The 288,358-nt window shown below is 39.1% G+C and overlaps 8 protein-coding genes, 1 long non-coding RNA gene, 2 other non-coding genes and 1 pseudogene across 13 annotated transcripts; 6 read left to right on the top strand and 6 right to left on the bottom strand.

Annotated features, from left to right (window-relative positions):
• Positions 1–13,189: 13,189 nt before the first annotated feature.
• Positions 13,190–13,927, bottom strand: LOC149847924 (uncharacterized). The gene has a single exon (XM_090009733.1). The coding sequence runs from the start codon at positions 13,839–13,841 to the stop codon at positions 13,371–13,373; it is 471 nt and encodes a 156-aa protein (XP_089865859.1). The 5' UTR covers positions 13,842–13,927; the 3' UTR covers positions 13,190–13,370.
• Positions 13,928–21,930: 8,003 nt separating this feature from the next.
• Positions 21,931–22,663, bottom strand: LOC149847923 (protein VACUOLELESS GAMETOPHYTES-like). The gene has a single exon (XM_090009726.1). The coding sequence runs from the start codon at positions 22,661–22,663 to the stop codon at positions 21,944–21,946; it is 720 nt and encodes a 239-aa protein (XP_089865852.1). The 3' UTR covers positions 21,931–21,943.
• A 16,355-nt stretch (positions 22,664–39,018) lies between these two features.
• On the bottom strand, positions 39,019–40,857 carry LOC149847922 (CASP-like protein 5C1). The gene is made up of 3 exons (XM_090002737.1): positions 40,727–40,857; positions 39,303–39,435; positions 39,019–39,213 (listed from the first exon to the last, which is right to left on the bottom strand). Exons 1-3 carry the CDS (start codon positions 40,855–40,857, stop codon positions 39,019–39,021), a joined length of 459 nt encoding a protein of 152 aa, XP_089858863.1.
• A 961-nt stretch (positions 40,858–41,818) lies between these two features.
• Positions 41,819–41,889, bottom strand: TRNAG-GCC (transfer RNA glycine (anticodon GCC)). The gene has a single exon. It is a non-coding gene; the product is annotated as a tRNA-Gly (tRNA).
• Positions 41,890–63,409: 21,520 nt separating this feature from the next.
• LOC149847919 (uncharacterized) lies at positions 63,410–78,176 on the top strand. The gene is made up of 2 exons (XR_016432428.1): positions 63,410–63,652; positions 77,750–78,176. It is a non-coding gene; the product is annotated as an uncharacterized LOC149847919 (long non-coding RNA).
• On the top strand, positions 64,543–67,132 carry LOC149847920 (putative pentatricopeptide repeat-containing protein At5g52630 pseudogene; annotated as a pseudogene). Its single transcript, XR_016430385.1, has one exon. The product of XR_016430385.1 is annotated as a putative pentatricopeptide repeat-containing protein At5g52630 pseudogene (transcript).
• Positions 78,177–78,957: 781 nt separating the features above from the next.
• Positions 78,958–80,887, top strand: LOC149847918 (oxygen-evolving enhancer protein 1, chloroplastic). The gene is made up of 2 exons (XM_090009047.1): positions 78,958–79,856; positions 79,973–80,887. The coding sequence occupies exons 1-2, from the start codon at positions 79,617–79,619 to the stop codon at positions 80,729–80,731; spliced, it is 999 nt and encodes a 332-aa protein (XP_089865173.1). The 5' UTR covers positions 78,958–79,616; the 3' UTR covers positions 80,732–80,887.
• An 8,983-nt stretch (positions 80,888–89,870) lies between these two features.
• Positions 89,871–92,115, top strand: LOC149847917 (SKP1-like protein 1A). Its single transcript, XM_090009719.1, has 2 exons — positions 89,871–90,202; positions 91,757–92,115. Exons 1-2 carry the CDS (start codon positions 89,945–89,947, stop codon positions 91,841–91,843), a joined length of 345 nt encoding a protein of 114 aa, XP_089865845.1. The 5' UTR covers positions 89,871–89,944; the 3' UTR covers positions 91,844–92,115.
• A 4,300-nt stretch (positions 92,116–96,415) lies between these two features.
• Positions 96,416–214,345, top strand: LOC149847916 (exocyst complex component SEC3A-like). Of its 2 annotated transcripts, XM_090008887.1 has the most exons (25): positions 96,416–96,779; positions 98,812–98,888; positions 100,989–101,069; positions 101,228–101,295; positions 101,574–101,676; positions 107,327–107,472; positions 108,020–108,137; positions 118,604–118,708; positions 135,357–135,458; positions 135,624–135,761; positions 165,733–165,861; positions 165,968–166,048; positions 166,132–166,206; positions 169,715–169,888; positions 169,978–170,134; positions 170,241–170,305; positions 179,019–179,189; positions 179,296–179,375; positions 180,049–180,130; positions 181,952–182,049; positions 182,165–182,273; positions 182,438–182,506; positions 212,745–212,810; positions 212,894–212,983; positions 213,887–214,345. In XM_090008887.1, the coding sequence occupies exons 1-25, from the start codon at positions 96,620–96,622 to the stop codon at positions 213,995–213,997; spliced, it is 2,655 nt and encodes an 884-aa protein (XP_089865013.1). In that variant the 5' UTR covers positions 96,416–96,619; the 3' UTR covers positions 213,998–214,345. The 2 variants fall into 2 exon arrangements, 1 of the variants encoding a protein (XP_089865013.1); XR_016432390.1 differs by lacking the exons at positions 212,894–212,983; positions 213,887–214,345 and having other exon boundaries at positions 179,279–179,375; positions 212,745–212,808.
• A 3,602-nt stretch (positions 214,346–217,947) lies between these two features.
• Positions 217,948–218,031, bottom strand: LOC149847915 (small nucleolar RNA SNOR75). The gene has a single exon (XR_016426599.1). It is a non-coding gene; the product is annotated as a small nucleolar RNA SNOR75 (small nucleolar RNA).
• Positions 218,032–220,949: 2,918 nt separating this feature from the next.
• Positions 220,950–225,535, bottom strand: LOC149847914 (cold-regulated 413 plasma membrane protein 2-like). Its single transcript, XM_090008774.1, has 4 exons — positions 225,200–225,535; positions 224,289–224,396; positions 224,136–224,206; positions 220,950–221,359 (listed from the first exon to the last, which is right to left on the bottom strand). The coding sequence occupies exons 1-4, from the start codon at positions 225,373–225,375 to the stop codon at positions 221,106–221,108; spliced, it is 609 nt and encodes a 202-aa protein (XP_089864900.1). The 5' UTR covers positions 225,376–225,535; the 3' UTR covers positions 220,950–221,105.
• Positions 225,536–246,971: 21,436 nt separating this feature from the next.
• Positions 246,972–250,573, top strand: LOC149847913 (pentatricopeptide repeat-containing protein At2g25580-like). Its single transcript, XM_090009712.1, has one exon. The coding sequence runs from the start codon at positions 247,152–247,154 to the stop codon at positions 248,718–248,720; it is 1,569 nt and encodes a 522-aa protein (XP_089865838.1). The 5' UTR covers positions 246,972–247,151; the 3' UTR covers positions 248,721–250,573.
• The last annotated feature ends 37,785 nt before the right edge of the window (positions 250,574–288,358 follow it).

Below are 288,358 nucleotides of genomic sequence, written 5' to 3'. Positions count from 1 at the left end.
AATTCAAAGAGAAGAAACTCGCAAAACTGTTATGGGGTCTCAATAAAAAAAATGAAGATGAGACCCATGATAGAATTGCTTATACAACCTCAAATTTGTGTGGTCATAAATTTGAAAGCACCAATTATCAAAATCGGAGCAAACCAAAGTTTAAGTGTAGTCACTGTAAGAAGACTGGTCACACCAGAGATCGATGTTGGGAGATTTATGGAAAACCCATAAGAGAAAAAAATGAAAAAGGACGTCTAGCTGCCAATATGGATGACCTTACCAAGCTTCTTCAGCAACTTACTCGATCAAATCTGGCCATATTAGCTTCAAACCATCAGCAAGAAAATAAAGAAGAAACTCCAAGTACTCCTCTAGCCTATAATGTTATGTCATACTCCAACAAATGGATTCTTGATTCTGGAGCCACAAACCACATGACTGCCCTGGGATCCAATAATCTGGTCTGCATTGCTAATGATGCACTTGTGCCAATTCAAGGGATTGGTCATGCCACCTTCTTTGAAGGAAAGGCTAAGAAAGATGTACTTCTATTGCCCAACTTCCCTACCAATCTTATTTCTATGAGCAAAATAACCAAGTCATGTAATTGCTTGGCTATTTTTTTGGCTAATCAAGTTGTGTTTCAGGATATCCAAAGCAAGAGGGTGATTGGTAAAGGACAAGAGCATAATGGACTAAATGTCCTAAAAAATAACCCTATGAGTTTTCATGTGCAGAAACCAAGTAACTCCCACAGACTATGACATCGAAGACTTGGTCATGCCTCTGACAAAATCTTGAATATTATGTTTCCATCATTAGTTAGCGACAATACTTCCTACGATGCATGTCAATATGCAAAGCAAACAAGAAACCCCTTTAACATGTCTGAAAGTCGATGCAATAAAATTTTTGATCTTGTTCACTCAAATGTTTGGGGGGCAGCCTCCACCGCTTCTTACTTAGGATTTAAATGTTTCACTACCTTTATTGATGATCACTCTCGTGCCATGTTGATTATTTTTCTAAAAAATAAAAGTGAAGTCTTAAAAGCATTTAAGAATTTTTGCTCCATGGTTCAGACTCAATTCAGTGTCAAAGTTAGAAGGTTAGGATCTGATAATGGTGAGGAGTATATAAGTGAGGCTTTTAAAGAGTATATGGTTCAAGAAGGTATCCTTCCTCAAAGCACCTATGCTGGCACACCACAACAGAATGGCATTGCTGAAAGGAAAAATTGGCAACTCCTCAATGTTGCTCATGCTCTCATGTTTCAAAGAAATGTTCCCAAAGAATTTTGGAATGAGGTTGTGTCTACTGCTGCATATATTCTCAACCAGATACCAAGCTCTGTTATTGAAAACCAAACTCCCATGAAGTTGATATAAGGTAGGGAAATGTCTTTAGCCCATCTTAGAATTTTCGGGTGCAAGTGTTTTGTTCATATCCAAGAAGGCCAACAAAGCAAATTAGATAAACACGCCATCAAATGTATTCTTTTGGGCTACTCCACCATTAAGAAAGGTTTTAAATGTTATGATCCAAAAGACAAAAAACTCTACACATCTAGAGATGTACAATTCTTAAAAAATGAGACTTACTTTCAAAAAGAGAAAGGGGATGAAATTCAGGGGGAGCATGTAGTGAAGAAAGATGTTGTTCTTCCTGTAGTCGACAATCTAGAATCAAATAACCAAGAAAATGTTGATGAAGGACCAGATCGTGCAGAAAGCTTAAAAAAATATAATGATCAAGTTGATGAGCAACCTTGCAGGTCATATCGAACTACTCGAGCTCCTACACATCTACGGGATTTTTATACCTACCTGATAAGAAGGCCAGACGACCACCCTATTGAAAATTATGTTGATTTTTTAAAGGTCTCGAACAATTACTTTGCTTTCCTTAGCAAAATATATTCTCAAAGTGAGTCACAAAACTTCTCAGAAGCTGAAAAGATCCAAACTGGAAAAATGCTATGAAAGAGGAATTGGCTGCTCTTGAAAAAAATAGTACTTGGGATATCGTGCACTTGCCTCCAGAAAAAAACTTGTAGGGTGCAAATGGATCTACAAAATCAAATATTACAGTGATGGGCCAGTAGAAAGATATAAAGCCAGAGTGGTTGCTAAAGGCTATACCCAGGTGGAAGGCGTGGACTATGATGAAATGTTTGCCCCAGTTGCAAAGTTGAGTTCTATACAGAGTCTTCTCTTCGTGGTCGCAAACAAGAAGTGGAAAACACATCAGCTTGACATAAAAAATGTTTTTCTTTATGGCAACCTTATTGAAGAAGTTTACGTGGAGATTCCTCAAGGCCTTGAATGCTCAGGTAAAAATCTGGTATGTAAACTGAAAAAGTTGTTGTATGGCCTAATACAATTTCCTCGAGCGTGATTTGCCAAACTTAGTGACGCTCTTGTCGCATTTGAGTTTGCTAAAAGTGAAGCAGATCATTCAATGTTTGTCACAAAACAAAACAACAAGACCATTGTTGCCTTAGTCTATGTGGATGACATAATTCTTACCGGTGATGATGACTCCTTAATTTCAAAACTCAAGGAGTATCTTCATAAAAAAATTGAAATTAAAGACTTGGCGATATTAAGATACTTTTTGGAAATTGAAGTAGCACACTCTGAACGAGGGATATTTATATGTCAACGAAAATATACATTGGATCTCTTAAAAAAAAATAGGAATATTGGGTTGCAAACCATCTGAAACTCCCATCGAGGTCAATCACAAGTTAAGACAGGACGTTGGAGAACTCATTAAGGATATCTCAAGCTTCCAGAGATTGATTGGTAAGCTCATTTATTTGATTGTAACTCAACCAGATATAACGTATGCCATTAATGTTATTAGCCAATATATGCATTCTCCCCAAACTCCACACTTAGAAACTGCTCATAGAATTCTGAGGTATCTAAAGTCTACTCCTGGTAAAGGAATTCTCATGGGTAGAAATGAGGATCTCAGTATTGTTGGATACAGTGATGCTGACTAGGTTGGAGACATAAATGACAGATGATCTAGTATAGGCTATTATACTATGGTTGGAAAAAATCTTGTTACATGGAGAAGTAAAAAGCAAAGCATAGTAGTCCATTCAAGTATCAAGGCAGAATACAGAGTGATTGTCTCAACAACATGTGAGTTAGTGTGCATAAAGCAACTGCTCCGGGACATAAGAATCAAAGTTACAGAGCCAATGCAAATGAGATGTGACAACCAAGCGGCAATTCACATTGGAGCAAATCCAGTATTTCACAAGAGTACTAAACACATCGAGGTGGATTGCCACATCGTCAGAGAGAAGGTTCAAAGCAAGGTTATATCAACCCCATTTGTCGGAAGCAATGAGCAGCTAACAGATATTCTTACTAAATCCCTGGGAAATGTCAAATTCGCAGAAATATGCAACAAGTTGGGGCTCACTGATATTAGCTCCTCAACTTGAGGGGTAGTGTTAAGATAGACGCCTAATTAGAAGGATCCCTTTTTTGGAAAGATGATCTCCTCCTAACGGTTGTCGTCTATCTCTATCGTGTTATCCTCTTCTCTTAGAAAGTTTCTTTTTTCTGCCTTGGTCTCATGTATTATAAATATTATGTATTAGTTGGTAAGCAAATATATCAAAACAACTTCCCCTGGATGTAGGTTGTATAGCCGAACCACGTAAAACCATGTGTTGATTGTGTCTTCCTTTTCTGTGGGCGTCTACAAATCGTAACATCTCTGGCAGGTACACCAGGTAAATCGTAACCCGATGCTACATGGAAATCATGACATAGCGAGTCCAGAAATTGCTACATGGCTTTGCCTGTGAATCGTGACATATAACAATTCCTATAAATCGTAACAAGGGCAGCAGTTGCAACGCATAAATCGCTACATGAGACTGTGTACAAATCATGACAAGTGGGTTAGACCAGGGTACGCTTTTTAACACTTGCTTCCTTGCCTTCTGCTTCACGTATCCATGTCGTTTCCTGGTAACTATGATCCAACTTCCAAGTCCTACTAGGCTTAAAGCGAGGTCCCATGTCACAAATATCTTCGACAAGAATATTTTGGCTATGATTACATTTGGACACTAATAAAAAATTATGTTTTTTCTTGAAAAATCTTGGGACAATCACATCAATATTTATCTAGAAATTTATCCACATGTTTTTATGTTATTGATATATATTTGTTTTGACAAACGTAATGTTCAAGTTGAAAAAACACCTTTAGGATCAAATCCTGATCAAGAGACTTCTCCATTATATTGTAAAGAACTTGGCAGAGCAAATGTGTACCAAAATAGTTCTATTGATGACAGTCTGTAAGCAAGTGATCTCAATTAAGGATATAATGTGTTTGAGAAAAGATAAAATGTCGTTCTCAAATCAGGATTTTCATCAACTATTTCCAGTATTGGCGTCCAGAATTTCTTATCTAGCTCAATTTTGGATGTTGCATAATCATAGCACAATTAACGACCAAGTTCACGCACACACTTTTTTTGAGGGAATATCAGGTGCAATGTGATTGCACACTTTAAGTGTGCTGCTGCACCTAATCACCCACCATCTTTGGGATACGGCATGTTAGCTGTGGGGCACAACCAGCAGATGATGGGTGATCAGGTACAACATCACACTTAAAATGTGAAATCACACTACACCTCATCTCAATTCCTTTTTTATGGATTGGGAATACCTGCTTATTGTTCCTCATGCAACTTAATTGGAGCAATAACCTTCTCCTAGACGGAGCTCTACAGGCTGCAACTTTATTTACATCAGGTAGTCAAATACTATTGATAGCATCAGCCTCTGGGTAACGTATTCCATGACTAGATGGGTAAAAGGTTGGAAAAATATTGAATTGGCAGTATTCGGTTTCTTCACTTGTGTTTTAATATGTGTAAACGGATTTAGCATATATATATAAAAAAAAGATATAATTTAAAAAAAGAAAAAAAATGTAAAAAAAAACTGTTTAAAACATAAATATCGAGAAAAAAATCTCATGATACAATTTATATTTCCTGCACAATTTATATTTCCTGTCTATAAAAAAACAAAATATATAAAAAATAGATATAAAAAAAAAACTAAAACTATTTATCGATCCACACATTTACATTTTTTAAACAACAAGAAGGTACAACAAATTCAACACATGAATCTAATCATCACCAAGATTATGTGTGTTATCTTCTTCATTGTCTCGATCTGCCCCTTCAGCTCCTTTACGTTGATTATCTCCAGCAACCTACAAGAGAAAAAAAAATGTTAGTATTGATAAACAAAATATAATGAAATAAATTATATGCAATGCACCTAAGTTAAGGCAATCAAAGTAACATAAAATCTAACAACATGCAACAAATCACATGAAACTTTTATACCTAAGAGCCACCTGCAGATGAAGTTCCCCTATTCTGAAAAAAATTGCACAACTCATTACAGACAACATCAGAAATTGTTTCATGTAAATAGTCATGCATTGTGTCCTTAACGAGCTGGCATAGACCATCCCAAGAATTAGGAGGGTCAATTGGATGCTTGGAGCTGATGTTGACGGAAGAACTCTGTGAGCCATGACTGGAGGAAGCAACGACTGGTGAGGTATTTATATTACTCCTAAACTCGAACACACGACCCTTTTTGGGTTCACCTGTTGTCGTCACCCATGCTGTAGGATCAAATAATGGATGCTGAGTAGAGTTATCGTCATATCGCTCTACCATCTGTTGCTCATATGACTCCTACAAAGTAATGATTACAGTATGAATTAATAATTAAGAATTACAATGTTTATGATAACTTGCATATTACAATGTTTATTAATACAATAAATACATACCGTTGTCGTTCTCCCCTTCTCTTATATAAACTCTCCTGTGGTCTTACATTTATGTGTTTCAACAAACACATCCTTGTATGGCACAATCCCTCTTTTTTCTGCTTCTTGAGAAGTTAAATGATAAAAGAATTATTTAACAGGTTTGCAACAATACTTATAAAATTGACAATATATATTGATGAGTTATTATTTTCTTCAGGTGGCTCTCAAAAGTCCTAGATCCACCTGTGTGTAGATGGGAATCGGGCATTTTTGCTCAATTTTGTGCAGCCTTCGCTGAGCGGTTTCGAAATTCATGCCCCGCCCACTCGTCACACATTGCATCATAAACACTGACCTGATAGTATGAGGTTCATGGCCCTTTCACTGCAGTGGATCATCTATCCCGCCAGATATTTTTCTTGTTGCAGTGTTCATATTGTGCGGCATGCCTGCAAATAGATTGGCAGCCACCTTCTGTCACACCTTTCTTGTATCATGTTCCTCCATCGTAGTCGTGAAGCGATTTGAAGCCTATAAATATTTTCATAAAGTTATTAGACATGACTATAACAAAAAATTAAATATGAAACACATTAACTATGAAAAACGATTGTATACCATAAATAAGGACCACAATCTGTCCAACACCTCCTTTGGGTACTCTTTCCATTGAGCGATCGGTCCTGGTACATGTTGAAGTAGTGAATTCTTAATATATTGTATTACTTCTTATGGCTCGAGCCTCGCGTTGCACATGAATTGGTAAACACTAACTATTAATATACAATATTTATAAGATAAGTAATAAGTGAAAATGAATTACTTACAATCGATTATCAATATACACTATTTGAATGAGTCTTCTTGCGTCAGACTAAGAAGACCCTGCATCATGTGTTGGCTCGTGACTTGTATGAATAGCTGGTGTAGGTGGGTCATGTATAGACGAAACATCATCTGTAGAAAAATGCGTTAGAAATTCTCCAAATACACATTTAAACTAATCAAGTATATAATTAGTTAAACTTATATACTTATCAAAGCAGCCTGTGAAGATGAAGGCTGAGAGTGACTACCATTGGGTGATCGACCACTGTAACATCCACGAATCATATTCTAACAAATAAAAAATGTCATGCAATACATTCAAATAAATCAAAGCATTCACATCAAGTATTGCAATACATTCAAACCATTCAAACACGTTACAATATATTCAAATCATAACTCTATACGTATCGAAATTACATAATCAAAGAATAAAAAATATCATGCAATACATTCAAACATTACAATACCTTCAAATCATTCAAATCATTGCAATATATTTCAATATATTCAAATAATTTAAATCATTCATAAAATGTCATGCAATACATTCAAATAATTCAAATCATTCACATCAAGTATTGCAATACATTCAAATCATTCAAACACGTTATAATACATTCAAATCATAACTCTATACGTATCGAAGATACATAATCAAAGAATAAAAAATGTCATGCAATACCTTCAAACATTGCAATACCTTCAAATCATTGCAATACATTTTAATATATTCAAATAATTCAAATCATTCACATCAAGTATTGTAATACATTCAAATCATTCAAACACGTTACAATACATTCAAATTATAACTTTATATGTATCAAAGATACATAATCAAAGAATAAAAAATGTCATGCAATAGAGGTTTGTATTACAAGATTTTGCTCACTAGCTCAAGAATTCTTCCTTATCACTTGTTTGACTTTTATATTTTTTTTATTCTTCTTCTTCTTCTTCTTCTTCTTCTTCTTCTTCTTCTTTCATTGTCTGCTCATTCATTTGGTATATCATTTGGATCGCATTCTTCCATGAATGTTCTATCGACCAATGGAGATATGACATGCATACTATGCGCGACATCATGACCATAAGAGAAGTCATACATATCATCTGATTGATAGTAATCACTCTCTTTAGTTAACTTGTCTTCCTGTAACTGATCATACTCAGGATATAGTTTGGACTTCACCTTGCAAACTGTGCACCATTCATTTCTATCTGACTTCTTTGTACTCGGATATGAAGTATAGTAAACTTGTTGAGCTTGCGAGGCTAATACGAATGGTTCATATGTTCCAAAACTTGATTTATGATTCACTTCCACAATGCCTGAGGCTTTGTCGACTCTTGTTGTAGTTAGACCAAACCAATGACACTTGAATAAAGTTACCCTATTATTTATGTTTAAGTCAACTTCATTATTTTCTCTATAACATTATAGTAATTATGCTCATTTTTATCGTAGTTACTACCCTTGACACACATGTCACTATTCATCGTTGATTTGTTTAGACCGTAGTCTTTTGTATGGAATCGATAACCATTTATGATGTACCGTTGTAACATTGCACAATTTTGGTCGGACCATTTTGTAAATCACATATTCCTTGATCTTTAACATCACCATGGCGGACCTACAAACACAAACAATGATTGTGATCACGACTAATTAAGTAACTTATTGTTGTTTACACGGAGATAATTTATGTCATCGTCCTTACTAACTCTTTTAACCATTCCACAAACTTAATTTCACGTTCTTTTTGTACTTCTGCATAAGTGAGATATGAAAGTTCTATTCACAACTCCAAATCCAATTGTTTGCACTTAACAAATACTTATATTACCAAATAATGTATGCACGTATAAAACATAAATGGATTTAGATTTGTGTTGCATCTACATATACTTACTCGATATATGGGTTGATCGTTGAGAAATTAAAAAAGATATAGATTTGTGTTGCGTCTTGCTCTCGATCTGCCAAGTGTCTTGATCGGCAACTGCCAAATGCATGCCCAAGTAGTTGAAATATCAACAGTTTGTCAGCTACAATAAATTATTCTTTATCATCGTTACGAGGTGGGCATGTGTAACATGTTGGAATGTGAGGTTCAATGTACATAGATAAGAAATTTAAAATCTCTTCTAAAGTGTATGCCTCACAAATAGAGTCATCTACTCTTGCTTTATTCTGAACCTTTTTTTTTTAGGTCAAATTTGCATCTGTCAAAAATATACATCTCGGATTACATTAAATTTCTCAATAGCATTGAAGAGACAAATATAAAAAAACATATATCTATCAAATGGGTACATCCATCGATATTGCACAGGACCACCAACCCTTAGTTCATATAGAAAATGTATGATCAAATGTTCCATAACATCGAAAAATGCTGGCGAAAATCTTCTCTAGCTGACAAATAGTAGTAACAACAGAATCCTCGAGATTTTTTACCTTATATACTATGACTTCTGATACACACAATGTTGTAAAAAATCTACTCAACTCAGATCGTACCCTCCATATAGGTTTGTCTAACATATCATGGAATGCTAGGGGTATCAATCGTTGCATAAAGATATGACAATCATGGCTTTTCAACCCATATAATTGTCTCTTATTGATCTTTATAGCCCGAGTAATGTTAGAGACATATCCATCTGAAAATCTCAATTACCTCAACCATTGACATACCTGCTTTATTTAATCTGGTCCAAGCACGTACCATTGACATTAGCAATGTTAGTGACGGGTTGGCGTTGGCTTAGCATCGAATTTAGGTTGTCACTAATCCTCAGATTTCTTGTGGTGTATATATATATATATATATATATATATATATATATATATATATATATATATATATATATATATATATATATATATATATATATATATATATATATACCACCTTTTATTTCTTAAAGCTAATGGTTCCACACATGTCGTGAAACCTTATCTCATCTCCAGCCAATGCCCAGCCAAACGTGGAAGGCATCAACCACCTCAAGAAAACGGTTCCACGAATATCGTGGGACCTCATCCTCTACTAATTCAGCCAGCTCAAGAAAACAGTCTCACGATATCGTGGGACCGGATCTCCATCCAACTAACGCAATCCAGGATTGTGTTCAACAATTTCGAGTTTCATATTTTGTAAAAGTAAAAAATATAAAAAATGTAAAGTCTCATCTATAACTATATTGTATTTTAATCCATCAGACAATGAATGAAAAGGGTTATTTTTCTTTTTAGAATTTGCTCTTCAACCATCCTTGTTAATGGATCTGCATATGTTTACATCTGCCATGGCCGCTCGTCCTGTACCTCTGCTCAGACGCTACTCCCTGCGGCTATGCTGCTGTTTGGGAAAAATTTTGTCTCTTCCCAAATATGCTTGGTTTTCTTCATCTCCATGACACTCTTGGCTGATAACAATGGTGGGAGTACGTCAATAAATGTTTAGAACCCAAGCAGAGATGCAGACTCATCTACATATTATATTCATCATTCTAATAATCCCGATCTTTTGGTGTTAGCCCAATTGAATGGAGACAATTATTCAATGTGAAAGAGATCTTAACAATGACATTAAGTGAGAAAGAATAAGTACAGATTCGTAGATGAGAGCCTCTCTCAACCATCTTCGTCTTTCTCTTACTAAATGCAATGTAGTCATTGTAATGACATGATCTTATCATGGCTGTTGAATGCATTAACAAATGGGTAATGTCGCTTATATGTTTCACTTGAAGAAGTTGATTACGGAGCATTGACAAGAGCAATCATCTTTTGACATATTTTAGTAACCTAAAAGCTTTATGAAACAAACTTGCATCCTATTCGGCATCTCTGTGTGCACACTTAGTAAGGAACAAAGCATGCCCAGCAACAAAAGAAAGTAATTAAGTTTTTCATGATACTAAATGAAAGTTTTGCCGGCATTCAAAGTCAAATCCTTGTCATTCAACCCTTACTCAATATTAGTAAGGCCACGGCCCTTTTAAGAGAAAAACAAAGTTTACTCCAGCCCTTAAGTAGTATTGTAAACAGCAGTGTTGTGAGAGGCGTACGCCTCAGTACCTGAAGCGTACGCCTCAGAGGCGAGGCGCACGCTCAAGGTACTGAGGCGTGCTGTGATGCGCAAATTGCCGGTGGATCCACCTACTGAAGCCTTCCTTCATCCCCAAGTCTTCCTCCTCCGCCCGATTTGTCGGCTGTGCTAACCCCAAGTGCCGGTGGATACACCGCCAGGTGCCGGCCAGCTGCTCCACCACCGCTCCCTGCCTCCCCTCCCACCGCTTCACTTTCATACCAGTTGTGAGAGGCGTACGCCTCAGTACCTGAGGCGTACGCCTCAGAGGCGAGGCGCAGGCTCAACGCCTAGCTTCGCCTCATCGCATTTAACAACCTTGGTAAACAGTCAGATGACCCAAGAAAGTATTGTATATTACAGTCTAAGAGGGTAAAATGACCAGTGAAACCTAAGAATAACGTGCATTAGCTTAAGAGGTGAATTTTTTTTTTTTTTGATAGAGTGACTTACCACAAGAGGTGAAGTTTAAGAAGCACCGATTAATTAATTAAATCCAAGTATAGAAGAATTATTGTATGAACTTAATTTACAAGACAACATTTTTATTGAAATTCTGAAAGGTTGCCATGTCTTTTTAAAAGATATTTCTTCAAGCATGAAATTAACTTCAAGCATTCGTTTGACAGTTTAAATGAAAAGTTTAGTCTTGCAATGATTCTTCAAACAGTCGCTTTTTTTTTAAATATGGGTACCTAATTGAAAGTTTTCCAAAAAAAAAAAATCAAGTCTTCTAAGACTTATGTCCCTTGCCTAGCCAAAAAGACCAATGCACGTTTCTCAAAACGAGATGCTATATATGATTTTTTTAGTAGGAGAAACCGCCCAAAGGCGAGACCTTAGAGAGTTGCCAAGCATCGGCTTAAACATGAGGGTGACACTTATGGGATTTGAACCTAGACTGCTTGTCAAATGATGATCTAAGCCCCATCCCACTATGCCAAATCGCTTGGGTCTCGCTATATGAATATTGTTGGATGATAAGACATACCTAAATAAAGATATGGAGTCAGCTACACTGTTTTTTTCTTCTTTTATAGGGCATAACCGCGTAACAGCCGTCCATGATTTCTACTACAGGTGCAGTTTGCCATGTAATGTTAAAACCCAAAAGGGAATGGAAGTTTGTTGATGTATTTATTTGTTTGGCTTTGAGCTTTGTAATCTGTGGGCTCTTTCTCTTTCATTTCTTGTTTGGCATATTGCACCACTTTTTGAGTTCGAGAAAAAAACAACTGTTATGGTTCGAACATTCCTAATTAATGCAGGTTGAGATTTGCCATGTTGATTGTGAAGTTACTTCAGTATCTGTAGTGTAAAACTCTTTCATGACTAAGGATGCAACTGGGTCGCATTCAGGATGAAGGTTTTGCAATTTTTGGTTGTTTCCTATCTGATTTCAATCCAAATATGTATGCATTTAGTTGTTCCAGATCCGAAACCGTTTGCATCAGGGCAGCCTTCTTTGCCCGTGAGGAAAGTCTCTCCGTTGAACTGAAAAAGTAATTTTTAAACTGCCCACAAGGTCGACTTGGGCTCATCTGTCCGAGCCCATTCAAGGCTTACAATCCCATATTTTTTTTTCTTTTTTGGATAATCCAAAGAAACCCCACAATCACCGACAGTACATTGGACTCCTGTTGGTAAAAACCCTTGAGGTCCCCTCTGCCCACCGGGCAGTACACCAGCTGGCCTTCGGTTGGTAAAATTAACCATCGTGGGTCCCTTCTGTCCACCAGGTAGTACACCCAGCTTCAACCTTCATTTTTAAGTTTCAAGAACAGGGGCCCATCATTTGAAATAAGATGGGTTCCATCATACATTCAATCCTAACCATCCAATCAATGTGGTTGGATGGCTAGGATTGCATGTATGATGGAACTCATCAATAGAATCCGCTTCGGAGTTTCAAACTTGTGAGGTTGCATCAACTTGGTGACATTCACAAATCGGCCCTACCGTGCTTGTGGTGGGAATATCAAACCCACCTTCACGTAAAAGTGCAATCACTCTGGCTCCATGCATCAGTCCCCACCGTGATAAACAATTATGAGCACCATGGGCTAAGAAAAGACCATGGGGGTTCAGAGATTCAAACTCCTCTCTCACGTCAATATATCCTTCAAAACAAAATGTCACGTAATACTAACTTTCCTCGGAAACCTAACTTCACGAAAAGACCATTACTTGGAAGTACAGCTCCTCGTGACGAGTGGGCGCCATCTCTGTGTAGCCCATCAGACGCCCCCTGAGCCCTTCTCTTCTCATCTCATCTCACCAGATCCGTATCTCTTCTCTCTCTTCTCTTCTGTCGCTGCCCAATGGGACGATTCTTTCGTTTCTTGCATCCCAACCATCAAACACGGCAAAAAAAGGAAACCCACCAAAACCAAAAAAAAAAAAAAGAGAAAGTCACAACATAATACATGAAAATCAGGAACTTTATTATGTTAAGTATGAGCCATTTAAGTGAGTATACATTCTGCACTCTGCACCCTCTTCGGTTTTCCACATTCCACCTCAAAAATGGAAGTAAGGAAAAAAAAACTTGAGCGCTGAATGCAAATCCCGTCTGTACAAGCGCCTCTGTCTCTCTCTCTCTCAATCCCTGCCTTCTTGGATCGTGTCGAGCCTGGTCCGAGTTCGCCTACCGCACCCACCCGGCCTATTTCCCACCGAGCCGAAGTCGAGCCCGCCATCGCCGTCGTCGTCCGCGAACACGGCGTAGCCCTTCCGGCTGAGCGCAGAGCTCGCCTTGGCAGCGAGAGCGACCATCTCAGCCAACTGGAGCGGGCGGTGGAGGGAGCTCAGCGGGAGCACGAAGTAGAGTTGGCCGGGTTGGAGCTCCTCGTCGGCGCCTACAGCTGAGACGAGGCCGTCGAAGTCCATAGCATCCGAGTGGCAGATAAAGCAAGCAGGCACCCGCCGCAGGGCGTGCGACGCCTTCACCGGCGACGCGAACTCCTGCAGGTCGCCGTCCGGCAGCACCAGCTTCGCAGTCCCGTGAAACCGATGGTCTCCCCTGGCCGACGAGGACGCCACGGAGGCCCCGTTCGAGCAGCACGAGCCCATGTCGACTACCACCACTCACACGTGCAATGCGATGAGACCAAGCCCTCCCACTCGTGCGTCTTCGTCTTCCTTAGACGGACTAGTCTGTTCGTGAGGAATGAATGAATGAATGGAGGGAAAGGGGGTTATATAGAGGAGAAGGCAGCGATACATGAGTTGCCACGTGTGGTGGGGAGGGAAGTCGATGTATGTGGATTCGTCGGTGTAAAAGGAATTAAGGGTTCTTTTTTCTGTATGACGAAAATACCCATTTGGCTTGACGTGCTTTCTTGGGTTTTTTTTTTTGGATTATTAGGGGTTGAAAGGTCATTCTGTAGGGTAAGTCCGGCGACGGCTGCAGTGGCCATCTGTGTGTGTGAGAGAGAGAGAGAGAGACGTTGGGTCAAGGGGTTGGGCGGGATGCCAGCCTGGAATTAACGGAGCACAGCGTGTATTCAAAACAATAATGGACAACAGCAGAGAGAGAGAGAGAGCGACAGAGAAGGGGACTGATGTCGACATAATAGGCTGCCACGTGTCATAAAAAGGTTGAAACGGGATCAGTACCATTCGGATCGTGGTAGATCCGAACATAGATTTAAATTTCTTTATGGTTCCAATGTGGATTTACGTATTTCGTTTTTAAATCGCCTGAACGTACATTTAGAGTTGAAGTAGATTGGATATCGTGTAGTGGAATCCGCATCTGAAAATTTATATGATAATATTTTGTAAGAAACGTCAAGATGTTCCTGACGAATCAGATCATATAAGACTGAATCTGATCCAAAGACAAGATCGGATCGTATCTTTTAAGATCCATATCTGAGAGTGATTTATCAGATCTGGACAGGAGGTCCGACGACTTCGACCTAACCGTATCCGTTGTGACTCTGATCCAAAAACTTGTTTGGGGTCCTGTTTTTAAGATCCATATCAGAGAACAACTTATAGAATTTGGGCAGGAGCTGCGACCTAATCTTGCTCGTTTTGATCCCTTCCATTCACGAGTACACCTGGGATCCATTCTCACTTGGATAGGTACAGTTCAGATCATGATATATCCGAAGCAAAAATTAAATTTAAAAAAGAAAAACAAACATTATCTTTTAGATTCAAGTGAGTGAAGTTTGAATTTAGCTGTGAAATTTATATAATAAGCCTACCAAGAAAGCGTTGGAAACAAAAGTGTAAAATTTGCAAACAAATCCAATTTGATCTGGATCCATACACAAATCCCACAACACATTTTTTTTCTGGATCCAAAGACAAGTCTAAAATGTCGAATTTTTAAGTCCAAATGCACATTTGAATCTTATTTTCTGGATTTATATAAAAAATACTTTATTACATGTGGATAGGAAGTCTGAATCTTTTCCACTTTCACCATTCTAGAAAACTCTCTCTCAGATGTAACGCTTTGTTCATGATTTTGAAATTCAATGTAATCGGATTAATTGAAACTTGGTGATACTTAATGGGATTATTAATGAATAACAATCTCTAATCCATCAAATCGCGTCATTGTCCTGAATTGAATAATTGTTTTATCCATACCCCCATCGAAAATTTCCATTTCTCACCACGACCAAGAATCCATAGGGCATGTTTGAAAGCCAGAAAAAAGTCTTACGAGAGAAGAAAGTTTTGCCTATGAGATATTTTGATACGAGAAGTTTTTCAAAAGAATTTTTTTCACTTGTTTGTATAGCATGAGAAAAACTTTCATAGAAAAATATGAAAAAGTGAGAGAGATCACCTCTTTCGTTTCTTTTCCTTTACCCTTTTTTTATACTGTCTCCTCATCCACAAACTCACCGCCACTGTCACCGTCGGAGTTCTCCGGATGGAGGCTGCATCGTCAATGGAGATGAGAGCCATGAGATAGAGGGAAGTGGGAGATAGAAGAGAGGTCGGACAGCAACAGGAAGGAGAGAGGTCGGGAATGGGTGATGGGTCACCAGATTTGAGTTGTTGCCGGTGGTGAGATGGATGGTGGTGGTGATAGTGAGATGGTGATGGTGAGTGGTGGTGAAATCGGTGATAGAGAGTATAAAAATAAATTTTCACTTGGCATGGGGGACGTGGTGAGATGGGTGATGGATAGTATAAAAATAATTTTTTTTTGGTAGAAAACATTCCTTCATGGGGGAGGTGAAAGAATGTTTCCTATCAAAAAGTATATTGTTTATAAAAAAAATCTTTCAGTTAAAAAGTCTCATTTGGAAGGGTCAGAAAATCTATAAGAATTTCTATTTTGTATCACTTTTCCTACATCTTTCTCGCTTTCAAAGTGCCCTTAGAATTTACCAACCGGCGCTCAGGTTGTCTGGTTCGAGCAGTAAAACTAAAAAGACTTGGTCTGGCTCAGCCTGCCATACTTACGGTCGCCGTGCCGGCAGTAAAACTAAAAAGCTAGGACCCTTGCCTCCGGGACTTATGCTATGCCTAGTGGAGCGACGCCCACAGGAATTGAACCTTGACTGTGCCCGTCTATCAGCCAAGGCCCCCACCCCACTACGCCAAACCCCCTTGGGGCAACCCAAAACTGACTAGCTATAGTTTTTTTTTTTTTTTTAGGCATGACCAGTCATTTTCCGGCCATCCACTGGTTGGGAAATGGCCTAGACAGAAAATGATCGTTTTATTTTTAGTTTTTGGTGACCAAAACATTAAAACCAGGTTTTGGTCACCCAAATAGCCTCAAAAGGCTTGGTTTTTAGGCAATTTGTCATCCAAAATGAACCTTATGACGTTGCTTTGGATCCAGTTCTTATCCTAATCCGGTTTGAGATCTCGTGGACTATAACAACCGTACCTGGACATCAAAGTATGGTCTTGTCAAACCTTCGATCCGTCAACTCGGATGACCCATCAGTACAGCCCCTCTCGCTTTCTTTCAATGTGCTGGCACTGCACATGATGGTACATGCAATCATTTTGCCATTAAATTTTTTCACAAGTTTATAACTTGTTAAAAAAAATTGATTAATGAATTACCATAATAACTTAAAGCGTGATCAAGTTTGTAATTCTAAAAAAATGATTGTGTTCGTACCACAAAAATAATGTGTTTTTTTAAAACAATTGTAATTTTGAGAATCTGCCCATGCTCAAAACTTTTCAGTTGTTAAATGACTTTGTCACCCACATGCAAATTTTATTGAACATGCGATCTTCTTTCTCAAATACCCAAATATGTGATTTTTTTTTGTTGTATTTGTTAATTTTGTTTCGCACATTTGTAAATATCTTGCAAGCTTTTGTGAATGTCCTGACCTTCGAACAAAAATATCTCTACACATTTGTGAATGTCTTCTTGGTTGTACCCCTTATGCAAATTTTAGTAAAACGTGTTTGTTGAAAAAAACATACCTCAAAAACGCAATGAGCATTTAGCAATTCTTCAAATTAAAGCACAATGGACATTTAACAACATTTTAAAAGCACCACTAAAGCCTTCAACGATGCTTCGAAAGCTTAACGAGCCTTTAGCAATACTTTAAAAGTGCTGCTAAAGCCTTTAGTGCCCCTTTGAAAGCATATATTTGAGAGTAAAATCATAAAATACAATAGGACACACACATATTTATGGAGAAAAATCACATCTTTGAGAAGACATTCACATATTCTCATATTTTGAGAGGAAAATTCGCAAATGTATGGTGATGACTAAACATGCTTGGACTTCAACCATCTGGTCCTGCCAAAAACATGGTTTACATACATGTTTGAATCGTAGTGAGAATGAGGGAGTTCATGATCTTGGTCAAACTTCAAGTTATAGAAGTTAATAACAGTGGTGAAATCGTTGGAGTTCATGAACTTGGTCAAGCTTGGCAAAACGGCCTAAGTTTGTATGATAGCACATTTTCTAAACAATGCTAGAAAGATTGGACTAGTCATGTCGAGATGTTAAAGGTATGGGGTTGATGATATCGATTACATTCATATGATCAGTCAATTCACTATTAAAAAAACGTTGGAGTTCATGAACTTGGTCACTTTTTGCAATACAGCCAAATCTGCCACATCGGTCAAGTGAGAAATAGGTCATGTTTAGAAATGGTAAAGTGATAAAAAATCCACATTGAGTGAGAAATTTGAACATTCCTGATCCTATGCAAACTAAAGAAAAATCTTTTATATGAATTTTCTTTTTAGAAGCTACTTCCTATTCATGGCCATGAGAGAAACTTTTCATTTGGTGGAAAGGTTCCTTTCATATCAAACCTAGGGCACATTACGGTCCAACAGGCCTGACCCAGCCCCAGGCCTTGTGAGAACTTGACCAGACTCTTGTCATGTTTGGACCGGACCCATGTCTTAATGTGCTGGATTTCAACTGGGTTGGGTCGGTCCCATTAAACCCGACTAGGACATGGGTTGTACTTCATTGAGTTTTCACTTTGCTCCTACCTGAAGCCCGGCCCATTTATCAGTTGAGCCGGGTCGGGCTAGACTCTTATCAGTCTCAAGCTGCACTAGGCATCCCCAAACCCGCACATCTCGGGTCAGTTACCGGACTACCCTTTGGGTACCCGACTCCATGTCCACGGTCCACCCTACCCAGTTTTTCAACAAACCAGATTCGAGTTGATGTGTACTCCATCTCTAAGCCAAGTCGGTTTTGAGTCCATCCTGATCCAACCCATTTTCAGGCACAAAGGCAGACTTTTCATATGGTAAAGTATCCAGCCCTAATTGGCCCCACCCTATAGTGGTAAAACCGGGAGAGTGTACCCAAGCCCTGACCATATCTGCTGTAGGGTCCTGGTCATTAAAAAAGAAAAACTAGTATATTTTTAGTTAAATACTCATGGTTACTGTAAAAATTTAGGGTTCAAGTGAAAAAACATTGAGGACTGGGACCATGCCCATCACAGTCAATGAGTTGTGGCTTGCAGGTGCAGATGAGGACCCTTTACCATCCAAACATAGGGACAAGTCCGAATGAGAAAGCTGTGGACCCACACGGATCCGAATAGCACACAACTTCTCAACCATTTAGTGATGCTAAGAACACAGCTTGGTAAGGGGTCCATGCAGATAGTTTGCACCATCCTGTCTCCACCAAAACTTATAATAGGTTACGAGAGTCTTCTTAATCATCCTAATATGAGCCACAAATTCTTCTGTTTAAGTACATTTGGGTCCAAACATGCATATGGGTGCCTAAGTGTGTTCTAGAAAGTGTCTTTGTCTTTGAATGAGGTGCCACCTCTTAGATTATCATATCCATTCAGGATGGGGTCCAGGCTGATATCGGGCCGACCCAGTGCAGCCTGACCTGCCAAAAGCCTGACACCGCCCTTGTTAGGTTCAGGCTGGGCCTAGGACTTTTCAGGCCGAGTTGGGTTATGTCGGATCAGGCCCTTTTAAACTTTATTATTATCGTGTGGGTTTGGACTGCATTGAAGTGGCTCTTTAATTACCTCTACCCACAACCCAGCCCATTTTATGATTGGGCTGAGATAAGCCTGACATCTATTGGGCTTGGGACTGCTGTGACAGCCCAAACCCAGCTCATCTCGGGTCAGGTACGTACCTGACGCAATGTACAGGATCAGGTGTAATGTGATGGAACACCTTTCAGTGTGCTGCTGCACCTGATTACCCTCCAAAATCCATGTTTGGAATACAGCCTGTCAGCTGTGGGACCCAACAACTGATGGTGAATGATCAGGTGGAGCTGCACGCCAAAAGTGTGAAATCACATTGCATCTGATCTTCCCTGCTGAGTCACCCACTTGGTCATGGCAAGCATTGGAATGTTCAGATCTATATTCGTCTTGGGATCACACCCTTGACAACTATGGAGCAGGATTGAGGGATCGGTCCACTTTCCCAGGGTTTACCATTATAGGGTGAGGCTCATTAAGGCTCAATCCTGGTCGAGGCCTCCTCACATTTATATTTAGAAAAAAAAAAGGGAGCCATGTCTTTGAAGTATTGAGGCTTGTATGTTGATGGATCAAGTATTGCCAAAATTAAACGTTTATTTTTTGAGCCCCTGTGACAAATTTTGTGGGTCCTTCACTCCAGGGCCTCAAGAAACTTGCAACATGCCCATAGGTGATATGATGCTCTCATATTACTCCACATTGAGAATATATATATATATATATATATATATATATATATATATATATACACACGAAAGGTATCATCGGACCCTCTTTTTTCAGACAAAAGTTGAATGTGCGGCCTTGTGCTGCGCATACTTTTTTTTTAAATTTTAAGATAAATCTGTCGCTAAAGACCTAGTTTCTGCCATGGTTTTGACCACGCTAAGCGTTGCTGATTGCATGGTGCACAAGTTTCCGAAAATCATCAGATGATACACCTTGTTAATATTTTCAAATACCCCTCAAACTTTTTTGGCCTAATTCATCTGCACACCAAACATTTCTAACTTGGAAAATGCCCACCAAAATTTTTACTCAAATGACCCCAATCATAAATTAATGTTGGGCTATTCTTGGGTTAACCTAATTGTAAAGTTATCATTTTACACATGTAACTAGGGAAATAAAATTACTAATAAGGCTATCATCTTAATGTATTTAACTAACAAAAAATTGCATACAATAATACTTAAACCATTGACCACTCTAACCACTACACCATAAAGCAGCTCATTGTTAATTAATTTTTGAAAAATAACTATATAATTAGATAGTGATAAGCCAATCAACCCAACAATTACTCGACCCACTAAAATCTAATCATACAAATGTGATCTACATGCTTAATTTTATAGGAATAGACTCTTGAATCTTTCGATTATGACACATAGTAGGTTTTTATGAGATTTAAAAATCGATGGTCTACAATTTTCAAAAATAGTTAATGCTTAAACAATCATGGTTTTTTTTTATCAAAAAGCATAATTCAAGTGACATTTTCTAACACATTAACCATGTTGAACACATCTAAAAGATTAGATTTGCAAAAAACACCCTGAAAACCCTCAATTCTTCAAAACAATGTCTTTTAAATCTACATTCATTCATTTCATTCAATTTGCAAATTTCAATTCCAATTCATAGAAATCAATTTTCTCAAAAAAATTTAAGATTACTCAGAAATCGATTTTCTCAAAACTCTGAGCTTTCAAGTGGTATTTCAAGTATTTCTCAACTTCAAATCATGATTAACCAAGTCATAATATTTTCAATTTCAAAGTCTAAATTCATACAAATCAAGTTTTTCCCAAAATCATTCGAAAACCTTATTTACTGGTGATAGGCTTAAAATGTGTTAGGCAGCTACCACTTTTCCCAAATCTATATAGGCTCAAAATTTACTGGATTAAGTTGTCAGATCTAAATAGAAACCTTAAAGCTCGCATAGTTACTATCATAACAATAGCTAATTGATCTTGATTCTTAAATTAGTACAACTTTTGTCAACTATATATAACCACATCGACCTTTTGGGTTAAATGAAAATGCATTTAGTTTGTGTTCAAATATTTATCATATCATCGAGGAACCATACAGGCCCAATTGCATTATAGTGGGTAGAGTAATTGTTGGTTTGATTGGCTTATCATAATTTAAATATATAATTTTGTTTCAAAAAACAATAAACATCAAGTTTTATGGTGTAGTGGTTAGAATTGTGGTTTTTGTTAGGGAGGTCAATGGCTCAAGTATCATTGTAAGTAATAATTGTTTTGTTAAATACATTCACTTGATAACCCTACACACGTAAAGATAATCTAGTAATTTTATTTTTCTAGTTATAGGGGTAAAATAGTAACTTCATAGCATGAGTTAGGTTAACCCAAAAACAACCAAATGTTAGTTTATAATTAGGGTCATATGATTAACCCAAGTAAAAATTTTGATAGGTATTTGTAAAGTCTGAAATGTTTGGTGTGCGAATAAAATTTTTTTCTATAATATATAGGGAGGAGAGATAGAGAGGGAGAGAGGTTTCGTTTCCAAGTATCTTATTCCAAATGTTTGTATGATGGCAGCCAAAGAACAAACTCAGAGAAATATGGAACCAAATGCCACGTTTAACTTTGGAATACAACAGCATGTCAACTGTAACCCCCATTCACCATTTTGAACAATCCCCATTACCTAAAAGAAAAAGAAGCTAAGCTACCATTATGCAGACATAAGGGATCCAATCACCCCAGCAATGATAGCCGTTGGATCGCCAAGAACAGCCGATATAATGAATTGGATGGCCAACCCAGCCATCTCACAACACTTCCTCACTTTCCCCCCCTTACTCCTGTGGTGATTTTGAAGTGTGCCCCTAAGGCTAGGAATCCTAGTGTACAGCTCCATGCTCCTCTTACCATTGGAGTAGTATATGTCTTGCCAATTCTCAGCCAGCATCTCCTTCACACATGACACGTGCAAGTGGTACTTCTTACATGTGCTCCGGTACGACCAGCTCGGACCCTTGCGACCACACCGGTGACACGGTGACGAAACCTTCTTGTAGAGGTAGAGCTTGACCTCGCCATCGTCTAGAATGTGTGGGAGGTTGTAGCAACAAGGGTGCAGGTCAAACCCGCACAGCCTGCAGTGGTACACAAAGCCTAGCACATCCTTGCCACATGCATTGCAATAGCGCATGCAGTTGCCCGGTGACTTTGTGAAGAATTGGAAGTTGCATTTGGGGTAGAAGGGGTGAGAAATAGACTGACTAGGGACTGCACAACACTTGTGGAGGTCAAAGTCACAAAGCTCACACTTGTACCTGCACCCAATGCCAGGCTCCTTGCATCCATCACACCTGAAGGGCACCTCTTTGTACTCAAACTTTAGCTTGTGTTGAGGGTGGCTCAAGTGAGTAATCTCTTTGTTGTAGATCATGATGGAGAGAATGAGCTAAACCAGCATGGGGATGAACATGTGTGCATAAATAGAGAGAGAGAGAGAGGATAAGGATAAGAGTAGGAATACCCTTTCAGAGAATAGTGTCGTTTTTAATAGCCATTTGCTTATTTCATGCAACAAGAGAATAAAATGGATGAGAATATCTTTAGAGGAAATAAATTCAACGAAATAGGCCACTAAACAAATGGGGCTTAGGGAATAAGTCAGTCAGCATTTTTGCTTTTTGAAGGGATGGTGGTGGTATTTTGGATGAGTTGTCCTCGTACGTGTACATGTGCATCCTTGTCTAGGCAAAAGCAACGGCCTATCATTGGTATCACATGTTCTAAAAGTAAGTAAATAAGAATATATATAGATATAGATAGAGATAGAGAGAGAGAGAGAGAGGGAAGGGGAACCGTATAATGAATATCCAAAATCTACAACCAAACAGTTTTCCTTCTCCAATGCTTAAGCATCTCATCTCTGGGACCTCATGTATTTATTTTTTATAATTTATTTAGTAACAAATATGCTTTACATGAAGACTTTAAGAAATATAGACGTTTTCTAAATGTGAAAAATCGATGTCTCACAATGTGCTTAAAACTTTATAGTACAAAGTATTGTAGGCCATTGATTGTTAGCACTTTAAAAAATGCATCTAAACATAAAAAAATCATAATCCAAAACATGTTAGCTCATTAAATAATGATAAAAATCTAATATATAAAGATCAATCGACAAAAAACTCGATCGTTAGAAAAAGAACACCGTCGATTATCTGAGCCTTATTTACAATTAAGCCTACAAAAATCCTATTTATGTATTAGAATCACATGATTCAAGAACTAATCCCTTTAAAACCAAGCATGTAGATCACACTTGTATGGTCAGGTTTAAAGAAAAATGAAAAAAATCATGAACATCTAGGTTCACACTCTAGTTTTCATATTTAGACTTCTCATATTCTAGTGGATATATATATAGGGAGAGAGAGAAGGTGTGAGTGTGAACTACGTGTAAAAGGAGATTTTTAGATGTTTCTTGTTTTTCTTTTTAATTTGACAGTACAAATATGATCTACATTTTTTAATGTATACCAACCGACTCTTGTACCCGATTCCAATATGTAAGTAGCTTTTTAGAAGGTTTAAAAATCAATAATTTAAAGTTTCATAAATATTTGGGTTTAAAGAATTATATTTTTTTTCAAAAGGTACAATCCAAGTGTCGATTACTAGCAAATGGACCATGCCCAATACATCTATGCAGTCAAATTTGCAAAAAAAGAAAACACCAGAAGGGCTCTATCCATAAACAGTTCATACGTAAGATCATCTATATATATATATATATATATATATATATATATATATATATATATATATATATATATATAGCATAAATATTTTTACCAGCAAAATATGTACACTGGTATGCACAGAGACTTTCATAATTTTTTTTTAAATTTTTTTTCTAAAATTTCACCGTATGGATGCAATCTAGATGCTTGGTTTTATAGAAACAGACTTTTGGATAATCCGATTAATATATATAAGAAAGGTCTTTTAAGGCTTAAAAAGCAAAGACTCAGAATTTTCATAAATATTCAAACAAAAAAATCACATATATTGATTCCATTATAATGATCCAATAGCCGGCTCCAAGCAAATGGACCGCGCCGAATGCATCTGCAGTGCTAGTTTTGCAAAAAAAAAAACTATGAAAATCAGGGTTTATACCAGTTTACATATTTTAGTGGTTTACATACTTCAGTTACCCTATATATATTGGAGAAGGAGAATGTGCATGTGAAAATGGTATATTCGTCCTCAATCCAATCAAGATATCAAATAACATCTCTCTCTTAAGGATACACGCACACCTTCAAATGGTTCTTCTCACTTTCAGAATGTAAAGGCAAAATATTATAATCCACTCTCCTTGGTTGACTTTTGAGTGCAGGCTTCGTTGTTGAAGTATTCCAGTGATTTAATGTTAATTTCTCTTAGGCCTCATAATCTTTTTTACCTTAAGGTGAATTTAGACATATTTACTACTTAATCAGGACGGGAATGATGCACCATCCATCATCGTTGTTCCTTTTTCTGAAACTGATGCTCTATTTGATTGATGTTCGCTGCCAGGAATCAATCCCAAAGCAAGGTTCCTAATACATAATCCACGGCTAACTTATTCTGTTTTTCTGTAGGGTAATTTGCATATGGGTGCTTTTAACATATAGCAATTTACAATTAGCCTGCCGCTTCTGGTTTCAAATATTCAAGATAAGCACCTAACTACGTAAGTGACTGCCCAAGTTACTTTATTCACCTAACCTTAGTTAACTCTTAAAAGTGATAGTTTTAATTAACCTTTTCTTTGAGCAAATAAGATGGCAGTTTTTTAGAGAATAGAGATAGTTTTATTATTGATTTTCTTTTTCCATGAGGAACGATTAAAACCACCCTCGAGATCAAAGAACTAGTTGTGTTGGCTAAGTCTGCTATACTATCACTTTCTCGATGATATAAACCCATGGCACACCCTTTGCCCCTCGGGAAGTCACCTTACTTCGGCACGAATAAGGGACATAATGCCCTTACCTCTTTTTATATTCAAGAGGTTGACGTCAGTGAGAATGAAATCCTGACTGCCCTTCTAGTAGCCTAGGCCTCCTCCCACTAAGTCAAAACCCTTGGGGCTGATAGCTTTATTGGTTGTCTAAGATGTTGGTACATAGAGACTGTTTAATACTTTTTTGTTGTGAGGTACTACCCATCATAGTGACAAAAGGTAAAAACTGCAAAAATATCATTTTTCAAAAATTCACTAGAATTTGAAATTTTTTCATAAATCTTTCATTTTTATCGCAAAAATCTTGGCAGTAAAAATTTTAATTTAAAAATATAAAATTTGATTTTTTATAAAAATGATTAATAAAAATACATGATTTTTTTTACGATAAATAGATGTTTAAAACATAAATATTACATTTAAATTGTGGTATTTATGTTTTTTCATAAAATCTTGTGAAATTTTGAAAATCTCACGAGAAATTTTCATTTTAAACTTTCAGGCAATTTCTCGCGAGATTTTCATAAATCTCATGATATTTGTCACTATGCTACCCATTATATATATATATATATATATATATATATATGAAAACCTCATCAATGGAAACCCTCCCAAACCTCTGCAATAGAAATTTTTTGGGTGTTTTTTCAAAATTACGACCGTATGTGTTCAACATGATTGATTTACTATAAATCAATACTTGGATCATGAATTTTGGATAGGAAAAAACGGTATTTTGAGCCTTAAAAAAAATGAAAATTGTACATTGTTGATTTTGAAACTTATAAAAACCTATCCATGCATCAGACTGCTCCAAGAACTGATTATAAAAAACAAGCATATATATCACAGTAAAAAAAATTTTAAAAATACCAAAAATCCAATAAAACGTCCATTGAAGAATTTTTCATTGAAAAGGTTTTCATTTGAAACTTATAAAAACCTATCCATGCATCGGAATCAAATACACCAAGAACTTATTATAAAAACAAGCATATAGATCACAACTGTACGGTCAAAATTTTGAAAAAAACACCAAAAATCTAATAAAACATCCATTGAAAAGGTTTGAGAGGGTTTTTTATTGGGAAGGTCTTTATTTTTCTATATATATATATATATATATATATATAGAGAGAGAGAGAGAGAGAGAGATACTATAACTAAAGGAAAATAAGTACTTTTAGAGGAAAAATGCAGCACAAATGACCATCCGAGCAATTTATGAAAAGTGAGGCTTTTCTTTAAATAATTAAAATCTGGTACGCTAAATGTAAATTCATGACCCCTTGGACGCCTATATGTAAATTACCGTTTCCACGTATTTGACTACGGAACGGTTTTCATTGTCCATGAAAAAAGATGATTATCCAACCAAGCAGACACGATAGCGAATTGAAGTGTCGCTTAAGGCACTCTTATGTGATGACAAATATTCTAAATCTTTACTGGATTATATTCCTACGTATCAAATGATACTAAATAAGAGATTCTTAGTAGACAATATTATCCAATTATTACATGTTGATAAAGATTATACAGAAGGGAAACTGCTCTCAATTCACTGGTTCTAACTAGGGGTGGCAATAGGGTCGGGTTGGCAGGTCAGAATACCTCAACACAAACACGACCCGTTTATTAAACCGGTCGGATGTGACAAACATGAACACGACCCATTTATTAAACGGGTAACCCGACACAACACGGTTAATTAATTAACCCGTTTAATAACCGGGTCGGGTCGACACAATTACACGACACAGCGACCCGTTTATTAAACGGGTCGACCCGATAACATAGACATTTTTGTTTAAGATTTGGTGTGGTTCAGACTATTGGTCAAACAGGAGTTATGGTTAGATAAGTTAATATATATAATTATATATAAACGGGTTGCAGGTTGACGGGTTTGTGTAAACGGGTTGGTGGGTTGGCATACCCCTAACACGAACACGACCCGTTTAATAAATGAGTTAGGCGGGTCGACCCGTTTATGACACGAACCCGTTTAAGCCAAACCCTAACCCGACTAAGAAGCCGGTTGGCGGGTAAGGTTAGATTTTGCCACCCCTAGTTCTAACGATGAACATCAATCATTTTCAAAGGCAACACGATTGATTTAGCAAAAAACAAAAATAATGATGACCGCTAATGAAGGTTGTGAAATTGCAAGTAAGCATTTAATTTTTAAATAAAATAACTTAATTGACAAAGCCCACATGAGCTCCTCACAGCTGATTATGTGAGTCGGCTTAAGGCATGATCAAGTTGAAGGAAGTCACAAGATCGATACTCGAGATGTGAATCTCTTACCGCAAGGTCCAAGTCACAGGAAATTATCCCTAGCAGATCTTATATAAAATGCTTGTTTTTTTCTTATCCCCATGTTCATGAAAAGATATATGTTTGGAATCTGTCCGTGCTCAAATGGCTCGGTTGACCCTTGCTTTTTCAAAAGATGATGAGCAAGATAAATGGCAGTGACAGAATTTGTTAGAATAAATGTTTTATTCTTTGGTTCCTAAAGTGTCTGAAAGCGAGTGTAGGGAATAACTTCATGTTTTGGAATGTGGATGGCAGCCAATGAATCTACATGGGCTAAGAATTTGGCTTCCTCAGCCTGTCTATTTTTTCATCTTCCCCATGATGTTATATATATTCTTGTAAGGACAGCAGGCCCCAGCCATGAGCGCCCTAACCAACTATGCTATACCTGAAACAACCACTTGGGATTTGATTAATGCACAAGGTACTGGTAAATAATTCCAACCAAGTTAAGCATTTCTGTGTCAGCCGATCTCTTTTTTATTTATAACACGGGAAAACCACATTTAGGATTGGCGACCAAGTCATGCTGGTCTTGAGCCTGCCATACTTATGGTCATCGTTCCAGCGGCATAAAACTGTGGGCTAGGGAGATCAGCCTCCTTGCTTTTTGCGGCAGGGGGTTCTCCTTGAACTCGAGGGAGGGGAAAACTCCCTATCCACAAGCTCGAGGTCCTATGAGCAACCCCTTAGGGTCTTTGTGTCGGTGGATCTTTTTTTTTTTTGGTAAGCTTAGGTTAGGCAGACCCCTACCAGTTATACAACCATACACCATTGGGATTTGAACTTGCAATGTCCCAACACAAGGTGACGTGCACTAAATGCTCTTGTCAGCCATAGGGAAATCCCCCCCCCCTCCACACACACACACCTTTGGTGGAAGGCTTATCTTTTTGTACCCTGTCACTGTCATGGATTTGGATCTAGTATGGTCATAGGATCTCACACTAGAATCTGAAGAGCTACCCAATGGTGGATTGACAACTCACTTAACATGTGAGCTAATTAAATATGGTATTGAATGAAATTAAAAACCTCATTCATGGTTGGGATAACGGCTACCCAGGAGAGGATTATATATTTCCAGGCCATGTGCACTGCAAGTATGCACCGAGGAAGAACCCCCATGAAGCAGGCAGTAGAAGAAACACAGAAGAAGAAAAAAATAAAGGAAGAAACCCCCTCGGTCAGGTGGTTGTCGGACTCTGACGCCCTCTGCTGCCTGCAACCAGGTTGCGTGTGTCGAGACCAGTGTCGAAAGAAAAGAAAAAAAAGGATGGGAGTGCTCCCGTAAAATGCAACAGATTCTATGAACTACCGACAACTGTGGAACCTATGGAAGACCACTGTATCACGTGGTGCTTGTCGCCGGTAGAAGAGACCCAGTAAGGCAGAGTTGTCGGCTCTAGGTGGAGGTGACAAAGATGGTGGAGATCACTTGTCGACTGGTGGTTGCCAGAGTTTGACAACGACAGAGGAAACAATTGAAAAAAAAATAGAGAAAAGGAAGAGGGTGGCAATTGTTGCCTCTCCCTCTTCCCTCTTATAAAAGAGGGAACCTTAATTGGGTTCCCCCTTTACTGTCAGGAAAAAGAAAAAGAGAAAAAAAAGGAAAAAAATTAAAATAGAAAAAAAAATAGAAAAGAGGGTTACATTTTTTAGATAAAATTATGTTTCAACCCCCAATATTTTCAATGATTTTTGTTTATGCTCCTCTATTTTATAGAATAGAGGCTCTGTTTTTTGAGATATTCTAAAAATAGACTTGTTCTCTGAAAAATATTTGAGATAGGGTTATATTATCTATTTTTTAGAATGATATTTAAACTTTTTTAAAATTACAGGAAACCACCTAAATTTTTTATTTAACTTAGAAATTTTTGAATATTCTATTTCATGGTTCATGTTTGTTGTTTTTACCCGAAACTACCTTCTAACTTTTCTAATTTTCTAGAAAAGTAATTCTAGTTTATGTAATACCTCCTAGAGATTTAACCAGACAAGTTTTGATCTGAATTAGATTAAATTGATATAAGTAGTTTCTTATAAACATGGTTGGATTCAATAAATTTTTTTAACCCACTTATAATTTGGTTTTTAACTCTATCTTGATATGGGAGAAGAGTTTTTAGAATACATATATTTATTGGCTCCTAAAATGATTTGCATGATTGCATATTATTTTGATATGCTATATATTTTGTTCATGTTCGGATCCTATTATATATGGATTTGGATCCGATATGATTTAGTATTGAATCAATTTTTATAGATCAAGTTTAATTGAACTAGAATCCATTAGATCTGATGTTTGGGTCAAAATTGAATCTAATCAGTATTGGATTCAGATGTTTGGATTTAGTATGGTAATATAGATTTTAGTTTGATCTGATAAAATATTTTTGATCAAGTTGAATCTGTATAGATGAGGATAGATCAAATTGAATGAGAATAGATCAAGTTGAATGAGTTTAGATTTAGTTGTATTAGTTTGGATCCAGACAATGCTATTGGATCTTGTTAAACTTGAATAGATCTAAATATATCCAATTAATATGATATGGATCCAAATTGGATCTGAAGTTTATTTTTTATTCAAATAGTATAATGCCCTTATATAAAATATGGATCCAGATTTGATCTAGAGACGGATCAAGAAATATAGCGACAAATATGGGATATAAAATTAGTTTTCATCTATGTTTTATCTAAATAGTATTAAGACTGAATATTTTGGCATATCTAAATGATAATAGAATAACTCGCATGCATGGGATATAAATCTTGATATATATTGATCCAAAAAAAATGGTAAAAATTAACCTGATAAGTATTTAAGCATATTGCATGTGCTAATGATGTACATAGAGTGACAATATGCACTATGGTGAAGTTTTGAAAAGTAAAAGTATTTGTTGTATTTGGAAAAATCATGGATCTATGTGTTGATAAAATTCATAGTACTTCAATATTGTCCACGTAAACTTTGTGCAAGTTTTATTAGCACGTTATGATGTCCTATGGTATGGTTATGGAAAAGCCATAAGAACCCAATGATTACGTAAGACTCACATTATGATGTATTCACTTTGCTTTAGAATTATGGACTGCATTGTTGAGTATGGAGTAAATGATTAATAGTGAAAATAAATTGTTGCACATTATATTGCAAATTAAGGGTTATGATGAAAATTATGACATGATGAAAAACTCATATAGTTATGTGAAATGAGTGTATAAAAGAATCGTGATGGAAAATCAATCTAGTTTGTGCATAACCTCATGATAAAGATATATTATGAAGTAGAAATCCAGCTGATATATGTAAAACCTTATGATGTCATGGTTAAACCCATACTATATACGAAAAAGTATCATGATTGATATGATGATAAAAAAACTATATGACTATATGATAAATAACCCATAACATATGTGAAAAATCTCATACTTAAATTTAATGATGAAGAAAATCTACATGACTGCAAAAAATAACCCATAATATATGTAAAAACCTCATACTTGAAAATTAAATGATGAAAAAAAATCACATAATTATGTAAAAAATAACCCATATCATATGAGAAAAACACTATTAATATATCTCAAGGAATTGTGCATAGTTATTTAGTACATGTTTTTATCATGGAAGCGTTATATGTAATAGATAAATGATGTACCCGTTATGATACAATGTATAACTCTAGAGTCTCACACAAGAATTCAAAGAGCTACACAATAGTGAGCCGGTAAGTCACGTAACATGTGAGTTAAATATGACATTAAATGGAATAACGGAGGATTATATATTTTCAACAGACTCAGGTATGGACAGAGAAGGAAACCCCCTAAGCAGGTCATCAATCACCTCTCTCATTTCATTTTCCTCTCTCTCTCTCTCTCTCTCTCTCTCTCTCTCTCTCTCTCTCTCTCTCTCTCTCTCTCATTGCACACACCACCGAGCAATTAGTAGATCTTGCTAATCAAGCAGAAATAAGGGTTGATTCTTCTTAGACCAGCAGCACCAAAGTGTGAACCTTTTCGTGCCTTTTTTTATTTATTAAGAAAGAAAAAGGAAAAGGAAGATGGCAGCAACATCGAAATAAAAACATCAAGAGGATTTACAGGGGGGGAACCCCAACCTTTTCTGCGTGATATTTCAAAAAGTCTCAATATCTTTTGAAAGCACATTTCAGAACCAGCCTATCTTTTGGCTGAAATTATCAAACAGAGACGTAAAGTTAATTTCATGGTTAAGACTTAAGATTCACACAGAATATCATTTTCAGCGTTCAGTTTGAAAAAATAATGTTTTGCCTATTTTATAAAGAAATGGGGCAGTTTTAGGAATTTTATTACACACAACTCACAGTTAACGGAAGTTACTGCAACTGGTCTTTATTTTTCATTGAAAATTTGTGTTCTGAAATTGTCTTTTTCAGAAACCTTAGGCTGTTTTCAGAATATCAAGCAAAAGGTGTTATTATAAACGAAATTTTCCCTTTACTGTAACCTTATGATCTTTCTTTTCTGAATAATATTTTTCTTCTACTCTCAAAAAATAAAAAGAGATACAGTGAGACGAGATCCAAAAATAATCCAGATTATTATGTGTGGATGATTGACCTAGCTAGATATGACAGTGGATATGAATTGATCGGTGCACCTGAAATATAATGTTGTGTATATTCATCTCATATATGAGAATGCGGATATGAGCTAATCCTAAACCAAACAATATTTGAATTACTATTCAAATCCCAATCTTTACAAAATGAACGATGTAGATCACATCTATGGGGTTCGATTTTATCAAAACCACTTGCATTAATGAGATCTCATGGAGGGGTATGATGATAAGGATGACTTTGGAGATGAGTGGAACAGAACTCCTCACCTCAGCGCCACACACCTCCCACATTCCTACTCTCCCAATCTGTTCGTATCTCAACTAAAAATATGAATCTCGGATCCCCATTTGGAGAGGTATTTAAGATTCAGCGTTTGATTACCCATATCTTTCCATGAGACCCGGCCTATGCAAAATCATATCCTCATATCTCAATCAAACTCACCCTAGCGGTCACAAATTGAAAACAGTTTATGGAAAGATTGGGTTCACTGGACCATGGCCTGAACCATTACGACAAAGATCCAAACACACCCATATGCATCCACCCCACGACCGGGTTGGGATCCAAACATGAGCAAGCTCATAACATCAATAACAAGACGTTGATTTGAGTGGGGCTCATGTTATGGCATTCCTGATGATTTGGGCCCCATCAACCCCATGACCACATCACTTTCCCAGGAGCCGTCCATCTTTGAAACGGATGGAGCTAAAAGCCTTCCACATGGTAACAAGTACACACATGGGAGGCGAGAGGGTGGTGTATGCCCCCCCCCCCCCCCCCCGATGATTCACTGAATCCCACGTCTGTGTTTGGGGCTTTGAATGAGCACCACGTATACAAGCACATGGGGCTCGTATTCCCGTGTATATTGACATAACTTTGCATCGGACTCTGGTGTTGTTGCAAAGACTTAAGTACCCTTTCTTGCTATTCTTCTCATAGTGATGGTTTGAGAAAATGACAAAAATGCCCTTCATTCAAAAAAGAAAAAACAAACAGTTCAAAAAAAGGACAAACATGTCCTCCATCTAGAAAGTCGAGGAGAATGTTGACTCTTCAAAGTCTTCTTCTTCTTTCTCCGTAAAACACTGTAAAACTCTCTCTCTCTCTCTAGAGAAGAAATCAAGAGAGGATTCTTGAAAAGACTTAAGTGCCCCAAAGATGATTATTTAAGACTCAGTCTTTGCACTGCAGGATTATCCGAGAAAGAAATCTTCCCTGGAGGAGGCCATGAACATCAACCCTCTCACTCTCTCTCTCCCTTCTCTTTCTGCTTCTGTGCACATCCAACAGAAGATCCTACATTGCTCCATCAAGCACCGACTAACCTGCACATTGACTGTTGTGAAGCCTGATTCAGAGTTTTTACCCTTACAGGAGGAGGGTTTTGGGGCTCCTCCCAGCGTGGGTAGCATCATTCAACTAAATGAGTTGTAGATCCTGATTCAGAGTTTTTACCCTTACAGGAGAGGGGTAAAACCTCATCTCACTCTCTCTCCCTTCTCTCTCTACTTCTGTGCACATCCAACAAACGATCCAACATTTCTCCATCAAACACCAACTGACCTGCACACTGACTGTAGCATCGTTCAACTAGATGAGTTGTGGAGCCTGATTTAGAGTTTTTGCCCTTACAAGAGGGGGCTTTTGGGGCTCCTCCCAGTGTGGGTAGCATCATTCAACTTGAAGAGTTGTGAAGTCTGATTCAAAGTTTTTACCAATTCATATTTTAAGGCATTAGATCTCATGTTTGAATATCCACACATGTGTAGTTTGCTTTCATCATGTTCAGTTGCTTTCTAGATTATACTATGAATTCTGGTGCATTTTAGATCTATCGATTTGTATGTAACCAGAGCTTATTTTAATCTGAATTTTTTACTGCAACTTTATGCATATGTCTTCATGCTTTCCACCAAAAATCAGATCATTCTGAGTTTGTTTAATTTACTTTAAAAATCGAGATTCAGAACCTGTTATTTTGCACCATCAGGATTTTAGCAGAATCATGACCAACTTGCGAGAGTGATTTCTCCCTAACCAGAGATGATCTTTCCAATCCGTAAAAAGAGTTGTTTTTTAAATTGAATCTAGTTTGTTCATACCAAATTTTAGTGATTTCTATGGTGTTTTCATACCAATTTTGGGTCGAAAACCATAACCCTGTCACCCTGTGTCATTTTAACGGCTCAGATTTTGATCCATTTTGTTTGAATTTTATTTCCCTAATGAGAGATCATTTTTCAATTCTGTAAAACGGTTTCTTTTCGTTTATGTGTCTAGTTCATCCCTGTAAATTTTCAGAATTTTTCATGGTCAATTACTATTTTATTTTCATTAAATACCAGAACCTTGTATCCAGATTTTATAAATGTTCTGATTTTGGCCCCCATATCATGACTGTTGTAGCACTTCTTCAACAAATCGCTATTTGATTGATAATATTCTTCAGCAAATTGTTGTTTTGATTTTTTTGGGTCTTTAATGAGTCTCTACTATGATTTGTAGTATTTTTGGATCTCCAACGAGCCTCACAATGATTTATAGTGTTGTCCGGTCTTTTAACTATGATTTATAGTATTTTGGGGTCTCCAACGAGCCCCACAGCGATTTGTAGTATTTTTCGGTCTTTTAACTATGATTTATAGTATTTTTGGGTCTCTAACGAGACCCACAGCGATTTATAGTGTTGCTGGACCTCGCTATAGCGATTTGTAGTGTTTCTCGCTAAACACTACAGCGATTTGTGATACAAATCGCTATCCGAATCAAGACCAACTTGTCAGGGCCATATCTCCCTAACCAGAGATTGAATTTCAAATCCGTAAAAAGTGGTGTCTTTGTTATGAAGTCTAGTTTATTCCTGTAAATTTCTAGTGATTTATATGGTCATTTGATACCCCATTTGAATCTAAAACTAGACCCCTATCAGTCTGCCTTATTTGAGTGACATAGGTTTTTATTTCATTTTGTAAGAGTCATATCTCCCCAACGAAAGATTATTTTCCAAATCCGTAAAAGAGGTTTTCTTCCTCTATATGTCTAGTTTATATCTTAAAAGTTTTATAACTTTTTATGCTCATTTGATTTTTCAAACATGTTAAAAACCGAGAGATATTATTATTCCCTTTTAATTGAGTCGATGGAAGTTAATTATAACTTGTTGGAGACATGTCTCGGTTTTTAACAGGTTTGAAATATCAAATGAGCATAGAAAGTTATAAAACTTTTCAGATATAAACTAGACACATAGAGGAAGAAAACCCTATTTACAGATTTGGAAAATAATCTTTCATTGGGGAGATATGACTCTTACAAAATGAATAAAAAACCTATGTCACTCAAATAAGGCAGACTGATAGGGGTCTAGTTTTAGATTCAAATGGGGTATCAAATGATCATAAAAAACACTGAAAATTTACAGGAATAAACTAGACTTCATAACAAAGACACCATTTTTTACGGATTTGAAATCCAATCTCTGATTAGGGAGATATGGCCCTGACAAGTTGGTCCTGATTCGGATTGCGATTTGTATCACAAATCGTTGTAGTGTTTAGCGAGAAATACTACAAATCGCTATAGCGAGGTCCAGCAACACTATAAATCGCTGTGGGTCTCGTTAGAGACCCAAAAATACTATAAATCATAGTTAAAAGACCGAAAATACTATAAATCGTTGTGGGGCTCGTTGGAGACCCCAAAACACTATAAATCATAGTTAAAAGACCGAACAACACTATAAATCATTGTGAGGCTCGTTGGAGACCCAAAAATACTACAAATCATAATAGAGACTCATTAGAGACTCAAAAAAATGATAACAATGATTTGCTGAAGAATATTATCAATCAAATAGCGATTTGTTGAAGAAGTGCTACAACGGTCATGATATGGGGGCCAAAATCAGAACATTTATAAAATCTGGATACAAGGTTCTGGTATTTAATTAAAATAAAATAGTAATTGACCATGAAAAATTCTGAAAATTTACAGGGATGAACTAAACACATAAACAAAGAGAACCCGTTTTACAGAATTGAAAAATGATCTCCCATTGGGGAAATAAAATTCAAACAAAATGGATCAAAATCTGAGTCGTTAAAATGACACAGGGTGACAGGGTTATGGTTTTCGACCCAAAACTGGTATGAAAACACCATAGAAATCGCTGAAATTTAGTATAAACAAACTAGATTCAATTTAAAAAACAACCCTTTTTACGGATCGGAAAGATCATCTCTGGTTAGGGAGAAATCACTCCCGCAAGTTGGTCCTGATTCTGCTAAAATCCTGACGGTGCAAAATAACAGGTTCTGAATCTCGATTTTTAAAGTGGGTCAAACAAACTCAGAATGATCTGATTTTTTATGAAAAGCATGAAGACATATGCATAAAGTTGCAGTAAAAATTCAGATTAAAATAAGCTCTGGTTACATACAAATCGATAGATCTAAAATGCACCAGAATTCAAAGTATAATCTAGAAAGCAATTAAACATGATAAAAGCAAACTGCACATGCGTGGATATTCAAACATGAGATCTAATGCCTTAAAACATGAATGAGTAAAAACTTTGAATCAGACTCCACAACTCTTCAAGTTGAATGATGCTACGCACGTTGGGAGGAGCCCCCAGACCCCTCTCTTATAAGGGTAAAAACTCTGAATCAGGATCTACAACTCATTTAGTTGAATGATGCTACCCACGCTGGGATGAACTCCCAAACCCTCCTCCTGTAAGGGTAAAAACTCTGAATCAGGATCCACAACAGTCAATGTGCAGGTCAGTCGGTGCTTGATGGAGCAATGTAAGATCTTCTGTTGGATGTGCATAGAAGCAGAAATAGAAGGGAGAGAGAGAGTGAGAGGGTTGATGTTCATGGCCTCCTCCAGGGGAGATTTCTTTCTCAGATAATCCTGCAGTGCAGAGACTGGGTCTTAAATAATCATCTTCGGGGCACTTAAGTCTTTACAACCACTTCTTTTCAAGAATCGTCATTTTTTTTTGCACCAATGGAGGAGATGGTACTTAAGTCTTTGCAATCACATCAAACTCCAACGCTAATTAATGCTGATAAACATGGGGATACGAGACACACATGCTTACATACGTGGTGCTCTTTGGGACCCCCGAACATGAGATGTAGCTAACTGCCCTGTTCGGGGGGGGGCATATAACCTGCTTTGATTAATGTGGGCTTTGCGAAAATAAAAAAATAAAAAAGCTATTCAGGCTTCGTAGCCGTTGATTTAAATATTGAAATTGGGTTGGGACCTAACAGCTAGTAATTTCAGTAATGAGGTAAACCCCTGGTGGGGCCCACAACTACTCTGCCCCCCAACCGTGTAAAAGTTGTGGACACACCCCGTGCACCAATGAGATTTGATCCAGCGTCTTGCTCTTACGCAACCTCCCACTGACCACGCGGGAGACCCCCGCGGTGGTTACCCTTGTGCCACTCTCCATTACTCGAAAATACACAACCAAGTTTGTTTTTTCTTATACATAATTAATCTATCACAAATTGCAAGCTCTGACCAACAAAATATAGAGGAAGCCAGATTCCAGTAGGCCAAATTAGGGTAGAGCAGGCAAGGACCCAGCTTGGAACTGATCCAATTGTAGGCAGAACAAATCCAGAGGAACATAAGCATGCATACCACTATCTTCGGGTACCGTCTTTTCCCATTGAAAGTGAAGGTAATTTGTATCAGGCCAGTTTTGGTTCCTACCATAAAAAAAAAGTATAGTTGTTGGTATGGTTTTCAACAATTTCAATTTTCTGTGTTGCTCAACATTTGCATCGATTTTTCCTTTTGTATCTGGAATGTCATCCTTTCATCAGGAAGCAATGCAATGCCGTTTGGTATCAACAATTGGAAAAATCTAGTATTTTTCAATGCTTACCCATTGGTTTACCTTTTTCCTGTTGGCAGTATTGGGTATGGGCCTAGATCACTTGGTTAAGATTCTGTGACTTGTAAACATTTCATTCATACAGAGAGAGAAGTGCGAAAAGTCACAATCTTCCACATGTTTCTTCAATGTTGGTATGTCAGGATTGCTTCTGGTTTCTGCTTTTTCCCATATTTTCAATGCTTGTAGTTCTGTAATTGCATTAGCATTACCAAGCTTGTAAATATAGAATTTCGCTATTTTATTATACCACTTAGCTTGAATATTGTATTTCAGGAAGCACTTGACCCAGGGATGGTAGATGTTGTATTTGTATTTTGTAATAGGTAGCAGTTATGAGAACTGATGTAATTTGTCTCATTTGGATAATTCAACCAGCAATCTAAATTGAGAAGTTTTTCTGCTCACCCCATGTTCGGGATGCCTAGTATTCTACCACAAATTCATTTTTTTGACCACTCATTCTCAAGTGTTAGTAATTCATGTCATGGTGATCTGCTCATTTATTCACTGACACCCTATCGATGATACAGAATTGTTAGTTTCACTCCTTTTGCTGAAAATGGTAGTCAATATTGACCACTTATACTCCCCATTTGATGTTGTATTCCTCATTTGCATCTCTCGATTTATTGCAAATCTTACAGGATGGACTCATTCATTCACTCAGCAAGCAGCAGCTCTTTATTTATTTGCAACAACCAAATACAACGAAATAAAAATTATTTTTCTTCATTACGCTCTTCATTCACCGTGGAATTAGGCAGATCTAACAAGTGATGAATTCAAAGAACCCCAAGTACATACAACAGATGTGGCAACTCTTGGGGAATATGAGTTAAATTGATTAATGTGGCCTAGAAAATTCTAATGTTAGCATGGTTGTGCTACGATGAAGCCAACAACCAGAGATTTAGAAGAGAAGAAATTGCAGTCAAGAACCAGGACAAGACTGCCATTGCAGCAGAAAGCTGGTATCTACCACAGCACTTTCGAGGACATAAAGGCCCACCGGTTGTGAACAGCAGATCTGCAACTCCTGCTGATGAGCATGCTGCCGCTAGCGAAAGCGTCGACAAGACCTGTCTTTGCCAAGAATGTAGTTGGTCACTTTGTGTATGGTGGAGATAGAAGAGGCACTCTCAGAAAAGTCTTCTGCTTCTGGACTTACCCAGTCTCCAACAACTACAGTCACCACAAAACTTGTCCGATGAAGTGTGGACCCTGTAATGAGAGCGCACATGTCCATGATTGCTAGTGCAAAGCTCCAAAGGATCCCCAAGCCCATGATTGTCACTAGGTAGCTGTTGAACAAAATTAGGTCATAAAAGCCTGAACAAGTGCAGGTAACAACTCAATTTCTTATAAACATTTTTGTATATATGAGTTCTTGATCTGAGTATTAGTAAATTATAATTTCAAGAATTAGTAGACTGGCCATGTTTCTTCATGTTCTCCCGTTTGCTTGCTTGAAGGTAATAACTTTATTACCTCAAGCTGCTTAGCCTCATAAGTGCCAAATGCCAATGATTTTCTTTCATTATATAGCTTCTGCATAAGGAAACCATATTGAACCTGCATATTAAAGATTCAAATATATTTTGTGACAGAAAAGTTTTGCACCCCGATTGGGCTTGCTTACAAGATCAGTTGAAACTAACAAAATGAATGCCTATAATAGGGATATCAGGGATCTTCTGCTTCTGCAAACAGGTTTTTAGTTCTCATGGTTGTGCTGCATCCACAAGTATGATGTAAAAAACAGTTCTCCTTATTTGAATCAAAACATTGGATGTACATCAGCGCCTTTTGAGTTCGAGGAATTTCACTGTTCTTAACCATGAATCTATCCAAAATCCACATGTTTTGATTGATGATTTTCTATTTTCATAAGATTGTGAAAGAAATAGTTGGTTCTGCTGGATATAGAGAATTATTTAGTTGCATTGCTTTTTAAGGATCATGGTCGTGGTTGCCTCTGTTTCAGATTAAGGGTGATGCACCCTCTGCTTCTTAGAATTCCATTTTTTTTAAGCCAAAGAAAAGTAGAATAACTAAAATTGTAACCCTTTTCTTTAGGTAGAAAAGAATCTTCATAGGATACATGAGAAGATAGACCTGCTTCAAGTTTGCTTCGTATATGAAGAACAAATGGAGCATCTCCCATCTTGTCTCTGAAATGTCCCTGGTTCAATAGCTTCATTGGTCGAATTAGATTTGCTTAGGCCAACAAAATCAAGAACAGAGTTGGTATTTCAATAGCCAAACATTAGGTACCTGATCTTAAAAATGAAATTCACATCCCCAAAATTTACTTCGAGTTATGAATGAAATGTTAACAAATTTTGACCTAATAATGAAAAGGTAGGTTTTTCTATCATAAACCATGAACTGACTTAGCATTCTGCAAACCACCATGTTGCAAATTCTCTTTGATTTTTCTTTTCCTTCTTGTTGTAATAGTCTCTTTTTTCCAAGGCCTCATTTTTTCTTAACTCCTCTGTTTCACATATCTAAAATCTAAGTGTAGTAGATCTGTTTATTATGGCAGGGAAACAAAGAGTTAGAAATTGTGGGAGAAGTGCGTTCACGTACCAGAAAGCAGTGTAGTGATAGAAGGGGACGCCCACCGACATGATGAGGAGGACAGCGGTCGAGAAGAAGGTCTGGCCGAGCCGGAGAGAGAGGCTTCCGGGGGTACCCAACGAACCGGGCAGCTCAGCCATCGTACTCAACTCTGCAAACAGAATCACAATGCAGAAACGGCCCCGATCGATCCCGGGGTGTCAGGGATTCATCTTCTCCCTCCATCTTCGACCTCACTACTGCTCGCACGTTTGGAAACCATCAAAATCTCAATTGGTGCAGGAGAGAAGAAACGGATTAGAGAGAGAGAGAAAAGAAGAATCGTTCAAATTATTTGAGGGGTGTACAAGCGGAGGATTTGCGGCCTGTGTCAATCCCCACCGCCATAATTTGCGGTTGAATGCTGCCTCACCGCCACCATGCACTTTTGTCTATGGCGTGATGCAACCAGGAGGGTGCGTGTACTCTTTAGGTGTCTCTCCGTCTCTTTGTCAACTCTTTAGGACCTCCTCTTTAACGCATTGTGACCTCAGAGAGAGAGAGAGTTTTGTGGGCGGGGGAGGGGGGGGGGGTGAGATTGTATAAACACAAGCGTCCATATCTATTCTGCATATAAACTGAGCTCTCAAATGCAAGACTTCACAACTGAAATATGTTTACTTGAATGAACCAAGGTTTTTATAGGTTCTTTAATTTTTTTTATAAAACTTCACTGTACATGTGTAATCTAAACGTTTGGTTTTATAGAAAGAGACTCTTGGATCATCTAATTACTATGTATAAGAAGGATCTTTTAAAGATTGAAAATCACATTTTTATAAATATTCAAGCCGATTACCATGATTCAACCATCAATTCCTAGCAAATGGACCACGTCAAATGCATCTGCAGGGTTAAATTTACAAAAACTATGAAAATCTCGAATTTATACCAACAAACATATTTGGTTGATAAAGATATTTCAGTTTTCAGTCCTAAATGTACCACCTCTAAGAAAAAAATAACCTTTCTCTTTCTCGGGCCTACTCCACGCTCTGACAAAAATAGTAGACTGAAATGCCTTTTTTTAAATAAACTTAAAAACAAAAATAAAAATGGATGTGCACCAGCCGGGAATCGAACCCGGGTCTGTACCGTGGCAGGGTACTATTCTACCACTAGACCACTGGTGCTGGTGGAATCTTTTACGCACTAATTATGTTATTAATGATAACGGATAGTAAAGTTAGAAAAAACAAGGTTAAAAATAAACAACAAACCGATTTAATAAAAATCGAGAGCACATAGATATGTCGACTCTCGATGGTAAACTAGAGAAATGATATCAACTCCAAGTAATGCAGCACAGGGAGACGCAGAAGCCCTAACAGGCAAGGCAATAGGGTGTAGAGGGTGCAAACCGGTCGTAATTGGGCTGGATCTTTTCAGATCCCAATCTCAATCAGAAATGTAAGCACTATATCTGAATCAGATCCAAGAAAGTAAGATTGAATCCAAATCCAAAATAAATGTGGTAATACTTGATCCAGAAAAAATATACACGTAAAAATTGCAATCGATCGGATTTTGACTAGGATAAACTCCATATCCAACTTAAAATGCTGATCTGAATGCAACCAGAATCTAAAAGCAATCCGATTGAACAGATTTGAATCTGATTTGGATGCACATTTGTATTTTACTTAAAGAATCCATATCCTGAAATAGCATGTCAAACTTTTTATATTTCTGAAAGAAAATAGCATGTCAAACTTGGATCGGATATTCTGTTGGTTTCAAGTGTACATTTTATGACATACTTCGTAGAGGTGTCTCCGTAGATCCCTATTGCACAAGTCACATGTCTCAACTTTATCATATCTGATGCAAATCCGATGAATCTATTTGGATCTATCTCTCTTTCTCTTTTATTTTCCTTCATCCAGTGAAGTCTTATTTGCTAATTAAGAATGATATATGTGGTACTAACCATAGTGACAAACGTTTTTATAGGCAATTTCTCGTTTTTAAAAAACTTGTGAGAAATTGAAAAAAAATCATAAATCTTGCATTTTTTTGGCAAAATCTCGGCAATAAAAAAATTAATTGAAAATATAAAAAATATTTTTATAAGAAAATATTAATAAAATTATTTAAAACTAAAAATACATGATTTTTTGTGATAAATGGCCGTTTAAAACATAAATATCGCGTTTAAATCATGGTATTTATGTTTTTTCATAAATCTCACGATATTTTGTAAATCTCGCAAGAAATTACCGTTTTAAACTTTCAAGCAATTTCTCGCAATATTGTCATGGGATTTTCATAAATCTCGCCATATTTGTCACACTGGTACTGACTATAGGCCATGGTGCATTCACGTTGAACATTTAAATCCCGCAGAGTAGTGGTTTAGGTCAGCCATAGTCACAGATATCATTGTTATTATATTATGAAAATTATTATAAATTGATCGTGATATGAACATTTTTTTAAAAATCTATTTCTATTCTTGTATTCTTTCTTTTTCAAAAATTTCATATACCGATAATTCCTAGGGATTTTATGGAAAACAAAATTCTCAAGGTTATGTTTGAAGTGGGGAAAATATGGGAAAATCCTGAAAAATGGAATCTTCCCATGGCATTACAAATGAGTAAAATTCTTTTACATTTTTCTACGATTTTCTATATATGAACACTTTCGCCAACTACATAAGTGGAGACCGATGTGTGGGCTTTCACATGATATGAATACTCAAATTATCTAAAAAAAACGTCAGCACTTCCATACACATCTCTCTTATTTTTTTATAGGCAAGCTGGGGTTAGGCAGACCCCCACCACTCTATAAATATTTTTATATTCTGGGAAATGAAAACCTCTCCAATGAAAAACCCTCTCAAACCTTTCCAATGAAAGTTTTATTGGATTTTAGTATTTTTTTCAAAATTTTGGCCGTACAAATGTGATCTATAAGTTTGTTTTTATAGGAATTAATTCTTGGAGCATTTGATTCCGATACATAGATAGGTTTTTATAAGTTTCAAAATCAACAAGTACAATTTTTTATAAATTTTTGATACTTCAAATATCATTTTTTCTATCCAAAATTCATGATCCAAGTGTCAATTTATAATAAATCAATCATGTTGAAGACATCTGCACGGTCAGAATTTTGAAAAAAAAAATACTAAAAAAAACATTGGAGAGGGAGAGGGTTTTCATTCCCCTATACTTTCCTATCCATACGAGTTCTTGACTTTAATATTATTGAATATTCAGCTTTCCCATGAAAACCTTTACCACAATTCCCATCGTGCTTAATTTGTCGCGATATTTTCCTTTTCTGGGAAAGTCCGGACAATATTGTGATACTGGGGATGACTCCACGCGACAGTCCCAAACCCGATCCATTCACGGAGCAACTTGGTCTGGTGTATTAGTTGGGTTTAGTTGGACCGAACCCACAAACCCCAAAAAAAAGACCCAAGTCCCTTACAAAGCCCACCACCATCCTGAGACACCACCGTACCGTCCCATTAACGACAATGGCGGTGGCCAGGATCATCTTCGTCTCGGCGGTCGCTGCAGCCATCCTCTCCGTCGTCCTCCTCGCCCTCTTCGCCCCTGGTGCCAGATCCCCACCACCAACTCCACCACCATCCCTCCTCAACTCTCCCTCTCCCTCTTCCTCCAGCCACCGGACCGCCCGTCCAGACCCCGCTCGGCCCGGCCCACACTGCCCACGGGGCCGGGTGCGCTCGTCTTCCGCCGCGCCATCACCGAGCTTCCGGAGAGCGGCTCGGTCGTCGTCGGGAGTGCCCAGGGCTTCGTCTTCGCCCGCTCCGGCTTCGACGTCGTCTACCTGACCATCGACACCCCCGAGCTCAGCGGCGGCCTCGCCGTCCGGGCCTCCGGGGTCCGCCTCTCCGACTCGCAGGAGCTCGCCGTCGTGGGCGGCACCGGCTCGTTCGCGTTCGCGAGCGGCACCGCCGCCTTCGTCCTCGCCGAGGAGCGGGACGGCGCCGAGGCTTCGCTGTACCGTCTGAAGCTGCGGCTGCGGTTCCCCGATCGGCCCCCGAAGACGTAACGTGGACCCTCTGATGGTTCTCTTTTCTCTCACTTTGACATTGATCAGAGTCTTAATTTTACTTCTTTTTTGAAGATTATATACGCGTCTGGTGACAAAAAATACTCCCTTCTCAGTGAAAAAAAAAACGGCATGATGAGATGGTATTTCTATTTTTAAGCGTTGTAAATACCGATCGACTTCTTGGTTTAATGTTAGCAAGTTGTAAAAAAAACAAGGAAGAAAAAACACTCTACTCTGCAATATTCAAAGCATATCGTTATGACAGTCACTACAATATGAGAATGAGAAGTAAAATTATGGGCATTTTCAACACTTTTTTGCAAATTCAAAATGTGTTTGGGATGGTGAATTTGCTAGAAATATAGTGTATTTTAGTGAAAATTGCGATTTTTGTAAAATTGAATATTTGTGAAGATTATGAATCACTGATTTTAAAGCCTTAAAAAAATTTAATTTATATATCAAAATCAGATGATTCTTATAATACCAAGCATCTAGATCACATCGGTATGGTTAATTCAAGAGAAAAAAAAAACACCAAATAAAGGCTTCGCTTGTGTGGCAGGAGCAGTTAGTGCATATCACAAGACATTGCAAGTACGAATTCTTATGGTACAGTTGTATAACTGTTAGGAGTCTGATTAAAGCCAACTTTTTCTGTAAAAAAAAAATCTCTGAAAATCGATATTCATACATTAGTTCTCGTATTTTCGGTTTTCGTATTTTCAGTTCTCACATTCTAATGACTCATAGTTATGACATAAGTTCACTTCCCGAAGTTGTTGACCTTTAAAATTAAGTATCATTCTCATGTTTTTTTTTATGATGAAAAACTCTCACCGAGAATCGAGTCACTTAAAGGGCTCACCCTCCTGCAAAAGTAAACCGAGGTGAGGTTACAGACACCCAAACCCTTACGAGCCCACCAGTTAAAAGCACTCGGTGGGAGTCGAATCTGGGATGGAGTCAGCACCTTCACCCCAGGTCCGGCGACCTGGTTGGGTGCATCATTCCAATGATATTGACGCATGTATCCCTTGGTTATGCACAAGGTGAAATGGATCGAATTCAGCCAGACCCCCTCATCCGAATTTGAAACATTATATTTGGATATGGATCTTGAAAATAGAATGTGTGTGCACTTTTGGATTGGATTTGAACTTGTCGAAAATAAATTTTGATGTATTTTTACGCCATTACATAGCAACATATGAAAACTTGAACTTGGATTCAAATATCTATTTTTTTTTAATCCAATTTGGGCAGGTTAACATTCAAACTCAGAATCGGATCCACCCTTAGGACCATATCAAACACGTTTGCTACCCCTTGGCCTATAGGCATGGCTAAGTTGTGGCTTCTGCCAATACAACCTTGACAAGGGCTTGACCCATGTTGTCAATATCGGTTTCAGACTTAAATCGATTTTCAAATCGATACAGAGACACACACTACAAGAATTTTGTGGATTAGCGACGGATGTTAGCCGTCGCTAAAATTGTTAGCGACGACTTAGCGATAGATAGCAACCATTGCAATTTCCTGGTCGCTAATTAGCGACAGAAAAGATCCATCGCTAAATTGCGAAAGATTAGCGAATGCCACAATTCGTTGCTAAATAATGACTGATTTTGTGTTTGCGACAGATATAAATCCGTCGTTAATCCATCGCTAAAATTTATCGATGGATAATATCCGTCGCTAAATTGCGTCATTATTTTGTGCGCCTGGATTTTTGTTGAATTTTAGCGACGGATACATATCCGACGCTAATTCATCACAAAATTAAAATAAATAATAAAAAAATTTGTTTGAAATATAAATATCAAAAATATGGAAAGTGTAAATCGAAAAGGGCATATCAAAAATATTCTGAAAAGGGCATATCGGAAAGTGTATACTCTAATTCATTCCAAAGAACAAAGATAGGAACAAATGATAGATCTACAAAAATATGACAGCATACATATAGTATCAATGTAGCAGTCAAAGGAATTCATAATGCATTCTCACAAGAATTTATGCGAGTAAGAAATTTACATATAGTACCCATGAACTAAGTAAAAAATTATGCAAAAGAAGAAATTTACACCCAAGAAACATGCAGTTCAATCATCCTCAGCATTTCAAAAGACAATAAAACGTGATAGAAGCATTGTAAGCACTATATGAAAATACATATACATGTGTGTAAAGAGACAAACAGAGAGATCATAACTCACAGTAGAAAAAAAGCTTATGATGATTTAATTTTAGGAAACCAAAATACAAACAAGTGAACCGAACAAATAGCAGATGTAAAAAAGAGAAGGAATATACCTAATCTATTCAAATGCTTTAAATCATCCCTCGATTTCATGTCCAACCAATTTGAAACAACCTGTGAATATCTCCCATCCTTGTAATCTTTCTTCCTGTTGAGAAACCAATCTAGAATCTTAAACTGCTAGGGGTTCGCAACAATTACCATAAGTTGCTCTAGCTCAGCAGACGGCAACTCACCAGCCCTATAAGACCAAGGAAACAAATAAAAAGCAAAATTCCTTCTGTGACAATGGTTCACAAATGACACAAGAAACAAACATGAATCCAGAACATTATACAAAACCTTAAGTTATGAGTACAAGAAGGACTCAGTTTTTAAACTCAAAGCACATAAATAACAATGTCAGTAAGCAAAAATAAATAAATAAACTACAAGACTGTCCAAAAAATGGTTTAGAAATGCTACCTTTAAATTTTGGGCACTTATTTTTCCAAAAAGTAGATGTAGAAAACCTAGACTTACAAATTCCTGTTACAACGCTAACAGACTAAAACCATAACCCTCCAATAATAACAACAATACTTACTCTCGACAGCAAAATAACAGTGTAGACAAAGAAAAACAAAATGTGATGAACAATAAATAAATCCAAAACACTGAACAAAGCATAGCCTACCAAACACTTGTTCACTCAATAATGTAACCAATGAAGCAATAAGCAGCAAATGCGAAGATTGGAAGGGACATTCACAGCATTAGATTGTGCCTCTGTTCCACAATTTTGATAATCAAAATGAGAAGATAGGAAAGGGGAAATCCTCACCACTTGTTCAGGATTTCTCTTCATCAGATTGAGAGCATGCTCCAGTGATCATTCGATATGATAAAAAATCATGATTAATCAGCAAAAAATTTGTCATTTGCATTGTATGAATAAAATAATCAGAATTAAATTTATAATTAAAAAAAAAGGAAAAGGAAAGGGTTCAATAACAAAAAACAACAATTTGAGATTAAACCCCATCATGTAAACATAAGCCATTAGAGGTAAGCTGGCCCAAGTTTTGTTTAATGTTCTACCATTAGACAGTATTGAATGCCAAATAGTACAAGGTTAATGACAAAATTAAAGTTAAAAACCTACTGTAAAAGAGGAGAAATAGAAGAACAGTGATCCAGCAGACAGAACCCAAAGAGTTTACACAAAATGTTATCCACCATACGTGCATCTTTCATGAGTGTGAAATCAGCACCATACTCGATAAATCCCGCATAAGCCAGATAAAAGAAGAAAAACCAAAATCCTAAATAATGACTCGCACCCTAGATCTTCAAGAAAAACAGAAAATCGCGGTAATTTATGAGCACAAGATACCAATTTCATATGAAGGTCTGCTTGCAGCATAACCAAAGCTTAACAAAGATTCGCCATTGTGACCTGCAAATGAAAGGGCCTGCGAGGGAGTGCCTGTTTTGAGAGAGCAGGGATCGAGCAAAATATATTCCCAGGTTTCTAATGAAACATCCTCAGGACGAATTATATTAAGCATTAACAACAAAATTTCTGCTTCTAGCTAAAAATCTGTCTTAGAAAATCTACTTCACACATTGGCTTCCTCAACCTCAAATTTGCAACAGCAATAGCGGAAGACCATAACCAAAAAACCCTCATTTCCTCCACCATTAAAATGCATCTTCAGACGTTGAAAAAAGAAAGAAAATTTTGTTGAAAAACAAAATTATCATTGAAATGGAAGGGGGTTGAGGCTTTTAATCAAAATTAGGAAACGCACCTTTGTCACAGCAAAAACTTACCATTTATGCGATGAAAATACTCTTTCTGTTTGGGGTTTTGCACGATTTATCGGCGAGGAGCAGCCATGATTTTCCGGCGAGGAGCAGGTTGCGCGATTTTGGGGATTAATCGCAAGTGGTTCCTCAGTTGGACCGGCTAGAAATACATTCTGACGTCACCATTCACATGGTTATCGGGTGAGGCCGCAGACGGTTGGGGGGTGTCAGCGACGACGCTGCTCCGGCGAGGCAGGAGACGGGGAAAGGCAAAAAGAGAAGAGCGCCACAGACAGGGCTCTCTTTAGGGTTTTACGGAGAAATTAGCGACAGAAATATTCTGTCTCAAAATCTGTCGCTAAATTTTTCCGCTAATTCTACAACTTATTTTAATTTTAGAAACAACTAGTTTTCTTTAGCTAATCCATTGCTAAATTATGACAGATTATTTTTGTCGCAACTTTTCATCGCTAATTAACGTTTTTCTCGAACCACTAATTGAGTCATCAAATTTAATTTTTTAATTTTAAAAAAAAATAATAAAACTTATAAAGCTGAAAAAAAATAAAGAAGTCAAAATCAGCAGATTCAAGCTGATTCGGAGATGAATCGTACAATTCCATGCCGATTCGCCTCCATGCTGATAACATTGACCCAGTTGAAAAGCTATGTATGTCCTTATATTGGCAATTTATTAAAAATATAAAAAAAAATGATGTTTTAGCTGTTGCTTAAAATGGTCAACATACGTGATATTTACAATAAAAGAGTTTATGAGATAAAGGTAAATGTACACGTGTATCATGTATGTTGAATCAAGAAAATCGAAAATCCAATATCGTCAAATGTGAAAATAAACATTGTAAAGATTATGAAGATAATATTATATATTGTAAAGATAATACTATCAAATGTGAAGACTATATACGGTAAAGATAATACTGTCAAATGTGAAGACTGTATCAATATCCATATTATCAATTATCGGTCTTCACATTTTTGGTCAAATGTGAAGATAGACATCGATAATCAAGGAAGACGGTTTCCTTGATTATCGACATTCAAGGAACAAATGTGAGGATAATTAGAGAATATCGATAATTAAGAGATAATGTTAGTTTTCATTTTTTTTCTTAAGATGTGTGTAATATATGTATATCAATTGTATCTTTGCAAAAGTTGTAAGCTTATTGATTCAATAATATTTTCTTCACTTCATTTTCCTTCATGGTATCTGAGCACTCAGGTGACGCATCAACATGATGGACAGCAGAATTGAAAGTGCATCAAGTCAGAATCCTTAAGAGATGAAGAGTTCATTATCCCTCCATCATTCAGACAACCCTGATATGGCGCTAGTATCACAACCATTAACCGGCGGCAACCATATCAGATGGTGTTGTGTCATGACCATGGCACTATCTACAAAAAATAAATTTGGATTTGTAGGTGGATCCATCAAAAAATCGATTTATCCTACAAAATTCATTGCCACCTAGGAACGATGCAACAACATGGTATTATCATGGCTACTCAACTCTCTGCATCTAGATTTATCCTCAAGCATTATCTACGCTGAAATTATGACTGAAGTATGGACCAAACTTCGCAAGTGATTCTCTCAGTCGAATGCTCCGATCATATACCAAATTCAGCAAGAAATCATAAACCTTAAACATATGCAAACCTCTGCGGTAGCCTACTACACAAAGATGAAAGGTCTATGGGACGAGCTATCCACATACATGACCATTTTGTCGTGTACATGTAGAACAATGAGGGTCATTCATGAATAACAAAACCAAGAAATACTTATGCAATTTCTAATAGGATTGAATGAGAGCTATTTTGCCATAAGGAGCCAACTGCTCTTGATGACACCATTGTCGAATATATCTAAAGCCTTTGCACTCCTTGTGCAAGAAGAGAGAGCGTGGTCTCAGGGTCACGGCTAATCAACAACCGGTGGCAGCGATCGCAAACAGATCCAATACTCAGACTAATACGAATCAAAATAAAATTAGGCAAAATTGTGTCCACCCAAAGTGTGTTCATTACGAAAAACTCAACCATGTAAAGGCCAAATGCTTTCATCTCCACAGCTTTCTCAATCGACCTAGTATACCTGCCAATACCTGACAATGGAGTTAGGCTAGCGCAAATTCTGTGACTTCCGAAGGCAACAAGCCAATGCCCTCAACGATTTACCCAGAAACAACTTGACCAAATAATAGCTACGATAAATTTAGGTAATCTCAAACCAGCACCTGCGGTCAACCTAACAGGTAATCTTGATGCTTCCTTTGTTTATTCTATATCGCCCAAAAATTGAATCATAGATACGGGTGCAACAGGCCATATTACTAATTCCTTGTCAAACTTAATGCTACCAAAGCCCACTATTTTTTCTCCTATTGGATTACCAAACAGATCTTCTACATATGCGACTCACATAGGTAGTGTTCGATTGACCCAAAAATTTAGCCTCTTGAATGTCTTTTTTCTCTCAGAATTCAAATTTAATCTTATTTTCGTGAGCAAATTGATTCAAGATCTGAAATGTGACATTTTCTTTTATCATGATTGTTGTGTTTTTCAAAACCATCTCTTGAAGAGGAAAATTGAAGTAAACAACATGAAGGACTTTATGCTTTGGAGATCGGTGATAATTTTTCCTTGAGTAGTTATTCTTTTAATTCCAATATATGGCACCTAAGACTTGGGCATTTGTCAAATACTAGATTGCAAACCCTTATAAATGATGATAAATTACGTGGTTGTGTTCCCCACAATCCTTGTAATATTTGTCATATGGCCAAGCAAACTCACCTTTTCTTTCCTAGTGTGTCAGTATCCTCGTCAAAACCTTTCCAATTAATCCATTACGACATGTGGGGAGGATATCAAACCACCTTCTTATCTGGAGCGCAATATTTTTTCACCACAGTGGATGATTATTCCAGGACCACATGGGTTCATCTTATACGGCACAAATTAGAAACCAATCTACAAATCAAAATTTTCTTTTTAATTGTTGAAAATCAATTTAAAAGCAAGATTTTGAGTTATAGATTTGACAATAGAACTGAATTTTTCTCAAATGACATGCAAACTTTTTTAAAAGAAAATGAGGTTGAACACCAACATGGTTGTGTTGTGACCCCCCAACAAAATGACATGATCGAACGCAAGCACAAAGATCTTCTCAATGTTGCGAAAGCCTTGAGATTTCATGCCACTTTACCAATTAAGTTTTGGGGAGAATGTGTTTTAACAACTGCATATATTATTAATCGTATTCTCTCCAACCTATTAATAGACAGGACACCTTACGAGTTGCTTCATGGGAAGAACCCAATTTATGACCACTTTCGTATTTTTTGGATGTTTATGCTATGCCCACAACATACATCACTCTCATAAGTTTCATAATCGTGCGTGCAAAGGAGTTTTCATAGGATATCCATATAGTCAAGTAGGATATCATATATATGATCTTGAAACAAAAAAATTTATAAGTCGAGATATAAAATTCTGTGAAAACATTTTTTCTTTTCAAGATCACAACATTCTAGATGAAGGGGAGGGGTGTATCTTACCCATTTCCATATTTAAGCCTCAGTCTTATGAGATTAAAGAAGTCAATGACAACCCAGTTAATGAGATCGCCAAACCTATCCACCTTGATCCAAATTTTGAACACTCCAATCATTAAACAATTCAACCCACCCAAGTTCATCTCTGAAGATCTTAAAGAACCTGTCAACCGCCACCACATCTTAAAGAGTACAGTTGTTATACGGTTGCCCCTATACTCCAATCGACCAACACGAGAGATAAAGTCAATTATGATCACTTTTTCAAGGGACACCATGTTTTCTTAAGTGTCATTTCTCAACATCCAGAACCCAAAACCTTTTCACAAACCATGAAGTTCTAGTACTGACGTGATGCTATGACTTCAAAGATTAGGGCCTTGGAAAAGAATCATACATGATCAATTGTGGATTTACCCTGTGAACAAACACACAATTGGTTGCAAGTGGGTGTACAAAAATTAAGTATCACTTTGATGGCTCCATTTAAAGGTATAAAGCTCGACTTGTGGGAAAGGGTTATACGTAAGTTGAAGGACTGGATTATAATGGGACTTTTGCCTCTATCGCCTAGTTGGTAACAGTGTGATGCTTGATAGCTATTGCAGCAATAAAGGATTGGCATCTTTATCAAATAGATGTTAACAATGACTTTCTTCACGGGGACCTTGATAAAGAGGTGTACATGGACTTGCCACCAAGTTTTCCTTTTCAGGGGGAGCGTAAAGTTTGCAAGTTGCACAAATCACTGTATGAACTCAAACAATCATCTAGAAACTAGTTTGCCAAGCTCACATACTATCTACTTTAAGAAAGTTTCACCCAATCTAAAGTTGATTATTCCTTTTTTCAAAGACTACTAATAAGGTACACATCTTTGTTTTAGTTTACGTGAATGACATCGTCATTACAGAAGATGATATTACATATATCGAGCAACTTAAATTTCACATCAATTAGCAATTCAAATTGAAGGACCTTGGATGGCTAAAATATTTTCTCAGCATTGAGGTTGCAAAATCTAAAAATGGTATTTTTTTATCTTAGCAAAAATATGCTCTTGATATCTTGCAGGACATGAGTTTCCTTGGAGTCAAGCCAAGTCAATTTCCCATGGAACCGCACATCAAACTCAGTAACGATGATGGAGCTTTGTTGGAGGATCTAGGACCGTATAGGCGCCCAGTGGGTCAGTTATTATACCTTACTATAACCCGACCCGATATCGTTTTCGCGGTTAACATTTTAAGTCAGTTTAGTAGTCAGCCACAACAACTTCACATGGACGCTACTATACGGGTCCTTCAATATATCAAAAGTTTCCCAGGACAAGGAATTCTAATGTCATCCACCAGTAAGATTCAAGTGCTCGGATATTGTGATTCAGACTGGGCCTTCTGCATGATGAGTCGCAGATCTACATCTGGTTATTGCATTATGATTAGAGACAACCTAATTTCTTAGAAGACTAAAAAGTAATCCACCATGTCATGATCATCGATCGAAGATGAATACCGATCCATGGCCTTAGCATGTTGCGAACTCACATGGATCAAGTACCTGTTGATGGACTTCGGCATTAATCATTCTCAACCCATGATGTTGTATTGTGATAACCAAAAAGCACTTCACATTGCCGCAAATTTAGTTTATCCCAAGCGCACTAAACATATCGAGAATGATTGTTACCTCGTGCAAGAAAAAATTCTATGTGGCCTCATTCAAACACATTTTATTCCCATGCATTTTTAATATGAGAATCTTTTCACCAAGGCAATGAGAACCGATCACTTCTCTCATCTCTTTGGGCATCCTTAATCCGCACGCTCCAACTTGAGGTAGAGTAAAAAAGTTTATGAGATACACGTAAAAGAACACGTGTATCGTGTATATTGAATCAAGAAAATTAAAAATCCATTATCGCCAAATGTGAAGATAGACATCATAAAGATTATGAAGATAATACCGTCAAATGTGAAGATTGTATATTCTGAAGATAATATCATCAAATGTGAAGACTGTATCAATATTCAAATTATCAATTATCGGTCTTCACATTTTTTGTCAAATGTGAAGATAGACATTGATAATCAAGGAAAAGGGTTTCCTTGATTATCAACATTCAAGGAACAAATGTGAGGATAATTAGAGAATATTGACAATGTCGATAATTAAGAGGTAACGTTAGTTTTCGTTTCTTTTTTTTCTTTCTTAAGTTGTGTGTAATATATATATACCAATTGTATCTTTGCAAAAGTTGTAAGCTTAATGATTCAATAATATTTTCTTCACTTCATTTTCCTTTATACAATATATTGCAATATCATCATTTAGATGAAAATATTGTGATGTCATTGCAATATTTATATTTATAACAGCATAATAAATGCAAATGCTTTATTTTATTTGTTTTGCACATTATTTCATATTTAGTTTCTTTTCTTTATAGCTTTTTTTGGGAGGGTGTTGTGTGTTCTCCCCCGCAGACGCATTATTTGCTACAGTGCGTGTTCGGGGTCCAAATGAGTGCCATGTATATAAGCACGTAGGGCCCGTATCCCCGTGTGTGTCAGCATCACTTAGCATCAGAGTTCGATGCGGTTGCAAAGACTTAAGTACCCTTTCCTGCTATTCTCTCCATGAAACGATGGTTTGAGAAAATGATAAAAATGAAAACGACGGATAGAGAAAAGGATAAAAATATCCTTCATCCAGAAAGTCGATGATGATGTTAACTCTTCAAAGTCCAAACGTTCTGTTTTTGCTTTAAGCAGTAAACTTTTGCACCATCTGCTGTAACAGAAGCTCCCTTTGACGATGCGAACTTTGCCACCGAAGTAGCAACCTTTGCTGTCGTCTCGAGTCGAGGTTCCTGCTTTGGTTTTTAACTTGTGTTACAACACATTGCCGCATTCTCGTTCCTGCCTTGTGTTACAAAACATTCACGGGTTCGCAATCGACTGGTTTGATCATTGGTGGGTGTCATAGGGCGTTTGTCGGCCATCTTTTTTTACAATCTTCTCTTATTTTTCGTTGTCGTTAGGCATTATGGAAGAAAGCAATGACGCACAAACATTCCAACAAGTGCCATTAAGGCGTTATGAGTACCTTTTCATGTCATCATGCTATCGTTGAAGAATGTATGTCATCGTGAGTGCCATTAAAGCATTTTTTATTATTGCAGGTGGATCTTGTCCTTTCGATGGTTGAAAACTTAACAATATTTCTAAAATGTTGGGACCTGTTGACAAGAATGCTTGTTTACAGATAAGAGGAAGGGCCTCTACCCCATCCGGTATTGTCCATTCACTCAGTATATGCAATGTATCACAAATTGCGGTTGTAGTAACATACTATCGATTTGTGAGATATTGTTTGGTTTGTTAATATCGATTTGTAAGCTATTATGTTGAATTTTTGTATCGATTTGTAATATATTTTGAGATATGTATATAAATTTTTAAGATATTATGTGTTTTAGAGTGTCGATTTGTAAGCTATTATGCTGAATTGTCGTATCGATTTATAATATATTATGTGATATGTATATCAATTTGTAAGATATTATGTGTTTTCTAGTATCAATTTGTAAGATATTTGTAGAAAGACTTAAAATGTGTGCATGCAGAAATACATTGTTACGCGCTTGCGATGGCAATTTTCATATTCAAATCGCTGCTCATTTAACGATTTCTATTGAAATTGCTTCACAACATCGTAGATATAATTAAATTGCTATCGTCAACACACATATATGACAAATCATTTCTTTTATTGGCATGGTAAGTAACAACTCGATGCATAGTATAAACAAATAACAAATCGTCGTTGCTTTTATACTGATTTATTCAATTGTTCCTTTGACTTGTTTAACCTTATCGATATTCATTGTTATATGCATCTTGAATAAATAGTAGTAAACGTATGTGCTTGCTAACGCAAATTAATATCTTGGTTATAAAAGTGGTGAGATTATCATCTAGTTGTAATGAAGATAATTTATCTCAATCATTTGAAAGATATGGAGAAGTGAACATTTGTACTAATGACGCACCTGAAGAAGTGAACGTGTGTACTAATGATGCAAATGATAACAAGGGTGCAGACATTGGATTCACTCTTGACTTGAATGTTCCAGCAAAAGAAATGCAATTTGATAATGAGTTAGACGATCGTGGCAGTACACTTGATAAAGGTGCAGGCACAGGGAATGTACATGATAGTACACCTAACTTTGTTCTCGTAGAAGGAATGCAGTTTAATAATGAGGATGTTGCATATAAATTTTATAACGATTATGCCTTAAAATTTGGCTTCAGTGTTAGAAGATATTCTTGGTCAAAAAATGCACAGGGTGTCGTGGTGAGAAAGACATATGTTTGTTCTAAGAAAGGTTGGAAAAAGTCAAGTGGAAATCCGACAAGGAGCAAGCCAGATTCAAGATATGGATGTCTACCGAGAATGGTGTTAAGAAGACTTTCGAATGGAAAACATATAGTTCATACTTTAATCAGTGATCATAACCATGATTTACCAGCTTCATTTATGACTCTTATGTTAAGGTTACATCGTAAAGTAATTGAAGCACATGTTGCAATTGCTGAAATAGCTGATAGTTCTGGCATTGCACCAAGAAAGACATATAATTTATGTGCGCACATAGATGATGGTCGCAAGAATGTACCATTCACACCCACCACTTGAGAAGGAAGATGACATATAACATGAAGAATGAAGAAATATGTTCTTTGGTTGATTACTTACAGAAGAAATCAAACATTGACCCTGGTTTCTTTAGTGCAATGCAACTGGATGAATATGGATATGATGTGAATATGTTTTGTGCAGATTCAAAGTCAAGAGTATATTATGAATGCTTCAATGATGTGCTTATTTTTTATACGATAGTGAAGATTAATATTGAACAATGATCATTTGCGCAATTTGTTAGAGTGAACCATCACTCACAGAGTTGTATATTAGGCGACACTTTTTTTTACCATACCAAGGAAAGCTTTAAGTGGTTGTTCAGAGTATTTACACAGGCAATAAATGGGAAGGAACCTAAAGTTGTACTTACAGATGGTGATCACGCAATTGTGGTTGCAGTGTCTCATGTGTGGCCAGATGCACATCATCGCCTATGTTTGTTGCACATCTTTCAAAATGTAGCAAAGAATATAGGACACATTTAATCAGAATACAAGACTTGACAAAAAGTTTACTAGGTGTGTACTTGAGAGCGTAGACGAGGTCACCTTTATGTCTGATTGAGAGGAAATGATTCAGATATACGACCTTGAAGATTGCTTGTGGTTACAAAATTTATATGCAGAAAAAGAGAAGTGGGCATTGGCATATGAAAGACAATACTTTTGTGCAGGTATGATAAGCACACAAAGATCAAAATCTATGCATGCTACACTAAAGAAAACCTTATATTCATGTTTAATAATGTTTCGCTTTATTGAACAATATGAATTATTTGTAGACGATTTTAGACAGAATGAGCTTGAACAAGATGTGAAATGCTTTAATACACACCCTGTAACTTTGGGCATGAAAAATGCTTCAATATGAATTATTTATGCTTCAATACTTAAGAATGCTAAACATTTCTACGATTTATACTACTGAATGATAAATGATGAACCGATTGTAAACGATTTTAAATCATTTACCTTATTTAGTTGCAGACCATCTAAAATAAACTTTGCATTATCCTCCTTGACATTTATTCTAGCCCACCGGCCGATCTTTGGAAAATCACAAATCGCAGGGCCACACTGAGGATGCAACGCGACAATATGCTCCCACGCCCATACCTACAAAAATAATATATTAGTAACACTTCAACCTTCAACGAGCTTAATCTACAAGTACTAAATATGTAATAAACAAATACCTAAACAAATGGCCAAAACCCCCCGACGGTTTTTGTACCCTTACTCGCACAATAAAGTTGATTGTACAAGTGTGCGAGCATAGCAACACCTCATACATAGTTGTCGACTTTATCTAAGTATTCCAGGAACTGTAGCCACAAGTAACTTATTCTCGAACCAGAACAATCAGAAAATAAAGTAAGACAAAAAATAAAGAAGGAAGTCACGCAACTCTTGGTCAGCTCTTTCATATACACATGTAGCGGACCGTCCTTTCCATTTATTATTAAAAGAAGAAACTTTCATCAATGTGGAATTGCTTCTACCAGAAATACATTGACTCCAGTCGTCCATCGACATTCCTAGAAGGGTCGTGCACCTTTTCCTTGCATTATAGTTTGAATCCCGTAATAGAGCAGCACTACCATGGCACTTACAACCAGTAATTCATGCCACATCTTTTAGGGTCATGGTGATCTCAAAAGAATCAAACTGGAATGTGTTTGTCTGATGATTCCACTTATTTACCAGGTGGGTCATGGGTGTTCCAGCACCTTTCAAAATAATGCTGGTCTAGAAGGCCACCGAAGTGCATATTTCGTAATCAATTCTTCTGATATTCACTCAGTTGTTCATACCATGACAGAACTACAGGCCACTGACACCGCCCTCTGAGCTTTTCACCTGATGCACTACTTCTCTTCTGACCTCCCTGTAATACAAAATAGCATATTATTTGTATCAATTGTAAATTAGTCTCATTTGTACTTCTACACCTCGCTGTAGACAGTAATCGCTATAAATAATAATCGTTGCATACACACTATCACAGTAATCGCTAACACAGTAATCACTATACATAATAATCAATATCATAATAATCCCTATACATAGTAATACCAATCACAGTAAATCATTCACAGTAATTGCTATCACAGTAATCGCTATCACAATAATCGTTATACATAGTAATCACTATCATAGTAAATCGTGATAGACAAGATCGATTTACGTACCTTGGTCATAATTTTCTCATCTTCATCATTTTCCTCCATCCTTTGCCTTCTTGTTGCTCTGCCACATCCCACTACTTTTCTACTTCTTCTGTCCTTCGCTCCATCGCCTCCCTCCTCTGCTTTTCAATTTCTTCCTTCCTTTCCCTTTCCTTCTCTTTCTTTTCCTTTTTTTTCTTTCTCTTATCTTGTCTTTCTCCTCTTATTTCTTCCTTTCTCTTTCTTTATCTTCCTCGTCCTCCTTCTCCTTCCTTTACCTTTCCTTCTCTTCTTTATCCTCCTTCTCCTTTTTTTGCTTTTCCTTCTCTTCCTCGTCCTCCTCCTTCCTTTGTCTTTCCTTCTCTTTTTCATCTTGATGTTTTTTTTTTGCCTTTCATCTTCCATCTTCATCATTTGCCTTTCATTCTCTTCTTCTTCCTTATTCTTCTTCAATTTCCTTTCCCTCTCCTCCTTATTCTTTTTTTGCCTTTCCCTCTCCTCCGCCTTCTTCTTCATTTGCCTTATCCTCCTTTGCTTTTTAAAATATTTTTACTTCATCAGTTGCCTTTTCTTCTTTTCCTCCTTCTTCTTCAATTGCATTTACCTCTCCTCCTCCTTATTCTTTTTTTGCCTTTCTCTCTCCTCCTCCTCATTCTTTTTTTGCCTTTCTCTCTCCTCCTCCTCATTCTTTTTTTGTCTTTCATTCTCCTTCTCCTTCTCTTTCTTCTTTCTTTGCCTTTCCCTCTCTTCTGACTTCTTCCTTTGCCTTTGCTTTTTGTTTTCCTCCTCCTTCCTTTGTTTTTCCTTCTCTTTGCCATCCTTCTTTTTCTTATTTATCTTTAGTTCTTCCCCATTCTACCTTTAGTCTTCAGCCTTAATATCTGATGGATAATCCTCCGCATAATACAATTTCAACGCCTTGTCTTTGTCTTTATCATTCTCAATCTTCATTATATTTTGGTACCTTTCATAACGCTCATATAGATAGGACTGACGGATAACTTCTCTAATATTTATCCCATAGAATGTCGGGGAATTTCTTGTTTGACGAGCTTTAGACATTGCTAACCTGCACAACATATAAATTTAACCGCATCATTATATGTTACATTTGCCTCCCCAAGTATATAATAATACAAATTATCTCATTCATTATATAATCACCAACATTACAAATCATCGTAATATTTGGCTTTATAAGTAAACATCGTTGTAAGATTTAGCAAATTTAGGTACAAATCGAGGTAACTTCATAAATACACATATTTAGTGCTTTAAATGTAGAAATCGTTGTTGCTTCAAACTTACAAATCATTGTGTAAATCGAAACCTTCATAAGTATATATCGTTGTAACGTTTGGCTTCATACATGTACATTGTTATACGATTTATCAAACTTAAATACAAATCGTGGTAGTTTAATTAAATCGTTAATGTTTCAAACGTATAAATCGTTCCTGCATCGAACGTACAAATCGTTGTAGAAATATAACCTTCATAAGTACACATCGTTGAAATGTTTGGCCTTCAAAAGAACAATTCGTGCTAACTAACTATTTTTTGACGCCCAGAAGGTGGATAGGTACAAATCAATTTATTTCATTATGAAAATATGTGTTATTTAGCATGAATAGTAAAACTAGTTGTAAGATTTAGCATTCATATTTACAAATCGATTTGTTTGGATAACGAAACCTTGGTAATCCGACAGTAAAGGAGAAACACCCATAAGGTAGACGCAGTCGATGGTGGCAACGATGCTGCCACTGCGCAGACGACGACAAAGGATGCTCCGGCGACAGCAGCTGATGGAAAAGGGTACTCCGGCAGCAACAAACGACAAAAATAGGCACTCTGGCAGCAGCAGACGAAAAAGGGTGCTCCGACGGCAGCAGACGACTGCAAAGGGTGCTCCGGCGACAGCAGAAGACGGTACAACTTCTACTCCGATGGCAGGAGATGACGACAAAGTTCGTGTCATCAAAGGGAGCTTTTGTTACAGCAGATGGTGCAAAAGTTTACTTCTTAGGGCGAAAACAGAACGTTTGGACTATAAAGAGTTAACATCATTCTCGAACCGACGTTTCACTTTTCTAGATGGAGGATCTTGAACCGTTGTTTCCCCTTTTTTTGAATGGGGGACATTTTTTTCATCTTCCCTAACCGTCGTTTCATGGCAAGAATGGTAGGAAATGGTACTTATGTCTTTGCAATCACATCAGATTATGATGCTAAGTGATGTAGACACACACGAGGATACGAGCCCCACGAGCTTATATATGTGACGCTCATTGGGGGAAGAACATATAACCTGCTTCGGTTTTTCTTACCTTTAATTTCTGGGGCAGTAGAAATAAGAGAAAAACATTTTTTTTAAATATCACAATATTTTGTGGCCAGTAAGTTCCCGTTTAAAAATTTTCTCACTGGTCCCGATTGGACTTTGGTGCTTCTTGGGAGTCTTGGTTAGATGGCTACAATGGGTCCAATAAGGGCGTGTTTGATTGCACGGAATGCTGCGGCGAACAAACGTCGAAGCACACATCCATGGAACGGTGAAACAATGCTCCATCCTCTCCCCCTATTTTGCTCGGAACATGATAGGAGGAACACTACTTTAAAAAAAATGGACACTGGGGGGCTAACCTTGACCCTCTCTCTCTCTTGTGCAACAGCCAAGTAAGAGGCTGGTGGCAATGCAAAAGTCCTTCACTCTCTCTCCTATGCAACAACGAGGTAAAAGACCTCTTTCTATTCTTCTTTTTCTTTGTTCCTCTCTCTCTTCTTTTTTTCTTTCTTCTTCTTATTCTTTTTAAGTTTTCTTTATTTTCTTATATTAGGTTTTTCTCATTGATTAGGGTTTTTCTTTGATTTTCAATTATTAAGGTTTTTTCATTGTTTAAGTTTTTTTCTTTTATTTTCATTGATTAAAGTTTTTTTTCATTTATTTGGATTTTTTCTTTGATTTTCATTTATTAAGTTTTTTCATTTTCGTTGATTAGGGCTTTGAATCAAATATCTTCACTTAAAGCTTTTGTTATTTAATTTTGTTAGGGATTTTTTCAATTTTATTAGGGTTTTTTATTTTGTTTTATTAGGGATTTGAATCAAATATCTTTAATCAAGGTTTTAGATATTTTATTTGATTAGGACTTTTTTCTTTTATTTTCTTTGATTAGGGTTTTGAATCAATTTTTTAATTATGACTTCTTAGACTTAATTTGATTAGGTTTTTCTTGTATTTGATTATAGATGTTTTTCTTTGTTTTTCTTTCGATAGGGTTTGAATTAAGACTTTTTATATTTAATTTTATATTTTATTTGATTTTATGGTTTATTTTTCTCGTAGTTTATGATTTATTTCCTTGCATTTTTAGGTTTTATGATTTACTTATGTTTTTTATTTGTATATAGAATAAAGTATGTATTCTTATTTTTTGTTCAAATTACCTAAAATTTAAATATATTTTTTACCTAGATTCAGTTTGAGATCCATATTTGGGGTTAAAATTCACATTTTTTGTTAAATTATAATTATATTCAATATGACATCAAAATATTAATTCTTATTTTTTCTCCAATTATCCAAAATTTAAATATTTTTTAGTTTTTAGATTCAATTCAAGATTCATATTGGGAACTAAAATCCATAATTAACATGTAACAGACATATGGTTGGATTGAGTTGTATGATCTAAAATGAAGTTTTCTTACTTATTTTCTATATATATTTAAGTTATCGGCATAAAGTAAAAATCAAATGCCGAACACGAGGAACATATCCTTTTGTCCAGTCAAAAGAAATGTGGTATGTAGTATAGTTGCTATAGCGCAGACAAAATTTGAGAAAAAATGAGAATTGACATTTTTTGATATAGAAATGCTGTAATTGGTATCATATTATTTTATCAAAAGTTTATAGATTATATAACCTGGTATATAAATCTCAAAGTGGATCAAGTACCAAAAAATATTTAAATTTTGAGTAAATCAAAAAAATATTATATACAAATAAAAAATAATAAATAAATCATAAAACCTTAAAATGCATGCAAATAAATCTTAAATAAACCCTTGAAGAGAGAGAGAGAGAGAAGGCCAGAGCCAGGAGAGGAAAGGAGTCATCGTGATGTTTCTGGGAGCCATCCCTCGTCGGCCGGATAAGGCAACGGCGTACAAGCAGCTGAAGAAAGACCTCACCATTCTGGGCGTGTGGGTCGCCGTCATCCGCGTCACCCCCTACGTCATCCATTACCTCTCCGATAGCAAGGAGGAACTCAAGCTCGAACTCTGATCCTTCCCTTCCCTCGTCTGCCGTCCTACCGTTGGTAAAAATCGATCTCTTTCTGTGTTTTCATTCATCCAGCGATCGACTCACAATTTCTTTGGGGGTTTTATGCCGTTATGCTCCCTCCCCACTTGATTTTAGCCAGTGTGGGAGACGTTCTTTGCTCAAATTTCCACTTCTGAATCTGCATATCATTCTCTTAGTAATCGACCCACATATTTTGTTTGGATTTTATCCTTTTTACCCCCTCCCCACTTTGTCTTAGAAGATATGAATGCCCTTGATTTCCATCCCTGAATCTGTATGTTTGGCGTAAGCTTTTCTTTTTTTGTAAATAATAAGTATGAATCATTGTGCTTTTTTTTTCTTTTAGATTTGGTGTGTGTGATGCGGTGAGGGTTGTATTTGATGCAAACGTGGTAACTGTATTAGCTGTAATATTCTGATTGAATCGGTCATGAACTGTATGAATAATCTTAAATTAGATCAACACTGTGTGTTTTGATGGCAGATGTAAATGCCCACTAGGTATCTGTGTCAAACGCTTCTAACACTTTGATCAGTATCCGCCTGTTAAACCATTTATGGATAGTTAGTTACTGTATCTTTTTCTCACCTTCCAGTGATCTATTTGTCTGTTTAAGAAGCTTGTAGAACGTTTAATTGCTTTTCGTTTTGCGATTTGTTGCTGTTCAAATCAACACTTACAATGGTCTTCACTACCCACTAATAGGAAAATATTGAGGATGGTATCCGTGTATACATAACTATGACTAAAGATATGATGTTCTGGTTGCCAAGTTGCCAAGACTAGGCAAGCTTTACTTGTATGCGGCTAGTTCACGTGGTGAACTATTACGGCTAAACAAGATGTGGATCAATGAACTTGCTCGGAGTTCTTCTTCTCCCAGGTCCATGATGACTTAAACCATGCACACCCTTCATTTTTTGCGTCATTTCCACGATGTTCCATCAAAAAAGACCACTCAGCTTCATCGTTTTCTCACTGCTAGTTTCAATACATTTTCGAAGGCAGAAAGAGAAACCCGACTAAAGGAAGCTGTTAAGACTATATATTTCATGGACAGCAAAGGTGTTGCACCGAGTTATGCTACTTATGATCAGCTTCTTCAGGCTTGCATAGACACTAAATCTCTCCACCATGGTTTGAAGTTGCACGAGCACCTGACTTCCAGAACACCCACAGAACTACCTCTCCACATCAGAGTGAAACTCATAAAGTTGTATGCTGTTTGTGGCGAGATGGGCAAAGCACACCAACTGTTTGATGAAATTCCAAAGCCGAATATTCGGTGTTGGGCTGTCTTGATCAATGCTTACACTAAACATGGGTACCCAAATGAAGCTCTTTGCTTGTATTCAGAAACAAAGAACAGAAATGAAACCCCACCTGATAAATTCATCTTGTTAGATGCTGCAAAGGCATGCTCCATGTTATCAGATTTGGCAAAGGCTAGGGAGATCCATGAAGATGCTGTAAGATTTGGGCTTGAAGCAGATCGACTGGTTGGGAATGCACTTATCGACTTGTATGGTAAATGCGGATGCATGTATGATGCGCTTCTTGTGTTTAATCAAATGCTTGAGAAGGATGTTATTTCATGGACTTCTGTTATTGCTGGTTTTGTTCGTTGTGGTTGTTTGGAAGATGCTTTACAAGTCCACTATGAAATGGTATTCTCAGGGGTACGACCAAATTCAGTTACAATCTCTTCATTTCTCCCTGCTTGTTCAAGTTTGTTGGATTTGAAATTGGGTAGGATGGTTCATGGTTATGCCATCAGGATTGGTGTGGAAGATAATGTTTTTGTAAGTGGGGGTCTCATAGATATGTATGCAAAATGCTTGGATATTTTGCATGCTAGGCGCATATTTGATTTAGTTCTACAAAGAGATGTGGTTTCCTGGAATGTGATTTGTACAGCTTATTTTCAAAATGGAGAGGTAGAGAAAGCAATGGAACTATTTGAAGAGATGAAGTCTCTGGAGGTTATCCCAAATGCAGCTTCTTGGAATGCCATGATCAGTGGGTGTGCTCAAAATGGTGAAGCAATGACTGCCATTGAATTGTTTCAGCGAATGATTCATGAGGGATTCAAACCAGATCGAATCACCATTGCCAGCATTTTACCAGCTTTCAGCAGCTTGGAATCTCTTAGAAGAGGAAAAGAATTACACAGCTATTGTTTCCGGCATAGTTTTATTGAAGATACCATTGTGGCCACTGCTGTGATTAACATGTATGCAAACTGTGGGAGCTTGAACATTTCTTTGAAAGTTTTCAATGAAATGCCTAGAAGGGATACCATATCTTGGAATGTTGTCATCTCTGCATATGCTATTCATGGGTATGGAGAGGAAGCATTAGCACTTTTCCAGAAAATGCAAAAATTAGGTGTAAGACCAAATGCAGTTACTTTTGCAGGTGTTTTATCTGCGTGTAGTCATGCCGGGTTAGTGGATGAAGGTCACAGTTTCTTTCAGGCTATGAGCTTGGATCACGGCCTTGTGCCTGATGCTGATCACTATGCTTGCATGGTTGACATACTCAGCCGTGCGGGTTCCATTGGTGAGGCATATCAGTTTATACAGAATATGCCTATGAAAGCAACTGCTAGTTCCTGGGGTGCTTTGCTTGGTGCTTGTAGGGTGTATAAGAATGTTGAATTGGGAAGAATTGCAGCAAAACATTTGTTTGAGATTGAACCAGATAATCCTGGGAATTACATACTTCTAGCAAACATGTATGTTTCCTTAGGAATGTGGAAAGATGCATCGGACATGAGGAACATGGTGAGGGATAGAGGCATCGAGAAAACACCTGGTTGTAGCTGGGTGCTGGTGAGAAACCGCATGTACACATTTTTTGCTGGTGACAAGTCACATGCTCAAAGTGATAAAATTTATGAATACCTAGGTGAATTATCTATTAAGATGAAATTAGCAGGCTATTTGCCAGACACTGGATTTGCACTGGCTGATGTTGATTTCGAAGAGAAAGAAGAAGTCCTTGGTTGCCATAGCGAGAAACTAGCTGTTGCCTTTGCCATCATCAATATGGAATCGGCTTCTCCTATTTGCGTCTTCAAAAACCTTCGCATTTGTGGAGATTGTCACAATTTCATGAAGTTTATGTCCAACATTATTGGAGTCAAAATAACTATTAGAGACTCAATGCGGTTTCATCACTTTAGGAGTGGGTTCTGTTCTTGTCGAGATTTCTGGTGATTCATCATGGATGGAGTGTTTGTACCCCAGAACCTCTGCAAAATGTACGCTATGGAAAAGATGAGGAAGCATAAATTTGAAATGTAAATGAGTCCTAGGTTTGATTTGTGCATGAAAAGGAATAAGTCATGGTTGAATTTAAGCATTTTTTATTTATATTTCCTAATTAGTTGAATTTGTTTGAGTTCTAGGTTTGATTTCATGTTTGAAACTTTGAGAGTTGATGGAACGAATGAATGTGATTCATCTGGTTATGGTTGCATGTTGCAAAGCTGGTAGCAATATTGTGATCTGCAGGGAGAGGACACACGTTTGGTTTGTTAGTCATTTCAGAATAGGTCTGAATAGGCATTCACTTATTCATTTGTGTTATCTTAAGAAGTTTATTGAAGTAATTACTTGCTAGTGACCATTTGGGTAATAGATGCATGCATAGGCTATGAAGCTGATGATGATATGCAATCCTTTTATCTTATGGTAGGCTTCTATTCCTTTGAAATTTGTACTTTCTAATGAACCATAGGCCTGCGTAAGATGGAAATATCCAACTTGATGTTTTCAGCCATTTCTTCTTGCATTTTTCTAAATCTTTTGACTTTTTTCCATGATATTTTCTAGATGAGATGGTCTAAGTGATATTTAAAATGTAAATGAGTCCTCTAAAACCATGCAAAGTGAAAAGAAGGTACAATGGAATTTATGTCTTTTTCAATGAGTCCAGGTTGGATCCTTTCATCATCCCATGCAGTTTTCCAGTTTTCATTTGTAAAATTCCATTCTAGTTCTGCCACATCATCATTATGTTTTTTAAAAGGCACTCCAATAGCTTATTTTAAATGTCTTTATTGCTAAAAAGAAAAAACTCTATTTCCATCCTAATTAAGCTGGGTTTGGATAGAAAGTTGGTTCCCTCTATTTGGCAGATATATCATACTCTCTGGTCAGATCAAACATCAAACTGACAGACAATATTTGCAGGTTCTCTTGTTTTTGCTGCTACTTCTTCAGTCATTCAAGTATGTGCTCAGTCAATTGAATATCAAAATCTTTTTTTTTGTATTCCATCTCTCTTGCTGTTGCCATCTTTAAATCCAGTTGCCATGGGAATTTCTTTGTCATCCTGTCTATCCCATCCTGAGACATGCTCAAATGTTATAACCTGTCTTTCATGGTTACTGTTTTGGGTTCTGAGAATGGTCTCATTTTGTCTGCTTGATGATCTTCCATTGATTGCCACTAAGAGCTTTTACCTACTCTTACCAAATGTAAGAAAAAATTTCACTATTGAAAGGACTGGACAGAATCTTTCATTTTTCCTTTTTACCCCCTCTTCCTCTTTGAATTGGTGACTGTTTGGTTTGAAACCACGATCTCTTGGTAAAGATATTGCTACTTTACCATTGCCATTTATTTTCCTTGTTCCTTCAGCTTAAACTCTTGGAAATCGGTTTCTGTTTCTGCCCTTGCTGCTCAAATCCTTGGTGTCTCTATCCTAATCAAGAAAGAAAGGGAAAATCTTATTCAACACAGTTGATCACCGGCCACTGAATTGAGTGCCTGAAATTCAAACTGCGAATGATCTTTTTTTTTTGTTCAAGGTGGTTAGTGTTAGTTCTGTCTGTTTCTGATAGGAAGCTTTGATCAGGAATGTATAAAGCTTCAAAATCCTTTTTCAGACAATATCAGATGAACTCTTAGGTGCTTTAAATGCCTTTGCATGGGTTTGGTGGATATGTTATCTAATCTGGTCCCTGGCATTTACGAGACTGCTTAGGGCATGAAGTTGATGCAGAGCAGGCGGTACCAGTACCAGGTGACCCTGGCACGGCCAGGGAACCCGATCCACCAGTGGGAATGGACGATCGGACCCAGCAGCAGGGTCCGACCCCAGGTGAGTTGACTCGATGCCGGAAGATAACGCGCACCTACTCCAGAAAAGGGAAGACCCGGCTCAGCACCGATCCAGTCCAGAATTGAGGCCTTCTCGGGTTCGGATCCGGGTCCGGGTCCGGGTCCGGACCCGGATCCATTGACCATCTTTAAAAAGCACAACCTAGGGCTGCGTGAGGCAGTTTTTGGAGAATATCGACAGAGTCTTTCTTTCCTCAGCAGCTTTGTTTTTTATTTCCTTTTGTTCCTTTCATTCGTTACTTTTTTTTTCATTACAGTTCGTAGTTTTATTCATTCTTTATTCACTTGTTTACCAGTAATCTGTCAGAGACTTTTGAGTATTTAATAAGATCAGTTTCACTCATTTTTTTGGGTGAGAGTTATTGTTTTTATAAGCCTGTTCAGCATCCGATTACGCACAGTCGTGCCTGTTCAGCCTTCATCAAGGTAGCGTGGAGACTGGAGTGAGACTCGACAAGCCGAATCTTTACTGATCTCAACACAGCCCTTTGAAGGCTGCATCAACGTGGTATCAGAGCCCAGGCATCCTCCGTCAGCAGCCGCATGGCTCAAGAGACGAGGGACGACCCGACACGGGGCAAGGAACGGGAGGAAGCCATTACCGAGGACCCAATGATGCGCATGATGGAGATGATGACAAAGATGCAGGAGAATATGCTGCGCCTGAACCGGGAGATGGCTGGAATCACAAAAAGAATGGACGGAATTGACTGTCGACTCGTCGCCATTGAATCGACCCCAGGATCGAACCCGGCGACGACCCAACCAGTGGAGGCCCCAGTGGGCGACGCTGGTATCCTCACGGCTGCCATGAACGAAACAACCCAAGTGGGTCCCCAGCCTGCGGTGACTCAGGAGGGTTTTGGAGAAGGCCTGCGCCGAACCGTCTGTCGAGAAGTGCGTCAGCAAGGTACGCCCCCCTTGAACTCTGGTGGGACTGCGATACAGTCGACCGCGGGGCCTTTTGGAGATCCTCCCCTCACTGGCGCAAACCAGCAGGCCTGACATCGAACCACGCACTTGGGAATGCAGGCTGGACCTGGCCTGCATGACCCCGGTTTGACACCGACTCAGGCCGTGGGTGTGCCTGCGTCAGTTCGTGCAGGGAGGGGTCTGTCAACCCTCCCGGCACCCGCGCGCGGGGTTGTGGTTGCCGGCAGCTCGAAAACTAAGGAGACCGATCCCCTGTGGTCCGGACATGAACCCTCAGGGACCGGTCAGGAGGTTATTTTATTCGGGTCCGGATCCGAGTACCGAGGACCACCCTTTGGGTTCTCAGGAGCGGGTCCAGGTCGGGCAGCCCCATACCCAGTTGGGTTTGGTTCGCAGTTCGCTCCGAATCCGACCCAACCCGTGATGTTTGAAACCCAACATGGATCCCATACCGACCCGAACTTGTATCGGACCCGGACGGAACTCCAGCTTGATCTTGAGCCAGGTCAAAACAAGACCCATACTCATATGGATCGTGGATCGAGTTTGAACAAAACCTCTTATCCCCACAACTCGATCCCCGATCCAACCTACCCGAATCTGGGTCCAACGAATAGTTTAGGGTTAGGCCCGATCCATATCCAGTCGGGCGAACCATCCCAGTCCTACCCCAACCCAACTAAATACCCGAACCCTAACCAACCCAATAACCCATTCCCGAACCAAAACCCAGTACCTCGCCTGACCCTACCCCATTATCATAACCCAAACCCTTAGTACCCCTTTCCTACCCACTTAGAGCCAGAGGCCCAACCAACCCCCCCCCCCTTTAGTAGGACCCCCTTACATACCAGTACCACAGGGACAACCACAGGTGGCGCCCGCCCGCGGGCAAACCCGACCGCGACAATTTCGGCAGGGAGCAACGCGACCTGAGCATCGACCACCCCTCGGTGGAGTCTGTCAGCCCCAGCATCCAGGCGAACAGTACCGCATAGAGGACGATGAAGCAGCTTGGGACGACGACACGTTCTGGAGTGAGTATCCGACAACAGAGGACAGCAGAGCATCCCTCCACGTATGGAGTGAAACTGGACCTTCCGGAGTTTGCAGGACGATTCGACGCCGAGCAGTTCTTTGACTGGTCCTATGCCGTGCAGTTTTTCTTTGACTACCACACCGTAGCAGAGCACCGTCGTGTCTCTTTAGCGTCCACTCGGTTGAGAGGGTTAGCACAGACATGGTGGGTGGAGTTGCAGCGATCGAGGGAGCGGCAGGGGCTAGGGCGCGTACAGTCGTGGGAGGAGATGCAAAGACTGATGCAATCAAAATTCGTGCCTTCGGATCACGCTGAGAGAGCTTATAAGGAGTATCTAACCCTGCGTCAGGGCACTCGTACTGTGGCGGAGTACACTGCCGAGTTCCATCGTCTGTCTCTACGGGTGCAGATCGAGGAAACTGCCCGCCAACAGGTCACGAGGTACGTCTCTGGTCTTCGTCCTGTTATTTCTGACGACTTCAGCTGTATCACGGTTGAGACATTAGATCAGGCCAGCAGTTATGCCATGAACGTCGAGGAAAAGTTGAAACAGAGGCAGGAATATAGGACCTCCCGTAGTGACCAGTCGAGTCGACCCAAGTTGAGTTTTCCAACCAGGGGAGTGAGCTCCCCTAGGAAGGAGGACTCAAAGTCTACTCCTAGAGCAGAATTTAGCAAACCTGATCCGTCCGGACCCGCATTCAATACCCGGTCTAAAACCAAACCTAGTGAGTCTACCATCCGTTGTTTTAGGTGTCAGGAGCTAGGGCATGTCGCGTCTAGGTGTCCCACTGTGGCCAAAAACACCCATCTCGTCGAAGGTATTGTGGAGTCAGCATCCGAGAGTGAGAGTGAGTCCTTGGGCGAGGATGAGGATGAGAGAGAAGTCGTAGAGTTCGACGGCAATGTCGATAATCTATTATCCATCCGTCATGTCCTGACCGCACCTCGTGAGTCGACCCCTGCCGAATGGTTACAGAACAACATTTTTAGAACCCGATGCAACTGTGAGGGTCACGCATGTGATGTTATTATCGACACTGGTGCTTGTGAGAACATGGTGTCCGAGAGCGTTGTGTCTACCTTGAACCTGAGAACCGAGAAACTGTCTCACCCCTACAAGATGGCGTTGTTCAAAAAAGGAAATGAGGTTCCCATCACCAAACGTTGTTTAGTCCGATTCTCCATGGGGGAACACTACCACGACGAGGTGTGGTGTGATGTGGCCCCTATGAGTGCATGTCACATCCTGTTGGGACGTCCTTGGCAGTTTGATCGCAAAACCATTCATGATGGCCGTAGGAACACATACTCGTTCATCTTTAAAGGTCATAAGATAATCCTTCTCCCCATCAAGGAGACGGGGTTTCCCACGGTAGATAAGCCTGAGCGAGTTCCCCGACTGGCCGGACTATCCTACCGGTCTTTCTTGAACCAATGTCAGGAGGATGGTTATTGTTATGCTGTAGTGGCTAAACCCTTAGCGAGTACGTCGTTACCAGTTCCTACGGACCTCAAACCCCTTATTGAAGAGTTTAGCGACATTATGCCGGATGACCTTCCAGATGGTCTTCCTTCCATGCGTGTCGTGCAGCATGCTATTGATTTTGTGCCAGGGTCGAGTCTTCCCAATCTCCCCGCGTATCGTATGAACCCCTCCGAGCATGCCGAGTTATTAAGGCAGGTCCAGGAGTTACTGCAAAAGGGCTTTATTCGTGAAAGTGTGAGCCCTTGCGCAGTACCCGCCTTGCTCACCCCTAAGAAGGATGGGTCCATGCGCATGTGTGTGGATAGTCGAGCCATAAACCGCATAACTGTCAAATACTGTTTTCCCATCCCTCGATTGGATGATATGTTTGATATGTTGGCTGGTGCTTCCATTTTCTCCAAAATCGATTTAAAAAGTGGGTATCACCAGATTCGTATCCGAGAAGGGGATGAGTGAAAGACGGCATTCAAGACACGTGATGGGTTGTACGAGTGGTTAGTCATGCCGTTTGGGTTATCCAATGCCCCAAGTACTTTCATAAATATGATGACCCAAGTGCTACGTCCTTGTATAGGGAAATTCGTCGTGGTATATTTCGATGATATTTTGATCTATAGTTCGTCTTTGTCGGACCATTTGAGTCACCTGCGTCAGGTCTTGGAAATTTTAAGGAGAGAAAAATTGTATGTCAATGCGAAGAAGTGTGAGTTCATGACGTCCAGTGTTGTTTTCCTAGGATTTATTGTGTCATCTGATGGAGTTAAGGCAGACCCCGCGAAGGTTCGTGCGATTGTTGATTGGCCTGTCCCAAAGACTATTGGAGAGATCCGTAGTTTTCACGGCTTGGCCACTTTTTACCGATGTTTCGTGAGAAATTTCAGCACCCTCATGGCCCCCATCACGGAGTGCCTCAAGGGTACTAGTTTTCAGTGGACGCCTGCTGCGGCAAAAGCCTTTTCTATCATCAAAGAGAAAATGACCAGTGCCCCTGTCTTAGCCCTTCCTGATTTTAGTGCTGTCTTTGAGGTTGAGTGCGACGCCTCCAAGGTGGGAATTGGCGCAGTCTTGAGTCAGAATCGCAAACCTGTTGCCTTCTTTAGTGAGAAGTTGACGCATGCCAGGTGTCAGTATTCCACGTATGATGTTGAGTTTTATGCCGTTGTACAAGCTCTTCGTTATTGGAGACATTATCTCATTTATAAGGAATTTGTCTTGTACACGGACCATGAGGCATTGAAGTATCTGAATAGTCAAAAGAAGTTGAGTGCTCGTCATGCTAAGTGGGTCAACTTCTTGCAAGAGTACAACTTTTGAATTTGCCATCAATCTGGTACCCTCAACAAGGTGGCTGACGCTCTTAGCAGGAAGAACAACCTCCTGATGACTATGTCAGTATAGGTCGTTGGGTTCGAACAGTGCAAAGAATTATATCCCACGGACCCGGATTTTCAACAAGTCTGGGAGGGGTGCATCTCTTCAGATCGCACCCTCGACCCCCGTTTTAGTATTCATAATAGTTACCTCTTCCGTGGGAACAAATTATGTGTGCCTGATTTCTCCCTTAGGCTTCAATTGATTTCTGAATTTCATGAAGGAGGGTTAGCAGGGCATTTCGGGCATGATAAGATGTTCGCTCTGTTAGATGAACGATACTTTTGGCCTAAAATGCGCAAAGATGTTGTCAAGTTCATCCAAGGGTGTCATGTGTGTCAAGTGTCCAAGGGTCATCGTCAGAACAGTGGTCTGTATACTCCGTTACCCATTCCTGAACGGCCGTGAGAGCACGTATCCATGGATTTTATCGTGGGCCTCCCAAGGACGCCACGTCGTTTTGATTCAATTTTAGTCGTTGTTGATCGGTTCTCCAAAATGGCTATTTTCGTCCCGTGTAAGCGAACAACCGATGCCTCTTTAGTAGCGTCCTATTATTTCAAGGACGTCGCTCGCTTCCATGGTTTACCCCACACAATCACTTCTGATCGTGACACGCGTTTTATGAGCCATTTTTGGAAATCGTTATGGGCTTTGTTGAAGACCAAGCTTCAGTTCAGTAGTGCGTACCACCCTCAAACCGATGGCCAAACCGAAGTTGTGAATCGCACCTTAGGAAACTTGTTAAGGAGCCTAGTAGGGGAAAATGTTAAAACCTGGGATCTAGTCTTGCCTCAAGCCGAGTTTGCGTATAATAGTTCCATCAATTGGTCCACAGGTAAGTCTCCTTTTCAAGTGGTTTATGGTCGGTCGCCCACTCATGTCGTCGATCTAGCTCCAGTGTCCAGTCTCCCTGACCCCGCCCCAGACGCCTTTGATGTTGTTGAATACATGCGTGATATACATAGGCAAGTCCAGGCCAAACTCATCGAGAGTTACGAAGCGTACAAAGCCTTCGTTGACCAAGGTCGTCGCGACATTCAGTTTCAAGTCGGTCAGCTTGTTTGGGTCTACCTGCGTCCTGAGCGTTTTCCCGTGGGTACCTATAATAAACTGAGTCCTAAGAAATATGGTCCCTTCCAAGTCCTACGACGTTTAGGGTCGAATGCCTACCTTATAGAACTGCCTCCCGATTGGAACATTTTCCCAATTTTCAATGTGTCTGATCTATATGCTTACTGTGGAGACAACAAGTCGTCGGAGCCGACTTCTTCCCAACCAGGGGAGAATGATGCAGAGCAGGCGGTACCAGTACCAGTACCAGGTGACCCTGGCACGGCCAGGGAACCCGATCCACCAGTGGGAATGGACGATCGAACCCAGCAGCAGGGTCCGACCCCAGGTGAGTTGACTCGATGCCGGAAGATAACGCGCACCTACTCTAGAAAAGGGAAGACCCGGCTCAGCACCGATCCAGTCCAGAATTGAGGCCTTCTCGGGTTCGGATCTGGGTCCGGGTCCGGACCCGGATCCATTGACCATCTTTAAAAAGCACAACCTAGGGCTGCGTGAGGCAGTTTTTGGAGAATATCGACAGAGTCTTTCTTTCTTCAGCAGCTTTGTTTTTTATTTCCTTTTGTTCCTTTCATTCGTTACTTTTTTTCATTACAGTTCGTAGTTTTCTTCATTCTTTATTCACTTGTTTACCAGTAATCTGTCAGAGACTTTTGAGTATTTAATAAGATCAGTTTCACTCATTTTTTTGGGTGAGAGTTATTGTTTTTATAAGCCTGTTCAACATCCGATTACGCACAGTCGTGCCTGTTCAGCCTTCATCAAGGTAGCGTGGAGACTGGAGTGAGACTCGACAAGCCGAATCTTTACTGATCTCAACACAGCCCTTTGAAGGCTGCATCAGAAGTTCAAGAATCATTCTTTGACCCTGCCCTTAGAAAAAGCAGTAGGATGGGTTAGGAGGAAACTCTTCACACCCTTTGTTGACAGCTGGAGCATATAGGTTCTTTTATGTTAATCTTGCTACAATATCACTGTTGGCCTATGTCACATGGGTGAGGGGGTGTGGCAATATATATATATATATATATATATATATATATATATATATATATATATATATATATATATATATATATATATATATATATATATAAAATTTGTGAAGGGGAGGGGTCGAGCCCCCTCCCTGCACTCTCTTTGTGTAAGGGAGGGGTCGAGCTGATGAGTTGTGGAGCCTGATTCAGAGTTTTTGCCCTTGCAGAAAGGGGGGTTCCGGGGCTCCCCTCCAGCGCGGGTTCCGCTGCACGGTCAGCGGGCGGGGGTCTAGGGGGGGCCGCCCTTGGCGGGGTGGCCTCTGGGGGGGCAGCGCCCCCAAAAGATTTTTTTTTTAATAAAAAATTTGGACATAAATGACCCTGAGTGCGGTCAACGCACCCAGGGTCGGGTTGACCGCACTGGGTGCCGCACCCGCGTCGTGTTGCATCGACGCAGGTGCGGCACCCGGTTTGCCGAGTCCCTGTGAGTCTGTGACATAGCTGTTGGCACTTGGCATAGAGATGCCTCCACCATGGACCTTACATTATCGGAGAACACGGGTTGTCGTCCTGTGGATAGTTTAGTCACCAGTATATGGTAGACCACTAACTGCAGATCTACATGCAAGACAGTTTTTTGGGTTTATAATGGGACAATGTTGTGAAAAACGTTGAGGCATAGCGAGGCGCTCCACCAAAAACTGAGGCGAGGCGTAAAGCGTAAGCCTCAAATTTTTTTTGAAAACTAAAAAAAAACTATAAAAAAAATATCTAAAAATACCAATAAATTAAAAAATGCTTTATTGATGAAGCAACAACTAATAAGAAACAGAAAATTTTAAATAAATACTAAAAAATATGAGATTAACATGTAAAAGTAACTAAGAAACTGATTATAACAGGATTAACAGTAAAATATAATGCCCTAACGTGTATGTATATCTTTTTTCCACACAAATACACGCAAATTTAAAAAATATGAGATCAACATGTAAAAGTAACGAAAAAACTGATTATAACAGGATTAAATGTGTATGTATATCTGTTTTCCACACAAATACATACAGATTTATATCTTCTTCTTCTTACATAATTCGGCTTTTGATGAGAGAGGGCACTGGCTATCTTTGTCTTGGCCTGATTGCCATAGATGCATTTTCACCATGCCCTTTGTATGTCTTACGGTTAGACTTGAACAGATAGTAGTAGTTATCCATGAAGATGAAATTTTAGGAAAAATGCCATTTACCCTTTCTCCTATATCACATAGGTGCAGGTGCGGCAATTCGGCACTTTAAAAAAACTTGGGTGTGGGGGTGCGGGGAGGATATATATATATATATTTTAACAGTTTTAAGTTAACACTATATGTATTTGTGTGCATTTATGTATTTATATATATAATATAGATAAAAATAGACTTGATTAGGGTTAACTGAATCTACTTTTGGACAGAAATGGACCTCAGTGTGGTTGACTTCACCTAACATAAAGAAATCTGTGTCCAAGTGTCGCACCCGCCTCGGTGCGTGTGCGGGTGTGGTGCCCTAGTAGAAGAGTCTGTGTGACATAGCTTTTGTCTAGAAGATTGGGGCTTTGGGCCTTCCGCCTTCAATTGACTCTTCCTTTCTTATGTTGTTAGTATACAAAATTGCCTAACATCACTTATCTCTATTTTAATAATGGATAGCAATAATGCTTCCTTGTATGTGCAGTTATGAAAGTATTTCTCGTTCCTGGTGTTGTATGAGGTGCTCTATTGTCCATATCAGCTCTGTTGCTTTGGTTTACCTAGAGGAAGTTATTGTTTGACACAATCTCTACTGTGGAATTTGTATTGGGGTCATCAAGTTGAAAGATTGTTTACTTCATTTTGCTTTTGCTCAGACAAGTGATGAATTTGATATAGTTAGATTCCAGCTTTCAAGAACTTTGAATGTCATTAATTGATTACTATTCACTTGCATAGTTACATTTTTTGTTGCATCTGTAAAGGTTGTGGAAAATGTCATTTTATATTATTGTTGGTTGCTCTCCTTTCTAATTGAGGACACGAGTTTACTAAGATTTTTTTTTTTAAATGAAAAATTACAGGCAATAGTGGGAGATCGGTGAGAATGAAGGCACCATGTCGGCTTTTAGAAGTTTAGTAGTTGCAGGTTATAGTTTGTCGAGCAAAGAGTTAAAGTTTTTCCTTGTTCACCTGGCAAATACAATGTGAAATCATGGCTATCGTTACTGCTTTCTGGTTTCAAAGCTTTCTCGACAATTTTCTTTTCATTTTGATGATGTGGATCCTCGATGTCTCTTGTTGACACAATAATGAACTGCTAAGATAGTAAACATGAAAATGAAGTGAAAACGGTAATGCAGAACTGTGCTTCTCATGTATGGCTGTTCCGGTTGCCAAGTTGCCAAGACTAGGCAAGGTTTGCTTGTATGCGGCTAGTTCATGTGGTGAACTACAATGGCTAAACAAGGTGCGGCTCAGTGACGAATGTTAGATAATTAGTGCATGAAATAACTGTATCTAGTTGCATTTGTGATGAATGTGTTGATGTCCACCAAATGTTATCAAAGTACATAGCTCCTTTCGTTTACAGATTCTTACATTTGGAATTCTTCCTTTTAAGATCACTTGATAATTACATATTTTTTTACTATTTCCAACACATTCGGTTATCTGATGCCTTTGATCAAATGGAGCAAGCATTTTGCTATGAAGTGATTTATTTGATGAGAACAACAAGGTCAATGATCTAGCGTATCCTGCCTGGTTAATTCCGATCATGCTTGCGTGAGCAGCTTGGTAGAACTGACCTGCCTATTTTCAAGCTGGATGGTTTAAGAGCAGATTGGGTTATGTTGTATATAACCGATCCATCGATCATGTCCAATCCTCACCGCACATCTCATTTGATGGAGGTGTATGTAGGCCTACTCTCACTGTACCCAAGTGAGATGTGTGCTGGGGGTTATATACTATATGACCTGATCTGCTCTCAGATGGTTCATGAATACCTTGGCTCCTGTGATAACAGTGTGGCCGAAATAGAATGGCAATGATCTGGTGAGTTTGGAAGAAAATCCCGACTACTTCCGCTGTTGCCATGTAGCTTTCCTTGGAAATTTCCTGCATCTTTTTGTTAATTATTGCTAAAATACTTTTTTTTTCGTTTAATGTCAGCAGTCTAATTCAGGCTTGATTTCTAAGTTTTCTTTTTGGTCACCATCAGCACATGCCTCTTCTTCTTGGAAGCTGAGTATTCACTACGATTCTACTTCAGACGCCAGGCCTGGGCAGGTTGGGTTCCCTTTGTAGGTACAAAGACGAAGCCGTCTTCCCTAAGATGGCAGATCAGGTGCAATCACACCGCTGCACCTGATCTGCCCTCCAACTTTCATTGGGCTCCACAGCTGACAGGCTGTATTCATGAGATGGAGGGTGGTCAGGTTCTGCAGCACACTTTAAGTGTGCAATGTGGTTGCATCTGATCCGCCCGCATTTCATAATTGGTCCAAAAGATCTTTCTTTCATCGTGCTGACATGGACCGAGATTGAAGCCTATGGTTGTATGCAAGATCTTTTGGACCAATTAGGAAATGAGTGCGGATAATCTAATCCACTAACAGGCCCCACCTGAATCTACGAGGCCTATGCACCACCAGCCATCTCACTGGCAGGCCCCACCGAACTGGGAGGACATCATATTCATTTTGTGAAAAAAGAAAGTGATATATTCCCACTACATTTAGGCACTCTAATAAAGCACCACGTGGCACCAAACGGGCTTCATATATTGTACTCAACCAATAGGATGCCATCTTATCCATCCCCTTATCTATCTATACACACCCTCCCCCATGAAATAATCTCGCATCCACTAGGAGAAACAGTGGAATAAGCTTTAGGGTGAAGAGGAAAAGGAGAAGACAGAGGAAAAGAAGAAGAAGAAAAAAGATGGCGGCATCTCTTCAAGCTGCAGCCACCCTCATGCAGCCCACCAAGCTGGGTGCCTCGGCTCGGACCAGCCTACCCCTCAGATCTTCCTTGCACATCTCCAAGGCCTTCGGGTACGAGCCGGCCTCGGCTAGGCTCACTTGCTCGGTCCAGGACGACCTCAGAGACTTGGCTCAGAAGTGTGCTGATGCCACCAAGATGGCCGGCTTTGCCCTCGCCACTTCGGCTTTGGTCGTTTCGGTATGACTTCTTATATAATTACTATATTTTTTTTTTGTTTACTCCAAAGAATCCTTGGTCACGCTGGCTCAGCCTGTCATACTTAAGGTCGCTATATATATATACATATATGTTAGGGAGTGAGCGCGGAGGGCGTGCCAAAGCGGCTGACGTACGACGAGATACAGAGCAAGACGTACATGGAGGTGAAGGGGTCGGGGACGGCGAACCAGTGCCCGACCATAGACGGCGGGGTGGACTCGTTCGCCTTCAAGGTGGGCAAGTACAACATTAAGAAGTTCTGCCTCGAGCCCACTTCCTTCACGGTCAAGGCCGAGGGGGTCAGCAAGAACGCACCCCCCGAGTTCCAGAACACCAAGCTCATGACCCGACTCACCTACACCCTTGACGAGATCGAGGGGCCCTTCGAGGTCTCGACCGACGGCTCCGTCAAGTTCGAGGAGAAGGATGGCATTGACTATGCGGCCGTCACCGTCCAGCTGCCCGGCGGCGAGCGTGTCCCCTTCCTCTTCACCATCAAGCAGCTCGTCGCCTCCGGCAGGCCGGAGAGCTTCAGCGGCGATTTCCTCGTCCCCTCCTACCGCGGCTCCTCTTTCCTGGACCCCAAGGGACGGGGCGGCTCAGCTGGCTACGACAACGCGGTGGCGCTTCCCGCCGGAGGGAGGGGGGACGAGGAAGAGTTGGTGAAGGAGAACATCAAAGACACGTCGTCGTCGACTGGGAAGATCACGCTGAGCGTGACGAAGAGCAAGCCGGAGTCCGGCGAGATCATCGGCGTGTTCGAGAGCGTCCAGCCGTCGGATACCGATCTGGGTGCCAAGGTGCCCAAGGATGTCAAGATCCAGGGCATCTGGTACGCGCAGCTGGAATCGTAGGCTAGACTTATGGTGTTCCCTTTTCCTTTATAGGGTCGTCTCTCTCTCTCTCTCTCGTGGTTCTCTTTTTTACTTGTGGATTTAATGACGGACTTTTGCTTGTTTTTTGTACTGTTTGGAGTGCATATACGTATATGATGTGTATAATTGGAACAATCTTCTACTTCTACTTGTCCATGGAAAAGAATAACCATTTAAGAAAATAGTGAAGAATGGAGAGAAAAACAAGGCTACCACCATGGCTTTTTCTCACCCACCGACTTTTTCTCTCTGATTAATTTCACCCTGGAGGAGAAAATTTCGAGCTTGCAAACACGCCCTTAAGGAATCAAACAGCAGTCAGTGGGGCCGCTATGACCGCGACATGTGGGCCCTTGAATCGTCGCACGATGGACGATGGATAGTGTTGGGTGCTAATGCAATGGACGGTGATAAAGACAATTGAAGAATCTGTGATTTGTCATATCACCTAATCCGTTTTCAAATGGGAGGAGGAGCCATTATTTTTGTGCTTCAAAGGTACTATCCAATGGCAACGCCATAGGCAGGGAAGAATGTCTCAAAAGTCTGTATTTTTTTGGATTTATAACCCTAAGAAATCGCACTGGCAGGAAGACCCGGTCGTGCTGGCTCAGCCTATCATACTTACCGTCGTCGTGCCATCAGCGTAAAACGGTGCTCATGGAAATCGAACCTTGACTGCCCGACTAGAGCCGATCAAGTAAAACCCATTCTTACATGTTAATTGTAAAACCGCTAATTGAGGTTGCGTAAGATAGCTGGATGGTAAGGCCACAGTATCATAATCAAGGGGTCTTGAGTTCGAATGCCATGGGGTTTATCTGCAGCTTACCTATTAATAAAAAGAAAAAAAGGATTACACAACCTATTTAATCCAAGTGTCCAAAGAAAAAAAAGTGCATAAAAAAAAGGAGGCATAGTCCATCCAATGAGTATGAAAAAACAAAATGACAAACAATATATTTGATCAACCTTGTTGTGTTAGAATTTCCATTAAGAATCAAATCCAGTATTTTCACCCATAAATATTTTGTTGCATATTTTGTTGTGGGAAGACAATAATGCCAGTTTACATCGTGAGAATATTTAAAACTTGTCATCATCCTTTTTTTAGAATTCTTTAACATTATTACAGTCCTATTATTATTCCATTATTTGAATTTTGAACCATCTAATGATCTTTCCTCTTGAGCATAGATGATGATCTTGAATGTTTCAAAATTCAAGTATTTCAAGTTGCAATTTTAGATACAGTAGACCCTTTATTGCACATGGTGAACTGTAATTACGTTTTACTCAAAAAAACGACATCAATCTTATGTTAGAATTTTGATCGGAAATCCTTGGAATAAATTTCTTACAAACAAGAAGCAAACTTGTTTTTGCGGTATTTTACATATATGCACCAAATTTATGGTGAATTTACTATTAGCTGCTTCAAGTGTAAAGTATTTAAAGAAAATACTTCACTTCTTTAGAAATTGGCCGGTTGGTCACCAAATGATATGACAATTCAAGAAGGTCGTTCATGAATCCTACAGATTTGATATCCTAAATTCCTAATGCAGTTAGAAGCTAATTTATCTCAGAATTTCTAGAAAAATATAGGAAATTGAAGTGAAAACAGGAAATGAAATGAAATTCAATAAAATTAAAAATTAAATGATAATTTCAAACTCAACTATGGTCCCCCAACTCTTAGGCATTTCATCTTTTTATAATGAAACCTTTTATTCCTAACAAATCATGTCCTCTAAATTCGATAAACACTGTATAATCTTGATAAACATTTTAAAAAGTATCCTATCATAATATGGATTTAACTAGATGATCCAAAATCCAAATATAAATAGGAAAATAGAAAATGAGACCCAACTAAAGTATGTGGGTTTGGATTTATCCTGCTCCACTCCTCCATCACCTAGCTATTTGAACTTTACTTAGTTTGAAAATTTATCATATTGTATGACAAAAATGACACATTTCTCAAAATGCCCCACCATTTGCAAAATTTACCCCATGTTGAAATCGTGGATGCCTGACTTTTTAGGGCCTTTTTGCCCTTTACATTAGTGAATCCAAGATTCGCGTGATATATCGGTATATTATTCGAATATCGCAAACTCTCACTAAAAAGTATATTCATACGATAATTGTGCAGACCTCATGAATTTAGCGTAAACAAATTTGTGAACATAGCTAGTTTTCATCTAAAAGATATTCACAAATACTGTACGACATTCATGAGCTACCGTGCAAAGCACCTTTAAGTAACTGGTCCTTAAGGAGATTGGCAATTGTGTGACAACATTCACACATATATAGTACGACATTTGTGACCTCTCATATGAAGCTCCTTTAAGTGATTGATCCTTAAGGAGGTTCGCAAATGTGTGGTGACATTCATATATACGTGTTGTGAACATCAACAATGTTCGCATTGATATGAATTTCACAAATACAGTACTACATTCACAAATAATGTAAGACATTCACATACAATTCTTGCAAATTTTGCTTGCTTGGTGATTCATATATAAAGTCATTGTAGTTCTATTTTTTTGTTTGTTTTTTGGTTAGAACCATAACCCTTTTCAAATTTTCATTGTGGTGATTCCTGCGAAATCTTTTTGCAGCATTATGACAGTTTCTCCGGTTAGGTCGAAATGTGAGTTTCATACAAGCTATATATATTTCATTCTAGAGTTTTTTTTGTAGATATGAACATTTAATAGCCTTGTAATATTTATTTTTTATTGTTGTTGTGAATGTTTTATTTAAAATTTGACACCAAATTTACCTTTTAGGGTTTACAATGCTTATTATTATTTTTATAGATATATATTTGTTGGTGTTATAGATGATTTATGTTTGTTTAATTATCCTTTATGTAATATTTGATGGTTTTGTATTGGTGTAATGGGCTAGGGTTAGCGTAATGGGCTAGGGTTGACTACAAACAAATATTTATTTAGTGTGACGAGGTTGAAGTTGACTGTGCATAAGCATTGAATATGTGTTAGGGTTATTGTAGGTAGTTGGTGTTTAGAGTAGTTGTTTTAGGTAATTTTATTAATTGAATGAATGAAAGATATACGTATGACCTTTTTGTAACATGTTATTTTCATTAGATGAATGATATGTTGTGTGGTTGATATAAGCATTTAATAATGGATTTTGAAAGGGTTAAACTATACTAGCATAACACTAATTACACTACTTGAAGATCTATAGTGGTCTTAAAAAATAGTAGCTTTAATGAATTTAATGTTTTGATATCTTATAAAACTGGATATGCGAAAAAGTTATTGAACCTCCAGTATAGTTATTTTTTAAATGAAAATAGCCAACAAATATGAATAAATATTTTAGATGATGATAATATATAATCAATATTATTTAGTGGAGGCATTTACTTAGTTGCTTCCAAAGTTAAACAAGGAGCATGTAAACGAGAAGTAGTTGATGATGAAAATTTTATGGAGAATGTGCATCTATCTCAGACACCATCTATTGAGCTTAATCATTTGGTGAGCATCTAATTGTCCCCAATAGTGTGCGATATTAATATTCTTAACATGTACACAAAGAGTATGTGATTGCCCAAACCAATTTGGGATATAGATGTTCGACATGCAGACAATAAATAACTTTTATGAACAATTAATGTTGTACATGATCAACGAATCATTGCAGAGAATGTGAAACTATGTCAGCAAACCAGTGATATTGATCTTCACCGCAGTAATTTGCATGACATCTAGTATAATGCTACATTATTTTAGCCATTTTTTAAAGTTTTTTTAATAAGAACATAAAAAATAATTAAACTATATTAGTGAAAATCTTGGGCAAGTTACAGGTATAAGCATCCAACATAAACCTTGAATTGAATGCCATTCAAAATGAATTTAAAATAGTTATTACACAGAGTTGTATCAAATTGAAAATAGAAAGGATTTAAACAATAGATAATGTCCCTAGATCGCCAAAAAATATAGATCATGTGGCACCAATCGAAGCATCCCCCAACCACTCCTGCTTGATCATTTTTGACCTGAAATTTTTAATAAATGTGGGTCAAACTTCACAAGCCTTAGTAGGGGTCATTTCTCAAGGCACACAAGTAATGTACTAACATACAAGAAGAACATGCTATATTTGAAAACTGCATTACAAGCATTCAAATAAGTGTAAATAACTCAGAGTATATAAGAGGTAATAGTAAATACTACTAAATACAGAAAATAAAACTGTATAGGAATGTTTCACTTGATTAACCTCCTATGGGTATGTGTAGTTAAAATACATCGAGACAGATGAGGTTACCCAAGAGTTTATTATGCTTGAGTGTTTTAATACCTTAAATGACTATTTGAATTAGATTCTTAAAAAGGCAGTATAATGACTAAGAGATAACCCCTAAATGCTGAGCTAAACATGATGCATCTGACTTTTGCAAAAGGTACATGACCTACCGACTTAAGATAAAATTTGGTAGTATGGGTCTCTAAACTCTGTGGGTGAGAGACCATCGAGCCATTACCGCTCGTAGCATAATAACGACAATAATTTAATAAAATTTGTAACACTTACCCTCTCTAAGATAGCCCGAGACCGGATAAGTATCCATCTTTTTAATTTAATTTATAATATTTCACATAAAATCTCACATGTACCTGCCTCATTGGGCATCTAGGGCTTCGAGAGTCCAAGTACCACTCCAGGGTACACAAGATACATGCTTCCATGGCAAGAGCAACAAACTACACAAGTGTGGTAGTCAAATTATTTATTTTATTAGTATATTAGGATCACCCATCTAATGAAACTTGTGGTGCATTTGAACCAACGAGTACCGAAAGAAAGTTGCGGTACCTTTAAACCAACTGGGCATTAATTTAGGTTTGTGTTCATGCAATTATTAAATTTAATATCGTGGGCATAGTACCCCTTTGATCTTTTTCAACCATATGCTCATAATCGAGTAACACACACATGTGCACATAATACACCACTAAATCACAATACAATATTGACATGGCACACATACAATATCAGAAGTGCTTGTGTGGCACCAAAAGGTTCTGTGGAACCGCATGCTCATTTTTGAACTCTTGTATAATCATGACTCTACAAATTCCATAAATGTGCAAAAGAGAAAAAACATGCATTAATAACATGCGGTCTATACACTGGACATGGTCATGACAATCATATGTGAATCATGTACCATATTTACATGCAAAATAACAAGCATGGTTAACATTTTATGTTTTTCGCAAAGCTTAGTAGAATGCATCATTCTTTTCGTGTACAAGGGATAAAATTTGCAACTTTTGCAAAAACATGCTCGTGTACACTTATTTCCATAAAATAATAACCAGAACAATGAAATGATCATTATTACTACATTTCATTGGGTTTCTGAACTGAATACACATCCCAGATATGTGTACAACTGAAATTTGTGAATTAAAAGCATTCAACATGCGGGTACACATAATGAGCAATTGTTTTATATATATATATATTCCTTGGGATACAACTGGGCTATGGCAGGCCCGTGGCTAGCCTACAACCCGCTGCAGTCAAGACCGTAGTGCACCAACATGATGGCCTACTTGCTAGTCACCCGGGTCCAATATGAGACGAGCTGGGGTCGGCAGACTCCAGCCTGCTGCACCCAGGTAGGTGCAGCAATTGCTGCCCCTTGATTAACACAGCAGACTGAATCTGCTGTGATTAGTAGGGTACAACAGCCAGCTGCTCAACCAAAAGGCAGTCGGCTGGGGTCAGTAGACTCCAACCGGTCTGTTGTTCTCTTTTCTTTTCTTTTTTTGAGTTTTGAAAGGCAGGTTGGGGTCAGGCAGACCCCAACCAGTTATACTATTGTAACATTGGGTTTGAACCTGCAACGTCACAACACAAGGTGATGGGCACTAGCTACTTCCACCAGCCAAGTGGGGACAAGCCACGACCGGTGTCAAACCGGCTCCAACCGACCATGCTCAGTAGGGTGCTGGGTGCCCTGCTGCGCATGGTGGCGCGCAACCTGTAATGCACTAAACAGTGCAGTAGGCTGGCAGGCAGCAATAGCGCTGGCAGGGTGCGGTGCGCCCTGCCGCACCAACTATGCCCGGACCAAGGTTAGCAAACCCAGGTCATGCTGGGTCAAACCAACCAAACGGATCATGTCTGACCGATAATGCAACCACATGACTGCAACCACATGACAGAACATGGGCTAGGGTCGGACACACCCCTCCCCATTCCAAAACACATCTACATACCTTGCAACACATTTATTTTTGAAACAGATACCATAAATTAATTTGTGCAAGGTGTGTGCAACAAATGAGATAAATTTACACAAACATGAATAATGAATGCATGCTTGATCCGTTCGATTCTACATAAAAGAAAATGGCAATTACGTGCACAAGATCTACTACATAAATATGATTATCATGCATCTAATGTATATATATATATTCTTTTGAATATCATTTAAATCAACGTAATACAAGCATGTGATGTTAACTCGTACATATATAGTTATGAACCCTTTTTCCTTTCTTTTGTTCAATTCAAATCACACTCATATTCAATGTAGTTAAATCACACATAATATGCTATCGTTCACACTAATGAAGGTGGATCAATATGCATATTGAAGTATGGTCTAACATGATCCTACATGCTGGCCCATCAACCAAGCATGTTGGTAAAAGAACCCTACCTCGTTAACAGATCAAACTTGCGATGAGAGAATAGAGTTGGGTCGTGTGTGTACTTCTCCTTTCGAACTTCATCAATGGAGTCCCTACACCTTAGACGTGTGAAAGGAGATGAGAGAGAGAGAGAACGTCGATAGAGACATGGTGAGATTGAGATAGAGAGGGAGGGTTATAGAATGAGAGAGGAAGCATAGGGCGCGTGAGGCTCCCTACCATGTAGGGCCTTACACTAGATTTGGAAAAAGAGGGGGGCACCACCTCCTTTCCTTTTCGGTGTTCTTCTTAGGAGGTAGGTGTTTACTTCTTATTTTCAAACCATGTTTTTCTTTTTTTTTCCTTACTATAGAGGGAAGAGGGGGTTGATCCTCCCTTCTTAGGTAGGTGGGTTCCAAAGGGGAGAGGGGGGGATCAACCCACACTTACCTTTTATTTGATTTTTATTTCTTAATTGTTAGGTTTAATATTTAAGTATTTAAACCAAATCTTGGTTTTAGAAAATTTAATTTAATGTTTATTAAGTTTAAGTTTTAGATAACCTTATCATGGTAGGTGGGTCCCACATGGGGGGCAAGCCACCCTACCTTCCATAATTTTATCTTCTTATTATTAAATCCTAAAAATCTAATTAAAACCTAACCTAGATTTTCTTTTTGGTTAAGGATCCAAATTGGATCCAATTTCATCGAATTAGGGACCGATCTATATCCAATCACAGAATAGATTTTGGATCCTCTCAAGATCTAGATCCATATATTAGATCCAACAAATTCTAAAATGGATTTTGGATCCACCCATGATCTAGATCTAGACACCAAATCCAAATTAGTTTAATCACATCCAAAACCCAATTGAATTAAATTCTAAATTATCCTCAAATTCTATTTTCTTGGGGAATTCAAATTCAAGTTTAATTTCTCCAACCTTTAAATTCACTCGAATTAATACTTTGAATTCTCATTTGTTTTTGATAAAATTAAATAAAAATAAAATTTGAAATAAAGTTCTCATTTATTTATTTAAATAATTCACAAAGTTTTATAAGTCTTACATCTATCCTTTCAGTGCACATGACATAACTAGGTATAATTTGTTGAATTTATAATTTATGCTTGAGATGTAGGCCCGATGAATGTATTATTTTTTATAGCCAATTTTGAGAGTTATAAATGCAAAAATATTGTATACATGAAAGCAAATAAAGCAATAGATACGATGAATTTTGATTTGTTTGTGCATCCAAACAATCAATTAGTGATAGCAGAGATCATGTTGAGGATCACACTACAAGTATTTGGGTCAATAGCAGCGACACATTAACGGTGACACAAAAAAGTCATCGCTATTGATGGAGTTCAATTGCTGCAATAGCAGTGACTTTATATATCACTGTTATAGATATATCTATAACGATGACTTTATATATAGTCGTTAAAGATATGTCTCTAACAACGATTAATAAATGTCACCGTTAATAGTTTACTATATAACGATGACTTTGTATGTCGTCATTATATAGTTACTCTTTAACGGTAACAAAAAAAGTCACCATTAAAAATCAGAAAATAACAATGACTTTTTTTTATGCCTTTATAGACACAGTTAAAAATAAGAAAATAACAATGACTTTTTTTGTTGTCGTTATAGGTGTCACCCATATAAGGGCGACATTGTATGTCGCCGTTGTACAGTAAACCTATAATGGCTACGTGCAAAGTCGTCGTTAAAGAGCCCTTTTTCATATTTCTCATAAATCAGCGATATAAAGATATAGCCGGAATTATCGTAGAAGACTAGGTCTAAGTCTGTAATTTTTCATTCAAAAGAGTAAAATCGAAACAAAATCAGTTTTTGTAAACCCTAGGCTTACGATTTTTTTTTTTTGTCTTTTCTCCTGTTTGCCTTCGGCTTTACCGCTCCTCCGTGTCCTCAGTGCGCCTCCAGTGACCGCAAGACCGCAGATCGGTGGAAGACCTTATGAGGATGGAAACAAACATCAAAGCCCCCTGAAGGAGAGAGAGGGCTCTTCTGTTTTCGTTTTTTTTTCTTTGTTTTTGTGTGCGTTGTCCCCTCTAGTTAGATTTTCGTCCATCTTAGGGTTTTTCCGGTGAGGAAGATGGCGAAGGAAAAGGGTAGGGATGGCAGTGGACTGGGAAAATAGGCCCCGCCTCGCCCTGTTTGGACCAGGGATGGAGGACATGAAACGGGCCGCCCCGCCCCATCCCCGTCTCCAATTCCCGCCCCATTCTGTCCCGATCCTTCTTTAAGGATCGGCAGTGGACTGAGGGGAAACGGGGCCCCGCCCCGCCTCCAACCGAGGATGGAGGGGAGGATTTTGAGACCCCGCCTCCGCTCCGGTCCACTGCCATCCCTAGAGGAGGGGAAGACAGTGGCGCTGAACAGCTCCGACGGGGAGGTGTTCGAGGTGGAGGAGGCGGTGGCAAAGGAGTCTCAGATGATCAGCCACATTATCGTTATCGAGGACGGTTTTGGCAACTCGGGCATCCCGCTCCTCAACGTCACCAACACGATCTTCGCCAATGTCATCGAGTACTGCAAGAAGCATGTCGACGCCCAAAAGAACAGCGATGACAAGACCCAGGAGGACGAGCTCAAGGCTTGGGACGCTGAGTTCGTCAAGGTCGACCAGGCCACCCTGTCCTCCCCGTTCATTGTATTGGATCTGTTTGGATCCTTGCCCAATTCGTGCCAAGTATGTAAAGAAACCCTATCTTATCTATGTCATGGTCAAGTACTTGGCCGATTGTATATGTGTTGGCTCTGGTATGATTTTTTATTTTTTTAATTTTTTGTTCCAATTGTGAGTTTTTCTCTGGTGTTTTTTTGCATGTCCTTGGGGTTGCATTGCTTCTTCTTCTTTTATTACGATTTTAGTAATGTTGGTCATTTGATTTCAGCTATTTGTCTATTGGCCATTTACACCAACAAAACAAGGTCTAACAGTGTTTTGCAAGAAACGTGTTACTGGGGTTTATTTATTGGCCTTTTTATTAGACATTTTAGGGAATTGTATGCAAATCTTTCGCAGTTCACATGACAGCTTACGGGAAGCAGCACATTTTATTGAATAATTTGTATTGTGATATGATAGGGCTTTTGGTTTCCTTAAGCTTTTATATTTGTTTGGCTGGGCTTGAGATTGTTTAACTGTTATGATTGACCAAGTGAGGATTACGATGATTTCGTCTATATACATCAAGTTGCTTGCTTTGCTTCTATTGGAATTTGACACTTGTTTTTGTGATCTTACTAGTTTGGTCTTGTCTGCGGTTATCAAAATAATTCTCCTGCAACCGTCAAACACATTCTGCCTCTTGATGCTTCTACTTTTCTTTTGTGAGATTGAAGCTGGTCAAGACATCGCATTTCATGCAACTGTCAAGTTGTCAACTATGAGAGATTGGGATGCAAGCTGCATATGATTTTATGAAATTTTTCAAATCATATTTTCTTTATTTCATTTGATGCTTTCTCTGACACTCTTTTGAAGCTTCATCCATGGGACACTGAAAAGAGAAAATAATGAAGAACACCTATGCGTATTTGATTCTGTGATGTGCATTTCTTCTACATTTTTTTGTGATATCTTCTGGTGGATGGTTACTTTTCAGTTTTTTTTCCTGAGGATTAGTGTTACCATTAGGTCACAATATCTGCTTTGGTTGCTACTCTATACAATGCTGAATTGCTAAAATGATAGACTTAGACTGTGCAGTCTAAGTAACTTTATTGCTTGTAGCCTGAAAATTGCGGTCTTGCTTTGCATGTCTAGATAAATCTCTTTGAATCGATGTTTCCTGTGTTGTATTTATTGGGCTGTCACATGTTAAAGATTTTTGGTGGTTTGAAACTCATAGGTGTGCATACAAAATTTATCCAGTGGTTTAAAAGTTTTGACTATAGTCGGATGTACCATACTCTCTAGAAGAAACTCATAGGAGTGAGCTTCAATTGATTAATCTCACCATGCATATGTGTTCAACATGGTCCATCTATTAAGGATCATAGCAACTTCTTCACTAGGTTGCCTTACAAAAAGATAATGACCAAGTCATTTAGATGGATGACTATGAAATGACTCCCTGATATTTATGGTTGTCTTTTACAAATTTCTATATGTTTATTGCTGATTGAGTGTCTATCTGGACTATTTAAGTGTTTTGTTACTATTGCTTATTCAAAGAATAAGATGATTTGTGGTTTTAAGGTGATTTATTCAGTTGTCATAATTGTTGTCTGAAAGCAGAGTGGTAAAGAAGATGAGGAGCCTGAGGTGGAGTACACCCCCTGCTGGTCGAGCTTTGAAAGAAAAATTGTAAGTTCAAATTTCTGAAGTTATAGTGGCCGAGTATAGTTCTCATTTCTTATTATTTTTTGAACCGTGCCAAGCATAGATCTCATTACTTAATTTCTTCTTTGTTCATGAGTTTTGATTGTATCATTTTTTTTGTAGAATTGTGAACTTGTTGTGTTTAGTCTGATAACTTATGTTCTAGTTTCTGTTACTTTATGTTGGATACCGGGTCTCTGCCTTGTCATATGAAATACGGTTTATGGCCATAATTTGGACTGGTGGTTAACATAGTGAAATTGAACTTAATTGATTCAGTGCCCATCTTTCATTAAGTTAATCTTTTTAATCTTTTTTTTAATAAATACCTCCAATGGTCTGTTTGTTGGGTATAGGCTTAATAGCAATAAATATATATATTTTTTGTCGCTACAGCCTATAGGGGCAACATTTTGTTGCTGCTATAAGCCATTAAATACATTTTTTTGTCACTACAGCCTATAGCAGTGACAAAAATGTCACAGCCACAGCCTACAGCGGCGACAAAAATGTCGCCGCTATATGCCAATAACGGCGACTTAAAGTCGTTGCTATATAGGCCAATAATGGCGACTTAAAGTTGCATTTATAGGCCAATAACGGCGAGTTAATTCTCACTATTATAAGATATAACAAAATTTAATTCTCGATGTTATCTTATATAATGGCGACTTAATTGTCACCGTTATAGGCTAGTCACCATTATAGGGACATCGCTGTTATAGGCTAAGTTGCTGTGTATCCCTTAACGACAAAAAAATGTCGCCGCGATTTATCAACATCGGCTAAAATTAGACGGCCATTTTTTGTCGCTGTTATAGACTTATAACGACGACAAAGAGAACAATAACGACGACTTTCGTTGCCACTATTAACCCATATTCTTGTAGTGTAAGATGATTACAATGATGATGACTATAGCATGCCTGTCGAGGATGACTCCGAAATGAAAAGAGAGAACCATGATTTTGATGGCATGAGACACATAATGACAGATGAAAATGATGTATAAATGATGATTGGAAAGCCGAACCCTTGGTATGTTGTATAAGTTGTATGAACATTTATTGAACATTATAACTGTTTTATGTTTTTTCATTAATGAAACGTGGTTGAATATGTTTTTGTTCAATAGATTCTCCTACAATGAAAAATACTAAAAAATGACTGAAGCAAAGACATCTTAGTTGTATGACGAGTTGCATAACAAAAAAACTTAATGATTGTGAAGCTTTTTAATGGCTGACAACAAACTCAAAAGATGAAGACATTGTTATCGGCCAAAGGTTTAATGGTTTTCTGTCATGAGTTTTTAAAAGATCATGTGATATAAAAAATAAATATAAAGTAAAATTCATGAATTGCTGCAGTAACAAATTCATTGTCGTATGTGAAAAAAAAATCTATATACTATGGGTGATTGCCTTTAGAAGATCCATATAAAGATATACAAAACAACATTATTTCAAATGAAGAAGTATGAAACAAAGCATAAGTGTGGTGAATCATTGGCCAACCTCAAGAGGTTCACTTGTGCAAAGGGTAAAAATATCTTAAAAAAGGTGGGCATCCACAATTTTGAACATGGGGCGGGTTTTGCAAATTGTGGGGCATTTGGAAAAACATGTCAGTTTTGCAAGGACAGTACAATCATTTTTTGCACTTGTTTTCCATTCTCTATAGATTCTCTCTCTCTGAGAGAGAGAGAGAGAGAGAGAGAGAGAGAGAGAGAGAGAGAGAGAGAGAGAGAGAGAGATCAGCAGTATTATATGGTTATCACATCCTTAACCAAATGCCTTCTTCAATCTCTAGATACCAAATTCTCTAAAAAATAAAATAAAATCATCACCTTCATTCTATCAGAAACCACCAATTTATTTGCCAAAAAGAAAGATTAGCACTATCATTTTAAGAATTAACTAGGGTTAGGAGAATAAAATATAACTTAGGCAGTTACCTAAGTACTTTCTTTAAAGGTGAGGCGAATATTTGAAACCCGAGGCAACTCAATATAAATTTGCCATATGTTGTGCTTATATGTAGATCACTTTCTTTTGTTATATAATTATGTTGATTTAGGTTGTGGCTTTAGCTTTTTCAATATTGCATGCATTTGTTATTTTTGCGTTTTAGTCTTCTAATGTTTTGGTGTGTTTTTTTTTTTAATTTTTTTAATTGCAGGGTTGGTTTGGAGGAGTAAAGACACTAGGCGAGTGTTGACGGAGGGAAAATTTTGTTGTCATGGTTCTTTGTTTATGTGTGTGCGCACGCGGATGAACGCACACCTTAACCAACCGTTTTTTCTTTAAGTTCTCACTTAGTTTTTTTGCTTAACAATTATCCACCATCGGGGAGATGAAGATAGCTATAATTTGGATTAGATGAATAGTAGTTAGAGGGATAAAGAGAGGTTAAGAGGGCTTAGCGTGTTAATTTGGATGAAAAGAGTCTTCATCTTTCTTTTTAATATAAAACAGTTAACGTTTTTGATATTGTAAGAATATAATATTTTGATATTGTAAGAATAAAATAAGTCATAATAATCATGAAATTCAGCAGCTAACATGCATCTTCCTACCAGGATAGTTCTGTGTTCATAATGTCTTGTCTTTCGGTAAATTCCATCCGATGGCCCACCAAGGACCAGAGAGAGAGAGAGAGAGTCTTTTTTTTATTATTATCTTTTTGCTGAAAAAGCTAGGGATCAAGGCCCTCCCTTTTCCTACTGGTGGCCATGGCCCATACATAGGGCTGTCAATGGCTTTAGTTTGTACCGGTATCCAACCAGACCCGAACCCGAATTTTTGGGTATGGGCATGAAAAATGCCAACCCAAATAATATTCGGGTTGGCCCGAGCTAGATGTTTGCCAGGTTTGGGTTGTGATTTTTGCTGAGTACCCCATTTTTTTCCGGGTACCTGATCTGAGTATTTAATATGTATTTTCAATAAAACTAAATTTCTCAAATTATTCAGGTTTAAGCTTGGGATTTCATTCTCCTGACCAGTCAAAACCCGAACCCTGGGTCATTAACACTCACCCGACTTGTTGACAGCCTCAACTCTACAAGCTGGCAATTATTCAACCTTCCCATATCAGAGGTGTTCTAAGTTGCAACGTTCCATCACATTGTGACTTGCACAAACTGCTGCAGTGTTCAGTTCCTTAAGAAACTGTTTTTATCAATTATTGTGAAATGTAACTTTCCTCTTTTTCTAGTAGGACATAAGATAGCATGGTCTCTAAACTTAATTTTAAAGCATCTTGCTATTTTTTTTTTCGACAGAGAAAGATGAGGTTAGCCCGACCCTACCAGTTATACAACCATGCCATTTAGGGTTGGAACTTGCAACGTCCCAACACAAGGTGACGGGCACTAAGTGCTCCGGACAGACAAGTGGAAACCCCGTTGGTGTAAGCATCTTGCTACTAGCAGGTCACGTCCAAATTTAAGTGTACTAAAAGAATACTCAATAATTTACTGCACCCATGTTTTGCCGTTATCAACTGTCCCGTCTCGCCGTACCATTATATCGCGTAACGCCATACTCGGTTACAGTGATCATCAACGTCATCACCAAAATACTTGGCTGTGAAGGGATTAAAGGCCAGACCCAATAATATTAGGATCTGGATCTACTAAGGCTTGGTCTGATTAGTTACTCGGATCGAATTGATTTATATGATGCAAGTAGCGTGCGTGTGTAAGCGTAGATTCACTTTTTTTTTTATATTTACAGTCCCAGAATCAAAGCGACGCTGGCTTTGCCTGCCATACTTACAATCACTGTCCTGGAAATGTAAAACTTGGTGGGCTTACTTCTTGCCTTCAGGGAGTCGCTAAGCTTTGGCTTGGTCAAGGAATGACGTCCATGAGATTTGAACATAGACCGCTTGACAGGCAGCGTAGGCCTCATCCCACTTTACCAAACCCCTTTGGGTCAGCCTAAATTCACTTTAAATGCATATAAACTTTGACCTGCCATGCCGGAAAGTCAGGCTAAGTAATAATCAGCACGTCTGTGTGCGGCAAAGACACATGGTTTGTGTATTCAACCCACGGCCTTAAACCAAGCCACCAAATCAAGTGTAAGGAGCCCTTTTGGGCTATTCAACCCTGAACTGGATCCTGCCTAAGCGATGTCAGGTAAGGATGCAAATGGTTCATATCCGTAACTAAATACATGGAGATTCCGATCCCAAACAGCCAAAAGTTGCAAGACATTCATCTTTTGGATCCGACCCATTTACGTCCCTAACGTCAGGTCAATACGAGTAGTCAAGCACCTCAAAATTGGATCAGGATCTGGATCCACCAGATCTGACTCACGATGCATAGGAACTAGACAACTACTTTCGCTCCCTTTACCACTCCCCACTGCACCTCGTTCCACTGGCTTTCACAAAAAGCCGCTGTATCGCCAGACTTTCGAAGCCCGATATGATACAAAAAACATACGATAACTTCAAAATATCGCTTATTTCACCCTCGGTTGCGTCACAAATCACAATATCAACGCACTAAAACCAACCTTTTCCGAATGTTGATATTATCCACTTCGGCATTATTTTTACTATGCCGATATTTTTCGATAGAAACCAGATTATTATTACTATTTGGTTGGGAGTTAAATATCGCGACAATTTCCCCGGAGACGTTGGCCGGTAAAAGATCCGCCGGACCCGAACGCGTGCTTTGTAATTGTAGATAAACAAGACGCCGAGCGAGGGATCCGCGCGATCGGGATCGAAGGAGGGGCCGCAGCGATCGGGAGAGCGATGGCGAAGCCGGATGAGGAGGAGCTGGTGAGGGCGGCCTCCGCCGCCCTCGAGGGCACCGGGGAGGAGGTCCTCAATGCCGTGCGGGTCGCCAAGAGCCGCGGCATCTGGGGGAAGTCCGGCCGTCACATGTCCAAGCCTAGGGTTTTGGCCCTCACCAGTTGCGTTCTCTCTTATTCCCCTAATCTCCTTAGATCCAGATCTGTTGCCTTCTTCCGTTTGGCTCATGATCTCTCCGAAGTTGTGCTGTTTTTTTTTTACTGTTATTTTGCGCTTGAATTGTCTTTTTTGATTGCAAGGTACAGTTCTATTGTTCCACTGGGTGCGATTTTTGTACTGGTTCTGTTCGATTTCGTCGCATAGAAAACTTTCGTCTCTGAGGATCTGTAGCGATTCACGAATCTAGACGCGATTATAGTCGTTGTTTGATTGTGAGATATAGTTGTATTGTTCCACTGGGTGCAGTTGTGGTACTGGTGCGTTGGCTACGTACCGTTTCCGTTCGTAGCAAACTTTCATCTCTGAGGGTCCCTAGGAATGACTATAGACCCGATTGTAGTCGTTGGTTGAGGAAAATTATGATCGAATAGGACACTGGGTCGCGTACAGTGGTTTGATTGATGATGAAGAAAGGGAACATTCTTTTTGATATACACAAGGGATCCTCCAGATAATTCAAATCGAAGTAATTTGATGCCCTACTCAGCCCTATATGACATGACCGATCATTTGAAACACTCGGATACAGCATGGCAAGTTTTGTTTGGAACTGAGGAATGAAAATCCTTCTTCTTTCTTCTCTCTTTCCTTTTTTTCAGAGAGTTTCTGAACAGTTTCTGCATAAATTTTTGTGGGGTAGAATTGTTTCTGCTGCCTGGCAGTATTGCTTGTTTTAGATCATATTTGTGATTATTGCTGGCTAATGATGGTTTTTAGAAAATTGGGTTTTCTTGAGATTGATGTCAAGAATTACTTGCTTGACAATTAATTACCTTCGTCGACAAGGTTAGTTGTTCTAGATGGGAGGGACATGCTGGTTTTCTTTATTCATGCTCTGTGGTTTAGAAAAATTTGAAAGAAATTAAATAAAATACTGGTATCATGCGCATTAGGGAGTTTATTTTTCTTAATTTAGCTACTTACCAGCTCCAAATCTCTGTCTAAGTTATGGGCTACATTGTGGCTATGCCTCCAGGAGATGTTCAAGCCACCTCCAGTGTATACTTGTTAGGTTGTGTATAGTGTTTCTGTGGTATCTGTACACAGTTTGCGTCATCTCCTTGGCTATCTGTTGCTACATCTGTTGTGCCATTCTATGCAATCCTTGTTTGCTAAAGGGATATTTCTGCTTTCTGCTCCTGGCTTGTATACGTTTGCAATTTGTGTCTCTTTAATGTTCATTAAAGGTGATACAATCATGCTCCTTTCTTTCATTTTGCTGACAAATAGAGGCTTGAACTTGGCTTGATTATTCTTGGGTAGACACTTTTCTTTTCAAATTGAAGTTGGTGAAGAGAGTGAGGAGGGAATTTGAATTCATGGCCTCTTGTATGAGGAAGAGTTTGTGCTATTCTAACAGACTAACACAAATTTTTTATGGTAAGATTTTGAATAGAATTTGTGTATAAACAAACAGTTGCTGCTTTAGCAAGCTGACTTGGCATCAAGCATGGGCTTGTTTAGTGTGAAATCCTTTCATTAATACTTAAGATTGGCCTATTTATTACTTGAACAAGCTTGCATGCTTTTAGCTAGCTAAGCCTATGCCTTTCCAAAGAGCCTTGGCCCATCTTTACTGATTTGAGGTAGTAGTTGCTAGGCCGAACTATAAATGTCCCTACACTAGTGTGTTGGGGACACCTTGCTATCTGTTACAGAGCACCCGTGTTTCTGGTGAGCATAACCATGACCAGAGTTTAGCATAACTTTTACATTTTTAAAGGATATTATGAAAATTGCTATCTCTATTTCATGTTAATTTGGATAGGTGCCATACTGAATGTTAGCCTACTGTTGCACACTTGGAAATTTTTGTTTTTGATTATGTGATCAGTTCCTAGTTATATCATAGGTTTGATTCTGATTATGTCATCAATTCCTTGTTATGTCATAGGTTTGATTCAGATTATGTGATCAATTCCTTGTTATATCATAGGTTTAAATTGGAATGTTAAATTTCTGTTGCTTTGCAGCTGCATTTTCATTGAAGGGGCAACAAACAAAGGCTCTTCTTCGTGTTTTGAAGTATTCATCTGGAGGTGTTTTGGAGGTAATCTTCTGTGCTGAGTGTCATTTAATGCTTGCATAAGCTTCTGTACTGCTCTTGGTATTAATATAAATAAAAAGTAAACCTCAGACAACATGAATGGTATTGAGTCTACTGTATGTTTCACTACCTTTACCACAGTTCTTACATACGCCTTTACTAATCTTGATATAATATAGAGTCATAGACAGCGGTAAACTTTGTACAACGTGAATGGTATTCAATCTATTGTGTATTTCATGTGGTCTTAAATCTACTGTATATTTCGTATTACCTTTTCTGACAACTTTGTAAATATGCATTCGTGTTCCTCTTTGAAAGTTGCATGCTTAACAGATCCCTATGCCTTAAAAATTAAAACCCTTTTGTTTTTCATTTAAAATTTTATTGAGAACTATGTTATCTGGACACAAATAGTCATATAAATGTCTTGATGTCAAACCTGGGATCAAGCATGTTGATGCTTAAATGTTGGATTGGATACATGTACACACCGGCACCCTCAACACAAGGGCAAAGAGAAAGTTGCTATGAATTCAGTGAGAGCTTGCCACAAACTACATAGTGTAGGTGGTGCGGATTTGGATCTGATATCCTAACAAACTGAATCTGCTTGTCAATTTCTGTAAAGTTTTCCATATCTGAATAGTTGACTGGGTCAGATTTAGTTTTTCACATTTGACTTTGAGCCTAATGTGATAATTTGCAGCTACCATCACTTCTAGATTTAGATCCAATTAGGATAAACAGTTAACGGGTCTGTATTCTGTAAATGATTTATTCAGTCGGTTCTGTATCCAAGTATGAACTCAAATCTGATTAGACATCTGATTATGACTGATCCAAATTTGACCCAAGCTCAATCCATTTGCATCCTTGATAAGGAGAGAAGCTTGATCTTGTTTAACCAACAAGCCCTAGAATTTCAACCCATCACAAGTCCAGCCCGCCTCTCTCTCTCTCTCTCTCTCAAAAGAGTAAGATATATTTGAATATCGAACTACAAAGAAAAAGGGTGTCAAATTAGTGATCCAAATGCATAAGACTAAAATTCAATGAAATACTAGTACTTTTTACTATTCTTCTTTCTTAGACGATTCAAATAAAAGCATGAATAGGTGGCCAACTTTAAAATAATTAAGATTCCTATATTTTTAGACAAAATTAACAAAATTGTTTATAATAAGTGCATCTGAATAAAAAAAAAGCCTAAAGTTTATAAAATACTAAAGGCCCATTTGTTTCATTCCCATGGAAGGGAAGGGTCTTTCATGGTATAGGGCACAAGTTTCTACAAACTCCAGCAGCTCAGCTTTCCCATGAAGGACTTTTCATATGGGGGGAGTTATGAGGGAATTTTCACGTGGAAAAAAGGAAGGTGATGGAAAAAACTGGGGCCCACTTGTGCCAGCATGGCATTTTCCCACCATGACGCCTGGATGTTTGTTTAACCCATAGCGGGAAAGGGATGCCAGCTCAGTACTTTCTCATGAAAACTACTTGAAACCAGTCGGCCCTAATCGATCTAAATTAAAGTATAGAGAAGTGTCAGTGTTGCCACGTGTTGGACATGGACACCACTGGGTGGTAGGAGCGTTCCAGTGAAGATGGGCAATGGGTCAATAGGCTGTGAGCCGTAGAAGCCACTCCATTTGTATGGGCCAGGCTGCGGCTCAAACCAGTGTAGGCAGGTTGGACTATGGAACACCTGGTAGCCCACCTACCCTTTTTATGGGCCAAGCTGCTGTCCAAAATACCTGGGACGTCTCAGGTTGTCCAGCCCTATTGTCCACATAACATAGGTTGAGAATATTTCCGTGTTCCATGGTATTTTTGATGTTTTCATATATAATGACAATTCTTGCTATAACATGGAGAATGATGGTGTTTTTTGGTACTTCCATTTTCTTTGATAATTCTTCTCTGATGCAATTTCTCCTCTCAAAATGTTTTAGATGTTGCGCTCTTGTAATAAATCTATGCTAAATAAAATTTTCAATCAAACTAGGGATGCGTGGCATGATAGGCTGCATTTTCTGCTTTACAATTATTTTGCTTCCAAAGTTGGAAAGCACTGATAACTTTTTGTCTGTTTGTATTTAGCCTGCAAAGCTCTACAAGGTTAGGCATCTCTCTAAAGTGGAGGTTGTCCCAAATGACAACAGTGGGTGCACATTTATGCTGGTATTTTTTTTTTCTTTTTAATGTTATAACAACTTTAATTCCTGTCGAGGCCTTCTGTAACCTATTTGGATGTGTTGATTAATGACATGCAAAGAAATTGCATTTATTGTGTGTATTTATATTTCTCTACTAATGCTTTTGCTTTTCTGTTCATTAAGGGATTTGATAACCTTAGAAGCCAGAGTGTTTCACCTCCACAGTGGACCATGCGCAACATTGATGATAGGTGATTGCTAAGGAAATACAATGATGTTTTTTCCCCGTCATGTTAATAGGATTTTTCCTTGTTTCTTTTGATCTTCATTAGTCACCAACATGATGTGGTTATTTTTCCTCTTTAATAATTAGCTGTATGGTTCTGAACAGTTATTTTGTTCCTTCAGTCTTTTTCTTTTTCCACTTAGTGCTGCCTGTTGGAAATATCTAAGTGGATGCTGTTAGCATAAGTAAAGTAAATTGATTTTATCAAATTGGTTTGATTTTCTCTTTTTTTCTTTATTGCAGGAATCGCTTTCTCATTTGCATCTTAAATATGTGCAAAGATATGTTGGGTCACCTTCCAAAAGTCACTGGAATAGATGTTGTGGAGATGGCTATTTGGGCTAAGGTATCTCTCCATCTCTCTATTTTATTTTTCATAACCAAGCTGGGGTTGGGCCCCAGTGGATTCTAGTCTAAGTCTACTTAGTTAGTGTGGCTTTTTATCAGTCCAGCTATTGTAGTCAATGCTGTGACTTTGTGAATTTCATGTTTGTGTTTTTAGATGTATCATGTGACTTTTAGGAGATACATTCATACCTTTTATTATTCTTGATTATACAAAACAACAACAACTACGCCTTCATCCCAAAATAATTGGGGTCGGCGATATGAACCAAATAAGAAAATCATTTTGGGTCTTCCACATGAATCCTTCTCCTCCAATCATTTCTATCCAAAGTCATGTCGTCGGTGAGGTTCAAAGCATTCATATCCTTTCCTATCATTTCCATCCAAGTCTTCTTAGGCCTACCCCGACCTCTTTTAACTAATATATTTTCCCATTTCTCCATCTTTCTAACTTGAGCATCATTAGGCCTTCGCCGAATATGTCCAAACCACCGTAAACGATTCTCTCTCATCTTATTTTCAATGGATGCAACGCCTACCTTCTTACGTATCTCCTCGTTTCGAATCTTATCTTTTATTGTATTTCCACACATCCATCGAAGCATACACATCTCAACTATACTCTTTTTTTGAATATGATGTCTCTTGGCAGCCCAACATTCCGTACCATATAGTAAAGCGGGCCTTATTGTCGTCCTATAAAACTTTTCCTTCAACCGCAATGGCATTCTACGATCGCACAACACTCCAGTTGTACTTTTTCATTTCATCCACCCAACCTTTATCCTATGATTTACATCTCCATCAATTTCTCCATCCTTTTGAATGATAGATCCCAAATATTTGAAACAGTCATCCACCGGTATTTCTTGCTCACCAAGCTTCACTACACTCCCATCACTACTTCGTTGCTTACTAAACCGACATTCCATATATTCTGTCTTACTCTTACTCAACTTAAAACCTCTTGCTTCCAATGTCTGTCTCCATAATTCTAACTTAGCATTAACCCCAGCTCTAGACTCATCAATCAAAACAATATCATCAGCAAACAACATACACCACGACACATTTTCTTGAATTGATCTCGTAAGCTCATCCATCACTATAGCAAATAGGAAAGGGCTTAATGCAGATCCTTGATGTAATCCAACCGTTATAGAAAAATTGGTTGTCACCCCTCCACAAGTGCGGACATTGGTTACTACTCCTTCGTACATATATTTAATTATACTAATGTACTTGAGAGAAACACCTTTCTTCATCATTGTCCACCAGAGAACATCCCTAGGTACTTTATCGTATGCCTTCTCCAAATCAATAAAAACCATATGCAAAGCTTTGTTCCTCTCTCTAAATCTCTCAATAAGTTGTCTAAGAAGATGTATAGCTTCCATAATTTATTATTCTTGCTTATGTTTTTTCATATTATGCGTCTGCATGTGTGTGCGCAGATGACAACTTGGGCATGTGCTAGGATGTGGTTATATTTCAACTTTCTCACAAAGATGCATTCATTTGCTTTTATCATGTGTATATGATATATGTAAAAAGTACAAATATTTAGCGTTGGACATAGTTGGTCTGTTTCACTTCCCATTCAACTTTTTTATATCCATCAAACTGATTGTACAAATATTCTTTCCAGATAATGTGAGTAAATGAGCTGTCACCATCTTTGCCTTTTTTGTTTATCTATATTTACTTGATAAACTCAAATCTGATTCTTACTTCATAGTTTTTTGTGCTGCTATTATTGATATTTGGCTCATTAGTTCAATATTTTAAGTAATTTAGAAGCTTTATAGTGTAATCCTATGTCACATGGGTGCGGGTGCGGGGATTTGGCACTTCCAAAAAACCCGGGTGCGGGGGTGCGGCAGGGGAAAAATGTAATATATATATAAGGGGGTCCGGGGGTTCCCCCGACGCGGGTCGGGGGTCCAATTTTTTTGTTGGTGTGTTTGTTTGAAGACTCGTTACCCACGTTCTGCTTGTTGTGTACTTTGAGGCAACGAGACAAAATTGATGAAACGAAAGGATTGGCAATCCGATCGACCCATCCTGCTGCGTTCTGTTGACTGTCATGATTCAATCATGTCTGAAACTCCCTGGTCTTCACGAAAAAAAATATAAGCGCAAGGTTTGATGTGGTTTGTTGAAGAGAGAGTCTTTATGAGGCCTACAACTCCACTGCCACGCCATAGGATTCTTCAAATTTCATTTTATATACAGCTGCACGACATCTAAAAGAAATTTATTGGATTGGACATGTGGAAAAGAGAGGTCTACACAAGGCTACAACTAGAGCACCCATCTCGTCAGGAGAACAGTGAATACTAATAGCCAGCAAGGCTACCACCATCATTATCATTTATTATGGAGAGAGAAAATCCTTTACGAAAAAGAAGGATCTGGATTGAAAAGGCTCTTCAATTTTAGATGGTTTTAAAAGTGCCCCTTTATAAAACAAGAGCAGCAACTGTCAGCAGATTTTTTTTTTTTAAATTTCGCAGCCCATTTCATAGGGCAATTTTAAAAAAAAAAAAAATCCAAAAAAAAAAATGGACCTAAATGATCCCAGGGCGGTCAACGCACCCAGGATTGGGTTGACTGCACCCGGTGCCGCACCCGCACCAGCGTCGAGTCGCGTCGACGCGGGTGCGGCACCCTGCTAGCCGAATCCCTGTGACATAGGTGTAATCAAGTCTGAGGTTGCCTACTAAAACTCTTGGACTCCACCTACAGGTGGGATTATGTGAGAGGAGGCTTCTAAGATATTCCAGTAGAAGATGTAGCATTGGAAGGGTGGTATTTTTGTCTTGCAGTCTATGTCACATGGGTGCGGGTGCAGGGGTGCGGCACTTTCAAAAAACTTGGGTGCGAGGGTGAGGCAAAAATATATATTATATATATATATATATATATAAAGTCCAAAAGTTGGGCATAAATGACCCTAGGTGCGTTGACTGCACCCAGGGTCAGGTTGACTGCATCGGGTGCGACACCTAGTTGGAGAATCCCTGTGACATATAGGGCAAAAAAAAATTTCTTGGCAATTTTTTTTAAGTCTGAAAATTGGACCAAAATGACCCTGGGTGCGTTGACTGCACCCAGGGTCAGGTTGACTGCATCGGGTGTGGGTGCGGCACCTAGTTGGAGAATCCTTGTGACATATAGGGCAAAAAAAAATTTCTTGGCAATTTTTTTAAGTCCGAAAATTGGACCAAAATGATCCTGGGTGCATTGACCGCACCCAGGGTCGGGTTGACCGCACCCGATGCCGCACCCGCACCCGCGTCGACGCGGGTGCGACACCCTGCTAGCCGAATCCCTGTGACATAGCTTGCAGTCAGGGATGTCCTGATTGAATATGTATTTTGCAGCCATTTGGTTCATCTGGAGACCTGTAAGTTATTGATTGGATAAAGGACGTGTCCTTTCTTACTCCTTAAGTGGTGTTTCAGTACGAATTTAGTTTTTGTTCTTGTTTTTGTGCAAGTTGTTTGTGCCAAGGTTGTAAAAAGCATATTGTAACCTGTATTGGCCATGCCCAAAATAAGCTATGTATCGTTTCATAAAAAATTGTATTTTTACTAAAAAACCTCCAAAAATTCTAACAACAAGAAGAAAAAATCAGGAAAACATCTAAAAAATGTCATAACGCACGAAACAATGATAAATAAAACCATACTATCACATATTCAATAATCAAGATAATGTGCTATGAATGACATGCATATCTCACAAGAAAAATGCAAATTGTGAAATAATATGCATATTAAACAACAAAACTAAGCTAATAAGTCACAAGATTCATAATAGTGCATGTTTACATAAACAAAAAAAATCATAAAGTGTTTCTTAATACTTAAAAATTTTACATAACCATTTTTTTTCAAAGTTCAAACAAGAATGAAGACTTCTTCTTCTTCTTGCAAGAAATCAGCCTCAAATCACTCCCAAGTTCTTTTGGAATGAATATGAACTCACCATAAGTAGGGGTGTCAACGGGCATGGTTTGACCGGACTGGACCCGAACTAGACCCTATAGGGTCCGGGTATGGTGATAAATAAGAAGACCCGATTAAGACCCGGGTTTGGACCTGAAGGTCCGATTAATGCATGGACTCGAGTATAGTTTGTGAAATTTTATACCAGACCCAGACCCAACCCAACCCGAGTTCCTATTAAGACTAGCATTTTTTCAATGTAAAAATGATAAAAAAATATGGTTTTACCGGGTATGGTTCATGTAGTTCTTATCGGGTCCGGGTATGATTTTTCTTATAGTGGACCTGATTAGACCGGGTCTGAACCCGATACCATACCCAAAAATTTGGTCCAAGTCTGGTTCCACCTGGGTCCGAACCAAACCCGACCCGTTGACACCCCTAACCATAAGGATCTTATATGCTCGAAAAAAACAAAAGTTGAACTAAGTGAAACATAAATTGCACTAATTGTGTATCGTAAGATACACCCTTTATCAGGGTGTATCGTAGGGGTGGCAATTTTTGACACGACCCGCCAACCCGCCTCTTAGGCGGGTTCGGGTTGGGCTTAAGCCAACCCGTTTAATAAACGGGTCGACTCGCGTAACTCGTTTATTAAACAGGTCGGGTTCGGGTTGGGGGTATGCCAACCCGCCAACCCGGCTGACCCGTTTAATAAACAGGTTAGGCGGGTGGGTCAACCCGCCAACCCGTTTGCCCGACCCGTCAACCCACCAACCCGACCCGCCAACCTGCTTACCTGCCAACCCGATCCGTCAACCCGCCAACCTGAAAACCCGTTTACCCGACCCAACCCATTTATTAAATGGGTTGGCGGGTCGTGTCGGGTTACCCGTTTATTAAACGGGTCGGGTTCGTGTTTGCCACAGCCGACCCGTTTAATAAACGGGTCGGGTTCGGGTTGAGGTATGCTGACCCGCCAACCCGACCCGATTGCCACCCCTAGTGTATCGTATGATACACCTGATACAGGTACAATACACACCGGTATCGAGATACAAGTGTGTATTGTATTGTTTTTTTCCCAAAGTAACTATACGTATCGTTATGTGTATCACACGATACAGGGACACCCGTATTGAGATACAAGTGTGTATTGTATCATTTCCCCCCAAAGTAAACTATACATATCGTATGGTACAATACTTACAACACTGCACTTTGTGCTATTCTCCCACAGTTTCGGGAAATGAATGCAACTATGAATGCATAAAACACAAAAAAATGATTGCACCCGTCATACCAGGGAGACTGTGGGATCCATAGTTAATCTAATCCTGTCAGGTTATTGTAAAAATTTCATATCTCTTGATACGATGACTTAGAATTTTGTTTAGTTACTGAATTATAGGTATGCATTCTGCTAGACTAACTTCAGTTTGTTCCTCATGGGCTCATTGGAACTAATAGACTGGTATTTAGTCTCCTGTGAAATGGTGTACAAGCTTCAATGACGGATTCTTGTAAGGGATGTGCATCCTAGTTACTGCTTTGATCTTTTGCTAATAGAACCCTTTTTTCCATTTCATTTTTCTCCTCTGTGCAAATGAATCTACACTGCAAACTTTTTTTTTTAAACAGAACTTCAGCTTTGGATGCGTTATTTATGTGTCTTGCATTAATCTGGTCTAGGAAAATACTCCCACAGTGGTTAGCCGAGCAAATGTTCAAGTTGGGCCTACTGCTTCTGTTATGACTCAAAATGACTTGAAAGTGACTGTAGAAAGAGACCTTGTCTCACAAGCTGAAGAAGAGGATATGGAGGCACTTCTTGGCACGTATGTATCAGCCTGTCCTCAGAGTTGTATATATGTTTACTTTTCTGCATTCTCATGAGTCACATATTCTACACGTGCTGCAATATGAAACTATGTATTCACTCAAAATGATTTAGAAAATAACGAGCTCTTATTGTACATAGGAACATAACCAAGTCTGTCCGCAGTGCATAGTCACAAATATCATCAGTAAATTGAATTTATCACTGACTTACAGTTTTTATCATTGATAAAATATTAAAATTACACATATGAAATCCCAGTAAACAGATACCCCAATAAAATCATTGTAATTGCATTGGTTATTTATTGAGTTTGTCATATTTGTTATATTTAATATCTTTGCTCTCCATGCTACTCCATGCACATGTTAGCATTCTTATGTGAAGGAAGCCCTTAGTGAAGTATTTACTGATTACCATCATGCAATATATGGTTTTTCTTCAAATTTATTAAATTTTGTGGCACTTTGTACAGGTGCTGATTTTATGTAAATCCATTTCATGTCTTCCCAGTGTCATAACTAGTTCTTTCTAATGGATATCAGGTATGTCATGGGCATTGGTGAAGCAGAGGCATTTTCAGAGAGGTTAAAGCGAGAATTACTTGCTTTGGAAGCAGCAAATGTGCATGCCATTTTGGAAAGTCAACCCTTGATAGAGGAGGTATATTTTCTTTAATTTATGGGATTCCATAATGTCCAGATTAAACATCTCCACTTGTTCCCTTTCCACAATCCATTTTCTCAAATATTTGGTTAGTTTTGACCTTCGGCAATATATTTTTAATGTGCCATACACTAAACACATTTTCAATTATAACATTTCCCAATTCTTGTTCCTGAAATCTACATCATTCTTACCTGTGCCTATGAATTGCTCAACCGTGTATAAAGGACCCATCCTTAGGATGAAAATAAATGGGTAGGGCCACCTTCTCAGCTATCTCATCAATCACATAAATTTATAATGAAATTGAATTTATATGTTACAACTTACAATTTTTTTTCAAAGAATGCTGAAATTTTTCTGAGAAAGAAATTTTCTAAACCTAGCTCCAACACTCCAAGTTGATTGCTTATACATGAACCAATAGTCCAGCCTCAGGATGAGCCCAGACATTCTCATTGTTCACCACCGATTGCTGTCTGTCGGAATGAAACATAGCCTTACTCATTGGGAGAAAGTGAATCCCTGAGTCATACAAAACTCTGTGGAAAGAATGAGTTATCCTCTAGGGTTTAATAGAAGTTGAAAACATGGAGGTAGGTGTTCAACCTCTACTGGATTTCGAACAAAATGGGAATAAGATCATTGGCCTTGAACCTGTAAGGAGTCCAGTTAGATGAAACAAAACTGGTATAATTTAGGAACAGTTTAGGAGTATGAATGAAAATTTTAAAAAGATGCTGCGTAAGGAGAGGAAGTGGGGAAGAGGAAAACCTAAAGAAAATTGTGGGAACCTGAGATTTCAACTAGTGTTCAACCGAACATGTTGAGAGTGAGGTTGTTTGTTTCTTCTTCTTCCTTTCTGCCAACTCCTCTTCTTTTTCATCTTTCTTTCTTCTTGTTCCTTTCCGCCCCTTCTTTTCTTTCCTTCTTTCTTCTTCTTTTCTATCTTTTCTTTTGTTTTTTCTTCATCCTCTTTTTCTCTTCTGCTCTTCATGGTAGCATGTTTCCTCTTCTCTTTTTCACTCTTTTTGTCATTTTTTTTCTCTTGTCAATAAAGGTAGTCCAGATGTTTATTTTCCTTTTTTTATAGCATGTCCTCTACACAGAATTATTTAACTCTGTTTTTGTATGTGAATTGCTGAAATGCTTTGATTTTTAGTTAGCTACAGCTAGTATAACTGTTTAATGATGTGAATAAAAGCCTTGTAAATTTTGATTATGTTGTCTGAAATCTTTGTTGTTTTCCTATAATAAATTTGCAATTTAAGTCCTTCTAATTCCCTTGTCAAACTAAGATTCGAAATTCATTCAGTGTTTTTATGGGATTTTTTAGTGTCCTTTTCCGTTGCTAATTTGCTACGATATATGTATTTGAATTTGCTGCTCTTGTACAATGATTTTCTAACAAAAGCACATTAAGGATAGAAAATTTATAAAGAGAATTGTACCTTTCTGTTAGCCCACATGTAAAATGTTGACAGTTAATTGAAATTCATTTTGTGATTTATTTTAAATCCTCTAATCGATATTCAATTATTCATTATTACTTCATAAATAATGCATTTTTTATTTTTATTTTTTATTTTGTAAACTTTTTAAATATTTTTTTGTGAAGCTTATGCTTTATGCCTTGCTTCATGAGCAGGTCCTATGCCTCGCTATGCCTCAACACTATTCACAACATTGGTGTTGTAACACCCCGAAATTTCTAACCCAAATTCTTGAGGATTATTTTTTTTAACAGCAAAAACAAATAATAATTTCAAGGTTAATCATTCCGAAACGATACAGGAAAGTAAGAGCAAACCACACCATTTATTTTCATTTCAATAATAGTGAAATTAAACATCAGAGTTTCCACGTTATGAGTCTCAAACAAAATCCAATCTGAAAGAAAGTAGGACAACCAGGAACAAATAGATCAAGTCTCGATTAACGGCTCATCCAACAGTCGCTCATAAACCCTATTATTCACCTGAAAATAGTAAATTTATAGGAATTAGACTACAACTGTCTAAGTAGGAATTTCTGTAAAATTTCTCGCAGGTATAACAAGTGTCAAACATGTGATGTGGGTGCCTTGTGTGATTTTCAGTATTGTTAAATAAAACAAGTAAGAACTACCCAGATATACTAACATGCAAAATTTTCATATAACAATTACAACAGAAAATCAATCGTCTCACAATTACCATTTTTAAAGCATGCTGGGAGTAACGAAATACATTCTACAAGAATATGTAAGATTGACAATATACTAAATCTACTCAATGTGATACCTAAACTGTTCTAATTAGTGTTTATCTTTTCTTATCCCGTGCGTACACACGGGCCAAGGCAATCATAACAGAAGAAAACATTTGGGGGCATATTATTCAAAGGTATTTTATTAACCCGAACGTTATAACTGAAACTGAAATCTCAAGGGAGTAGCCAGTGATTGAGAGAACCTCCAAAAGTTCAAAACCAAAACATGATGCATCCCTAACTTCTGCAGAAGAACATGGAGCTACCACCTAGGATACATTTGGTAGTCCGGGTCCCTCAATTCCGAGGACTGGGGACCAACTAGTCACTTTAGCTCGAAACAGTTAAACACATGTCCCTAAAGTTTTGTATCACCTACCCTCTCCAAGGTAAGCCCGAATCTGAGTGAGTTGATCTTTTATTTCTTTAATTTACCCAAAGTACAGGGGCATTGCCCCAAACTACCTCCTACTATCATAGTAGTAGGTCCCAACCTTAGTTATTTTACCAAGGCATACACATCCCAATTTTTCTTTTCATATTAATTGCACAAACCCACTTAGAGTGCTCTGGTACTTTTAAACAAGTCAAGCCAACAAAATTTAAATTTTAGTTTCTCATCAGTGTAATTGATATTTCGCACAGGTTTAACAACCCAAGTACCCGCATCGGGTATCTATTTAGTTATGCAAACCCAACTGATTCATATAGGGACCACGCCATGTAATCTCAAGAGTGTTATAACCCATTTACATATATCAATTTCATATGCAGCTACATATTAAATCAACTTAATATGCATCTAAAAAGGTACTAAGTATCAACTTGATATGCAACTTCCTATGAAACAAAATATTATCATCAATTAGGCAACTAACTAGGCAATGAGCATCAGGTTGTTGTGCAATTTCATATGAAACAGAATAGCATCATAATATGCAATTGAATTAATCATGGGGAAATATTCAGAACATGCCACGATTTGAATATTACAATCTCATAATTTATGGTACTTAAACTGAGAAATAATCATACAAACTCTAAGTATTAACACTTTCAGAACACGTGACAAGTCTGAAAATTTAAGAAGTCGGAATAATAACCTGTATCATACCATATTAGAACCTGCACAATAGTTTTCATTCAGCCAACGAGGTCTACTATTTGGACCAATACCCAAACTATGTATATTATAACCGGGTGTTTGACATCCCCTAACAGGGTTAGTCAAGACTGATTTTCAGAACTAAATGAAAAGGAAATCTTGATTAAGTCATAACGCTGATACATATATATACATATATATATTGTCTATATTACCAAGAATCGCATAGGATATAAATGCAACTTTTTCTTTGCTATCACAGCATCATGATATTGAGGGGATTGTGCAACCCCTTTTCCAGAACACAAGCCGCAACCCATGTTGATTATAAATCTTACATGAACAACAAAGAAAGAAAGAACTGCAGACCTCTACATCTAAAACATCACTTCTTTACTAATAAGAAATTCAGAAATTCCAGAGGGTAGAAAGACAATTAATCAATGAGAACCAGGGATCATCACTTAATCGAATGAGGAAGGAAACAATGTGAGGAGGCCATCCCATAAAATAACAGGTTTGCTAAAAACAATTAAAGAGTTTGTATGACCATTTAGCAACTAAGCCCAAGTTCTTACTCCTTATCCAAACATATTTGGTGCTTCATTAAATGCAGAAAAACTAAACATACCTAGTGCAATTGAATACTTCAGATAATATATTGTACATGTTTTAAATATGCAGGTTTATTGAGACTATGCATGTTAAAAATAAAGATAGACTTCTCGTATTGCCAACATATACATAAACGCCCATAGATTCCACTATCAGAGATTGACATTATATTCAGTTTATAACCCCTTGCAGTTGGAGTTTTCACAGTAGCCGAAAATCCCCAATTTTCTTTTCAATTAGGGTTTCCTTTCACGGCAGCCGAAATCCCTAAATCGATTGATTTGGGGTTTTTGGACAACCCGTATAGCATAATCGAACCCTCCTTTTTTTCATTGGATTCCGGCACCCCACTCCCCGATGCTCAACCCACCGAATACCCAAAAGAAAAACATAGGAAAACCTACCTTTTTCCGGTGAAGAGGCTACGGGAACCACGAGGGAAGGTCGGCCGGCCGGCCTTGACAGCACCACCACTAGAGAAGAGGTTGGCGTCTCCGACAAGGGCTTCGAGCAACAGGCCGGAGCTCGGAGATCGATCCGAAGGGTAGAGAGGAGTCGAGGGGGAGGTGAAGACTGAGAGGGAGAGATACAGAGGGCGGATGAGGGGCGAGACCCCCCTCCCCCCCCCCCCCTTTTGAAGAGGAGTGACCCCCTTCCCCCTCCTTCCGAAAAGGAAGGAGGGCGAGATTTTCCCTGGCGGCTCCGCCCCTTTGCCAAAATCGTGTTTAACCCCGATTTCCCTCTTTATCACTACCCATAACGCAACCCAAGTCCGGGTCCGAAACCTGAAACCCGCGACCCGCAACTCGGGATCCAATCGTGTGTTGGATCCGGGTCTTGCTTAAAAATGTGGATCCATAGTTGGATCCAAATCCCTACCTAATGATATATTCTTTTTTTTTCTATTTATGTATATATATATATTTAATAGGTTTATATGTATAAGAGGTAACACTTAAGTATGGGTTCTGGATCCGAAACTTGGATCCATGCCCAAATTATGCCTAAAATATTAAAATTTTTAATGGAAAAAAAGATGTGGCTATTACAGGTGTAGACACACACAGTCACTAATATTGGTCTAGGCAATATCTTAATGAGACATAATGAAATATATATTTTTTTAAAGGAAGCGTCATAGGGAAATTTGTGGCTGTAAAAAAGAAAGGTCTAGAAAAAATGAAAGTAAATTATATTTTCTTAGTGTTTGTGCAATTATAATATTAAAAAGAAACAAGCAGGCATCAGTAACTCCCCCTCATAGACGTAGCATCTAGTGATCAGATATAACCCATCTTCACATTGAGTTGAGTTGGCAACAAGAGTCTAATAAAAGCTCCTTGATCCAGAACTGCTGCTGAATGTGGACACCATAATCAAGCCGCCAATTTGAGAAGAGTTTGTAAAAATGGTTAGGTCAAGGACAATTTAATTGTCTGTTAAGATAAGCCTCTAATATATATATATATATATATATGTATATATTAAAATATATATGTATGTTAACCGGAATACTCATCAAGGGTATTCCGGTCATTTTACATTGTAATAGGCGTCGTCAGCCCATTAGGGGCTGACTGTTTATTTTTATGTTTCTTTTATTTTTCTTTTTAATGTAAAAGGTGTACTGTGATTGGGCAGCTCCAACAGCTAGTTGGGCTGCTCCCCGTGACTCTTGTGTATTATAAATAGGGCTTCAAGCCCTTGTATTTTCCAATGCCTTTAGAGCATTTCATGCAATACAAGAAACATTATTTTGACCCTTGTGTGGATAGTGTGGGTTGATCAATCAAGTGTTCTTCTTGGTTGGTTGTGTTCTTGTAAGTCCATAAGTGACATTTATTTGCTTTTGTTCCATTTCATTACATGGTATTAGAGCTTTGGTGCTCTTGAGTTGTTATTCATTCAGAAAGGCCAAGAGGAGGATCGTGAGATTGGTAGAGCATCCGTTCGTGAGATCGTTGCATCGGGAAGCGCACTATCAAAGAGCACCTGAACAAATCCTTTGTTATCTTCCTTTCTCTCTTTCTCTCTCTCATTATTGTAAAATATGGAGAATGAAAAAAAAGTGATTGTCTCCATTCCTGTGTGACTCAATGATACTAATTATGTCATGTGGGCTTCCATAGTGAAACACAAAATTTGGGAAAACGGTCTATGGGGTTTGGTTGATGGTACCGAAAGAGAGCCCAAACTTATACATACCAAGATTGAAAATGGAAAGGAAGTGGCTATTCAAGGAGAAGAGATGTCTAAGACCGTCACCGAATATGAGAAAAAATGGAACGAGTGGAGGATGGGTCATTCCAAGATAATTGGATGGCTCATCTGTAACGCCTCCAAAATTTTAACCTTAATTATTGTTTAAATATTGGAATTTTGAGACCGATTTTTTTTGATAAATATAAGTAAATCAGATGTTATAATGCGAAGCGATTTTAAAAAACTATTAAGACTTTGGGCAGGGTTACAGTAAACATAACAATCAAATCAAAATGTACGGGATATACACATTTCAAACCATGTACAATATAAGACTAAAATATGAAGAGTTTTAATTTCATTTTAAATCAGAGTATAAATACAATAGTTCAGTCTCTACATGATCAAGTACTTAAAATGAAAAGATCACGTCTACCAAGATCGTAAGGTAAGAGTGAACCCTTGAGGATGCAACTCGACTAGTCCTTCACTCAAACTACTCATCATACTTTACCTGCATTACCTGTCCCCCATAAAACGGGGCCAGACTCTCTAAAGTTTGGTAGAGCAACCCAAACTCAAACTTAAAGAAAACATATCAAGCATTCAAAGGTAAAAACATGATAGATTATTTATTAATCATCAAGTGATAGACAAAGGAACAACATCCCATAAGTCATTCATTCAAGTATTTAAACCTAAGGTGTAAAACCCACGTCTTTACAAAAACAAAATGGACTCGGATCTGAACCTGGGTAAACCACCCCCCGGTGCCTATTTAAAGGTACGCAGGGGAGGGTTCTTTTATGCAAAAGAAGCCCCCCTGATCTCTTCTCTCTTCCTGTCGGCCTCCCTCACCCTTTTCACCGCTCACTCCTCTCTCCCTTTTTTTGGCCACCTGACGATGACAACCACCCTCACTGCTGCTCTCTTCCCTCTCCCCGAACCCTCTCTCTCGATCGGTTGCCTTCCGCTTCCCCCCTGAGGTCCTTGCCTCACCAGAGGCCACCTGACGCCGACGACAACCAGCCCCCTCCAGCCTCCTCTCAGGTGAGCCCCCTCGTTCCTCCCTTCTTCTCCCTTTGTTTGCGGCAGAGGGGAGGGCGCCGCTGCCCTCCCCCTCGCTCGCTCTGGGTCAGGTTCGCAGGGAAGGGGTTCAGCCCCTACCTGCTCCCTTTTTTTTGTAGGGGAGGGGCACGACCCCTCCCTGTTTTTTCTTTTCGCAGAGGAGCGGCCACGCCCCTCCCTGTTCCCTCTGTTAGCAGGGGAGGGACGCCGCCCCTCCTGCTCCTTTTTCAGGCAGGCAAACAGACAGGGGAGGGGGGCGACACCCCCCTGCCTCCTCCTTTTCCAGCCTAAGGTTAGGGGCGCGACCCCTGCCCCCTCCCTCATTCGGTCAGGCTGGCGGGCAGGGGTTGCACCCCTGCCCCCTCGTTTTCTTTTTCTTGGTAGGCAGGACAGGGGCTGCGCCCTGCCCCCCCTTTTTTTTTGCCTTCTGTCAGGCCGGGCAAGGGCTGCACCTTGCCCCCTTTTTCGGCTTCTGTCAGGCGGGACAAGGGCTGCGCCCTGCCCCCCCCCTTTTTTCGCCTTCTGTCAGGCAGGACAGGGCTGCGCCCCTACCCCATCTCACCCTCGCTGTTGATCGGGCGGCCAGGGGCTGCACTCCTTGCCATTCTCTCTCGGTCTCTCCCTCTGTTAGTCGACGGGCAAGGGCTGCACCCCTGCCCCTTCCTCTTTTCCTTTGTTGGTCGGCAGGCAGGGGCGCAACCCTGCCCTGTTTGGGGACTCAACCCTTTTAAATTTCGAGCATTTTAGTATTTTTGGTATAAGTTCTTACTTTTTACTTTTCGCAGCTTGCACAATGGATCTCGCTTGCGCCCCGAGGCCCGAGCCTTTTGTCACTTACACTCGGAGGCATCCGTAACCTCGAAACTCTCAAGGTAGGGGAAAGTTGCACAAAAGGACAATGGACAAACTAAATTAAGCAATAAACACTAAAACGGAAAAAGGATAAATATATATATATATATATATATATATATATATATATAATGTATACATTTGTATATATATGTACACTTTTAACTCAAGGATGCAGTTTTGCGATTCTTGTCCTTTTCTTTCTGTCATTTATTGCTTTCTGTCTTTACTTTACCACTGCGCTTAGTGCACAGGCTTTTGTTTTCGCATTTACTGCTTTCTGTCTTTACTTTGCCACCGTGCTTTAGTGCACAGGCTTTTGCTTTCACATTTACTGCTTTATGTATTTACTTTGCCGTTGCGCTTTATTGCACAGGCTTTTGCTTTCACATTTACTGCTTTCTGTATTTACTTTGCCGCCGTGCTTTACTGCACAAAATACTGTTTTCACATTTATTATTTTCTATCATTTACTTTGCCACCACGCTATTATGTGCACAGGCTATTGCTTACACAGTGTATTTGGCCAATGTACGGTTTCATACATCGTGCATTGCTTACGTAGTTTATTTAGTTCGTTGTGTGGTTTCATATATCGAGTCTTGCTTTATGTCAATTACTTTGCCGATGCGCTAAAATATGCACAGGCTTACACTTACTCTTAAAGACGCAGATTTGCGCATCCTTGCCTAGTCTTTTAAAAAAGGGATTTCATGCAAGATTTAAATATTTGAAATATCCGTTGTTTCGAAAGACAAAAATCAAACTTTTGGCAGTTGCACATTCGCAACAAAGTCTTTCCCTCAACCCCGCGTAACCCTAAGAGTTAAGTACGATCACTCGTTTTGATATTCGATAATGACTCAGATATCCCCGACCAAAGGCACAAGACATTGAGATTTTCTAAATAGAGTTGGGGTTTGTAATATTATATGCAAATGCAACCCCGTAGGACACACAAGAGCATATCCTATCCTACTTGTTTCTTCTTTGCTCATTTTCGAAAGACACGGGTTTGCATATGAGCGTTAGAGTTTTAAAGAAAAGGGATTCCTTACGAGAATCTAGTTTTTTAAATAGGTAGTTTTACAAAGCAAAGTCTGCACGCTTATGGGTTGCGAAATTACAACTAAGCTTTCCCTAGTCGGCGCATTTGGGAGAAATGTTTTACAACTTTGGTTTAAGCTTTCAAAATGACTCAGATAACCCTAGTTGTGGGCATGAGTAGGTGTTTGGGCAGGGTTCTGCTAAGAAACCCATACCCCGTTTATCGTACAGTATCGTAAGACATGCGCAACATGTTGATACTGCGATAAATGGATGAGAGATTCGTGGCGATTTCATATTGTGCGAATTGCACAAGAATATACAAGTGTTTTTAAAAAGACTAGATCATGTCAACTAAATATTTGTTGCATCATTTATTTTATGAAACATTGAGTTGGGGTTTCTTTTGAAAAACCAATACCCGCCTCATTGTAGCCGTACTTTTAGACAGGCACGACATGTTTATACTACGATGATTGGATGAGAGGATCGTGTAACCTCGAAGTGTGCGAATGACACTTTGTGAAAATCAGTTACATAGTGATGTTTCGCTTTCACCGACAAGATGCTCGTGTTGGTTTAAAGGACCAGAGCATGTCAAAGGTAAACTAAAATGATTACATCGTTTCTTTCACAACACATTAAAGTTGTTTTTTTTTTTGAGAAACCTGTACTCCTCACATCGTAGCCGTACTTTTAGACAGACACGGCATGTTAGCACTACGATGATTGGATGAGAGGTTTATGGTAACCTCACAACATGCAAAGGCACAATGATGAAATGAAAATCACATAAATGGTGATGATTCGCCTTCACGAGCAAGATGCTCGAATGGGTTTGAGCCATTGTGGCTAGGTCTCTGTTCCTGAGGGCGATTTCTCCGTGTAAATATCAAAAAAGCATGTGAAATACATAAGACGCTTGTAATTGTCTACAAGTGTCTTGTTTCGTGTTTGGCATGGACATGGTACATATCTGATATGTCTGAAGAAATGAAATATCCATGTATGTGACATAAATTTGAATAGTTCTACTCCATGATATTCAGTGGTATCCAACTTTTCTTTGCTTTAAACTTTATGTACATGCATGTGCATATGTGCAGATGTCCATGCATCACTTTTTGCTCATATGCTGCTCGATGCTATGCCAATGACTTTGTCTTAGCTTCTGAAATCTAGCTGTTTTTTCTTTTTTGTGACTATCATTCCCTTTTCCCTCTTTTCTTTCTAATCACTAATTCTTTATATGTTCTGTTGATGTGGTACCCATAGTAAGTAGGTCTGATAATTTTTCTCATTGAAATTATGGTGAATCGTGTAGGTTCTACAAGGACTGGACTCAGCAATGGTATGCGTGGATGATATGGATGAGTGGCTTGGCATTTTCAATGTAAAGCTCAGGCATATGAGAGAGGACATTGAATCAGTAAGTTGATATACGTGCTTGGGAATATGTTGCTACTATAACTTGTAGCATGCATTAACTTAGGTATCCTGTTATGTAGTTATTTAAAGAGGATATGCCATACTGTTCTTTGCTAATATATGATACTGCTGAGTAAAGTTTCTTTTATCATGTCATCTTCACTTTCCAAATTAATGTATTGTTTTATGTTATTTTCATTGGATCATGGCTTTCTTCTTTGTTACCTAGCATAACTGTTGGTCTCGTTGTTGGCCCTAGCTGTAGAGTTTCAGATTCTTTGAGGCTTTCATACATACTTATATATATGGCTATATGTAATAGATACATATAGTTCATGAAGTGGCTCATTTACCTATCATCATAAACAGAAACAATCCCATCTAAGTATATAACTAGATGTGGACATTGGGCTGACCTGACCTGACATGATGCAATTAGAGTCCAATGGGCTAGGCTCCAACTCTGACCCACTGACATCCTGCCAGACTTTTATCAGGGTCAGATTGGGTTGGGCCTGCTGAACCCAGCTGGAGTTGGATAGGGTTGGGCCAGCCCTGTTCACTTTTTGTTCCCAGATGCGAGGAAATTCCAGCTTACTGTTGACATGTGATTTATTGGCTAACAATTTGTCCTTTATCGGTTTTAGTTTTTCTTTCAAAAGGTTAGCAACATTTGCTGTTATTACATTTTATTGACAGTGGCTGCTATTACTGTTAAATTATGTAAATCAAATGTAAGCTAATATATATATATATATATATATATATATATATATATATATATATATATATATATATATATAAGGTAATACATATACATATGTTACATATATGTATATGTATCTACTTATTATATATATAAAATATATATGTTATATTGTTAGCCGTAGGGGTAGTTTAGTCTTTTTATACATATTTTTTTTGGTGAATATGTTTGTAACCCTTTTTTGTATTTTCTTATTTTTCTATTTCTTAATTTCTTTTTCTTTTTAAATTATTGTACTTACCTTGGGAGGGGCCAATTCATTGGACCCCTCCAACGACTATGTGTGGAGCCCCTTCCAAGGCCCACTAAGCCCTATAAATAAGGCCACTCCTTGTATTCTTTAAGGCTTTGGGACTATTGCCCAAGCTTATTTCTTAATGCTTATGATTCTTGCGTATGCATTTGTGCAATTGTGAGTTTTGTATTGTGCTTTTGTGCACAAGTGTCTCAAGTGTTCTTGTTGTGCGTGTGTGCACATATTTATTTTCAAGAATATTGTAATCTTGATCCTAGTATCTTGTTGAAGATATTTTCACATGGTATCAGAGCTTCATTGAAGGAGGATCGTGCGCATCCTCATTTTTGAGTGCCTCGAAAAACATGCCTTCAAGTTTTTAAAGTTTGAAGTAGATCATCTTCCTCGGGCAATATTTTAGAAGCCTCTTTTGTCAAGGAAGACGTGAAAAACTTTTGAGGTACGTGTTTTTTTCTATCTTCTATCCTCTTTAATAGGCGAAAAAGACTCACTTCTCCCTTGGTTTTAAACTTAGTGGTTCAAACTATCATGTTTGGGCCGGTAATATGGAAACCCATATTAAAGGAAAGGGGCTTTGGGGGTACGTTCAAGGTTCAATACCGGAACCCGAACCTGAACTCAAACTTACAATCATTGAAAAAGGGGATATTAAGATTCTTGAAGGGGAAGATAGACAAAAGGCCCTTAAAGATTATTCAAGAAAACATGATGAATGGGAGATGAAGAACTTCAAGATCTTGTCTTGGATTTTTTCATCCGTAGAAACCAAGATCAACGCCAACATCATTAAGTTCAAAAAGGCCTCCGAAGCTTGGTTATACCTTTAAAAAAGGGTTTTGTCACACAAATATTATCTCCAAAAGAGGGCTTTGACCCTTCAACAAAACGATATGACTATTCGGGAATATTTTGTCGAACTATCTTCTATTTGGGATGAGCTAGCTATGCGTGAACCAAAGTGGAGTGGAGAAGCAATAGAATTAAGACAGAAAAAACTAGAGGAAGATCGGTTTTTCAATTTTTTAAATGGACTTAGACCCGAATTTGAATAAATTCGGTCCTCCTTTCTCTTCGCCTTCACATCTCCGTCAATTGAAGATGTTATCACTAATTTAAGTGGAGAGGAAACCTGTATGGGGATTAGTAAGAATAACCCTAGCATTCTTGCTACCTCTTCTACTCTAGAAGATTGTGAAGGTGTTCTTGCCGTGTCAAGACCCGGGAATAATGTAAAGGCCTACACACCTCCTCATTTCAAGAATCAAGGAGTAAATGATCGATATGACAAAAGAGACTATAGTAAACTAAATTGTCATTTTTGTAAAGAACTGGGGTATTTGCCCAAAATGGAAAAAGTTACTTGCAATGGCTATGACATCCCAAATGGAGGAACGACCATCATCATCAAATGAGTCTCTCTCTCTTTAACAAATCGTGGAAGCTTTACAACCTCTTCTCAAGGAAGGAACTTCCGGAGCCGCTATGTCATCTTCTTCACCTCCTGGTAAGACATATTGGCTTCTAGATTCCGATGCATCTTTTCACATGACTCCAAGTGCTTGTTCTCTCTCCGATTTTTCTAAAAATTATCTTCCATCTTTTATCTCAACGACGGATGGAACACCTCTTGAAATTAAAGGAATAGGCAATTTTGAAAAACAAGATTTCTTTGTTCCAAAATTCATCTTATACCAAAACTAAATTTAAATTTACTTTCGGTCTCTCAACTCTCGGACCATGGTTGCGATATAAAATTCTCTTCTAACAAATGCTGGATACAGGATCGCCGGTCCGGGAGGTTGATTGGGGAAGGCTCTAGGAGAGGAGACCTCTACTATGTTGATTTTCTTCAAATCAAGGTTTTAAAACTTGCCGAGTCAACTCGTTGACTCGGTTGACTCAGCTCGGCTCGACCCTCCAACGAGTCAACCCAGCAAGGCAGACTCGGGTTGCCAAGACTCGGGCTTGACTCGGCCGAGTCATGAGTCATGCTGAACTCGGGCGAGTGCTATCGTTTTCGGCTTTACAAAACTCGCTGGAGGGATCGCTTGGACTCGCGTGACTCGGGCCGAGTCACGAGTCAAATAGAATCGAACGGTTCATGTTAATGGCAATTTTGTAATATTTGTTTCTTTTACCTTTTAAGTTGTTAACGAAAACCCTTAAGGTTTTCACTGTTCAACCCTCGACGGAAGAGAGGAGAAGCCGAGAAGGTGCGATGCGGCTGCAGCTCCAGCCATTCGACGAGAACTCCGGCGTGAACAGCGACGCCGGAAAGGAGTTTCCGGCGTGAACAATAACTAAGGTGTGGTTTACCATTGTGTTTATTTTTTTGCGTTTTGTATTTGCATCGCGAACAATAACTCCGGCGTGAACAGTAACGCCGACGATGAATACTGAATAGTAAGGCGTCGTCGCAGCTCCGAGGCGTCTTCTCCAGCAAAAATAGTGCATCGGCGAGATTTTCCGATGCCACCAGGTATGTTTTTTCAATTTTTCTCCTTTTGTGTTTCTTTTTGTCGCTGCGAGAATTTCCAGCAAGATTTTCCGGCGAGTTTTGTGAAGGTATGTATGCTGTATGCACTCGTTATACTGGAGCGTGGGACAAATGAATGTTTTCCAAGGCCCCCAACTTGGAGTTGCAAATGGACCACAGAGAGCCTTCTAAGGTTATGACTTTGGCCTTTTTATCTGGTTCGAACTTTGAACAACCAGAGAGTGAGTTCAACCTTAAATTTTATTTTGATTCGGTTGACTATTGCTTGAGCCTTCGTCATCTACTTGATCAGTCCATATCAAGGTGGTCCAATTCCATGGTAGGAAGGCAGTAAGAGTTCCAAAATGTAGGTTGTGAACAAATGACTGCCTGCCATGTAACAAAATTTTCTCTTCAGACTCTCAGAGACCAAGGAACACAAAAACAATTAATGAAGAATATTAGAGACCAAGGGGCATGATTTCTGAAAAGTCCAAATCTGTCGGTTTTGGGTAACGGGTATAGGTTTTTAGGATTCTGATTTGGTTTCTATTTTGGGTTCTCCCTGTATAATTTATTTTTTTTGGCAACAAAGCATGCACTAATGGTTTTTTTTTGTTGTTGATAACTTGATCATGCTAGTGTTAATAGTAAAAAAAAAATGATAACTTGCTTATGCTGATGAGCATATACAATGTTCAGTTTGTGTGCATTATGTAGTGTACCATGTATAGTTTTATGTGTGCATCGATTTTTGGGATCATGTGCAGTTTTGAGTCTTGACCCACTTATAAATCTGTTTTGTAATCGATTTGAGGATTCATGTGGACCGAACCTCAATCGATTTCAGGTTATAGTTCACTGATTTTCTTTGATAGGTTTGGAGTCTTTGGACTGATCCATAATAAAAATTGGGTTGACCAACTTTCCTTGGTCGGTTTGGACTGCTCTACAATGAAAATCGAGAGTGGCTGGACTAATCGTATCTATGTTTTTAATTTTCCTTGGTGGGTTTGTGCATAATCTACTAACCGTATCTATGTTTTTAACTTTTCAAATTTAACAGTTCTAGATTTATCAAATCATCAAAGAAATGTCAGAAGAAGGATCTTCAAGGACTCCAAGTACAACATTCACTAAGGGAAAGGACCCTGTGTGGGATTTTGGGTTACCTCTTGATTAAAAAAAGAAGAGGGTATAATGTACTTGGTGTACAAAACCGATGAGTGGTGGCATTAATATACTTAAGTATCATCTTCTTGATATTAAAGGAGAGGTGGAACCATGCGACAAAGTCGAAGAATCTGTAAGGAAAAAAATTCGTAAGAATTTGGAGTCATTTAAGGAACACAAATTATATAAGAAAAATATTGTAAATGAGATTGATTCTTTTGTTGAAGTAAATGATATAGACTTGTTAGATGAAAGTGATGAGTCTTCTGAGAAAAGATATATAAAGGGAAAAAAATTGATGAATGATACCCAAAAGCATAATCTTGATGCTTTTGTTCAAGTGAAGGCAGGGTCTCCATCAATGAAACAACTTGGAATAAAAGCAGCTTTGGATAGAAAAGCTAGAGATAGGTTATGTTCAGCTATTGCGAGATTTTTTTATCATTCAACCATTCCTTTCAACGCAGCCAATTCTCCTTACTTTACGAAGATTATTGAAGTTTGTTCCTCAGTAGGAATGGGATTGAAGCCGCCTTCTTCAACTGAGATTTCTGGAAGATTATTACAAGAAGAAATTAAAAAAATTGATGATTATTTCAAAGAATACAAGGAGTCTTGGGCTGAAATGGGTTATTCTATTATGGCTGGTTGGAAAGATGCAACACAAAGGACATTGATAAATTTTTTGGTTCATTGTCCAAGGGGCATTTACTTCTTGAAATCAGTTGATGCAACATGTATCGTGAAGAATCGAGAAAATTTATTAAAATTATTTGATGAAGTGGAGGAAACAGTAGGTGTAGAAAATGTTGTTCAGGTATATCATTTTGTTCTTTTGAAATTTTCTATTGAACATTGATATTTATAATTTGTCTAGTATGTTAATAATGTTTTGAAATTGAAAAATCGCAGATAATCACAGATAATGCAGCCAACTATCAAGCAACTGGAAAGATGTTGGAGGATAAGAGGAAGACCATATTTTGGACTCCTTGTGCAGCTCATTGCATAGATCTCATGCTTGAAGATTTGTCTAAGATAAAAAGCATAGCTGGATGTGTGGAAAAAGGAAAAAAGATCACGAAGTTCATTTACAATCATACTTTTGTTTTAAACCTAATGAGGACTCAATTTTCTAATAAGAAAGAAATTCTAACACCGGTTACTACAAGATTTGCCACTAATTTTATCATGCTTCAATCTTTGCTAGAACATCGAAGTGGTCTTAGAAAAATGATGGCATCAGATGAATGGAACAATTCAAAATATTCATCATTTGCCGAGGGGAAAGAGATAAAGGATATTATATTGAATAGTAATTTTTGGAGAGTCGTAGAATCAACTATTAAAACTATAGAACCTCTAGTGAAAGTTTTGAGAATGGTCGATGGAGAAGAAAATCCTACAATGGGTTATCTTTATGAAGCTATGGATAGAGCCAAAGAGGCTATAAAAGAAATTCATGACAATGAGGAGAAAAAGTATAAATCTTATTGGAAAGTAATTGACAATCGTTGGGAAAATCAACTTCATCACCCTCTTCATGCAGCGACATACTATCTCAATCCCAAATATCACTATAGTCCACAATTTTCTAAGGTATGTATTTGTTTATATCTTTTTATTAATTATTTTAAATTTTGAATATGAACTTTCTTTTATCAATTATCATTTTAATGTATTTGACTATTTGCACTATTTCATGCAATTCACAAAGCATCTTGAAGTAAGACGTGGTTTAATTAAATATATTGAGAAGTTGGAGCCAAATATTTCAGCTAGAGTAAGAGCATGCAAGCAACTTGAGTTATTTGAAGACGCAAGTGCAAATTTTGGTACTTCTATAGCTGTTATGACTGGAGATGAGCACAAGCCAGGTGATCTATCTTTAACATTATTGTTGTGTTGTGTAAAAAAATATTTCTTTAATCAACTTTACATTTTTGTGTGTTTTGGCTTTATGCAGCAATGTGGTGGAAAATGCATGAAATATGTGCCCTCGATCTCCATAAAATTGTTATTCGTATACTTAGTCAAACATGTTCTTCATCTGGATGTCAACGAAATTGGAGTACCTTTGATCAAATTCACATTAAGAGAAGAAATAGATTAGCTCAAAAGAAACTTAATGACTTAGTGTTTATCCACTATAATTTACGTCTGAGAGAAAAGCAATTAAAGAAAACACGTCTTGACCCAATTTCTTTGGACAATATATATTTGCAAACACCAATGGATGAATGGGTCATGCAAGGAGTTTTAGATGTAGATGAGGTAAAACCATAAAAGTTTGTTTGATATTTTAACTTGATTAAAATTATTTTAATTTAGTTTTTTGTCTTTCTCTATTGCATGCTAACTCAAATGTGTCATATTTTACTTAATGAAGGATTTCTTAAGGGACTTGGAGATAGAATTTGAAAATATTGAAGGAGCTAATCTTATTGGTGATGAAGGTGGTGATGGAGTTGAAGATGAAGATGCAAGGGAAAATGCAACCACTAGTACTGCAATTCAGCCATTAATTTCTACTTCCAACTCAAGAATTGATTCAAATGAAGTTCCAAATAATAGCACTTCGCCTCTATTTGAGATTTGACTCTTGACTTGAGAATTGAGAAATATTTTGTAAAAGTGGATGAATTTTGGATGTTTGAAATTTGATTTTGTCATTGTGTTATGATTATGAACTTTGTAATTTTGTTATATGGCCATGGGTCTAGTATGGTTATTGCTAAGATGCGAAAGTTGATTGCTGAGATGCATTGCATATTGCTCAAGTAAGGTTATCTTTACTTTAGTTTTTACTCTTACTGTAACGACCATGAAAAAAAAATCGCGTCCGACTCATGTCAGACACGTGCCCTGCACGTGTCGGGGTCTGGGACGCTTTGTCGGGCCCGGATCCGGGTCCGAACCGGACCCGAGCTTAACCCGGACCCAGGTTCTTGAATCCTCGAGAACCTTCGTCTTTTAAAAGACGCAGGCGTCTCGGGCGAGGGTTCAAAACCCTCGCCCCTTCTCTCTCATCTGCTTCGTCTCTCTCGCGCGGCCGCCTGCGACTGGAGATGCCGGCGAGCAGCTCCGTCTGGCCACCTTCTCTCTGCCGGCATCCTCAGCCGGCGACAACCAGCGATCCTCTCCCGTCTCCGTTCCTCCCTACGGCCACCGACGCCGGCGACTCACCGTCAGCCACCACCTTTGCCCCGGCTGCTGCAGGCTTCGACGAAAGCCATTGTCGATCTTCAGCTGTCGACGATCGACGCAGACGGCAGCACATCGCTCCAACACTCCTCATGTCTGGTTGTCGGCTGCGCCATGGACCCCGAGCACCGGTGACTCACCGTCAGCCTCTACCTTTGTCCTGGGTGCTGCAGCCGCTGCCGATCATGCCTTCGACCCTCTGAGCTCCGACAACGCATCTTCCCCTTCTTCTGTAGCCACCAACGACCAGAGCAACCGACAACAACTTCCGAGTTTCGACGACCTCGTTCCCCGACGACTCCCCCCTTTGCGGTCTTCGAAGGTAAGACCCTCCCCTCTCCTCCTTTGTGTAGGGTGGGTCGACAGGGGGGGGGGCAGAGCCCCCTGTCGCCTCTTGTCGGCAGGGGGTTACCCCCCCAGCCTTTTTGCTGTTGGTCGACAGGGGGGCTGCGCCCCCTGTCGCCTTTTGTCGACAGGGGGTTACGCCCCCCTTGCCTTTTTGTGGTCGGTCGACAGGGGGGCTGAGCCCATGTTGACGCCTCTTGTTGGCAGGGGGTTCCGTTCCCCCTGTCCTTGCTTGGTCGGCAGGGGGGCTCCGCATTCCCTCTGCCCTTCTTGCTGTTCCGGCAGGGGGCTCCGCGTCCCCTTGCCATTAGCTTTGTCGGCAGGGGGCTTCGCTTCCCCCTGCCCTTCTTGTTGTTTTGGTAGGGGCCTTCATCCCCCTGCCTTTGCGTTTGTCTTCGGCAGGGGGCTTAGCACCCCTGCCTTCGTTTGTTTCCCCGGCAGGGGGCGAGCTCCCCCTGCCCTCTGTTGCTCCTCAGCAGGGGGCTCTGTCCCCCTGTCCTTGTGCCTGCCTGCAGGGGGTGGAGTTCCCCCTGCATTTGTGTCCCGGTAGGGGGAGAGGCTCCCCCTGCCCTCTTTTGTTCCGCAGCAGGGGGGGGTATCCTGTTGCTTCTCGGCAGGGGGTTCTGCCCCCTGCCTCTTGCGTTTTGCCGGTAGGGGGTGGGGCTCCCCCTGCCTCCTTCGGTTTTTCGACAAGGGGCGAAGCCCCCTTGCTTTCCTGTTTTCGAGCAGGGGCTTTCCCCCTGCGTTTCATTGTTCTCCGGCAAGGGGCTTTGCCCCCTTGCCTTGTTCTTGTTGATGCCTGTTTCGTTCCCAGCAGGGGGGCTGCTAAGCTCTCCATGTTGAACGGTGGATCCAGCTCGCCCTCTGTGGCTCGAGCTCTTGCTTGCCTACGCTGCATGCGTACGAGAACCCGCAACCCCTTAAGGTAGGGGATTCTTGCGTGAAAGGACAATGAACGGATAAATGCTAAAATAAGAAAGATAACTAAAAGAGGATGATATATATATATATATATATACGTATAATATATATATATATATATATATGTATGTCTTTACCTTCAAGGACGCGGTTTCGCGATTCTTGTCCTCTTTACTTTCTCGCACTTTCCTTTCTGTCGCCGCCGCGCTATATGTGCCCAGGCTTTTCATTCCTGTCTTTACATTCTATGTCTTTTAACTCAAGGACGCGGTTTCACGATCCTTGTCCTCTTTACTTTCTTGCACTTTACTTTCCTGCTGCCCCGCGCTTTGCGCCCTGGCATTTACTTGCTTATGTTTGCCTTGTTTTCTAGGATGCAATCCTGGTCCTCCTTTACGTTCTTGCACTTTACTTTCTTGCATTTACTTGTTGCCCCGTGCTTTATGCGCCGTGGCCTTGCTTCTTCTTTACTCCCCGTACTTTACTTTTCTGTGCTGTCGTGCTTGCTCTTGCGCTTACCTTCTGTATGTGTTCGTCTTTACCTTGTTGCCGCACTTCGTGCATATGCTTTGCTCGTGTATGTATTCTATCTCTGTCGCATGCTTCTTTACTTGCTTACGCTTATCGTTTAATCGAGGTGCAACCCCATGCCTCGTGAGTCGTCCTTTACACTTGCGTAGTCAGTATAGGATCTCATACCTCACGAGTTGCTTACGTAGTTGCCTACTTCTGTGTTACGATGATCGATGTATGATCTCATACCTAGTGCGCAGCTCTAGCGTTCTACCCTCGCGGTGCAGCTTCGCCCATCGAGTCTTGCCCCTCGATTTGCCATTGTATTAGTATGTGCACGGGTTTTATCCTTTGTCAGCTTGTACTCCCTAAGTGCAACTTCGAGTGTATGGTGTATATCGTTTCACTTGTCTTACAAGCCACGACACACACTTGTGCACTTCGGTTCTCCAAAAACATCGTCTTAGGTGCAAACCTATTTTCAAGATGTATAGCTCGTAAAGCAGAGATAGCGGCCGGATCTCCTAAATCGATGTATTTGGGAGAGGTGTGTTACAACCTCAGTTTGTCTATCCGATACGACTCAGATAACCTTGTTTAGAAGCCTGTGCACGAGTAGGGCGGGGACCCTAGCGAGGTATTTGCGCCATCGCTAGATCGGCGTTACCTCACCTCTGATGCGAGACCTAGTTTCTAGGCTTTCTGGTTCAACCAAGATTGTAGCGCCTTCCTTCGTGAAGGTATTGTTGGATCTCTTACGAGGGATCCATGTTCCTCCTCTTGTAGTTGTATCCTTAGTCACGTACGATATGTTTGAGCTACGAAGAGCAGGACGAAATGTCTGTAGTAACCTCTAAGCGTGTATTGACACATTAAGATAATCCTGTTATGTTGTTTTCGCCTAATAGGCAGAATGCTTGCGATTGTCTAAAGGACTCGAGCACAATAAGTTGGAACTTGAATGAGTTCACTGTAGATTTCTGTAAAGCAGAAGTGTTGGGATTTCTTGCGAGAGATCCATGCCCCTCTCATCGTGGTTGTACTTTTGAACATGTACGTTGCGTACTACGATGAGTAGGATGAGAGGTCTATGTTTGCCTCGAACATGCAATGACATGTATTTGAGATCACAAGAGTGATGTTTCTACCCTCACTTCGGATTAACCCTTTTCATCGTGGTTGTACATTTGAATAGGTATGATGTGTACTGCGGTGAGTAGGATGAGAAGTGTATTGTTGCCTCGAACGCGCAATGGCGCGTATAATTCACATAAATAATAATCATGCGTCCTCACAGGCAAGATGCTCGATTGAGTTGAAAGACCAGAGCATGTAGAATGAGACGACGGTTAAAAAACCCTCCGTCGTGCTCATTCAGGACGGTTCATCAAGAGAGATGATGGATGGTACAAAACTCTGATGGACAGTCATTAATGGCAATCTCGGGCAAAGATCCGACCTTCCCCAGTTATCGGAGGTTAGGGAAAATCCTTCAGGCCACTTCTGCAGAAGTTTGGATGCGCATCCATTTGGGCCTTTGTTTGCCTTTGGGGATTTACTCTTTTGGTCACTGGTCGTCCCCTTATGAAGCGGACTCAATCAGTCATTCGGGGTATAATAAAATACATAGCATAATAGACCCCCTAATCGATCTCGGTTGTTTCTACGTTTTGCCTTGTGCGTACCCACAACGGCCTGCTCATAATGAGACAAGATATAACTTATACACATGATCATGAGATATGCGTGTTGTAACGTGCATTGCTTGCTTGCTTGTTAGCTCGGTAGTTCGGTACGCTACTCGTTGAGCTATGTACGCCTGTCAAGGCGTTACCCTTGTTGGTTAAACTGCTTACGCAGTTCCTTGCTTAGTAATAACTAACTTTTCATACTAGTTGATTGCTTATCCTGTGTAGCTTATGAATTGCTTGTGATGCAATAGCTTGCACCCTACAATTAATGTAGCTACTTGTCGATAAACTGAGCCATCCAATGGTACTTGTATGTTTTGCGAGCATCATTTTGAATGTTCATCTTATTCAATTCCTTTGCTTGCTTGGTGGATAGAGTTAGTTACTCTTCACCTATAGTATCTGTTGGAGTGCTATAGTTGCTTGTTTAGCACTACGATCCTCCCTGCCCTTGTATGTAGCTGTTGGCCTTATTAAAGCTTTGCTTACTCCATAGTACTTTTGTTAGTTCTGCTAGTCTTGCTTTTCCCTGCTTGAGCTAACGTTTATCTTGCTTATTACAGCCTTTGTTCTTTCTTTTCTTTTGCACCCCTACTAGTCTGTTGTGAGACTGACCCATTTCATGGGCAGGTGCTGGACTGGTTGAGACAACTTGCGATGGCACGATGACGCGATGCATTCAAGGCCATTCCTTTCCTGACGTTGCGCTCCTAGGGACCCTTTTGATAGATGTGGTATAAAGTTTCTTTGAAAGTATCGTTTTTTTATTAGAACTCTGGATTTCTAAAACTGTATTACCAAAACGTGATTCTTCTTTTCATTTCAATAAAATATATACTTGAGTTGCAAATCGGTTTGTAAGGTGAAGTCTGCTTTTGTGTTGTAATGCGCCCAAGGTCTAGGGACTTGCTGTTTTGAACCTGATCTTCTGCTGAACTTTTGTTTTAAACTCTGATAAATGATTGATTTCAAAGCTTTCAACCTTTTTCATAAAAGGTTTCAAGTCCACGATTTTGGGGCGTTACACTTACTCTTGTAAAATTTTAACTTAAGTTTACTTTAGGGCTTATTTCTATTGAAATGTTGAATTAATGTTTTGCTTGGTTGTTCGATTTCTTGTTATTAGATGAGTAATTATAAGTTAGATATAATTTTACTTAATGTTATTTTACTTATTAATCAATTAAACTAGTAATTAAGTCATTCTACAAACTTTTATATGTTTAAATGATAATTTATATATTGTTTTTCTTTTAAAATCAAAAGTTAACAAAACCCGGTCCGAGTCACCGAGTTGACCCGCCGAGTCACGAGTCAATAAAAAATGAGTCGAGTCCCGAGTTTTAAAACCTTGCTTCAAATTCCCAAGAACCAATTTTGTAATGTTGCTCAAAACAAAGATATTCATGTATGACATAAGAAACCGGGACATCCCAACATTGTTAAAATATCTTATTTGCCTTTTATTAAACATCTTTGTAAAGATGATTTTTTATGTAATGAATGTATTCTTGGGAAGATGAAAACTCTACCTTTTACTCAAAGATCCATGTTTACGATAAAACCCTTTGAAATTGTTCATTCTGATGTATGGGGTCCGACTCCTGTAATATCCAAAGGGGGATTCTCATACTATGTAATTTTTGTGGACGATTACACTAGATTTTGTTGGATATATATTTTTAAACATAAACATGAAGTTTTTTCAACATTTAAAACTTTTCATATGATGGTTTTAAATCAATTCAATGGAAGTTTAAAAATTCTTAGATCTGACTCTGGTAGTGAATACCTTTCAAACAAATTCAAGAGTTATCTTGAAAGTTATGGTATTCTTCATCAAAAATCCTGTCCAAAAACCCCACAACAAAATGGGTTAGCTGAACGAAAGCATAGGCATATCATTGAAACAACTAGAACCTTGCTCAATTCGCAAACTATTCCAAAGAAACTCTGGGCTGAGGCAACTCTTACATCAGTCTATCTTATAAATAGACTTCCATCAAAAAATTTGAACAAGATTTCCCCATTTGAAAATTTGTATGAGAAAGAACCTAATTATAGCAGGTTAAGGGTTTTTGGATGTAAATGTTTTGTCTTTACTGATAAAAACGATAAACTTTCTCCAAAGGCCATTCCTTGCGCCTTTCTTGGTTATTCCGAAACCCAAAAGGGTTTTCGATATTATGATGTTAAAAATGACAAATTGTATGTTTCCAGAAATGTAAGTTTTTTGAAAAATCTTAGTGGTTTCGAAAGCCTTGAATCTATTGACGAGAACGTAGATTATTCTTTTCTATTTGATCTATTAACTGAAAGTGATGATACTAGTGATGATGAGTCAAATCAGAATGACTCAAGTGATAATAAAACTAGGGAAACCAGTCCTGTGTCCTCTCCATTTCATCAACATGTCGATGAGGAACCTCATAGAGATCCCATCACCTATACTCATAGAGATAAAAATACCTTCATAAGTGCCCTTGAAAGATATGATGATGCTAATAGGACTGCTCCTCAAAGTGAGGAGAACCTTCGTAGGACCGAAAGACATAAAAAAACTCTTTCTAGGTTCATCTCATATGAATCCTTTTCACCTAAACATAGAGCCTGTCTAAGCGCCATTCATTCTTACATAGAACCTAGAAACTTCGAGGAAGCACAAAAATGTCCTGAATGGATAACGACAATGGATAATGAACTCGGAGCTCTGAGAAGAGCCAAGACATGGGAATTTCAAGACCTTAAAGGTAAGAAAACAATAGGGTGTAGATGGGTATTTAAGGTTAAGACTAAGAGTAATGGATCCCTCACGAGATATAAGGCCCGACTGGTTGCAAAGGGGTATAGTCAAGAATATAGGGTTGATTATGAGGAGACCTTTGCCCCGGTGGCTCGAATGGTCACTGTTCGATGTCTTATAACCGTTGCCTTAATCAACAAGTGAAACATCTATCAAATGGATGTTAAGAATGCCTTTCTAAACAAAGATCTAAATGAAGAAGTATATATGGATGCTTCTCCTGGAATGAAAACTCCTAAAGGAAAGGTGCTTCGCCTTCGAAAAACACTTTATGGTTTAAAACAAGCCCCCAAGGCTTGGTATGATAAGTTTAATTCCGTAATGATAGAAAATGGTTTTTCATCCTGTTTTATTGGCACAGCTTTATTTGTTAGAAAATTCAATACAGGGATTGTGATCTTACTGTTATATGTGGATGATATGCTCATCACTGGTAGTGATTCTACCGGGGTTAAGAGTATAAAATCAATTTTGAAAGATAAATTTGAAATGTCTTATTTGAGTTTTCTAACTTATTTTTTGGGCATTAAAGTAGCATACTCTCATAGAGGGTATTTTTTATCTCAAACTAAGCTTGCTTTCGAGATCATTGACAGGTCAGGTATTACAGATGAAAAGGTTTATGAAACTTCTGTTATAGTAGGAACAAAAATGAAGATTGATGATGATGTTCCTCTTTTGGATCCTACCCCCTACAGACAACTTATAGGATCATTGATGTATCTGAGTATTATCAAACTAGATATCTCTCATGCAGTCCATACTGCAAGCCAGTTTCAGCAGGCACCAACATCAATCCATATGCAGTCCATACTGCAAGCCAGTTTCAGCAGGCACCAACATCAATCCATATGAGTTCTATCTTGCGAGTCGTAAGATATATAAAGGATACTCTAAATAAGAGAGTTTTTCTGTCCTTTTTTTGCGATTTAAAATTAATTGCTTATACTAACTTTGATTGGGGAGGTGACCCAAATAACCGTCACTCCACCACTGGTTTTTGTGTGTTCCTAGGAGACTCACTGATTTCGTGGAGATGTAAGAAGCAACAAAAAGTTTCTCTATCCTCGACTGAAGTTGAATATCGTGTCATGGCGACTACTACCATGGAAATTGTATGGATCCATCAATTGTTAGAAGACATGGGGATCATAATAGAAGTGCCCACCAAGCTGTGCTGTGACAACAAAAGTGCAATTTATATTGCGAAAAATCACACTTTTCATGAGCGGACTAAGCACATAGAGATGAACTATCACTATGTTCGTGAGGCGTATCTCAAAGGAGTCATTGACGTTCCATATGTCACGTCAGAATATCAATTGACATACTTCTTCACTAAAGCTTTGTGTGCTCCGTGCTTCAACTTCCTCCTTGGCAAACTCTCGGTCATCTTGCCCTAAGTTTGAGGGGGGGTGTTAAATTATGTAAATCAAATGTAAGCTAATATATATATATATATATATATATTATATAAGGTAATACATATACATATATTACATATATGTATATGTATCTACTTATTATATATATAAAAAATATATATGTTATATTGTTAGTCGTAAGGGTAGTTTAGTCTTTTTACACATTCTTTTTCGTGAATATGTTTGTAACCCTTTTTTGTATTTTCTTATTTTTCTATTTCTTAAATTCTTTTTCTTTTTTTAAATTATTGTACTTACCTTGGGAGGGGCCAACACACTAGTCGTTGGACCCCCTCAAACGACTATGTGTGGAGCCCCTTCCAAGGCCCACTAAGCCCTATAAATAAGGGCACTCCTTCTTTAAGGCTTTGGGACTATTGCCCAAGCTTATTTCTTAATGCTTATGATTCTTGGGTATGCATTTGTGCATTTGTGAGTTTTGTATTGTGCTTTTGTGCACAAGTGTTCTTGTTGTGCGTGTGTGCACTTATTTATTTCCAAGAATATTGTAATCTTGATCCTAGTATCTTGTTGAAGATACTTTCACAATTACATGTTAAACCAGCTAGAAGCATTGAACTTAATGTGTCATACTGATTATGATTAGGGACTTGAATATCTTATTACATTGGCAGGAATAAGGAATAACTCATCGCTGACAGGAAGTTTGGCAAATTTTGTTTGGTCAAAAGTAGGATACACAGAATATAAATTTTCTAAATTTAGGCTGAAAACCCATTCTTTTAGGTTCTTGGACTTATATCATGGATGTTAAAAGTTATCCTCATTGTTATATTGAGGAACTGTATTAATCAAAATCCTTAAAACATGAAGAAGGCTGGGATTCTTACTGGTTTAGTTGTTCCTTTTTGGTTCCAGTTGATTTCACTTTTAGTTACAATGACTCTATGAGTTAAGTTTGCACTCTGTATTACTAACTTGTGGGCATAATGATGTGATGATTAAGCATGTGTTAATGATTAAAGGTTGCCTAAGGTGCCAAAATCATGCCTTGAAGTTTTATATTTATTTGAGATATGCATTTTGAATCATGCTAATGGGTATTATTATTCTCAGATAGAATCCAGGAATAATAAATTAGAGATGCAATCTGTAAACAATAAGGCACTCATTGAAGAGCTTGATAAACTTCTTGAACGTTTGCGTGTTCCTTCTGAGGTATGTACTATGTACTCAATTAAGCACATTTTACACCAAGAATATTGTGCATTTATCTGTTTTTCTTTTATCTATTTGTAGCATTTGTCATTTTTATGATGTTTCTTATAACTAGGAAACATTTTTCCACTATCTCAAGTGCCTAATACATTTATTATGTTTCAGTTTGCTGCATCACTAACTGGATGTTCATTTGATGAGGCACACATGATTCAAAATGTGGAGGCTTGTGAATGGTTAACTATTGCCTTGCGCGCTTTAGAAGTACCAAGTCTGGATCCTTGCAATGCCAATATGCGAGCTGTAGGTTCATTCCTCTGCTTATTGCCTTACTAAGTTAGAACTTGTTCCAATTATAATTCTATATTTATTTATTCCCTTGTGATTTGGAAAATTGGATAATGATGCTTCTTAAGATTGTGTATCTAATATATGTGTATTCAAATGTATGTAAACCGAAATACCCATCAGGGGTATTCGGTCATTTCACGTAATAGTGGTCAGCCCATTAGGGGTTGATTTTGTCTTTTTTATTTTTTATTTTTATGTTCAATATTGTAACATGTGACTGATAGGACAACTCCAACGAGCTGTTGGTGCTGCTGCCAACGATGTGACCGTTGGGGGCAAGCCCAACAACTAGTTGGGCTGCCCCCTCTCCCTCTCTTGTTATACACAGGGTTTCTCCCTTTGTACACTTCAATGCTTTCTCAAGCATTTTGTAATACACAAGCATTTATATTTATTCTCTTGGCCCTATTGTGGGTGATGTGCATTGATTCATAAGTGGTAATTTGTGGTTTGGTTGTGTTCTTGTAAGCCCATAAGAGGCATTCATTTGCTTTTGTTCTTATTTCATTACATGGAATCAGAGCCTTGGTGCTTTTGAGTTGTGATTCATTTGGAAAGACCAAGTAGAGGATTATGAGATTGTTGGAGCATCGGTTCGTGGGATCATTGCATTGGGAAGCGCTCCATCAAAGTTCTCTTCAACAAAATTCTTGCTACATTCTCTTCTCTCTCTTATTATTATAAAAATGAAGGATGAAAGAGAAGTGATAGTCTCCATTCTCGACTCAATGATACTATGTGATGCGGACATCTATAGTAAAACATAAAATATGAGAAAAGGGTCTATAGGGTTTGGTTGATGACATAAAAAAAGAGTCTAAACTTATATTTACTAAGATGAAAAATGGAAATGAAGTGTCTCTTCAAGGAGAAGAGATGTCTAAGGCTATCACCGAATATGAGAAAAAATAAAAAGAATGGAGGATGGGTCATTCCAAGATAATTGGATGGCTCATCAATAGTGCTGACCTCCAAAAATGCTCTAACTTAGCAAAATTTGATTTTGCTAGTGATGCATAGAAGTATCTTAAAGATATGTATAGTCTCAAGGATATAACTCACATATGCAACATGCAAAATAATGTGAGAACTATGACCCAAGGAGAGATGAGCATTAGGGAATGTTACAATGTCTTATCTCTTCTTTGGGATGAATTGACTCTCCTAGAGCCAAAATGACATTTCCCTCAAGGTGTAGAACTCCGTGAAAAATAAATTAGAAAAAAACATTTCTACCAATTTGTTAATGGGCTTAGACCCGAATTTGATGGGACCAAATCAGACCTTCTTCATAGAGGTGGAAGGAAAATAGGTTGAAAAAACTATCATTTTCTAAATAAGTATCCTTGCTTTCTATGTCAAGGCCCAAAAATCACACAAGGGCTTATAAGCCCCCTCACTTTGGAAGAAGTAATGAGAATGAAAGAAATTTCAATGATTATGGAAGGAGCCAAAACGATAAAAGAAGCGATCATGAATACAAGAAGAGTGACAAATTAATATGTTATCATTGCTATGAGCCATGTCATATCAAGCCCTTTTGTCCTAAAAGGAGAGAAGATCAAAGAGATGATAAGAAGGTGGCTTTGGTGGGACTATCTCTTGAAAAAAATGATATAAATGACTCTAAATACATCAGTTCATTGTCTTTGGCACAACTCATGAAGGGACTACAACCAATGTTCATGAATCAAGCTTTTTTCCTCTCAGGCGCGGCCGTATCTACATGCGTTGACTTCGGTAAGACTTCTTGGATTCTTGATTCCGATGCTTCTTTTCATATGACCCCAAATGAGTCCACACTATCCGAATGTCATATTAACCTAAATGATTCTTATGTTTTAACCTCCAATGAAACTTCTTTAAAAATCAAAGGTTTTGGGACTTTACAAAAATATCAAACCTTTTTTGTACCAAATATTAGAATAATACCCAAACTAAATTTAAACTTTCTATCCGTTTCTCAAATTGCGGATCATGGATGCAAGGTTTTGTTTTCATCTAATGATTGTTTGATACAGAATCTTCAGTCCGAGAAGCCGATTGGGCGAGGCCATAGAAGAGAAAATCTCTATGTTATGGACAATCTTGAATTATCAAAACATACTTTTTGTAATTTTGTGGAAAAGAAAGATATAAAAAATTGGCACAAGAGAATAGGACACCCTAGTGCATCAGAATTACATTTATTTCCATTTCTCACAAATTATAAAGAAATATTTTGTTTGTGAAGATTGCATTCTTGGTAAAATGAAATCTTTACCTTTTGGGCCTAGTTATTTTATTTCAAAGAAACCATTTGAGTTTATACATTCAGATGTATGGGGATCGACTCCGGTTATATCTAAAGGAGTATCTTATCATGTTATTTTTGTGGATGATTATAGTAGATACCCTTGGATATATTTTCTTAAACACAAATCCGAAGTATTTGATTATTTTCAAAAATTTCATTGTTATACAAAAACTCAATTTAAAACCAATATTAAAATCTTTAGAACTGATTCCAAAGGAGAATTTGTATCAAAGGACTTCAAAAACTATCTTGACTTACATGAAATTATTCACCAAAAATCATGTCCTTATAATCAACAAAATAAACTAGCCGAAAGGAAGCATAGACATTGTTGAGACTACTAGAACACTTCTTATATAAAGAAATGTTTCAAATTTTTTTGGGCCGAAGCCGCTCTTACTGCGGTTTATTTGAAAAATAAAATATCGTAAAAAAATATTCAAAATATTTCTCTCATTGAAAAATTATTTAAAACATCTCCCGATTACAAAAGGTTCAGAGTCTTTGGTTTAAATGCTTTATTTTTACCAACAAAAATGGCAAACTTTTCACAAAAATTATTCCTTGTGTTTTCCTAAGCAATGCCGAAAATAAAAAAGGATATAGATGTTATGAAATTAAAGGAACAAGCTATATGTCTCAAGAAATGTCACTTTTCTTGGAAACGAAAATGGATTTGGTAAAGATTAAAACCCAAGAGCATTGTGACTATTCTTTCTTTTTTACTTTGCCAATGAACATGTGAGTTGTGATGACATTCATTATATGCATGAGTGACAATGAGGACACTCATGATGCACATGGGAATGAGAATGAGGGTCTTATCCTTATAATGAAATTCAAATCTATACTCAACGTACCGAAGACCATCCTTCATGTGCTTTAGAAAGATATTTTCAAAATCAAGATATAGATTCCTCTAGTATTAGAAGATCCATGAGAATTTTAAATGCTTCTAGTAGATTTGTATCCTATGATTCCTTTGAACTCAAATATAAAGCATGTCTAATAGCTATACACTCACATGTAGAACCAATATCTTATCATGATGCTAAAAATCATCAAGAATGGATTAAGACAATGAATAATGAAGTATAAGCTTTAGAAAAGGCAAAAACTTGAGAAATTTAAATATTACCTAAAGGAAAACTATAGAATGTAGATGGGTCTATAAGATAAAAACTAAAAGTGATGAAACATTAGAAAGATATAAAGCTAGGTTAGTAGCCAAAGGATACAGTCAAGAATATGGGATCGACTATGATGAGGCATTTGCTCTAGTCGCTCGAATGACCATTGTTAGAACTCTTATTTCTATAGCATTAATTAAAAAATGACTAATTTTTTAAATGAATGTAAAAAATGCCTTTTTGAATGGTAATCTCAATAAAGAAGTTTACATGAATTCTCCACTAGGATTAAGTTTAACACATGAAAAAAAATTTCGCTTGCGAAAAATGTTGTATGGCCTAAAACAAGCCCCCAAGGCTTGGTATGATCGATTCAGTAGTGTGATGACAAAACTTGATTTTGAATCCTGTTATACCGACACTGCGTTTGTTTGTTAAGTCTTCTAATGCATGAATGATGATATTACTTCTCTACGTCGATGATATGATTATCACAGGATGTGACAAGTAGGGAGTTAATCATATCAAAGATGTGCTCAAAGATAACTTTGATATGACAGATCTTGGGTGTTTTACGATATTTTCTTGGAATAGAAGTGGCTTACTCACCCCGTGGTTATTTTTTATCGTAGACTAAGTATACAACAAAGATCATCGAACGGTCAAGACTCTTAGATGAAAAAAGAGTTGATACTTCAAAGGCCATCAATGCAAAGATGAAGAAAGATGATGCAAAACCTCTGAAGTATCCAACTCTAAGTGATTGGAGTTTTATTTTATCTCTTTATTTCTCGTCCTGGTATTTCTCATGCTATTCATTCTGTTAGTCAATTTCGGCATGCTCTCACTACAATATGAGTGTTGTAATGATAATGATTAGATATATTAGAAAAATTATTAATCATGGGTTTTTTTTTCCATCCACTTTCCTGTTATAAGTTATTGCATATTCTAATTCTGATTTGGGAGGGGATGTGAATGATAAACGCTCAATCACTGGTTCTTGTGTTTTTGTAGGTGATTCTCTAATTTCGTGGAGATGCAAGAAGCATAAAAAGGTGTTCCTCTCTTCCACTGAAGCAGAATACCATGTCATAGCGACAACTACTTTTGAATTAGTATAATTGAGACAATTATTAAAAGACTTGGAAGTTCACATTGCAGAACCCTCAAGATTATGTTGCGACAACAAGAGCGCAATATACATTGCAAACAATCATATATTCTATGAGAGAACCAAACACATTGAAATGGATTGTCACTACGTTCATAAGGAATTTCTGAAGACCATCACGTTGCCCTATGTTTCATCTGAGTATCAACTGGAGGACTTCTTCACTAAAGCACTCTTGTCACCTAGATTTCACTTCCTACTTGGCAAAGTCTTGGTTGTTACATTGTAAGTTTGAGAGGGGTATTAAGATTGTGTATCTAATATATATGTATTTATATGTATATATATGTATTCAAATGTAAGTAAACCAAAATACCCCTTAGGAGCTGACTTTGTCTTTTTTATTTTTTGTTTTTTATGTTCAATATTGTAACATGTGACTAATGGGACAACTCCAACTAGCTGCTGGAGTTGCGGCAAGCCCAACAGCTAGTTGGGCTGCCCCCACTCTCCCTCTCTTGTTATATATTGGGGTTCTTCTCTTGTATCCTTCAATGCTTTCTCAAGCATTTTGTAATACAAAAGCATTTATTTGTATTCTCTTGGCCCTTGCATGGGTGATTTGCATTGACCCATAAGTGGTTCTTTGTGGTTTGGTTGTATTCTTGTAAGCCTATAAGAGCCATTCATTTGCTTTTGTTCTTATTTCATTACAGATACATAGATACATACTTAAGCACTGAAGCTAATTTGTCATGGGGACATGTAATTGCTACTCACACTTTAAAAAAAAAATTCAATTTTTTTGTTCATATTATACTAGATCATTGTATACAAATTGAATGTCTATATCATTTGCATACTTAAAAAGTGAAAGCAATTGGCCTTCAAGAGAACTTGGTGGAGGTATGGTATGATTACTTTTTTGGCAAAGAATTGTTTTCCTTTTAGTTCTTATTCGATTCTCATTTGTTCATGTTGATTGAAAAGTATATTTGGAATAAATGCATATGGACATACATAAATAGACACACACACACACACACTTTAATGCCCCAAAATCTCGAACTTGTAACTTTTTAGGAAAAATTTAAAAGCTTTGTAATCAAATCCTTTTTCAGAGTTTAAAATGGCAGTTCAGCGAAAATTGGTGTTTGAAATAACAAGTTAATGGACCTTGGGCGCATTACAGGCGAACCTTCCTTTATACAATAGATTTGTATCTCCATATAAGCATTAAAACCACAGATTTAAAGCAAGGTTTTTGATAATTTAATATTTATACAAAAGAGGAATTTCTAAAGGAAACCCTTATGCAAATTTACAAAACGTGCTTAGGAACGAAACATCAGAGAAAGAATGGGATCTTGATATCATCACGTCATCGCGCCATCGCTTGCCATACCGACCTAATCATCACTTGTACCCCATGAAATAGGTCAGACTTATAAAAATCTGGTAGGTGCATAGATATCAAAATTCAGAACAAAACTAACATATACGTTGTTTCTTTCGTGATGTGTAGTTCAGAATAAACAAAATGAGCATGATAATCTTGTTTCGATAATTACTTATCCTGAGGGTACGCACAGAAAAAACGTAGAAACAATTGAGACTGCCCGAGGGTTTGTTATTCCATGTATTTTAATACTCTGGACAACTATCTGAGTCCGCTCCTAAGGGGACAACCAATATCTGAGAGAGAATTCTTAAGAGACCACTTATTCAAGGAGATGCATTCATACTTCTACAGAAGTCATTTGGGACCAATCACCTAAGATAATTTTTGGTAGCCCAGTCCCCTAACTCCGATGACCAAGGATACCGAGTCATTACTACTCGAGGAGCATAGTTGTTAACAACCTATCCATTGGAGTTTTTGTACCATCTCATCTTCTCTCTTGACAGAACCAAAGAGACGAATGAGTATATCAGGTTCTATTTTAACTGACGATCCATTCTACATGCTCTGGTCTTTCAAACTAAATCAAACATCTTGCCTGTGAATGCGATCATCACTATTTATGTGATTTTTCTTTAATCATTGTGCATTTTCATGCTACGAGGTTACCATAAACCTCTCATCCAATCATTGTAGTACTAGCATGCCGTGCATGCCTGATAGTACCACTACGATGAGAGGGATATCGGTTTCTCGGAAAGAAACCCCAACATTATTTAGAAATTTCAAAGTCCCGTGCTTTAGGCTGGGAATATCCGAGTCATTTCGGATACCAAAATGAAGGACCGAACGTACGTACCACTTAAGGCTACGTAGTCGAAGCATTTCCGTTACGCAGGTTTGAGGGAAAGACTCGATTGCAAATACGCAAACGCCAAATATTTGTTTTGCTTTTCGAGACAACGAATAATACAAGCTTTGAAATCTTGCATGTGAAAGCCTTTTAAAAATAGAGACTTGGCGAGGATGCACAAATCTGCGTCTTTAAGTGTACGCATAATCTGAAGTAGGCAGGAGTACACATACCTTATAAAGTCATATATATATATATATAGAATACATATATAGTAAAGTGTAAGCCTGTGCACATTACAGCGTGGCGGCAAAGTAAATGACATAAAGCAAGGCTCGATGTGCGAAACCACACATCGAGCTAAATAGATTGCGTAAGCGATGCACGATGTACGAAATCATATATCAGCTAAATAAATTGCGTAAGCAATGCATGATGTACGAAACCATATATCGACTAAATAAATTGCGTAAGCAATGCACGATGTATACAAAACTGTACATCGGCTAAATAAATTGCACAAGCAGTAGCCTGTGCACATAACAACGTGGCGGTAAAGTAAATGACAATTTTAAATGGTAAAAAATACGCAAAACTACGTCCTTGAGTTAAAAGCATATATATATACGTATAAGTTAGAAGTATTCCGTCATTTGTCTTTATATGCAACTTTCCCCTACCTTGGAGATGATCGAACTTGTTGACGATTTTGAGCGTAGGTTATTAAGGGCTCGTGCTTTGGTAAGCGTGTCACATTCGTTGCACCGATGTAGTGCACTAAAGCATATTTTATCGTGCTGCAAAAGAACGATGCAACAATTTTAATTTAACAGAATAAACGATGTTTGTGTTGCAGGAGCCGAACCCGAATCCAGTTCGAGCCGACCGGATCGAGCCAGGCTTGGTGCAAGAAGTTGAGCTTGACCATCAGGCAAGAAAAGAGTCAGTTTGGTTCGGTAATGAACCGAGTTGATTGGGCTTGATCAAGCTAGATTCGGTAACACAAAATAAAATGGATCAAGCTGAGTTCAACCTTTGTTAAACTCAGCTTTGTTGAGCCAGTAAGAGGCAGCCCAAAGCTGCCTCTTGACCAAGCCGGGCTCGGTTTAAGAAGACTGAGTCGGGCTCATGCCAAGGTTGAACCGAACCCGGCTTGGTGCTAGCCAGGCTCAGCTCGGCTGCGCCTGACCAGGCTAGAGGCGGGGACCGAGTTGGGCTCGGTATTGACTGAGCTCAACTCGGTCGGGCCTACCCACCGTGGTTGGGCCACTGTCGTAGGCAGTGGCCAGCCCATAGCCGAGCCAGGCTCGGTTCTGCTGCACAAGAAAGGAAAAAGCTGAGCCAGGCTCGGTTCCTGGGCAAGAGGGGAAACAAAGGGGAGGAAGGTGGGTGCTCCGGCTTAGAGGAGGGCACAAGGCGAGGTGTGGCAGGGGCTGCCCTTGTCGGGGTTGAAGCAGAGGGCGACAGAAGCACCCAACAATTGGGTGGCTCTCGGCCGACACCTCTTGCCTGCCTTGACTGAGTCGGGCTTGGTTGGACCCAACCGAGCCAGGCTCAGTCGAGAATGAACTGAGAGGCAGCAACAGATCAGTTGCTGCTACTGTCGCCCAGGGGTGAGAGAGAGAGGCGGAGGGTGCACCCTCCTGCTGAAAAAAATAAAAAGACGAGAGCAACAGTCATTTGGCTATTGCTGCTTTCAGGGAAGCTGAGGAGGGAAAAGAAGAAACAAAGGAGGAGGGAGAAGGCGCATACATGAGGGGTGGAGCAAGCCTCCCGGCGAGCAGGGATCCCGATGGGGGGGGGGGTCGGGGAAACTTTTGCGAGAGAAGGGGCTCCAGGGTTGGATCCAAACCATTTTTTTTTTAAAACCCATGAGTATTACATTCTACTCCTCTTAAAAGAATTTCGTCCTTGAAATTTTCTTCAGAGTTTATCTGCAAAGATTGTAGTTTAAGTTAATCGGGGTTAACGCGGATACACAACGTGCATGTGTGAATCCAACATATAAGCCTTAAAGAGATCAAGACAACTCACAATGAGTTCATGAGAAAGGTTTTGGGCTAATAATTTAGTTAAACAAAATTTATACGTGATTTCATTGATGAACTTTTGTCTGGCAAAATTCACAATTTTACCGTATCACAAAAAGTCATAACCTATGACTATTAGAGTGTCTATTCGCTATTCTCTACTTGTTCTGTCATGGTGGCATAGACACGGCCAATCACCACTTTTTTTGGTTCTGCCAATCTGCCACCTTCTTGCGACATTCTTGGACGTAATGCCTCATCTTCCTATAGTATAGACAACCTCCAGTGTCTCGAGGGCATGGTTGTTCAGGATGAACATAGTTGCACTTTGGGCATGATTGATTTGGCTGTTGTTGTGGCTTGATTCCTTTATCTTGATTTTGCTTCTTGAATGGGGGTCTCTGCATTTTGCCATCAGCAAGTTGTCGTTTGTTGCCTCCACCATTCCCAACAGACTTTGTGTCTTGTCATCCCTTAAATCACTCCCATTCATCATTTAAAAGGGTAGCTGCCGCAACTGCTGCAGAGAAAGTTGAGGGCATACTGGTCAGGACCCGATGACAAAGTTCTTCATTTAGTCTTCGAATGAATTTTCCAGCCCGCTCGCGATCATCTTTGAACTGGCTGGGGCAGTATCGTTCCAAGTTCTGAAACCTTGTGGTGTAATCCACCAGACTTGAGTTACCTTGGCATAACTCTAGGAATTCAACCTTCTTCTTATCTCGCACATGTGGAGGAAAATAATTTGCCAGAAAGGCACTTCGGAAAGCTTCCTAAGGTATAACTCCAGGAATTCAACCTTCTTTTTATCTCGCACATGTGGAGGAAAATAATTTGCCAGAAAGGCACTTCGAAAAGCTTCCTAAGGGATAACTGTCATTCTCGGGAAATGGATACCTCGGGTCGCGTTCCACCATTTTCAGGCGTTATCCTTAAGCTGATAAGTACAAAAAATCATCTTTTCCTCAGGTATCGACAGTACCTGAAAAGCTCGCTCAGCCTCCTCAACCCAATTTTCAGCGAGGTTCGGATCGGCCTTGCCAACGAAGGTCAGGGGATCTAGTTTCAAAAAATTTTCGTTAAGTAATTATGCCTTGATGATGGTTCGCCTCAGTAGTTACAACCTGATCCCTCTAAGAATGAACTTGACTTTGGATTGCATTGGCTAGGGTGCTTAGGGAGTCCATGACGAATCCCCGTTGTTCAGACCATTCGTCATGCGATTCGCCATTCGTAGTTCGCATCATCCTTTATTTGCACCAAAGGACGTGTAAGTCGAGATTTTAAAATAATCATGGTAAATAAGTGAGACAATATTTCTATATACTACGAAGCATTTTATAAAAAATCCAGTATTGCTGGTTGATTTTATAAAAGATTAAAACTGTCAGAAATATCAACCTGCAAGAGATAAAAGTGAGGTAAAGAGAGAAGAGAGAGAAGAGAGAGAAGAGAGGAGTCGGCGACAATAGGGTTTTCCCTTTTCACTTATTATTTATAAATGTTGTACAGGGTATAACATTACACAAGTAATAAAAATAAATTACAAACATGCCACCACCCACGCATCCCAAGATGGATCTTTGGAGTGTGGTGCGGGTCGGATCCATGATCCAAAACTAACAGCCTCCCTCAAGTTGAGTATGGTCTTTGATCATGCTCAACTTGCCTTTGAGTGCCCAAAACTGATGAGTGGATAATCCCTTGGTAAAGATGTCAGCAACTTGCATATCTGACCGAACATATGCAGGTTCAATTTCTTTTTCTTCCACCTTTTGTCTAACAAAGTGTTGATCGATCTCAATATGCTTCGTGCGACAATGAAGGATGGGATTGAAGGCAATATTAATAGCACTCTGATTATCGCAAAGAAGCATAGAGGACGAGATCGGTTCTTGTAATTCTTGTAGTAGATGTCTCACCCATGTAACATCGGCTGTTCCTGCTGCCATTGCACAATACTCTGCTTCAGTACTAGATCGCGCCACTGCCTTTTGCTTCTTGCTACTCCATGTTACAATATTATTGTCGATAAGAATGCAATACCCCGAAACTGATCTGCGCTCATCAGGATCACCAACCCAGTCTGCGTCTGTGTAGGTGAATAGTCGATGCCCTGACGTATAAGCTGTGTCCTTGGTATACATCAAGCCATCTCCAATTGTACCCTTTAAATACCGAAGGCTCCTTTTTACTCCTTCCATATGTACATCTGTAGGAGCATGCATAAACTGTGAAGCCTGATTGACAGAGTATGCTATGTCAGGCCTAGTGAATGTTAAGTATTGTAACATCCCTACAACTCGACGATACAAAGTAGGATCATGATAAGTAGTGCCTTCTTTAGCACTTAGCTTATGAATTAGAAGGCAAGGTGTGCTAATAGGTTTACAATTCTCCATCCCTGTATTAAGTAAAATATCAATAGTGTACTTATGTTGGCTCAATGTAATAGTCTCATGTCTACTATCAACTTCCACACCCAAAAAATATCGCAAGGGACCCAAGTCTTTCATCTTGAATTTAGCCATCAGCATAGACTTAACCCAAGATATGTGAACCTCATCACTCCCGGTAATAATGATGTCATCAACATATATAAGCACCAAAATAATAGCTGAATCACTTTTGAATATGAACAATGAATGATCGAGAACACTTTTAGTGAACCCATGATGCTGGATCTCCGTGGAAAAGCTTTCAAACCAAGATCGAGAAGCTTGTTTCAAGCCATAAAGAGAGCGTCGAAGTTTACATACCTAATTGGATGAATCATGCATGCTACAACCAGGTGGCTGCTCCATGTAAACTTCTTCCTTTAGTTCACCATGCAGAAAAGCATTTTTAACATCAAGTTGGCTGAGTGACCATCCATGTTGTAACGCCAATGCAATGATAATCCTGACGGTGCCCAATTTTACTACTGGGCTGAACGTTTCATCGTAGTCCAGCCCATACTGCTGTGTAAAGCCTCGTGCAACTAGACGAGCCTTATAGCGCTCAACACTGCCATCCGGTTTGTGCTTGATCTTGTACACCCATTTGGATCCTACAACATTCTTGTTATGTGACCTTGGTACAATTTTCCATGTATTGCATTCATGCAATGCTTCCATTTCCTCATTCATCGCCTCTACTCAGGCACGAGAATGTACAACCTCATGAAAAGAGGAAGGTTCTGTTTCTTTGGACACTCTAGTTAGAAATGTTTGAAAATCCAAAGAGAAATTGTTATAACTTACCCAACGATCTATAGGATGTCTAATTCGAGTGGAACGTCGTAGATGAGTCTCATCATTGACTGGATGAGCTCTATGAGAATAAACAAGACCAGAAAAACGTGAGGATGTTGTTGTAGGAGGAATGTCTTCCATATGCGGTTCCACATCGAAAGTATAAGGTTCATTGTCTGTCAATAAAGATGAATCCTCATAAGGCAACGAGTCATATAAAAGTGAGTCACTGAGCCAAGGATCATAACTGTCCTGTGTATCTGTGGAAGATGAACCCAGAGTATCAAAATTTTCATCATAAAAAACATTTCTAGATACCCGAATTTTGCCTGTATGAGGATCATAACACCTGTATCCCTTATAGTCATCTGCATACCCAAGAAACTTGCACTGTACAGCTCTGTCTTGAAACTTATTTCTCAATGAATGATGAATATGAACATAACATACACAACCAAAAGGATGTAGTTCTTCATATGATGGATGACAATTATAAATAACAAAATACGGAGAATTATCTTCAAGGATGGTCATGGGCAACCTGTTGATAACATAAACAGCTGTATGGAAAGCCTCTGTCCAAAGAGAGAAAGGAATACCCACAATATGCATCATGCTCAAGGCTGTCTCAACAATATGCCTGTGTTTTCTCTTAGCTATTCCGTTTTGTTGAGGGGTATGAGGGCAAAAAATGTTACGTGTAATGCCATGCTCCTTCAAATATTCACTAAAATCATGGGATATGTATTCTCCCCCCCCATCACACTGGAAATATACAACATTGGTATTGAATTGGTTTTGAACTAGTGCATGAAACTGTTTGAACAACTTGAAAACTTCATGTTTGTTTTTCATGAAGTAAATCCAACTAAAACGAGTGTAAGAGTCAAGAAAGAGTACATAGTATCGAGATCCAGAAAGAGAGGCAGTGGGCGCAGGACCCCAAACATCTGAGCATATAATCTCAAAAGCCTTTGTTGCTCTTTTATTGATACTATGAAAAGGAAGTACATGACTTTTGCATAAATGACAACTTGGACATTTTGACTCTAAACTGACTGCGGGTATCAAACCTTTAGCAGACAACTTGTCAAGAAAAACTTGACTACAATGACCCAAACGAAGATGCCATAAGTCTGGCTTATTAAGATTCAAGACTCTAGATGAAGAACTATGATCTGTAGATCGACTCAAAAATGTTGGAAAGGAAGAAGCTGAGGAAGCCTCGGCTACGGAAGACGACGTCTTCAAAGGCACATGAGATTCTTCAAAGACGTACATGTTCCCGCGCCGTTCACCTTTAGCGAGCGTGTTCTTGGTGTGAAGATCCTTAAGATAAACAGAAGGAGTAAATTCAACGGAAGAATTTGTTTCATCAACTAATTTTGACACAGATAAAATATTCTTTTGAATAGCAGGTGTGAGTAAGACATTTGACAAGGGTAATTGAGATTCAGGCAAAGAAAGGGAGACATTTCCAGTGTGAGAGATGGGGTGGTGAGATCCATCTCCTATGACTATAGTGCCATTTCCAGTGTAATGAGTCAAGTGAGAAAATTTACCTGCATCAGAAGTAACATGTGCTGCTACCCCTGAATCAATATACCATATACCTTCATCATTTTGGCGCAAGTTCATCTGATTGAAAGTAGTCATAAGGATATTTTGTATGTCCTGTGAAAGAACCTGTCCCTGAGGAGTGCGTACAAACGTCTGAGTTGCCTTCTGCCCTGACCTACTATCTGGCCTCCCTGTTTTGTTCCGGTTCTGAGGATTGTACCAGCAATTTGCTTTAACATGTCCCCGCTTATCATGGTTTTAAAACTCGCCGAGTCAACTCGGTGACTCGGTTGACTTGGCTCGGCTCGGCCCTCCAGCGAGTCAACCCAGCAGGGTAAACTCGGCTTGCCTTGACTCGGCCTGACTCGACCGAGTTCTGGGATATTTGAAATTTGATTTTATGGGTATTTCAAAATAATAGTTTAATAATAAATAATAAATTACAAGACAAACCAGTTCAAAGATACAATAATCTATCATTCTTTATGTGTTGATTAAACATATTGGCAAAAAAAATGATTCAAAGATCTAACAAAAAAGTGAAGCATACACGTATCGGTGCTTGTACTTCATGTTCTGGTGTTGGGTGCCTTTGAGTGTTGTTTTATGAACACATATCATATCCTTCATTGTATATAAAAATACTTTTTTGTACAAAGTCTGTATCACACCTGTGCATAACAATCTGTACCCTGTCATCCTTATTTTTTGACAGAAACACCCATATCATACCAGTTGTGCTGATCTTGTACAGTATGCTTGTACATGTATCCATGTGACAACATTTCCCTTGGTCATAATTGGAATTTCTTCTGGTGATTCATTCTCTTATTGTTGTTTTACCTTGTTGCAACTAATTCAATCTGGCTTTTTATGCAAGATGATGTGTTGCTGTCTTCTGGAGAAGTTTAGCTGAAATTCCTAAACCATTCTATTTAGAAACTTGATTTTAAGTATGTTTCTAGACTCAGTTACATGGGGCCTTCATTGAATACCAAAGACATGCTTGTTATGAAGAAGTTTCTTCATGTAACTTGATCTTTCCATGTGACCTTGTTATGAAGAAGTTTGTACTTTTTCTACTCTGAACTTGCAATTTTTTATTGTCAACTCTTTAGACTATATGTTTACTGAAAAACATGGTTTGAGACAAATTATAAATTGTTTTTCTTTTAAAATCAAAAGTTAACAAAACCCGGTCCGAGTCACCGAGTTGACCCGCCGAGTCACGAGTCAATAAAGAACGAGTCGAGTTTCGAGTCACGTGTTTTAAAACCTTGCCGCTTATTGCATAGAAAACAAGTAGGAACACATCCCCCTCGTGGTACACTGCCTGAGCCAATGCCCCCTCCACTTGGTGTAGGTAGTAATCCTCCTTTGTTCATAGGTATTCCATTGGGACGAGGAGGAGTAAATAAGACTCCTGTTTGAATAGGCGTATGTGCCATCATCACAGGATGAGCATCATCTGACGCGTGTTCCTGATTTAAGCTGACCTCATATTGCAAAAGCTTAGATTAAAGATCATCAAAACATGGAATAACTGAGACAACCTGGAGTGCCGTGCAAAACATGCGATATTCAGGTCCAAGGCTACCTAATACTTGTTGTACCATATCCTTATATGATACAGGGCTTCCAATGGCAGCTAACTGATCTGTAATCACCCTGACATCCCCCATGAACTCTGTAATAGATTTGTTTCCTTTTCGCATGGATTGGAATTGCCACTTGAGTTGCAAAGCCCGAGATTCGGAAACCTGAGAAAAGGAATGAGCTAGTCCATTCCACAACTCGACAGCAGATTGATCATCAGAAATAGTTTGTAGACAACTAATGTCTGATCCCGTTGTACCCATATGTCATAAGCAGGATTGGTGGTTCGAAGTTGACTCACCTTCCCATCTTCACCTGTTATTTCTTGCACGATATGTGTAGGTGGGGCGGGTGATCGCCCATCTAGATGCCCATAAAGACCATGACTGCGAATAAAGGGCACAATCTGACGCTTCCAAAGTAAGTAGTTATCATGGGATAACTTGTGGGTCATGAGGTGAGTAAGAAAACTAGGGTTCAACTCGGAGTCCATGGATTATATGAAGAATGAGATGCAATAACAGATAGGAAATAGGAATGGGATGATATCAAAATAGAATGCTGACTGTTCTGACAGTGTATTGAAGGAAAAACAACAATGCTGTGTGCTGAAAATAATCTCAGTACCTTCGTCACACGGGGAAGTAGTGACGTGTGAACCAGAAGAATATTGAACAGAAAATATATTGAGAGAAAAAAACAGCAATGCTGAAAAAGAAACAACAATGCTGTGTGCTGAAAATGATATCAATGCCTTCGTCACACAGAAGAATAGTGACGTGCAAACTAGAAAAATATTTGACAGAAATATTTTGGGGAGAAAAACAAAGATTCGGCAAACTGGAATGTAATATTAGAACATGTGTACCAGAAAAAATATTGAAGATGAAAAGAACCAAAAGAGAAAGTAGAATGACGTGAAGGAGGATTAAGAAAAAGAGAAAGAAATAAATCTGATTAAGGAAAAGAGATAGAAAATAAATCCTACGTCCTTTAGAAGCACGTGTTGGTCCTTATAGGTCTTCTAGATGATTGATTTCCGCGCCTGTGCTCTGATACCATGTCAGAAATATCAACCTGCAAGAGATAAAAGTGAGGTAAAGAGAGAAGAGAGAGAAGAGAGGAGTCGGCGGCAATAGGGTTTTCCCTTTTCACTTATTATTTATAAGTGTTGTACAGGGTATAACATTACATAAGTAATAAAAATAAATTACAAACATGCCACCGCCCACGCATCCCAAGATGGATCCTTGGAATGTGGTGCGGGTCGGATCCATGATCCAAAACTAACAAAAACCTAATGGATAAGAGTTCACCGACTATACAAAAAGCATAAAAATCCTAGCATTTTCTACTTCTTCCCCTTAGAATGGTTTGGGTGCTGCTTAACACTGTTCCTCGCAATACTCGTGCGCCTAACCTTGTATGGAGTAGAAGGGGGTAAGGTCGAAGTGCCAGGTACATCAAGAGAACCTCTTACAGAGGAAGCTTCATCCTCAAGGCCTTGCACAGTCAGTTGCCTCTTGTCGTGACCCTGTTTAAGATGGCATTCTTCCACAAAATGGCCCACCTCACTGCAAAAAATATACTTAACAGGATCCCGGGGGCACATTTGACCCGTGTGAGTTTGATGACATTTCATCCGGTTACGAGGTCGTCTTAGGTTGGTGCTTTTGTAAACCAACCTATCCACCTTATGATCCAGGTTTTAGACCATTGATTGGAGTTGTTCAGCTGCTCCAGTTAAGGCATCTATTGCCTCGATCATCTCATTGTATGATATCTAAACCAAAACATATTTCTTTAATCAGAATAGATAAAAATAATTTAATAAATAAATACTTACAGTGCGATGCAGATGCCGGATGATCAAGAATCACTGTATTTTTTGTCGTTCTGATACCAAGTTGTAATGCCCTAAAATCCTAAACTTGTAACTTTTTAGGAAAAATTTGAAAGCTTTGTAATCAATCCTTTTTCAGAGTTTAAAATGGCAGTTCCATGAAAAATAGTGTTTGAAATAACAAGTCACTGGACCTTGGGCGCATTACAGGTGAACCTTCTTTTACACAATAGAGTTGTATCTCCATATAAGCATTAAAACCACATAGATTTAAAACAAGGTTTTTGATAATTTAAAGTTTATATAAAAAAGGAATTTCTAAAGGAAACCCTTATGTAAATTTACAAAACGTGCTCAGGAACGAAACGTCAGAGAAAGAGTGGGATCTTGATATCATCACGTCATCGCCCCATCGCCTGCCATACCGACCTAATCATCACCTGTACTGTCATACCGACCTAATCATCACCTGTACCCCATGAAATGGGTCAGACTTATAAAAATCTGCTAGTTACATAGATATCAAAATTCAGAACAAAACTAACATATATGTTGTTTCTTTTGTGATGTGCAGTTCAAAATAAACAAAATGAGCATGATAATCTTGTTTCAATAATTACCTGTCCTGAGGGTACGTACAAAAAAAATGTAAAAACAATTGAGACTGTCCGCGGGTTTGTTATTCTATGTATTTTAATACCCCGGACAACTAGCTGAGTCCGCTCCTAAGGAAACAACCAACGATCGAGAGAAAATTCTCAAGAGGCCACTTGTTCAAGGGGATGCATCCATACTTCTGCAGAAGTCATTGGGACCTACCACCTAGGATAATTTTTGGTATCCCAGTCTCTTAACTCCGATGACCAGTTACACCAAGTCATTGCTACTCGAGGAGCATAATTGTTAACAACCTGTCCATCGGAGTTTTTGTACCATTCCATCCTTTCTCTTGATGGAACCAAAAAGACGAATGAGTATGTCAGATTCTATTTTAACTGATGACCCATTTTACATGCTCTGGTCTTTTAAACTAAATCGAGCATCTTGCCTGTGAAGGCAATCATCACTATTTGTGTTTTTTCTTTAATCATTGTGCATTTTAACGCTACAAGGTTACCATAAACCTCTCATCTAATCATTGTAGTACTAACATGCTATACATGTTTGATAGTACTACTACGATGAGAGGGATATCAGTTTCTCGAAAAGAAACCCCAACATCATTTAGAAATTTCAAAGTCCCATGCTTTAGGCCGAGAATATCCGAGTCATTTCGGATACTAAAATGAAAGACTGAACGTATGTACCACTTAGGGCTACGTAGTCAAAGCCTTTTCGTTATGCAGGTTTGAGGGAAAGACTCGGTTGCGAATAGGCGAATGCCAAATACTTGTTTTGCCTTTTGAGACAACGAATAATACGAGCTTTGAAATCTCACATGTGAAAACCTTTGAAAAATAGAGACTTGGCGAGGATGCGCAAATCTGCGTATTTAACTGTACGCATAATCTGAAGTAGGCAGGAGTACGTGTATCTTATAAAGTCATATATATATATAATACATATATAGTAAAGCGTAAGCCTGTGCATATTGCAGCGCAGTGACAAAGTAAATGACATAAAGCAAGGCCTGATATGCGAAACCACACATTGAGCTAAATAAATTGCGTAAGCAATGCAAAATATACAAAACTATACATCGGCTAAATAAATTGCGTAAGTAATGCACGATGTTCGAAACCGTACATCGGCTAAGTAAATTGCGTAAGCAGTGCACGATGTACGAAACCATACATTGACTAAATAATTTGCATAAGTAGTAGCCTGTGCACATAACACGATGATAAAGTAAATGACAATTTTAAATGGATAAGAATACACAAAATTGCGTCTTTGAATGAAAAGCATATATATATATATATAAGTTAGAAGTATTCCGTCATTTGTCCTCGTATGTAACTTTCCCCTACCTCGGAGATGGTCAGACTCGTTGACGATTCTGAGTGTAGGTTATTAAGGGCTCGTGCCTTGGTAAGCGTGTTTTGTCTGTTGCGCCAATGTGGTGCACTAAAAGATATTTTATCGTGCTGCGAAAGAATAATGCAACAATTTTAATTTAAAAGAATAAGCTGTTAAAATATGGTGTATATTTATATATATATATATATATCTATATATATAGATTACGACACATATACATATATATGATATATATATGCCTACGTGTCTATCTATATATATAAATATATATATATATATATATTTATTTTGTAAAACCCGACAGGGGTATTTCTGTCATTTCACTTGTACACGCATATCATTGATATGCTTTTTCTTTTCTTTCTTTTTCCTTTATTCTTTTTCCTTTTTTATTTTTTAGCTTTTCTTTTAATCATTTGAGAGGGGTCCACATAGAGTCGTTGGACCCCTCCAACGGTCATAAATATGACCGTTGGAGGGGCTCCAACGACTCTATGGGAGCCCCTCCTTGGGTCCCTTGCTGTGTATAAATAAGGGGCACAGCCCCATGTATTTTCTAAGCTTCTTGTGAAGCATTCTATGAAGTGAAGAATATTTTTTACCTCTTTTTGTGCTTGACCACTTTTTGTGGTTTATTTTTTCCCTTTTGTGGCCTCTTGTGTATGTGCGTGCTTCTGTGCTTTCGCTTGAAGACTTTGCCCTTTTCATTGGGCATTTCATTACATAAGAAATGTTTGTGTCGCAGGGGTCGAACCTCAACCCAGTTCGAGCCGATCGGACTGAGCTGTGCTTGGTGTAAGAAGTCGAGCTTGACCACCAGGCATAAAAAGAGTCAAGCTGGTTTGGTAAGAAACCGAGTTGATTAGGCTTGACTGAGCTGGAATCGGTTTGATCGAGGCGGGCTCGGTAACAAAAAAAATGGATCAAGCTGAGTTCAACCTTTGTTGAACTCAGCTTGGCTGAGCCAGTAAGAGGCAGCCCAAAGTTGCCTCTTGACCAAGCCAGGCTCGGTTTAATAAGACTGACCCGGGCTCATGCCAAGGTTGAATCGAGCTGGGTTCGATGCTAGTCGGGCTCAGCTCGGCTGCGCCTGACCAGGCCTGTCAAGGGTGAACCAAACCCAACTCTGTGCTAGCCGGGCTCGGCTGCGCCTGACCAGGCTGAAGGCGAGGACTGAGCTGGGCTCGATATTGACCGAGCTCAACTTGGTCAGGCCTACTTAGTGCCCAACCCACAACTGAGCAGGCCACAGTCGAGCCAGGCTCGGTTCCGCTGTGCAAGCAAGGAAAAAGTCGAGCCAGGCTCACTTCCTGGGCAAGGGGGGAAACAAAGGGGAGGAAGGTGGGTGCTCCGGCTGAGAGGAGGGCACAAGGGGGGTGCGGCAGGGGCTGGCCCTATCGGGGTTGAAGCAAAGAGCGACGGAGGCGGCAAAAGCACCCAACGATTGGGTGGCTCCCGACCGACACCTCTGGCCAGCCTTGACCGAGTCAGGCTTGGTTAGACCCAACCAAGCCAGGCTCGGTCGAGAATGATCCGAGAGGCAGCAACAGAGCGGTTGCTGCTGCCGCTGCCCGGGGCTGAGAGAGAGAGGCGAAGGGTGCACCCTCCCTTCGAAAAAAATAGAGAGACGAGAGCAGAGAGCAGCAACCGTTTGACTTTTGTTGCTTTCGAGGAAACTGAGGGAGAAGGCACATACCTGAGGGGGGGAGCAGGGATCCCGGTGGGGGGGGGGTCGGGAAAACTCTGGCGAGAGAAGGGGCTCCAGCATGAACAAGAGAGAGACGAGAGATAGGAGGGTTCAGGGTCGAGCACGGGTTTCGGGGGGAAGGTGAGGGGGGTTCTCGTTTTCGTTAGAAGAAACCCCAGTGGGGGGTTTAAGTAGACCACGAGGGGGGCTCTTTTACCAGATCCGGGTTGGATCTAAAACAATTTTTTTTAAAACCCACGAGTATTACACACACACACACACACACACATATATATATATATATATATATATATATATATATATATATATATATATATCAAGCAGTGAAATGTCACACAAACACTTCAACTAGCATGCCTATCATGTATTGACATGATAAAACTTTGGAACACTTCAGGGGCATAGTCAAACCAGTTTCACATAATCAACATTGTGTCATTAACTGTATCTATTTTCTTTTGTGATGATATTTACTTATTTCATATTCACTTGAATTCTTTTTCTTTAAAAATTTGTCATCAATTACATTGCATTTCAATTTCAATTTTCTTTCATTATTTGATGTTCCTAATTATAGCCATTTAGAATTGTTGTTTTATACATACACACATACATGCATCTATGTTTGTGTACAACCATGTCCCTTGTCCTAATTATTGAAAATTGTCGAATCGTCCCAAGTGAATCCGCATCGTGTCCTGCCCCCACATCCGTATCCATGTGACAGGTGAAAAACCTTCCAGCAAGAAAAAAACTGTGTTTGGCTTATGTCAAGTAATACATGGAGTTACTCCCAGTATTTCAGTAAAAGCATGCAAGACGTGTAGGTGGGTCTCTCTCTCTCTCTCTCTCTCTCTCTATATATATATATATATATATATATATATATATATATATATAGAGAGAGAGAGAGAGAGAGAGAGAGAGAGAGAGAGAGAGAGAGCTACTAGAATATGGGAACTAGTGTGTTAACTGAGATTTTCATGTTTTTTTCTTAAATCTGTCCATATGGATGCAATCAACATGCATGGTTTTAAAGGGACTGGCTCTTGATCATCTGGTTGCCATGCATATGCAAGACTTTTTAAGGCTTGAAAATCGACGACTCAGGATTTTTGTAAATATTCAAGCATTTAAAAATCATGTTTTTTTCAAAATGACCCAACAATCGATTCCTGGCAAATGGACCATGCTGAAAGCATTTGCAGGGTTGGATTTGCAAAAAACAAAAGCATCAGAAATGCCTAGTTCATACTCTAGTTCTCATATTCTAATGGCCCTATATATATTCATTCTTGTCTGCGTTTTTATTATTTTTGTACTATTTATTCTTCTCCATTTAAGCTTATCATTGATTGACATCTTTTAATCTTGACCTTTATTTATCGTAATATAATGGGCATCAACAACTGACATTTGCCTTTCAAGCCAGAATGTTTGTAGAGCAGGTAGTTAAGGAAGCTGATTGGTGTCTCGAGGAGGATTCAAAATCAATGTGGAATAAGATAGCGGGTGACATGAGAAAGGTGGCTAATGAGGTATTGGGTGAGTCTAAAGGCGGTGCACTGCTAGTTAAGGATACATCATGGTGGAATGAGGATGTCAAATTAGCTATTAAGGTTAAAAGAGAGTGTTATAGAAATCTAAGAGTCATGATAATGAGAATTTGAAGAAGTATATGATAGCAAAGAAGGAAGCTAAAAAAGTAGTTCGAAACGCGAGGGATAAGGTATATAAGGAGGTTTATGACAAGTTGGATACCAAAGAGGGCGAGAAAGATATTTATAGGCTTGCAAAGATGAGAGAGAGGAAATCGAGGAATCTGGGTATGGTTAGTGTAATGAAGTGCCGGATGAAGTCTCCAAGAGCAAAACAAGAGAGCACGCACATACACAAATAGCCACTAATGGGCAAAAGAACAACACAACCACTTAAAGTGGTAAGGCACCCAAAAGAAGAGGAAAAATATATATTCCACTCAAAAGGCTTCAAAGAAGCATGCATTACAATGGGGAGAAACCCCTTTATTTATAGACAAAAGAGGAGGCCTTGGAAGGGCTCCTAGAGGGACGTTGGAGCCCTTCCAACGGTCATAAATATGACCGTTGGATGCTCCAACGTCCTCCTAGGTGGGGCCCATTCCAAGGTGGAAAAGGAAAAGAATAAAGAAAAATAAAAAAGAAAGAAAAAAAGGAAATAAAAGAAAAGGAGAAAAATTACAATATGCGATAAGAAGTAAAAAGACTGTTTTACCCCTATATGGGTCTATTTACAAAAGATATAAATATATATATATATATATATATATATTTATATATGTAGATAGACACATAGACATATATATAATTAATATATATATATATGTGTATGTGTCGTGATCTATATATATAAATATATATATGTACAACATATTTTAACACCCCCCCTCAAACACACGGTGAGATCACCGAGAGTTTGCTAAGGAGAAAGAAGAAACGAGGCGATGGCAAAGCTTTGGTGAAGAAGTCCGCCAACTGGTACTCGGTTGGAACATAAGGCAATTGAATGGTGCCTCGTAGAAACTCATCACGAACATAATGGCAATCCATCTCAATGTGCTTTGTTCTTTCATGAAAGGTGTGATTGCTGGCAATGTAGATAGAGCTCTTGTTGTCGCAGCACAGCTTTGAGGGAGTTGAGAATGAGACTCCCATATCTTTAAGCAAACTTCTTAACCATACGATCTCCGTGGTGGTAGTGGCCATCGCACGATACTCTGCTTCAGTAGAAGAGAGTGAAACTTTCTGTTGCTTCTTACACCTCCAAGAGATAAGTGACTCTCCAAGAAACACACAATACCCTGTGGTAGAAATACGATCATCGGGGTTACCACCCCAATCAAAGTCAGTATAAGCAAGTAAAGTAAGAGGTGAAGAAGAGGGTAAGAATAATCCTTTTGTTATGGTGCCTTTCAAATATCTGATAATTCTCATGACAGCAACCATGTGAATGGTGGAGGGAGCAGTCTGAAATTGACTTGCACTATGAACTGCATGAGAAATATCGGGCCTAGTGATGGATAAGTATGTGAGCGACCCAATCAATTGACGATAAGGTGTGGGATCAGCTAAAGGAGTGCCATCACTGGCTCTCATCTTGGCATTGATTATTTCTGGCGTCTCCACCTTCTTGTCATCAGTCAGTCCAGACCTGTCAATAATGTCGGAGGCAAGCTTCATCTGAGAGAGGACATACCCTTTGGGAGAGTATGCAACTTCAATACCTAAAAAATATCTTAGATAACCAAGATCAGACATATCAAAATTTTCTTTGAGAATATTCTTAATAAGGTTAATACCTCTCTTATCATTACCTGTGATAATCATGTCATCAACATATAATAACAGAATTGTAATGTGATCATTAGAATTTTTAACAAACAAAGCAGTATCAGTATAACATGAGGAGAAACCATTATCAAGAACTACTTTGCTAAAAAGATCATACCAAGCTTTAGGTGCTTGTTTAAGACCATAGAGAGCTTTATTTAACTTTAGAATATTTCCTTTACCAATTTCAAGACCTGGCGGAGGATCCATAAGCACTTCTTCATATAAATTTCCATTTAAAAAGGCGTTTTTAACGTCAAGTTGATATATAGGCCATTGTTTAATGGAGGCTAAGGCAATTAAAGTTCGCACACTAGTCATCCTAGCTACGGGAGCAAAGGTTTCCTCATAATCAATTCCATATTCTTGGGCATAGCCTTTTGCAACCAAACGAGCTTTGTATCTCTCAAGAGATCCATCACACTTGGTTTTAACTTTATATACCCATCTACACCCAATTGCCTTTTTTCCTAATGGTTGGGGAATAGTACTCCAAGTTTGAGCTTTGTTAAGAGCCTCTAATTCAACTTTCATTGCTTCAATCCAATGTGGATGATCTTTAGCTTCTTTAAAGGAAGTAGGCTCATGATATGAATGAATTAACATGAGACAAGCCCTATAATTAGGTGAGAAAGATTCATAAGATACAAATTTTTGTGGAGGTCTACTATTACGAGAAGATCTCCTAGGTGCATTAATAGGTTCTTCTAACGAGAGATCTTGAGAATATCTTTCAAGAGCAGGTTGATGTTCAATTCCTGACCGCCGGGTATATACATTCATTTCATTAAGATTCTCAACTTGAGAATCATTACCATGTTGGAGTATATCATTATGATGGGAGATGCCATCACAAGTATTATCGCAAGTACTTGCATCTGGTGTTTCAATTCTAGGAGCAAGATCAAATAGGAAGGAATAGTCAAGGTTTTCTCTAGATGTGTGAACATCAAATCCATTTTGTTCTTCAAGAAAGTTTACATTTCTTGATATATAGAGTTTATTATTTCGAGTGTCATAGCATCTATAACCTTTTTTATTTTCACCATATCCAATGAATGCACATTCAATAGCTTTAGGTGATAGTTTATCTTGTCCTTGAACAAGCACAAAACATTTACATCCGAATATCCTTAATCTATTAAAATCTGGAGTAATTTTGAATAATTTTTCAAAAGGTGATACATTTTTTAATGAAGCAGAGGGCATACGATTGATTAAATATGTTGCGGTAAGAAGAGCTTCGGCCCAAAAGTTTTAGGAACATTTTTAGAAACAAGAAGTGTTCTTGTAGTTTCAATTAAATGTCTATGTTTTCTTTCCGCAAGACCATTTTGTTGTGGGGTTTTAGGACAAGATCGTCGATGTAAAATTCCATTTGTTTTGAAATAATTTTGAAAATCTTTAGACATGTATTCTCCTCCAGAGTCGGATCTAAATATAGCTATATTGTTTTGAAATTGGTTTTGAATAAGAATATGAAATTCTTTAAAATTATTAAAGACATCAGATTTGTTTTTAATAATATATACCCATGTATATCTAGTAAAGTCATCAACAAAACTAACATAGTAGGAGTAGCCTCCCTTGGACAGAACGGGTGCCGGTCCCCATACATCGGAATGCACAAGTTCAAAAGGTCTTTTTGACACAAAATTACTATGAGAATACGGAAGCGAATGAATTTTTCCAAGGATACAATCATTGCATGTGAATGTATTTGTATTACAAAATTTTTCCAAAAAAGGAAAGAGATACAATTTAGAAACACTAGGATGTCCAAGTCTTTTATGCCAAGTCTCAATATCTTTGGATTGAACATGATTACAAAATGATTTGGTTGGCAATGACAAAAAATCCATATAATAAAGATCCCCTCTTCTATGGCCTTGCCCAATCCGCTTCCCGGACCGGAGATCCTGCACATAGCAATGGGTAGGTGAAAAAGTGACATTACATTCAAAATCGGTAATTTGGGAAACGGAAAATAGATTTAAATTAAGTTTTGGAATAATTCGAATTTTGGGAACAAAAAATTCTTTGTTTTCATTATAAGTTTTCTCAAGATTCCCAATGCCTTCAACATCCGAGGATGTTCCATCGGCAGTGGAGACAAAAGATTTAAATTTGTTGAGACTTGTTTTTGATAAGAGTGATGCATTCGGAGTCATATGAAAGGAGGCACCCGAATCAAGAATCCAAGAGGTCATACCTGGGAAGGAGGAGATAGCGGCGCCGGAAGTGGATGGTGTAGAGGAAAACTGAGAGGAGCTCATCTTCATGAATTGTTAAAGAGTTTCGGTAAGATGAGCAAGAGACTCTTTTATGTCACCATCTTTCTTTGAGTCTTCATTTGGAGGAGCTTCACCAACGGAGGCCACCTTCTTTTTAAATCTTGGGCAATCCGGACGAATATGGCCCGGTTCATTACAATTATGGCAAATGATTTTCCTTCCTCCACCACCAGTATTTTTGAAAAAATGAGGTGGTTTGTATGGCCTTACATTGTTGTCGGGTCTAGATACGGCATGAACTTCATCAACATCTCGTTTTAATGCCAAACGAGTCTCTTCTTGACATAAGTCGGCCAAAATATCACTTAGAGGAGTAGAGGCCCTATGGAGAAGGGATCCTCTAAGTTGCTCAAATTTGGGGCGAAGCCCATGAATAAATTGGAAAAATCTTTCTTTTTCCATTTGCTCTTGCCTCATAGCAATAGCACTACCTTCCCATTGGGGTTCGAGAAGGACAAGTTCATCCCATAAAGAAGATAGGGCACTATAGTAGTCCCTAATACTCATATCACCTTGTTTGGTAGCTCTTACCTTTTCTTGTAGGAAGAAATGCCTAGCAAGGTCTCTTTGAGTGTACATGCCTTTCATAAAGAACCAAGCTTCATTAGCCTTCTTGAATTTGGCGAGATTTGCACAAATCTTTAATTCAACATTGTTCATGAACCATGCTAAAATTTTAGCATGCTCACTTTCCCAATCTTCTAATTTAGAAGAGTAATCAAGAATAGCCTTCTCTTTTTCCTCTTCGTTCAAAGCTTTTTCCTCATTACCTTCAAACTTAGTCAACTTCAATTGTGGTTCCGGAATGGTTCCACATACATAACCCCAAAGTTTTTTACCTTTGAGATTGTTTTCCATAGCGGCCGCCCACATGCGATAATTGGTCCCATCCAATTTGAATGAGAGGTCGATTTTTGCATCCTTGTTGGCCATTTGTAGAAGAGGAATATAAATGCACGAAAGAGAAGGATATTACTTGTCAAAAGAAGATCCGATGAAGCTTTATCAACCAAGGCTCTGATACCATGTAATGAAGTGCCGGATGAAGTCTCCAAGAGCAAAACAAGAGAGCACGCACATACACAAATAGCCACTAATGGGCAAAAGAACAACACAACCACTTAAAGTGGTAAGGCACCCAAAAGAAGAGGAAAAATATATATTCCACTCAAAAGGCTTCAAAGAAGCATGCATTACAATGGGGAGAAACCCCTTTATTTATAGACAAAAGAGGAGGCCTTGGAAGCGCTCCTAGAGGGACGTTGGAGCCCTTCCAACGTCCTCCTAGGTGGGGCCCATTCCAAGGTGGAAAAGGAAAAGAATAAAGAAAAATAAAAAAGAAAGAAAAAAAGGAAATAAAAGAAAAGGAGAAAAATTACAATATGCGATAAGAAGTAAAAAGACTGTTTTACCCCTATATGGGTCTATTTACAAAAGATATAAATATATATATATTTATATATGTAGATAGACACATAGACATATATAGAATTAATATATATATATATGTGTATGTGTCGTGATCTATATATATAAATATATATATGTACAACATATTTTAACAGTTAGATGTATCAAAGATGAAACACAAAGGGTTTTAGTCAAAGATGAGGAGATTAAGGAGAGATGAAAAGTTTATTTTGATAAGCTATTTAATGGAAGTCATGCTCAGGATCTTGGAGACTTATCCATTCCTTTTCATGAGATGAATCGTGACTTCATGCACAAGATTCAAAAGAAAGAAATTGTAGAGGCTTTGAAGAAAATGAAATCAAGAAGGGCAGTTGGCCCAGATGGTATATCTATCGAGGCTTGAAAATGCTTGGGAGAGAAAGGTTTAGAATGGTTGACAAATCTTTTTAACAAGATTTGGCGAAAAAATAAGATGCCTAATGAGTGGAGGAAGAGTACTTTGATGCCTCTATATAAGAATAAGGGTGATATACAAGATTGCATAAACTATCGTGGTATAAAACTCATGAGTCATACTATGAAATTTTGGGAGAGGGTGATTGAGTATAGGTTGAGGAAGGTTGTCATGATATCGGAGAATCAATTTGGTTTTATGACTGAAAGATCAACTATGGAAGCTATAAATCTTCTTAGACAACTTATTGAGAGAAATAGAGAGAGGAACAAAGATTTACATATGGTTTTTATTAATTTGGAGAAGGCATACGATAGAGTACCTAGGGACGTTCTCTGGTGGACAATGATGAAGAAATGTGTTTCTCTCAAGTACATTAGTATAATTAAAGATATGTATGAAGGAGTAGTAACAAATGCCCACACTTGTGGAGGTCTGACAACCAATTTTCCTATAACGGTTGGGTTACATCAAGGATCTGCTTTAAGCCCTTTCCTATTTGCTATAGTGATGGATGAGCTTACGAGATCAATTCAAGAAAATGTGTTGTGGTGTATGTTGTTTGCTGATGATATTGTTTTGATTGATGAGTCTAGAGCTGGGGTTAATGCTAAGTTAGAATTATGGAGACAGACATTGGAAGCAAGAGGTTTTAAGTTGAGTAAGAGTAAGACAAAATATATGGAATGTCGGTTTAGTAAGCAACGAAATTGTTTCAAATATTTGGGATCTATCATTCAAAAGTATGGAGAAATTGATGGAGATGTAAATCATAGGATAAAGGTTGGGTGGATGAAATGAAAAAGTGCAACTGGAGTGTTGTGCGATCGTAGAATGCCATTGCGGTTGAAGGAAAAGTTTTATAGGACGACAATTAGGCCCACTTTATTATATGGTACGGAATGTTGGGCTGCCAAGAGACATCATATTCAAAAAATGAGTGTAGCTGAGATGCGTATGCTTAGATGGATGTGTGGAAATACAATAAAAGATAAGATTCGAAACGAGGAGATACGTAAGAAGGTAGGCGTTGCATCCATTGAAAATAAGATGAGAGAGAATCATTTACAGTGGTTTGGACATATTCGGCGAAGGCCTAATGATGCTCCAGTTAGAAGGATGGAGAAATGGGAAAATATATTAGTTAAAAGAAGTCGGGGTATGCCTAGGAAGACATGGATGGAGATGATAGGAAAGGATATGAATGCTTTGAACCTCACCGAGGACATGGCATTGGATAGAAATGATTGGAGTAGAAGGATTCATGTGGAAGACCCAGAATGATTTTCTTTTTTGGTTCATATCGCCGACCCCAATTGTTTTGGGATGAAGGCGTAGTTGTTGTTGTTGTTGTATTCAAATAAAAAGAGTTTCAAATTCTTATCATAATATTAATTCAATTTTCTCTTGAAATACTTTGTAGTACAGTTCACAAATGGCATTAGCTGGTCTCTTGGCCCACCACTCTTCAAACAATTTAGATAAAGGGTATACAAAGAAATTGCTAAAGGTTTCTCAATGAATTATCAATGGTTTTCAGTTTTTCTGAGTGGCCTAGAACTTTTCTTAAACTATTTTTTTTTATTATCTTACATTTCTTTCTAAATTAATTATCAATTGTGTTCCTTGGAACTTCGTGTGTTTTACAGGTTAAGGAGAAGCGATTAGAACTTGAAAAGTTGAAGGCAACATTTGTTAAACGAGCATCTGAATTCTTGAGAAATTACTTTGCTAGTTTAGTGGATTTTATGATAAGTGACAGGAGTTATTTCTCTCAGGTAGTTCTCTTTGAGTTATTTTTGTTTTAGAAAACTTAGTCTATTTTATAGAAACTATTACAGGTTATCGAGTTTAACTGTAGGTTGTCCATTTGGATGGTTGCAGCGAGGGCAGTTGAAGAGGCCTGACCATGCTGATTTGCGATACAAATGCAGGACATATGCACGACTTCTGCAGCACCTGAAGGTTACACTTTTCCGTAAAATGGCATGCATATGGTACAATCTTTTGTATTTGCAAGGTGTTAACTATATAATTTTTTTTTTCAGAGTCTTGATAAGAGTTGCTTGGGTCCTCTGAGGAAAGAATATTGTCGTTCGCTTAACTTGCTGCTTCGTAGAGAGGTTAGGAGTTCTTTCTTAATGTTGTAATTCTCTTTTCTTCATATTTCATAACATGGGCATGCCACTGTAATAATGCTCTTGTTTAGTTGATTTAATTACTATTTTGTGTGCCCAACTATATTATTCTTGCAGGTTTCATTTAATGATGGGTAAGTGTTGGTTTCAAGAAAATCCTCTTTCAGTCCTTTTAAACCACTACTAGGGTTATTGGAACCATTATCCATAAAGTAATGTACAAACAAACTGGACATCAATTTAATGATAATATCCTCTAATCTAGAGGCACTCGTTTATTACTATCATTTGATTGCCCATTCTTGTAACATGGACACTCCTAAAAGGGCATCAAACCTATGTCGGTACGGGTGCGACACTTGGACACAGTTTCCACAATATAAGGTGTGGTCTGTTGAATCAGATTTAAGAGAGAAGAAGAGTTAGAGAAGCAAACCAAGGAGGATGAAGAGTAACTTCATTGAATAGCTATTAGGGTTACAACAAGATAAAAAGGGGGTGTCAACCCCCATAGAGCCTACTACAAGACAAAACAGTATAGTGTAGTAGTGGGATATAAGCTGGTTTACAGTAATACCCCTATACTAAAATGTATGTACAAAAAGATACAAAATGGGTATTACACACAATAGAACTATGACATTTCCTCAACACTCCCCCTCAAGCTTGAGGTGATGAGAATATAATCAACCCAAGCTTGAACAAGAATAATTAGAAAGCCTTTAAGGGTAATTTTTTTGTAAAACAATCAGCTATCTGGCTCTGGCTCTGGCTCTGAGTTACAATGTATGCCAAGGATATAACTCCATCCAGATATGCCTGACAAGTAAAGTGACAATCTATCTCAATGTGCTTAGTCCTTGCGAAATGGATAGCACTCTGATTGTCACAATGCAAAGTAGTTGCCGTGTCTATGTTTACTCCCATGTTCTGCAATAACCACCTCAACCAAATGATTTATGTAGTCACTTGAGCCATTTCACAGTATTCTGCCTTAGTAGTGGACAAAGCAATTCTTTGTTGCTTCTTGCTCTTCCATGATATTAATAATTCTCCTAGAAATGCACAGAACACTGAGTTAGAATGCTTATTCTGAGAAGCTCCCCTGAAATATGCATCACAGTATGCTTTCAATTCCAATGACGATGTAGCAGAAAAGAACAATCCATAATGCATGATACCCCTAACATATCAGATAATCCTCAAGTAAATCAAACTCCCAACTAACTACCTATAAACTGTAGGGTCACTGAGAAGTTCACCATCCGTATGCTTTAATTTGCAGATAGCTTCCATAGGAGTATTTGAAATGAAACAAGATGTGCACAATCACAATGTCAACAAAGGGCTACACAAGTGCACGAATCACAATATTGTCTCTAATGGACCGATTACAATCTCACAAAGGAGATATACAAAACACAAACTTCACAACAACATTTCCTCAACATGGTCAACCACACCTGGGTCCATTTTTGTTCGAAACTGGACTCTGCCAACCTTGACTGAGAGTAGTTTTGTCTCTATAGATATATCCTACTTTCACCCTCGCACATATTTTTTTTTTGAAATTGCCATGTTGCATCCATCGCACCCGCACTGGCACTGACACCCATGTGACAGTGCTCCATGCTATAGCTTCTTATTCAAGCAATCTAACATGGGTGGATCTTCAAGAAAATTAAAAGTATGAGTAACTTCAACATGCTTGGAATTTTTATACTGATCCTTTTCCTTTTTGTTGAACAAATTACCTTCTAAATATAATGCACCATCCAATGCTTTCTTAAAGCCAGTGTTATAAATATAATATCATATCATATCGTACAGTCTGATATGGTGTATCGTAGTATCGACAACTCATGCAATATGATATACCCCCTTGAATAAGAAAATGCAGTGTATTGGACCATACTAGACCCCCTTGAATAAGAAAATGCAGTGTATTGGACTGTACCAGTTCATATCGCACAGTATCATACGATACATACTGTATCGTAAGATATAGCTATTTTTTCACATTTTTTTGAAAAAATTCAGGTAATTTATTTTGGATCTTTTTTCGCTTTTAGTGATAATTGTTTTCATAAATAAGGTTTTAGTAGAGTCCCATTAACTTATTTCATAAGCTATGAGAATAAAGAAGTAGAAATTTCTTTTTAATTTATTTTGATTAGTGAAGACAAGCAAGAAGAAAAATATTATTATGGAAGAGCACACATTATTCAACTTTTGTGTTTATTGTAATTAGTGAAACTAATTAATGAAAGACATTGTTTGATTGTTATAGTTTGTTTACTCAAAACTTTTTCCTTTTGTTTTGTTATCTAATGTGACTCGTTAATAGTAAACCTTGTTTTTTCAGTTGTTAGTTTGTTACTATATCATTTGGCATGTTATAGTAGTACATGTGTATGTTTAATTGTTCATAATAAATAAATTCATTTTTTTGTTAAATTCATTCTATGTTTTTTTATTTTTTTGGAAAATTCTGATTTTTTGTATTTTTTATATTTTCCATTTTTTAAAATGTAGTTTATTTTGTATCTCACCCATATTGCCAGCCCTTCCATACGGGTTCTGATATGATAATTAACATTGCTTAAAGCTGATTAGCCAAACATGTTCATGTTAATTTTCAATTTGCATTTAGCATTTAAACTTCTCTTCACCTTGGTTTAGACTTCCTTGATCCTTTAATAGAAAGCTAACTGATGGTAGTCATTGTTATCATCTCATTTTGAATTCGAATGTACCACATGGTCCACATCAAACTCATCTCAGCTAAGTTGATGTTCCCTTGATTCCTTGATAGCAACCTTAACTTCTAGTAGTGAATATTTTACATGAGGCCATATCGTTGGAAGAATATTGTGCTCCCATTATACAAACTTTTAGATGCTGCTATTTCCTTCACCATTTTGTTCAGAACTTCCAGTTGGACAAGGGGGTTGATAACGTGAATACTCATTAAAAGTATTGCAATCGACCTTTCTTGCAAACCTCTTTACATGGGCCATATTTCTTGAATTTTTTTATACGTTTTAAGATTTTCTATTCATCTTAGATGAATAACATGATACTTTCATTGTAGTAGCTGTCAGTAGGTACCTGGATCTGGGATGGCCCTTCTGGATGGCTCTTCTTTCTTCATGTTTCTTAGTTTGTTTTTGTGCTCTATCCTTTACATATTGTGGAGATTGTTCACTGAAGAAATTTGTAACCTTGGGGTGTGGTTGAGATTTCCAGGATTTATGAAGAAAAGGAACATAGCAACCTTCGTAGACGTCTTTTAACCAAATGTTTGTGTACAAGCTATTCTTTTTATATTAGCATTCATATTTATACTATCTCTAATTCAATCTTTAAAGGTACTGAATGATTGTGATTTGCCCTTATTGTTATGAGGTCTTTCCTTTGCATTATTTTCTGAAATATAGAATTTCTTTATGTAGTAAGATAAACTTTACTAAGGTGATTTGTAGTCTTTCAGGCTCGTGAGTTTGCAAGCGAACTTCGTGCAAGTACCAAAGCATCAAGAAATCCTACTCTTTGGCTTGAAGCTTCTGTAGGTTCCAGCCAAGTGGCAGCTAGTGCAGATACTTCTTCAGTCTCTGAAGCATACTCAAAAATGCTTACTATTTTTGTTCCTCTACTTGTTGATGAGGTTAACTTATCATTTGCAAATATTCATCTAGAAATATACCATTAAGAATTTTCTTAGATGCAAGACTAATCTTCTTTGTTGTGTTACAGAGTTCCTTCTTTGCACATTTTATGTGCTTTGAGGTCTTGGCCCTTGTTCCACAGGGAGCTCCATCTACTACTGTTGACAAGGTTGGTTCTTACAATGATGACCTTAATGATGAAGATCTAAGTCCCATGGACCCTGATGGGAATGATGTCAAGCCTGGTAATTTTCCATGTTTTTTCTTTTCCATTTTTCTTATGCTTTACATATCTATCTTTGAAAAAGTAGTTAATAATTGTATGGTTTTTGTTAATTGCCTATTTTGCAGGCAAAGATGCTGCTGAGTTGGAAGCATTGAATGAAGCTCTTAAAGATTTGCTTGATGGTATACAGGTACTTATTCTAGTAATTATCTACTTTTCAATTTTGAGTCGTGATTGTCTTCAGCAATTGTTTTCTGGTTCTCAAGACCATCATAAATAAATGTATTAGAAAGATTGGTAGTGTAATAAATGGCAAAAAAAAATGTTTGGATCGGGTCGGCTCCAGATCTGGACCCGACCCGGATCCAAAGGGGGGACGGGCGGTCGGGCACCCCGACCGCCTCTCCCGTGCCTTTTAAGGTCGAGGTGAGGGAGGTTCACGAACCCCCCCCCCCCCCTCACTGTCTCTCTCTCTCACCGCCTCTCGATCTCTCTCACCCTCTCGTCTCTTCCTGACTCTCTCCTCTCCCGTCTTCGTTCCTCCTTGTGGCTACCGACGCCGGCGACTCGCCGCCGGCCACCACCCTTGTCTCGGCTACTGCAGGCATCGACGACAGTCGTCAACAACCTCCCTCTGCCGCTGCCACCGCCGGCGACCACCAGGTACACCCCTCTTTTCCCCTCTTTTTCCTCTCAGTCTCTTCTTTCTCTCCCTCACCTCTCTCTGTGGCCACGGGAGGGGTCAAATCCCCTCCCTGTGCCCCCTTTTAGCAGGGGAGGGGCACGACACCCCTCCCTGCTCTCCGATACGGTTGGGGGGGGGGGTGAGCCCCCTCCTCCCTGCCTCTTGTTACGGCAGAGGAGGGGCTCGCCCCCCTCCTCTTTATCCCCTCTGTCACGGCAGGGGAGGGGCCGAGCCCCCTCCTCCCTGCCTCCTGTTACGACAGAGGAGGGGCTCGGCCCCCTCCTCTCTGTCCCCTCTGTCACGGCAGGGGAGGGGTCGAGCCCCTCCTCCCTGCCTCCTGTTACGGCAGAGGAGGGGCTCAGCCTCCTCCTCTCTACTCCCTATTAGGCAGGGGAGGGGTTGAGCCCCCTCCTTGCTCTCTGTTATGGCAGGGGAGGGACTGAGCCCCCTCCCTGCCCTTTCGTTCGGCAGGGGAGGGGCTGAGACCCCTCCCTGCTTCGTGATACGGTAGGGGAGGGGCTGAGCCCCCTCCCTGCTCTTTGTTTTGACAGGGGAGGGGGTTGAGCCCCTCCCTGCTCTTTGTTACGGCAGGGGAGGGGGCCGAGCCCTCCCTGTGCCTCTTTTCTCGTTAGGCAGGGGCATCGCCCCTTCCTTCGTTGTTTTTCGGCTGGCCGGGGCAAGCACCCTTGCCTCGCTTTTCCCTCGCATCAGGCGGGCCTCCGTTCGTTGTTGACAGGCAGGGGCTTTGACTCTGCCTCTCTTCTACTTTGACAGGCAGGGGTGCAACCCTGCCTGCCCTCGCTTTATGAGGGCAGGGGTGCAACCCCCTGCCTCCTCGGAGTCCGCTGACAGCAAGTCAGCAGGGGCTCGCAACCCCTGCTTCGGTTTCTTGCGCTTATTGCAGGTGCACATTTGCACGATGCCCCTGCCTTTGCTTCCTTTACGTCAGGACGACGACATTGCCCCTGACCTTCTATTTTTGGTATTAGCTTGCTAAGATCGTTGCTTTTGCAGCTCGTACGACGGACCCTGCTCGTGCTCCGCGACCCGAGCCGCCAATCGCGTACATCCGCGGACGACAGCAAGCTTGCAACTCTAAAAGGTAGGGGAAGATTGCACAGAAGACTTGGACAATTGAATTGAGTTCAATTAACTAAAAAAACAATTAAATAAATATATATGCATATATATATCATATATATTTATACGAGTACACATTTAACTCAAGGACGCGGTTTTGCGATCCTTGTCCTTTACTTTGTCGTTGCGCATCGCGCACAGGTTTTGTGTTGCACTCCTGTTTACAGTTCCTTTACTTTGCCGTTGCGCATTGTGCAAAGGTTTTGCGTTGCACTCCTGCTTACAGTTTTTACTTGCCGTCGCGCGTTGTGCGAGGGTTTGCGTTGCACTTCTGCTTACTGCCTTTACTTTGCCGTTGCGCCTAGGCTCTTGCTTTTGCATATGTGTTGGTATTGCCTTGCTTTTGCAGATGACGTGCAGGTTCTTGCTCTTTGCGTATGCCTTAAAGGCATCCTCGTGGAGGATGCAAGAGACATCTATCACTCACTCTTGCGACAAGAGTTCAGTTGGGAGCTGACGATACACCTCCGTTTAAGGAGAGGGATATCTCGCAAGGATCCTGGCTCTTCGTGTGCGCAGTCCTGCAGAGTCGACTTGAGATTTTAGGGAGCTGCGCAAAGGCATCAAAGACTGCTCCAAATCGAAGCATTTGGAAGGATGTGACTGGCCGGTTCTGCTCACCCTTTTTGGCATATCTCAGGTGATCCCGAATTGGGGGTTCGAGCGAACTTCTTAGCGGGTGTCCTGTTGAGAAACCCGTATCCCGTCTATCGAGGCTGGTATCGAGTCATGCGAGGCATGTAGATACCCTGATAGCGGATGTGATTCGAGATAGTCACATGTATAATGTTGGCACAAGGTACTGCTGTTTCAAAAGATAGAGTAAAGTTGATAAACTTTACATCTTTGTGAAACAATCCTGTTAAGGCTTCTATTGAGGAGCTATACCCCCTTCATCCTAGGGTACTTGTAGTCGTGCACGACATGTCTAGTACTGCGATGATCGGATGAGACGGTCGTGCGACCTCGAACAACGCTAAATGGAAATGCTGTAATCACATAAATGGCCTCACATTCGGCTTCACAGGCAAGATGCTCGAGTGGTTTAAAGACCACAACATAGAATGGGTCGTTAGTTAAGCAACCCTTAACGCACCCGTTCGCTTCTGGTTGTCTGTCAAGGGAGATGACAGATCGGTACAAAAACTCTAATGAAAGGTTGTTAACAATCACCCCACGGGCAAAGATCCGACCTCTCCAGTCATTGGAGTTAGGGGATAGGGGCTACACAAGTTAGCTCAACACTTCTGCAGAAGTTGGATGCATCTGTGGCACTGCTTTTCAGCCTCTGGGTAATCCTCTCTCGGCTAATGCCGTCCCCTTTGGAGCGGACTCAATTAGCTATTCGGGTTATTGAAAATACATAGAATAACAGACGCCCGAACTAGTCTCAGTTGTTTCTACATTTTGCCTGCGCGTACCCGCAGGCCAGTAATTATCGAAACATAAGGTCTGTTCACACTGGTCGTGGGATTCGCTTGCACTACGGATTCGCTTGCACTACGGATTCGCTTGCACTACTGATTCGTTTGCACTACTGATTCGCTTGCACTACTAATTCGCTTGCACTACTGCTTTGCTTGCACTACTGCTTTGCTTACACTACTAATTCGCTTGCTTGCTCGATAGTTCAGTATGCTACTTGTTGAACTGTGCACGCCTGTCAAGGCGTTACTCTAGTTGGTCAAACTGCTTACGCAGTTCTTTGCGGAGTAATAAGGAGTTTCTCATACTAGTTAAATGCTTATAATAATAGCATTATACCAGTTGCTACATATTAGCATGTGACTTGCTTTATCCCTTGGTCGAACTGTTTGGTGCTTATTGTAGCGTAGCACTTGTTGGCTTGCATCTCTTATGATTGATGTGATTGCATACAGCTCGTAATCTACGAACTGGTGGCAACTAGGATTGATGTGACCGCTTGCAAGGTTTTAAAACCCGTGACTCGGAACTCGACTCCTTCTTTATTGACTCGTGACTCGGCGGGTCAACTCGGTGACTCGGACTGGGTTTTGTTAACTTTTGATTTTAAAAGAAAAACAATATATAATTTGTATCAAACCATGTTTTTCAGTAAACATATAATCTAAAGAGTTGACAATAAAAGGTTGCAAGTTCAGAGTAGAAAAAGTACAAACTTCTTCATAACAAGGTCACATGGAAAGATCAAGTTACATGAAGAAACTTCTTCATAACAAGCATGTCTTTGGTATTCAATGAAGGCCCCATGTAACTGAGTCTAGAAACATACTTAAACTCAAATTTCTAAATAGAATGGTTTAGGAATTTTAGCTAAACTTTTTCAGAAGACACCCTAGCTTTTGTTAGCTTTCCTTTGATCCTTTCTAGTGATCTCACCTCATTGAGAACAACAACACATCATCTTTCATAAAAAGCCAGATTGAATTAGTTGCAACAAGGTAAAACAACAATAAGAGAATGAATCACCAGAAGAAATTCCAATTATGACCAAGGGAAATGCTGTCACATGGATACATGTACAAGCATACTGTACAAGATCAACACAACTGGTATGATATGGGTGTTTCTGTCAAAAAATAAGGATGACAGGGTACATATTGTTATGCACAGGTGTGATACAGACTTTGTACAAAAATGATACAGACTTTGTTTCATAATATGTGTTCATAAAACAACACTCAAAGGCACCCAACACCAGAACATGAAGTACAAGCACCGATACGTGTATGCTTCACTTTTTTGTTAGATCTTTGAATCATTTTTTTTTGCCAATATGTTTAATCAACACATAAAGATTAATAGATTATTGTATCTTTGAACTAGTTTGTCTTGTAATTTATTATTTATTATTAAACTGTTATTTTGAAATACCCAAAAAATCAAATTTCAAATATCCCAGAACTCGGCCGAGTCAAGGCCGAGTCAAGTTTACCCTGCTGGGTTGACTCGCTGGAGGGCCGAGCCGAGCCGAGTCAACCGAGTCACCGAGTTGACTCGGCGAGTTTTAAAACCATGACCGCTTGTCTTATAAGCTGCTTACATATTGTGATAAAACTGTTGCCATATGATTGCTTATGAATGGCTTGTGATGTAATGGTTTATGCCTTACAATTAATTTAATTACTTGTCGATGGACTGAGCCATTTTATGGTAATTATATGTTTTACGAGCATTGTTATGAGTGCTTGTCTTATTCAGCTGTTTTGTTTGGCTGACGGGTAGAGTTAGTTACCCTTCGCCCATAGAATCAACTGAATTGTCATATCTGCGCGTTCTCATGTGTCGTTTACACATGCTTTGATGGCTTATTTGAGGATTGCAATATTCCTTATGGCAATCATACGATGCGTAGGATTATATGCTTATGCGTGGAGTGATACGATGCATATTGTTGATATACATGCTTGTGCCCATATATTGGTTACTGACATCGAGAGCAGTCAACTATTCGGAGCAGTCGATTGTATAGATGCGTGTATCACCGAGTAGGGTGTTTGTCGAGCACCTGATCTCCAAAGGATTATCTGCGAGGGCGTGTATGATCAAGACCAGGTACTCGGCTAGAGTGGTAGATTCTCGGTGAGGATGTACACTGTCCACGAATGGGTAGCCGCGAAGACGGTGAACTCCTGTGAGGAAGTGTATGGTCCAAGACCAGGTATACCATCTAGGGCGGAATTCCTTGTCAGGTTATACATTTTCAGACCAGGTGATCCGACGTTGATCTTGTTGTTTGTATTAGTGGCTATCGACCCTGAGAGCGGTCATTTGTGTTGATGCGTGTATCACAATGAATTTCATTGGATATGGCATTTGTTGGGGACCGACTTCCCAAAGGTTTCGCTGTGGGGGTATGTATGATCAAAATCAGGTGACCCGGCTAGAGCGGTAAAATCTTTGTTAGGATGTACACTATCCACGAACGGGTAGCCGCAAAGTCGGTGAACTCCGGTGATGAAGTGTATGGTCCAAGACCGAGTATACCCTTTAGGGCGGTAATTCCTTGTCAGGTCGTATATCTCCCGGACCGAGCGATCCGATGTGGATCTTGTGTTTTTGCTTACCATAAAAAGTTATGGTGAGCTGTGACGATCTTCTGAGATTGTTTGTGATAGCCAACTATGAATTCATAGTTTCGGCTTTCTGTTTTAGCATGATTACATGCTTGACTCAGGTGTGACAATCAGATCGTTAGTGATTTGAGTTAGTGTTTATGTTTTGGACCTTCTACGGAAGGGTGGGCTTTTCTGTGGAAGTATGACTCCTTAGTGCGTCATAACCGGTGACAGTTAGCCGCGTAAGACTTTGAGAGATGAGAATAGATTAATGTTGTTCAGGACAAAGCGTTTGTTAGAAGTAGTGAGCGACAAACGATGTCCTTATGGTGATTAGATGCAGAGACCTCATTCTAGGAACGAGAACAAGCTAGTTGCGTGGTAGTTTACAGCCTACGATCAATTGAGTCGTATGTTGCGTTTGTCAGTTGAACTGCTTACTGTTTGCATTACTTACTCGCTCGCACCACTTATTCGCTTGTACTATTTATGCGTTTGCACTATTCACCTGCTTGCATTGCTTACCTGTTTAACTGCATATCTGTTTTAAACTGCGTAGCCTACTGAATTAAATGTACTTAATTCAGTTTCCTGTTAGTCTCTCTTGTGCACCTACTAGTTTTTCGCGAAACTAACCCATTCTATGGGTACAAGTGATGATTAGGTACACTACGGGCGATGGCGCGATTGCAAGATGGCTTCAAGACTTCTTCTTCCTGCTCTTAGCTCACATCCTGGACGCTTGGGTTTGTATCGGATTTTCCTTGGGATATCCGAATCTTGCGAGTTTTGGTTCTTTTAGCTAACGTGCCCAAAGTTGTCAGCTTGCCTTATGATTTATTAAAAGAAAAAACTTCCGCTGATTTCATAAACAAACTCTGAAGGAAAGAGATATTTCTAGTCTCTTGCCTGTTTTTCTGAAAAGGTTCGCAAGTTTGAAATTTGGGGCGTTACAGGTAGTAGTTTAGGAAGCTGCTTACTGAGGAAGAGTTAGTCTCTAAGTTTTCTCACTGATATATAGCTTGTATTGGCAGAGACAAACTTACTGTACAGGTCAAGAGCCCTTGGATGTGGAATCTTGTTCGGAATATAAGGATGATGAGTTAAGTGCTTGCTTATGCTTGTCATAGTGCCAGACACATGCCAATTAGAACCTAAAATTATACTTGGAAAATATGGGCATTAGATACTTGAAGAGTGAGAGCAGTAGTGTTGAAAAGCCTAGAGTTTGGGAGCCCTGTGGTAGTGTACAAGGGTCAAATCTATCTTTGTCACTTCCATGTATATGTTCATAGATTGTATTACTATTATCTTATTTTTGCCTTACAGGGATCAGTACCTCAAAAAATAAGGATAACCATTCTTACAGAAATATCATGCTGTTGCAATATTTTTGTGATATTGCCAATCTTGCTCCAAAACAATGATGTCTTTGAAGTTCTTGCAATATGAAATATGACCTATATCTGTGACTGATATGTGTGTGTAATGTGTCTGTTGCATGTGTTCATGCCCATGCATGTGTGTTTATAAAAGGGTTAGAAGGAAGATTTTTAGATAGAAAAATTAAAAAATGAGGCTATCACCCTGTCAGGTTGTGGCTTAAGCCTCACACTGTGGAGCAAGCTATATGCCTTATGATGCACAAGTCTCAAGTAGAGAGGTATTAGCCTGGTAGCGTGCATGGGGCTAATGGCCCACCCATTAAAAGGACAGCCAGGCTGTGCCAGCCCATGGCCTGTCAGTGAGTTGGTCAAGCCCCAACCAGATATGTAGATCTGAACTGACCTGGCCTGAACTGGGCTTAATCTGGTCCCTCCTGTGAACTGGCTGGGATTGACCAGGCTGCACTCGTGAGGGGTTGGTGGGGCTCATCCATGATACAGGTCATGCCAGCCCATTGCTCACCCTTATCTAAGGCTTAGGAGAGCCACTCTTCTCTACTGTAGCACTAACCTAACCATTCCTCTTGCCTTGCTTGTAGCTTGTGGCGTAAGGCTTTCACCCTGCTATGAGTTTGTACTTAATCCTTGAATGAAGTTCTCATGGTCATGTTTCTGTTTATGTAAAACTGTGTTTAGTGTTACTGCAGAGTGCAGATGAATATGTATTCTGACCATGGTTGCCAGTTGAGGAAGCGGGAGTGGGAAGCGATACGGGAAGCGGGAGCGGGAAGCGAGGCACTTTCAAAATTTTAGGAAGCGGGGAAGCGTGGGACCACTTAGGAGCGATTCGGGAAGTGTCTCGGAAGCGACCTAGGAAGCGTCTCGGAAGCGACATAGGAAGCGTCTCGGAAGCGAGGGGGAAGCGAAAAAATAAAAATAAAAAATACAAAAAAATTGAAAAAAACAGGGGAAGCGTGGGGGAAGCGAGGGGGAAGCGTGGGGGAAGCGAGGGGGAAGCGTGCTTCCCATTAAAGGGAAGCGCGTCCCCCATTAAAGGGAAGGGCGTCCCCCATTAAAGGGAAGCGTGCTTCCCAAAAAAGGGGGACGCGCTTCCCAAAAAAGGGGGACGCTTCCCCCCACGCTTCGGAAGCGCGACGTTCCGCGCTTCCGAAGCGCGCTTCGGGGAAGCGCGCTTCCCCTTTTAGCTAGGCGCTTCCGGTAACCCTGATTCTGACCCTTCAGAAAATGAAATATTCTTGTGATCTTAGGCCTCAATATGTTTGCTTATATCTGGCATACCTTGTTATATTACTTGACTAAGTGCTCCTTTCTGGTTTTCTTCAGATAGAGCATGTTTATATCATCATGTTTTTTGTTTAATTATTTATTGGTTCATATAAATACATGAAAACGTAAATTGAAAACGATATTTTTCTGTTAGTCTCAATGTGTTTTCTTGTATCTGGAATACGTTGTTGTATTAAGTGTTCCTTTCTGTTTTTTTTTAGATTCATATCATCATGTTCATTGTTTGAAAAGTCTCTTGTTCTTTGTTGGATTATATATATGCACAGAAATGTATTTGGAAGTGTTATTATGTGTTGTACTGTCGTGGAGAAACTATCCTCAGACTGCCTACTTAAATGATTCCAGGAAGACTTTTATGCAGTAGTGGATTGGGCATACAAGATTGATCCTCTCCGGTGCATATCCATGCATGGGATTACTGAGAAATACCTCTCTGGTCAGAAGGCAGATGCAGCAGGTTTTGTACGCCGTTTGCTGGATGACCTAGAGTCCAAGATTTCCTTGCAGTTCAACAAGGTTCCATTCAACTTTGCCTGTAGTCATACGTATCAAAGTTGAAGAATTTATTTATGTCCACTGTTTCTGTCATTGTGATCAGTTGCTAGTCACCCGTTTATTGCAGTTTGTGGATGAAGCTTGTCATCAAATTGAGCGAAATGAAAAAAATGTTCGTCCCTCTGGTGTTCTCCCTTATATCCCAAGGTATTTTATTTTAAGGAAGTTTGAGGTCTTGTTTCCTTTTGCTCATATTTAAATTGGTGTTTCTGGAACTGTTTAGGGTGCCAGGGAAAAAAATGTAAGTATACAATCTTCTTGGTGAATTTGCTATTATGCTTAAGAAATTTTCCAGAAGTGGTTATGGCAATTGGACCTTAGTAGCAGGAATGTTATTCCGAGACTTAATGATGCTGCTGTTGAACACTTTTCAGATTTTGATGAAATTTTTTCCTTTGTTTACACTCATTTTCAATAGCCTACACAGTCTGAGCAAAGGGCCTCAACTATAGTCACAAATATTGCTGTTTTTATTAGATCTCATGATTTATTGTGAGATTTTTGAAAATCAATACAAGCCCCATAAGCCACTGTTTTCAAAAATGGATCTGGTTATTGAACAGGTGCCATTTAAAACTTTTGAATTTCTCGTTGCTTGAAGTAGCATCCACGTACATGATAAATTACATGTCTCATGCTTATCTTCTGTGTTATCCTGGAAATCTGAGTTGTTACATATTGTTTGGATGGTTGTGGTTTTTTAAAATTATAGTCACAATGTTGACCTGTTTCTTTGGGCTATTTTCAGTATTATTTCTTAAAAAATAACCTGCTAAACCTTCTTCTGTGGAACCTAAGGAGCAAGCAATCTGTTTTTTAGGTTTGCAACCCTTGCAACACGCATGGAGCTGTACATACAAGGGCAGTCCAGGGACTTGGTTGACCAAGCATATGCAAAATTTGTGAGTGAAGCATCAATTACATGTCTCTTTTAGTCGTTTGTCACCTCATGTATACTTTTCAGTGAAGGTGATGAAAACATGTCAGAAAGGCTTCTGTTCCTGTATACTTTGACTAAAACTATGGAAACAACTTGACTATAATAGATCATGTCTTATTTATTTTTTCCTCGGAGGCTTGTTGGAGAAGCTTACTTATAAACTATGGATAATATTCCTCTTTGAAGAAAACAGAAATGGTGCTAAAAAATGTATGCAAATAGTTTGTCTTGACCTTAGCTATTAAAAATTTCTTTACAATTTATTTATGTTTTATGGTGTTTACTAAAGATGAGTTTCAGTTATTCTCACAGGTTGCAGATTAACTTGAGTGTCTATACAGGTTTAACTTATAAGCAGACGTTTATTTTTTCTTGTGATGGCCTAAGGAACAGAAGAAAAGAGGGGTCAATAAGAGGCTGAAAAGGACTGAGAATTATCTTGTATCTAAATTGAAATAATTTTCTTCTGATGAGAATACCGTAGTTCTAAATGGAAGAGAACTATCTCAATGAAAGTAAATTCTTGGCCTTCCCAACAAGTGAGGGAGAAAATAAGTGGACCAACTCCTCCACCTTACCCATTAGACAGAGTCTGGGTATAAAATTAAAGTTCTTTGTGGATCCTAGAATATGTTATGTTAGTGGATGACAGCAGTGCCACTGTATGTCAGTAGACCTTACATGGCCGCTGCTGTGGACCAAGTTGCTGAATTCATGCATGAAGTTGGCATTTCTCATTATTGATGTTGTGAAGTGCAGATTCAGATACTAAACAGTATTGATGAATGTGAGGTTAATTTTATCAAAGGGTTGTAAATGTTGGGTCGGGTGCTCTGATGGTATCCCCCTCAAATCCGCACTTGGGAAACCCTCGAACTAGGCGTTTTACTGGTGCCTAGTCGCCACTTTTAACTACAAAGGTTGACCCTGATATATGATGGAAAAACAAAGAAAACCAATTGACTAGAATTTCATAAGGCATGATAATGAAAGATCTGGAGAGTAACTATAATTTGTAGGTTAAAAATCACTTGCTTTTTAGTTTTGCAAATTAACTGTCAAGAATTCAGCATTGGTTTCTCAAACTTCTGAGTTCATGTGAATTGTAAAACATGGAAGACGAAAAAGAGAGTGAGAAGAGAGAGGAGAGGAAGATGTGCAGCAACCTGAAATCCCTCAACCAACAGAAGGCTGGATATTTCATTATAAGATGTATTTATACATTAGGGAACATGAGACAATATATATATATATATATATGCCCCTGATTAGTTACATAACTGTTGGGTCTGAAATAACATAACACAATGCAATATATCACAAATGTGCCATATGGGAGCATGTTTCCACTATGATCCATGGTCTTATATCACCTTCCAACCACCCCTGTCTAGCTATATGAATTAAGAGCATGAATAGCCGTCTTTTAACCCACCATCTGCTGCTTTCTTTTGAAAAATAAATGGTAGTTGGTATTTCTGGAACATAATGTGGGTTTGGCATTTAATTAAGCATGATATTTTAAGGGTCAGTTGAGATAGCTGGATTGTTAGGTTGCACCAGCATAACTAGTATTCGAATCCCATGGGGTTTATTCCCTAGCTTGGTTATCCACGAAAAAAGAGCATGTCTTTTTATGTGCCACCTCAGCAGTAGTTATTCAGTGACTTCAGTAAAGAGGGCACTGTGGTCAATGCAATGTTGATTGTTTTCTCCTTTCAATTCTGCACCAACTATGAGTTTCAAATTGAATTATGAATCAAAATGAAAATTGTATTTACAGATTACCATAATGTTCGTGACATTGGAGCGTGTTGTACAAACTGAGCCTAAGTATGCTGATGTTGTACTTCTGGAAAATTATGCTGCTTTCCAAAACAGGTAAAGATTTATGTTCTTGAGTCCTGATTTTTCTTGGTCAGTAAGAGATTTCAACTGTATATGACTTTCTCAGGGACATGCTGAAGAAAAAACTTATCGTATTTATTTTATGCAGTCTTTATGACCTAGCCAATGTTGTTCCAACTCTTGCTAAATTTTACCATCAAGCTAGTGAGTCATATGAGCAGGCTTGCACACGCCATATTACTTCAATTATATACGTTGTAAGCTTCGTCTGCAGAGCATCCTTTAACCTTACATCAATTTGTGCGAGAACTGTTGGGAATGAAATTATTTTCTTGCTTCAGGCATGGTGACTGCCATGTGCAAATCCATTGATAATAATTTCAAGTGTATAAGCTCTTTCTGATTCTTTTCACCTTTGCAGGTATTTGACAAGTTATTTCAATTTGGTCGTAAAATTGAGGATTTGATGTATACAATTTCGCCAGAGGAGGTAAATAAATCAGATAGCATGTCTCTTCATTTGTTACCTGTGAATGAAAATGTTGACAGTGCTATTTGCAACTGAACTAGCTCAAGGGTATGGTGAAACAGAAATTGCCTGCAATCCATGCAGCATAGCACTTTTATGTTGCAACTAATTAAATTAATTTTTTGGAAAGATTGCTATTCATGTGTAAATTAGCATCTATTATTCTTTTATTTATGGGCGTTTACGTCTTGTAATGTTGCTCTGGTTCACAAAGAGTATTTAGCATATATGATTACCTAATTTTCAATATGTTGACATCATCTATTTTCCATTTTCATGTTGATTAAATACCTGAATTTATACTGTGAACTTGTTGGACTTATATATATATATCTTATGAGCAATATTTTCTTTGCAATTTTCAGTCACTTAGAGGATTGCAACTATAACACTTCAAGTAACCATGCGTGTTGGATCTATTTCCACTGCCTGCATTAAAGGGTTGTGCAACTTGTGTGCTGCATCTTAGCTTACAGATTTGGTTGCTTTTATGTCTGATTTTTTATTTTTTGGGAGGAGTCTCTTCTTGCACTTAGGAGTGAGTGAGAAGTCGCTCATTGTTATGCATGCTAATCATGCGCTCCACTTTCATGTGTACATCTTTTCTGATTGGTATACGGGTTCAAACAGGTGCTTAAGCCTTTTAATGAGACCATCTCTATGATTTGCATCATAACAAATGCCTATAAACGTTCACCAATTGATGTTATCATGTATATTCATGTATGTATTTGATATTCCCATCCAGGCACACACAGAAGTTGGATCATTTTGTCTACTTTACTGTTTCATGAAATTTGTGGCTGCAATGACATTGCATTCTGGTTTATAGTGTCATCCTTCCACATGCAAAATCTACATCTTTCATTGGTTTCCTTCAAACTGTAATGTGCTAAATCCTTGGTCTTAAGTCTAGTCAGTCTTTTCCATCTTGATGTGCAGCACGTCATTTCGAGATTAAAGTTATGTGATACCAATGGCATGCTAATAATCCAACTACTTATAGGTGACATACATGTCAACCTATGTCACAGGGATTCGGCCAGCCAGGTGCCGCACCCGCATTGACGCGACGCGATGCGGGTGCGGCACCGGGTGCGGTCAAACCAACCCTAGGTGCGGTCAACGCACCCAGGGTCATAAATGTTCAATTTTTGGACTTAAAAGAAAAGCCCAATGAAATGGGCTGGGGGGATTGGGGCAGAAAGCTTTTGCCCTCTCCTCCCGACCTCGATGCTGCGACCCATCTTCTCCAACACCTCGACGCGACAACGAGGTATCACCGTCTCCAACCCACATTCCGACGACGCCTCCTCTCTGTCTCCAACCCAGGTATGCATTCTCTCTCTCTCAATCTCTCCTTCAATCTCTCTCCCCTCGTCTCTCTCAATCTCTTTCCCCTTTCCCCTCTGTGTTACTGTGTACCTCTCTCTCTCTCTCTCTCTCTCTCTCTCAATCTCAACAAAATGAAATGCCTGATTAAAATGCAATTTGTTATATATGCTTATCAACCTTACCTTGATTTTTTATTACCTTCAAGACTTTTCAGTATTAGAATATGGATCAGATATGGATATTAGAATATGGATCCAGTCGAATCCATATCCGATACAGCCTCTTATGTCTATGTGTAATATGTAATACTTGTACAAGACCGTTTTGTCCATGTATTTTATTTGTAACCCTATTTAATATTAATGAAGGATTAGTGCAGTCGATCAATGCATCAGAGTGGCTGCTGATTCCCAAATATCGAGTTTTCTCTTTTTTCTCTCTCCCCTCTCTCTCTCTCACCGATTCCTTGATTCTTTGAGGAGTTCTTTCATGGTATCAAAGCAGCGACATATCTGGGAGAAAGAAAGCTCTTCATCAGGTCTTGTGAACAGTTTTCTGCTGCAAAAGCTGTACCCAGCCTCCTCCTGTCAGGTCTCATGAACAGTTTCCTACTGCAAAAGTTGTCCCCAACCTCCTCCTGTCAGGTCGAGTTTCCTGCTGCAAAAGCTGTACCCAGCCACTTCTTGTCAGGTCGAGTTTCCTGCTGCAAAAGCTACACCAGCCACTCTGACAGGTCGAGTTTCCTGTAAAAGCTGATCCTCATTTCTTTTCTTCTCTTTTCCCGAGCCCCGAGTTTCTTTTATTTCTTCTTGTCGCACAAAACAGAAGTCTCTTTTCTTCTCATTTACCGAACCCCTTTCTTTTATTTCTTCTTGTCGCATGAAACAAAAGTCTCTTTTCTTCTCATTTACCGAACCCCCTATCATCTGTTCAGTCTGTCCATTTGGCTGCCCACACCAAAATCACGTCTGGTCACATGATCCTCATTCTGTCCCAAACAAACGCTGAATCAGTCCCAAACAGACCTATTACAGTCTGTCCATTCATCTGTTCAGATTCCTACCGAGTTTAAAGCCATGTCGTGACATACTTCTTCTTGCCGAAATCTGTCATACAGCTGCAGTTTTAGGATATAAATTCATTTTCTGTCGTAAGGCTGTTTTCTGTCATAAATCTGTAAATGGATAATTCAGCCAACTCGGGCCTTTCGTCCAACTTTCTTGGGCAGCTAGTTTATGAAAAACTGAGTACAAATAATTATTTGACTTGGAAACGATAGATTATTCCCTTCATCCGAAGTCAAGATCTTTCAGGTCACCTGGATGGCTCTATTCCAATACATCCAAAATTTATCACACAAGAAGCGAAAGAAGATGGAGATGGACCAAACATTATTTGTAACCCTACTTTTGTTACTTAGATGAAGCATGATCAGGCTCTGGTTGCGTACATCACCTCTACATTATCACAAGAAGTATTGGTCTATATTCCTGATGATTACACAACTAAAGTCTTGTGGGAGACTCTAGTTCAGACCTACTCTCAGATATCAGAGGCTAAAGTGTTGTTTCTCAAGCGTGAATTTCAGTCTTTAAAAAAAGGAACAATGACCATCATTGAATTTTTAAATCAAGTCAAAAGCATTACAGACCAATTAGCCATAGTTGGACATCCAATGTCGGATAAAGAAAAGGTGCAACAGACACTCAGTGCCCTGGGATCAAAGTATCATGTTCTTGTGACTTCTTTATTGTGTTTGCTGACGTTACCTAGTTTTGAAGATTTACGTGCCAAACTGTTCTAGTATGAGATGTCCTTGAAAAGATTTTTTGATGCCCCAGCAGGACAATCATCTATACATGATGTTCTTGCCACAGGGATGACTGCTGATCGTGCACGAGGAGGGCGTGGCAGAGGAGCACAAATCCAGGGTGGATGTGGTTTGCTGCCTACACCCAGCCCTGTCAAGGAATGTTCCCACATGTTACCAGTGCAAAAAACGTGGCCATATCAAAGCCAACTGTTGCTTCAATCCTCAAAACCGCAACAGAATGCACAACAATAGAAACATTGTCACATCAGGATCTGCGGGTACCTTTCGGGTCAGTGATGACACTAAGGATCTTCTCTTGGCTGCTATGGTTTACTTGAACCTGAAACAGAATGATGATGAAATATGGTATGTAGACTCTGGGGCAACAACTCATGTCACTGGCAATGCAGGTAAGTTCTCTACTTTGATCCCCTATTTTGGTAAATCTAATATTGTAACTGGAGATGAGACTCATCACCCTATTTTAAACGTAGGCAATGTTCTCATCCCTTTGTTTGAATCTTCATCCATTCCTTTATCTAATGTTGTCCATGCACCAAATATAAAGAAAAATATTGTCTCTGTTTCTAAGCTTGTTGATTCTACTAATTCTTTTGTTGAATTCACTCATATTTTTGTCTTTGTCAAGGACCTTCAAACGAAGAAGATGTTCGCTAAAGGAGAGCGACATGGAAACATGTATATCTTCAATGAAGATCCAGCCTCCAGTGTTCTAAAGCCTCCCAAGTCCGATCATACTTCTAAAAGTATTCTAAGTATATCCCAATGTAATAAGCCAGAACTTTGACATTTCCGTCTTGGTCATTGTAGTTAAAGTCTTTATTGAAAAACTAGTGTCCAATGAATTTCTTTCAGAGTCTGTTTCTCCTTCGTTGAAGAATAAAATGTGTTCCAGTTGTCAGGTTTGCAAAAGTCATGTACTTCCTTTTCATCAAATAAATAAAAGAGCCTCCATGCCTTTTGAGATAATATGTTATGATGTGTGGGGCCCAACTCCCAATTCTTCATCTTCTGGAAGCAAATATTATGTATCCTTTATTGACGTTTTTTCTCACTTTACCTGGATATTTTTTATGAAATACAAATCAGAGGTTTTTCTCATTTTTCGTCGTTTTCATGCTTACGTTAAAACCCAATTCTCTCAAAACATTCAAATTCTCCAATGTGATGGAGGTGGTGAGTATTCCTCCAAAGAATTGCTAGATTTTCTCTAAGATAATAGGATTCATCATAGAGTTTCTTGCCCGTACACTCCACAACAAAATGGTATTGCCGAACACAAGCACAAACATATTATGGAAAGTGCAATGAGCATGATGCATGGTTCTAATATGCCTATTAGTCTTTGGACAGAAACCTTTCATACTGCCACTCATGTGATAAACCGTCTTCCTATGCCTATTCTTGAAAATCAGTGTCTCTTTTATGTTCTCTTTGGTGTACATCCTGATTATGATGAGTTACGAGTTTTTGGATACACATGTTATGTGCATATTGATAGATCCATGAGAACTAAGTTTCAGGACAAAGCCTCTATATGTTAGTTCGTAGGTTATGCAGATGAACCAGAGTTACCAGTTGAGGAAGCGGGAGCGGAAAGTGATACGGGAAGCGGGAGCGGGAAGCGAGGCACTTTAAAAAATTTAGGAAGCGGGGAAGCGTGGGACTACTTAGAAGAAAATTTCGAACCGTCTCGGAAGCGACCTAGGAAGCGAACCAGAAGCAAGGGTGAAGCGAAAAATGAAAAAAATGGGGAAGCGTGGAGGAAACGTGGGGGAAGCACGCTTCCCATAAAAGAGAAGCGTGTTTCCCATAAAAAGGGGACACTTCCCCCTCACGCTCCGGAAGCGCGACGTTTCGCGCTTCCGAAGCGCGCTTCCCCTTTTGCCTAGGCGCTTCCGGTAACTCTGAGATGAACACAAGGGTTACAGGTGCTATGATCCTGTAAATAGAAGGATCAAAATTTCTAGAGATGTTTTTGATGAAAATAGTTTTCTTGCGAATAAAGCAGATCATAATCGTGACCATATTGACACCAATGATAATTGGTATGATCCATGGCTCAGTGTTGAACTCCTTTCGCATGCTGGAGATTACACTACTTTGGTTCCTAAAAGCACAAATGATAAGACGGTTTCAGAAGAGGCATTGAAAACAGAATGTTTGAGATACAAAGGGAATGTCTATACCAAGCGACTCAAAGAGCGAACACATGTGCTTGCTAGAGGATGCGTGGCATTGCCAAATAACAGAGAGACACTAAGAAGATTGGGCAGGATAAGGCATCCCATTGAAAAGTGGGTGAGTTATGATAGTTTTTCAATGGTTTTTCAGGTCTTTCTATCCAAGATTGAAAAAAAACGAAGAACCACTTGGTTTTTGTCAAGCTATTCATTCTAACAAATGGATTGAAGCGATGAATGAGGAAATCGAGGCACTTCATGAGTGTCAAACATGGGAGATAGTTGAACGTCCTCCAGATAAGAATGTTGTTGGCTCAAAATGGGTTTATAAGATTAAATATAAACCGGATGGTAGCATTGAACGATACAAAGCGCATCTTGTTGCCAGAGGTTTTACTCAAGAATATGATCAAGATTATGAGAAAACTTTTATTTCAGTGGTGAAAATGGGAACTATTCGTATTATTCTTGGCCTGACAATTGAACATGGGTGGACTCTTAGTCAGCTTGATGTTAAAAATGCATTCCTGCATGAGAATTTAAAGAAAGAAGTTTACATGGAGCAGCCTCAAGGTTATGCAGAAGGAGACCCAAAGAAATATGTATGCAAATTAAGGTTTGAAAGTTTTTCCTTAGAAATTAAAAACCACGGTTTCATCCGTTCCCAACTTGATCATTCTCTATTCATATACAAGGATGGGACCAATGTGGTTTTTTTACTTATATATGTTGATGATATCGTGATCACTGGCAATGCCCGGATCACATTCAGCGAATCAAGGTGCTACTAAGTATACGGTTCAAGATGAAAGACCTTGGGGAACTTAGATATTTTCTTGGTGTAGAGGTTGACAGACAGGATGAAAAAATGTCATTAACTCAACGTAAATACACTCTTGATCTTCTGGGCAAAGCAGAAATGACAAATTGCAAACCTCTACCTACACCCAGTGTTGCCAATCAAAAGCTCAACATTTGTGATGGTGAGTTGTATTCAGATGCGAGCAAGTATCGCAGTATAGTGGGCATGTTACAGTACCTCACTTTTACCAGACCAACCATCATATATTCTGTAAATCAAGTATCTTAGTTCATGCATGAACCGAAAACTGGTCACATGAATGCCGTCAAACGTATTCTTCGTTATTTAAAAGGCACGGTAGGTGATGGACTTATATATGTTCAGTCTTCATGGGGGGACATCCAAACATGATATATTGGCATACATAGATACAAATGTTAAAATGTATCTAATATATATATATATATATATATATATATATATACTGTATATTTATATCAATACCCGATAGGGGTATTTTTGTAATTTCACATAGTTGTTTTAGAAAACAACTATTTTCATTTTTTGATAAAATGTAATTTTATTTTCTTATTTTTTTATTTCTTTTGAGGGTTAAAAGGGGCTCCAACCTTGGAGTCGTTGGAGCCCCCAACGGTCACAAAATGTGACCGTTGGGGGCTCCCAACGACTCTATGGGAGCCCCCTTTTGGCTCTCCTTTTGAGGCCTTTTGGCCATTCCTTTGCTCCTCTCCCTCTTGTATAAATAGGGGTGAACCCCTTGTATATTTCTCATTCTTGAGAGCTTTCTCTCTTCTCAATAAGAGGCTTTTTATATTGTTGTCTTCTTAAAGGCTTGTGCTTGTATTGTCCCTTTGTGGACTTGTGATATTGTCTCTTTTATTCATTGTTGTAAGTGCTTGTATTCACTCTTTATATTTCCGCAATATCTCATTACATGGTATCAGAGCCACTCGATTCTTGAAGGAAAGGTGTGGTTCGTGTATCTCATATTTAGTGGATATCTTCTCACTTCTTGGCAACATTATGGAGGCAAAGATTGACCTATCTTTCAAGCTCAATGGAAAGAATTATATGATGTGGGCATTGGCAATGGAAAATAATCTCAAAGGAAAGAAGCTTTGGGGTTTTGTCATGGGTACCGTTCCGGAACCTAAGCTTATGCTTACAAAGGACGAAGAAGGTCAAGAAAAGGCTCTTGAAGGAGATGCTCGCCTCAAGGACATTGAAAATCATAAAAAAGAAGTGGAAGATTGGGAAAGCAATCACGCAAAAATCCTTGCGTGGTTTATGAACAATGTTGAGCTTAAGGTATGTGCTAATATAGCTAAATTTCGTAGAGCCAATGAGGCTTGGTCCTTTATGAAGGGTATGTATACCCAAAAGGATCTTGCGAGAGCATACTTCTTGCAAGAAAAGATTAGAACCACCAAGCAAGGTGATTCTAGCATTCAAGACTATTATAGTGCTCTAAACCCACTATGGGATGAATTGGCTCTTTTGGAGCCAAAATGGGTTTCTATGGAAGATATTGATTTAAGGCAAAAACAAATAGAACAAGAGCGATTGTTTCAATTCCTTTTTGTGCTACGTCCCGAATTTGAGCAAGTGAGATCCTCACGTCTCCATAGATCTATTTTTCCTCTTATTGAGGATGCTATTACCGAAATCACTCAAGAGAAAACAAGGCTTGGCATGAGTAAGCATGTTGATGAAGTCCTTGCCGTATCAAAACCGGGTAACAATGTTAGAACCTATAAGCCTCCTCATTTTGGGAAACAAGGAAACTACAATGGAGGAAGAAAAATGATTGTTTGTCATTATTGCAATGAGCCGGGTCACATTAAACCCGCTTGTCCAAAGCTTATTGGAACCTTCAAGCCTAAGGTGACCTCTCTTGAAGAAACCACCACCAAAGAAGATGAAGGCAAGAACAATGACATGAAAGAAACTCTTGGACAAATATCTATGGCTCTCCAACAAATACTAAAAGTTTCTTCCTCCACATCGGGTGCGGCTATTGCCTCAACATCATCACTCGGTACGTTTTCTTGGATCCTTGACTCCGGAGCTTCTTTTCATATGACCCCTCATGAAAATGCACTTATTGATGTTTGCACCAATTCAAAAGACTCTTGTGTCTCTACGACCGATGGAACCTTTTTAAAAATTTCAAGTATTGGCTCTTTTAAAGATTCTCAAAATTTTTGTGTTCCAAAAGTAAGAGTTGTTCCCAAACTAAATTTAAACCTATTTTCGGTTTCTCAAATTGCCGACCATGGATGTGAAATATCTTTCTCATCTAATAGTTGCTTTGTGCAGGATCTCCGGTCCGGGAAGCGGATTGGGCAAGGCCATAGAAAGGGAGACCTCTATTATATGGACCCTCTCGATCTCCCTACAAATTATTTTTGTTCTTATGTCCAAGAAAAAAACATGGAAACTTGGCATAAAAGACTTGGTCATCCAAGTTATTCCAAAATGTATCTCTTTCTTTTTGGAAACAAATTTTGTAAGGAAAAAGAAATTAATTGCAAAGATTGCATTTTTGGAAAAATGAAGTCTATTCCATTTCCAACTAGAACTTTTCTTTCATCAAGACCTTTTGAATTGGTGCATTCGGATGTTTGGGGGCCTTCTCCGGTTATGTCTAAAGGGGGCTATTCATATTATGTTACGTTTATTGATGACTTTACTCGGTATGTTTGGATTTATTTTTTTAGTCATAAATCGGAAGTATTTACTTTCTTTAAAGATTTTCATAAAAAAGGTTCAAAATCAATTTCAAAATAACATATCTATTTTAAGATCCGATTCCGGTGGCGAATACTTATCTCACGAATTCCAAAACTATTTGACCCAAAATGACATTTGCCATCAAAAGTCATGTTCTAGGACTCCCCAACAAAATGGCCTAGCGGAAAGGAAACATAGGCACATTATAGAAACCGCTAGAACATTACTTGTTTCTAGGAATATTCCAAAGAAGTTTTGGGCCGAAGCCGTTCTAACCTCAACCTATCTAATCAATAGAATGCCCTCTTCTAAGTTAAAAAATGCTTCTCCCTATGAAAAACTCTTTAAATTTTCATCCGATTTCAATCGTCTTCGTATTTTTTGTTGCAAATGTTTTGTCTTATTACATAAAAGAGATAAGTTATCTCCAAAAGCAATTGAATGTGTTTTTCTAGAATATGGTGAAAATAAAAAAGGGTATAGATGTTATGATTTTAAGAATGATAAACTATATGTTTCAAAAGATGTAACATTTCTAGAAGAAGAAAACGGTTTTGATAAAATAGAAGAAACAAATGAAATTGATTATATATTCTTTTATGATCTTATTGATGACATACAAGAAGATTTTCTTGAAAACATAGACGATACACGTGGGGTATCCTCTCTTGACATAACACCCTCAAATGATAGTGATCCAAATATAAATGTTCATGATAGTGATACCAATATAAATGTTTACTCAAGAAGAAATCAAGAAAATCCTATTAGTGCCCTCGAAAAATACTCTCAAATTTCTGAATCCACTGAGGAACCACAAGTTAGGCATTCTTCTAGAATATCAATACCCCCAAATAGGTTTGTATCCTATGATTCCTTAACCCCCAACTATCGGGCATGTTTAATAACCCTACATTTTTATTTTGAACCGGCTCACTATAATCAAGCTAAATCTATACCACATTGGGTTGAAGCAATGCACGTTGAACTAAATGCTTTAAAAAAGGCCAATACTTGGGAAATAGTTAATCTACCCTCACACAAAAAACCTATTGGTTGTCGCTGGGTCTTCAAAGTTAAAACTAAAAGTGATGGCTCCTTAGAACGATATAAAGCTAGATTAGTTGCTAAGGGATATTCCCAAGAATATGGCATTGATTATGAAGAAACATTCGCTCCCGTAGCTCGAATGACCAGTGTCAGGACCTTAATAGCTGTCACATCAACAAAAAAATGACCTATTTATCAACTTGACGTAAAAAATGTCTTTTTAAATGGAAGTTTAAGTGAAGAAGTTTACATGGATCCGCCACCCGGAATTAATATTAAGCAAGGTCAAACCATGGTTGCCAGTTGAGGAAGCGGGAGCGGGAAGCGATACGGGAAGCGGGAGCGGGAAGCGAGGCACTTTCAAAATTTTAGGAAGCGGGGAAGCGTGGGACCACTTAGGAGCGATTCGGGAAGTGTCTCGGAAGCGACCTAGGAAGTGTCTCGGAAGCGACATAGGAAGCGTCTCGGAAGCTAGGGGGAAGCGAAAAAAACAAAAACAAAAAATAAAAAATAAAAAAAATTGAAAAAAACAGGGGAAGCGAGGGGGAAGCGTGGGGGAAGCGCGCTTCCCATTAAAGGGAAGTGTGTCCCCTATTAAAGGAAAACGCGTCCCCCATTAAAGGGAAGCGCGCTTCCCAAAAAAGGGGGACGCTTCCCCCCACGCTTCGGAAGCGCGACGTTCCGTGCTTCCGAAGCGCGCTTCCCCTTTTAGCTAGGCGCTTCCGGTAACCCTGGGTCAAACACTTCGGCTTTTGAAGGCATTGTATGGTCTTAAACAAGCTCCTAAGGCTTGGTATGATCGTTTCAGTGATATCATGATAAAGTTAGGATTTCACTCTTGTTATACTGACACTGCTCTTTTTGTTAAACATTCTGGTTCTAGTATCGTAATTTTGTTGCTTTATGTTGATGATATGATTATCACTGGGAATGATCAAAATAGTATTATTGATGTTAAAAATATGTTAAAAAATAATTTTGATATGTTTGATTTAGGTTTTCTTAGATATTTTCTTGGAATTGAAGTTGCATATTCTCCTAGAGGATATATTTTGTCACAGATGAAGCTTGCTGCAGATATATGTTCTAAGTCTGGGATTTCTGATGACAAGAAAGTAGAGACTCCCGAGGTTATTAATGCCAAATTACGGTTGGAGGATGGGTTCTTCTGGAAGATCCTGTAAGAAAGTGAAAAATACGCTACAACAAATGTCTCTCAACAAGTTCTCACAAATACATCATAAGAACCACAAAGGTTCACAAAGAGAACTTAAGAATACACACAACCCGAAACAGGTATAAAAATGAAAAATAAACAATTTTATTGATTTGAGATAAAAACCCAAAACAAGAGTAAGTATTTACAAGGGGAATAGCCCCATATTTATAGAGAGGTAGAGAGAAGCCTTAAGAGAGTTGTTGGACTCTCCAACGGCTCTAATAGAGCTGTTGGGGAGTCCAACAACTCTTTTTGGATTTACCTGTAAAAAAGGTACCTTTTTGACTAGTAAAAAAGGTAAAGGCCAAATCAGTCCAATGATGGACTGGTTTGGCTAATTCTAGTTGTATTTTAACTAGAATTAATTAAACAAAAAATCCTAACTAGAAAGGAGATAAAACATTACATGTCTATGAGATTACATATGAGATATTATATGAGATTACATATTTTAACACTCCCCCTCAAACTTACGGTTGGATAACCGAAAGTTTGCCTAAGAGAAAGTGAAACCTAGGAGCAGCGAGAGGCTTGGTGAAGAAATCGGCCAACTGATATTCTGAAGCAACATAGGGAAGATTGATGGTGCCACGCAAAAATTCCTCTCCAACATAATGGCAATCCATTTCTATATGCTTGGTGCATTCATGAAATGTCTGATTGCTTGCAATATAGATAGAGCTCTTGTTGTCACAACACAGATTTGATGCTTTTGGACTTTCAACTCCCATATCGGAAAGTAGACGTCGAAGCCAGACTAATTCCATAGTAGTTGTAGCCATTGCTCTATATTCAGCTTCAGTTGATGAGAGAGAGTCCTTTTGTTGCTTCTTACATCGCCAAGACACCAAGGATTCTCCTAAAAAGACACAAAAACTTGTAGTTGAGTGGCGATCATTTGGATCACCACCCCAATTTGCATCAGTATAAGCAATCAATTCTAAGTTAGAGGAAGCGGATAAAAATAATCCTCGAGAAATAGAATTTTTGATATATCTAATAATACGCAAAATTGCTCCCATATGAACAGAAGTTGGAGCATGTTGAAATTGACTGGCTGTATGGACCACATGTGTAATGTCAGGTCTTGTGATAGATAGATACGATAGAGCCCCAACAAGTTGCCTATACGGAGTCGGATTCTCGAGTGGCTCTCCATCATCAATCTTCATTTTGACATTCACAATCTCAGGAGTATCAACATGTCTTTCATCTGAAATACCTGACCTGACAACAATATCTAATGCAAACTTAGATTGAGTTAGCAAGTAACCTCTAGGTGAGTAGGCAACTTCTATACCAAGAAAATATTTCAAAAAACCCAAATCACTCATTTCAAAATGTGTTTTGAGAAATTTTTTAATATCATAAACTTCCTGTTTATCACTTCCAGTGATGATCATGTCGTCAACATAGATTAGAAGGATGATAATACCTGCATCAGAATTCTTAACAAACAAAGCTGTGTCAGTAAGACAATCAAAAACCAAAATCAAGCATAACCTTACTAAACTTATCATACCAAGCTTTTGAAGCTTGCTTGAGACCATATAAAGTCTTGTTTAGGCGAAGTGTTTTCCCTTTAGGTATATTCATTCCTGGTGGTGGGTCCATGTATACTTCTTCAGCTAAAGTTCCATTTAGAAAAGCATTTTTAACATCCATTTGAAAGATATGTCATCCCTTTATTGATGCAAGAGCTATTAGGATTCTAATAGTGGTCATTCTAGCTACTGAGGCAAAGGTCTCTTCATAGTCTATTCCATATTCTTGAGAATAGCCTTTTGCCACCAACCGGACCTTGAATCTTTCAAGAGTGCCATCACTCTTGGTTTTCACCTTGTACACCCAGCGACAACCAATAGGTTTCTTGTTGTTTGGAGGATGGTCTTGAATGGTCCAAGTATTTGCTTTTTCTAAGGCTTCTAATTCGACTTTCATAGCCTTGACCCATTCTGGTTGATCCTTGGCTATATCATAACTGGGAGGTTCTTCATAGGAATGAATTAGAGCAATAAAGGCTTGATGTTTTGGTGAAAAAGACTGATATGACACAAACTTTGCAGGAACCCTCGAGATCCTAGTGGATTTTCTAGATGAAGAGGCAGATTCATGTTCCCTTGTGTATTTATCTAGGGCACACTGTCTTTCTAAATTTCCTCGTCTAGAGTATTGAATACAATCTTGACTATTTCTATGAGAATCAGAATCAATCACATCCATCTGATCATCTAGATCAATTTCTCTTTCACTATCCTTTGGAACTAGATCCAACAAGAAGGAATACTCATCTATTTCAGTAGAATTTTTGTTTTCAAAAAAACTTTCATTTTCTAGAAAGGATACATTCCTTGAAACGTATAACTTGTTGTTTTTAGGGTCAAAACATCTGTATCCTTTTTTATTATTTGCATATCCTAAAAAAGTACAGGGTATAGCACGGGGAGAGAATTTATCATTCTTATCTGTAAAAACAAAGCACTTGCACCCAAACACCCTCAGTCTAGAATAATCAGGTTTTTGTTTATAAAGCTTTTCAGTAGGAGAAATATTCTTTATTGAGGATGAGGGCATCCTATTAATAAGATACACAACAGTTAAAATAGCTTCGGCCCAAAAAACTTTAGGAACTTGATGTGTGATAAGTAGTGTTCTAGTTGTTTCTATAATGTGTCTGTGTTTTCTCTCAGCTAACCCATTTTGTTGAGGGGTATAGGGACAAGATTTTTGGTGTGAAATTCCATGTGAGTTCAAATATTCTTTAAATTCAGTTGATAAAAATTCTCCCCCTGAATCGGTGCAAAATATTGAAATATCATTCTTAAATTGATTTTTGACCATATTATGAAATATTTGAAAAAAAGAGAACACTTCAAATTTGTGTTTGAGAAAGTAAATCCAAGTATATCGTGTAAAGTCATCCACGAAAATTACATAGTATAAAAACCCACCTTTTGACGTAACTGGTGCAGGACCCCAAACATCAGAGTGAATTAATTCAAGTGGTCGAGTGGAGACAAAAGTTCTTTCTTGAAATGCTAGTCGTTTCATTTTTCCAAGAATACATTTTTCACAAGTGAAAGTTTCAAAATTACAAATTTTTTCCATGTTTGGAAAGTACTGAAGCTTGGATATACAAGGGTGACCAAATCTTTGGTGTAAAAGATCCAAGCCTACTTTTTGAACATTGTAGCATAATGTTTTCTTGGGTAATTCCAAAAAATCCATGTAATATAAGCCTCCTTCTCTATGGCCTTCCCCAATCAGCTTCCCTGACTGGTGATCCTGTACTTGACAATCATGAGAAGAGAAGAAAACATTACACCCATGATCAGTTAATTGAGAAACAGATAAGAGATTTAGATTAAGTTTGGGGATATATCTAATCTTTGGAACACAAAATCCTTTTGAGTTTTGAGAGTTATTTTCGAAATTTCCTATTCCTTTTATCTCAAGGGATGTTCCATCCGCAGTAAAAACACTCGATCCACTTGAGTCATAACAATGCGACAGTAATTTTAAATTTGGTGTCATGTGAAAAGAAGCACCAGAGTCAAGAAGCCATAGGGGTTTACCTGGATCGGAGGTGCCAACAGAAGAGATCGCAACTCCAGCTGAGGGAGAAGTTCACCAGCTCAGACAGGGACATGTTTCCAATGGATGTCTCATTTGATTCTTTTGATTCAACAACAACTACCTTCTTCTCATAAGATTTTTTCAACTTTGGACAGTAAGTTTTAACATGTCCGGGTTCATGACAGTAATAACAAATAACTTTTCTCCTTTCAAAATCGCCTCATTGCCTTTCATTGTTTATTCTCCCAATATGTGGAGGTTTGTATGTGCGAATGTGATTACCTGGTCTAGATACAGCTAAAACTGTATCATCATCGCTTTTGTCGACTCGTTTCTTGAGTTTATTTTCTTCCATACTTAGCGCTTCAATGGTATCTTCAATAGAGGGAACATTTTCCCGATGTAGAAGAGCGGACTTGGTTAATTCAAATTCGGGTCTCAACCTATTTATAAATTGAAAAAAATGCTCCGCATTTACTTGATTTTGGCGAAGCTCAATGTCTTGTGGACAATGCCACTTTGGTTCAAGAAGAGCCAACTCTTCCCATAGTTCGGATAAGCTATTGTAGTATTCTCTAATACTTCTCTCTCCTTGAACCATATTCCGAACCTTTTCTTGTAAGTTACATATATGAGCAATATGTTTAAGAGAATACATTCTCTTAAGATATTCCCATGCATCATTAGCATGTTCAAATTTTGCGAGACTTGAACACTTCTTTATGTCTACACTAGAAATTAGCCAAGACATGATCTTGGCGTGACCTATTCTCCATTCTTTCCATTCCTTTTCATATGTGGAGATGGCCTTAGTTTTTTCCACCTCCAAAAGAGGTACTTCTCTTCCACCTTCTTCTTTAGTGAGCGTTAGTTTAGGTTCCTTATCAGTTCCATCAACTAAGCCCCATAGACCCTTTCCCCAAATAAGATGCTTCATGATTGAAGCCCATGTTACATAGTTTGAATCGTTGAGTTTTATGGACTTAATGGTGACATTATCATTGTCATCCATTTTACAAGCTTGGGAATGAGAGGGGAAGAAGAAAAGCAAGTGGGAAGAGGAATATTTTAACCACAAAGATCGAAAATAAGTAGCCTTCCACGCCCTTCAAGGCTACACACGAGCACTCCTTCAAAGAGACTTCACTTTCTTAAAAAGTAGTTGCATGGCACGCTTCCCAATACACGTCCACCGACCTTGCTTTGATACCATGTAAGAAAGTGAAAAATACGCTACAACAAATGTCTCTCAACAAGTTCTCACAAATACATCATAAGAACCACAAAGGTTCACAAAGAGAACTTAAGAATACACAAAACCCAAAACGGGTATAAAAATGAAAAATAAACAATTTTATTGATTTGAGATAAAAACCCAAAATAAGAGTAAGTATTTACAAGGGGAATAGCCCCATATTTATAGAGGTAGAGAGAAGCCTTAAGAGAGCTGTTGGACTCTCCAACGGCTCTAATAGAGTTGTTGGGGAGTCCAAGACTCTTTTTGGATTTACCTTTTTGACTAGTAAAAAAGGTAAAGGCCAAATCAGTCCAATGATGGACTGGTTTGGCTAATTCTAGTTGTATTTTAACTAGAATTAATTAAACGAAAAATCCTAACTAGAAAGGAGATAAAACATTACATGTCTATGAGATTACATATGAGATTACATATTTTAACAGATCCCACACCTTACAGACAACTCATTGGGTCTCTTACCTATTTAACCATCACCAGACCAGATATCACTCATGCGGTTCACTCAGTTAGCCAATTTCAGCATGCTCCTACAACTGTGCATATGAGTGTTGTTCTCCGAAGCATCCGCTACATTCAGAATACCATCAATAAAGGGCTATTTCTATCCTCCTCTTCTTCCTTGAATCTTCTTGCTTATACTGATGCCGATTGGGGAGGTAATCCCAATGATCGAGTCTCAACTACTGGTTTTTGTGTCTTTTTAGGGGACTCTTTGATTGCCTGGCGATGCAAGAAGCAGCAGAAAGTTTCACTATCATCCACTGAAGCTGAGTACCGGGCTATGGCAACCACGACAATGGAGCTTGTATGGCTTCGCAGTTTGCTTAAAGACATGGGAGTTGATATTACCGAAGCCTCAAAACTATGTTGCGATAACAAGAGTGCCATCTATATTGCGAGCAATCATACTTTTCATGAGCGTACAAAACATATCGAAATGGATTGCCACTATGCTCGTGACGAATTCTTACGATGAACCACTGTTCTTCCATATGTCACTTCAGAATATCAGTTGGCGGACTTCTTCACTAAAGCTCTTCCGGCTCCTCGCTTCATGTTTCTTCTTGGCAAACTTTCCGTCATTTCCCCGTAAAGTTTGAGGGGGGGTGTTAAAATGTATCTAATATATATATATATATATATATATATATATATATATATATATATATATATATATATATATATATACTGTATATTACATCAATACCCGATAGGGGTATTTTTGTAATTTCACATAGTTGTTTTAGAAAACAACTATTTTTGTTTTTTGATAAAATGTAATTTTATTTTCTTATTTTTTTTATTTCTTTTGAGGGTTAAAAGGGGCTCCAACCTTAGAGTCGTTGGAGCCCCCAACGGTCACAAATGTGACCGTTGGGGGCTCCCAACGACTCTATGGGAGCCCCCTTTTGGCTCTCCTTTTGAGGCCTTTTGGCCATCCCTTTGCTCATCTCCCTCTTGTATAAATAGGGGTGAATCCCTTGTATATTTTTCATTCTTGAGAGCTTTCTCTCTTCTCAATAAGAGGCTTTTTATATTGTTGCCTTCTTAAAGGCTTGTGCTTGTATTGTCCCTTTGTGGACTTGTGATATTGTCTCTTTTATTCATTGTTGTAAGTGCTTGTATTCACTCTTTATATTTTCGCAATATCTCATTACAACAGACTGGGCAGGGGACCCAGATGAAAGGAGATCTGTTTCAGGATACTGTGTTTTTATTGGAAAAAATCTTGTCTCATGGAGCAGCAGAAAACAGAAGGCTGTGGCAAGATCTAGCATAGAGGCAGAGTATAGATCTATGACAACTGCCACAGTTGAGGTGACATGGATTAGTCATCTACTTACAAAAATAGGAGAGAATGTCTCAAATTCGACTCTCATGTGTGATAATAGAAGTGCTATACAAATTGCAATCAACCCTGTTCATCACAGTTGGACTAAGCATATTGAGATTGACCAACATTTCATCGGACAAAAGATAGCAGACAAGGAGATTGAACCAATTTATGTGTCTTCAGAAGACCAGGTCACTGATGTGTTCACAAAAGGTCTCACAAGTAACCGCTTCTGGTATCTGAAGAACAAGTTGCACATGGTTTACTCCCATGCATAACTTGAGGGAGGGTATTAGAATATGGATCGGATATGGATCCAATCGAATCCATATCCGATAGAGCCTCTTATGTCTATGTGTAATATGTAATACTTGTACAAGGCAGTTTTGTCCATGTATTTTATTTGTAACCCTATTTAATATTAATGAAGGATTAGTGCAGCCGATCAATGCATCAGAGTGGCTGCCGATTTCCAAATATCGAGTTCTCTTTTCTCTCTCTCTCCCCCCCCCCCTCTCACCGATTCCTTGATTCTTTGAGGAGTTCTTTCATTTAGTAGCTATTTTGGCATAATTTTCAATTAGAGTTGTTTACGTGGTTGGCTTGTAACAATCTGTATTTTTTCAGTTTTCTTCCTCGAGATTGTCTTTGTATTGATGTTAATCATCAATTTGGATTGCTTTGAACAGTTTAGTCTTAGATTGCTTTCAGTCAATATGTCTGATAGTGGACATTCTTGTTTTTCAATCTCAGTTTTTGCTCTATATAATGAAGATGAAGACATGATTATTGGCGGCCTAAGGATCTGTAATTTTAGTTTTATTCCCTGTTTACTGTTTTTTCTGTACTTGTTGGTTGCAGGTTTTGTAATAACCAGTAAAAAAAAAGTTTGGATTCGGGTCGGATCCGAACCCGGACCCGAATGGAGGCACCGCCTGCCGCGTTTTTAACACAGGGAGGCAGGGGTTTCAAAGAGAACCCCCACCCCCTTCTTCCTCTCTTGTTCTCTCTCCCCGATTCTCCCTCGTCTTCGGTGATTTGCCGAAGAGGACTGTCAGGCCGTCGCCGGCGACAGCCCCCCTCTGCGACCACGCCGACGCTGCCGCCACCTGCGACCTGCCACCGACGCCGCTGCCGCTGCCGCTGCCGCTGCCGCCGTCGGCGACCACCAGGTACGCCCTCTTTCGTTCGCCACTCTCTCTCTCCCTCACCTCTCTCTGTGGCCACGGGAGGGGTCAAATCCCCTCCTTGTGCCCCCTTCTTAGCAGGGAAGGGGTACGACACTCCTCCCTGCCTCTTGTTACGGCAGAGGAGGGGTTCGGCCCCCTCCTCTCTGCTCCCTCTGTTACGGCAGGGGAGGGGCCGAGCCCCTCCTCCCTGCCTCCTGTTACAGCAGAGGAGGGGTTCAGCCCCCTCCTCTCTGCTCCCTCTGTCACGGCAGGGGAGGGGCCGAGCCCCTCCTCCCTGCCTCCTGTTACGGCAGAGGAGGGGTTCAGCCCCCTCCTCTCTGCTCCCTCTGTCACGGCAGGGGAGGGGCCGAGCCCCTCCTCCCTGCCTCCTGTTACGGCAGAGGAGGGGTTCAGCCCCCTCCTCTCTGCTCCCTCTGTCACGGCAGGGGAGGGGCCGAGCCCCTCCTCCCTGCCTCCTGTTACGGCAGAGGAGGGGTTCGGCCCCCTCCTCTCTGCTCCCTCTGTCACGGCAGGGGAGGGGCCGAGCCCCTCCTCCCTGCCTCCTGTCACGACAGAGGAGGGGCTCGGCCCCCTCCTCTCTGTGCCCTCTGTCAAGGCAGGGGAGGGGCCGAGCCCTTCCTCTCTGCCTCCTGTTACGGCAAAGGAGGGGGCCGAGCCCTCCCTGTGCCTCTTTTCTCGTTAGGCAGGGGCATCGCCCCTGCCTTCGCTGTTTTTCGGCAGGCTGGGGCAAGCCCCCTCGCCTCGCTTTTCATTGGCATCGGGCGGGCCTCCGTTCGTTGTTGAAAGGCAAGGTGCGGCCTCTTGCTTCCCCCTTAGTGGCTCGCAGGGAAGGGCCTCGCTTCCTTGCTCTCTTGGCTGGCAGGGCGAAGCCTCCCTCGTTGTCTTTTTCGGGCAAGGGTGCGACCCCCTGCCTCCCCGTTGTTCGCTGACAGCATGTCAGCAGGGGCTCGTGGCCCTGCCCTTGCTTCTTGCGCTTATAGCAGGTGCGCATGTGCACAATGCCCCTACCTTTGCTTTCCTTACGTCAGGGCGGCGATAGTGCCTCTGACTTTCTATTTTGGTTTTAGCTTGCTAAGGTCGTTACTTTTGCAGCTCGTACGACGGATCCCGCTCGCGCTTCGCGACCCGAGCCACCAGTCGCGTACATCCGCGGACGACAGCAAGCTTGCAACTCTCAAAGGTAGGGGAAGATTGCACAGAAGACTTGGACAATTGAATTGAGTTCAATTAACTAAAAAAGACAATTAAATAAATATATATGCATATATATATAACATATATATTTATACGAGTACACATTTAACTCAAGGACGCGGTTTCGCGATCCTTGTCCTTTACTTTGCCGTTGCGCTTCGCGCACATGTTTTGTGTTGCACTCCTGTTTATAGTTCCTTTACTTTGCCGTTGCGCATCGTGCAAAGGTTCTGCGTTGCACTCCTGCTTACAGTTTTTAGTTGCTGTCGCGCGTTGTGCGAGGGTTTGCGTTGCACTTCTGCTTACCGCCTTTACTTTGCCGTTGCGCCTAGGCTCTTGCTTTTGCATATGTGTTGGTATTGCCTTGCTTTTGCAGATGACGTGCAGGTTCTTGCTCTTTGCGTATGCCTTAAAGGCATCCTCGTGGAGGATGCAAGAGACATCTATCACTCACTCTTGCGACAAGAGTTCAGTTGGGAGCTGGCGATACACCTCCGTTTAAGGAGAGGGATACCTCACAAGGATCTTGGCTTTTCGTGTGTGCAGTCCTGCAGAGTCGACTTGAGATTTCAGGGAGCTGCGCAAAAGCATCAAAGACTGCTCCAAATTGAAGCATTGGAAGGATGCGACTGGCTGGTTCTGCTCGCCTTTTTGGCATATCTCGGGTGATCCTGAATTGGGGGTTCGAGCGAACTTCTTAGCGAGTGTTCTGTTGAGAAACCCGTATCCCGTCTATCGAGGCCGGTATCGAGTCATGCGAGACATGTAGATACCCCGATAGCGGATGTGATTCGAGATAATCACATGCATAATGTTGGCACAAGGTCTGTTTCAAAAGATAGAGTAAAGTTGATAAACTTTACATCTTTGTGAAATACTCCTGTTGGGGTTTCTATTGAGGAGCTATACCCGCTTCATCCTAGAGTACTTGTAGTCGTGCACGACACGTCTAGTACTGCGATGATCGGATGAGACGGTCGTGCGACCTCGAACAACGCTAAATGCAAAATGCTGTAATCACATAAATGGCCTCACATTCGCCTTCACAGGCAAGATGCTCGAGTGGTTTAAATACAACAACATAGAATGGGTCGTTAGTTAAGCATCCCCTAACGCACCCGTTCGCTTCTGGTTGTCTGTCAAGGGAGAGGACAGATCGGTACAAAAACTCCAATGGACAGGTTGTTAACAACCACCCCACGGGCATAGATCTGGCCTCCCCAGTTATTGGAGTTAGGGGATAGGGGTTACACAAGTTAGCTCAACACTTCTGCAGAAGTTGGATGCATCCGTGGCACTGCTTTTCAGCCTCTGGGGAATCCTCTCTCGGCTAATGCCGTCTCCTTTGGAGCAGACTCAACTAGCTATTCGGGTTATCGAAAATACATAGAATAACAGACACCCGAACTAGTCTAAGTTGTTTCTATGTTTTGCCTGCGCGTACCCGCAGGCCAGTAATTATCAAAACATAAGGTTTGTTCACACTGGTCATGGGTCTTGAGATTCACTTGCACTACGGATTCGCTTGCACTACTGATTCACTTGCACTACTGATTCGCTTGCACTACTAATTCGCTTGCTTACTCGATAGTTCAGTATGCTACTCGTCGAACTGTGCACGCCTGTCAAGGCGTTACTCTAGTTGGTTAAACTGCTTACGCAGTTCTTTATGGAGTAATAAGGAGTTTCTCATGCTAGTTAAATGATTATAATAATAGCATTATACCAGTTGCTACATATTAGCATGTGACTTGCTTTATCCCTTGGTCGAACTGTTTGGTGCTTATTGTAGTGTAGCACTTGTTGGCTTGCATCTCTTATGATTGATGTGATTGCATACAGCTCGTAATCTACGAACTGGTGGCAACTATGATTGATGTGGCCGCTTGTCTTATAAGCTTCTTACATATTGTGATATAATTGTTGCCGTATGATTGCTATTGAATGACTTGTGATGTAATGGTTTATGCCTTACGATTAATTTAATTACTTGTTCATGGACTGAGCCATTTTATGGCAATTATATGTTTTACGAGCATTGTTATGAGTGCTTGTCTTATTCAGTTGTTTTGTTTGGCTGACGGGTAGAGTTAGTTACCCTTCGCCCATAGAATCAACTGAATTGCCATATTTGCGCGTTATCATGTATCGTTTACACATGCTTTGAGGGCCTATTTGAGGATTGCAATATTCCTCGTGGCAATCATACGATGCGTAGGATTATATGCTTCTGCGCGGAGTGATACAATGCATATTGCTGATATACATGCTTGTGCCCATATTGTGGCTACTGACCTCGAGAGCAGTCAACTGTTCGGAGCAGTCGATTGTATAGATGCGTGTATCACCGAGTAGGGTATCTGACGAGCACCTGATTTCCAAAGGATTATCTGCGAGGGCGTGTATGATTAAGACCAGGTACCCGGCTAGAGTGGTAGATTCTCTGTGAGGATGTACACTGTCCACGAACGGGTAGCCGCAAGGACTGTGAACTCCTGTGAGGAAGTGTATGGTCCAAGATCAGGTATACCATCTAGGGCGGAATTCTTTGTGAGGTTATACATTTCCCAGACCGGGTGATCCGACGTTGATCTTGTTGTTTGTATTAGTAGCTATCGACCCCAAGAGCGGTCTTTTGTGTTGATGCGTGTATCGCAATGATTTTCATTGGATATGACATATGTTGGGGATCTGTTTCCCAAAGGTTTCGCTGTGAGGTTATACTTTTTCCAGATCGGGTGACTCGGCTAGAGTGGGAGATCTCTGTGAGAATGTACACTGTCCACGAACGGGTAGCTGCAAAGACGGTGAACTCCTGTGAGGAAGTGTAGGGTCCAAGATCAGGTATACCCTCTAGGGCGGTAATTCCTTGTCCGGTCGTATCTCTCGGACCGAACGATCTGACGTGGATCTTGTCTTTTCGCTTACCATAAAAAGTTATGGTGAGCTGTGACGATCTTCTGAGATTGTTTGTGATAGCCAACTATGAATTCATAGTTTCGGCTTTCTGTTTTAGCATGATTACGTGCATGACTCAGATGTGAGAATTAGATCTTTAGTGATTTGAGTTAGTGATCATGTTTTGGACCTTCTACGGAAGGGTGAGATTCTCTGAGAAAGTATGACGCCTTAGTGCGTCATAACCGGTGACGGTTAGCCGCGTAAGACTTTGAGAGATGAGGATAAATTAAGGTTGTTCAGGACAATGCGTTTGTTAGAAGTAGTGAACGACAAACGATGTCTTGATGATGATTAGATGCAGAGACCTCGTTCTAGGAACGAGGACAAGCTTGTTGCGTAGTAGTTCTCAACTTACGATCAAATGGATCGTATGCTGCGTTGGTCAGTTGCACTGCTTACTTGCTTTGAACTGCTTACTTGCGTTGAACTGCTTACTGTTTGCACTACTTACGCATTTGCACTGCTTACTCGCTTGCACTACTTGCTCGCACGCCTTATTCGCTTGTACTGCTTACGTGTTTGCACTATTCACCTGCTTGCATTGCTTACCTGTTTAACTGCATATCTGCTTTAAACTGCGTAGCCTACTGAATTAAATGTACTTAATTCAGTTCCTTGTAGTCTCTCTTGTGCACTTACTAGTTTTTCGCGAAACTAACCCATTCTATGGGTACAGGTGATGATTAGGTACACTACGGGCGATGGCGCGATTGCGAGATGGCTTCAAGGCTTCTTCTTTCTGCTCTTACCTCGCGTCCTGGACGCTTGGGTTTGTATCGGATTTCCCTTAGGATATCCGAATCTTGTGAGTTTTGGTTCTTTTAGCTAACGTGCCCAAAGTTGTCAGCTTGCCTTATGATTTATCAAAGAAAAATCTTCCGCTGATTTTATAAACAAACTCTGAAGGAAAGAGATATTTCTAGTCTCTTGCCTGTTTTTCTGAAAAGGTTCGCAAGTTTGAAATTTGGGGTGTTACAGGTTTTGTGGGATAGGGTGCGTGATACCTGATCACTCCCCGGACCCCCAATGTGAAATCCTGTTTTTTCTTTGCGGTACTGTTATACTAATATCAATATACTTCTCTTTCTCTCTCAAAAAAAAATGATTCTAGGGATAAAGGACATGGCCTCAATTGAAATTGTTTGGGACCGTTTGTGTCTCTTGCCTGTCTTGTTTAGGACGGGGATATTATGATAATTGTTTTTTATTTCATTAGTGTAACTGGTGTTAACTGTTAAAAACTTAATATATATATATATACCCTCCCGCACCCCCGCACCCAAGTTTTTTTAAAGTGCCGCATCGCCGCACCCGCACCCATGTGACATAGATGTCAACTGTCTCAGGCATTTCTTTTTCATTTGTTATAATGTAAACTGTATGGTTTGTGTCCAACCCAATTTAAATCCGAGATCAAGATCTGAATTTTACATTTTTTTAGAGAGAGAGACCCCTTCTTTTCTTTAAGGATAAAAATGCCAAGATTTACAAAATTCCCTGTTTTTTAGCTATTTTACAAAATGCTACTGAAGACTATTTATGACCCACAAACACTAGTTCTAATCTTGTGTGCTTGTGATTTTATATATATATATATATATATGAGAGCGGGGATCATCTGTGCAGGTTTGGGTTGGATATCTAACCAACCTGAACCCGTTTAGCCAGGTTTGGTAAAAAAATGCTGAATCAGATAAGCAATTGAGTCGGATTCGGTCCTTGATGGCTGAGTCCAATTGCATTCAGAGTCAGATTCGGATAGGACTGTAATCTGTTTGGATGCTTGCCATTATTAAAAAAAAAAAAGATTCCGGTGAGATTTGAACTCACGACACGTGGGGGAGACAGCGTCTTCTAACCTGCTAAGCTAACCATCCGCCCATCCTCATGTCATATGTTACAATTTTTTTTGACAAATGACAAAAACAAATCCGACTCTGTTTAGGCTAGATCTGGTTACTAGATTTGGCAATGGCCAGTTCAGACCTGAAGCTGACACATTTACATCCCTAATCCTACCACCAAAGAATTAGGTCACTTGTTAGGACCCTTCAAACATAATTGCAAGTTTTTTTTGCTTGATCTAAACTGTTAGATGTGTTTATCACAGATTACTTGGTAGAAACGATGTAGTAGATTAGATATTTAATGTCATGTGGTTTCTAGAGGGATAAGAATTTAATGGTTGATATTGAACCAAGGGTGCATTTATGTCACAGAAAATCCCCCCTTTCCATAGCAAGAATGTGTGGTGCACACAAACACTAGAAACAATCTCTGCGAGGAAAGCTCTCCACCTCTCCACAAGTTTCTGTTCTCCATCCCAGTTTACAGCAGAAACAAAGTCCGACGGGAGTGGTCTGGCTTTGTTTCTGCTGTGTAACACTCTCGCTATTTTGTGCATGGACAGTGTTACCGTGCCATACAAACGCCCCTAAGACTAGATTATAAAATATTCAAGTTTTTTCATTAGTCAATTCAACTCAAAGCATGTTTTTTAGTAAGTAAGCAATGATGAACTAATCTTTGGTTCAGATCAATAAAAAAACCCTGCAACTGCTGTATTGAAGTGTTCATAATGGGTGATGTAACTTTTTGGTGGCAGGAAGCCATACCCCATGCCCAAACTTTTAAGAATTCCCATGTCATACCCTGTGTACCCTTTACCCATATCTACTGTACATAAGGTGTATACAAAGAAAAAAAGTCCCATCATACTGTTGTTCAATCATGCTTTCCACTTTTTCATTGGATGCTGCACATGACAGTCTATCTTGGTAATAAGGACGGTGAAATGTAAGTGGAGCATGTAAGACATCAGATACCAGTTGTCTTTTTCTTTCACATCAGTTTTCTCCAGTTATAAGCAACACTTCTTTCATTAGTTTTTTTTTTGTTAAATCTAACCATGTCTATTTATGTTGTATTAGTCACACCCTATGAATATGAACCAATATGAGAATTTCGTTGGGTGTTCCCTACTGAGCAACACACTGTACTCTATAGGCCCGGAGGCAGTGATAAATGGGCAAGGGTTGCTAGGTCGTCGCCCAGAAGCGACGCGTCACACCGGCGCCCGGGTGTGGTGTCAAATAGGCAAGGGTTCCCTCACTTTGTTGGACAAGTGGGGGTAAAGAAGATATTTCAAGACCATAAAATTAGGTTAGCCACTTGGAACATAGGGTCTTTAACTGGTAAGTTGGTAGAGTTAGTAGATGTTATGTGTAGGAGAAAGATGGATATTTTATGTCTACAAGAGACCAAATGGGTAGGTGAGAAAGCAAAAGTGATAGAACCTTAGGGATATAAGATTTGGTATACAGGAATAAATAGGAATAGGAATGGAGTAGGGATTGTTATTAGTCGTGAGTTTATAAATAATGTAGTTGAGGTCCGTAGGAAGGGTGATAGGATTTTACTTATTAAATTAGTATTAGGTACGGATATTATTAGTGTTTATGCACCTCAAGTAGGTTTAGATGATTCCATTAAGCGTCAATTTTGGAAAGATTTAGATGGAGTAGTACAAGGGATATCTTATGGAGAAAAGCTTTTCATCGGCGGTGACCTTAATGGACATGTAGGCATTAGTAGGGATTGATTTGAGAGTATCCATGAAGGCTATGGTATAGGAGAAAGAAACGAAAGTTGAGAAAGGATTTTAGATTTTGGTTTGTCCTATGATATGATCTTAGCAAACACTTGGTTTAGGAAGAGGGAGTCTCACCTAGTAACATTTAAAAGTGGGGTTAATACGAGTCAGATAGATTTTTTTTTACTTAGAAAGAGAGATAGGGGTTGTTGCATCAATTGTAAGGTTATACCGGGAGAAAATGTAGCTACACAACATAGAGTCTTAATTTTAGATCTTAGAATTAGAAATGTCGCAAAAGGGATAGACATAGGATAGATCCTAGAATTAAGTGGCGGGCACTAAAAGGAGCTAAACAAGGAATGTTTGTAGAGCAGGTAGTTAAGGAAGCTGATTGGTGTCTCGAGGAGGATTCAGAATCAATGTGGAATAAGATAGCGGGTGGCATGAGAAAGGTGGCTAAGGAGGTATTGGGTGAGTCTAAAGGCGGTGCACCGCTAGATGAGGATACATCATGGTGGAACGAGGATGTCAAATTAGCTATTAAGGTTAAAAGAGAGTGTTATAGAAATCTAAGAGTCGTGATAATGAGAATTTGGAGAAGTATATGATAACAAAGAAGGAAGCTAAAAAAGTAGTTCGAAATGCGAGGGATAAGGTATATAAGGGAGTTTATGACAAGTTGGATACCAAAGAGGGCGAGAAGTATATTTATAGGCTTGCAAAGATGAGAGAGAGGAAATCGAGGGATCTAGGTATGGTTAGATGTATCAAAGATGAAACACAAAGGGTTTTAGTCAAAGATGAGGAGATTAAAGAGAGATGGAAAGATTATTTTGATAAGCTATTTAATGGAAGTCATGCTCAGGATCTTGGAGACTTCTCAATTCCTTTTCATAAGATGAATCATGACTTCATGTGCAAGATTCAAAAGAAAGAAATTGTAGAGGCTTTGAAGAAAATAAAATCAAGAAGGGCAGTTGGCCCAGATGGTATACCTATCGAGGCTTGAAAATGCTTGGGTGAGAAAGGTTTAGAATTGTTGACAAATTTTTTTAACAAGATTTGGCGGACAAATAAGATGCCTAATGAGTGAAGGAAGAGTACTTTGGTGCCTCTATATAAGAATAAGGGTGATATACAAGATTGCACAAACTATCGTGGTATAAAACTCATGAGTCATATTATGAAACTTTGGGAGAGGGTGATTGAGTATAGGTTGAGAAAGGTTGTCATGATATCGGAGAATCAATTTGGTTTTATGCCTGGAAGATCAGCTATGCAAGCTATACATCTTCTTAGACAACTTATTGAGAGATATAGAGAGCGGAACAAAGATTTGCATATGGTTTTTATCGATTTGGAGAAGACATACGATAGAGTACCTAAGGATGTTCTCTGGTGGACAATGATGAAGAATTGTGTTTCTCTCAAGTACATTAGTATAATTAAAGATATGTACGAAAGAGTAGTAACCAATGTCCGCACTTGTGGAGGGGTGACAACCAATTTTTCTATAACGGTTGGGTTACATCAAGGATCTGCATTAAGCCCTTTCCTATTTGCTATAGTGATGGATGAGCTTATGAGATCAATTCAAGAAAATGTGCCATGGTGTATGTTGTTTGGTTCATATCGCGGACCCCAATTGTTTTGGGATGAAGGCGTAGTTGTTGTTGTTGTTGCAAAACAAATAAATGTTCATAGGCCCAGACATTTGTCTTTCAAGTGGACACTAGTGGTTTTAGCTTTATGGTGTCATACAGATATAATATAAATTTAGGCCCTGTTTTGGTGGTACTTTTATTTATTGTGCACAAACAGTTCTTCTTCACCTTCTCCCTGGCAGCGGCTGCCAATGGCCTTGCCTCAATCACTGCCTGAGGGATGCATGTAGACCACTCTGTCTCCCCCGGCTTGATCATCATGAAACTTTAACTAGTTTTAGGAATTCACTGATCTTCTTCAACTTCATCTTCACCTACACTCCCTGGTTCAACAGTTGGAAGCTTTCTTCACCTCCAATCCTCCCCAACCCCTATGTCTGTGAGGATGTTCTTTGCCAGCAGATCCTTCTCTTCCCTGCTGCCACCATTAGCAACCATCTTTGTGGCTTCCTCCTCCATGTCCATCAACAAGCAGAGGTCCTTCACCAAGAGGGGATCCAACCACTGGAGATGGTGGCAGCCATGAAATCCATGATGCTCATGAAATCCACCGTCATGGAGCTGCCAGTGTGCAGGGCAGTACAAGAGGAGATGGTGGCAGTGCCAAAGTGTAGGATAGAGGAGATGGCCAACACCAGAGATCTCCAAGAATTGGGAACAGTCTCTTTAAATGGAATAGATATAGAAAAGAAATAAATAGGCCTCCACTGTGTTTAAAATGAGAGTGATTTATGTTTCTATTTATGATGATTCAGCATACAGATAGAAAACAAAATATTCATACATGATTTTAAACATTTAAAATGAACAAGCAGAAATGACCTTTTTATAAGTACAGCTGCTACCTTAGAATCTTGGAGTTGCATTGTCATGATGGAGTCCAAGGATATCAATACAGCATAGAAAACCTGCAGAAACCTGCAAACTTGTGATTTGTGAATGTTGAGATTTGCTGATTGTGGTCATAAGAGAAGAGGTTGCTTCCCTTTATGCTCTAGATGCCTCAAAATTCAGATTTAAGAGTTTGCCTCTATGTCACAGAGATACTTCAATTTACGCACGTGTTGTGTCCTCTTATATATCATTCTTAATGGAGAACTGCAGAAGAATTAACGTATCCGGTGTCCTTTTAAGTGTGTCCATGTGACAGGTTTGCCTAGAAGCGTTCAATCTGGCTACAGTCTAGGACTTCATAAAAGTATCAGTTAATCATTACTGGCACTGGACAAAAACTAACCATGCCCGTTTAACCACCTGTCTTATGTAGTTGAATGCTTCAATATCAGCTATTTGTTTTGGAATGATGACTAGTCGGCTTTAACACAAGAGTGGAAGAAATAAATTAATATCGATAGCTGATTGTCAGACAAGATATATCCACTGTGATATTTAGCTTACGCCATTGTTGGCAATCTCTTGTGTTTCTTTTTATTGAACCACACAGTATTTTCATTGGCTGAGTCTATGCTTGATCCATGACCATTCCTAAATAGACATATCGTTTGCTTAAGTTGATGGCCGAATCTGATTCAATTCACAATTATTTGTGACCACGGGCTTGTGTATTCCTTAGTCTGAATCTGTTACTTTTTCTGTTGCTAGCACTCCGTTCATAGCTACTTTTGTTTGATCTGTCACAAATGTAAAGCTTACAAAATTTCCTCATTTTGCAAAAATGTGACTATTCAGATATCTTTCATGGCTCAATCACTTAAGACATTAAGTACTCACTGATAACATTTGCTTGCAGATACCTTTCCAAATTGGACTATCGAAAATGGATCTGCGGAAGGTGTTGAAAGCCACTCTACCTATGGTAAGTTGAACATGTTCAACTGATCCATCATTTGATTTATGTTTGACATGGATTTGCTTGCATAACACATTTTCCTATTTCAGATGGACAAATCCATCATCACCATGTTCAAAAGACTGCAGAAAAACTTAACATCAGAGGAGCTGATGCCTTCATTATGGGATAAATGCAAGGTTTGTATGGAACAGTGCTTACATACTCGGGAAACAACCTACGGATAATAACCAAGTGAACTTCTATTCTCTAAGTTGCCTATGATCTGCTTCATTTGGCTGAGCAGACATCTTGTCTAATTTTGAGCTGTTTGACTTCACATTTCTGTTGAGTCCAGCAGTTGATGCAAATTGTGACGGTGAAGGAATGGCCTTTCAAATTGCACTTGAACCATAGCTGTGGGATTGTTTGAATTGTGAAAATATACTGTCTTTTTTCAGCTACTGCCTATGGAAAATTGACAAATAAGTTCCTATCTTTGCTTGCAACTGTAATGCCTGTATCTTCAAGTCAGCCATTTAAACTTAGGATTTTGCAGACCTGTCTATTGACTTTGTTAAGACCTCCAGTCCCACTCATACAGATTTTTATCAAAGACAATGAGGTCAAGTATGGGGCGCAGTTCACAGGTTTTGCTTCCACTTGGTCTGATTAGCCTTCTCTCTGGAGTCCTAGGTATAGTTTCATAAGTTAACTGCATATTCTGTGATACAAATATGCGGTCTTATGTATTTGTTGCTTTAATTTTGTACTTTGGATAATGGTTTTTTCAGTTGTACTTAAAAATGGTCCAGCATACTCACATTGATGTAGGTACTTTCGGGTGCTGATTCTTCGACATAATTATTATATGCATAATACGTATATTAAAAGTTGGGTTCTTTTTCATTTTAAATGAAAGTATGTCTCAACTCTCTACAGTTGTGCATGTCATCATGTTTTTTTGTTCATTTCTGGAGGAATGTTCTCCGTTAAAGGTGCAGAATGGATGACTCCGTTGAGAATGGTCATCATTTTCTATGACCTATGTGCTGAGTAGACCAGACTGCATGTGGATGACTTGGAATTTTCTCTTCTTGCAGAAGGAATTCCTTGAAAAATATGAAGGCTTTGCTGCATTAATTGCCAAGATTTATACCACTGAAACCATGCCATCAGTTGCAGAGATGAAAGAGATGCTTGCCTCAATGTAGAAGCCATTCGGTTTTTCACACTTACACGGCATGGAGGTTGCATCTTTTGCTCCAAAAAGAGTTTAATCTCCATGCACACTTTTCACTCGGCTTCATTGTTTTCCTTTTTCTAATTATCAGGCTATTGTAGATGTTTGGGTGATTTTGCTATTTTGTATTTTTCATTTTCTGCAAATAGAAGACTCTATGTTAGGTTTTGTCTTTGTAAATAGACATTGATTCTTTCAGTAAGCGAACCCCCAGGTTGCCAGAAGTCCAGTTGTGTGAGCATTTGCAATGGGTGTGCCTCCTTGTAAGACTATATCATCTTCGTTTCCAATTGTTTCAAGAGAAATAATTTTTTTACAATTGTTGATGCCTTTCTGTTTTTCTCATTTTTTGTTGCTCTTCTCTTTGCCTTCGCAGATGCTGCTTAGAGATCTAGAAAAATAGCAAAGCTTTACGAACTCACGATTAGCCACTTAACTCGGACCAGATATAACAATGTAACAGTAAAGAAAAGTAACCAATCTGCAAGAACATGAGGTTGTTTGGTTATGATATTACGTTATGCGAGCTTGTTTAGGAGAGAATTTTTTTCTCCACTTGATGGAAAGAATTATAAAGGTTTGTGTGAGGTGCCAAAATGGAACATGAGCAAGTTCATGGGCCTCTGCTTTTGCAACTACTGCAAATTTGATTTTTTTTTTTTTTTTTGAGGAAAAAAAAGGGTGCAACACGTTTTTTATTATTGAACTTGAGATTTTATGTGGTACTCGTGCAAATCTCAGTTTTATGTATACTTCTCCGAATGGCTCGCAAACACTGTTTGCTCTATTGGTCCTTGAAATGATTAGTTGACCAATATTTATTCCTTGTTATATAAAGTAAAAAAAATTGTCTTTTTTTTTAAGTGAGTATCACCAGGGATTTTTATTTTAAATCAAGGAGTGACTCCATCTTGAAGACAAACAATGGTCATGAAATATGATTGCGTGCAAGTCTCAAGTTAAAAATAACAAGCTTTATTCGTTCAGCATTATCCGAGAACAGTCATTGTGCTGTTGTACGTCTGGTCTTTTATTGTTTCAAGGTGGATTTAATGGATCCTTTTCTGTCTTCAGATACATTTCACAGGTTTTTTGTTGGCACTATAGGTATTTGAACTTGAAAATGATAGTGATAATAGTTGTATCAGTCGGTTGTTTTTTATAATGTTGTAATATTAGTGTCTGACCCTGAATCTATCTGAATTGACCAACTTTCAACCACAAAAGGACACGTGTCACAAGAATATTAAATAATATTAAAACTGTTTTTGACCTTTTTTATTTAATTTAAAATAAGTCAGTTCAGATCAGTTTTTTTACCGAATTTCTGACAATACAATACGAATTGGCCGATTCAAGCCAATTCGCAACAATACGACATTGGGTTTTTTTATCTCACTACACTGACAATCAATTTATTGGTGAAAAGTAGGATGCATGTGCTATATAAGAAAGATTGAGTCATCTGTTGCTGGTTCCAAGTTTGGATCTTTTAACGGGTTCCAATATTTTTGATTTTTTGAGATATTGATTTGAATCGCTATTTGAAATCAAAATAGTCACTAATAAGATCTAGTGGGGGTTTGTTGAGCTGATTGCATGGATATAACTCCTTAACTGAGGGGTCTGGGGTTTGAATCACATATCCATCTTGACCGACGAGAGAGAGAGAGAGAGAGAGAGAGAGAGAGGTGGTTTGTGTGTGTCTGTGTGCTAAACCTTCTTGAGTAAGCCCCATCATCCTGAACATAAACAAGACAGGTTGGTATCCATGTCAAACAAGAATCTGGAAAATATAAAGCCAGGCCTTGCGATCAGACAGAGCACATTGAGAGCCTAACTGACATGGGGCAATTTTGCTATCCTTTTTCTTTCATGGGCAAGCTGCATGGTATTTGTAATATGGCTCTTCAAATTTGCCAAATATATTTGAAAGTGGTGATACGCAATGTCACAAATCTTGGGAACGAGATATTCTCAGCAAGAAATAATGGAATATCCCACCCAATAAAGGCATTTTTGGATTGTTTGGGAAAATCTCAGGAAAATAATATAAATGTGCTTGAAAATTAAAAAGTGCATGTATAATGTAAAAATATTAAAATACGAAAAAAATCACAATACAATCATGATGCTTCATGAATATAATAGTCAAAGCTAATTTATACTTTGAAATTTTCGTTATTTTTATTAGGATTATACAGTTTTGTGATAAATTCATGATAATTTTTAAATTATCTTCAATATTTGTAATATGGCTCTGTACATCGGGTGTCCTTAGCAAGGGACCTTCTTCTCAGAGCACAGGTCTGCCACCCAGGGGCAGCGGGTGGTTTTTCATTTGGCGATGCTGGTTGTTCTCCGCTTGGTGGGCAGTTTGGAGGGAGCGCAACGCTAGAACTTTCAAGGGCCGTTCTAGCTCAATTTCTTCGCTACTTGTTGACATTTTATCTGATGTTTTTCACATGGTTGAACTAAAGTGGCCGGTGATCGACCTCTAATGGATTTGTCCTATCTTCGTCGGTTGCCCTTCTCTCTTCTTGTAAAGCTGGGGGCCAATAACTCATCGCCCTAAGCTATGCACTCTTTCTGAATTCATAAAATATAGTTTACTCTTTCCTTCAAAAAAAAATCACAAGGTGTAATTTCTATTCTAGATTTAATGTTGTTATTGAAATTGCTGAGACTAGTGTGTAGGCATATACAATTTACCCCCCAAAAAAAATCTACCCCACATCTGCGTGGCCCACCTCTTAAAGCCATGATCAGGCGTCTTCATCTCAACGCCTGATTACTTTTTCTTGTGGCTCTGTTCATCAACCTTATACTCAATCACTGATTAATGGAAGGATTTTTTTTATATTTTGTTGGGGAAAAGATGCTTTACGGGACACTTCCGAAAATAAAACAGAAGAAAATTTTCCCTTATTTAAGCCTGTTCGCAATCAATCATTCATCAGAATCATAATAATCATCAATATAAAAAGACAAGGATAACGAGACAAAATATATCATAAAGTCATTAATGATAACAAGAAAAAAACACATTAAAATCTAGGCAAAAGAAAACAAAACCATCGAAATAAACAAAACTAATGAATTACAACTCAGTAGTCTGTTTATTTATAAATAGTAAACAAAAACCATCCAGATAAACAAATTAAAGAATCATAATTCATTAAAATTATAATATAAGAGTATAAGTCAAGGATAAAACCAGACGAAAGATACCGTATTACGTCATCAATGATAACAACAGCAAAAAAAACATTAAAATCTAGGCAGAAGCAGAAATATCATTTAAATAAATAAAGTAATGATTTTTTATCCAAAAAAACAAATATTAAATGAAAACCATAAGCATGGTGCAGGTGGATATGGCACAGAATACAGCTCAAAAGTGCTTGAAGAAAATCATGTGTCTTCCGTCATGGTATAAAGACTGAAAATCTTCTCATCATCGCTGCTTCCTTCAGTAATCCGACCCACATCCATTAGTTGGAAGGATATGAGAGAGTGAGAGAGAGATTTACTAGTAAGAAATAACTTGTTTCACTTCATCAGAAAAAAAAATCTTCATAAAAAAAAACTTGTTTCTTACCGACCAAAACAGGAACTACAAAAATTGAAAAAACAATAATTCTTTCAGCCAAGGTAATAACTGAGGCTCCTGGGCTTTTTCAAACTACAAAATTTACAATCCAAAACCATTCCATCTCGCTACCCATTAAACCAAATAGTCAGAACATGATGAAAACAATGGAAACCAACAAAAGCAATGTATGTGCATCCCAACCCATGATAGGATGAACCACAATTTAAAGAAAAAACAGAAGGAAAAAAATAGCATAAGGAAAGATGCAATTTTTGTTAAACGGAGAAAAGGAAGGATGGGGTGGAGGAGTTGATGGGATTTCCACTCTCTCTCAGACAAATGCCTCAGTAAACATCACAAAAAGAGAGAATGGAGTTCAGACTCGTCATCATTTTTGCTCATCATGGAGAAAGGAAAGCCCTGATTACAAAACTCACAACTCAAAGATGATAAAATGATTACATAGAAACCACAACAGCCAAAATGAGAGTGTCATGCGAGCCCCGCACAGAGGCTCTCTCAGCCTACCACTCAAAGAAACGCATTTTATAGGGTAGGTTCTACCGTTCTAGGGTTTACCTTGGGGAAAGGACTAAAACACCCTTTTTACCCTACTGGTGAAAACTGTCCTTCAAAAGTTCAAACCCAACTTTTTAACTGCTAGACCTTAGAGGACTCGGACCCAGCCTAAGGCTCCAATACTTTAACCAACTTCGAAATTTATGTGATTGTGTGCAAGGACGTTGGGTATGGATTTCTATGTAAACAAGTTGAACCCGGGTCAGATTTGGGTCCAATATAACTTGGTGTAGAATACTTGGATTCGTGGTCATATGAAAAATGCCTTCATCCAACCTGCATTTGATTAGCTAAATGGGTTTGGCTTGATCCAGAGTTGGATTCGGATGTGAAAACATAAAACTGAATCCAACCTGATTAACTCATCATACCTGAAACTCTTTACGAAAACCAACTTGAGAGAATCAGGTTGGTTGGACATTTGACGCAAACCATCACGTTTACATCCCCTACTAATGGATGGGACCAATGGACTCCTTGAACTCTGTCCTCAAAAGTAATGAACCCCCCCTTGACCACTTAAGCTAGAACAAGGTCTAACTTATATACAACCTAGCCAACTAAGAAAATTTGTTTTGAAATGAGAGATGGCAATCACAAGATCAAGAGGGTCATGGTTAAACAAGGACAAATTCATAGTTTTAAATTTTTTAAAAATGGAGTCGTGAAAAAAGAGGAGGTTGATCCTAACTCAATTTTTGGAATTGAAGCAAACTATGCAAAGTTTTATGAAATTGCCTCATTGATTAAAAAAAAAACATCATTATTTAAAAATGCAAAGAGTGTAATTTGTCCATTGATTGATATGTATCAAGAAATGGTTCAGTCTCCCGTTGCAATGATCCTTCCAAGAAGAAAGAAAGATGAGGCAATTTGCTTCCTAAAAAAAAATATTATAATAAGAAATATACAACACCTTAAAAAGAAAAAGAGCCTCAACAAGTCAAAATCCCTACTAAAAATATAGCCAAAATTAACATGAATTATTCTTTATTGGCACAATCACTCTGCTTAACAGATAAATTCAACGATGATGCTTTGAACCAAAAGTTTGTGGATAAAAACTTGAAAAGTTCAAACCAAGCAGCTTGAGGATTTGAACAATGACCAATGTTCACAAATTTAAGCGATACTCTAGGAATTTTATTTTTTTATATATTATGGAAGATGCTTGGTGAAAAAAGACAAAAGATAATGGTAACCAAAGATATAAAGCTAAGGATAAGCAGCTTTAGCTAGCTCAGGTCTGTGTGATATTTACATGTTTTCGAGTTATTATGGGACATACCATGCATTATGGACGATGGAGAAGTGGACTTACCTCAGAGACTAACCAGCTTGAACAAAGAAGAAGTGGGAAGGATTAATAGCATGTTCCGCCCAAAATTGCCCCATGGGGCTTAGGCTGCTAGGCAGGCAGTCTAGGTTCAAATCTCATGGGCATCACCTCTTAAGCAAGCCGAAGAGTGGCGACTCCCTGAGGGCAAGGGGTAAGCCCACGGAGTTTTACACTGCCAGGACAGTGACCTAGGTCTCAGTTCCTGGAGGCGGTTTTTACATGTAAATATAAAAAAAAATGTTCAGCTCAAAATTGAAAGCCCGTTTCATGTTATTGCTGCATACACGTATTCATTAAAAAAGCTGGATCCTGTACCCAACCATAACATTTTTTTTTGTGCATGTCAAACCCAAACCTGAACTCAATTGGATCTGGACCATTACTCCCAAACCAATCAGATATAATTCTCATTTTGCATATATCCCACAACCTGGATCTGGGTTAGTCAGGCACCGGACTTCAGATCTGACCAATTGACAGCCCTAATAGTGAGACACATGAAGTTCAAAAGCCATATTCCCCAAAATATGGGAAATTGCATCTTAACCTCAGGTATGGGTCAAGACTCAAGAACATTTCGTCCAAACTTTTGCTGGAGTTGGGCTGTATCCCATGGTATGTGCTTTAAATCCCACCAACCTAAGGACCCATTTGCATGTCACAGAAAACCCCAGCTTTCCGCGGAAACACATCGACCAGCATGGGTTTCCGCAGGGCCCACAGTGGCAAAACAAACACACGAAACTGTTTTCGTGTGGAAAAGGAGCCCAAAATACACTCTGGACCCTCCTTTTCTGTGGAAACAGTTCCGGTTGGGGGGGGGGGGGGTGTGATTCCAAATCCGCAGAAGAGGAAACCGTGGAAGAGGTGCCACGGCTTCCTCTTCCGTGACATGCAAACAGACCCTAAAGGTACCAGGAGGCCTACAGCTTTAAAGACATCTTGGATCAACGACATTCGACTCCGACTACACACATGTTCTCAGTTGGGGGTGGTTCAGAAATTAAATTAGACGGGGTCAAGTGCTGCAGGATGTACCTAGTTGGCCAAGTCCGCCATCACTTGGCTGAGACCATCAAGAGTAAGTTGAATCAAACAAGTATTGAAATACTAGTGATTTGCAATCCGCCCTATACTCTATCGAGCCTGTGGGTCAGACTTGGTTGGCTGGCCTGAAACTCAATTGGCTGAAGCAGAGACTTGGTTAAAGTTACACTGTGTAGTAAACTAGTCTCTCAAAGAATTTGACTCACCAAATATTTAAATCTATATCAACATAGAGTTAAAAAACTCTGTTCCCCAGTTAACCTTTTCGACCTGGTGACTTGGTTCTCTACATGAGGAACTCATGCATGCAAGATGACACTCTTGAAATCACCTAAAACCAGAAGGAGAAGAAGAATTATATACAGGAGACAATAATCTTAAATAACTAAGATTAACATGGTCATTTTAAGAAATCCTAATCTCAACACAGTGAGTATGGAACAATAATGTAAACGGGCCGTATGCAAGATAATATCAATTAACAAACCATAAATTAAAAATAGCAGGATCAAATAGGAATTAAACAAAAAGCACCACCAAGCGCCAGAGGGGATAGACCAGTAAAACTATGATGCCTAGCGTGTTAGAGATTCCATGGTTCTGAGTAAATGAGTTTCTGAATCCACCAGTTGCCCTGATGTGCTCTTGAAGAAGGTATGCACCTATTATGAGACATATGACCACTCCAACAACACCGTCTCTTAATGTGTGAGCAAAGAAGCTGGGTGCGACCACGAGGATCAGAATTAGTGATCCTGGCATCTCCAACCAATCTGCGGCATTAAAAAGATGCTTGAGGTTAATGGTACTGGACTGATCATAAAAGAAAGCAAAGTGGTTTTTTGTATTTTTTCCTCATTTCTTGCTCTTCTTCTTTAACTACTAGCCTATGAAATACGGAACTTGTTATTGCAGATCATAAATCTGAGGTTTTCCCTCAAGATTCTGTTTAAGCAGCATATTTCTGGCAGACAAACTAGCAGGATGAATCTTGGTTATCTATGACACTGATAATTCAAGCCTATGCATCATAGCATAAACCATGTCTTGCCCAGCCAAACTTGGATGTTCTCCTAATCAAGAAAGGCATTGATGTTGGATCCAAGGGTGCAATGTTTCAAACCATACGGATGAAGGGAAATGTCAAAAATAAAAGATGAACTTTCCCTTGTAAACATATCTTTTATTCAAGTTTCTGTTCCATCCAACTCACAGGAAAAAAAATTCAAGTTACTGTTTCTTCCTGAAGGAAAGAAATACTCCATGAATAAAGGCAAGCCAACCCAAGCCTTTGTCAATAATCTCACCAAAATCAAGAAACACAGAAGGCTAAATTTTCCACACAAGACAGAGGCCTTTCTTATTTGAAACAACAGATCCATAGATCAATTAAATCTTGATTTGGAAAGTCAATCGAGTCCTGTTTTTGACAAAACAGAGGATTCAAGAAAATTTTGTCGTAACTACAAGCACTATGCCTTAAACAGATGGGCATCATAAGCTAGCAGATGCTAACACATGATTTTATTGATGCATAAGATGAAGCCTCACAAATCTAAGGCTTAACCTTCAACCAGCGTATAACCCTAACAGTGCTTCAACTCACTATATCATCTAGCTACTCGAAAATAGTTATGCTTATTGCATAACATTGCCAATGTTTTAAATGTGCTCTTGTATGCATGAATTGTCTGAAGACAGAATTGGAGAAATTTCATATCCTTAGAACCCTATGATGAACTGAAATATACTTTGAGGAAGAATGACATGCTTAGTTCAGAACTGACTGAAAATACATAAAAAACTATCAAACTAGGAACACAATCTGCACATAAAACAAGAATAAATAAGGAAATGAGAAAGGCACCAGTAATAATGGAATTTTCCATAAGAGACTTTTAAGGACCATAAGAAAGTTCACAGGTTTGTCTATGTGAGTGAATACAATCACTATGGATCCTTTCAATAGGATTCCTCCATTTGCAAATGATGATTTCTCTTCCTTCTTGCCAGTTAAACAAAGAGAAACAAGTCAAAACATTTAACACAGTCAAATGGAATCCATGATGTAATAGTCATACAAATTCAATCCCCCCAATTTCTCAATTGTTTATTGGAATTAACACAAGAATTTCATTTGTAGACATTCATGGTGAAATACCAAAATAGGTGGACATAAACAATGAAAAAGTATGCATGGAAACCAATGTTGTAAGTATTGTATCATATCGTATCGTACAATACATAGCATTACTATTTAGTCTAATTATACGATACACACTCATATTGTGATACGAGTGTGTATCGTATCCATATCGAGTGTATTGTATGATACAACCCTATATCATACCGCATTGTACAATACAAGGTGTATCGTACGATACACTTTCGATGTACTTTAAAAAGAGCTGAATCATATTTTTTATTTTTGGGGTTTTAAAGACCTCTTGAGGGCCGTCTTCCTCGTTTGTGTAGAGGTCATTAGAGGGGTATTCATACACTCTAGGAGTCGTGAGAGCAATTTGAGAGCCGATCCATGCGCAAGGGAGATGGCTTTTGTAATTTGCTCAAGTAAGAGTGCATTTCTGACATTTTTCACTTAAGAAAGTGGGTTAAAGTAAAAATTTCCTAAGTGTATTATTGAACATTGTTTTACATCTTTGTAGTGATTATATTTTGTAATTAGTGTTCTAGGAGGTCGATGAAGGATGGTCTTAGAGAATGCCTCTCAAATTACCTTATATTGAAATATTGTACACCAGTTGACTTAGAGATATATTTGAAAGGAATAGTGAAGTATAACTTTTGTGGTTTTGTAATGCATGGAGGATTGTATAACAACTACATTGTGAAATTATGTACACATCGCATTCCTTCTGATATTCGTGTTGAGCTTCTTACTAGTCTTATAGAAGATGATAAAAGAAATGCACGAGTACATGCAAGTGAGAGAAAAATCACCAAATGTGGTCCTTGATTCAAAAGATGAAGATGACACATGAATGATGCAATAAACAAAGGAAATCATTAAGCTGAAGTTTGATAGTAAAGATGACTTTTATATATAGACATATTTCTGAAATCTATGTTTAGTTAAATGTATTGTGTTGTTAAATGTTAAATGTTTTGTGCAATGAGTGCTGTTAAATGTTTAATGACATTTATGTTTAATTAATCTTATTATATAAATATATTGTGTTCTTGTATTCTATGTTTTTTTTTTCAGATTTATTTTAGATTTTTAAAGATCATTTTAGTGAAATTTATGATTTTTTATGATACAATATGTTTCTTACTTTGGGCCCGATCAATGTGGGTTATGATACACTACTTACAACCTTGATGGAGACTGTAAGTCCTATCTAGAGAAACATGATACAGATCTCAGAGAATAGGAAAAAAAAAGATCGTTTATCTCTGCAAATGGCATGCATATCTGCATTTATAGATAAAATGTAGCTGTCTACTTCAAGGTGCAGAAACTTAAGCAATCAAACATTAACCACATAAATAGGTAAAGAAATATTTCAACATTATCAAAAGATATACCTGGGAAACGTCGTGGAAAGAATAGTCGCAAAACAACAGCAATGAATGCTATCCATCTTCCGACCTGCCCGCTGCAACAATGAATACGTATTATGATTGCCGAATTGACAAGATGAGTGCAAAAAAGAAAACACCGAGAAGAGCGCTCATCACCTTAGAATGGAGAACAAGACTGATGGAAGCGAGAAGAAGATGTATGGAACCAACAGTGACGTCAACATGTTAGTCCTCCAATTGGTCCGATCCAATATCAGCAAATATCTGAAATGGAAGCAGAACATGAATTCAGATTCATCACTCGTCAAAGGCAAATTTTATGATGTATCATTCCTGTGCTTCATCCAATAGGTACGATGAAATTTGGCTCAGGACAACAGCCCCAGTTCTATGAATACGATTTCACCAAATGTGCTTAGATAGGCTTGAAATTTTGTCACATAAACACATAATCAATTATAAATATCCAAGTAAGGGTTATAAATTCCCTTGTAACAAATCAATAATAGGGAACTATCCACTTGGTTTCTCAAGTTTTCATATTTCACTCAAATAGCTGATTACCTGCCAAAATCCAGAAGGAAACTGCAATTTCGGACAAAAAATTTGTAAAATCAGAATACCCAAATTTTCTCCCCCAGAAAGAAAACTTTCAGAGCTCTAGCTCTTTCACTCCTAGATCTGGTCAAATTAAACCAAATCGTCTTACATAACACATCAACCACCTCCAAATCCTAAAAAAAAATCACAACCGTTCTAACAGAACCCATCCAACAATTCTGCTTTCAAATAACAAGAAAAAGAACACAAAAAAAAAAATTGATAACCAAAGCTTCGATACCAAAATACAAGAAAACCAAAACCTAAGAAAGAAACCAACAATTGAGAAAACATATTTCAAATAACACTTCCATGTACAAAACAGACCCGATTCCCATCCAATTCACCAATACCAGCTACGAAAAAAACCAAAACCGACAAAATCGACGACCCCAAACACCCAAAACAGGGGAAAAAAAGTAAAAAAAACAAAACCATCAAAAGATTTTAGAATGGGATAAACTCACATTGCAGCGACGGTAGCGATCCATTTGAGAATGGAGGTCCCGAGTCCGAGGCTGCCGAGGGAAACGGCGTGCCTCGCCAGCCTCCGGGCCGCCACCGCCAGCTCCCTCAGATCCGAATCGATCAACTCCTCGTTCGCTCTGTCCGTCTTCATCTTCAGGAACTCCATCCTCGCCATCTTATTTCCCTTGCAACCAAAGAAGCAGCAGCCTCCCCACCAAAAGAGAGAGAGAGAGAGAGAGAGAGAGAGAGAGAGAGAATGGATTCCTAGGCAGCAAGTGAAAAAGAAGAGGTTGGTCGCAGACGCGCAAAAGACGGGAAGAAGAAAAAACCGTTAAAGACCGACTCTGTAAAACGGGAGTGGCGGGTGATCTCCCGGCATTTTTTTCTGGCCGTTGAAGTCAACTGACACGTGTCCACAAGCATGACGTGGGCCAGCTTTTCCGGCATGATGACGATGGTGAAGGCGAGCAAGCCTGGCATGAGGGCCTTGCTGATGTATGATGGGTGCAGCCGAATTATCCCAGGCTAGATGGTCCCACCATTCCAAATGGGTGGTGGGTCCTTTTAGCCTTTGTCCCGAGCTAAGCCTGGAAACGGGTCCAATCGGCCAGCCCGTTTCAGGCTGTGGAATTAGTAGATGAGCCCAACTCTTGGTATTCATGTTTGGCTTGTACTTGTGGTAAGACTAGCCTGGGCTAAAGAATACCAGCTGGTAGAGGCGACTTGTGAATGTCACCAAGTTGACAGGACGTCACAAGTTTGAAATTCACTGGTGGCATTTCTTGCTGCAAGGTCGAAGCTGGGTGTATTCCCCATTTAGCCGAAGAGACCTCAAGGGTTTTACCAATGTGAAGCCAGCCAATATGCTTTTGGTGATGAGAAGAGGGGGTGGTGGGTTCGTTTCTACTTGGTGAGACTCTCGAGTCGTGGGTGACAAGGATGTACTCAATGAGCTCAAGCCGAGTAAGGTCAGTTAGGTAAAATACATTCAGTAATGCTAACCTTGTTGGTAGTAAAAAGATCAGGTGCAATAGGATTGCACAAAAATTTGTGCATTAAGCACCCCAAGATAGAGGGTGTTGGGGGTGCTTAATGCACAAATTTTTGTGCAATCATATTGCACTCGATCCGAACTCTTGTTGGCAGGACTCAATAGGATTTTGAGCTGAGCTCTTTTGTTAGACCTACCATAAGTAAGTAGTTGGATGTGGTTCTTAGGTCTATATTTGTCCACCTTTACATGAAGATTGGGTCCGACCTGATCGAACCCAATTACATAATTGCTGAGCCCTGATCTTAAAGAATATGTATTCTTTGATAAGGTTGGGATTCATTGGATGTCCAACTTGACAGCTCTAACCGGACCCATTTATCATTTATATCGCCATTATTTGGTTCGGTCACACATGCCAATCCCAAAATCATGTCATCCCACGTGGGCTATCCTCATGCTTAGCTTTCCACCCCAAATATATATATATATATATATATATATATATATATATATATATATATATATATATATATATATATATATATAAATAAAAAAGGGTATCGTCTATCATGCTAACATTATTGAGAGCTACCAACAGAGCTCCTGGTTGGTAGGATCTGTCTGTGCAGTCTCCTTGTTGTGGGACGTTACAGGTTCAAAACCCAGTCATACACTGAATAATAACTGATGACCGTTCAAAAAAAAGAAAAAAACATTATTCAGAGGCAATTTGCCTTTCATGTTAACATTTAAAGTGAAGCCAAAAGCTCTCTCGTTCCTTTACTGTGATGGGGTTAAAGTGAAAAACCAAACTACTTTTTATTGAGTGCAGATTAGTTCAGAGCAAGGTCACCCTGAAGCTGTTCATTCATGCAATGAATGATGACAAACACCATGATTAAACTCAGCATCTTTTATAGGGTCCTACCAACGGAGGCTCCACTTGTCTGGTGTTGAGAGTTGAGACATTGAAGTTCAAAACCTAATGTTAGGGTTGTATAAGTGGCCTATAAAAAAAATCACTTTGATAACGACATGTGAAGATTTCAAAATGAACGGATGAATACATAGCTTAGCCATGGTATGTTGGATGCTGCTCTACCTTGGTACACATTCTTTTCTATTGAATTTATTATAAATAGAGCGTATCATATTCTAAAAGCCAGATCTACTGTTTATTGGACTTACCTCAAGCCACAGGGCATGTGGAAGACATGAATATGCATATAAATATCATAATGGACTAATTACAAAAGTGTGGTACCCATCACCCACTTGAGGGATAAGCCCCTCATCCTTTAGGGAAAATCCATTTGGGCCCACTCCCTTGGCTTTTCTGCAGCTCAAGAAAACAAATCCATCAAAGTTACAAGCTTCCCCAAGGAAGCGCATTCCCTTTGACAGCATGTCTATTCCATCTTGAAACTGAGCTTCAACTATATTCAGAGGAGATTCCTCTCAAAAAAATATTCAGAATGTAAACTGTCCCTTTTAGAGGACAATGTTTTTTTAGTGAAAACCAAGTTACAAGAAGAGGTAAACCCGATTCTATTATCATCTTTTTGGAACTTTGGATGCCATAACATAGAACCTGACTTTTGTAGACCAGTTTTTTTTTCAAAACCTGGTTTACTACGGAGGGCAAGTGTTAAAATACGGCTCTATAACGGTTGAGCCTGATATCTCGTGATTCACATTGGTTGTTATGATAAACCCGGTAAATCCAGCAAGATATATTTATCTTGCTGGATACCTTACCATTTTGTGCATGCCTATCCTCTTCTTACCATTATGTGTGTGCCTATCCTCTCCTCTATGCACCTCTATAAAAACCGTGTATTTCTAAATGTAAAGATCATCAATAAACATTTTTTAGAGTGGCTTAGCCGTCTTCGTGGATGTAGGTATATAACCACGTTAAATCTGCGCCTTCTTCATATTTTCTGTTTTATTTCATAACATGGTATCAGAGCCAGGTTGCTAAGGGTGAAGATCGGGCGACATTATGGCAAACGCAAGCAACAATGGAAGCCAGACCGATCCTCAAAAAATTATGATTCAAGAACAGGTCAGTCCAAATCTCAAAATCACGAATGTGCCTCTAAATAGTTTCAATTACTTATAATGGTCCAAAGCTGCTACTTTATTTCTAAGCAGCAAAATGAGGAAAGAAAATGAGGCCCGATGTAAGTGACCCGACATATGAAGAATGATAATCAAATAACCATCTTGTAATGTCATGGTTACTTAATTTCATGGAGCCTAAGATCACAAATGGTTTTTTGTTCTTAAATACGGCTGATGAAATATGAGAGGCTGCTAAAGGAATGTTCGGAGAACAATACAATATTGCTAGAATGTTTCAAATAACCCAAGAATTATGCAACCTTAAAAAAAACAGTCATACCACATTTAGTGAATTCTATGTGAAATCAAAAGTTTATGGGATGAGTTGGACTCATACACCATAAATTTTAGTAATCCGTTAGATGATCAAAATTAGAGAGAACAAAAATTTTCAAATGTTGGCTTTCTTGGGACCGAGTACGAAAATTTGAGAAGTCAAATTTTGATGACTCAAGTGTTACCATCGTTAAACACAGTTTGCTCATTAATTATGAGAGAAGAAGCCCGAAGGCGTGTAATGAACTCAGAAGACAATATGGATAGCTCTGAGGCACCAGAAAAAAATGCCTTCATGATAAGTAAGAATGAATCAAGGCAACAATTTCCCAACAACAAAAACCGGAGGAAATGAGTTAAATGCACTCATTGTAAAAAAATGGGGCATACCCGCAGAAGCTGTTGGTTTCTTGTCGGAAAGCCAGAAAATATAAAAAACAAAAATTGTGAGGCTTATCGGGTGTCAATTGAGCAACAGAGAACCAAAAATCAAGATGATCTCACAGCCATGTGGAGAGAAAAAGAATCCAGAGGAACGCCACTTACTATTGAAAGCCTAACGCATCTACTCCAATCTCTTGGAAAAACCGACAACAATATGGCAGCATCAGCGACCGTTGAGAATGTCTCTCAATCTGATCCTTCAAGTATAAATTCTAACTCTCAATGGATTATAGATTCTGATGCTTCTCAACATATGATGAATAATAAGTTTGGTTTACATAATGAAAGTTTGATCATCAACAATTTTGTTTTCTTAGCCGATATATCCAAAATCAAAATTAGTGGTTTTGGTCTTAAAAACTTTTTTGGTTATGGACTCAGCAAAGCTCTTATTATACCCACATTAGCCTATAATCTTCTGTCGGTATCTCCAATCACCAAGGCTATAGATTGCAATATGTTTTTTTCTCTAACTAATGTTGTCTTTCAAGATCGACATACTGGGAGGACGATTGGTGAAGGAAAGTGCGTTAATGGTCTTTATTTTTTGAATGAAAATCAGAATCATAAAGCCTTCATGATTGCGGAAAAGTGTAGTGGAGAATTGTGGCACCATCGTCTTGGGCATCCATCAAAAAAGGCTTTAAAGGCTCTTATTCCCGAAGTCGAGTTTGATGCTACCTTATGTGATGTTTGTCAGTATGCAAAACTCAGTAGATTACCTTTTTCATTAGCTGAAAAACTCTCTAATAAACCTTTCCAGCTATTTCATTCTGATGTTTGGGGACCAGATCATATACTTTCTAATGGTGGTGTCAAATACTATATTACTTTTATTGATGATTTTTCAAAATGCACACGGATCTACCTCATGAAATCTAAAGATAAAGCTTTGATTATTTTTAAAGAGTTCTACAAGTTTGTGGAAACTCAATTTGACGTCAAAGTCAAAGCTCTTCGAACAGATAATGAGAAAGAATACAAAAATCAGGCTTTTGATGAATTTGAGAAGGCTCATGGCATTGATCATCAAACCACATGTGTTGAAACACCTCAACAAAATGAAGTTGCGGAAAGAAAAAATCGTCACCTCCTTGAAGTCACTCGTGCTATTATGATTCAAAGTAATGTCCCTAATTTTTTTTTTTGGAATGAAGCTATCTTGACAACCTACTACTTGATAAATAGGCTGCCCTAAAAAAACCTTCAAGAAAAGTCTCCCCTAGAGATTTCGAAAGGAAGAAAAATTAAAATGGAACACTTACGCACTTTTGGATGCGAAGTGTTTGTGTGGATTTCACCCCGTCACCATGATAAGCTCAGTCTTCGTGCAAAAAAATGCATATTTCTTGGTTACTCTATGACTCAAAAAGGATATAAATGCTTTGATGTCGAAGAGTCAAAAATGATTATTTCACATTACGTCAATTTCAATGAAAAAGTGTTATACTTCCCACAACAAAATTACGAAAATGGAATACAAGATAGAAATCCAATCTTGCCCAACTTGGGAAGCATGGATGACTTCGTTGTTACACATAGATCTCCTGAAGACTTGCATGAGTCTGCTGAATCCAATCTAGAGGACCCTGCCCCTATTCATGAACCACATCTTTGAAGGTCTAAGCGGACTTCAAGACCTCCTACTCATTTTCAAGACTTTGTTACATATTCAGTTGCCCATCCTATAGAAAAACACATATCCTATAATAAGGTGTCACCAAGGTATGTTGCATATCTGAGTCAAATTGATCAGCGTGAACCCACCACATTTCAGGAGGCAAAATCTCAAGAAACGTGGACAAGAGCTATGGAAGAAGAGTTAGACACCCTTCACAAAAATCAAACCGGGGAGATTGTTTCTTGATCTATTGGACAAAAAATTGTTGGATGTCGGTGGGTCTTCAAAATCAAATATAAGAGTGATGAGACAATTGAAAGGTACAAGGCCCATCTGGTCGCTAAAGGATATACCCAAACTCAAGGAATTGACTACATCGAGACTTTTGCTCTTATGGCAAAAATGAATACCCTTAGAACTCTTCTCTCGGTGGCTTGTAACCTTGAATAGGATATGTTCCAACATGACGTTAAAAATGCTTTTCTCTAAGGAGAACTTAAAGAAGCAGTATATATGAAATTACCTCTAGGGCATCCTCATGAAGGATAACTCAATGTCGTGTGTAAGTTGATAAAGGCCATTTATGGTCTAAAACAATCACCACGGGCATGGTACTCTAAGCTAAGCTCGGCTCTTGAAGAAAGGAGCTTCCTTTGAAGTGCTAATGACAACACTTTATTTATTAAAAAAGTCGGTCCTAATATCACTGTAGTCTTGGTGTATGTGGATGATATTGTTCTAACTGGAAATCACAAGGAAGAAATTGCCAGCACTAAGAAATATCTATATAGAGTGTTGACATCAAAGACCTGAGAAAGTTAAAATACTTTCTCGGGATTGAGTTGGCATACTAAAAAAGGGGCACGTTCTTATCTCAAAGAAAATATACATTGGATATTCTTAAGGAGACAAGCAAGCTTAGAGCTAAAGCTATTGAAACTCCATGAAGCGGGGAAAAAGGCGGACAGGCTTTAAGGGAGAGCTTATTGAAGACAAGGACATATATCAACGACTGATAGGAAGACTTATCTACCTTACGGTCACTGACCCTGATATAGCCTACGCAATCAACCAAGCAAGTCAAGCTATGCACGCTCCTACACACAATGATCTTCAAGTTGTAAAGAGAATTTTGAAGTATCTTAAACGAGCACCTGGTCAAGGCTTATGGTACAAAAAATTTGGGCATTATGATATAGTTGGATACACCGATGCAGACTGGGCAGGGGATGTTCAAGATAGAAGATCTACTACAGGCTACTGTATTTTTGTAAGGGGAAATATGATTTCCTGGAAAAGCAAAAAATAGAATGTGGTTTCTCGATCCAGCGCAGAGGCAAAATACCGAGTTATGGCTTCAACAACAAGTGAAATCACGTGGACAAAAATGGTGCTAAAGGATTTGGGAATCCAGAATAAGCTACCAATCTCTATGTACTGCGACAATCAAGCTGCAATTCATATAATCGCAAATCCTGTTTTTCACGAACGAACGAAACATATTGAAATTGAATGCCATTATGTTCGTGAGAAGGTTCAGAACCGTGAAATTCAAACTCCATTTACAGAAAGTTCGAACTAGTTGGTTGATGCATCGACTAAAGGATTGTCTCGCGATCAGTTTTTAAACATCATAAACAAGTGGGGCTGCTATGAAATCTTTGCCCCACTTGAGGAGGAGTATTAAAATATGGCTCTATAATGGTTGAGCCTGATATCTCATGATTCACATTGGTTGTTATGATAAACCTTGTAAATCTATCAAGATATCTTTATCTTGTTGGATACCTTACCATTTTGTGCATGCCTATCCTCTCCTTACCATTATGTGTGTATCCTATCCTCTATGCATCTCTATAAAAAAACGTGTATCTCTAGCGGTAAAGATCATCAATAAACATTTTTTAGAGTAGCGTAGCCGTCCTTGTGGATGTAAACCTATACAGACTGAACCACATTAAATCTGCGCCTTCTTCTTTTCTGTTTCGTATCATAACAGCAAGTCTTTCATGTGAAAATCTGGCAAACAGTGGGAGGGCCCTCTTACCAAAATCACTTCTCACCTCCCCCACCGTAGGCATCACATCTGACCACCGGACACTTTCCAACTGGGCGATGGTCAGAATTTGTTCAGTCAGTACTGTCCAACTTGAATAGCACCATCATGACTGTTTTCAGCTCTGCAAGTGGCTGAAAAACAGCCATTTTTTTGTATCTTATGTTCTTCAGCCATTTTTCGGCCAGCTAATGGCTAAAATTTGGTTAGGCTGGAACCAGCCATGACGGATAGCGCCAGCCCAGTCCTTTTTTGGGGGCATTTTACGGCCACCCACATTTTTGCCAGAAAAATGACTGGGCTGGTCACATCCTTGGTGACAAAAGTTTAAAACGGCAATTTTTAGGTTGAGAATTTCTCTGGAGATTTTCAACTTTTTAAATATTTCTAGAGTTTTTTTCGGCAAATTCTAGTGAAAATATTAAAAATCAAATAAATTCTCAAAAAATCTAAAAAAAAATAAAATAAAAACAAACTAATTACACAATTAATTTTACATGTAATAAACAGAAACTGGGGCAATTTGATAAGAGAAAAGGAAGAAAAGGGGCAAACAAAAAACAGAAACTGGGGCAAACAAAAAAACAACAAAAATTTAAAAAAACTGAGGCAAAATATGCAGTATTTTTTTTTGCCAGATTTACAAAATCTCGTGATATTTTAGCGAGATTTAGTCACAAACGATATTCTCACGAGATTTTGTAAATCTCGCAAAAAAAAAAACGTTTTTAACTTTTTAAGTATTTTAGCAAAAAAATGCGAGATTTTAGTAAATCTCTCACGATATTTTATCACTATGGTCTCATCCAGTATAAGCAGTTTCAAAGACTTCAAAGGATTCCTAGAGTAAAGATGCATGCGTAGCATCTATTAGCCCATGTGGATTATTACAGTGAGCAGATCCCAATGGGCTGCCAACTTTACAACCACTCATATCACATGGAACGATGTGACTGAATGGAGTGAGATCAAGAGTAGCATTCAGCGCCATACCATGATATTTATTCACTTAGACACGAATTTCAATAGCATCCACATTATGATTGCCTGTCACAAAACAGATGCATATTAATGAACATATATACATGTATTAACGGACAAAGAACGTTGGATATTTGAGTTTTGGTCCAACCTACAGTATAACCCGCTTTTAACACTAATGAGGTTTAGTGCGGCTGTTAGTGGGCACTAATAAGAGTTATTAAGGTAAAGGTTACCTAAATGAGAAGAGTTCACATTCAATAACCACCCCATATCTTTCAAGGCTTCACTGTATAACTAGTATAGCAAAAACCATTAGCCTCTAGCCTATTGCCCGTAATTGTCATTGGGTTTAAGGTCCTGCTCACCATTGACTTGAAGGTCTGTGCTCATCGTTGACGTTGATATGCTGAGGAGAATGCCAAGCACACTCACATCGCATTGATCATGGAGTCTACTGGTATGTATGTATTTTGTATTTTAATTTTAATCTTGTGAATACGCCAACATTGGGTTATGAGCCCACGATGCTGCACATTCCACTGTGCATGTGGGTGCATCAGGAGTGTCCAGTTTATGCTCGTTGATGCCGACGTATTTCATGCCGATCACCTGTTTGCTTTGGGTCGTTGTCACCAACAACATACAAGAACCGTTGTTTCTCGGCTTTTGCCACTGGCGATCGTGTGGGGGTCATCGTAGTCGATGACATTTCAGCTGGCCACCGATGTCGGTAACCGCAGGTCGTCTAGGGGCGACATTGTGGCCAGGCTGCCGGTGATTGCTGTGTCAGGAGAAGGGGGCGTCGTCGGCCGAACGCCGCCTTCAGCTGGAACAGTTGAGGGTTTCCCCTCCTTCGCCGTTGAACAGTGGCAGGTTATGGGGTTTCACCAGCAGCATCACCCTCCTTCGTCGGCGGGACCACCGACGCAGGTGGTTGCCCGACGTCCTGTCTGTATTTCTGTTTATAATTAAAAAAAAAAATAGAGTTTACCCCCTTTTGGTTTCCCTTTTAATGGGCGTCGGTGGGAAGTTGTTGTAGATGTCGCTGGGGCGGGGGTGATCTTCGTCGGAGTGTCGTCGTCAGTCCAGCAACGTGTGGCGTCTGGGGCGTCGTGCCCCTTTTCATTTTTCCCCTCTATCGTTGGGCGGTCGCTGGAGACTGTCAAGCACGGTTGGGTCATTGTCGCTGGTGACCACTGGTCGACGTGGGTCATTTGATACATGTTTCTCAGAAACTGAATGCTTTTTGTTTCTCAAAAACTGAATTCGGTAATTTTGTCTCTGTTTCAGGCGGGTCGGGTTGGGTCCGGATGTGAACCCAACCTGGTGCACGGCTAGATCCAAACCCGATCGGCATGATTGGGTATTGGATTTGACCCAGGGTGATCCAATCCAAACTAGATAAGTTACAGACCAGGTGGATCGGGTCTCCAACCGACCCTGTCTCGGACCTAGACCCATCTAGTTTTCAGGTTTGGGTCTGATTCAAAGGGTTTGGATAAAAAATGGGACCCGATCCATCAAATCAAAACTGAACCATTTGGATTTTGGGTTTCGATCTTATTCGAATAAACCAGGTCGCGATCCGAATCTAACCAGATCCGGGTATGGATCAAATATGTTCTGATCCATAAAGCTGGTTGATAACGAGATCTGAGCAGTTGAATCAGAACCAGACCCATTTGGGTTTCGGGTCTTGTCCGATACGGATGTACCGAACCGGGTAAGGTTCGGGTCTGATCTGATCCGTATGGATCAGGCCTCGATCCAGATTCAACCCGATTCGATTAAGACTCAGTCATTATAGGTCTGGATCCAGATTAGATCTGAACCATAGGTATTCGACCGGGATCCAAAACAGGGTCTATTTACTATTTATACCTAAATCGGTTCTTTGACCGATATGACACTTTCTGGGACCGGTTCAGAGCCATTTTTGAGTGGTTCCTATCAGTTTTTCAATGGTTTCAAGATGTAGAGACCATGTTTTCATGAATCCATGAACAAACAAGGATTTTCTCATTCGGTTATAGGGTTTTATGAGCTTTTGTTAACGTTTTAGACCGATTCATTAGGTTTTGAACCAGTTCAGACCCTTAGATGACCGGTTCGGGGTTGTTTCAAACTAGTTTGTGGTGTTTTTAGACTGATTTCAGTTTAAGGACCCTGGGTTTTACCCATATGAGTATGTTTTTGTTATTTTTTTATGCTTTATAAATGTTTATTGTTAAGGAAGTATGACTTATTCATGTGTAAAACATGTGTTTTATATTATTTAAGTTATGCACAATGTTTTTAAGCATGATTATGACTAAATTCATGACATTTTTTTAATATGTTATCATAAAAAATTAGTTTATGCATATATGTTGAAGCATAAACTTGTATTTTGATGATATAATGTATATTTCGTCATGAATATACATGCATTAACATGTGTGCATGTGCATGCTCCATAATACGAATATGATTTCAGTAAAAGATCTTGATTGACTGACTCATGCAATCACCAAAGTGATCTGTGTTGCATTAATTAAGGAATCTTTGGACCATATTAAGATTCGATATTATTATTGTGTGTGACTTTATGAAACAACAATTCCACCCAAAGGTAGGTCGTTGTGTTCTAAATTTACACAGGGTGTAATAGTATATGTGTATTTCAGCCTATGAAGCATGTTCGTACCCAAAGGTACAATACTGAATTGCCTCTGGTTACATGATCTGTTAGTTTCACCAACTGAAATCAATTCCTTGTGAATTAAGGAGACGAAACAACTATGAGTATTATCGTTTTCAGCAAAGTAGAATGATAATGACTCAATTATGCTTGTCTAAGAAAAAGTGAATAATAAAGGGTCTTACAGTTTACCTTTTCATCACAAGTCTCGTCTAAGCAATAATAAGGTTTTTTTTTCCTTCTTTGTTGTATCAGGTTCTTGACGGTTCTAGTAATATTCTCTTATTAGATGGATTTAATTTCTTAGATTGGAAAGAAATAGTGTTATCCACTCTCGGTTACATGGACTTGGATTTGGCCCTTGAGACTGATGAACCTCCCGCTCTTACAGAGCAGAGTACAGCCAAATAGAAGACTATCTCTGAGAAATGGGAGCACTCGAACAAACTTAGCATATTGCTTTTATAATCGCAAGTGTCTAAGAATATTCAAGATGCTATTCCTCACTGTAGAACAATGAATAAATTTTTGTGAGCCATTGAGACTCAATTAGTCAGTTCTAATAAGGCAAGGGCTAGTACACTTATGTCCAAACTAGTAATTATGAAGTATATTGGTGATAGTCATACCCGACAACACATTTTGGAAATGAGGATCATTCAAGGGCGGAGGAATGAAAATCTCTACCAAATAAAGTTTCTTAAGGCTGATATGAATAAAGAGGTGTCAAAGATGGCGTTGGTGGAAGAACGAGCGACTCTAGATTAGTGGAACCAGCGGCTGGGGCACCGGACTATGCGTGTGGTGCAAAAAGTGATGAATAGAAATAGACTTCCTTATTATTATGATATAAATAAAATATGTGATGCTTGTCAACAAGGAAAGAGTCATGCTCTTCTGTTTACCAATTCATCTCATAAATTTTTTGAACCCTTAGAACTTTTTTATTTAGATGTGTGGGGCCCTGTTCCAGTTGTTAGTTTGGACCAATATCGATTTTATGGTCATTTTGTTGATGCATTTTCTAGATTCACATGGATCTATATGAATGCTCATAAATAAGATGTGACTCATGTTTTTCGTATTTTCAAAGCGAGAGTTGAAAAAATTGTTTGAAAAGAAAATAAAAGCTTTATAAATTGATGGGGGTGGAGAATATAGAGGATTAGAACCATTCTTGCATGAATGTGGGATCACAGATAGGGTCTTGTGTCCATACACGCATGAACAAAATGGTGCTACCGAGAGGAAGCACCGACATATAGTGGACAATGGGCTTAGTCTCATGAGCCAAGTACTGGACTTTTGTTTTTAGCACGACAGTTTACTTGATCAACCAGTTACCCTCTCCAGTAACCCAAAATAGATGTCCCTTTGATATCATGTTCAAACAACTTCTTGATTATAATTTCCTATTTTTTTTAAAGTACCTATTTTCCTTGTTTTAGACTATATTGATCCCATAAACTTGGCTACAAAACCAAAAAACATGTATTTTTAGGATACAACAATTCCCACCATGGTTACAAATGTCTTAATCCTATTTCTGGCAAAATAATCATTTCTCGCAATATTATATTTGATAAAAGCCATTTTTCTTTTGGGACTCTCCTCTTTCAATCCCTACAAAATTGTCAGTCCATCTCCCTGGGCCCATAATTGTTTTACTTCCCTTACCTCTTAGTGCATATCTAAAACCTCAGCTATCTGAACCTACCTTATCAGAACCAAGCACGCCCGTCCAACCAACTTTATCCAAGACAGTCACTAATGATGTTGGCTCTGACCTAGTTCCTGAACATAATCCAGTCGGTGAAACCGATGTCTCACATATTCTTTGCTCCTGATCCAGTTGTCGCTCCTCTGTGGACTCACTCAATGGTCACCTAATCTCAAGATGGGACCTATATTCCCAAAAAAAATCTGTTTACTTCATATTCTCTACCAATTGCCCTACTAGATCATTACACTCAAGACATTGAACCCAAGACATTCTGACAAGCTAACAAAAGCCCCCCATGGTGTGTTGCTGTGGCTAAAGAATTTGATGCCTTGATTAAAAATGCCACCTGGACCCTTGAACCGTCAAATCTCTCTCAGTATGTTATTGAAAGTAAATAGGTGTTTAAAGTCAAACGATAAGCAGATGTATCTATTGAGCGTTACAAAGCTCGCCTGATTGCGAAAGTGTATGATCAAGAAGAAGGTATTGACTACTTTGAGACCTTTAATCCCATAGTCAAACCCACCACCATTCGCATAGTTTTGACTTTTGTGGTTAGTCGTCAATGACCTATCAAGAAACTTGACGTTTAGAATACCTTTTTACATGGGGACCTCCATGAAATTGTTTATATGGACCAGCCACCCAGTTTTCAAGATCACCGCTTTCCAAATCATGTTTGTCGTCTTCAAAAAGCTCTGTACAGGATTAAACAAGCTCCAAGAGCATGATACCAATGCCTTAGTAACACTCTTCTAAACTTGAGGTTTCAAAATTCTCACACAGACATCAGTGTTTATTTTAAAGACCAAATCCTTAATTGATTTTCTTTTGGTATACATGGATGATATATTGGTGATTGACAACTCACCTAACTTTATTACCTCTCTCATTTCTCAATTCAGTACATCCTTTGCAGTTAAGGATCTTGGAGATCTATATTTTTTCCTTGGCATTGAAGCCATCACTACTCTATAAGGGTTGATGTTATCTCAGCAAAAATATATAGTGGATCTTTTCGCACGGGCTGATATGGCAGGCACCAAACCTTGCCCCACTCTGGTATCCTCCTCAATTACTCTCTTTGTAAGTTATGGAGTCTTCTTTCATGACCCAACTCAATACAAGAGTATTGTCGGGGCTCTATCTTGACCAAATTTGCCTTTTGTTGTGAATAAAGATTACCAATTTATGGTTTGACCTACGATGGATTATTGGGCAGCAGTTAAACACATTTTACGATATGTAAAGCACATTGTTGATCATGACGTATTCAACCGTCTTAGGATTTGTCTCTCTATTCTTTCTCAGATGCAGATTAGGCAGGATGCCCAAATGATCAGAAATCGACTTGAGGATACACAATCTATCTTGGACCCAATTTATTATCTTGCAGCTCTAAAAAGCAACCACTAGTGGATCGCTTAAGCACATAGGCTGAATATCGAGTCATCGCCAACAGTGTCGCTGAATTAATGTGGGTCCAATATCTTCTGCAGGAACTTGGATTTTCCTTCTGCTCCATTCTCATTATTTGGTGTGACAATGTTGGTGCTACCTACATGGCCACTCATCTCATCTTTCATCAACGAAGTAAACATGGAATGGGAAATTTCAGAAAATTTCACAACTCCAAAAAAATCTTTATCCCAACAGTTAGATATATTCTCAAATTAAATATAAATCTTTTATCTGTCTCTCAAATATTTGATTATGGGTGTAACATCTCCTCTTCTCATGGTTATTGGGTACATGATTCTCAGTCAGGGAAGCTGATTGATTAAGACCATAGAGAAGGAGGACTCTACTATATAGATTTTTTGGAACTATTCAAGATTGCTTTTTATTATAATGTTCAGAAATTAGATTTGGATATATGGCATAAAAGACTTGGCAATCCTTAGAAATTTTATTTTTTCATCTAAAGATCTCTCTTATCAAGAGACCGCTTCTAAAATCTTTTAAAATCTCCTTCATCGTCTCTCTTTTTTTTCCAAAAATTCCCCAAGGTCTGAACCCTTCCTTTATTCTTCAGAAAACGTCAGGCTTTCCATCATGGTTCAAACAAGAGCAGGAAGGAGGGCAGCTCAGCAACACAATGACAGTGAAGTGGAGGAAGTGAACTCTCCCAGATTGTCCTGAAGACATGATTCAGAAGAGGATGATGTTGATTCAGCAATGTACAAGATATTTCAAAAGATGATGGCAAAAATGATGTCCGAACAAGCTGGGGCAGGTTCAAAGAAAACATCCTCTGAGAACAAGATCAAGAGAAAGCCAGTAAAGAAACATGTTAGGATCAGCAAGAAGAAAGTTCAGCAGGATAACACCTCTGAGGGTACCGAATCAGCAGATGAGGATTCCGAGGAAGAGCAGTTCGTGTTCATCCCAAGACATCTGCGACAGCCCAAGAAGATGGCAGAAGCGCCTGAATAAGTGAACAAGCCTAGAGACGGGGTCCCGACAGAAGATTCAATTCAAGCACTGACTAAGATGGTCAAGGATCTGCAAATCCGAGACAAGGGAAAGAAAGTATATACCAGGCAAGACTTCTATCTCGGTCTAGATGGGGACAACAGCTTGGAAGACCTCCCCAGAAAATTTATTAAATTTGATGGATCTGGCAATCCAAAGACCCATCTTGCATTGTTTTTCGTAGAGTGTGCCAAATACAGTGAAGACAACTGTGCTCTTTTCTTGTGCTTCCCGCGTAGTCTCGACGATATAGTAGCAAAGTGGTACGCAGAACACATCAATCCTGTTGAGCTGCGAGATTTTGACAAAGTTGTTAATCTGTTTGTGGATGAGAAGGAAAAGGCCATAGATTTCATTCAAAGATGGAGAGATACCTGCAACAAGATGAGAACCCCCATCTCAGAGGAGCACGCGCTCCAAGTTATCCTGAACAACTTTTCTTAGCCTCTCAGGAGCCTTATTTCTACCTACCCGTCAAAATCATTCATCAAACTTATTGAACGAGCTGAGTGGCTCGAGATGGGGATAGACAATGGGATGTATGAGAGCATCACCCTCATCAAGAGCAATCAAGATTCCAAAAAGAAGGCGTATTATACCTTCTCAGCCAACTCTAGCGGCAGTAGCAGCAAAGATGGTAAGAATAAACAGACAAGTCAGCAGGAGAAACCCTTCAAGCAGAATGACAAGCCGATTCTGACCAAACAGAAGGAAAAGGTAAAACGTAATGGTTGGGGTTATGACCGCCAGTTCACTGCTCTAGAACAATCCCTTGAATAAGTCATCGAATACATGTTGAGCAAGGAGATGGACAAACTTCCAAGAGTTGCTGATCCCCCGGTCTCCATGGGAAAATGGAAAGATAAATTCTTCAAGTTTCACTGAGTAGTGGGGCATGATATCGAACACTGCTTTGTGCTCAAGAACATCATCCAGGACTGCATCGATAAAAATCTTTTGATAGAGGATGAAGACAAAGAGCAACCCGCTGTCCTGGCCAAGCCTTTCCCAGACCATTCTAAGAACTAATGATGCCAAAGCTTCTCTGTTTTCCCTCTTTTTAGCAGTCATCTAGTAGGGGCTAGTAAGCCCCAGTCTTTTATGATCCTTTTATCGCATACTTGTAAATATTCAAGTTTTGTTTTCGGTCTTTTCTTATCAATGAAATATCAATTTTCTTCATATCTTTGAAGTTCGATTCTTATTTCTTTCGCCATATTGGGGCATCTTTTTAAAATTACATTTACACTTCAAAAATTTTCCTTGCCATCAAATTCCTATTCTTTTCCAGGATGAGGGACAATCCCGACATCATTCATGAGAAAAATGATATTACCTATGAGGGTTTTTCAAAATCGTAAAAATCTGAAAAAATTCTGCAAAATCTTCGTCATGATCACCAAAAGTTCAAAATTTTGATCCAATCTTTTTCAAAATCAACCAGCGTGTGATCCTCCTTTTCAAAATCAGTTTCAAACCATTGTTTTCAAAGAATCGACCTTCATGTTGATCTCTCTTCAAAATCAACCATCGTGTTGATTCTTCTTCAAAGATCAGCTCTCGTGTTGATCATTCTTCAACCTCACGGTTGATCCTCTTTCCAAAAATGAATTTCTCACGAACATTCTCATTCCACTTTAAAGATTCCACGTACAAGCAGGATCAAGGAAACTCTTTTCCTCAATTTTTATCAATTCTTTTCATTTGTCAATTTTTATCAGTCTTATTAATTTTTATTCATCTTTGTCAATTTTATCAATTTTATTGATTCTTCATTAAATTTATTAATTTTTCTCATCAATTCTTATGTAAACTTGGAGCGCGTGCTTCTTCTTCCTTCAGGATAAGGGATAGTCCTGAAGTCTTTTATCATCTTTCAAGCATTATCAATTTTCCATCGATTTTTACCAATTTTTACCAGATCTTTGTCAATTCTTTATTAATTCTTATTTCTTTATCAATTTTATTGATTCTTTATCATTTTTTATCAATTCTTTTGATTCTTTATCAACCTTTTATTAATTTTGTCAAATTTGTCAATTTTATTCTTTTCCCACTCAGATTAAGGGATAAACCTGAATTTCCCATTCAAGATAAGGGATAATCCTGAAACCATTTATAGAAGCAGCGTAGTCTTCTATAATGGTCCTTCATAAAATCCAATTCTCACATTGGTCCTTCCAAATCCAGTTTAACACTGGTCCTTCACCAAATCCAATTCTCACATTGGTCCTTCAAAATCCAGTCTCACATTGGTCCTTCATCAAATCCAATTCTCACATTGGTCCTTCACCAAATCCAATTCTCACATTGGTCCTTCCAAATCCAGTTTAACACTGGTCCTTCATTAAACCCAATTCTTATGTTGGTCCTTCATCAAATCCAATTCTCACATTGGTCCTTCACCAAATCCAATTCTCGCATTAGTCCTTCCAAATCCAGTTTAACACTGGTCCTTCATCAAATTCCAATTTCTCAAATTGGTCCTTCAAAATTCCAGTTTTACACTGGTCCTTCAAAATTATAAAGAGAACAGGTTGTCATATCTAGATGCATTAGCTAACTCATTGCATCCTCCTGCCATTTCATTCATCACTGAAATTTCATTTCTTATTCTTACATTCCCTCACAACTATCTTTACATTTCATTTGCACCTTTATAGTTCATTTGTATCTTTGCATTGTATGATAGCAATATATATATATATATAGAGAGAGAGAGAGAGAAAGAGAGAGAGACACACACACACTTTAGTTTTGGCCTAATATATTTCCTTTTGTATTTCGTATCTTTTCTTCTCTTGTATTTCTTGTTTTGGCAGAAGAGCAGAGATGATTGGTTTAGCTTTTGGGATTAGAAGACTGTATTGTTCATTTTTTTTTTGAAAATTGTAATAAACTCATTTAATGAGAATTTTACCTTTCCAGCATTAGAATAGAATGTATGAGCATAAAATTGTTTATTTCATATCATTTTTCTCTTTTATTTCAAAAATTCACGAATGGGAACACAAATGACACGTGCACCATTCTAATAAGAGGTAATTAATCTTAAGCAAATGATTCACATTGATGGCCATAGTCAAAATGTGGACAATGCTTAGGATTTTTATCTTTTATGGAATAACATTGGATCCACACTAGATCCCTTTTCAAAAAATCATCGTATTTTTAAATATTTTCTTCCTTTATCAGAGTTTAACTTAAAATTAACATAAAATATATATCAATGGCCATAGTCAGAATATATTGAGAGTTAATTTTATTTTAAACTCTATAAAGGCACTAAAATGTGTTTTATTCTTCATCTGAATTTAAATATGATTATTATATAATACATTTTATGACTATAGTCAGAAATGTATTATATCTTCAATCTTATTTCAATTCATTTAAAGAATGAAATATGCTTTTTAAAAACCAAATTTTAAATTCTTTTAAATTCATTCATCATTTAGGAAAGAATTATATCATATTTTCAAAATTCTTTTTCAAAATCCAAGTGATTTTGAGATGATTCTTCAAATAGCTTCTCCACTCCTCAGATCAATCTTCAATTCTTATAAGAATATCAAGGGAGACCGTCGAATTAGGAAGAAGCAACTGAGGAGGATCAGGAGGAGGTTAGGATGACGGTCTAAGAGAGACCCCATTCAGAAAGACTAGGTGAGGAAGGACGAGCAGACAAAGAGACATGTTCAAAGACAGATTCATCAAAGTAAACATGACAAGAAATATAGGTGTGATTGTAAGAGGAGTCAAAGCAAAGGTATCCCTTATGACGAGAGGCATAGCCAAGAAAAATACAGGGAGTGGTCTTGGGCTAAAATTTAGAGGTATTATAGGGCGTTAAAAGTGGATAGCAATGGGCACCGAAGACACATAGATGATGATAGTCAGTCGGTTTGTGAAAGAGAAGCTCAGACGAGATCTTACGTCTAAGAACTAGGCTTGGAAGATAGTTAATGATGTAAACGGCAGTGAGAAAGGTATCAACCTAGAAGAAATATGACAAAGAGGAAGTATGTAACAGGCTAAGCCATGTTTCAATGACATGCCAATGTTTGTGCTCAATGAGCCTATTTTGTTCTGAAGTATGTCATGGTCTGATAAAAAACTTTGAAAATCATGATTAGTAAATCCACCTCCATTATCAGTTTAAAAAAAATGAATGAAAAGTTGAAGTTGCTTTTTAGTAACATGCTTGAAATACTTAAAACACTCAAACACTTGAGACTTAGTAGGTAATGGAAAGAGCCATGAGAAACAAGAAAAACCATCCACTATGAGGAAATAAAAGCAAAATCCTTCATGTGAAGAGACTGAAGCAAACCCCCAGACATCGGCGTGGAGAAGTTTGAGTGAAGATATCGTAGAAGAAAAATAGTGACCAAAAAGAAGTTTGTGAGCTTTGCCAACAAGACAACTCTCTCACACTTTTATTTTGTTATTTTTATTAACAGAAATAGCATGACTAGAGTTTAAGTAAGAAACAATCTTCTTATTTGCATGTCTAAGACGTTGGTGATATATATATCAAAAAAAGTCACTTTGCCTTCATATGCTGCCACGTGCATATGATCATCAAATTTGATTGGGTAAAGTTCTGCGCTAGATTTCGGTCTCTTGAGACGAATCTTGCCTATCTGACAATCCTTAACAAGAATTCGAATATACAATCATTATCTTCAGTAAATTAGCTCGCATATGAAAGGACTATTTCCCCTTGTTAGTCTCCTTGAGAACACTATCATTAGAGAGACCTTCATGGCAATGGCTTAGAACCAACTGTGTTTCACTACTTTCACATTATGCAAAGAAATGTAGTTTCTAAAACACTTGTAATAGTACACAGGTATACAATAGTTTTGCACTTTAACATGAGCAGATCATTCACATATTATATGTCAAAATCCACTAGAAGCATTAATATTGAACGGGTACTTGCCCTAGACCATGGTATGTAACTTCCCACCTCCATCTGTCCTATATGCAACATATAGATTATTTTTTATATTAAAATAAAAAATGCATCAATCAACCATCCTTACAAAATCCCTATGTTTAAGTATTGTAAGGAACATGACAAACCCTAATTCCAAATTGGATCCGAGATGAATCTCTACTATTTAACAAAGATCTAAATCTATACAAAATTCCAAATTAAAACCCAAGCTAAAAAACTCAATCTAAAGTGGATCCCTTGAACCCGGATTGCATGATGTTCCGCTCCTACATCAATGTTGCAGAGCACCGATTTCACCGTCCAAGCTTGTTATGGGATGTAGGTTTCTCATGTGACCAAGATTGGCCCATCTGGATCCATGTACTAAGAGGCCGATCAAGGCCCCTACCTCATGTCCATATCTCTAATAGGACTCGAAATTGGCCTAGGTATCTCAATGGCTTTTTAGTACTCACATAGAGTGGACCAACCTTCGGGTTTGAGTTCGAGTGATCCAGACCGAGGCTTTGCCTGGTAAGTAATCAGGTCAGACTAGGCTTGGGTGTTTCTCCATTTCATTTTCCCCTGGTGGGCCTGATCCAAGATTTTATGGGCCTTATTTTGGGGCTTAGCCCAGTTGAACCCAAGCCTAGTTTTGAGATTAAGCAAACTTGGCAGCAGTGGACCGTTTCTGGCATGGCCAGGAGGCCCAGGGCTTGGGATATAAATGGTTCAGATTTGGGCCAGATATCCAACCGAATTTGAGTCTATTCAATCTGGTTCTGTAAGCAAAATCATATCAAACTTGAATCGGGTTTTATCGTATCTTACATTTGTCTCTGAATCCATGTCCTGTTCAAAGTTTGACAAAATTCGGTCTGATTTTATGTAAATGTACATCCAATTAGTGTATATCCGATATGGATTAAGGGAAGGCTTTATTTATCCAAGTTTAAATCCAATTCCAAATCCAATGATCTTTATGCCAGATTATATCTGTCCTGAGACTGACCCATGCATTTATATCCCTAGCCAAGACTTGGACAAGAAGACATAGGGCCGGGCCCAACTAGGGCTTGAGCCTGGCCCCACTCGGTTATACTGGGCTCAGGCTGGGTCCTTTAAGCCCAACCCGGTTAGGTTAATGCGTCGGGCTTGTCGAGCCCTCTATATTTTACAAATGGGATGAGCCTCTTTTGGGCTTGATTACCTTGTCAGGCCAGGCCCGGCCCGACTTGAATTGGGCATGGGCCGTGTACCCGACAACCCGGCAGATCCTTTCTTAAAAAAAAAGACAGCCGGCAGAGATCCATCCTGACGTCCACCCCTAGACAAGATCCTCAACTCATGAGATCCGTTTGGGTCGGGACTTATTGGATCCGGTCAGACCCGACCTGTTAACTGCCCTTAAAAGTGATTCATATGCTGGGGGATTTAATTGAGAAACCTGCAAAGGAAACGCCTCCCACCAACGCGCCGGTGCCCTCGTTTGTTCTCTCTCTCTCTCGAGAAGAAGAAGAAGAAGAAGAAGAAAGAGAGAGGTTGGTGTTACTGTGAGCCAGATATCGACCGATTAAGGCGTCTTAGCTCCTCCTCATCGACCTCAAAACTAGGGCTTTTGCTATCATGTTCAGGAGAAGAGCTACCATTCTTACCCTCAGATCGATATCAGCTCTCTCTCGGCCATCCCACTCTTCTCTTGCTCAATCCTTCCCTCTTGGTGATGCCCACAGCCACAATATCACGAGCTCTGAGCGTTTAGTACCATCAGAATGCTTCTTACCTTCCATAAATCTTCAACCTTTTGCGAGATTCCTTAGCACCGCTACTGCTGCTGCCCCCGGAGTGCTCTTTCAATCGGAACCCACAAATTTTGGAGAATACCCAACTCGTTTCCAGCACACCAACTATGGGTATGGCGGTGAAATGGGTGGCACCGTGCCAGGCCAGGCACTGGCTCGAACGGCCGAGGATCAACCGGTTGAGGGTGGTGGGTATAAGGGAACTGTTGATGAGATGGAAGCTTTCTGCAAGGAAGGTAAGATGAAGGAGTCCGTGGAGGTCCTCGCCCTGTTGGAGAAACAGGGGATCCCTGTGGATTTGCAGAGCTGTTTGCGGCTTCTGAAGGCGTGTGGCGACGAGAAGTGCTTGGAAGAAGGAAAGGCTGTTCATGACTACATTGTGAGGTCTTGGCAGAGGATTGAGGTGAAAGCGTACAATATGATCATCGATATGTACTGTAGGTGTGGCGCCATGAATGATGCACACCAAGTGTTTGAGAGAATGCCCGAGAGGAACTTAACAACGTGGGATAAGATGATAACCGGACTTGCGCAGAATGGGTTGGGAGAGGATGCCATTGATGTATTTAATCAGTTTAAGATGACTGGGTTGAAGCCTGACGGATTGATGTTCATTGGGGTGTTTGCTGCCTGTGGCGCCTTGTTAGCAGTGTGCGAGGGGATGTTGCATTTTGAGTCGATGAGCAAGGAATATGGGATTGTTCCGGGAATGGAGCATTATGTGGCGATCGTAGATATGCTTGGGAAAGCTGGGCACATCGATGAAGCATTGGAGTTTATCGAGAACATGCCGGTGGAGCCGACTGTTCATGTTTGGGAGACACTGATGAATCTTAGTCGAGTCCATGGCTATATGGAGCTGGGCGATCGCTGTGCCCAGCTTGTTGAACAATTAGACCCAATGAGGCTGACCGAACAATCTAAGTCTGGTCTTTTGCCTGTGAAAGCTTCGGATTTGGCGAAAGAGAAAGAGGCTAAGAGGAAGGCTGGGCAGAATTTGTTGGAAGTCAGGAGCAAGGTCCATGAGTATAGGGCTGGGGATACATCTCACCCTGAAAAAGATAGGATTTACGAACAGTTGAGAGCGTTGAGTGGTCAGATGAGTGATGCTGGATACGTACCTGATACGAGATTTGTGTTGCACGATATAGACCGAGAATCAAAAGAGGAAGCTTTGCTTTATCATAGTGAGAGATTGGCTATTGCCTATGGACTCATCAGTAGCGCTGCTTGTTCACCTATTCGAATAATTAAGAACCTTCGTATATGTGGTGATTGCCACAGTGCTTTAAAGATTATATCGAAGATTGTTGGTCGAGAACTTATCGTCAGGGATGCTAAGAGATTTCACCATTTCAAGGATGGTGTGTGCTCTTGCAGGGATTACTGGTAAAAAGCAGTGGTTGCTTGGATAATTTATTCCATCTTCATTTCTTAGGTATCTTGTCTGGGCCCCAGTAATATTTGTTCAATTTGTTCATTGTGATAGAGCAACTGTAGTGATTGTGTGGCTCTAAAAGGTATGCTCCTCTATCAGCGTAGTTTGCTCATTGCATTATCTACTGGCGTCTTAACCCAGGGAGTTCTCATATTACTAGTTTTCCCATATAATCTTGTTAACCACAGTGAATGTCAATCATCTGAATCCAGCGTCATGGGTTTCCTAGAAATTTTGATAAAATAAGAACATATAACATCAAAACTATGAAGATAGTGTATTTTCATGCAGTGGAATTAATCCATTTTAGACAGCTACATGTTGTACGCCTTCTTTATTTTACTAATGGATTGGAAACCTTTTTCATCCACCAGGCATGTCAGTTTTCTTTTAGTTGAACTTTTGCTTTGAATCGTTCTTATAACTGTATTGTTGAGATTATTTTGAACCAAGGACAGGGTTTTCTATCAATAAAAAGTGATTGAAAGACTATAGCTATTCTTTGCCAATTAAAGCAAAAAGCACATTGGTTTTTTATCCCGTTTTATTAACATTAACAATGAAATATATGCTACATATGTCATCATGAATTTAACAATTTGAAACATATCTTTTGAAACAAAATATTCATTCATATACATGGAAGATGTGATATCATCACATGAGAGGAGTGAAACCATCTAGTGGGGTGAAGTTAGTACGTGATCCTGAGTCTTGCAAATGATTCATTTGGAAACAAGTGCAGTCCAAATGAAGTTATGATCCAGCTATAATACAAAGAACCACCTTTTAGTTTCTATTATTTCCTCTCGATGTAATTTTGGTGACCAGATAGGCGAATGGTTGATACTAGGATTCTATAATGAAGAAATGGGCCTAGAATCCCCATTAATCGGACTGCCCATGATAAGTTAGGTAAACTACATAAATTAGCATGTAAACTAGTGAGATACAAAATAATGAACTGCAAAAAAGTGGAAACAAGCTTTATTCTCTCAAAAGCTGCAAATAATTATTGTTTCTTATTTTTACTGAAAGCTGCACATGAACTTATCTATGCCTTCAATGGATTTGTTAAGGACTTAAAAGAGAGTTTAACCTCTGTGCTCCTCTGTTACACACTTTCATGGAAGGCCCTTTTGTAATATATAATGTACATATTATATTTTTAGCTCTAATTTAGTATGTGTTATTCTATGAAAATTTTTATAGTGGACTCTTTAAATTTCTCCTAAGCTTCGATAGATGCAACCTCAGTCAAAAGAAAGGTTAAGAATCTTCTAAATTTCAAGTCATTATTAGTCTTAGCGCTGATCTTCATTTATGATTTAGTTCCAATACCTGAAAACTTTGAGAATTGTAAGCAGAATAATTATGCTCTTATAGTACCAGAAATGTAGATTAAAAATCATGTGGATCAGATGTTGGAGCAAAAAGTTGGGCCCTGCATCAGTTGGCTGTGTCAAGTACTATCAGTAAGTGTGCTAAACTGCAACATTATCAGGGATCACTCAGTTAAGCTTTGGCCTTCTGAATGGTTACAGGGCTGTGTTCTGGTCTTTTATATTTAAAAGTTACTTTGTCTTTCTCAGTTTTTTTTTTGTGCTGGCAACACTTTGGGAACTGTTGCATTTGGGAAGGTGCTGTTTGCATAGTAGTGTGGTGCGAGGTTTACCAGACTAGGAAGTGGAAGCGAGATATTTTAAAATTTATAAGAAGCAGGAAGCTAGGGATCAATTTAAAAGCAAAAAATAGGAATAAAAAAAGAAGTGATATGGGATCGAGTGGGAAGCAAAATACTAATCAAAGGAGAAGGGAATAAAAACTAAAATAAAAATGACTTCTTAAATTTTGTGATTTTGTAGTTTAAGAATTAAATTCTTCTCAAAATCTAAAAATGATGGTTGCCAATTTAAAAAAAGTATATGAGAAGTGAGTGGGAAGCGTGAAAGGAAGCACATGAAAAACATGAAAAGAAGTGTGAGAGAAGCACATAGGAATCATGTAAGGAAACAAGGAAAAAACGTGTGGGAAGCGTAGGAGAATCAAGATTCCTATCACGTTTCGGAAGTGAGTTTCTAGAAAACGCGCCTCCCACCTATCTATGAAGCTTCCAGTAACTCTGGTGTGGTGTGACTCCTTCCATGGTGAAAGGAGCTTTTGTACACTTTACAGGATCTGAATTGAAAATGGTATTCCCAGTTAGAATGGTTGTAGATTTTTATGCTGTATGCGTGTTGGTGTCTTATTGGTGGTCTGCCACTAGAATATGCTTCCATTTTAATTATTTGTATTGCAAGAGGTTTGCCTTTACCACCTTGTTTGGTAACCTTACTCGACCCTACTTAAGGACCAAATGTAACATATCCTTCATTTGTTTGATTGATCTGGAAATTTATAAAAAGAACTTCTTTGTTTGATCATAACCACTAAAACCCTTGCAGAATTATTATTGATGGTTTCCCAAACTAAACTTATCAATCAACTCCCACACATGGGGTCTGTATGTTATGTTTAATTCTTGTTGAAATGACACCATTTTCATTCTACATATGTCTCTTTTAGTAATGCACGAAGCAACTAGTTTAATCTAGAAGCTCACTTACTAGTTTTGTAAAGGGTGTTGAAGTTGCTCAACTAAAAAATAAATAAATAAAAATAAAAAGGATTTGCTCATTTGTTTATAAATTCCTTAGATTATCACATGGAATAAAATGTTAAGCAAATACATGATTTGGGACAAGTCAAAGAGCCCTGTCGAAAGAGCAGACTTGTTGGGAGTAGATATAACTCTAGGTTATCTTGCGAAATTCATTAAGTTTTTATTTCTTGTTTCCAGTGGAACTAATGTTTAAAACAATATTCATATTAGGACTATTATATTTTGGGTATGTTCAGTTCAGCACTTTTAGAATCAACTCTCTCACAGCCGTGAGAGAGTGATTCTAAAAGTAGCTGGAAGCTCATGTTCAACCGAACGTGAACTTCCTTTTATGTGTGATTTCGAATCTCACGGGATGCCCTGTGATTTCCAATCAAATGATTCGAAAAAAAAAAAAAATCTGTGAACCTTTTCAGGCCCGTGAACCTTTGCAGACCCGTGTTCATGGGTGAGATGAACGTTTCCCAACGTTCATCTCCTCCTCCTCTTGCGCATATGAAGAACATCATAGGGTGGTTGCTGGAGGAGGAAGAAAGCTCGCTGGAAAAACTAGAGGTAAATGATTTTTTTTCTGTTTTTTTTTTTGCATGGCTGCTGAAGTAGTGGAGGACTCCGGTTGTGGTTGTTGAGGGGGCGGAGGGGGATGTGGGTGGTGGAGGTGGAGGAACTCCACTAGCCCCTGTTCAATCTAATCCATGATCCAATCCGTAGTCATTAAGCCCAAAAAAGCATTGATCCAATCCATGGTCTGTTAGATCCAATCCATGATCCAATTATGTATAACATGAGATTTGGAATCCATGTCAACCAACCGAACAAAAGAAAATGAATCTCATGAGATTCCAAATCCCATTTCTTAGAGCAGCCGAACATACCCTTTGAGTTAGTCATGACTTGTCCCTGAATCGGTTTTCATAACAATTCAGGGAAGCGACTGATTCTGAACTGAATTAGCCAGTTTTCAACCAGGGATGACATGTTCAGTAAAATATTAAAATATAAAAAATAATTTTAACGATTTTTAAGCATTTTTGAAAAATAAGCTGAATTACCCTGTTTCGTAGATATGAATTGGCCGATTCACAACGATACTGACAACATTGCTTTTAGTATTTTCCTATTTGAACAATAGGAGTTTTTAGTCGTTTCATAAATGAATAGGAATTCTAAGTAAAAAAATTTGGGTAGAAGAACAATTTTACTTTTTTTTACTGTAGAATTCTTTTTTAGTAGGAAACTAGGAAAGGATGTTACTTTATCATATTAACTGATGTTTCTTTTTCTAGATAGAAGACATTGGATTGTTTAACAGGAAAAACTAAAATATTGAAGAAAGCTTCTCTCTCTCTCTCTCTCTCTCACACACACACACACACAAAAATCCTCTCCTTTTTCTGGTCTACCACCAATTGTGGTTGCTGCATACTGTGTGATGAAAAGTTTCTGAAAGAATTTAGTTTACTGGATGGTTTTCTGGGGCATTGTAAATTATGAGAAGATCTCGACTTGTTTCGTCTATCAAATTCTCCCATGTTTTTGTATTTTTTTTCCTTCAGGTCTGAACGTGTATCCTGTGTGTGTGTGTGTGTGGTAGAAGGAATGACACTGTGTTATTGCGAGACACGTGCATTAGCTCTTCGACAATTTATGTTCTACTGAGTAATAGTTTCTTGACCCATAGTTTGTGTGGAAAAAATAAATCTGCTCAGGTGGCTGCTGCTACATGCAATGTATTGAAAATTTTCTCTCGATGTATCTTGACCTTTACTGTTATTATCTGAAGAAAGCTGAACTGCAATTTCGGTGGTATGTCTATATTGAATATTTGGAGCCATCCTATAGAGCATTTTTTAAAATTATTGCCATCACTTTATTAGCACAATTTTCTATATTAAAATCTATGCTGCGGAAGAACAGATTTTCCATAAACCTATAATTTGTTTAAACATAGAGGCAATTGTTTCATGGATGCTTTATGTACTAGATGTATAATGATTAAAATCTTTTTGATCATTCACTAGATATAGAATGATGATACAAAACGTGTATTGGTGGAGCCGAAATACTTTATGCAAAACCGGAACTTGGTATGGGTAGGAGATGTGATAGTTTTTTTTTAAAACTAAGACATGAGGGCACAATGTTTAATTATTTATTTGACAAAAATTTTAATGTTTTAATATATAAACATGTACTTATTCTTGAAAATATTATTAAGAACTGTTAAAAATTATAAATAATGTTCATATGTGTCTTAGCATGTTAGATAGTGTGTCCCCTAGATATTGGACCCTAAATGTCGTGTCCTTGCGACAGGTTAAAAATATGATGCCAGGTTAAAAATATGATGCCATAAAATACCCCAATGAACCATGGACCATTCGTGAAGCCTAAGGAGAAGCTACCCCTCAAAGAATAACAATGAAGCTAAGAGGTACAAAAGGTTGCAATCTTTTAAGTGGCTAAATTGGTCCAATGTCTCTCAGAATGCTTTCTTAGTGTAAATTGCTCACTTAATTTTATCAATCCCCATATCGGTTCTGTCTTTGGCATCTCACGGAAATTATATATACATATCTAACATTTCCATAAGGCATAATTTATCTCTACCCTTCTACTTTGGACTATGTAACCACCTCACTATGTAGGTCTATATATATATGGCTGCTCATCTTTTCATAATCCACCTAAAAAACACTTAAGCAATGATCATGCATATCCTGTTGATTACATGAATGGAAATGTAGGTGAGGGTTGTAATTACACATCTTGTACTTGTTTGGCCGATGGCTATTTAATACTGACAATTTTCCAGTTTCTACATCGGTTATTCCTTTGTTTTCTTAATCTTCATCAGTCAATAAGCTCTTCCTTCTCAAAGAACCATTTGCAGTGTTAACCCGCTTTAAACAAGAGATGGGCTTTTACATGTTTAACACAAAAATATAGTAAATCTTTTACATGTTTAACACAAATCTAGTAAATAAAAAAATAGAGCATTTAACAAATGGCAAAATGCCCTTATTCAATCTTTCTCCTTCTTGGTTATATCGTGCTGACAAATATTTGGCATTTTTTGAACAAAAGCACAAAAAAAATAATGATAGTTTGGCAGCCATTTTTGTTGATAGAAATGCAAGAAAAATGTAACATTTCAATTTCTCACGAGAAAATGGCTTCTGTTATTTTCCCATTTTAAACTTTTGTCACTATGGTCATATGTCTACCTTTGTAAGTTTATTCTAGTGGAGAAGTTTAACTAGTATCTTCATTCCTTCTCGGTACGTTTCCTTTATAACAAGTTGGATGATTTGTTCATTTCGAGGACATTGGAACTGCTTCAAGTGTTCTTTTTCTGCTTTGAAAATTTATAAGATATGTATGTTCTTATACTACGACTCATTTAGACTTGATAGAGATGATTTCTAGTTGTGTTGGTGTATGGGTTGATTATGATCAGGCTGATAATGACCGGAAAAATATTTTACTGAAACATGATCAAATTGGCATTCTAAAGAAGAAAAATCTGGTTGGTTATGGGCTACACCATATCTCACCTGACAAAACCCAAACCTGAAACTGAGTACATTCACTATTTCACACCAAAACAGAATAGTGAACTACTTTTGAGATAAGTTTGGAGATGGGAGTCTTCTTTTATTTCACAACATTGAAGTAAGACCAAAGTTCATGAGTTTGCTCCAGCCAAGTTTGGTAACTAAGCTGGCCTAAAATCAGGCACCTCTTAGACCTACTTGAAATGGGTCTAAAAAGTGTGGGCTAAACCAGTTAACCTGACAACCTGAGTTTTGGTATGGCTTGCTGAGGAGGCATTTCCTATGCGCAGAACACATGGAGTCCCTTTCTGCGAAAACAAAATCCGATCCCAACATCTATACCACTTGAGAACAAGGGTAGACAACAGGCTGACTCAACCCAGCCTAGTCCATTGATGTGGATCGTTTCAAATCTTGTGGCCCAATCAAAACCTCAAGTCCATCCCTACCACAGGGTTCGTCTGTGTATAAGCCCATATTTTTAGCCCATAGACTTTCATAGACTAGTAAGTCAAGGTAGGTGAGCTTGGACACCTATCACTGTTCAATATAATGAAAGGTGAGCAACTGCTGACCTGGTTTGTAAATTAGGGAGGACGGTTCTTCGATAAATTGGAGAGCATATCAGGTCATATTGCATATAGCTTATCAATGTTTTTCTTCCAAGAGGGGATTGTTTTGTGCCATCGTCTATGAAAGAGGCCCTCTTCCTCAAGAATGAGGGTGCCTTTTTCTAGGGAGGTGAAACAAACATCTTCACAAGAAACAAGGGGAGTGTACATGATAAACGCATAAGAGCATCTTTTCAATCGAAATGAGGTTTACGTCTCCTTCGCCAAAGGGGGGGCTCTGCTTGTCTGTCAGGAGCAGTTAGTGCAGGTCACCTTGTGTTGGAACGTTGCAAGTTCGAATCCCAATGGTATATGGTTGTATAACTGGTAGGGGTCTGCCTAACCCCAACTTTCTTTGTCCTAAAAGGTTTAAGTCTCCTTCCATGGGGAAGCACTTATAAACGCCCCCCTTTGAAACATGCATCATCCTTGAGAATTGTTGGAGTGAGGCCTATGCATGTCTCGATCAAGTGAGATGTGCGGTGGGGATTAAATCTAACTAATGGATCAGTTATATATAATATGACCAAATTTTGTCTTGAGTAAATTATGGCATTTAGCTTCTACCTTCTTCGGCAACCGGAAGAGACCAAGTGTCTAAGCATGTGCACTGGGGATTGAAATTACGTCTAATTAATATTGCTCAACCCGATTTAGCTAGATGCTTTCTTTGCCATCCATTCATCTTGGCACTGATTTTGTCTTCGACATTGGCCCACAATAGCTTCAGATGGTCTTATTGCCATGACGGCTGGCTGTATCACCAAAGCTCATGAGCCTACACAAACTGAACCGACCTCGGCAAACCTTGCTCACAGGGGCGTAGCTAGGATTCATGTGAGGGGGGTGCAAACAGCAAAAAATTTTATTTGTGCGATAGTCGGGTGTTTGGGGGCAGCGCCCCAGAATTTTTTTTTTTGAGATAAAATAAAAAATGGCTATAATTATTAATAAAAATCTATTTCATATGGACAAATCAAACTATTTGCTGCAGTCAGGGCTGGGCTAGGACTGGGCTGGGCTACAAAAATGGATAAAAATCTATTTCATATGGAATCAGGACTGGGCTTTTTAAAAAAGAAAGAAAGAAATTTAACTGTTTCGGGAGGCAGGACTGGGCTACAGCCCAGTCCTGCCCCCCCCCCCTAGCTACGCCCCTGCTTGCTCAAGCTTACCTTTTATAACATAAAGAGCTGATAAAATAGGCTCATTAAAATCTATTTCATGTGCCGGAATGAGCTGATTAGCAAGTTGAACCTAGCAGACTTGCGAGAATGGTATGGGTTCACTTACCAGCACTTGCAATGTGAGAATGCAAGCTTGATCTTTATTTTTTAGGGTAATTTACATATTAATACATGAAAATAGTAAATACAATATTATCAACATGATCCAAAAGGCTATTTTGGCTTCAGGAGATTAGATTTATATGAATCAATGCATAGCCCTAACTCTGTGTCACAGGGACACGACATTCTGTCCGTGTGTCCCATGTGTGGCATTATTTTTATATTTTAAATAATAATTTATTATATTTTGATTTTATTTAAATAAACTGCCAATTTTTAATGTTAAAATGTTCAAAAATAGTTTTCTATTGATTAAAAAATTAAAAAATTGTGCCCACATGCACCATGTTTGACAAAAGTTTTGAACTTTCAAGTCGAATTTGAATCCTGCGTCCTGAGTCCCCAAATCAATGTGAAATATGTTCCACAAATGACCTTATTATACAACAAATATGACGTGTTTCTCAAAATATTTAACATTTTTTGCTGTTCTCTCGTGTCCAAAATTGCAAGTCAAAAAAAGTCATATCAGGTCCTTTCAAATGTCGACATGTCCCTCAAAGATTGATATTGCAAACCGGAGAGGACCGTTCAGTTCAAACGGAGCCCCGGTCTCCAAATAGTTTCTCTAAACCTTTCCATGACACTCTTGACGAGGAAGAGAGGGGGGATAATGGACCAGGTCTAATGAGAGGGTGGTGTATGCTCTCCCCTGATGATTCACTGAATCCCACGTCTGTGTTCGGGGGTCTGAATGAGCACCATGCACATGGGGCTCATATTCCCATGTATGTTGACATCACTTAGCATTGCAGTCTAGTGTGGTTGCAAAGACTTAAGTACCCTTTCTTGCTATTCTTGCCATAAAACGACGGTTTGAGAAAATGATAAAAATGTCCTTCGTTCAAAAAAGCAAAACAAATGGTTAAACATGTCTTCCATCCAGAAAGTCGAGGATGATGTTGACTCTTCAAAGTCTACACAGCAAAACAAACCTTAGCTGACGATCCGATGGTGAGCCGGAGATCCAATGGTGAGCCGGCAAAACGAACCTGAGCCATCAACAATGTCTGTTTGAACTTTTCATCGTCATTTTCTTCTTCTTCCTTCTCCGTAAAACACTGTAAAACCCTCACTCTCTCTAGAAATGAAATCAAGGAAGGCAAAGAGCTGGCAATCCGATGATGATCGTCATCCTCTTTCTACTAGCAATGGTCGGAATGCTGCTCTTGTCCAGCGGGCAACCGACTATGGCAGCTCCTCCTCCACCTTTGAGGGACACCTACAACAGAATCTTCCTCCAGTACACCTACAACGGAGTACAGCCTCCGGCTTTCCCATCATGACGAAAATCGCAAACCGAAAAAAAACAAAAAAAAACATGGGAAAGGGTGTTACGAAAACCTCAAGCAAGAAACAACCGAAGAAAACATGAGCATCACAATTAAACAAAACACTTTATTGCTCTTTTTTCGATATTTACAAGAGGGAAAAAAAAGGAAAAATTTATACAAGGCCGAAAATAATTTGAGAGTAGCGATTTGCAATAGAAATCTGACCATAGAGTAGCAATTTACAATAGAAATCAGATCAGAGAGTAGTGATTTACAGTAGAAATCAAATCAGAGAGCAGCGATTTACAATATAAATCAGACCAGAGAGTAGCGATTTACAGTAAAAATTAGATCAGAGAGTAGCGATTTACAGTAGAAATTAGATCAGAGAGTAGCGATTTACAGTAGAAATCAGATCAGAGAGTGGCGATTTATAATGAAAATCAAATCAGAGAGTAGTGATTTATAGTGAAAATCAAATAAGAGAGTAATGATTTATAAAATAGATCATATAAAGGCCCCAAAAAAAATTGGTCCAGGGGGCGCTACCCCCGAGCCTCCCCGCTAGGGGCGCCCCCCTGGACCCCCGCCCGCTGACCATACAGCGGGACCCGCGTCGGGGGGAGCCCCCATACCCCCCTCCTGTAAGAGCAAAAACTCTTAATCAGGCTCCATAACTCATTAAGTTGAATGATGCTACTCACGCTGGGAAAAGCCCCCAAACCCCCCTCCTATAGAGGCAAAAACTATAAATCAGGCTCCACAACTCGTCTAGTTAAATGATGCTACCCACGCTGGGAGGAGCCCCCAAACCCCCCTCCTGTAAGGGGAAAAATCATGAATCAGGCTCCACAATGAATCAAGTTGAATGATGCTACCCACACTGGGAGGAGCCCCCAAACCCCCCTCCTGTAAGGGCAAAAACTCTGAATCAGGCTCCACAACTCATCAAGTTGAATGATGCTACCCACGCTGGGAAGAGCCTCCAAAGCCTCCTCCTGTAAGGGCAAAAACTATGCTAACCATGCTTGGAGAAGCCCTCAAACCCCCCTTCTGTAAGGGCAAAAGCTATGAATCAGGCTTCACAACTCATCAAGTTGAACGATGCTATAGTCAGTGTCCAGGTCAGTCAGTATTTGATGGAGCAATGTAGGATCGTTTACTGGATGTGCACAGAAGCAGAAAGAAAAGGAAGAGAGAGTGAAAGGGTTGATGTTCATGGCCTTCTCCAGGGGAGATTCCTTTCTCGGACAATCCTGCAGTGTAGGGACTGGATTTTAAATAACCATCTTCGGGGTACTTAAGTCTTTACAACCACTCTTTTTCTAGAATCGTTGTTTTTGTTTTTGCACCATTGGAAGAAAGGGTACTCAAATCTTTGCAATCGCATCAAACTCCAACACTAAGTGATGCTGACAAACATGGGGATACGAGACGCACATGCTTATATACGTGGTGCTTTTTGGGACCCCGATCATGAGATGGGGGGGGGGGGGGGGGGACATATAACCTGCTTGGAGGTCTAACTCCTCTAGACCCAAACACCCATGACTGGCCCAAGGAAAATAAGAAATCTAAAATTTAGAGGGGGGTCAGGGTAAGGAATCATCACCCATGGAGTTTTTAAGAGGAAAACTCTCAAGGCAGACACAACCACAAAGATGGTGACTCGTCTCCTCCAGATGGTGAGCTTCTGCCCGGGGAAGGAGGCCTACATTTCTCCTCCTTAGGAGGTAGTACAATGCCAGAAGATGGTGACGGTGGTGAAAAGAAAGAATCGGCTAAGGCAGATGGACCACAGCGAGCCCAACGGGCTGTTTCGAAGCTATATTTTTCTTACCCTCCTAATAAAGATGACTGGTGGAACATTAAGGGGCTAAGGAGACGTTGGGCCCAGCATCAGATTGTAGATATAATGCACAAACAACAGATTGATATGCTTTTTGTTGGAAACTAAAATACCTCGAGACCAATTATCCAAAGTGGAAAAGGAAAAAGGACTTTCTTCCTGGAGATAGTTTTTTTTGGCAACGTTCAGGGTGTTAACAAACAACAGGATTATATGCATATGGAACAACAGATCAGTGAAAGTGGAAGTGGTCTGGAGCACAAATCAATTTGTGACGATAATAGTGGAGTGGGCCAATGACGTAATGTTAGTAACTGGTGTTTATGGGAGGAACGATGCAAGAGAACGATAAACCTTGTGGCAGCAGCTCATGCAAAGCAGGTTATATGCCCCCCCCCCCGAACAGGGCAGTTAGCTACATCTCATGATCGGGGGTCCCAAAGAGCACCACGTATGTAAGCATGTGTGTCTCGTATCCCCATGTTTGTCATCATTAATTAGTGTTGGAGTTTGATGCGATTGCAAAGACTTAAGTACCCTCTCCTCCATTGGTGCAAAAAAAAATGACGGTTCTTGAAAAGGAGTGGTTGTAAAGACTTAAGTGCCCCGAAGATGATTATTTAAGACCCAGTCTCTGCAGTGGAGGATTATCCGAAAAAGAAATCTCCCCTGAAGGAGGCCATGAACATCAACCCTCTTACTCTCTCTCTCTCCCTTCTATTTCTGCTTCTGTGCGCATCCATTAGAAGATCATACATTGCGCCATCAAGCACCGACTGACCTGCACATTGACTGTTGTGGAGCCTGGTTCAAAGTTTTTACCCTTACAGGAGAAGGGTTTGGGGGCTCATCTCAGCGTGGGTAGCATCATTCAACTCTCAATCTCACTCTCTCTCTCTCTCCCTTCTATTTCTGCTTTTGTGCACATTCATTAGAAGATCATACATTGCTCCATCAAGCACCGACTGACCTGCACATTTACTGTTATGGAGCCTGATTCAGAGTTTTTACCCTTACAGGAGGAGGGTCTGGGGGCTCCTCTCAGTGTGGGTAGCATCATTCAACTTGAAGAGTTGTGGAGTCTGATTTAGAGTTTTTACCCTTACAGAAAGGGGGGTCTGAGAGCTCCTCCCAGTGTGGGTAGCATCATTCAACTTGAAGAGTTATGGAGTCTGATTTAGAGCTTTTACCCTTACAGAAGGGGGGTCTGAGGGCTCCTCCCAGCGTGTTCATGGCCTTTTGCCCTTACAGGAGGGGGGTCCGGGGGCTCATCAACCCTCTCTCGCTCTCTCTCCCTTCTATTTCGGCTTCTGTGCACATCCATCAGAAGATCCTACATTGCTCCATCAAGCACCGACTGACCTGCACATTGACTGTTGTGGGTCCTTACTGATGAGCTGCTTCTAAATTTATTCGACTCTGGGTCCTTACTGCACTTGAAGTTGAGTCGTTGTATTTTTTGTTATTCGGTGGGTGGTGAGGCCCTCCTCTACTCTCTCAAGACTCTTAGCTTGGGCAATCTTTCTTTTGATGATTGTGGTTGTAATGTATCGTTGAAGTTAAAATGGAGAATGAAATGACAATAGAAATCGCTGAAAATTTACAGAAATAAATGCCCTCCTTCTAGAAAACTGAATCGTCGGTTCGTGAAAATGACAAAACTGCCCTCCATCGATATCGCGGGAAAACGTTCCGCAGAGTTTGCGTATGTAGCAAGCGTTATGTTGTATGATACAAATAGTTCAAAAAAATCCTTTCTCGCTCTAAGCACTCTACCGGAGATTCTTTGCTTTCATCTCGAGTTGCTGGAGCATCCTTTCCTTTTTACCAGAGCATCTGTTTCCGTCTTACGCGCAGTCGCAGCATCGTTGCCACCTTCTGTTGCGTATTAGTTGTTACTGTTGCTTACTCTACAGTTGGAATATCCAAATTCCCATCGTTTCGGTGAGTTTCGTGTAAGTTTTCTTTCTTCAATCTGAAGATTGGTTCTTATACAAGGATTTGTATTATGAACCCAAATATTCCAACGATTTCTAATGATGATGATCGTGTATTGTGTTGTGCAGGTTAGCAATGTCTGCGCCTCATCAGATTAGAGATACCCCGTCGTTCTATGGGTTGTCTATTAGAGAAGTGATCCGCCAGTCCCATCTATCTAAAGTTTTTGAAAGATACCAAAATATACTTATGATTGAGAACGATGAAGACAGGGAAAAAGCCTTGGAATCGTATTATGCGGAGGATTATCCATCAGATATCGAGTCTGCGGACCAAAGGAAGAACTCTGAAGAACGAAAGATGCAGAACAAGGATGACGAAAAGAAGGCAAATGCCAGAAATATTGATGAGAATATAAATAGAAGGCGGAGGATTAACGCACAGCAGGTGGAAAAGAGGAAGAAGAAGGCGGAGGAGTGGGAAAGGGATGTTAGCAATATGCTGAAGGAGGCTCATAGGAGAAACTTGGAGAGTAGAGCAATGCGACACAAGGCAAGGCTACTGAAGGAGGCGGAGGAGAGGCGAAGGCAAATGAATAAGGAGGAGGAAGAGAAGGAACAGAATATTCCTCAGTTTGAGGAAGAAAAGGAAAGGCGAAGGAGGGAGTTGGAGTTCGAAGAAGCTAAGGAAATGCAAAGGCAGCAGAAGGAGAATGAGGAAAAGAAGGAAAGGCAACGGAAGGAGAAGGAGGAGGAGGTAGAGAAGGAAAGAGAAAGGAAGAAGCAAAAGGAAGAATTGCAGGAAAGAAGGAAACAACAACTGCAAGAGAAAGAAAGGCGGCGGAAGGAGAAGGAGGAAGAAAAGGAAAGGGAAAGGAAGAAGCAGGTGGAAGAACTGCGGCAAAGAAGGAAACAAGAAATTGAAGAGAAAGAAAGGCGGCTGAAGGAGAAGGAGGAGGAAGAAAAAGAAAGGGAAAGGAAGAAGCAGGAGGAAGAGGCGAAAAGGGAGAGACAAAGGAAGCAGAAGGAGGAGGAGATAAAGGAGAGAGAAAGGAAGGAGAAGGAGGAGGATGCAAAAAAGGAGAGAGAAAGGATGCAAGAGGAGAAAAGGGAGAGAGAAAGGAAGGAGAAGGAGGAGGAGAAAAGGCAGAGAGAAAGGAAGCAGAAGGAGGAGGAGGAGAAAAGGGAGAGAGAAAGAAAGGAGAAGGAGGAGGAGAAAAGGCAGAGAGAAAGGAAGGAGAAGGAGGAGGAGGAGAAAATGGAGAGAGAAAGGAAGGAGAAGGAGGAGGAGGAGAAAAGGGAGAGAGAAAGGAAGGAGAAGGAGGAGGAGGAGAAAAGGGAGAGAGAAAGGAAGGAGAAGTAGGAGGAGGAGAAAAGGAAGAGAGAAAGGAAGGAGAAGGAGGAGGAAAACGCGAGAGAGAAATGAATCAGAAGGAGCAGGCGAAAAAGGAGAGAGAAAGGAAGCAGAAGGAGGAGGAGGAGAATAGGGACAGAGAAAGGAAGCAGAAGGAGGATGAGAAAAGAAAGGCGAGAGAAAGGAAGGCAAGAGAATGGCATGCGACGGTGGAGCCGGTAGAGATGGAGATTGAAAGGCAGTTGGAGGCAGTGGACCCACCAGAAAGTCCTAGGTTGGAGGGAGAACAGCAGAAAATAGCGACCAAGGTAAATATATTCGTCCTGTCTGCGAAGATTTAATAATATGTTTAGCGATTTTGGTATAGTGATTACTGTGTTAGGTATTGATATTTATAGCGATTACTGCGATAGTATGTCTGCAACTGATATTATTTATAGCGGTTAGTAGAATAGTATTTATAAGTACAAATGGAAGTAATTTATAATTTATAGGAATAATATGTTATTTTGTGTTACAGGGAGGTCACAGGAGAAGTAGAGCACCAGGTGAAAAGCTTGGAGGTCGCTGTCAATGGCCTGTAGTTCTGTCTTGGTATGGTCAACTGAGTGCATATCAGAAGGACCGACTACGAAATATGCACTTCGATGGCCTTTCGGACCAGCAATATTTTGAAACTTGCTGGAATACTATGACTCACCTGGTAAATAAGTGGAATGATAAGACTAACACATTCCAGTTTGATTCTTTTGAGATCACCATGACTCTAGAAGATGTGGCGAGGATCACTGGCCTTAAGTGCGATGGCAGTGCTGTCCTATTACGGCATTCAAACTATAACGCAAGGGAAAACCGCACTGCCCTTCTAGGAATGTCGATGGACGAATGGAGTCAATGTATTTCTGGTGGAAGCAATTCCACATCAATGAAGGTCTCAGTTTTTCGTAATAAATGGAAAGGCCACTCCACTACTTGTGCATCTGAAACAGCTGACCAAGAGTTGCGCGGCTTCCTTCTATATTTTTTTGCTCTTACATTATTTCTGATTGTTCTGGTTCGAGAATAAGTTCCATGTGGCTGCAGTACCTGGCAGACTTAGACGAAGTCGACAACTATGCCTGGGGTGACGCTATGCTCGCACACCTGTACAGTCAACTCCACCGTGCGAGTAATGGTACGAAAACAGTTGGCGGATTTTGGCCATTTGTTCAGGTATTTGTTGATTACATACTTAGTATTTGTAGACAAATCTCATTGCAGTTTGTGGCGTTGCTAATAATATTTTTTTTTGTTTGGCCTGGGCGTTGGAACATATTATCCCATTGCATCCACGATGTGGCCCTCCGATTTGTGGTTTTCCAAAGATCGGTCGCTGGGCCAGAATAAACGTCGCAATTTATAATGCTAAGTCCATTTTAGATGGGCTGCAATTAAACGAGGTAAACGTTCTAAAATTGTTTACAATCGCGTCAGCATTTACCATTGAGTATTATAAATCGTTGTAATATTCAGCATTCTTAGGTATACATCGCTGCAGGATTGTCTTTCGTAGTGCATATCGTTGTTGCCATATCATGCGTAAATAAATTTTAATATATTTGTCATTCGTTATTAAAAAGAATTACCAATGTACAGGTTTTGTGGAGACCTTATGGAGATGAGGGCGATGATGAAGACGTTGTTGCAGAGGCTGCCAGATTGTCTGACTGCGATTTGTGGCTATTCTACAATTTTGAAGCCGAGTTGCAGCAAGGTAGTCGAGTTCTCCTACAATCTGGCTTGGGGCAGTCTATCCCAAATAAGCCTTTGTAGGTGAGAAGGAAGATGAATATTGGTGGGGGCAGGCACGTGAATTGGAGCGATCGCTACAGGGACGAATTATTAAATTGGAACTCAGGTGGTTTCCCTGTCGTACCGTATGATCATGAAGGACGACAATTTGATCCCTTCTATTTCGAAAGCTATTGGGAACCAATGCGGCGAAATCGGAAGATTGAGAAAATTGTCAACCCATGCCTCCCAACTGTCCCTTCTCATGTTGTAGCCCAGCCTCTACAACCAAAACGTCGTCTCGCTCTGGTTAATACGACTAGTCCATCAGTAACAAATCACGAGGAAGACCGAACACTTGCTCCAAAAGAGAAGACTGTCTCTGCCGCAAGGTTCGAACTTATTGAGAGGGATAATAAGAAATTAAAGATAGAAGTAAGCACTATGGGCATTCAATTGAATGCAGTGGTGGACATGATGATCAGTCTTCTTAGGCAAGGTTTCGCAACGAAGAGGCCACCCAGGATAGACAGTCCACCAATAAAAAGTGAGAGACAAGTCTATGAAATTTCATCAGATTCGTCCAGTGACTCGGAATAAATCCTAGATTTTCATTTTTATCACGTTATACATTTGTTGTAATTGTATAATGAGTTGCGGAAACGTGAAATTCATTTACTGTTTAATTCTTTATTATTACATCTTTCCGACTTTGGGTCTCGGTAATAAATAAACTTTAAACGAAAATAGATGTTTCTTCAGAAATCGTGGCATTGCCTAACCTCTTTGGCATCGCTAAGATATAGCATTTCTGTTTAGCAATCGCTGTATTTGTCTTCGCCTCGAAAGAATAGCGCACAAAGTATTGGCGATCTAAGCCATGAACAATAATTTAACGAGTTCTGACGGCACAAAGGTTTGTATCCATATACGATAATCGTGAAAAGGTATTTGTGTTAAATAATCAATAGATAAGGAAAGGATTTGTTGCCATCGATGGATACTTCGTGCTTTGAGTCGGAGAGCGATCTGTGGCATCGCAGCATAGTGATTTGTGGGTATTATTCGAATGTCAAATCACACGTAGAAAACGTATTTTTGAATATTTAAAACTTAATGAGCGGCATGGAAAGACGTATTTTTGAATACTTCGAACGCAAGCATTTAATTTGGCGGCGGTTATCAAAAAAAGGCGGCATGCAATTAATTAGCGGGCTATTTTCAAAAAATGGCTGCACGTTAAAGGACTTTACCTTTGTAGGTGAGGACGGCGTTTCAGTATCTGCGTTGCAAAGGTGCCATCGATATCTCCGTTCAGGCATGGCGCCGAAGAAGGGGACAATCGGAGCAGTGCGACTAGCCATGGCGGACAAGAAGAGGACGAGTGGAGCAATACGACCCGGCACGACGCCAAAGACGATGGGAGCACTACGACCGGGCACGGCGGCAACAGAGAGGACGATGGTAGCAAAACGACCAGGCACGGCGCCAGAGGAGTGGACGAGGGGAGAAAAATGACCAGGCACAGAGCAAACAGATAGGAGGATGGGAGCTAAACGACCAGGCACGACGCCAATGGAGTGGATGATGGGAGCAAAACGGCCATGCACGGCCCTGAACAAGAAAACAACCACATCCACAGTACCAGGACTAGCGCTTAAGAGGTATATTTTTTGAAACGCTTGAGCGGTTTAGTGAACATTTGCCTTTTCATGTCGTATTTGGACTAGTGTTGTTCACTGTAGACAATAATTTCAATGTCCAATCCTGAATACCATGCTCATGGTGCACTCAATGCAACATCCACAGTCTCGGGTGGGCGGCAACGCCCTGACGAGTTCGTAGATGACATCGAGCAGATGCAAGATGAATTTGCAGATGGGAACACTATCAGTAATTTTGTAAGTATTTGTCCACTATCAATTTCTAGGTCATCGGTTTGCATGTTCTGAAGTTCGTAACTTTGTGCAACCATATAATGTATGATTTTGTCAATTACATTCAGAGCAACCCAACGAGCAATACAGTATGCATCATCAGCCCATATTTCATGGTATGTCTGGGCCGCTGTTGTTCTGTTTGCTTTCATGACGTACTCACGTTTCTTGGTGGTTAAACCTTGCTATTTCGTGCAACAGATGTACGTCGGGCGAAAGCCATACGGCATAGGATTCGAAGATGCCCTATCTTGTTGGAACAGCGATGATGAGTGCGTAGACATTTCAAAATTTGGAAAGGTAAGTAAACAAACCTCTTATCCAAGGTTTATTCGTAACATCCCCATCACGATAAGTCTCTGGAATGAAAAATGATTTTATCGATTCGCAGATTTTACTTCCTACACTCTGGCAACATCCAGACCATTGGGTCCTATATGAGATGAATTTTCAACTAAAACAACTATGGTGCTACAACTCAATGGACTGCCACAGTGGCGTAGAACACGATGCTATGCATTTGGTAAGCTTGTACCCAAAGGTGAAGTAGCTATTCGAGGTGGACCGGACTGTAATATATTATCCCTTTTTCAGAGGCGGGATTCCTTAACGGGCAAATGGGTGTCGACATTGGTGAGTGGATGTTGCTCTATGCTGACGATGCTCTGTTACAAGGTAATGGGGTCGATTGTGGCATATTCGTAATGAAGCATATTGAAGCAATATACAATGGAGAAGAACCTTGTTTCCACGCTGTATGAGCTTCGTATCCGATGTTATTGGGTATTCCTGTTATATATTGGTTTCACATTACCTGTTTTGTTGCAGGAACATATGCCGGTAATACGCGACAAAATATGCGGAAAATTGATTGAGTTTAAAACGAACGGCAGACAGAATAGTATAAAGTGAAACCTATCGATTGTTCTGTCTGTACAACCTAACGAGCCCCTCCATCACCGTTCTCGCCGTCCTCCTCGAAGGCAACCCAGTCAGTGCAGTCGCGCTGAGGGTGGACAGCAGGAGCTCCGCCAAGTCCTCTTCCTCTCCCTAGCGAGGTCTAAGCGGATTTGTCGTTCCGGTGACGGGTGTTCATCTCGTTCCGATGACGGGTGTTCTATGAAAAGTAAATTGTATTCAGAAATAGTTTTGTGTTGTATACGCATAACCAATGCTGGTAAAGTTGTTCTTAAGCAATGAAGAATATTGTACGGCGAAAGATATTTCTAAATATCGCATTACGTGAACTTATCAATAAGAAAGGTTTGTTCTTAGAAATCGCTGTATTGATGAACCGACGGTAATGTACACCTAAGGCGATTTCTTGAGACGTACTTGTGGATTTATTTGAGACCCAAAGATTCGGTCCAATCGCATTGACTACGATTCAGAATAGCCCTCTGGCATGACATTGTTTTCATTAATGCGGAGTACTTTTTTATTTAAGATTTGCTTTTGGTTTAATGAAACTGACGTATATACTCGAAAACTGATGGAGGGTGATAGGACGTTTCATTAATATTTGAATGACACAACACACAGTTCCACTTTGCTTCGCGAATAAGGAACCGACATAATCGACAATTCCTGCATAAACGACTTATTCTTGAATCGAGTGCATAGGCGGCTTCGACGTAGTTGTCGTATCCGTCTATACCTTTTTCATAGGTCAGTAAGATCATAATTGAAGAAACCGTCGTTTAAAATTCAAGCAATTTTCAAATGCTGGCACAGGTTTTCATGGTCGTAGCAGTGTAGTTTGACGTTAGACCACCAAGCGTATCGCTTTGTACTATTCGTAAAATACGAACGCGACATTAAAGCGATGTTTAAGCATACAACATTTCATAGCGATGTTGAATATTATCATTTCGAACATTAGAAGTCTTTGTTCATTGCACACATCGCAGTCTCACCCTGCGACTGTCAATCACGCGGGTTGAGCGCACATCTTATATCAATTACAACCCTTTTAGATCCTCGCCTCCGTCAGTTTCTTCTCCGAAATTAGAAAGGACGTCAACTTTTTGCAGAGTTCTTCGCGGAATCCGGGTATATCAACCTGCAAAAACAGATTGTAAACTAGAATCAATAGACATGCCCTTAATTCCCAATAACAAAGGCCAAGGAATGGCATACAGCGTCGAAACAGGGTTCTGCACCATTGTATATCGCTTCAATGTACTTTATTACAAATACGCCGCAATCAACGCCATTATCTTGTAAAGGAGCATGGTATGTCGTGCGATAGATCCACTCGCTGACATCGACTCCCAAAATGGCTATGAGGAAACCGATCTGAGAATAATGCGACCGAAAGTAAATTCATGACCCTAGTACACTACACGATACTCATATATATGGAATCTTACGAGATGGGAAATGTCTAGCCGTAAACCACTGTCAACTTCCAACGAATTGTAACACCATAGTTGTTTTTCACGTAAATCCATCACGTATAAGACCCAATGCTTTTCAGACTGCCAGAGTGCAGGAATCAATATCTGCAAATAGATCGAAAAAATGTTGTTACCACTGTCACGCTGTAATATTGCACTGTAGGTTTGTTTGCTTACCTTTTCACTTGTCATAAGGTCTCTGCAGTGATTACCGTTAACCCAATAAGGTTTGCCGTCTTGAAATCCACTGGAGTATGGCAAACAGCGTAATATAGTCTGCAAACCGAAAGAAACATTGCTAACACCAACGTTAACATACGAATCAATTGGACTAAATCAATAATGAAAAGCAACATAAAATACAACCGATATACCATGAAATATGGGCTGACGACGCTCATAGTCTGGCTTGGTGCGTTGCTTTTAATATAATTTACGAAATCGGATATAGTCTGCTTGCAGCAAATATGGTGTTGTATTGATCATACGTACACATGGCTTACGTTTATAGACAACTACTACTAGTTTCATACTAACAAAATTACTAATCATGTTGCATTGTGCGAATTCACTGCGCATTCGGTTGATGTCCTCCAGGAGTGATTGACTAAGTTTTCGCCCAACTTCGTTGGTGGATGTTCGACTGAAATGAATGCGGACATTGCAACGACCGATATTTAAATTACATTATATAGTACACAAAAACAAATCGCAAAAAACGCATGAAAGAGACGGATTTTGCTGAACATGTAGACTATGTGTAGACAATATACCCATGATTCGCCATTGTTGGTCGTGTAGCTGTCTTCGTCTGCCTCACCGACTACAATTTCCTATGTTCGAGGGCGGATCTCCAGGTTTATGAAGGAACCGTCGGTTTGGTTGTTGCTGGTTCACGAAGTAGAAGACAAACACACCTTGCAGTGCTTGTGCGACTATTTATGACCTAAAAGATGTACTGCTCAACCAACATGATCAATGAATATTGTACGACAACTCAAACATTTATGGGTATCCGTTGGAAAATACACATTGAGTAGCCTTTTATTTATAATATATGGATACAACTTTTCACAAGATAACAATAATGATTTCAAAAGGCAAGTGGAGGTGTCGGGAACGCGAAAGATTTGTTGGAGAAGAAGTTGACTGGAGGTGTATGGCGATTTGTGGTTATCGTTGAATAGCGATCTGTGGCATCGCAGCACAGTGATTGGCAGTCCTACGCTGCGATGCCACACATCGCAGCACACTTGAACAATCCTTCGCATCACGCTAAAATTGACAGTCCAACAATAATCAACAACGTTCTACGATGCGATGCCACATATCGCTATTCAACGATAACCACAAATCGCCATACAGTGATGTCATCATTCGCCTTCCCGCAGAAGCAAAAACCCGCTATCTATCGATTTGAACAAATTCAACCACGAACCGCAAGTCGTCAATGACAAACGACTATAAACTCTCAAAAAATCCGGCATTGTGGAGATCGGGTCATGCAAAGAAGCATGACAACTAAGTTAATAGCCCACACGAGATTCCTGTGTCCCAAACCTATTTGTCGACTGCATCATAGCCTGTCATGAAAGAGAAAATATTAGACACTGAATTAAGTTTCACAAGAAATGCATACCTCCTCGCAACATCGATTACATACCAAAAGCCTTGTAAAACTGTAGCGATCGTTGCCGGAAATCTGGTCGGGAGGAATGTAGGTTTGAACGTTTGCTGGTACTTCTGCAGGGTATTGCTGCATGATGGACATTACACAAGTTAGCTATTTGACAAGCTTCACGCAATGGGAAGCAATATAATGTTTTACATACTTGTTCATTCGAAGGGCTTTGTTGTTTTTTATTACAGGTTGGTTGTTTCTTAGTCCTTTTCTTGTCAACCAATTCTAGTGCACCCTTTGCCCTCCGACGACTGTGATCAGAGGCAGGTTTTCTTTTGATACCCTGCGCTTCATGAATATGTCCATCATAATCAACAACGTTCACTACTGACTTGTTGAAGATAATGTTTACGCTTCGGCGCAACTTCTCGGGAGTGTCAAGCGAGACATGATTTTGACCTACGTTGTTCGATCCCATTATCTTCGGCTGGTATTCATTCGCTGCAAAAAACTTAATGTGAATTAACTCCACGTTTTCAAGTAACTCCGTTGCAGCTTTTCTCACACATGCATAGCCTTCTTCGCTTCTCGATGCCAAATCAGCAACATGCATGAATGACCTACACAGTTGTTGGTAGCGGGAGGCTATGTGGCACTTCTCGTCAACACCAGATTTACTCGCATTGTCCATAACAAGCATTTCAATCTTCGCGCGTCTCGTCCATCTTCGCATTACGTAAGACTCAGGTATTTCTTGTATCTTCTCTTGATTGAGTGTCTTTAATGCATGACAGCATAGGATACCTTTGAATTCATACATTTTGCACAAACATTCTACCCTTCCGTTGTCGACATTGTACATGACATGCGCTTCTTGCCTTTCCTGATGCTTTTCGCCCTGACAAAAAATATGGTATTTGTGATATTCTCGGTTTGCACCAGTTCTTCTATTTTGCAATTCATGGCATGCAACACCTCTTTCTTGATCCATTCAAATACAGTTAGTGTATACAGAGCTGCAGGTCGCATCAATATTTTCATGCCAAAAGTTAGAGGTCGTGTATTGAAGCATTTCACGTCTTGTTCAAGCTCATTCTGTCTTAGACCATCTACAAATAATTCATATTGTTCCATGAAACAAAACATTGTTAAACATGAATACAGGGTTTTCTTCAGCGTGGCATGCATAGATTCGGCTCTTTGTGTGCTTATCATACCTGCACAAAAGTATTGTCTTCCATATGCCAATGCCCACTTCTCTTTTTCTGCATATAAAATTTGTAACCACAGACAGTCAGCAAGGTCGTATGTCTTAATCATTTTGTCCCAATCTGACTTAAAGGTGACCTCGTCTACGCTATGAAGTACACACCTTGTAAAATGTTTGTCAAACCCTGTATTCTGATTAAATATGTGTCCTATGTTCTTTGCTGCATTTTGAAAGATATGCCACAAACACAGACGATGATGTGCATCTGGCCACACATGAAGCACTGCAGCCGCAATTGCGTGATCACCATCTGTAAGTACAATTTCAGGATGCTTCCCGTTCATTACCTGTGTAAATACTCTGAACAACCACTCAAAGGTTTCCTTGGTCTGGTCATACACAAAAGCACCGCCTAATATACAACTCTGTGCGTGATGGTTCACTCCCACAAACTGCGCAAATGGCCACTGTTCAGTGTTAATCTTTACTGTAGTATCAAACACAAGCACATCATTGAAGCATTCATAATCTAATCTAGACCTTGAATCTGACCAAAATATATTCACGGCATATCCATCTGCGTCCACTTGCATTGCACTAAAGAAACCATGTTCATTACTTGATTTATTCTGTAAGTAACGAACCAAACAATATATTTCTCCGTTCTTCATTTTATCTGTCCTCTTCCTGCTCAAGTGGTTTCTAAGATCCAAAGGTGTGAATGGCACATTTTCGCGACCACCATCTATGCGGGTAAACAAATTGTATGTCTTCTTTGGTGCAATGCCGGCGCTATCGGCTATTTCAGCCATTGCAGCATGAGCTACAGTTACTTTACGATGTGACCTTAGCATAGGAGTCATAAATGATGCAGATAAATCATGATTATGATCACTGATTAAAGTACGCACGACAAATTTCCCATTTGGATGTCTTCTCAAAACCAATCTCGCCTGACATCCACATCTTGATTCTGGCGTGCTCCTAGTTGGATTTCCCATTGATTTCTTCTAACCTTGCTTGGAACAGACATATGTCTTTCTAACCAAGACACCCTGTGCATTTTTTGACCAAGAAAACCTTCTCACACTGAAGCCAACTTTTAAGGCATAATCATTGTAAAATTTATATGCATCTTCTTCGTTATTAAAATGCATTCCTTCTACAGGAACATAGTCAAGTGCAATTCCATGTACATTCCCAGTTCCTACAATTTTATTAAGTGTACTGACATCAAAATCAGGATCATTATTGAATTGCATTTCTTCTCCTGGAACATTGAAGTCAGGTGTACTTCCGTATACATTCCCGGTGCATACACTTTTATTATGTGCGCTGTCATGGTAGTCTACCTCATCATTGAATTGCATTTCTTCCACTAGAACATTCAAGTCAATAGTGGGTCTAATGCCTGCACCCTTCTTTTCATGTGCATCGTTAGTGCAGATGTTCAATTCTTCAGTTGGGTCATAAGTATAGATATTCAATTCTCCAGATCTTTCTATTGATTGAGCTACATCGTCTTTATTACAACCTGATGATAAGCTCAATAATGTTTTAAGCAATATATCAATTTGTGTTTGCAGCAACATGGCAAACAAGTCGATATTATCTCACAAAAACGAGAGTCTGTTACTAATACATCGGTTTGAGATAGAATGCATATGATGAGTGAATGTAGGATACCTGATGGGGTAGAGGCCCTTCCTAGCATCTGCAAACAAGCATTCCTGTCAACAGATCCCAGCGTCTTACAAATATCGATAAGTTTCCAACCTTCGTAAGAACAAGATCTACCTGCAATAACCAAACAAAGCCTTAATGACACACAAGACGACATGCCTTCTTCATCGATAGCATGATGCTGGGAAGCTACTCGCGCCGCCTTGATGGAACTGGTTGGAATGTTTGTGCATCATTGCTTTCTTCCTTAATGCCTAACAACAACGACAAATAAAAGAAGACAGTGGAATGTTTTGTAAGCAATATATCAATTTCCGTTAGCAAGCGGCATAGGTTTACTACGATTTAATCAGGATGCATATAAGAACGGATACCACTAGGGTTACGCAAGTCAAAGCAACGATTTAATGAATGAAAGTATCAAAGCAAGTGCGGTTTGATGTTTGCTTATGCTGAGCATCGACGTGTCGCTTACCATGCCAATAAAATAAACATGTCGTACATGTGTGTTGACGATAACGCTCTCATAATATCCACGAGGCTCTAAAGCGAGTTCAATAGAAGTCGCTAAGAGAGCAACGATATGCATGCGAAAATCGCCCCGCCATGCGTGTCAAGATGTGTTTCTGCATCCAAACATTTTCAAAGTCTGTGTACAAATATCTTACAAATACATATTACAAAACATATAATATCTTACAAAACGATATGTATAGCGATTTGTCAGATATTGAAAATCGATACGGCAGTTCAGTATTTATAACTTATAACTCGACGATACAAAAACATACTATCTAAAAGGTCGATAAATATATCGCACAATAAATTACAAATCGATAAGGAAGAACTTGAACATAATAGCAAACAAATCGATATTAACTAACAAAAATGTATCTCACAAAAACCAGAGTCTGTTACTAATACAGCGGTTTGAGATACAATGCATATGATGAGTGACTGTAGGATACCTGATGGGGTAGAGGCCCTTCCTAGCATCTGCAAACAAGCGTTCTTGTCAACAGGTCCCAGCGTCTTACAAATATCGATAAGTTTCCAACCTTCGTAATAACAAGATCTACCTGCAATAACCAAACAATGCCTTAATGGCACACAAGACGACATGCCTTCTTCATCGATAGCATGATGAGATGAAAAGCTACTCTCGGTGCCTTAATGGCACTGGTTGGAATGTTTGTGAATCATTGCTTTCTTCCATGATGCCTAACGACAGCAGAAATGAAGAGAAGACACTAGAATGTTTTGTAACACAAGGCAGGCACGAGAAGGCGACAATGTGTTGTACAACAGGATAAAAAACAAGGTGGAAAGCTCGACTGGAGACGAAGGCAAAGTTTGCGTTGATAATGGGAGCAACTGTTACAGCAGATGGCGCAGGCGAACGTCTCCACTTTAAATGGTTAACATCAAACTTTCTGGATGGAGGACTTTTTTGTCCTTTTCCCCACCCGTTGTTTCACAACTTTTGAATGAAGGATATTTTTGTCATTTCCTCAAACCGTCATTTCAAGGCAAGAAAAGCAAGTAAGGGTGATTAAGTCTTTGCAACAGCACCAGAGTCCGATGCAAAGTTATGTCAACATACACGGGAATACGAGCCCCATGTGCATGAATACGTGGCGCTCATTCGATCCCCCGAACACGGACGTGGGATTCAGTGAATCATCGGGGGCGAACATACACAACCCTCCCCAGCTCATGCAACACCCTAATGATAGTCCTTGGTTGTTATCTGGTGATTGGAACACCACAAGGGCCCTCCATGAACGCGCAGGATCCAAAGTATACAGATAGTCAAGTGTTTAATCACTTAATTGTAATCAACAAACGATAGATCCAGTGCTTTCCTAATATTGAAGGGAAGAGCATCCCGAGGCTGATCTCCGATCACAACGGGATTCAAATCACAGCAATTTGATATAGACGACCGACTACCTCTTTCAAGTTTTTTAAATATTAGGACTTGTGAAGGAATAAATAGCGAAAGCTGGCGATTGGAGGTTCAGAGCTGTCCGATGTATTCTCTCATGGCTCGCCTTGAAAACACAAACAGAAAAAAAAAATCATTCTGGCCGAATTGGAGACATGTCAGGGCCTCACGGATAATGGGGACCTAGAAGGCGCAGTTAAAGATCTCCAACTTAGAGAAAGCCTTCAAATTCTCCTCGAGTTAGAAGAGGCTATGTGGAAGCAAAAAGCACGTTGTAAATGGTTGGAGGAGCACGACCGTAATACAACTTTTTTCCATGCTCAATACAAGAACATCTTTAGAAATCATATTTCCTCACTTTGGAGAGTGGATCAGTGATATATGACAGAGAAAATATATAAAAGCAGAAGTTGTCCGATATTTCTCGAACGTCTGATATAAGCATGTGATCCATTGGAAGGGTCCTAGGAACCAGAAGTCATATCCATGGAAAACGAGCTTCTACTAAGAGAAATCATATTTCCTCACTTTGGAGAGTGGATCAGTGATATATGACAGAGAAAATATATAAAAGCAGAAGTTGTCCGATATTTCTCGAACGTCTGATATAAGCATGTGATCCATTGGAAGGGTCCTAGGAACCAGAAGTCATATCCATGGAAAACGAGCTTCTACTAAAAGAAATGAATGACGATGAGATCAAGAAAGTGGTTTTCAAGCTAGATGCAGATAGCGCTCTGGGCCCTGCAGATGGCTTTCTGGGATTCTTTTACCAGCGATATTGGCATATCATGGGTAGAGATGTCACTAAAGTGGTCAAGACCTTTTTTCAATCCGAAAGATTACTTAGAAGAGCGAATTGTACCCATATTGCTCTCATCCCTAAAGTATCCTATAGAACTATGTAACTTTATGTACAAAATCATCTCAAACCTAATGGTGAACCGAATGAGTGGGTTGTTAGATCGTGTGATTAGCAAAAATCAACAAGCATTTTTTGAAAGGGAGGTGCATACACGACATGTTGCTAGCACATGAACTGGTGGACTCAATGTTCACGAGTAAGAATTGAAAGGAGCAATATTTAAGACAGATCTAGAAAAGGCGTATGATAGGCTTTGGAATACTTAGAGTTGCAATGACGCTTCGTTGGGCTTTGGATGATCGTCTACTCATCCAATAGAACCTGCAGAAAAGAGGTATGCCACTCCCTAGTTGTTAGAGATAAGCTTATGAAAGAGTCCGTCCCTCCATCTATATCCCAAATGGACTCTATCCAGCTGAAAGGAAAGACTCCTGATCAAGATCACGTTAGAGAGGAGAAGTAGGTTATGAGGAGAGTCCTAGTAGATGCTTATCTCTAACACTAGTAGATGCGAGTTTTGCAAAAATGCAGGAGAGGATGTTAACCACCTCTTTGTTGGATGCCCAATAATCAGAGGTGTGTAAATGGGCAGCTTATTCTTTTGGTGTGAAATGGGGTCCGAAGGGGGATTTAATTGGCGATGCAATGTCTTGGTTTGCGGTGAAGTTTCAAGACATGCACATCAGGTTGTGTTGGGAAAGAACCTTCCAAGTGGTTTTGTGGTTCATTTGGAAAAGTAGGAACCAGATTATTTTTTAGAATGGGAAAAAGGATACATGGCAGTCAGAAAAGAAGGGCTTCATACAGTTAGAGACCATGTACTGTCTTTATTGAAAGATATAAATGACCCGCTCGTTGTTAGGTGAAGGCGAATGGAAGGTTGAACTCCACCGAATCAGGAGTGGGTGCAAGTTAGCATTTGCTGAATACACCATGGATCTTGGCATTACTCATACACCATTAGATCCCATACATGATTCTTTTTTTTTTTTTGCAGATTGCTTCTCAAGACCTGATACTGTCTCTGTCAAGGAATGTCCAGGATGGCCATACATTTTGCAACTGATTAAACCAGGATCCAAAGTACTACTACAATCGGGCGGATCTTACAGCCAGCATCATCAGTTTCCTTGAAGGTAGAGATTCTAACTGGGCCATTCCAAGTGAGGAAAGGGACCTTTTGTATAGTTTTGATAGATTCAAAATCTGTAAACCGTTTTGTAATTCTGTTTGTATAACTAAAACACTGGATAAGCTAGCTAAAGGGGTGTCGAAAAAACCTGGAAGTTGGTTCCCCTATAAATTCATTTTAATGATACTGATAGGGGTCTGCCTAACCCCAGCTTGACTTTCAAAAAAGAAAAATTAATTAACAGCCTACGATTTACGAAGATAGGGATGATTTATAAATGGCCTAAAAACATCAAGTGAGTCAACTTTAATGCATGTAAATAACAAATAAAACATTGATTCAAAGGTTAGCTTTTGCTTGTGAGGATCATATTTATGTAAAACAAGTATGTACTGCCATTAAGTTATAGCAATTTCGTGCCAAAAATAGAAGCGCCCTTTACATAAAAGCACATGACGTAGGGCAAATTTATGTTTAGCTGTCTCAGATTTCAGATACTTAAGATAATGCCTACCTTCTTAAGAAGTTGCTCAGATGACGGCCTCAGTTACTTTACGCATTGAAATTACTTACTTGCATTGAACAGTAGCTATAAAATATGAAAAGTTACAACATTGACAATCAACCATTTAAAGAAGCCGAATGGTTGAAATTGTTATTTAAATAATTCATAAAAAAAAAAGCAACTAGACTGTCATCTGAGCAATTTCTTAAACCTAAAACCTGAAACTACTAAACTTAAATTTGCTATATGTTAAGTGCCTATATGTAAAATTGCTCTTTTTTTTTTTCTTATGGACAACCATTAACCAAGCAACAGTTTTTATCCTTGCTCATGACTGAACCATGGTTACCAGGAAACTAAATGGATACAAGTGTGAAGCGAAAGCTAAGAAGCCAGTGTTAAAAAGTAGCAAGAAGCTAGAAGCGGGATACAGCTCTGAAGCCATTATGCAAGCACACAAAAAAGAAATACATAGAAAGCAATATAAAGCGTGAGATAAAGCGAATACGAATTTAACGTGAAAATATGTACATGATAAAGGATCAACAAGCAAGCTTGTTATAAAGAAATTGTTATTTTTTAATATGAAAAATGTAGAAAGTGGTGAAGAAGCGATAAGAAGCTAGAGGAAAATGTTAAAAAAACTAGAGAGAATCAATTTGAGAAACAAGAAGGAAGTGGGTTTCCCACTAAAGGAAAACAATTTTTACATATTTTGAAAACAGGCTTTCTTAAGCTTTCCTTCTTTTTTGAGAAAAGAGGAGTTTCTCACTTCCGAAGAGCCCTTTCTCAAAAAGTGTGCTTTCCCATTTAGCAAAAACTTCCAATAACTATGATTCAGACCATTCACCCGCAAAAGCTAGGTGGTTGGCTTAAGGCGTTCAAGTTAAGGACATCAAGAGTTCAATGCCTGGGGTGCACTTAAAGCTGAAGCAGCAGGAGCCTCAATCTATCCCAGGCCCCACCACCTGACTTGGACTCGGGGATTCTTTAAAATAATAATAATAATAATAAATCCTATTCCAACCATTCATTGCTTGGTAAAAATCAAATTATGTATGGTTCCTATCAGCTTCATTTGTTAGGTTGATTGCATGTAATAATTACCAAAGTTGGTCCCTCCCTAATAATTCTTGGGCAGCTAGACAGCTCGAGAAATTATGATGCACTTGACTTTTCAAGTCACTGGTTTGAAAATGGAAATGGCTCATATTTCTTATTGATATTCTTCATGAACAGAAGGAAAGATAGGTACAAGTGTTTGAAACATTTTTTGTTATTTTGGTGGTCTTTTTTACAGATCAAGGAAATTACGAGCTTTTATATCATCATTCCCGACTTCACAAAGCCCACATGGGCTCCCCTCATCTGATAGGAGCAACTCGTGATTTTTTGGGGGAAGGGTGGCACACAAGGTTGAAGAGGACTTCAAAGATTCTACCAACAAGAAGTCTGCCAATGTGAATTGATTGGAGGGGAGTGGTTTTAACTTCAAAAATATGATTTTTTGTTTTTGATAGGCAAGCTGGGGGATAACTTCTATAGTATTCAAACTTGAGAAATTATGAACATATGAAAGTGAGATTAGCCATCCAGTTATTTCATTCAATCCCCATCAACCATGAAATTTTGTTGCGGTGTAGGCCTGTTTTTTCTCTTTTTCAGCTCCTAGAAAACCTAGTTGCATGAGATACAAAACATGTTTTTCGCTAAATAAATGAACCATGTACATCATATGATATATCCATGGGGATCATGTAATAAAAAAAACACAGAGAAAATGCCACCATGCAATCAAACATACAAAAAATCGTTTTTACGAAATAAACCTTGTATATCATATCCATTGGGCTTGATCTAAAAAATTTTTGCGAAAATATGGACAGTTTCTGCAAAAAAATTTATGGTACTAATGAGAGTCGCAAACATGTTGTCGATCAAAATGGCATCATATGATGTTGAATAAGCGATGAGAAACCTCTAATGACATAGCTTATCAGCAACATGACATTAATTGCAACCACTCTTTGTTATATAACTCAACTGAGCAATTCTGATTTGCCCATTGAAAGCAGGCATTATTCATGTGGAATCAGGATATCCATAATGGTTCAAGATCATGACTGCATTTATGAGCTGCCTTTGTGATGCATGTGTTATTATATTTAATAAAGCGATTGACTGAAGGAAGATAGTTTTTTTTCGGTAAGAAAGGAAGATAGTTAATCTCCTATTCTTCGCTAGTAATCCTTTAATTCATAATTTTGGTGGTCCTTGTTTTTTGTATTAAATATACACTACAACGATTTGGGTCAATAGAGGCAACTCATTAATGGCGACACAAAAAGTTGCCACTATTGATGAAGTTGAATTGCCGCAATAGCGGTAACTTTAAATATTGTCGTTATAGATATATCACTACAAGAAAAATGTTAATTAGCGACGAAAATTTGCGACGGATTTTTTTCATCACAAATTTGTGACAAATTAGCTAAAGAAAACTTTCTTCATGAATCCGTCGCTAAGTAGCGACGGATTAGCGATGAAAGTTTTCTCTAGCTAATCTGTCGCTAATTAGCAACGGATTAACGACAATAATTGTTTCGTCGCTAATTCTCAATACAAGAAAAACATTTTAGTGAGAGAATTTTTCTATCGCTAATTAGCGACGGAAAAATTCCCTCGCTAAATCCCTCTCTAATTTTCGATTTAAACCGAGCGTGAAATTTTCTCTCTCCCCGTTCAAAATTTAAATCTATCGCGTTCGATTTAAATCGACTTCTTCGGAGGACGGCGAGGAGAGCGTGTTGAGAGCATGTACATGAGAGTGGAGGACGGCGACGCCGGAGGACGGTTGGCGATCGCTGGAGGACGTCGGTGCCGGTTCACGGAGGACGACGACGCCGGTTCACGAAGGACGACGACGCTGGTTCACGAAGGATGACGGTGACGCCGGTTCACAGAAGATGACGGTGCCGGTTCATGGAGGACGGTGACGCCGGAGAGCACCGGTTCACGGAGGACGGCGACGTCGGAGGACATTGGCGATCGCTGGAAGACGTCGGCGCCGGTTCACGGAGGACGACGACGCTGGTTCACGGAGGACGGCGACGCTGGTTCACGGAGGATGACGACAATGTCGGTTCACGGAAGATGATGGCGTCGGTTCATGGAGGACGGCGACGTCGGAGAGCATCGGTTCACGAAGGACGGTTCAATGAGGACGGCAACGCCGGTTCACGGAGGACGACGACGCCCGTTCACGGAGGACGGCGATGCCGGAGAGCACCGGTTCACGGAGGACGATACAAGTCCGACGACGAGGCAGAGCGATCATTCTGTGCAATGCCTGTCGGGTGCGTTATAAGTCCAGCTTATTGCTGCCGGAATACCGCCCGACAGGGATCATTTTTTTATTTTTTTAAAAAATTTAGCGACGGATAATGTTCGTCGCTAATCTGTCGCAAATTAGCGATGGAATTAACGACATATAAGTTTTTCCGCTAATTAGCGAGCAAAAATTCGCGATGGCCTCTATCCATCGCTAATCTGTCGCTAAACAGTTTAGCGACGGCTTAGCGACAGATTAACGATGGATATAAGTCGTCGCTAATCCACGATTTTCTTGTAGTGTATCTATAACGACAATTTTATATATTATCATTAAAGATATGTCTCTAACGGCGATTAATAAATGTCGTCATTAATAGGTTTACTATATAAAGGTGACTTTGTATATCATTGTTATATAGCTACTCTTTAACGGCAACAAAAAAAGTTATCGTTAAAAATTAGGAAATAAAGGCAAATTTTTTTTTGCCGTTCATAGGTTTACAACAGCGACATTGTATGTCGCCGTTATATAGTACATATAACAACGACATGCAAAGTCATTGTTATATAGCCCTTTTCATATTTCTCATAAATCAACAATATGAGAGATATAATCGAAATTGTCGTAGAAGACTAGGGGTAAGTCTGGAATTTCTCATTCAAAAGAATATAAAACCAAAAAAAGAAGTTGAATTGTAAACCCTAGGCTTACAAATTTTTTTTCTTTTCTCCTGTTTGCCTCCGGCTCCGCCGTTCCTCCGCCTCCTCTATTCTCCTCCGACAACTGCAAGATCGGCGGATCAGTGGAAGACCTTCGGGGAATGAAAACAAACATCAAAGCCTCTATGAGAGAGAGAAAGAAGGCTCTTTGAGTGTCTATTTAGACTATTTAGGTGTTTTGTTGTGATTTATTAAGTTGACATAATTGTTGTCTAAAAGCAAAGTGGTAAAGAAGATGAGGAGCCTAAGGTGAAGTACACTCCTATTGGTTGAGCTCTAAAAGAAAATTTGTAAGTTCAAATTTCTTAAGTTACAGTGGTTGAGTATAGTTATCATTTCTTATTATTTTTTAAATAGTGTTGATATATCAAAAACTAAACTCAAACTAAGGGCTTAGAGCTCACTACATAAGTTAAAATTATTATTTGCTTATAATTATTCTTTACTGAGTTATACACTCACTCTTTATATAATTACAACTATAGGTTTCAAACACACTAGAGCAGGCAGGATGTGATCGGATACTCTGACCTTGCAGTAGAGTACTTGTTAGTTTATTTTTTTATCATTAAATGGGTATGTAATTATTATTTTCACATGTTATGAATGATGAACTTTGAGAAAGAAATTGAGTTATTAAAAAAAATTAAAAAATTTAGCCATGTTTTATCTGTGTGAAGTCTTTATGCTTTTTCTTTGAGAAGTAATACCAACCGAAATTGGACTCCTGCGGTCTTAAATCGAGGTGTTACACTTGTTGTGTTTCATCTAATAACTTATATTCTAGTTTATGTTACTCTATGTTGGATATCGATACTTGCCTTGTCATATGAAATATGGTTTATGGCCATAATTTGGCTTGATGGTTAATATAGTGAACTTGAACTTAATTGATTCAGTGCTCATCTATCATTAAATTCATCTTTTTTTAAAAAAATTAATATATACTTCATGTGGTCTGTTTATTGGCTATACGCTTAATAGCAATACATTTTTTTTTGTTGCTACAACCTATAGCGGCAGCAAAATGTCACTGCTATAAGCCATTAAATATATTTTTTTTCATGGCTATAGCCTACAACGACAACAAAAATGTTGCCGTTATGTGCCAATAACGATGACTTAAAGTCGTCACTATATGCCAAAAAGGATGAGTTAATTCTCACCGTTATAAGATATAATGAAAGTTATTTCTCGTTGTTATCTCCTATAATGGTCACTTAATTGTTGTTGTTATAAGCTAGTTGTTGTTATAAGGATGTCATCATTATAAGCTAAGTCATTGTTATTGGGGTGTAACCTTTAACGCCAACAAAAAATTGTTGTTGTTATTTATCAACAGAGGCCAAAACTACACGGTTACTTTTTGTCGTCGTTATTGGGGCGTACCCTTTAACGGCGACCAAAAAATATTGCTGTTATTTATCAAGAGAGGTCAAAACTAAATAGCCACTTTTTGCCGTCATTATAGACCTATAACGATGATAAAACCGTTATTTATCAACAGAGGCCAAAACTAAACAGCCACTTTTTGTCGCCGTTATAGACCTATAACGGTGACCAAAAAATGTTGCCGTTATTTATCAACAAAGGCCAAAACTAAAGGGCTACTTTTTGTCGCTTATATCGACCTATAGCAGTGACAAAAGAAAGCAGTAGCGGTGATTTTTGTCGCCGCTATAGTGAGATATACAGAGTTTAAATTGTGATTTTTGTCATCCTCTGGTAATGGTTGCTTCCTTGATTCACGGGCACCAACTTAGAGATCAACAAAGAAAAAAAGCGTGAATACTTACAGATTTTTTTCTGCATCAAAAGCTAGAGGATCCAGAGAGCAGCAAAGTGCCATGGCTATTTGACACAGCCAAGCACATGATAGCATTTCATGTGGGGGCCCACAACTCTTAGTTGTGGGCCCTATGCAATGCTGTCAACTTGGATATTTTGCTCATTCTAAGTAGTTTTTTATTGATTAATTCTGACAAACTTTGAGTTCGACGGCTGATTTGGGTGGAGCCCATCCAAAATATGTTTTGTTTTTTCCCTCTTCGATAGGCAAGCAGGGGATTGACCCTTTTATATACGTATATATATTACAGCTTCATGTTTGGGTAACACAAAACACAGAAAACCACTGCACGTACAGCGATTTTCTGTGTTTTGTGTTTGAAAATCGCAGCCCGCCTAGCAATTTTCTGTCCTTGTGTTTTACACAGAAAATCGCTGCACACGTTAGTTATTTGCTGTGTTTTGTGTGGCTTGAGTGCTTTACATCACACAACGCCTCTTTCACGTGGCAGCAGAAGCCCAAGAAGTGGGTGAAAGAAACCAATACTTACGAAGTGCCTTACATATGTGAAACTTAAAGCATTTTTTTTTTATATATTTGCATGAAGAAACCACCCCCAGGAACAAAAGACCTAACGGCGTTAGCTTTGCCTGCGGTACTTACGGTACAGCCTAAAACTCTGTGAGCTTACCCTTTGCCCCCAAAAAGTCGCCATGGGCTTGTGCAAGAGGTGACAGGTGACGCCCTAGAGATTTGAACCTAGACCTACCTGACTGGGGGCCTAGGCCCCATCCCACTACGCCATGAAAAGAAGCTCGTAAGAGGTGGGGGTGACAATTAAAACCTGCTTTTACTTAAATGCATTTTTTAAGTCTTTTGTCCAAAGATATCCATCTTGCGCTTAAAGTTTTTTTTTTTATAAATTTTATTTTAAAAAGAACAAATTTTCTCTCTAACATGAAACGTGCATTTGTACATTAATTAATAAACTCGTTTCATATCTAGAGAAAGCAAGTTTCATTTATCTGTAGGTAAACTTGATCTCATAAAGTTTTAAAATGATGTAAAGGTGTACAGTTTCACGGATCTTTCAAAGTGAGTTGGTCAGGAAGCGAGCTTCCAAAGTTTTTAAAATGCTGCATTGAGCAATATTCGAGATACATCCAATCAACTCACGATCTCCAACGCTTTATGATTCCATGCACATTTTGGTTGGTTTGGACTGAAGCAATGATAGGTTTGAACCGTCAATACCCGGTATTAGCTTCTGTTCATATGTGGAGACATGGACACAAACGTTGGTTGTCAATTATCAATAATTGTACTCTCCTGCTCACAAAATCCAACAGTCACTGCTGTCTGTTTTTTTTTAAAGAAAGTTAACTTGTATTCTACGCAACAGAAAACATCTAAAAAAACAGCAAAGCAAAGAGACAGATCATGTTCTTGGCTCGTTCAACCAGTTAGCATTCTTGTCCGGTCATTTAATTTTATTTAATTTTAGTTCTTTCTTTGAATTTTCATCTGATGATCTTCCATAAGGCCTCTGCTGAAATTGCTTCGCCCCAGAACTTACGTTTGTTCCTTTCCTGTCAAAAGCCCCGCCATGTAAGGAGCCAGCAATCCATAGCTGTTTTCCCGAAATAGTGTAATACTGTTTTGCCAAAATACTGTGTCTTACCAAACCAACTGAAAAAACTTATTGATATACAAATACTGTGCAAATAGGTGCATATTCGACTCTTCCGATTGCCCACACAAATAACATCTGGTAGACATGTAGCATTCTCGGCTCCTCATAGCTAAATCTGTTTTAACTCCCTCATTCAATACCATAAGTAGCAGGGTCAAATACAAAAGTAATTACCCAATTGAAATTAGAGGCCTCTAATTTCAATTGAGAAATTATTTTTTGTATTTGAATATGCTACTTGCCTATTATTTTCTCTTTTTGTTTGTTTGAAAAGGCAGAATATTATTCTCTATTATTCATAGTGTAGAGAAATTAAGATAACAAAAAAAATATGTGAAAGCAATATAGGATCTAACAAAGACACAATCAAATCACAACACAAGAGTTTACGTGATTCGGTCAACACGACCTACATCTACGGGGCATGGAGAAAATAATCCACTATAATGAAAGTAGAGAGTACAATGTAGAGAGTACAACGTCCAATAGATTGCCCAAAGCTAAAGATAATAACAAAGAAATCACAGAAAGAAATGAATACAAGATTACCTATAGGGTGCACAACCCAAGTCAAAGCTCACACCACAACCAACACCTCTCTCTGAAGATCAATATGTGGTGACAAACCTTCTTTCTTCATTTTCTTCTTTCTACTCTCTCTCTTACTTCTTTTCTCTCTCTCCACACTGCACACAGTCACTCTACCCTTTTCCCTCTAGCACACAGCCTCTGCACCCCTATTTATAGATGACATAGAGTCTTCTAGATATGAACCTTCTGAAAGTGAGTCTTCTAGACTCACTCCAGAAATCGAAAGGGTTTTAACCCTTCAACTTCCTGCATTAATGGGAGTTGGGTGGTTATTCCACTTTCACACGTCATTAATGAGGGGATAGGGCTAACCCTTCAACTTCTTCTGCATTAATGACAAGTGGGTGGCTAATCCACTTCCCCATACCATTAATGAGGGATAGGACTGGACCCAACACATAGTCCATATATCTGCCTCTCTCTCTCTCAAAAGTCGTTGCTTTTATGTTGGTGATTTCTTGCCACTTCTTTCTGCAGCCCTCTTGAATTCTCCTGTTATCTTCTTCACTTGTTTTTTCATCTATACCACTAAAAGTAGACCCTCAATTTAGACTCTCCTACCATGTTTATCGTTCATGTCAAGCATGTCATCGAAGTTTTCAATATGACTAATATATAAAGGAACATGATACGGGGGCCAAAATGGAGTATCCATGTATATATGTTTGCTTGCTTAGACATGCTTTGGTTAGGAGGGGTTAGCTCACTTAGATCATTTGGTTGTGCTGAACAAACCCTGAAATGCTAACAAGGATTTTTCAAATCTCTATTTTGTAAATACTCCTCAAGGCTTCACACCTTGCTAGGTGGGACAACTTAAAATGTTTAAGTTGAAAGACATTGAGAGTTGTGTCTGTTGTCACAAGGTTGAAGCAAGGGGTGGCAAAACCTGACACTACCCCCCCCCCCCCCCCGACCCGCCAACCCGCCTCTTAGGCGGGTTCGGGTTTGGCTTAAACTAACCCGTTTAATAAACGGGTCAACCCGCCTAACCCTTTTATTAAACGGGACGGGTTCGTGTTAGGGGTATGCCAACCCACCAACCCGGTTGACCTGTTTAATAAACGAGCTGGGGTCGGGGTCGCCTCTTTACCCTAATTCAAGTCCTTCACTTCGCTTTTCTTCTTGCCCTAATCCTCTACCCATCTCTCCTTCTTCTTTGTGTGCAGGACCTGCCTCTCTTCGTAGGCCTTGGTCAGTGGCCACCATCCCGTTCGCCTCCTCTTTCGTTGCTCTGACGTCGTTCAAAGGCCTAAGGCCCTCGCAAGTTAGAGTTTCGTCTCTCAACCACGACAGTTTAGCGCTGGAGAAGCCGGCCTCCGGGAGACTCTCTGTGAGGGCAGCAACCGCCTCTCTCCGTAGGGCATGGCCACTGTCTCGTTCGCCTCCTTTTTCGTCGCTCTGGCACCGTTCGAAGGCCTGAGGCCCTCGCGGGTTAGGGTTTCGTCCCTCAACCACGGCGGTCTAGCGCTGGAGAAGCCGACCTCCGAGAGACTCTCCATGAGGGTAGCAACCGCCTCCTCTCTCCGTAGGCTATGGCCACCATCCCGTTCGCCTTCTCTTCTACCGCTCTGGCGCCATTCGAAGGCCTGAGGCCCTCGCAGGTTAGGGTTTTGTCCCTCAACCACGGCAGTCTAGCGCCGGAGAAGCCGGCCTCCGGGAGACTCTCCGTGAGGGCAGAAATCGTCATCGCGCCCAAGGTATTTGGAGTGCTCTCCCCGACCCATTTACCCGACCCGTTTATTAAATGGGTTAGGCGGTTCGTGTCGGGCGTTTAATAAATGGGTCGGGTTCGTGTTGAGAT

Source organism: Nuphar pumila, chromosome 1 (genome assembly GCF_984573655.1).
Source record: "Nuphar pumila chromosome 1, dmNupPumi1.hap1.1, whole genome shotgun sequence".
Lineage (NCBI taxonomy): Eukaryota > Viridiplantae > Streptophyta > Magnoliopsida > Nymphaeales > Nymphaeaceae > Nuphar > Nuphar pumila.
This window is presented reverse-complemented; position numbering and strand designations above follow the sequence as displayed.

Excerpts from the sequence above, each read along its gene's own strand:
- LOC149847924 (XM_090009733.1), bottom strand. The coding sequence starts at position 13,841 with ATGGGCTCGTGCTGCTCGAACGGGGCCTCCGTGGCGTCCTCGTCGGCC.
- LOC149847923 (XM_090009726.1), bottom strand. The coding sequence starts at position 22,663 with ATGATCTACAACAAAGAGATTACTCACTTGAGCCACCCTCAACACAAG.
- LOC149847922 (XM_090002737.1), bottom strand. The coding sequence starts at position 40,857 with ATGGCTGAGCTGCCCGGTTCGTTGGGTACCCCCGGAAGCCTCTCTCTC. Across the intron at positions 39,436-40,726 it reads TATCACTACACTGCTTTCTG|CTACCTAGTGACAATCATGG; the intron begins GTACGTGAACGC and ends TTTGTTCAACAG. Across the intron at positions 39,214-39,302 it reads CTGTAGTTGTTGGAGACTGG|GTCTTGTCGACGCTTTCGCT; the intron begins GTAAGTCCAGAA and ends TGGCAAAGACAG.
- LOC149847918 (XM_090009047.1), top strand. The coding sequence starts at position 79,617 with ATGGCGGCATCTCTTCAAGCTGCAGCCACCCTCATGCAGCCCACCAAG. Across the intron at positions 79,857-79,972 it reads CTTCGGCTTTGGTCGTTTCG|GGAGTGAGCGCGGAGGGCGT; the intron begins GTATGACTTCTT and ends CATATATGTTAG.
- LOC149847917 (XM_090009719.1), top strand. The coding sequence starts at position 89,945 with ATGATCAGCCACATTATCGTTATCGAGGACGGTTTTGGCAACTCGGGC. Across the intron at positions 90,203-91,756 it reads CCTTGCCCAATTCGTGCCAA|AGTGGTAAAGAAGATGAGGA; the intron begins GTATGTAAAGAA and ends GTCTGAAAGCAG.
- LOC149847916 (XM_090008887.1), top strand. The coding sequence starts at position 96,620 with ATGGCGAAGCCGGATGAGGAGGAGCTGGTGAGGGCGGCCTCCGCCGCC. Across the intron at positions 179,376-180,048 it reads GTTCTCCCTTATATCCCAAG|GTTTGCAACCCTTGCAACAC; the intron begins GTATTTTATTTT and ends TCTGTTTTTTAG. Across the intron at positions 212,984-213,886 it reads CATTATGGGATAAATGCAAG|AAGGAATTCCTTGAAAAATA; the intron begins GTTTGTATGGAA and ends CTCTTCTTGCAG.
- LOC149847914 (XM_090008774.1), bottom strand. The coding sequence starts at position 225,375 with ATGGCGAGGATGGAGTTCCTGAAGATGAAGACGGACAGAGCGAACGAG. Across the intron at positions 224,397-225,199 it reads ATCGCTACCGTCGCTGCAAT|ATATTTGCTGATATTGGATC; the intron begins GTGAGTTTATCC and ends CTTCCATTTCAG. Across the intron at positions 221,360-224,135 it reads CTTTCCACGACGTTTCCCAG|ATTGGTTGGAGATGCCAGGA; the intron begins GTATATCTTTTG and ends TTAATGCCGCAG.
- LOC149847913 (XM_090009712.1), top strand. The coding sequence starts at position 247,152 with ATGTTCAGGAGAAGAGCTACCATTCTTACCCTCAGATCGATATCAGCT.